Here is a 287,356-nt window from a genome sequence, read left to right as displayed (position 1 = left end):
GAAATCCAAAAAATTATCTTCCATTCGTTATAAAGCACGTTTATCACTCAAGTGGCCTGGTCTAGCATTATTAGAGGATATCGATTTTACTTACTTATGGATCTCCCTGCCTCTTAATAGTCAGGTGTTTCTCTGGATTATGTTTCTTACTCATTTCAGTGCCGAACTGGTGTTTACAGCACATTGCAGCGTCCAGACATTTGAATAAAAAGAGAGTAGTACATCCAAAAAACCTTCAAGCGTTTCTCGTGTGTGTCGCGCACACATTTTCCCTTCGTGACCCCTTAAACTGCAGAAACTTCTGATCCATCGCTTCAAATCAGAGGCCTAAAAGCACAAATTAGAGGATTGTCTTAAGTGAATGTGCAACTTTGTGTAGCATAAATGTTAAACAAGAGGTTTTCCAGTTTGGTAGGTCCCAACCCCCGACTTTGGAACCACTGCCATAAACCAATGAAACCAACAAAAGTATTTGTAAGCAGGGCAATTTTGTTTGATTATTTAAATGCTAGTAATTTCAGAATATGACAATATGTGTAACTGGCACATTATCAGCTAAAATATTACAGGGTCTCAAGATAAGCAAAAAAAATGCAGAGTTACTTTCCTTTTTAGTTTACATTCATCAATAAATCAAAACTAACTGCAAAGTTTGCAGCTACAGGGCAGAAGTCTACTTTCCGAAATCCAGCCACGTCCATCGTGTGGCAACACTGTCTCCTATAAATCCTTCATGTATGTGCATCTGGTGAGTTTTGATGTGACGATCAAAACGATGTGAGGACAAACGTCCGGTACGATGAAGAGCCGCCTCGTCAGCAGTGATGCATGTCGTCTTGGAAGTCTTTGTCACCCGACCTGCTCAGTCGTTCCGGGTTGAGGACGTGTCGTGTCTTATGCAGCACAAGTTGTGACCAGAAAAGAAAGTGGTTGTTTACATTATTTCGGTTTATTTCTTCTTTTTTTCTCTCTCTCTCCATTTTTGGGGTCATAGTGAACTAAATGCAAGGAAAATTCATCTCTGTCAGTTTCTGACAAGTCAGTGGGTGACAGTGAATATATTTGTCAGGGGTAGATGTAAAGTCATTGCCAGCCACAGGAGCTCGACAGCTCTGTGATTCACGTGGAGTTTCTGTATGCACTGCAGCATCCGTACGAGCTGAATGAGCCAGGACATCTGGTCGGGTCTCTTCTTATTTTACAATACTCTAAAAGACACCTGTCAGTGACATCATCAGGGAATACAAACATAATTAAGTAATCAAGCAGACATATTACATATGTAAATGACATTAATTGCAGACATGGGTTTGAAATATTCATTCAAATTAGTCACATCATTTAGGCAGAGATCTCCTCCCAGCGAGTGTAATCATTGAACTAATTAGGTCAGTCAATGCAAGTCGAAACAATTTGAAAAGCAATTTCAGTTTCCAATTAATTCTTGACTAAGAGAATGGAAGTTATATTGGATGCAAATGTGTGAAGCAGTAGTAGGGAGAGAAACACCTCTTCAGAAAGTCAACCTGACAGAAACACACTGAGCCTGAGAGAAATTCCGCCTCAGAACTTGAACCTCGGCTGTTATTATTTTTCAAGATTTATGGGTCAGAATGTGTGTTTGTCGAGCTGACGGTCTGTATGGGTTTTGGGAGCGTCTCAGGAACGCTATTCAGTGCAGTAGTGCGGCAGTGAATAGTGTCACATCAAAGCCAAACACTCCTTCGCACTCCTGATACAAAGCAAAACACTTAGGGGAGTTCATAACCGGGTGGAGGGTGCAGACCTGGTTCAAAGACACACAAATCAACTAGACCTGATGCTCTCAGATAACACTGTGGTCCAACACATGGCACTGCGCCGCACTTTGATATCATGACACTTTTGTAAATCTGAGTCGAGGCTTTAGTAATAATTGAGGTAGAAGCTGCAGGTTTGCTTGAGAATGTCTGGCCAACAGGATTTCAAAATAAGAGCATGATTCTTTATTTTCACTTCACAGACAGACAGAAGACACTTAGGGATGTGAACAAATATGAAAATGCAACAACACTTCATCCATCAAGGATAAATGCCAAGAAATATGGTTAGAAATCATAGAAAAAAAGCTTCTTATATGTACATAGCATTAGAAGTCTGGACAGGAGCAGCAGCCAGAGCAACATTTCGTTGACGCAGATTTTCCAGAGTGTAAACAAACAGGCTAAAAACAAGGAGGTGTGCATCGTGTTTACTTCAGTATTCAGAGTTTTCACCAGAATTCTTGTTCGGTGCAGGATCAGGTTCCACAGGTGTTATTTTTGCCTCATAATAGAACAGTTTTGTGACTTGACAGCAGTGATTGGTGAACTGAAGTTCGGGGCTGACTCAAAAGCACAAAATGTCCAAGAGAATACTTCAGATTTTTGTCAGCTTCTTTCTCTTTTTGAGAGGAAATGAGGGATAGACGTGACATTCTTCTTCTCATATATGGAATTGAACATTGAAAATTATGTCATGTGGCTAACAAAGACATCCAAATCCAGGTACTTTAATACAACCCCAGTTCCAAAAAAGTTGAGACGCTACGTAAAACATAATCACAACAGGATTTGATCATCCTTTCCCAATATATTAATGTTTGACCTCATCAACTTGATTGATTTTTGTAAATATCTGCTTATTCTGGATTTGCTGCAGCAACACATTTCAAACAAGTTGGGACACGAGCAACAAAAGACTGGGAAAGATGTGGAACAATCAAAAAACACCTGATTGGATCATTCCACAGGTAAACAGGTTGATTGGTAACAGGTGATAGTATCATGATTGGGTATAAAGGGGCATTCTGGAAAGGCTCAGTCGTTCACAGTGAGGATGGAGCGAGGTTCACCACTTTGTGAACACATGATTGACAGATGCAGACTTTTTAAATTTTTGTAAGATCTCGTTCTTTTGCTGCAGAATCCCAAAGCAAATTGACGACAGCAGACCAGAACACTGGCCGTGCCCTCAGTGCTCTTGCGCTCTTCTTCTGCCCTTTGTTCCTTCACTTCTTCCCACACATCACCATCATTCTCATTTTCCTCCTCCCCACTGAGCTGCCCATCTCTCCGACCTCAAAGATCCCACCAGAAGCCTCCAGAAAGACAGATGCTTTGTCCATTCATTCAGTAATTACATTCCCCTGCCAGGTCTTTGCAGGCTGATTATTTAGCTGTCTTTCTCTTTATCTATTGGCAAGCCTCTTCTCGCGTGTTCCCTCTGATTCAGACGCTCAGGACGGCGGCGCATTCACAGATAAGATTCACATCCAGTAACATCACCCCGACTGCGCTAAACAATGAAAGGGGTTGGAAACGATTGACCTGCCAGATTTGGGTTTATTTTAGCTCCTACTCATGGAGGAAAAACAATGATCGCTTTATCATGAATGACAAACAAATCCAAAGTGCTTAACTGCGTTGGACGTAATGAATTTATTAGAGCAATACAATATGGGAGGAATCTCAACACTAACATATGGAGGATGCTTGTTGGTGAGCTGAAGCAATTCATCAATTTATGTAGCCTGTACAGTCCCGACTGAGCATGTTTACTGTGAAAACATTAAGTTATTTCTTAGGAAAATGGGAACAAATGCCTTTGGGCTTTATTTCTTTTTCTTGCTTTTTTTGTCTTTTATATCACAGCATCACCAGCTGTTATTGCAGATGGCCAAAGCAGCAACCAATTTAACTCCATTTCTATGCAGACGCACAAGAAAGTGCCTATAGTCGCTCCTGTCGCCGCCTGTCTCACCCACTCTCTCGGCTTCAGCTGCCTCACCTGATTTCACCCTCCTTTTTTGTGGCGATCCCGCTCTTTAATGTTGACACACAGATTCGCTGTCATCAGCCCCCGGGTGAGATTGTTAGCATCCAGTGGCACAAAGAAGAGCGATGAGGTGCTACAGGGGGCGTTGAAGAGGTTGAAAGTGTCTTGAGATGCTATTAAAGCGACCGGAGTTAATGGCAGGGAGGGGAAGTTGAAGGGGATGCTGCTTTGATTCACAAATTGCCCAGATCAATGTTTAAAGAACACTTGCTGCAATTAGTGGGACTCTATTGTGCCTCGGAAATCTCTCTTTTGACTCGCTCGTGCATATTCTTCCAAATCATGCATGGGCGTTAAACATCCAGTTGCCCAAGCATTAACTACCACACACCTTCACAACTTCAGAGTGCAAGTGCATTAACCTGTCTTGTTACTTACTGCTGTGGCAATAATGAGAAGCAGTGTGGGCACACCGGCGTAGAGCTGAACACTGCAAAGGCGTATTAGGAAAAAGGAAAGAAGAAAGGTAAAAAAAAAAACATGTGATAAGAGTCAGACTCAGTGTGTTGCTATAGATTTATTGCTTCCCTCACGTCACTGCTGCTGGTGGAGCCTGATAAGTTCTGACTCTCACGTGTCGCCATTCAGCCACTTGGCGTAAAGTTCACGTGTGGGAAAAAAGCGAAAAAGGTCGCTTTGATAATATATGTACTGACTGGAGCCTTTCAGCGCAAACAAACAAACAAAACAAAAAAGAAAAAAAAAGCTGCAAACCCAACGACACTGACTGAGCTGTTTTAATTAATTCCAGTTCAGAGGCGCTACTGGACTCCTGCGCGCTGGCAGCCGACGGAAGGTCGTTGCTTGAGTTTTGGATAAGGGGCAGAAAGTGTGACCATGAGCAGCTGACTCAGGCTGTCTTAGGGTCTGCATGCGGTGGGGCAGCAGTGCGCAGAAAGTCGTGATGAATTTATGGTGAAACAGTTGCTTTTCTAGTATGGAGGGCAGCCTGTATAGCACGGAATCACATTTTCTTGCACGTTGGGCCACCATAGAGGGCTTCTGCTCTGGTTTTATCTACAGCCGGGACCTCCAAGAGGGCACTTTTGTTGTTTTAGTTCCTACCGCCATTTTAAAAAGTACATTATAAGATTCCTTGCTGAGTTAGATGAGAAGTTTGATGCCATTTACAGCTTAGCTTAGCATAAAGACTAGAAACAGGGGGACACAGCTAGCCCGGCTCTGTCCAAAGGTAACAAATTGTGCCTCCCAGCACCTACCATGCAAAACCTCAATGTGTTGGTCTAAAGTTTGGGTTTAGCTAGCTGTTTCCACCTGTTTCCAGTTGTTGTGCTAAGCTAAGCTAACATCCATATTAGTGAATAAGCGTATTTCCCAATGTTCCTTTAACTCTGCAGAGGATGATGATTAAGAAGTCTTAAAACACAACTTTCTGTATATTAGCTCCAAAAATAAATCACAATGTCCTGATTTGATTCAGTCTAAGAAAAAAAAAAAAACAGATTTCCTCTTCTTGTGACAGGAAAAGAGTGAAATGAAAAACAGTAATGCAGATTAGGCAGTTGGGGGGGAGGTTGAAAAGACTGATTCTTCTCTGATTTCTTTTGTGACCAATTCCATTATGATGTGGTCAGAAAAAAAATCAGCTGAAAAGCCCTTAAACATACGAGGTTTAAGGCTGGAGAGCACTGTGAAGGAATAATTCGGATCAACTGGAGGGTCATTGCACTTTCTGAGTGGTGTGTGGATACTAAATAGACAGTTATTTCACCCAGGGCAGTGTTATATAGCCAAGAGCAGGTCCAAAAATGTGCCAGAGGGCTTGCTGGGATTGGCTCTGCCTTCCAGATATGTAGAGCTGAACTCAAACATAGAAATGAAATCAAATGAATGTCTTATTTGGACTTAATAATGTGTTTTTCTTTTGCTTTTTCTACCGCATAACCTTAAAATAGAAGAAATGAATCAAAAGAAGAAGACTTAAAGATAACAGAGTTGTATATTAATATTCTTTGTGTATAATATAATTAGGCTGTTGTATATTTATGTCCTGTAAACAAATAGTTTTCCTCTAGAAAACACAGTCTGGAGTCTCTTGGCCAATTAAACTCTGGCCTCTTTTAATTCACGTACCTCCTGTACAACGATTGCACTTGTGCAACCGGTCACCAACGCTGCAAAAAGCACTTGGTGACGCCCCGGACTGAAGCCAGGATTTTAAAAAAACACTGAGGCCACGTGTCCCCTCAACACAACCACCACCAGCATCCAGAATTAACACTGTTATAAAGATGCCGCATTAAGACGGGATAATGGTGCTCAAAGCACGGCAAAGGCAGTGAGGTTACACTTTCCTTCTGTTTTCTTTTAAAAGTGTCGAATTGTAAACAGGATATGCTTTCCAATAAGGTTTTAAATATCCCTTCAGCGCAGGTGAGGACAGTATAGTTTCCAGTTACAATAGGAAGTGTGTCTTCCATGTCTTGCGCTGGCCTGTGGTGGGAAGATAAATGCATGAAGTTGCCCACTCAACATCTGTGAGCGCGTCTCTTGTTACCTGCTGTATAACCAGGCCTGCATATCATGTTTGTGCTCCACACAAAAAGTTAACTCTGCTATATAACTTTTCTCAAATTGCAAACTGTAGACTCACAGGCAGTGCAGCAGACACAATAGACATTTGTTGTACATGTAGTGAAGCAGTGATTTTACAGTTCTGATCAGACTTTCTCCTTTGCAGCTTCGAGCGGCACTTCGTTTCCCCGGCAAACCGCCTCCGAGGCGAGGTAAAAATGCAAAACATTTTCAAGCAGTGCTGACTCATGCTGTCTCACATGGGAAATCAGCGCATTAAAAGCAACAGAAATACTTCATGTAAACTCTCAAGATGGTTTTCCGTGGCCTTGTTGTGCTTTCAAGTCTCTTCCCCTGCTTTGGATCCCTGCCAGTGTCATAGTAATGTGTCAGGATGTGTCACCGTCTCATCCCGGCAACACTTTGCAGAGGGATGTGTTCAGGGCTCCCTGTTTCTGCAGGATCGGCGGAGTGCTGCAGACGCACCATCGGGAGTTTATTTTTAGACAGCCCAACGCTGATTGTATTTTGAGTGATTTAATAAGTGTCGAGAAATGTGGAGAAACTTCGCCGGGTTTGAGACATCACCCTGGAAAGGTCAGCAGAAATTAGTGGAGTAGGAGGGAAACTTAACCTTTCCCTGGGTTGACTGACAGAAAGACAGAAGTGGCTTGATTGCAGCCATTGTGTACTCTTCTGTTTGATTATAATTACACATCCTGTTGTTTGCCCAGCTCCATAAATATTTCATGAGCTCCTATAATGGATTTAGAAATAGTAAAAGATTTCTACTCTCCTATGGCACAAAATAACCATTATATATCGGCTGGGGGGGGTGGGGGGGGTGTTGCCATGGCTGTTATACAACACTAATGACTTCTTCAGGCACTGACATTTGTGACTTGCTGACCTGACTCCTGACCCCTGCTTCCAGTCTTTGTGCTAAGCTAAGCTAACCAACTCCCAGCTCTAGCTCCATACTGTAGTTAATGCACAGACATGAGGGTGGTGTCACTCGTCTCATTTGACTCTCAGCAACCGACTGAATAAGCCTTTTTTCTTAAATGTAGTATTCCTTTCAAACCAAACAATTGGTTCATTTTAACTAAAGAAAGTTTCTGTAACTTGTATTTGTAAACGCTCTTTGCTGCATGCTAACATTTCAGTCAGTCTTTTAATACCAATCCCTTGAAGGAGAAACTCCTCACCAGGTCAAAGTCTGATGCTTCTGAACTGACTCTGAATAACAGTGTGAAAAAAAAGAAATGCAGAAAGTTTTGGTGTTGTGTGGTGTCGCACACTTTAACTCAGCTATCTTTTTGAAGATAATACTAAACCGAGAAATTCTGCTTCCCATTTCTATTTACTGCTAATCCTCAAGGCAATGACTACCGTGACAGCTGATGTTAGCATCTACAAAACTGTGAGAGTTCCTCTCCTGGCATTGATTAAACCTATAAAAACTCATCTCTGTTCATCAAAATTACTTATTTCGACATTTTTCCAATAAAAAACATAAAACTTAAGACGTCTTATAATATCTTAAATTGTAACTCCTTTCCCCTTATTTAGAATCTATATGAATACTCTCCAACTCTATCTCCACCCACCAGTCTTCGTGAAATTTGCCAAAAATAAAAAAAATGCTCTGTTTTCTCTGCTTGGGATTTCCAGATCCTTTGGTTGATACTTGAAGACACACCATTTCTCCTTTTGCAACCATCGTTTTGAAAATAGTGGAGCTTAGCTTGCAAAATACCGATAAGTAGCTACACCTGCATTCTGGTCTACATGTTTCTGTCATTGGTCCACTGCTTATTTTGCTAATAGCATGTCTTGTAGCTTAATACATGAAAAACACCAAGAACTTTGGCCTGAACCAAAAAAAACAGGAAGTGAAATCCATACTGCAATCACTGGAAACCAAGAAAAATAACTGTAGTGTAATTTGATTTTCTGAATGTCATGCTACCCTCAGTGTGAACATCGTGTTCCCAAAATGTGTGCTGTGTTGCTGTAACATTACCAGATGCTGCATGTGAGCACAGGATCTTTGCAGCACTTACTGAAACACTGAACTGCAGGATGGTTGCAGCAGCATCAGTTTCTGCCTGCTCTGTATTGTTCAAAGGGAATTCTTTACGCCAGCAACTGGAGATCTGTGTCTACTATACACTGCATAGTAAACATGACCCAGCGGCACAAACCCGCATACTTCAGCACTCGTATTGATTACTGACGGAGGGATAAAGAATGTAGCATCTGGAGACACGGTTGGGTTTTGATGAACCTTTGTACACTAAAGCTTCTTTTAAATCTTCTTTTCAGGTGCACCGTACAGTAGAAAAGTGGAAAAAAATAGCTCAAATGGTCACACTGAAGAAAACCTGGGATAGTGCCAGTTCAGACACAGATGCTGGTGATAAGCTAGAGATGACTCTTTGGGGCATATCTGTCCATATGCTTCATGTATAACCAAGTATTAGCTTAAATGGTTGAAATGACCATGTCAGTTGTTTTCTATCTATATCGTGTCTTTGTAAGGGTTGTAAAGTAGTTTGATTTGTACCAAATTGAGGAAAAAAATGACAAAAAATACAGATTGTTTCTTAGTATTCTTATATATCTTTTGGCAGTCACAACCTAGCAAAGGACCCAGTCACATTTTAAGATTTTTCTGAGTCCAATAATACGCCACAACCCCCCAAAAAGACATCCAGATTCATACTAGAAAGTGGTTTCACACTGGTTTTCATATAATGTGCATGCTGACCACACCTGGTATCCAAATAGTATCAGTATTGGTATATGAAACCAATATATATCATATATATGAGAATGTGTTTATTGCGCTATCATTGTGCTGCAGCTTTGTGCATTCCTGGTATGAAATGCTGCATTTTAGCCCACCAGTATCCACCATTTATGGATTATCCTGTTTTAAACATACGCAGGATGTGGTGTTTACATGGAGCACAGAGTGACCCGATTCTTCATTTGCCTATATTGATTATCATGTTCTCCACATCACTATCATATCCACACAGGCTGAGTTTTCGCACCGTTCGGAGATGAACACATTTTGGTTTGGATCCGGTGGAGAGAGAAAGGGAACCTTGACACTGAGATGCTTAGAAAACCCACACACATAGACCAGCACCTCAGAGACTCTCACCATCCTGTTTGAGCACAGACTGGATATAATCCAAGCCTTCCATTACAAGACACCATTAACAGCAAACCCAGAAGCTAAAAACCATGAACAGAAGCGCATACAGCAAGAGCTGAAAGCATGCAGTTAACTGGCCGGGACACGAGCAAGGCCGGCGGAAAAAAAACAGACCCAAATTACATCTGAATATCACACAAAAGCAAAATCACACCTCCTGAATTCCTATCCCTAATTGGCTGGAGCGTTTTGAAAAGTATGAGGTGGTTTTCAAATCAGGCAACAAACAAAGACAATAAAGGCTGCATAACTTAACACCAGCAAAACAACACTGTCCACGCTGTGAATATTTCCCTGCAGAGGAGAGTGAAATCTATTCGAGCCAGACTCAGTGGAGCCATTTAAAGGATGAGAAACACACATTTAAGGATTACAAAGAAAGCATTTTAGAAAAGAAGAAGACAAGGTGAGGTCATACACTGTCCCGTGTGTCGGGATGGAGGCTGAATGGGTGCTGCAACAATAGTCTGCCGCTTACAACTCTGTTACAACTGCCATAAAATCAATACTTTGGCATTTTTCCAACTCACCTACTGGCCCAGTGCGAGGAACAGAGACGTGACCTGGAAGTGTGACATCACATGTAGGAGGTGAGGGATGTGAGGAGGCGTCCTCCGCCACGACCTCATCCAGCAGCAGTCATGTGTCATGAATACAGAGGCTGACGTCAGATGGAGCTGGTTAGAAACGCAGCATAATGGTTTTTTTTGCTCTATAAATGCAGCGTGTTGCTTCTGTTTGTTCTGATGTCCTGCAGTGACTCTGCAGACACACCTGAAGAACACGTTTAAGTACACATTTGAGTCTTCAGGGTGTGAGATAGCAGTTTTTCACTCGCAGTTCTGGAAAAATATTCTCACCATATTTGCATTTTATATAATTTTTAATGTGTCCAATACTTAAAACCAAATACCTGCCTACTAAATTCCCATCAGCCTCAGCTCTACTTTGCACTAGTGCTAATTAGCAAATATTAGCATGCTATTCACGCTGAACACCAGCATGTGAGCATTGTCATTGTGGGCATATTAGCATTTTAACATTGCATGTAGCTCAAAGCACCGTTGTGCCTCAACAACACGTCCCCATACCAAAATGACTGAATAGGTCGATGATGACATGTATGACCTAGAGCACCAGTATGCACATGCAGTCTTTCTTGCTCTTCATATTACATCACCTAATGTCCCCTTTTGCTCACATCATAATTACTATGGCCACTGGAGGTCGCTGCCTAACAGTAAGTGTAAATATGGATCGTAATAAACTACTTTCACACACTGGCTGTAGACTCTGGCCTGAGATTTCCACCGGGTGCGTTTATGTGATGTGGCATATCAGTGGCAAATGCGACACTTATTTGCTCCGTCCTCCGAGCGCTTTGCCATTCCAGCTTTGTTGATTTGTTCAGATCGTGTTTATTTGGTCATTTGGTTTATTTGCCTTGATTTTTGTGGTTCTTCCAAGGCTAACCAGGCTGCGTAGTTAAATGGTTTCTTTTTTTGTCTGTTTTTATTGTTGATGTGTGATCAGGTGTCTGCACAGGGTGATTTATTTTGAAAATTTACCAGATTATCTACACTGTTCCTGTGTCTGACTTCCTGTCTGGCTCGATCAGAGAGCAATCAGCTTTGTCATGTTACGCCCCCAGTGCAAATTATGGGTTAAGGTGCAAGCAAGCACATTTTCATTTATGTTAACTGCTAAATCATTTTGTGTCGTCCATATTTGTTTCTCTCAAACAGCCAGTGTACTAACTGTACAGACATTAGCTGTAAGCCAGCTACAGCCGACTGTATGTATGGGAGTGTACATTTTTAAACTTGTGTCGACCCATTTTGGGTTAGTGTTAGTGGTCCTCAGATTAATTTACGTGTAGTCGCATCTTTCCGTTGACTTTGCATGCAGTTGCACTGCCTCTAAAATGTTCTGTCCGAGCACACGGTCTTGCTCTTAAACAAGCAGCGGCCCGTTTGCGAGCCAGCCAGTACAAAACCAAGCTGTGTCGCCAGAAATCCCCACAGGACTTCATTTTCAACTGCAGTGGAGATCCCGAAGTTTTCACAAATACCAAAAAATTCTGACTGAATTTTGACTAAATAACGCTCAAAACTCAAAAATACAGCGAGTCTTGGGTTTAAATACTTCACTCTGTGTAAACATCATATAGCTCTAATGAAGAGTTGAAACAAGCAGATACAGATTATATATATGATACTGTCAGATGGTGTGGAAAAGGAGAATTTATCAACCTTAAAGCTACATTTGTGGACATTAAACCACTTCATCGGTCTCACAATGCTACAGAATGATTGGCGACATCATCATTAAGCTATGGCCCCCAATGGCCCCAGATCATTGGTAAATTGTGTTTTAGCATTGCCCATAGGGGGCGCTCTCATATCATGTTTGTCCTCGGTGTGAGAAACATTACAAAGGCATACAGATTCATACCTGTCATATCAAAGTGGGCAAACTACACTATTCATGGGAAAAGAAAAACACTTTTTTGTTGTGAAATTCATGTTGTTCTAAAAGTGACAGTCAGTGTTTTTCATCATATTCTCTTTCATCTCCCGTCTATTACACCCAAATATGCTTTCATCAATAAGCTCCCGGGTGAGTTATTAGCAGGAGAAAGTCATTACATGTCTTCTGCATACTGAATAATGGAGATGGTGCCTAGTCGTCTTTGTCATTAAAATGTTCATAACCAAGATGCGCCATTACCGAGTGGGTTCAGCAGGATACTCCGGATTCTCGGTGAAAACACTTCACTCATCGCTGTGTTATATTCACTTGTTTCATAGCAAAAACAGAGTCATTTAAATGGATTGAAACGATATTATTAGCAGCGAGGTTCGCAGGCTTCCTTGCCAAAACTGCAAATTTATGCTCTTATTAGATTTTGTTTCTGGGTGGCTGTTCATATCTTCTAGGATGTGATGAATATATGAAGCGAGGGCGAGGTCAAAAAGACACATATACAACAATACACGTCTGTTTTTGTAACACCTCGCATTTATTTTTGACAATCTTAGCGTGTGCCTTCAAATTGTTACTGAACTTAAGCATTTCCCCAAGAACCAATCGCGTTCTCTCCACTTCTGTCGTTGTCCTGTCACAGCTTGCCACTATCTCAGGTAAGCAGGGATGAGATCTCCTTACAGACTAAGTGAGGAGCGTTGTACTGTCTATGCATGTGGCATATATCAGAATTTGACAAAGTGCACTGCACACTTCTTCCTCTTTTTCTTTTTTGTAGCACTCATTAGAAAGCATCATATTTTTGTCACAGGAGAGGAGAAATCTCTCAGCTTCAGTCTGTGTGCGCTGTCACCGTCTTTTGAAATAACCGCCATGCCGCTGTCATGAGTGATGTGCTCGGAAATGTATGTCATGTAGCCGAGGACTTTTGATGACTAACTTGGATGACAGACAGCAAAAAGCTCTTCCCAAGCCAGTGAGCAATGGAAAATGTGCTGCAGTCCTAAACTATTACTTACTTTATCATGCTATTTTTCTTTGTCTGTGTGGAGACGTGGGTTTGATAAGTAGGGCATGGACATGGGGTACAAATTGTATATATTTATCATGTATAATACTGCTTCCATGGAAGCTATGGAATTAAAAAATAAACCAAGCATGTTTACAGCTGATTTTTTAGCCAAGTCAAGATATTCCTGATGAACTGAGATGTGTAATTCTTTGGCCTGTTATTTGATCTGGTTTGAGGGGGATGACGGGAGATGTCACCCCCGTTTGTTAGCAAAATGACCAAAACGCATCCCCCTTGTTAACCTGCAGTCCCCCCTCTCCATCCTCTAGTAGCAGAGAGAGTTCAGGGGCAGAGGGGCTGTTCAGCTGAATATGTTATTCGAGTCTGTCTGACTCATTGATCCTTTATCTGACTGAGGTTTGCGCAGGTTAGACTCTATGACCCCGATCACGGCTCTGAAATATCAGCAGCCTAACTGTGCTGCGTATCGATTAATCCATGCCGCTGTCCGTGGTGCTGAAGCAGGAGACGGCTTTGTAATGACGCCTTGTTCTCTCAGTCCCGCCCTCCTGTAAAGTTTTGTCTTGGATCCATAATATTCTCTAAACTATACACCATAAATACTCAAGTCGATACTATATTGTAGCCTATTTACTCTATAGAGTGAACAAAGTGACAACGTGTAGTCACAGAGGAGCGCGAGGATCAGAGAGACGCTGCTGCCTCTAGCATTTCTTTAATATTCCTATAATATTTCTATGATCATGCAGTTGCGTCTGTGCTGCTGAAAATACATCCCCAGCTTTTAGAGGAGACATGACTGAAAATATAGTTCTAACTAGTGTTAAGGTTAGTATTAAGTTGAGTTATATCCCATTACTAAGTGGTTAAATCCATTTCTGATTCACATATAAACAAAGGGGTTTCTGCACATAGTGCTGCATAGAAATGTCATCAGCACAAATTACTGTACAGATAGAGAGCACATGAAAATACACAGGACATACATGTTTCTCTCGCCCAGCATCAGCTGGGATCGGCTCCAGGCCCCCTTTGAGCCTCCGAGGATAAGTGGCACACATGGCTGGGTCTCTGCGACCTTTGAGTCCAGCTCATTTTCTGTCGCTCAGTTCTTTTAATCGTATTTATGAGCACAGTATCAAGCTGATAAAATAATGTTCAGTATGTCTCTGAGCCGTTGAAGAGGGCCTGGGGTTTATGCGGCAAAAATGTCATTATTCTGATGTTGAGAGAAAACCATGTATCTCCACATTTGGTGATTCTGAATTTTGAAACTCAAGGATTATGTGTGAAAAAATGTACCATCCTGGAGCTGAAAACACAGCTGTTGTTCTTACCTCGTGAAAAGTAGACACTTTGGAGATATGTGGTTTTCTCGGGGCAGCAGCAATAGGCTTTTAAAGCAAAGCATTTCCAGTAAACACCATCTTTTAATAACAGCACTTCTCACTGAAGACCACAATGTGTGTGTGTGTGTGTGTGTGTGTGTGTGTGTGTGTGTGTTAGCTAGCTACAGTACCCTGATTGCACTCCATGTGAGACAAACCAAAAATGGCTGCAGTCAGGTGGAGCTGATGGTGTAGCTGTAATGTGGAGGGGGGGGGGGGTGCAGTGATTTAGCCCGAGAAGGAGCAGAGGTGACGGAGAGAAAAGCATCAGGCTTGTCTATGCAGTACGTCCGAGCTCCTCAGAGAGATGTGAGGCGGTAAACACTAAGCCGCCTGCAGCTCTGTCATACATATTATTGGGTTAGCTATGAAGGGATCCCGGGCTTAATCCTCTTCAGCTCTGAGGCAAAGCAGGGAATCAGCGCGCACTGATCATCACATGACAGTGTTTATAGTTTTGTTAAAGCGTATCCATAACTTTGCAACCAGGCGCATAACGGCACGTGATGAGCGGGAATTTGGTTTTTTTAGGTGATTCTTTTTCGTGGTGGTTAGACGACCGTAAAATACGGCATCAAGTGGCAGCCGAGAGGATCCACAAGGGAGGCTTATTATCGTGTAATACTTGTTATTACTTCACCAGCACGGCAAATTAACAGGATTCGCTCTTCCATGAAAAAGCTGTTTATCTCTGTGTTTTAAACTCCCCGGGGTCGGCGTGGCGGGGCACAAACGCCCCGTCTGTCATCTATTCCCTCATGATCCTTTGATCATTTTGTGACCTCTCCGCGCTCCTCCTCCGCCCTCCTCCGCCGCCGCAGTTTATTCACATGACGATTCATCCAGCACTCTATCAGCATTAATAATGCAATCTGACAGATATTGTATAAGGCTGCGTGTGAGGTGTCGCTCAGCAACAAACAAGTGAGGAAACGGATGATGTGATAAGGCTCGGGAGGGAGACAGAGGGAGGAGGATCAAAGGTTTAGCAGTTCACTTCACCTTAAGTTATTTTAGTATTTGACGGATATAGAGCCCATAATCCTCGTGGATAAGATTTCATGTGTCACCGTTTTTCACCATGTGTGCAAAACGATTTTTTGTTTGTTTGTTTTTTTATTATTTACAGATATTTTTGGGAAGTCATTTTAGGTAATCTTTATTCAGGATGTGGGACGTGAAGATGGATTTCACTTTTGGAATGAGAAAGAGTTGTCACACTGACAGATGACAGGTGACTAAGCCTGGCTGAAAAACAGCCGTGATGGTTTTTCCATTTAAAGGTGCGCCCTGAGAGCAACATTCCTCTCGTGAGAGTGTGTTAGACATCATGCTCTTAAAGGATAACTTTTGTTTTTTACAACCTGGACCTTATTTCTAGCATTAAATACGACCATTTACTCACCCAGACAACTTTGGTGGCATTTGGAGTCGTTTTGAAGAAATTAGCCCCAGACGAGCGGCGCGTGTATCTGTATAATGCGTTCATATTCATATTCCAATATTTTGTTATGATATGCTGGCGCTATTCCCCTCTGAGCCCGTGGTGGCATGTTATCAATATCCGGTGTCTCTAGACAACTACCTCTGACGTGGATGATGTGATTTCCGAACGCCGCGCACTGCGAGCAGCCAGCCACAACATGGCTAACACGGCTAGTTTAGCTGTTTTTGCCTAGAGACGCCAGTAAATGGTTGTATTTAATGCTAGAAATAAAGTCCAGGTTGTAAAAAACGAAAGTTATCCTTTAAGAGGAGCATTCAACCACAGCGAGTACGTCATGTGCTTTAGCTTTTGCGCATCCTTTAAGGCTTGCATGTTGTCCAATATGGCGATAACAGAACCTGAAGGGTTTCGGTCAGGTTTGAAATCCTTTTTGCTAGGATATAAATACATCCCAAACCTTTTTAGTGACTTCTAAGCCTTATTTGTGTGACATCAGTCATTCTGAGAGAGTAGGTGCCATTTCTTCTAAATGATTGATGTCTTATTATGAAAAGAAACCCTTCAAATGCATATGATGATGCTGCTTTCTGAACCCGCCCCTGAGCTCGCGTGTCTATTTTTATGTATTGTTTGTTTTGTCTCCCGCAAGTGATGCTTGTGTAGAGTTACGCATAAAGCCGTATGGCGCTGTTTATTAAGAGGAGAAGTGTGGAGGTCAGCAGACAGACTCCATGAGCCTCTTCTGCTACACAAAAGGACGCATGTGCTGTCAAACTGTCAAAACTCATACTTCAAGGGCTGTGATCGGCCCGCCGTTCGAGGTTCTCCGTGGCTTTTATGTCTGCGGTGTACAAGCGTGTGCGTTCTGTGCACGAGCTGGCATGTGTGCTCTGACATCCGTGTGTGCACACGTCCTTCTGGCTGTGTGTTGCACGAGTGCGTCCGCATTTGAGCGTTTTTGCATGTTCGTGCTCATATATTCAGGATGTCTGCTTCTTTCTGACAAACCTTCGACTCTGATCCTTTTCATTGAAGTCTGCAGCTCTCGTTCTGCGCGTCAGTAGACCTGATAACTGGAAATATGCCAGGGCAAGAAGAAAAAAAAAACTGCTACACTTCATGAGGCACGATGACGGCTTCATTGCCCAGGGAGGCCCTTGAGGGTTCCCTTGGGCTCCAGCTAGCAAACGCTTTAAATATCTGCAACTGTGCCCTGCAATTACTGGTTGGAGTAAGTGAGCTGTGGTTTGTCTAGTTGAGAATAGATAGAATTAGCGCAATTACTACCTGCTGAAACTGTGTTTTTATTGCACATTTGTAAGAGAAACAAAAAGAAAGTGAGGTATCAGCCCCCTCATCAAGCCCATCTTATTGTCTCTGCAGTTTTTAACTCTGAATTATGTAGACATCAAGCAATGTCTTTGAAGAACATGGCCGTCAGCAAATATTGAGATTGTTTTAATTGCATTTTACTGATATAGTACAAAAACGCAGTGCAATTAAAGGGAAATGAAATGAGGGGGTGTGATGAAATGTCTATTTACAGACAGAGAGGGTGGGAGCCATTTTTAATGATACCACATGCAGCCAGACAATTAAATAAAGCTGTTGAACATTCGAGTTCCCCCTCACAGACACATTATGTTTTCTGTCTCTGTGTTCCTCTGCATGACACTACCGATACTTGCCTTGGATTTAAATTCATAACATGCATTGGTGAGAATATGAGATGTGTCATATTCTCAGTAGTAGCAGTGTTGCAGCACTTATGGGACTTGTGAGTTATTGAGATTCAGCCCTTAAATGCAGGGCCTGCTAAGTCTCCTTTGATTTTTGGGAACTATGCCCTTCACTGCAAGAGGCCCTTCATTACGAGAGGCTACTTTCATATGCACATTCTAAATTGAAAGAAATCAATTGAACTGAACACCTAGCAAGCTCTGCTTTTGTCTTCATGTCATTCATGCCTGCAGGAACACATTTGATCTTACACATACCTGTATATTTCTAAGATCAATAAAACTGAAGAGGTTGAAGAGCCAGTGCATTGATAATTCTTGGGTTATGGAAAGCTAATAATACATATACAAACATGCACTCAATTTCTTTCGCTTAATCAACATGTAGTTGGTATATTTTTGCCAAGTGGCTCTTACTATATCTTTTATCCCTGTCTATTCAGAAGGGATGAATGGAGGAGAGGAAGCCTGTAATGAAAGTTGCATTAACCTTTATGGCCAGAGGAAAATAACATTAACGTCTCAGTTTCTGAGCGCATATTGAACTGAGGTAGAGCCATTCCACCGGAGCTCACTGCGAAGAGAGCTGCAAATTGCATGAAATGTATGAAGACTGTCTTTATATGAACCCCTTTTTTCATGCTATTCAAGAACAGTGATTTTCAGCATTAGCCATTCCATGTACTTGCATTCAGTATATACCTCTCTGAACTGTAAATGGACCGGACTGCATTTTTTTCTAACGCGTACACACAGAGCACATTTCGTTGTGACAGGTGGAGTCTGTCATTTTTCCCGTGGGATTCAATGTGCGTAGCCACTTCCAAGAGATTCACGGGAAGCCACACATGCAGGTCCTGGATGTGTCGTGTGCACAATTCACAAAATGCAGAACACAATGGGCCCGGTGTGAGAACCAGTCGCACAAACACATTTGTGATTCAGTCATTAGAGGGAATTTGTGGCAATTTTTTTCTTGATGTGAGTGAAATTCAAGAGTGGTCCAGGCAGAAAAACGCTTGTTTGAGTTAAGAATTTAAACGCCTTCATCTGAATTAATATAGAGTTAAATGAAAATAAGCTGAAATATATATTAAAATATAAAATAAAGCTTAAAGTAAACAAATATTCTGTTCATTGTGTCAGTCTGATGCTCATCAAGTTGCAAGGTTTGCTAGAGGATTGACTTTATTTTCTTATTTTTGATATCTATCCATTTGAGTGTCGCCAAATTGACCATTCTCGCATTGTTAAAGAATATATCTATCTATCTGTCTACTTACCATCAACACAGACGGTCACATAGAAGATTTATCAGCTGTACCATTCCACTACTGCAGGGGTAAAACACAGAGCCATCAACAGTCCGACCAACAAACAAAGTAATACGGCGAGAAGCTATCTCAGCTTCTTTTGGTCAAAGGATACATCCAGTGTCAATTAGTGAGGGGATATCGATTGAACAGGTGCAGAAAGATAAGCTGCAGCCTGAAGTCCATAATTTACTATGTCTGTATTAAGTATTTCTCACAACATCCATCCATTTTTCTCCAGATAGTTTCTTGAGATCACAGCCATGCACAAGGCAGCAAAGAAGTAAGACAGATCTACTGTAAGCACCACAGTGACTGGAATAAACCTCCCGGATCGCCAATAATTCTCCAATTTACCTTAATATCTGGCTTCACCCTCTAATGACGTATTCATTTGACTGGTGGCGGTTGTAATTACCAAACGTCTCCAGCCAGGGGCTTTGTGTTTGTCACAGGCGAGGGACAGACTTTGTCTCAATTAGCTTTCGGCTTTATCTCCCCTTCCTTTCTGTGCACCTCACACCTCAGTGGCGCTGACAAGGATGCCTGTACCTGCTACACACAGCGGCACTATCAGTTCAATCCTTGGCGTGACTTTGAAGATTAGTCACCGAACCGTGAAGAAGCTTTTGAAGTGTTGGGGATTCTTTGAAGTTTTGGCGGTGCGAGGGTTTTTTTTTTTTTTTTTGTCTTTTTCTTGTCAATGCGTTACACAAAGTTTCTGCTACCTTTGAACATTTAGCCTGGCGACGAGAGGAGGGTGCAGTCACAGGCATAAACATAACATGATGGAGATTTGTATCATCAAAGTCCATCCGAGGGGTGTTTCAAACCGATGTCTTCGGCATGTGTGTCCTACAGGTCCCCTCACACACAACTGTCAGTCCTGTTTTCTGTGATTAGCATCTCCTTCTTTGGGAGTCCACAGCAAAGAGAACTATATAAATACTCCTCCATATTCTATTTACTTCATATTGTAGTTTTTAAGATGCCACGTTTGACCAACAAGTGCTTTAAGAAACACCTATTGCGTGAAACGACCAACCCTTGGCCCTAAACACCAATAGCTGTGAGATGTTTATTCCTGTCATGTGGGCAACGATGAATAACTAGAATAAACTTCTCATCCATTTTGCACTTGGCAGGCAAAGCGATAATGAATAAAAATGAAACTGACATTGGAGACAGGAAAGCAGGGAAACCTGCTCATTGAAGCCTGATGGCCACATAAAGGAGAGTCATGGCCAAGTTTTTTTTGGCCAACTCTGCATGTGTAGGCAGCTTCTCTGGCTGCTCACCCCGATATGAAATTAATGAATTTCCGGCGACATGATTGATTGTGTTGCTCACGGTGTGAACGTGTGGTCAGGCCAGCTGCACTTCACAGCAGACGGGGAGCAGGACTTTGCCTCTTTGTGCTACGCCACCAGCAGAAATATGTACACGCACCCGGGGAGGGTGATGGGCAGGCACCTTCTCGTGAAGCAGCTTCAGCACCAGGCAGGGCGCTACAGGCAAGGGCAGCTGCTGCTGGACGAGGCCTCTGCTGACACGCAGGTCACGGCGAGGCTGCAGATGGCTGACCAGCCCCTGCGCTCGACGCCACCAGAGAAGAGGCGATGCCAAATATGCTGTCCCTATAACCTCTCAGAATTTTACTCAAAAACAGAACCACATTCATATGCGTAGCTCGCAGTACGAGCAAAGTGCTTATAATTAAAAAAAAATAAGTTATTTTGATGACATTATACAGATAATATTCCTGCTTTCCTGCAGAGTAATTCCATAAACGAAACCTGTGAATTTTAAGGTCATTTAAATTCCACTGAGCTGTTGCCAAGCCTTTGAAGCAAAAAAATTGCCTGTCATCCTCTTACAATACAGGCTATTGAGCACAGTGCGGCTCACAGGGGCACCCATAAATAAGAAATATCCTTCCACAAACTGTTAATTGTGGGGAGCTGAGAACAAGATTAAATGTAACGTCCCCTACTCTGACAAAACACGCTGCTGATTGGCTACATGACTCTTGTAGATACTAAAGCCTGGCCTGCAGTTTGCGTGTTCAGCACACTTTTTAAAGTGTAGCATAATGCTCCTAATGAAGAGTTGGGACTTTGTTTTACCTCTCCTGCAGACTAGATGTTAATAAATGCTAATTTGCCCCCATTAAAAATTTGTCCCAGCTGCAGCTGCAACTCGGAGTGTTAATGATGTCACATCCAGATTTAATTAGAAGAGCAGAACGGTCAACAGCCAAGCACATTAGACCCCCAAATCAAGGTATGTCTCCACAATAATTTGCCATGAAACTTTGGTTTCAGCTGTCATGTCACTTTTTTTTTAATATTTTCTCCATATGAATTTTGAATGAATGTGCTTTGCTGATCATTATTCGTTATAATGTAATTCCACCAGACACAATATTCATTTACAGAATAATCGTAAGCAAGGCAACAACTAACAGCAACCATAACAGAGGTGTCACACCAGTCTAAACGTCCTTTTAACTTTTGATTTAATGCTTGTGTTTCTACATTATGCACAAAGTGGCGATCCATAGTGCAAGTGAAATACAGTCTTTCCTAAACAGCTCTGTTTGCAATCCTTTGGATATTCTTTGATATAAAGCGGCTATCAGCAGCATTTTTGTATGGGATTCTCTCATAGTAATGAAGCCACAGAGAATCATCAGCCCACTCTGCAGCTCCTCTCAGCTCTGCAGAGCTCTACGGCATCTTATAGCTCATTGTTTTAGTTTCCTGTTTTGGTTTTGGCAGCTGAGCTGTGTGCAGTTTGATACACTGATTTGTCCAAGATTGTCACTAGTTTGACATCAGTTGCAGTTATTGGAGTTATAGTTTAGTTACTTCATTAGTTTTTCTGCCAGTATACGACTGAACTTAAATCTGTGTAATATATAGTGGTGTGACACAGTAGATGAATCAGATGTTGTACCGGTCTGTGGGAGTGGTCATGGCTGCTGGCCCTCAATTAAGAATTAAGTATAGTATAGCTAATAGCTGAGTTTGAAGCGAATGCAATAGGCATGAAAGTTGAAGAAAATTGAGTTTGAAAGTGAAAGCAGTTAGCAGGGAAACGTGCAGAGGTGAAAAGTTTAAAGTTTATTTCCACTTTGTTCCCAGGAGAGTGTCCTGAAGTCCACTTTGCACTCGTGCTTTTCCATTTTCACTTTGTGATGCTTCATTTACACTCCACCACATCTCAGAGAAAATCATTTGCATTCAAAACATCTGATGTGCATAAAACATGATGCATTGCTATAGTAACCTACAGTGTATGAATTAGTTAGACCCGCTGCCGCCTGACCTTGAGTATGTTTCTTTTTTTTTTCACCACGTGTACTAAACTGAAGGACTGCAACACTTTTCCACCAATGCCCAGGTGTCGTCATGTTGATTTTATCCCACAAAGCCATATGCCTGATGTGCTCATAAACACCCTGATTGTGTTTCCCCGAAACAGATGCTGTTCGTCTGCCTGCCCATTTTGAGAAGAGGGGAATATCTCACTGCAGTGTGCAGAGAAAGCTTTTAAACATCCTTCGCAACTATGTTCCATAATGGAGAGGAAGCTTTCAAAACAATCATGCAGAGTGGGTTTTATGTCATAAAACACCCCGCCGCTATCCTTACCAATCAAATTGGATTAAGAGCAGACAGAGATTGATCTATTCTGCGCTCGACAGCTCACTGTGTTTGACCAGATTAGTTTCAACTCTGTGCAGCTGTATATGACCATAGAAAGAAATGAAATCTTGTCATTGTAGCAGAAGTGCCTCCCTGTCCATCACAAACAGCGGACTCCCCCTGGACAATAACAAATTCCACTCGTATATCATCCCGTGTCTGCCATGCCCCAGCACACAGGACTCTCTCCCACCTCATTTTGCCCATTTCCCCACTGCAGGTGAATGAGGGACAACTGAGGAATGGCTCCATTTGCATCTTACCTAATTGTATCACTGCTCCAGGCTTTCTAATAGTTAATGAATTTTCTGAGAACAGAGTTTGGAAGGACGGAAAAAAAGGTTGGAGCTGCAGAGCATGCAGCCACTATTTGTAGTGAAATGAGATTTGCTGCAGGTAAGAGGAAAAAGCCCTTCTGAGAAAGGCTGTGGTGTTGAAGTTAGATAAAATGTATGAGGTACATGTGGTATAGTCTTTCTCCCAAGACCCAAAAAAACACAGTAAACCACCCAATTAAGCTGTGTGGAATATAAATAAAACCAAATGTGTTCTTTTGCTAATCCTTTGTGACATACACTCAACTGAAAAAAGCACAAAGACAGTATATTTAATGTTTTATCTCATCAGCATCATTGCATTATACGAATTTGATGCAGCAACACATTTCAAACAGGTTAAGACAGGAGCAACAAAAGACTGGGAAAGGAACGCTCCAAAAACACCTGTTTGGAACAATCCACAGGTAATCAGGTTGATTGGTAACAGGTGATAGTGTCATAATTGGGTATGAATCATCCTGGAAAGGCTCAGTGAGGATGGAGCGAGGTTCACCACTTTGTGAACACATGATTGGATAAAGGAGATTAACACACAGGCTCAGGAACACTTTGTGTCAATAAACACAGCTCGTTTGCAAACGGCTGCATTCTGTTTTGCATTTTACGTTTTACACAGAGTCCCAGCTTTTTGTAATCAGAGCTGTAAAGAAGGGAAATCATCAATTGTTATTCCCTCAGTGGGACGCTCAGCACTGTCCAGCACCAGTAAATGCAGGCAAGGGAATAAGTAAGTGACTAAAGCGTGGAATTCTTCTGAGTACAAAGACTTCAATCGTCAATATTTTTACCTTTCTGAACATGTTCCAGCCAGTTAACACAAATATTCCAGGTTACATGACTGACTATTTGACTTTTAATAGAAGATTTGTCCATGATAAATAGTGAGGCCTAGTGGACAAGCGACATTACAGCTGATATACTGATAGCAGGATTAATTGAGGGTTCGGCCACTTTGCGGCAGCATAATTGTCTGTGAAAACAACACATGGGGTGAACATGTTGCATACTTAATGCTTAGCAGACATTGAGAAACTTTATTTGGCATTGTGTTTCTGCCCAGCTGACGACTGTAAGTCAAATGTCTGCTCTACTCCTCCTTTGTTCTGATTTGGTCTCCACCAACTCATAAGAAAAAGATTTCTTTCTCTGTGGTGTCTTCAGCTGCTGAATGCTCAAGTATGCTGTTTGGAGCTTTGTATTTTGACTCTATCCGAGCTTTTCTGCTGAAAAAACTGCCTGCTGCAGCTGGAAATCAGCCACTTCAAGCTACCCCTTTCACAATATATGCAGTCATTTTAAAATCCAGTGTGTAAAGACAGCAGAAAACACGATACCAAATTATATAAGGTTAAACAATAAGGACAATCGATACAAGGATACCACGATGTTGTCTCTCTCCACCTGCTGGCTTCTTCCTAACTATCCACCCCATCCTCCTCATCCTCACAAAACAGATCCACTCACACGTGCTGTTGATATACGAAACAAGTAAGAAAGCTGTTCGAAACACTAAAATAGCTCCCATGGTTGAGGCTGGTAGACAAAAGCACACAACCCCTGGCACCTCCCTCCATTGTAGCTTAAAAAAACACTTAACTCAAGAGATTTTGTTGTTTCTCTCTTTATTTATCACACAGAAAAAGGTAATCCTTCAGTTATGACTTGTTATCGTCATAAACAGTGATGTTGTGTAAAAGTCCCATTCGCACTAATTCATCTATGCTTTTACAGCGCTTCAAGCACCCTTGGCGGCCAAAATTAGAGTTGTTCCTTTTCCTTTTATAGACCCGCTTTGCTGTAGCTGTCTACTTACTGAGTTGAATTCCAGCCCAACGCTGTGCGCCTTGATTCATGAAGCCAAAGGGCAGCAACTGATTGGAAATGTGGGGGAAATTAGGTTTTTCTATTGAAGACTAAACACATTTCAAGGGGCAGGTAGAAACTTGGATTGCCCCATGTGGCATTTAATTGCTTTAAACCCATTATCTTCTTCATTTTAAACTAGATTGTAATTGTTACAACTGTTCTTTTACCTCCAAATCAGGCAAAAAATTTTGTCCCTCTGACCACGTTTCACAAAAGTGCACAAATTTATGGCTGGTTGCACCACAGAAACGCTCTGCAGCCCACAATACAAATAGCAGCATTGATTTACAAATAGGGGGAATTTATTTCTCGGTTGTTGCCGTTGCTTTCACAGGCACAGAGACACATTTTAAGACAAGATATAAATGGAAGGAATCCATGAAGCAATTATTCCACCTCTGCAGTACATGGCAGTAACACCAATGGAAAAGGTGTATCAGGCTACCTTCCCTCTGTTCTGTTTCACTGAGCAGCTTCTCCAGCCTTCCCTCAGCCCGTCAAGCTGCCTTGGCAACAATCAGAGCAGAGTGGCTGAGGCATGGCGAAGAGAAATGTACAGTGGTGGAGTGGTAGGAAATTACAAAGGGAATCAATTCAATGAGTTCCCTCCCTCCATGAAAAAATGTCTATAAATCAGGCAGGTGGCCAGACCCAAACAACAACCTTTTAAGAGCCTGTCTACCAAGACACAATACTACTTCTGTACTAAATCTTTTCTTTTTTCCCCCCTCACAGCCACTTTCCTAACACAGCAGTGCTGTCAACCACACGACCTTGGCGCTTTTTCCGCTGACCTTACCCTTATTTCTTCATCACTGGCATGAGATCGGCATGCTCGGATTTTCTGTAATGCCAGCGGAGCAGTGTTTCATTCCAAAATGGCACATCCACCTTTTGAGAAATGTGACACCTATTCTGACACGACTTCACCCGCACCAAAGTGAAAATGAAGACTTATCTGTCTTTTGGCTCCTCGCTGACAAAATGGCAGTCCTGTAGCAGCTGTAATCATTTTTAAAGAGCGTGCTTTGAGCACCGGGTCATCATTTTTCCCTCTAAGAGCAGTTTGTAGACTGAATTTCTGGAATGAAGCCCTTCTCTGTGCTTTTCTGATAACAAAAGTCAAGTCCTTGGAACAATTATTTTGCCAATTACACTGTCACTTCCTCTGTTGTTTTCCCATGTATCTCCTCATGACGCTATCACCATAGGATGAGAAGCTTCATGGAGGTTGTAAATAAACTAAACGGCAAGGTCAGCAGGAAAGCCACTGATGGAATAAATTAGTGTCCTGCTCTCAAGAAAACAACAGCGAAGACAACATGAAATATAACAGTGAGGAGTGGTAAAAGGGCTCCGCGACCGTTACCCTCTCCTGATTTATCTGACGAGAGAGGCAATCTAACGCCTCTCCGCTGATTTGTCATGTTCCCCGTGACCTGTCCACGAACATCAATACAGGCTGGGTGTCAGATTGTGGGTTTAAACTACCGTTAGGTGGTCATTGTGGAGCTCATTTCGGTTAGCATGTGTGTGTGTGTGCGTGTGCCTGCGCCACATTAATTTTCAGTGTCTGCTGCTGATAAATGTCAAGGCCACTTGAGAGATGGCGAGCAGCAGTTTATTCCCACACACACCCACACGCAGAGGCAACACGCGGCAATGCAGCAGCGTAAACAGCGAGCCCATAGGAGCCGTGAATCGTCACGCGCCCGCGGTGGGTGTTGAATAATCATGGGACATCGAATAGCATTATACTGCAAGTGATGTAATGCTAAAAACATGTGCTGCCAAGTGAAATAATATGTGTTTATCCATGAATGAGCAGCTGAATGTCTAGCATGATCTCGGTCTCAGGTGTAATGGATGCCTGACAGAGAATCTCTACTCTGTAAATCACATGGCTGCTCTCATATTTCCTGGATGACTGGACGCTCTGCTCCTTCATCTGCTGTAGGTACGGGACATCCGACCCCGCGATGGAAGTCAACCATCACTCAGTTTGTGAATTACGTCCTCTCGGCATATTCTCGACATAATCGCGCGCCATGCTCTAATTAGCTGAACAAACCCATTATGGAATAGCACTTCACAATAAAACTACATCATGTAATTGTGAAGATACTGAGGCCACACGGTGTCAAATCAGGGAGGCTGAGCTGTAATTTACAGCCTCTTGCAATAGGAAATTAAGTTGGATGAAGGGAAAAAAAGACTGCTGGTGACAAAATGTGTGTGCATGTGTGCATCCACGCGATATTCCAACAACATCAGTGTTACCTTGGTTACTAATCCTATTTACTGAGGATTGGATCCATTATTCAGGTTCTTCGTCTCAAAGCTGAATAGTTGTTATCACCGTGTGTCAGGGACAGAGACTCAGAGGAGGCAAATATTGAATATTCACTGTTTTCTTCTAAATATTTCACAGTATTTAATGTACTAAGTGTAATCCTTTTCAGGATTTAAACTGTAATGAAAACCTGGATTTCTGCAGCTATAAAATTGAAATGATGTGTGTGGATAAAAAAAGAAAATCAATGGGAAAAGCAAAGAGAAGCATATGGGATCCTGCATGTGTTTACTGTATGCTCACTTTAACCAAATATAAAACTTGAATTGTTCAATAGTGCATCCTTTCCTTGGGAGAAAGTCCCCTGAACATGCAGCCAGTCATTTTTCATAAAAACTAACATTCAGGTTATGAAAAGGTCACTTAGAAATAATCACAGGGGAGGCCTACAAAAGCTGAGGCTAATGTACGCTGATAACTTGACAGCACAAAAAAGTCTGAATAAAACTGTAACATGAATTACAGCCTACGCATTGTGTGATCAGTGAAACGGCACACAAAGCATTAGGGATGCAACAATATGGGTATTGAGATAGCAAAGCTTTTTCACTGACAGCTTCTGTATTTGGTTTCACACAAAGCAGAGGAAACTGCTGCGACATTCACATATTGTTGCTCCTTCTAATTCTCCCGCTCAGCCATCCTGTGGTACTATTTCAACCATGCACAAAGTGTGGCTTCGGTAAGCAATTGACTGGCCAGTGACCTTGTTCATGAGTTAAGTAAGGTAAACCTTCGTCAACAAATCGATTCCAGCAGCAACTTCAAACTCAAACTGTGTGTTTTATGGAGCCCTAATGTGTTCAGTATTAGATGAATGAAAAAGATGCTATGAAATAAATATTCTTGAGCAAAAAGACTAAAAATCACCCTTCAAATAATAATGTGTATTTTTAAATTCTATTATTATTTTTCAAAATTCCCTTTACAGGTTTGTTTTTATCTTAAAATGGCATTATTCCTACAGATGTTTATATTTCATGTCACATTTTAGGACATTTTTTATGACAGTAACCTCTTTTTACAGCCAATCACAGGCCCCCAGCCTCTCATCAAGTAGCGGCCAGCTAGCTACCCAGCTAGCTCCTGTAGCTAGAGAAACCACAGGGAACGGCTGTATGTTTTTGTTCTTCATACCTTTGTGATTTCTCTAAAAATATCTTAACTGAATGAACAAGATGATCCAAGCTCTCTATAACAGTATAGCTAGTTAGTTGGCTAAGTACACAGCATGTGAAGCGCTGCAAAGGTAATAAAATACAGAAGTTAGTTGTATTTGTACTATGTGTAATTACAGCATCAGCTTGGTCATTCAGAATTACTTTGGCATTGATGTTACTCCAGCTAACAGGAGCTAACATGCTAAGTACCTTCCCTGCTAATGAGCTAGCTAGCATAAAATGAGTTAAGATTCAAAGTGAAGAGCCAGCGTCAGTGGCAGCAGTAAGTCAAAGTTAGCTTACCTGTGTTGTGATTCCAGACGTGTTTATCAAAGATATACAACTCTGAGGAGCAAAAACATACAGTCTTTCTCTGTGGTGTCTTTTAGCAAGCTATGGCTAGCTGGCTAGTGGCTGCTGGGCCTGTAGGAGGATGGAGGAATATATGTGAAAATAAGAATGATAAAATGATAATTTTTTAATGATTTGGTGGTTTAGTGGTTCATTCATTTATTTTACAACCAGATCATTGATTGATTGATTTAATATTGTAGACCTTTGGGGTTCCATTGTGTTTAGCAGAATTACCTGGAGTTGGCTTGTCCAAACCCTCTAAAGCCATATCCTCCCCTCCCCCCTCTGTCTGTGTCCCAGGAGGGCAACTGGAGGAGAATGACTGGTAAAACCCAGACCAGCAACGTGACCAACAAGAATGACCCGCGCTCCCTCAACTCCAGAGTCTTTATTGGCAACCTCAACACAGCCATCGTTAAGAAGACTGACATAGAAGTCATCTTCGCCAAGTACGGCAAGATAGTGGGTTGCTCCGTGCACAAGGGTTACGCCTTCGTACAGTATTTGAACGAGAGGAACGCTCGAGCAGCTGTGGCTGGGGAAAATGCACGTATCATCGCCGGACAGCCTCTTGGTGAGTCTTCTCTCCTTTCTCTTTTTCTGTCTTCAGCGAGACATTTCTGCCATGCTTGCATTGCAGATGTCATTAGGAACTCATGAAAGGCCAGTGAGATACAGTCTACAGCACTTCGCAAAAACTTTCCCCTTGAAGTACAGAATGTTTTGTAAAAGCCAGTTCTTTGCTAGAGGAATGGATTGTCTCTCTTGGGAACATAAAATGCCTCAGGCATCTCTCAGACTTTTAGTTTTGAACTTCCCTTGGCTCCTAAATGCTGAAGTGTCTGTGTTTGTTGTCACACTGTTTTGGAAAAAAAGAATCCCTGCTGAATCTGTTGACTGATCCACCAGTGAATGTATGCACAGTTTGATTTTAACATTTACCAGGCAGCAACTTGCAAGAACGATGTCAAAGTTACTGAGACACGCTGCTTGAGCAGAGTAGTATATGCTAAGTGGCATGGGATGCGGCTACACCATGTTGTAAAAGCATTGATTTTCTACTGTGCCCACTTTGCCGTGGGTTGTCTTTGTGGAAGCTGACTGTGAAATGTTTTTTATTCACATTTGTTTTGCTCAATCCGAATTACTTTTGTCAGAGAGTGGGACTGTCTTGAGCCATAGTTTATTGAAACATCTTTGTGAAGCCTATAGGGATGAATTGCAAAGATACAGCAGACACCACTGCTTTAAAACATAATTTTACAATACTCACGACTGGATAATACTTCATACGGGCGAGAGACCTTTTGATTAAAGTCGTTGCAATGTATTTGGCGTTTCAACAAGGGAACCTGGGGCCAGAGAGTAAAGAGTGTAAAGAGTGCAAATATCACTGGGTGCCAGTATGCTGCACAGTTAAAAATATCAGCTTGAGATGATCAAAGGGAGCGGTGCATGATGAAAGTTAAGTGCAGAACAGGAATGGATTATTATGTGAATGTAGAATATGTGCAGAGTTTATATTAGACATTAGGCTCTGTCCTTGCACTGCCCACAGAGATACACCAGGTTCACCCAGCAGAGACTGGGGAGGGAGAATAATAACTTCCTTAAGGGAACGTAGGCTCAGAATCTACAAGGGGAACCTGTGGTCTAGGTGGAGGTGCAGCAGCGTGCAACATGTCTGGGGAAATTTTAATACAGTACTACAGGTGGGCACTCTGTGGACTGAACTAGCTTGCAGACGCCACTTCACTTTTATGTGTTTTGATGCCATTAATGGTCTCTGTCTAATCTTAGGGAGAGTGTTGATTCAGCCGTGGTTTTGGTGTGAAGATGTCGTTGTGGACATTTCAACATGACACCTGTTTTTCAATTCTTGTCCTCTGGCTCGAAGATGATCTTTATAACTGCTCGTACTCTCTACCTCTTCATTATATCATATCCTCGGGGTTGGAAGTCACACAGAGAAGGTTATATATGAAGATAATGAACACAACTGAGGTAAACAATCCCAGTTCAAGGGTATTACCTGGTGAAAATAATATTCCCCAGACTGTTAACTCGCTATAACTAACAATTTATGTGCAGAATAAAAATGGAATACTTAAAGAAAGAAAATATAGAGCTGAGTAGAAGGTTATTGTGTCTCCCCTGTATCAACAGGACAAGTTATTGGTCTGCGTTTTCTTTCTACACTTCATTTATCAACCTAGACGTCAAACCAATAATCTGTTTCGACTGTCCCAGCCTCTTCTAAAATCCATCCGGCTGCTGAGGGACCTAAGTGGTTTTTCTTCATTTGCTTTCCTATTGTGAAGATGATGTTGGCTGTTTATGAAGGCTTTTCTCTTCGGATAGGTGTTTGATACCTTTCCACACTCAACGCATAATATTTCCATCAAAAAAAGTGATTTTCTGATCTGACACCACTGAAAAATATAGCAGCAATGGTTCATGAAACTTTTTTGTGCAGCTCTGTCCATTGTTGGATGATGGTAAAGACAAAAATCAGAAGCAAGTAATGATGAGATCTCTTTGCCTGATTAATGATAGCTAATGTGTTGTTGCTCTTTTAGTCTTTCATTAGTTTGATATTTGGCATTATGGATGTTGTAATCAGCAGATAAGCAGAAAAGCACATCAGTTATTAAGTTATTAGTCGCAACCAGGACGATTGCCAGTCAGAGCCAAACCCATTACTGAGCACTCTACCATATCCCTGATAATAGTGTTAGAGATTTATTTGTTACTTCTCTGCACATCATGTGACTCTCTTCACATGTGATTGCTTGTTTTTGGTTGAGAAAGCAAACATAATCGAAAGCGTTTTCATTACAGCGGAGTTCAATTCAAACGGACCTCCCAGGGCAACCCTGCCTTCATCCTTATCGCTCAATCTACAAGTGATGTGGCGGGAGGATGACTGGGAGACACATCCTTAATTGACAATTAAGGCCATCGTCAGTCTCATCCTCCCAAGGTGATGCTTTTTATATTAAAATGGCAGAGAAATGAATGAGCCACATAATGATTTGGAGTTGAGGAATTGCCTTTCTCAAAAGGCTCTATCTTCCTGTTCATAAGACGTTTTATTAAAGTGTTATTACCTGCAAGTTAATTGCGCCTCAATTTCAGAGATCACATCTGTAGGTAAGATAATATTGCCTGGTTGCTGGAGGAATTGCATTCGAACATGTTGGTGTTTCCACCATGGCTGGCTATGTTTACTGAGATCATCCGGAGCCCGTGTAAAAAGAAGCAGGACACGTTGTTGTGGAGGTTTGCAGAGCATGGTTTTCTGCTGGCAGTGGTCACTGGAAAAGAGGTCAGTGGAATAATCACATCATACTGCGACTGCACAGATCCACCTCAGCTGCTCAGACTCACTGGTGATGACTAATCTGTGCATTCAGTGACACACAAGTGTCAAAGGTCATAGCCTGCCGCCACCGCAGAAGATGAGACTGTCACTGTGTGTGTGTGTGTGTGTGTGTGTGTGTGTGGATGAAAAACATCAATAAAAAAGAATGCAAAAAATTTTATAATAACACAGCTGGCAGCACCTTCCTCCCCCTGTCGCCAAGTGAAAAAATGGATGCTCCATTACCCTATCAAATATGAATAGGAGTTTATGAGATCACATCTAGGACTGTGAGCACAGCAATCATTACTAAATAGCAGTGCAGGCGATGCTATTCTGAATGGCATAAGTGTGGTGGCTGTATGCAATTCAGAGTGAAAAGCATGAAGAAATTTCTTTAAAAGCACTTCACGTGAACACAGATGTTGATGTCTTGCAGAGCAGACATGAAGGATTTTTGCGATGTTGTCGCTGTCTCTGTGGTCCTGAATCATTCAAGCCCAGACAGTGTCCCACTTAACACCATTAAGTAGACAAATATGCATACTGTTTTGGCAGTTAATACACAAGAAATTAGTACACTGTACAGGAAATGATACATAAAAGAAATAATCCATGGATGTTGGATCACACCTATGCCGATGTAAAATTTAGGAACTTGAAAGAGAAAGCAAAATGTTTATTAACATGCTCCGGGAGATGTATGACTCCTATTAAAAAATAAGTTTTGGTGTTTTGTAGTCTCCCATTTTCTACCTGAATGTAGGATGATAGAGTCATTTAACATCAAAAATCAAGCAAAAAACAGAAAAGAAATCGATTTAGTATGGTGCTGAAACATTTAAAGCTACGCGTGAAGGACTCAAATATGTATTGTACACCATTAGAGGTATGTCTCACCACTATTCAAAGTTAGTTTTAGTGTTATATAACAGTAAGTAGCTCTTCCCTTTCCTATGTGGGTTGAATTATGGGATGAGAATGTCAGTCAACAGCAAAAACCTTGCAGAAATCAAGGAAATTTAATATGCGTACCAACTTTCTTTTCATTTTGTTACTGTCGTGTCAGGCTGTGTTCCAGTTAGAGATATGCATATAGTGTACTGTCTTGGGAGTCGGTGTACAGGAAATAAATACACTTCACTAGACATTATACCAGACGTGCAGACATCAAACGATTATGAAGCACTCCTTCCAGTGTAACGTCAGCAAAATCTTTGTACCTAAATTTGCTTTTCGAGATGTTCCTGGAGATGTCTCACCATTACCCGAAATTAGCTGAAGGCAATTCAAACCTACGTGGGTGTTTTCAGTTATTCTGGCTGGACTCCACCTGCTAATAATAATAATAATAATAAAGGTGCTCTATCCTAACAGGTGAGGGAAATGCTTGGTTGCGCTGTTGCTAGTCGAGATGTGCCAGTGTTTTGGAGTGAACCCAATTAAGCATGGTCCGTACATGCACTCACGATCCTGGGAACAGGTGTAATGAGCCAAAATAGTTCAAATCACCCATGTGATCGGTGCATTTAGCATGCATGCTGAAATTTTGACATATACCTAATCTTGTTACAGCTTATGATGTGAATGAAATTAATTTTCAAATCCTGCTTAAAATGAGTGTGCTATATGCACTATAACTACCTCTCTCCATTTAGACTCCCAATCTAGTTAAGATTCACCACAACCACAATAGCTGTTGTGTTGTGGCATAAGGCAAGTAAAAGACAAACATCTCCACGTCTCACTTGTGTTGTTGTGTGCTGCCTTCTCTCTGGCTAAAAGCTGACTGGGGGGAATTCCTCGTGACACAGTGACATGATGATTGCTGGCATCCATGAGCCTCAAATGCATCCGAGCAGTTTCCCTCTTCACCCACTGAGATCTATCCGCTGCATCTCTGTAGCCTCACTCTTTAGTGGACTCAGTGGGCTGCCATAGAGACAAAGAGTGACAGATTCTTTTGCCCTCAGCTGTCCCAGCATGCACTGAACATGCCTCTGCTGAGTCTCCAAATCTACATGTATGTAATGCACAGGCAGTATGTAAACCAAACATTCAGTGCTGTATATAGCAGCTAGCTAAAATTAAACTCAGGTTTTTGACCGTTTTCTGAGCTTTTATGAAGATTCATGATTGTAAGACTCCTTTGATGTATTTGCACTAAGGACTTTGTGATGCATATCACTCTTGTCCTTTATGTGGTTAGATGAGTATCTCTCTTTTCTTGTTTTTCTCATCTGCAGACGTGGTTGTTTCAGCCACATCCTGATGTGTGGCACTGTGTGCTTGCCTGTGTCTGCCTGTAGGCAGCAGATGTGATTGGCAGGTGGTGATTGAAGCCCTGATGGAAAAGGACAATGAAAGACTAACATCCCTTATTTTTCTAAGAGAGGCCATGTATGAAGATACAAGCTGCTGTGCAACGTGGGAGCAGGGGAGAGGAGGAGGAAGGCAGAGAGAGGTTAAAAACAGAGAGAGGGCAAACTAACAACATCTCTGGAGAGTCCATCTGGTAGCAAGCACACCTGATAATCTTCCCTCTGTTGACTCCTGTTTTGAGTAGCCCGACCCTCCCAGAAGAGATCTACATTCCCTTCCACCTGGAAGTTTCATGGTGAAGGTCCATCCCATTACAATATTAATGACCACAGTGAAGGATAATGTGTGATGGATCACCAATCATACTGCCTCCAAATGGCATTGGCAAGAGTTAGGCACATAAATAATAAAGTGATTTAGATGCAAAATCCATCCTAAGCGGATTACAAAGGCAGTGGCACTGCAATCAATCGTCATTTTGGGCCAACATGATGCATAGCAAGGAGCACAGGACGCACAGGCTGAACTCTATGGGGAAGAGGGATAAGACTGTGCAGGGACAGGTGGAAGGGTAGCGTGCAGGGAGTGCTGCATGAAGTGTGGCCACAGGATTTGTGCTGGCAGTGTAAAAAAATACACCTACTGCAGGCATATGTTGTATTTGGGGATCTGATTTTCTGGCCAAATACAGTTAATGCAATATCATTGTGGAATTTTTGGAGTACCCCTACAGCAGACTTTGATGGCATGAATGTTTTCACTTCTCTTAAAGGCCTTTTACACTGCATGATTTGGGCTTTCCAATGTCGACAATAGTAGGACAAATATGGTGAAAACATTTGTCGTCAGTCCAGAACGGCAGTCTTAGATCTTGGCATGGCAGCATGCTGCATGTTTGGTTTATTGTTGTATTGTTTTCCCTCTGCTTGCGTGGCATGACACCGTATATGCTGCGTTGGTTGTCTGCCAGATGCGCATACTGTTTTGTGTACGTTCAGTTTTCCAACCACACTGAAAAACAATTTCCACTTGGGATAATTAAGTTAATCGATCAATCAAAGCAACCCATCAAATTATGACAAGAAATAACACAGTTGCACTGGTAAGAAAGGGTACAGCTGAAGCTAAAAAACATATTGCTCTCAAACTTACTGTGTAATTCAGCATTGCATGCCCTCTTTCTGCTGACTACGACAAGCTTCACAATCTCCATCTCTTTCTCTTTCTTCTGTTGCCATTATCTAATTTCTTTGGTTCATGTTGGACTATAGGCGCCTTTAAACAATAGTTCAACATTTCTTGGCTGTATTGCAGAGAGAGACGTGAGAATATCACTGTCGTACCTGTCTGCTAAATTAAAATATGGGGCTACAGCCAGCGCCTGGTTAGCTTAGCACAAAGACTGGTAGCAGCTGGATAGCACGGCTCTGTCTGAAGGCAATACAATCCCCAAACCGGCACCTCTGAATCTCACTCATTAACACGTTTTTTTAATCTATTCAAAAAACAGTAAAAATGACGAGTGGCGGTTTTGCTATAAGACTGGCGCAGATCACCTCTTCTGAGCCTCATATTTCCTGAAATGTCAAACTATTTATTTGAATTAGAAGTTGGTGTCTGTCCCCCAGAATTAAAAGAACAAAGGCTTTTTCCGCTAGAGGGGAAATATGTAACTCATATAGACAAAGATGAGGCTGTAAAATAAATTGCAACACTTCCTCACAAAGCACATGCGACTCCTTAAATGCTCTGAATATCGCAGGCTTAACGTTATAAGTGAATACCCAGGGGGGATTTTCTCTTTAATGTCTAGCCAAACCAATCCTCCTGCATCTTCCCCACCTGGCTGCTGTAATTCCCTCTATCATTCAACATTAGTATTCACAGGCTTGCTTTCACTTTGAAATTTGCATAGATAATTCCAACTATGTCTACAGTAACTGCACAGCTCAGTAACTTTATTTTGAGAGCCAGGTTCAGAGGCGTGAACAGTCATGAGTGAGAGGCCTTGTGGGTATTGCAGTATGCGACTAGATGGGCCAATTCTTCCTGATCCACTGGACTGAGCCTTGCCAAAGCTAACCCCATAAGGCCCCCTCTGTGTCTTTCATGTCCCTGTGTTTGCTTCTGAGGCTGTGAGAGTATTCAGTGCGTCTGAGCATGTGCGTGCGCTCGCATGTGGGGTCTGTGTGTGCTTGCGGATGGGAAACGTTGGAGAATTCACATCCGCGCTTCGCTCGGAAAAAGGTTACAAAACTGCAATATCAATACATAATCTCTCTCTTTCTTTCTCTTTGCTCTTTTATTCCCTCTCTTGCCTCCTCTCCATATCTCTCCTTGTCCTTGTGGGTGATTAGAATTCATCCTAGTTGTCCGTCTCCTCCCTCATTAATCACGCTCCGAGAGACTCGGCTGGATGTTGAATGCACAGTTGGCCTGACCCAGCACTCGACAAAAGCATCCATAACACCAGGTACAGAGCAGTGCGCAGGCTCGCAGTCATACAATAACATCAACAGGATAGCCAAGCCGAGGATTTATCTGAGCTGTAATGCATTCAGAATATAAGAATGTGCTTCTTTTGTAGAAACAATAGAGAAGAAATTTAAAGATTGTCATTGTGCACTTAATAGGCTTTAATAAAGCCACCCAGGAAACCAGGAAAGCACATTTCCCCGGCTGCCAGGATCTCTTTCTGTCTCTCTGTCTGCCTCTTTCTCTTTCTGCATCCCTCGCTCGCTCTCTCTCTTTCATGCATTCTGACAAATGCTTTAGTGGGGCATGAGCCACAGTGTGGACAAAGTGAGATGGATTACTGTGTGGATTTTGGCAGGGAAAACTGCAGCTAATTCTCTGATTAGAAACCTGGGTTCAGGAGGTAGAGAAACACTGAGCTGTGAATCAGAGTCAGAGCACAGGCCTCAGTGGGCTCCAGAAAGCTGTGCAGGTGTGTGTGTGTGTGTGTGTGTAGGTGTGTGTGCATGTGTGTGTAAGGGGGGTGGGTGCATATACTCATGCAATTCAGGAAATAAGCTTGTTGTGGTTCGTGTGCATGTTTTGTCTGCAGGCTGTTTCAGTTATGCTTGTATAGTATGTAGCATAGTTTGATTATCTGAGTATTATTAATATGAGCAAAATAACTAATTCCCACAAACTTTCACTCCGCATTACCTCCGCCGCAGAGCAACAGGCCAGGTAAAAAAAAAATCTCAGTCGTGCAGGGTGGCGTGCTGGCTGGCTGGCAGGTTTGGATTGTGTGTGTCAAAAGTGCCCTTGAGCAAAACAAAGAAATCTGCTTCCTCAGCACAAGCAAAATTCCCAAAATGAAAAATGCAATAACAGCGGCACGGCCGCCACATGTCCCAGTGGAAATACAGTGCGTCGCATAATTGATAGAAGATTCACAAAGATGTCAACCTTGCTTCCAAATTTATTGACACATTCTCTCATGCAGAAGGCTTAAACTACGCAGCAGTTGCAGTGTTCATTGTTTGTGGCTGTAAAATATGTGTATACATCAATAACGTGCGTACAGCGGCAGAAACTTGTTTTTTCAATCATCATCAAGGGAGAAAGATAAAAGTTAGTTTTTTCTTTTTATAGCTCAGACTTTTTTTATGAATATGGCCAAAAGATTGTTTAACTAACAGCGAAAACATTCACGGATGAGGCTTTTAAGAGAAATTAATGACTGAGTTTTGCAGTGCAGTTTTAATTTGATTTGTCTATTTCAATTAAAATGGTGTTGCTGTGGAATTTCTTTCAGACTACATCTGACTACATCATAAATAAACTAAAAACAGCAGCCAAAAACAGAAAATCTTATGTAATCTTATACAGATGAAAGGCTGCTAATTAGAAACAAAGTGTGCTTGATACAAACAAGAGTGTTATTGTTTCTGAAAGCAGAGCCACAGTCTTACATCACATTAAAATAGATAGATTATATAAAATAGGCTGACAACCCAATTACAGAGAGGCCATTTTTGATTTTGATGTCCACATTAAGGCGTCTAAAAATGACCAGACCCATGTTATATATTTTGTTAAGTTGTGTATTTATTGTTATCATGATTCCAAATGTTTTACCGGTGCATTTCATTTGGTCGACTGGTGGTGATCTGTGGTGATCCCTTCACCCCCCTCTACTCTCTATAACGTCTGAGGAAACGCTGGAAACACCGATGATACGCCTGAGAGTGAGGAAGGAAGTCAGCCAACATGACTAAACCCAACACAAATAAAACTTTAATGTAATACCTGCAAGAACATTTCTGCCTGAGTCACCTCAGATATATTTTCATTGGTCATGGTGTTTTTTTTTTAATAATGAAGACAACAACTCCCATGATCCCGTGCCACTTCACAATGTCATCAGACTACGTGCTTTGTTTTCATTGTTTTGACTGAGAGTTGAGTAACGATACATACTGTGCATTTAACAGCATAAAAATCACAATTTAAATACTTTTGTAAGCTTGATAGCTCATAATTTTTTTTTTTTTTTACTCATTAGCATGATTTTTGAACTGATGGCATGTTTCAGAAGATGAAAATAACACATTAAGCACTTCTTTTTTGGGGTGACCCCAGCTCTGAAATGGGGTTTAAAACGTTGGAATTTCATATTATATTCTGCGTTGGTGTTTGCTGGACTTCATACACAGCACTACCCCTTTTTTTATTCTCAAACAAATTACTTTGTTTTCAGTTATTTGAGTTTTATAGCAGTTTGTTCACAAGCAGTTTTAAGAGGGAGCTTGACTTCTCAAGTTTCTAATTGACCAAACATAATTAACGTCACCATGTGGGATGAAAAATGGAAAATGAACATTTCTTTGCATGTGAATTCAATTTGGAAAAACAAAATTAATATATATTTGTTCATGCATACTCAATATGGCTTTAAATATGACATATTTCCTTATTTGTGTGATGGCAGTGTTTTATGGTAATTTATGTATTTTGTGACCTCAGCAAAGCTGCAAGCCCAGTTTGTGGCAAACAGAATAATTAGTACTTCACTACTTTTCTACATATTGGGTTTTAATAAGGTCAGACGCAAAGAAAAAAAAATATATGACAAAAAAGTAGAAAAATAAGGCAATGTGCAAGTGATGTCAGTGGAGGTCTGTGGGAAGCTAAAGCCAGTGAAGCACAGAAGTAACCGGTGGTCACGACAGGATCTGAAAATACAACACTGACGCTACCATGAGTCAGTAAGTAGAGGACACATCCATCTTCATTCCTGTCTTCATATCTTCCATCTGACCAACCAGCCAGCTCAGACTCTCAGGCTACGTTGTTTTTAGCTGACGGAGGAGCCCCGAAGCTCCTGTCCCTTCTTTAATATGAACAAACTGATGGAAGCCCGGTCTGAGCTTAACAGTGGGGACAGTGAGGCTTCGAACTAACAGGATTAGCTTGAAGCCTAACAAGCATCCTGGCTAAGATGTGTTCATTAATATTACATCCGTCTACAGAGAGAGAGAGAAAGAGAGAGCAAGGGGAAGTGGCTTTGGACCGCTGAAGAAGAACGGAGTTGGATAATTGTTCCCCGTGCATAATCACAGATGCCTGTTTACTACTGAGAGCTCTGGTTCACATTTAGGGCATGCTGATGCAGACAGGATGGGTTTGAATGAATGCATCATCGGTTGAAATTTGAGATCTAGACTGCAAAATGGAACACTTTACACGAGACATGCATGCGGGCGCGCTGCCTGTTATGATTAGGAAACATATTTGGAATAAGCACATTAACTAAAGAGGCTTGTCTTCACTCTGACTTTATCTGTATGAGCCCCATCAAGAGAACTGAGCCTTTTGTGTAGGATTAGTGTTCTCACAGATGCTGCATGCTGAGAGATAATACTTCAAGAAATCTGTGAGTTTGTGCCAGGTGTGAAGTCTTGCTATGACAGAGACGCAGCAGTGCGACCTTTACAGGGAGCATCAGCTAAACAGACAAACCTTCACAACAGACCTGACACAGACCCCCCGGAATGGAAAATCTGCCCTTTAACAGTCCATAATAATTGATCCAGTCAGTCATGTCTGCCTCTTAATTCAGCTCGTAATCGTCGATATGCACAAAAGACAAATCCAGGCGATAAAAGGTGACGCATTGTGTGAGTAATGGTTTGTGACTCGTGATTGCACGTGCAGTGATAATTGCCGTGACCCCGGAGGGTTTCTGCGGACCCGTGCTCGCAGGGCTCTGCAGCGTAACCCCTCCGACTCCCCCCCGCTTAGTGTGCGAATTAAGAATCAGTGTGACAGACTCACTGGGGAGTTCTACCCCTGAATGAAGATGGACAGTATAAACAAAATAACATTAAAAACAGCCCATAACCTCGCCCCGAGCAATCTATTGCTCTCTCATGTGTTTGCTTTTCCTCTCACATTTCCTTATTTGACTCCGCATTTTATTCTCCCTCCGTCTCCCTGCTCTCTCACGCTGCTCTGCCTCCACCCTTTCCTTCATTTCTTCATCCTCTTACTCACAAGGCCTCCTCGCCAATTACGCTGCAGAGCTGAGGGCCTGTGAATCATTGCATCCAGTTGTTGGTGTGGAATACTGACTCACCGCTGGAGGACGGGACCCAGCCTTGGGCCCCACTGTCCGGTAAAGGTCACTCCAAGCATGATGGCAGTTAACTACCTCAACTTTATTGCAGTCAACACTTTGCATTAGCTGCCACTACGAGTAACCTCTCTGACACCATCCAGACACAGTTTACAGTCAGGCCATAACCATCCCAAGGTACTCAAGGCACTGTTTAGAGCACTGGTGCATGGCAAAACTGCCCACTTGGCCTTCTTAGACCTTAAGCCTGTGCTATTTTGGGGAGTGGGGGAGCAGTTAGACGGATTATTGCACCACTGAGAGGGCAAAGAGTTATTCCTGACGAAAAAATCCACATGCAAACATATGTCTAATTGAATATGCAGTCATTAAACAAAACATCTGGAGCATAGTGCCGATATTTTTGCAGCCTTTTTTCCCCCGCACATTCTGACTTATCTCCAAGCTTAAAACTCTTTTCTCAAACTCAGCTTCTTCTCCTTTATCTGTGTCTCCTCCTTTGTGGCCGGTGTAGATTTAATTAGGGAAATCAGTAAGGGATAATGACTTCTACCTGAACTGACCTCCTTATAAAAAGTGTCCCGAATATTTTGCATATTCAGTGAAGATTTGATTAAAACATGGAACTGCCTGCTCGCTTTTTTTCCAAAATTCACTTTGGAGAGAAGTCGCTGGAGCCAAAGAGACACTGTACTGAGAGGATGACCGAACGGCCATTGCAGCTGTTGAGGGAGAGGAAGCCTAACACACAGCTGTCTGCTCTGTGTCTCCAAGGAAAAATTGAGAAGCGCGAGCTGTATACAGTACACACAGGGAGGGGTTGTCTTCAATAGATAGCAGCTGGTTTGAAGTGCATTTCTGACCTTGACAACTCCTTGTGGCTTTTTCACGCATCCCACAGTAGCCTGTAGCCTTGGTGGGGAAGCAAGAAGTGGTAAACAAGTTGCAAAACGAATAACACGTGTTGGTGAATATAAGTGTCATGTATTCACACAAGGTGACTGAGAAATGCAACACATGAAAAATGCTTAACTCAAAGCAGGATTCTTTTTGTGTTGTCATGTAAAATCAGTACCAAGGTCTTAAGCGCCTTAGTTTTCAAGGCATAGTATGCAAAAATACCTAAGTGGGCCTTTGCAGCTGATGAGTTCTGGGACTTAAAGTGCTTGAGCTGTAAAGTGTGTCACTCTGTTTCTCCGCATGCCTACCTGTGTGACAGAATTATTAATGAGCTGTGTCTGTATTTATGCACCTCGTCTAACAGGGGAAGATGGGCTGCCTTCATTACTCTGAGTTGCGGGAGCCGTCCTGTCAAATGAAATTTGAGCCTCGGCCAAGACGAGCGCTTGTTATAACAAAAGGGGAAATTCATTCAAGTGTTAATTTGGTTTGAAATGATGGGTCAAGACAGTGTCAGTCTCCTCTCCTCATACACCGAGCAAATGAAGATCATGGAATCGGGAGTATGTGTGTGACCGGGCTCTTTTTTCACCCTGTGGTCACTGAGCACCACACTGTGGTAAAAAACAGTTATTACCAGTGACTGTCAAAACCAGTCCAGTGTCTGTTAAGTTAGAATCACGCCTCACACATTTACGTCCACTGCAACAGTTACTATGTTTCAGCTTTTCCTCCTAAAATAACTTTTTCTGACTGGTTTTCTGTTTCTTAAATACTTTTTTTTTTGTGACTTTTTGGTGCAGCATCAGGCATCACATTGAAGGCCTGGATGCAGAGGGGCCAACATGTGCAAAACTAACATGACATCATACATTACTGGTAATCTATTAAAATATGTGAAAGAGGTTGATTTACTTTTGCATGTGTGTCCTGTCACTTGGAACAGCTGATCATATTTGGTGCACATAAAGTTCATTTTTTTAGAGTCTAAAGTCAAAATGTGTACATACAGTAGATGTATATGTCGAGATGGTATGAAGAGGTTTTTGGGCATGTGTCTATGTTAATGACAAAAATCATATGTGAACCATTGTTATATGCTAGTTATTAATGACATCATTACTTTAGATTTATTGCAATATCGCTTGTTCACAAAGTGCTGCAGTCATATGATACTTACCTTTAATCATTACAATACACTCAAAGGTTCGGCTAATGCTGCCTTGCTTGGGCTCTTGTATGATAGTAGTTTATGGAGGCTAATGTGTGCTAATTTTTGCCTTATTCAGATTGAGATTGCTCTGAAATTGATATTGCTAAATCAGTTTTCTGACTTCATAACTCCTCTGCACTTATACTGTTACATGACATCTTAGCATTCATTAATGTACCATAATTGTCACTTGTGGTCACAGCTGCATACTCTCACTTTAAGGTTAGGGTTAAGTGCTGGTAAATATAGACATTTTTACAGCCAGAAATACACATTTTGTAATCTGAGCTCATCAAAATCATCAACAATCTGTGAGGACCACATCATAAATGATTTTTCCGATAAATGCAGGATTAACTACAGCCAAAAAGGGGTCTTCTGCAGAGTAACGTTTATGTGCTCTATTTAGAAACTGATAAATGACTGATTTTCATCTCAGCTGGAGACCTATGCAGGTGTGGAGGCACTTGCAGTTTCATTACGTTCTATGAAAAGGGGGCATCTTTGGAAGAAGTCTGTGCAACAGTGACCCCCTCAGGAGAAAAGGGGAAATGCTTGTATTGATAGAGATTATTTCCCCAGACAGAACAAACAGTGTTAAACAAGTAGACTATAAAAGAAAAGGCAAATTTAAATGATAACACAGCCTTGTAATTCTTGTCTCTATTATCTTTTACATGTTGTATGCAGCATATTACCTGTGTGTATGATGGTGTCCTCCATGACATGATCATATGAATCATGTTGCTAGTGTTTTATTTGCAAAAGCATGCTTGATAAGAAAAGTCTCTTGTCCTTGTAGACTGATGTGCTTTTGATACATGTTTTATGATATGGAAATGAACTGGATTTCCAAGTGCCAAGTGTGGTGCCTATATAGACTTTTCTGTTTGCCACACACAGAGAGAGAGATGGTGCCTATTCCTAAATATGCGTATGTGTGAAGTATCAGTAAAATTTGAACTGGGAACAAGTCAGCACAGTTTCAAAAGTCAGGGGTGTTTGTTCTGTTTCCTCATCCAGATTTGACTCTTTTTACAAGTACTGTGCACTCGTGCAGCCAAAATGTCTTGTTGGATTTTGTAAAGCAGGTCTGTGATGCTAATGTAAAGTACAGACACACAGGAATAAGCCAATATTTAAGATTAGTAGGAAGAGCACAGCGCTAACATTCACACTCAGCCACAGCTGTAGAGCATCTCCTATGACACACATGTCCATTTTTAATTTACCAGCCCTGACAGTCCACCATTTGTCATCCTTGGTGCATTAATCACTCTATTCTTTATGGGTGTCACTTCCCAACTCATGGCACCGAAATCACGGCCTTGTTAATCTCAGCTGCAGTAGATAGAATCAAAAATGAAGTCAAACCCATCTCCTTTTGTTCCTCTTTTCTCCCCCTGCCCCCTTTGGTTACAATCGTTCTATTTATCTATCTCTGTGGGCGAAGGCTCAGTCATTTTGTGGCTCCATTACATCCAGGAGACATTATTGTCAGTGTATCTGGCTTTTCTAACCTCCGCCACCCTGTGTGGTTTGTATTATCTCTGCTGACTGGGCGAGCGGCTGTGGCACTGATAGTGTCTGAGCTGAATTAGATTTGGCAGCCTTAAATGCCTGTATGAATAGCAATTGCGACTAGTTCAACATTTGAATACTTCTTAATGCGATTCTTTGCACTCTGCTGACCCTGACAGATGGAGAGAGAGAGAGCAGGACGCAGAAAGAGACACAAAATGGATGAGAGAGAGAGAAGGAGGGAGGGGAAATAAAGGAAAGTAAGCAGGAGGGAGGGATAATGCAGATTAGGGTCTAAATAAAACCCAAATGAGGTCTTACTTGAGAGGATGTGGGCTTGATAAATGTGCTTCATGTGTGCTGCAGAAAAAAGATGAATGATTAAATGAAAGTACAGTAGAGGATGAGTAAACATAGTTTTCATCTGCTCAGCCTTTAGAAAATAATCCCTTAATTTAGTGAAATAAAGTAAATAATATGAGTGTTTACGTGTGTATTTGTTTACTTGTTGAGGATTTGTGGATTTTGGGGTCGCGGTCAAGCTTTTTCCTCCCTGAACAGGATCAGCTTTGCTTCAGCTGCCAGAAATTGAAGCGTCTCTGTCCAACAGAAATGAGATCTCCACTATTTCATGAACATGACACGTGCAGCGTACCATGACAAAAATAGATGGCTGTTATTAAAATCGGCTTCAACACACTGCAGACGTTATCACCCAAACAGACATTTGGAAAGAAACTGGGTTTATTAGAAAGGCTTGTGTGCAGTATTTTTGAGATATAAATCAAATGGAATGAAATGGGACCAGTGAATCAGTGGTTAACACTGTAGCCTCGCAGCAAAAAGCTCTGGTTTTGTGTTGCTGGTGGTGTTAATTGAGTTTGCATGTTTTCCTCGTATTCACTTGCTCCCTGTCAATCACCCAGGCTCCAAAGACATGTCTAAGTGTGATAAGTGGCAATTTCAGAATTAATCTAAATCCACCCTTAAACAGCATTTATATTGTACAGTTCCTGTGAATTTATACTGTCATAATGTCAAACACTCACAGTTATTGCTTTAAACTGAAACTTGGAGCAACACTTGAGGTGATATTAATGTAAAATCAGGATTTTACTGCTCTTGTTGGTTGAGGTGGACCTAATTTTTTTACAATAATTTAATTATGATAATAATACTTTGTAAAGGACTGATCATTTCAGTTGTGCTTGCTTATATTTTGGGGCGTTTTAGCTATAAGACAATACCATATTTTATAAGCTCTTCATGTTTTGGTTGCAAATATCTTAATTTGTAAAGTAACTAGTGGCTAAAGCTGTCAGGTGAATGTATTGCGGTAAAACGTAAAATATTTCCGTCTGAGATGGAGAAGAAGTAAAAAGTGGTATGAAAAGAAAAGACTCACATAAAGTACAGGTATCTCAATTTCCTACTTAAGTACAATAAATGAGTAAATGTAATTAGTTAAATGGACAAAATCATTAATGAATTTTGCTTTTCATTCTAACACAGGGAGCCAGGCAAATTCAAAATCAGGCCAATTCCAGCAGAATTAGCAGAATTTTCACTTTTCTATCGCAGAAAATTTTCTTTTTAAATTACAAATTAGAGCAAAACATCAGGTGAGAAATTTCTTGAGCCGATCACTTACTAAAATCAGCAGAGCAGCTTTCTGTGTCATTATTCTCTGTCTATAGAGCAGCTCTAGCAACACCATCGTCTGTCAAACATCGCTGTCATGCTGCTCTTTTCCACTAGAGTGTGCAATTATCCTTCCCAGCTTCGGGTTGTAATCATTGCTTGAACCAGAGGCATTCCCCTGTTGAAGACCTGTTGAGAGGCTTCATGCAGTTTTTGCTTCCAGAGGAGATACTCAAAAACTGATAGCAACATTTGTGTTCGATTGGATGCCTGATTTCTCCTCAATAATGTTCTTCTTTAAGTACCCTCATCATTTCCCAGAGGATTGTTGTTCCTTCTCCTGGTATAAGGTTCCCTTTGAGCACAGTGCCCTTTGACTAATTGAGGGTAATCTGCATGCATACACTTAGAGGAGTAAAGTGACTGCTAACAACGCTGCTAACAAGGCAATACTGTGGCACTGGTTTATAATAGGTGCATGAGAGGTTATCTGGGCAGAGTTTTCACAGTGAATGCAGAGAATTTAAATGAAGGGTATGTGAAGTTCATCATAGAAAAAAAAAGCCTGGGGGCCTGAGAGAGTTTGTTTTATCTCCTCGATGTTTTGTAGTTTTTTGACACCTCGAGTTCTGCACTGGTCTGTCCAACTGGACCGAATCCAAACAAATGAGCAGTTCAGGCTTTGTAAGCATGGTAACAGCAAAGAGAGACGGTTTGCTGTCACAGACTGCTAAGCAGTCACAGCAGTTGACACACTAGATACGTTTGCAATTACTCAGTGCCAAAAGCAGTGCCTGTCTAATGAGCTCAAAGAGGCTGTAAGTCATAGGCCAATGAGATGTGATGGCTTGAGCAGATTTATATCCATCACGTTGAAAATTTTCCCCGTGGGCATCTGCAGCATCCCTCCATCTCAGCTATAAATGAGGGTCATTTGTTAGCGCCGTGCACTTTAGATTAGGTTGATGCATGTACATCTTCTAGGAAGCTCTTCATGTCTTAAAAGCAGTAATGATATGCTTAATGCTTTGAAGACTTAAGGTTCCCAGAAACAGGGTACTACCCAATCCAAGTTAAAACTGTAGTTTCTCATCAATCTTCCATCCATACAAATTGGGTTGTTATATTTCTTTTTTATATTATCAGTTTTGCTGGCTTTAACTATCCCCAGCGTGCAGTATAGCAAGGGAAATAACAGTAGCTGCCTCAGAAAGGCTGCAATATATTAGTAGAAGTGCCAAACAGTCACTGTGGGAATTTGACAGCACTGTGGTCCTTTGGCAAGATGTGTATATTTACTCTTGCTTACACATAAAAAGCGGGGATGTAAATAACAAAATACTTGGGACAAAGCTAACAGTTTTTCTTGGCCCCCTGAACACAACACTGACATACTATCAGCATTTTAGTAAAACAGCTGGTCACCAGGTATTCACTTTTAACTCTGTTTTTGGTCTCCACCAACTCCTGAGGGAAATATGTGGCTCTTTAGCTGCTAAATGCTACACTATGTTTAGCGGTTAGTCGCTAACTTTGTCTGTCTGCCATTTGGTGATGGGCAGGTAGTGTACAAGGAGTTTTTAGAGCATTTTTATTTTTTAACATAAAAGCTAACTGCTATAGCTAATAACCTATGAGAACACAGAGAGTGATCTAAAGCATTAAAGTTGTGGGTAACAAAACTAAAATGAGCTGCAAGCAGAGGGAAACTGTAAAATTTGGTCATAACTCTCTATGGGTTCTTCACTACAAGCAACCCCTTCACATTGCACATAGTCATGTGATCTGTTGTTGATGTAAAAAAAAATAAAAAAAAATATTTTAGCTGCTTTATTAGCCTCATGTAAATCAAAGAATCCTGATCAGTACATTGAATATTGTCATCCAAACTGCACTGACCGACCAGATTCGAAGCTCAGATTTCATCCTCTGTAGTCTTCGTGTATTCAGAATATAACTTAAGAAGCATGCATTTTCTACAATATGAATAAAGCGCTTTTAAAATTTCATATCTAATTCTGAGAAAAGAAGTTTCCACTAACCACAAGGCTGCTGAACTAAACCCTGCTTTGCAAAGGAGAATTTAATTAAAAAGTCCTCATGTCTCTTAAAATGTAAAAAAAAAACATTTCAAATGAGGGGACTGGCTTTACGCAGAGATGTATTCAGTCGGATGCTTGTTGAAAATGGCCTTGAGTCAGATCGAAGACAGCCGGCCTTGTTTAAAGTAATTCTTTAATTTCTCATTTTTGAGAGAAATAAGTCACAGAATTTAGGACAGAGTATTGATTATGAGGGATTCATGCCATGTTGACCACATGCTTCCTGTTGTATTCTTGAGGCTGTTTGTTGTATTAATCCATCATGGACAGCAGATGTCCCTGCTATACTTTTACATAAGAATTTTCTCTGTGCTGGTTGCTGATGTAACATGTTTACACCATTTTTTGTTTTTTGTTTTCTTCATCCAAAGAAATACTGTTTAAATGTGAAGCTTCACAGTGCTATAAAGCCACTTTTCCAACAAATGACTTTGACCTATAGTCCAGTGCATCAACCAGTAATCATATCCGCTGTATTGATTTATTTGGTTTTCCAAAAATTCACTTTGAGTGATTTTATCTTTCATACATTTCAAAGTAAAAGCATAAAGAAGACCATTTGTCACTGTGGAGCATGTGAGCTGCGGTAGCTTCAGTGGAGAGCAGTATTGATTGAATTCTTTGCTACTTCCATGCAGTTGGCTTTCACAGTTGTTTGTTTCCACTGCACAATTCATCTTGAGCCAAAAAGTAAGTGTTACTATTCAGCCCACACAGCAATAATGTAGTATAGTGGAATGAATCGCACAAAATCAACATCCAGGCTGCTTCCTTACCCTTGTCTCCTTAGCAACACAATCCTGTTTGCAAGTAAGATGAGATGCACCTTTTCTCAAGTGCGCCCAGAGGTTGTGGAGGCAGTGGAATATTATTTTTGTGCCAATGTCACTGCATGCTCATTTGGGCTAAGACAGTAATCAGATAGAGTATTACAGTGGAGAGTGGTGCGCTGCTGGGTGCCACATCCGTCTAGTCTTCATACAGAAAAGATGTGTCGCTGCTTTATAGTGTGAACAAGGATGAATGCAAACACAGTGTCACCTTGAAGGTGACAGACGCTGCTTGATGTCAGGGTTTGGTCTTCTTTCAAAGGTTGGACTGACAGAAAACCTGAAGAGATGGTGCGTAGTAAGAACGGATCTGGATTCAATTATTCCCAGCAGAAAGTCTGAATAAACTTGATGCATTTTTTAAGAATTGTAAGAAGCAAAAATGTGCTTTGATGACGTAGTGCTAATGCATTTAGCATTTTTAGCCATGCTGGCAATATGGATGCCCTTATTAGTCAGTGTGTCCCTTTTCCCAAGCACTTTTAACCCTTTCCTCTTAGTAATTACACCCCATTTCAAATCCACCTTTTCTAAGTAAGGTCTTAGAGAAGGACGTGTTTAACCCTGTGAGGCCCAAATAACCCCAAAGTTTGCAAGTTGCGTGAGTTCATGGCCTAATGGCCGGACCTATAAACACATTTACCATCCAGTAGCATTGCAGGGTTAAACAATGGATCAAACACCTTTCTGAGAAAAGTAAAACTACAGACCATCCAGAATGCCGCTGTCAGGGTTTTAACAAAAGCTAAAATGGGAGCTCTTATAACTCCTGTTTTAAGGGAGCTACGCTGGCTTCCTGCATGGTTTGACTCTAAAGTCGTAACCGGCTTTGCCCCCTTTTATCATCATCATATGATGCTCCACAAACCCTAAGATCCCCCACAGCTGCTCTTTTAGTTATTCCCGACATTGCCACAAAAACCTTTGGGGATGCCACTTTTAGCCACAATGGCCCAAAAACATAGAACACTCTTCCTTTATTAGACTTGCTATCAGGGTATAGCTAGCTTCCTGTCTAACATAAGATAGCAGGTTGAAACTTTATCCTCTATGTTTTGCTCAGAATTAAAACTTTACCTTGTGTTATAAACAGGCTACAATATGGCGGCTCATCTCCTTGTGGTTGGCGTCATTGCAGTGGCGACTCCATGGTGACTAACTGTCTGAACCTTGTCTCAGGTTCGTCCTGGCCCAATCACAACAGATGTGACATGAATTAATTGACTAAAGATGCAGATTTTTGAGTAATATGTTTGACGACCCCTGTTTTAAACCTTTTAAGTGTTAATAAACCTGCGTTTTGGGGAGTAAAATGAAATATGGAAGCTCTCTACAGTATTTCCACACTATCTTATCATTTAAATATCATCATATTTATCATCATATCAATATTCAGCTGGTGGCATTCAGAAAAGACACTCTTTGCTTAAATGTCACTGATTTGCAACTGCATGTACCCTCAGTATGGAGCTATTAACCTATAGATTAGTGTCTTTAGAGTATCCTTCTTAAATTCATCATGAGATTGAGAATTGATATTTTTTTTTCAACTGATAATCATGTCTGTTTTTAAAGAGATAGTAAGCAACTAATAACGTAACTTGCAACTTATGCACATAATACGGGTGATGCATGTTTTCAGAGCATTTTGCATTGGTGCAATTAGTAATTGAAGCCTTTAAGACTATAAAATGCAGCTGTAGTCAAAATAACAAACACATTAATAAGAGAAAACTAAGGAAATATTGCTGACAAATTCAGTGAATCCAAAGAGAGCGATTTTTCGAAATTAATATAAAATGAGGGGAGATTCAACCAAAATGAATCGTGTTTTTTCTAAAAGTCGTGGCTATTTCTTTTCCTCAATGTGTGATTTTGCTTCCTTATCGTGTGTATTTATGACTGTTGTGTGTGTGCGTGCTTGTGCGTGCGCGCGTGTGGATGTGTCTGTGAGATGCACTGTACTCCGCCCCCCCCTCCCGTCTCTGAGTATGGTATGATCCTCGCTTAAGCAGCGCCTCAGTCTGAAGGGCTAATTTAAATCTAGTCAGAAAGTATCGCAGCAGTCTCCTCGGCACCTGAACGCGGACCTGAAAGAGCGCAAAGCTGGACCCGTACATAATGACCATGTACAAGGGGAAGCGTCGCAACCACCGCTGTAAGTTCACACAGCATCAATAACCGACGGCTGGATCTGATGCTGATGTCGCCCGATGCAAGTTGCGAATACTGAGCCGTGATTCATGCGTGCCAGGATGCATCCGGATCTGCTTTGAACCGGGGGTGCACCCCTATTTAAGTTGTTGTAATTTGCATGAAATTGGGTTTTACGCAGACGCGGGGCATTGTGCCAAAGTTAAAGCTCCGTCGGGCTGCGCGAAAGGTCTTCATATCTGTCGCCTGTGATTGCGTTATTTCGTCTTTCAGTGCTCAACTTCCCCGACTGATCGGGGGTCAGGTCACCTGCTGCACGCTGGCTGATCAGCGCTTGCATCAAGCTGTTAGTTTGGGAAGGCGTCCTCGCACCTGCTCGGTTGTCTGGTGTAATATATTCATTCTGCTGAAGTTAGCGCGCATTATCATAAAATGTGTCGACTCATCAAGGCTTGCGAGGTAGGTCATTTTAGGTTCAGCGCCCGTTCATCAATCACTTTCTTCTGAGAAGTGTGAATATGAGCACATACACGCACACGCGCGCGCGCGCTGTTTGGACTCCATTAATTACTGCACTCAGGGGGAGAGAGGAAAATGTTTGTGAACAGAGTGAAGTCTAAACTCATCTACTGCGATAATCAGTTCATTTTTCAAGCAAAACTGTCAGTCAGGCGTCTTAATGGTGCTACTTCTGTTTGTCTTGTGTGACTGTAAAGTGCCTTTGCGTTAAAGACTGTGAGTCATACATAACAAGCAATTTGAACACCTTAAGACAATTGTGATTTTTCAGTATTTTCAGACCAATCTAATGCCAGCCTGATCGAGCTGCCTTGGCGGGTGCATGCTCTGATGTTTGATGCATATGGATATTGTGGTTTGCTAATTGCCCATTAGTTAATTTGCTGGCACATTTTGCAGGCAGGTGAAGCCGTGACTTCCCTGCTCACACGCGTTGAAGACAACCAGATTTTCTTCTCCTCGACAGAGGAGGTGCACAGGCTACAAATAGATCGCACTGCACAACTTTTCTGGATGTACAGCTACGCCCGAGAGTGGGAGGAACCCAAAATTGGACGGCGTGCACAGAAAAGTCAGTGTCAAGAGGTAGAGCAGGTGGAGACATCCAGCAGCTTCTTCGCCAAAAAGAATCTGAGCGTGGGCTCAAATTGGCGAAGCTGTTGAGTTTGTTCAAGAGGCTGTGCTGGACTTTATCTGTCAGGTGGTGCAGGAAAGGCTGCAAGAGACTGCAAGTCGGAGCCTCTGCTGTATGTTTAGAATGAGACAAACTCACTGGTGTGTGAAATGTGCAACGTTTCTGTGTGGCACTGTGGAGTTTGATGGATGACAGGCAGTAAACCTGTTAATATTAAGGTGTGTTATCACCAGGTTTTGACTTCTTATTGTGTGCTGATATGTTTCTAAATTGAGAACTGTCATTTGCCTTGTGACATTGGATGCACTTTTAACCAATCCAGGTGAAATGAAAACCCTTATTTCAACAGCTAGCTTACAGAAATCACCTTGATTTGCTCCTCATAATATCTTAAAAAGCTGCACATTTGAAAAATGTGTGCGTGTGACCTCTACTTGCTCGTTTCCATCAGCTTCATCAGGCATTCCTGTAATAATGGGAACTCCCTTAAGTGCAAATTCAGAGCCTCGGGGTGTTCCAGCGCGAGCAGTGTTGAGCGCTGGTGGCTGAAGGAGGTCGTCACAAAACAATGGTGAAGGACTTCTGTGGGTGGTTGAAATCTCACTGCCATCAGTTAGTGAGGTTGTTCAGCAGCTTATAATGCATTGTTGCATATGTGAACACGGCACCTCTAATTTTGAAATGTGCTCTGCAACAGTGCTGCATGGAGACAATACAAACATAACACATGAAAAGCTTTAAGGGCTGTGTAATTATTAGAAAGTAATGATTCTGCAAAGGTATCTCTTACATTGTGACATGTGTGTGTGTGAAACCCGCCTCTGTTCAGCCCATCAGGGGGAATTTATCTTTGGGCTTTTTTCTTTATCAAAAGGTGAACTCTGTTGTCTGTGAGCATGTTTATGCTGTTGCCTTTTGAGATTAATTTAATTATGAAAATAAAAGCTCTCAGCCTCTTTGTCGTGTGAGTCTGAGCGTGAGCAGGAGCGTTGAAGTCCATTAATATTTAAGGTTTTGCAGCTCAGGAATCTTTGGAGATCAAATGGAGTTCCAGCCCTCTGCACCACCGGGATCTGTTTTCTGTGCATGCGTGTGTGTCATGTATTCGCTGTCGGTCTCCAAGCAAACGAAGACTTTGAAGCCTGATAATGAAAATTGATCATGCAAAGAGACTTCCTGTAGACGGGCGCTCTTCGGGCAGCTTCTCCCCTCATTCCTGGGCCCGAGCGCGCCTTGTTTTCGGTCGCAGATTCTGTTGTGATTGAAGGCTGCAGCGCATGTCGAGTGAATGTGTCTTTCTGTGCTGCAGATGTTAGTTTGTGTGCTGTGCTGCTGATGGTGGAAGGAGGGGGGGGTGGACGGGGTGCACAAGAGCAGGCTGTTACATCTTCTGTCAGATGTCCTCCATGTATCTCAAGCCATGTGTCAAGGACAGTTGTGGTTGTGTGAAGAGAATGTGTGTGTGAGTGTTTTTCCCTTCCAGACCAGCCCTCTTTTCAGCTTAGCAGCATTTTGCCCAAAATTTCAGTTTGGATGTCCATGGGAAGGAATACAAATCATGCGCAACACAATCCGCGTGTGCTGCTCTGCTTCTCTTGAATAAATGGCAAGCAATTACAGAGTGTAATCCGTTCCAGATACTTTAGTTACCACCTAAGACGCAGCTGCTACAGTTTCAAAAATTCACAGCAGTTTTTCACTTGTCCAAGCAACTGCATCACACTGCACTCTGTCCCGAAAATGTGATTTTTATCTGTCAGAGAGGACCCACAGTAATGAGAGTCCTCTATCGATGATGAAATAATGTGACAGAGTTGTGACAAGATGTCGCTCCCCCGGAGTCCTCGTCTCTCCCACCAGCAGCTCCACTCGCGTTTAGTGGAGCAAAGGCTGCTTGGACCGTTACCAGGAGAAGCGCCAATCAGCGAGAAATAAAGACGAGCATTGACACGCACAGTGACATCCGTGCACGCACGAAAAACAGCAACACTCGCAAGTAAATGACGCCTTATTATCCCCGTCCCTGTGTGCAGTACGCTGTTGGGGGGAAGAGATGTCGCAAAATGGCAGATTTCTTTTTCTCTTATCTTGACAGAAGCAGAATATTCAGCGCTGCATGCTTTGGTGAATGGCGTGTATTAATATTGGATCTAATGTGCACAGTCGACAGATACGACTGCAGCGGTGTAGCAGGCTGAAATGAATGTCTGTCAAGTGTCACGGCGAGCGCGTCGGAATAATTAGAGAACTTGTAACAGCTCACTGTCTCGTCTCTCACGTGCACACTCGCGCACCTGTGCAGGGACGTGTGGCGTCCTGAAAGGCGAGGGCAAAGCCGCATCTCGTTTTCCATGCATGTAGGCCAGCAGCATGCCTGTGAAATTTCCCTCAATCAATAATTCTCTTTATTTCCTGTTGTAAATGAAATATAAATGTATAAGTGGGGATTATAAAGCAGAATGACTGATCTCAGAACAACTCAAAGATTTCTGTTGTGAGCTCAACGCTAAAGAGCCAGAAAGAGCCTTTTTTTTTTTTTAGCCGTGAGGAAAGTCGATGTGGATATCCTGATTATCTGCTGTATGGTTGTCATGATTGTTTCTCAGAGGAAACACTTGTTCTTTTGTGTTTGTAACTGCGAGCTGTTTGTTTTCATGCCTCGCTCCCCACCGCTGAGCTTCCCCCCCGTGCCACGTTCATCCATCCAGCCGCCCGAATCGTCCGCTTTTTGAAGTGCATCGCTGTTGACTCGCGTGAGACGGCTCGCTGCTTTTTTTTTTTTTTATTTTACAGGTCACACAGAGGGATGCGATCTCAAACCGATGCCATGCCTTTATCTGCTCTGCCGGTGCCTGAAGGGGCCGGGTATTATGAGCTGATCCCCTCGGACTTCGGTCCACGCGGCTTCAGAGAGGCGCTGAGGCAGGGCAGCAGGCTGAAAGTCACACTTGAGTGTTTACAAAGGGAGAGATGCTCCAGTGTTGTAATGGGCTGTTCACTGAGATGTTGAAGTCACATATAATAAAACAGCTGTTAAGTGAACTCTGTGTTCAAGAATGGAGGCTGGCTGCGACTTGTGAGGCACGAGTCATCGTCGTCAAGCCAGAGAAGAGGATGAGTTTTGCAACATAGAACTGAAAGAGACGATTTTGATCATTGATAATTAATTAAGCCATTTTCAGAATCAACAGTCACAGCCTCTAAAATGGTAGCATTTGCTGGTTTATGATAGCTTTCTGTGATATCAAACCAAAGATTGTTGCTTTTGGATTGTTGGTTGAAAAAAACAAGTAATCTGAAGATGTCAGCTGGGGTGTGCTGTTTTCCATTAAATGGACCAAACAAATATTTAGTAAATAAGCAGATGATGATGCTAAAAATAGTCTCTTAAGATTTTCTTTTCCTTTTTTGGTTTGTAAATGGTTTTCCTACAACAATTTTAATAACTGATGAATCATTTACTAAACAAATACCAAACTTTTGTTAAATATGAGGATTTGCTGCTCTTATTGGGAATCAAACCTCATATCTGGGTTTTGAACTGATGGTTGAACAAATTAGCCATTTTTCAAGGCTTCGGGAACATGTGATTTTTCACACTCTCCTTTGTTTTGTTTTTTGCTGTCTTTTACATATTAACTATTTAAATTAATCATATTTCCTTTGCAATCACTAAGGAAAATAAGATTTGCAGTGTGGAGTTTAAAGCTGATATGGGGCACAGTGTAGCCAACTGTGTATTGTCTGCTTTTAGTAAAGCAACCCACTGTGAAATAACCTTCCTGAAAGCAGCCTTGTTTTCCAAGGAAACAACAAAAGGATATTTGGAGCTCAACAAGAACGCACCGGTGTGTTGAAGCCTGTGTCACCTTGACTCACCGTGAAGCTGCGGGTTTCTTATGATGGCACCAACGAATGGCTTGGAATCTTAATTTGTAATGTGCTTCATGTCACTGTGCCTTTAGTGACACAGTAATGACAATGATGAGATTCTATGTAAGGCTGCGACTGACTGTTATTATCATTATCAACTGATCTGTTGATTATTCTCTTGATTAATCAATTAATTGTTTTGGATATAACATATGAAAAAATAGTGAAAAGTGCCCATTATAGTTACCCAGAGCCCAGTTTGCCATCTTCAAAGAGCTTGTTTTAGTATCAAATTATCAGATCGTCATATTTAATGAGCTGGAACCAGCAAAAATGTGATATTTAGCCTTATTAAAATGATTCATTGATTATTAGAATAATTGCAGATGGACAAATTGATATATATTGTGATGTGATTGTTAATGGATAAAATTACCAAACGTGAATGACTGTTTTTGACCAATCCAGCAAATGGCACATGGACATTAAAATGATGTATCGCCTCACGGTAAGTATCATCATATCGCCCACTTGATGCTAAAGAGTACGATGTGTAAACTTAAAGTGTCCAACTCAGACAGAAGAACGGAGAGCGCCACCTCGCCTCGCTTTGAATGGCCCTGTTTGATCTTCAAAGCTTCCACGAACAGCACCTTTGATATGCAGATAGCGCCCCGTCTCCTCGCCACTGGTTTACCAGTGTAATTAAACAGCCGTCCACGGCGATAGCCTCCTGCGACTCTCCTGTTGCTGAGGGGTACCGGTAAACAAGCTGTTTTTCCGCCGGCGCTGAAAATGTCACAGCATTGAGAGGAAAAGCTAAATGCTTGTTTTGGATGAAAGGACCGCATCGCCTCGTGACCCTGATTGAGCGGCTCGCCGGGCGCAGAAAAGTAAGAACAAGGCTGATGTTTGAGATTGAAGCGAATGAAATGTGAGGTCTGATGCGGCGCGGAAGCAGAACATGTCGGGGCCACAGCGAGGAGCCGGATTTGATTGTAATTCACTCTGAGATTTTGGGGAAAATCTGTCAATTTAAGTTGTCATCTATACCTGCAGTAAGGCCTTTATCAGTCCTCGGAAATAAATCAGAGGAGTGATGATGAAAGGCCTATCTGGGGTTTTATGATGGCCACACCAGCCGGGGCCTTGCCTGCAGGTCATGATGTACAGCTATTGGAACGAGATCTCAGACCTCCTGCCTTCCTCGCAGACCAGCCCAACCTCACAATTCAGCAAGGAGACGAATTCCCCACGTCCCTACCTGTCCCAGCTGGACGCCCATCACCTGCTCAAATCCGCTCCTTCGCCACGTTCTTGTCTCCCTGCTTGCGTCTCTCCCGCTGAGGGACAATTTGCATGATTAGTCACTTTGTTCAATTAATTAAGGCGTCGGGGAGATTGGCGCCCGAGTTCCTCGCTCCGTGAGGAGATGATCGGCAGCTCCCCCTGCGTCCCGCTCTCGCATTCTCTCTCTTTTTCCCCGTCTTCGCCTTTAATGTTTATCTCATCAAGTAGACAGTTGGCGTTTGCGAGGAGAGGAGAATGAAATGAAAGAGCGCGCAAAGGGAGAAAGTGACAAATGTGCTGTAGAGCCATCAGCTCTGGTCCGTGGGGAATTTTCTTCTGTTTTTGGAAAAGAAGAATAACACATTTCTCATTCCTTCAAGGTCCTAACTGATACGTACGTCTAAAGGGAGTTTATTGCAGTGGTGCTGCACGTCTGCGATATGACTCAAAAGGTTGCACCAAAGCTTTTTAGGTAATCAGGAGGAGAGAAGACTTTTCGTGCCTTGATGTCAACAGGGTGTTCTAGGTTAGCAAGGCTGCTCTATAAATTAAATATCACAGGTTAATCCCTTTGCCATCGCTGCATGACGAAGCTTTATGTGGAATTTCCATTCCAAAATCTTCTTGTAATGAATTAATCAGCGTTTCTCAACATGCGGCCTCTGGATGATGATGATGCTACGTGATGGCAGAGGTTTACATCAGGGCGACCAGTTTTATGTAGTACTTCAACTTTGTTTCTGAGAAATCATGTTTCCTCCATCCACTCTACTGATGGCAGTGTTGGTCTGTTGGTCCATCTCTACAACTATTGAATGGATTGCTGAGGAATTTTGTACAGATTCATGATTCCCAGATGATGAATCCTGCTTACTTTGGTTATTCTATGAAATATCTCTGCATCTACAGGATGGATTGGCGTTTTCTTGCAGACATCAACGGTTCCCGGATGATTTGCTCAGTGCTTTGGTTAATGAGCCCACTGCCTCAGCTGTCCTTTGCGTTTAGTGCTGATTAGCAAATGATTATCATGCTAATATGCTCAGACTCAAATCGCAAAAATAAACAATATAGCTGCTGAACATTAGCATGCTAGCCTTGTTCACGGAGCTGCTGTTGCGGCTTGTTCTTAAATCATTAGCGGTGCATTTAACAGAATATTAAGCGCAGTGATTGGTTGCAGCTTAACAACCTTGGTAGTAGTAGTAGTGGTAATTAACTTCTTTAATTGCAATCATATACAGAGGCATGTAGCTTTGACTTTTTATCAATGGCTCAGACATTAACGCAATTAATCATTTTTTGCTAATGCTTCACCTAACAGAAAACATAACATATACATAACTTCTGCACTCCTGGACGGCCAAAATTCTTCCAATTTACTGTACAGCTCAGTAATATCCCAAAATGTCCCTGTCAGTAAAAATATTCACTTATTATCAAGGTATTCTCTCAATCATATCATATCTTGATGCCGTACCTCCTACAACAGCTAGTAAATGTCACGTTTGTAAGGAGCCATGTGTCCTTATGGAAAAGACAGGATCCCTGCTCGTTTATTTTTAGTCTCTGTTTGAGGGCCCAGACATATTTAAGGTGATAACTGGCTCACGTCAATTGCTGTTTTGTCAATTATAGCTTCTGCGCTGCAGCACAGCTGGTGTCCAGACGGGTCATTTGCAGCAGCAGAAACCAACAAAATCAGCTGCATTTCGGTCGCTGGCTTTCCTGTAACTGCTGAAGAAAAAGAAAAAGCGAGAGAGTTTGACATGCAAATTACTGCTGGTGTGTTTTCAGGCGCAGTTGGTGTAATTCCAAGCAGGGGCATCAGTCATTTTAAGTGGGTTTTGGTCTAAAGAGCTTGTGCAAAATTTGTGTTCTAGGTGTAACTGGTATTGAGACTGTATTTATTAATGATTAACACAGCCTGAATGCAGGTTTGTCCTGATTCGGACAGTGATGGACATGGCTTGCCACATGTTTACACGTCTATCACCACTTTTGAAAGAAAAGCCAGTGAGCTACTGAAAGCTGAGCAACTGAATCGCCAATCTTCCAATAGCAACGACTTATGGCTGAAGAAGAAGATATTGATTTTCAGGAATCCGCCCTTCTGTCCATCTTCCAACACTCTGCCCACACTCATACAAAGAGGGTTTCTGTCTCGCATGACACAATCTATCCGTCTCTGACCTTGTGGTGACCCCTGCTGCCCGTTGCCTGTTAGCCTTCCTCTGAAGCCTCAGGCTATTAGCTGGTTTTCCCTCCTCGGTCTGAGAGCAGAAAAAGGTAGAAGCAAGGAGAGAGATGGATAGACAGATTACAGCCTGATTCAACAGCAGGTTTTGTTCCTGCTCCAGCAGTTCACTCATATTCCTTCCAGGAATATACGGGTGTCCTTCTCACAAGACTCACCCTCTCCTTATGTTTTTGGGGTCCTGTTGATTTTCACAGGCGTGCTTTTTTTCATCCCAGTGATTCCCCTGCAATATGTTGCCATATGGCTCGGTTTATAGCCTTGATTTATTCAAAGCCTCAACCTCTATTGCTCTGCCGTTATTCGTCCCTTGCTAATGAAAGGAGGGGAGAAGCAACACTTGCAAACCTTTCGTCGGCGGCACGGGTGCCGAATAGAAAAGGCCCCACAGGTGATGCTCGCCGCTTAAATGTCTCATAATGAGCTTCCTCTGCGTGCACAGAGGCGCGGGAAGAAATATGGGATGTGAGGGGGAGTGACGGATGGCTAGCCGGGCTTGGATATTGTCTTTGTGTGAGTGCTTGTGCGAGGGGAATGGAGAAGGAGAAGTTGAGTGATAGGGTGAGGCCGTGGGCAGAACAGGAAGCATGAGCAAGAGTAGTCTGAGGGAGACAGAGATGTAAGGCAACAAATGAGAGCAATAAACCACACAGGCAGGTTCCTTCGGGGAGTCACGGATCCTTGTTTTCTTGACAGAGGAACACAGGTCTGTCCTCCGTGATTACTTATGCTCTGTGCCTCTGTCTTTCCACTGCAATTTACCTCCAGAACCTTTTCCCCCTGATTCCTCAGCCAATGGCGGTGTTCCCTTAAATATTAATACATAGCTGGGTTGAGTTTGTTTCAGTATCCATAGACAGGCAGACACCCCTCCCTCTCTGACAGATGGAAAATAGGAGTCAAGCTCAAACGTATCTCTAAATAATTTCAGGGCTGCGAAAAACAAGTTGCATCATGTGTTAGTTCACACAGCTGTAAGGTCGAGCCCTTTTGTTTCTCCGCCCAGACAGATCGGCGCAGCAGACCTTAAAAGGCCCACGTTCAGCACCGCAAACCGCTCTGACCGAGCTGCAGACGGAGCAAGAAAACAAACCGATGGTTCAAGCAAAGGCAACAGAGGAGAATGACCAACAAACAGTTAAAAAAAAAGTTAATTCATCCTGAACTTTCTCCTCAGTGCTGCAGATATCAAGTCTAAAGCTAAAAGCTGCATCTGAGATGATCCGTAACAGTACGTCTTGCAGTTAGTTCCCCTTAGGCTCCTTTCACACAAGCAGAGGTGAAAGAGGTGAGGGGAGTGAGAACATGCCAGTTTGCTGCACAGTCCACACCTGCTCATGGAAGCCAATTGAAAGTAGTGTTCAACCCTTAGTGGGAGGTTGCAAAAAGTGCATTTGTACCAAAGCTACTGGTAGCTGCTCATTATTTCTGTGTACTTCTGTCTTTAGAAAAACATGTTCGATCATCAAATTCTCCTTCAAATTACTGCTGAAGAAATGAATGCTAACATTTTTGGTCAGTTAATATCTTTGGCAAACATAACATAACACACTGTTCATTTTAGTCATTTGTCAAGCAAAAATGCCAAACGTTTGCTGGTTTCAACATGACATGTGACGACTTGCTGCTCTTCTCTGTTTCACCTCACTGTAAATTGAATATCTTTGGATTCTTGACTGTTGAAGATGTCACATTGTTGTCAGGAGAGCAGCGTTGGGCATTTGTCGCGATGTTCTGACATGAAACAGACTTAAACATTAACTGGTTATTGGGGAAGCAGTTGACAGATTAATTAATAAGCAGCAGACAAGATGCAGAAAACCAAACAGGAATCAAAATTCTTTGTAAATGTTTAGTGCAAATAGGCACGTTGACGTTTCATCATGAAGGTGACGCTACTCTTTATAGTATAGAGTCTACAATATAGTACAGAACTGAGTGCGGACATGGCATATAGGTGAGAAAATATTATAGAGAATATCCTAGATGAAACTCACAGAAAGGCCGTATTCAGAGAAAAAGGCGCCATTGCAAATCCTTCTGCTACTTCAGCACCAGGGACAGCGCCATTTATCAATACACAGCACAATCAGACTGCTGATATTTCAGAGACGTGGTCGGGGTCATAGATTCTAACCTGCACAAACAGGGTCATGAGTCAGACAGACTAGACTACCATAATCAACTAAACAACCCCTCTGCCCCTGCACTCGCTCTGCTACTAGGGGATGCAGAGGAGGGATGGCAGGTTAAACAAGGGGGATGCATTTGGGCCATTATGCTAAGTAGGAGCAATGGATGGCAATCCCCCCCTCAAATCACCTGCTGCTGTTCATTCATTTGGTCATGCAGCTCTGCGTAAAAATTCTGCGTTTAGCATGTCTAAGTGGGTAGTGTACAAACAGACCAGAGTTTAATCCTATTTCTCTTGAGAGCAGCCACTGGGAGAAGAAGGCAAGAGTTTGCCAGAAGCTTATTTTCACCCCAGTGCAATTCCACTTCGAGGGATTTGGGCGCTTCCACTTGTATGGTGTTTGGGGGGGGGCGGGAGGATCAGACTCATAAATTATTTAAGCAAATTTGTATCGCTGGAGGGGGCAAAATGATAGTGAGAACATGGCCCCATGCAAGAAACAAGTGCATTTAAGACAGGCATCTCAAACCGGTTCCATAAAGGGCCGCGTGGCTGCAAGTTTTCATTCCAACCAAGGAGGAACACACCAGGCTGGAATCAATTAATCAGCTGAGCTCAGTCTTCAGCTGACAACTAAGTGATCCCTTGATGTTGATTGGTTGGCCTGATGTGCTCCTCCTGGGTTGGAATGAAAACCTGCAGCCACGCGGCCCTTTATGGAACCGGTTTGAGATGCCTGATTTAAGAGATCTACTGTGTGCACCTATGAGGCAGTTATCCAGAGTGAGTCCACAACACAGACGGGCTTTAGTCTCTCAAGGGCACCTTGTTGATTGGTATGTTGCTTTAGGTCTTAAACTTTTATATTGCCAGTTCTGAAATAGTCTGAGTACCTCGCCGCTTTTAAGCACGCAGATGGTTGCGAATGGTTGTGTGATATCAAAGGAGGTATAGAAAATATGAGATTCTGCTGCCTTTAGTCAGAACATGCAGAAAGGATTTACATTTTTTTTCCACTTTCTGCCTCAAGTGGTCCAAATTCTTCAGGATCCTCTGTGTCGTTTATTCATCTTATTTGAGAACAATGTTTGTACAGCTCCTACCTGATCTCAGATAAGGAGGCTACTTTTAATACTGTAAAGCTGTTACTCATGTGTACTATTCCCTAACTTCATGGGTGTAGCTTCCTTTCTGCATTTTTAGCGTTTCACTTTGGACCGGGTGCTTATTTTGACCTACTGGCTCATCTCCCAGAAGCCACTCAGACTGTGCACAAAATACGCGGACCCTGCAGCTCCCTTGGCAATGCACGGACAGCAATTTGAAAAATTCTGCATCACTAACTGGCTCGGTCACAAAACTGTACACCTGATGGTGCCGTTTTTTACATAAAGGACAAACAGCCGGCTATAAATCAAAGCTCCCCTAACATACAGCTTTTGGAGGAGTTTTTATTTATATGCTTATTCTTTTCCATTGTTTTTATGTTTTCATGGATTCTCTCCAGCCTCGAAGAAGAATTACATTTTGTCTTCTTTCCAGTGCACTGTGGCAAGATCTCCGGCCTCGCCTTGGAAATTTGGCTCTCACAACACACCTTGACATTAGCGAATGAGTCCCACAGCGCTGCAGCTTTGTGTTCTTATTTAAATGTTGCACGAAAACTTTCAGTTGAAAACAGTGCAGAGCTTCCAGAGAGCCTGAATTGATATTTTACACTCTTTATTATGAAGTAGTATTTTTGTGCTCCTATGTGCTCAGGCGCCGCTTTGAGCTGTGTGCAGATACATCGCAGACAGACGGGCACGTAGATTTATTTAATCCTCGTGCCACAGCAGCAGCGCATGAACGAACCACACGACACAAAGAATACAGCGACAAACAAAACAACATACAGCTGCAAAATGGATGTAATGAACGTAAGCTATAAGTAAGCACCATCATGAACCTTCACTCTGTGTGAGGATTATTGAAGAAAGGAAGTCGTTTCACTTTCACTGACACAGTTCTCCATTTTTAAATTAGGTTACACTGCCACCTAGAAAACACTGATCCTATAAATCCTATAATACCAATCATACCATCATACTGCAGGGTAATGTTCAGAGAATATCCAGAATAGTCATGAATTAATAAAGAGCAATATTACCCCCGTGTTAAGCAATAATTAGCAGTATATCAACATTTATTAGTTTATAGCACATTATAATGTTGTAAGCAGACATCAGGGCATTTCTTTAATTGGTAACTAGAACAGTGCATTCAGTAGAGTGCAGATCTCAACTAGGTGGAGCAGAGAGTGCAGGGCAGGCTGTGCGTCTGGAACAAAGGGGAGACGATATGCAGGCGCCAAAACACCAGCGATGTAAACAACAAAAGAATCCGCCGACACAAACGTGAACGCAACGTACGTCAGCGGCTGTTGATCACTTGTGGCCCCTACAGAGGAGTGAGGAGTCAATAAAGCAGCTTTTTCAACAACTGTGAATCACTGCAAACAGGAGAGGCTAGAAATGTACATACAGTCATAAATTTGCGCTAAAAATATTAGGCTGATGGGTCCAGTAGAACGAGAGATTAGCTGCAGACACACACACGACCAAACGCATCATCATTAATTCATTAATAATCATTTATGCCAACACTTTCCCTCTGAGTTATCCGAAGCTGGTGTGTAAATCATGATATCATGATCAAAAACATGATGAAGTAGAACAGAGCTGTAATTGTATATAATGGTGTGTGATTACAGATGACTGTATAAAGGTCAAATGATTACGGCCTTTCTTTGCTTCCATAATCTTTAAAAAATACGTATATAATAATAAAGGCATTAAAGATGCTTCACAGGAGTTTTCACAAATACATGAATAAACTTTTAATTGTTACTGCTCATGAATGCTGAAGCGTTACTGCTAAATCTTTATTTATGCACGACTTGTGTAAAGGCAGAAGAATGGCTGACAAACAATTCGTCTATGTGTGTTTTTTGCAGACATAAACATGGCCGGCGAGCCCAAACCCTACAGGCCTAAAGCTGGCTCCAAACGGCCGCTCTCAGCTGTTTACAGGTAAGATCTGCCCTCCTCACATGACATGCTCCTTCACATGCAAAGGCGCAGCTCTTCACCACAAGTATTAACCGTCTTTCACTTCCTGCTGCTCCCGCTGATGTAAATGTGGAGTAATATTTGGAATATGAGGATTCCTATTATGCTCTTTTTTTGTTTGTTTGTTTTTTTTTTTTTTTTTTTTTTTTGCTTTTGAACCTTGAATTTCTAATTGAGTTTTTAATGCTCTCCACAGTCCCCAGCCTTGACTGGAGTTTGTTCAGCACAGGCCTGTAAAGCTCAAAGGAGAGGCTGTTGTATAACCTTCATTAAGCATGACCCTGATTTTGTGCCCCGCACACATCTCCTGGTCACAAACAGATCAAAGCGGGGCTTGTTTACTGCAGTCTACTGTGACAGAGGGGCAGACATGTTTTTTCTATTCACTGGGACACTTTCCTTGTGTACTCTGATGTTTTGTCCATTAGCAAAGCTAATATTCCCACTAATTTACTCCTTCCTGAATTGCTTTGGTGCATTGCACGTCTTATTTTACTAATTTATTAGTTTGTGCATTGTGTTATTATAAAGCCTCATTTGCATTTTATAGCTGCAGCTGAAAACAGCCAGGGTGTAATATGGTAATCACGGAGCAGGAACAGAAAGAGGCAAACACCGACACCACACTACTGTAAACTGGAATAGTAGCACATTAATCCTAATTAAAATTCCTGTGAGAATAACAACATTTTAAAGCTGCACCTTCTTCGCTCCTGTTCTCTTTATTTTATTTCTCTTTCTGAATTCTAAATTAGTCGCCATCCTGAGTGTGAAGTTAACATTGGTTTTCTTCTCCAGGGTCTAAAAAAAGATTTTTGCTTTCATTCTCCAACTGTATTTCCCCTCCGAAACTTTCTCTTTTTTTTCCCCTTTGTTGATCTGTGGTCTTTGCACGCCAGCGTGGCTCAGGCTTGCTGCTTAACCTGCAGTAAGCTTTAGGCATAAACTAGAGCGTGTCCATTTGAATCAAAACAGCTTGAGTTTGATCTGCTTACTTTTGACAGATCCAAAATGGCTCCTCTAAATACAACCCTTCCCTCTCTTTATCTCTTTCCCCCTGCCTCTCCGTGCCCTCCTCCCCCCGCCGTCTCTCTGTTTGTCTCTCTTGTAGTGGTTATGAGTTTGATTACGAGTACTACAGGGATGATTTCTACAGCAGGTATGTATCGTTTACATTGTGTTATCAAATTTGGGATTCAGCGGGGAGAGCATTCACCGTTCATTAAGCCCCATCCACCTGCGTTACTGCTGCTGCACCTGTCAAGCTTTCCGTTCTCTCATGGCACATACTTAAAATGATAAAAGTCGCAGTGAACAACATTAAATAATTGTACCACTAAAATTCCTAATTTAAACAACAGGTCCCCAATTTTTGATGGTAGAAAAAAGCAAAAAAGGCAACTGGCTGATCAGATTTTATCATTGCCGCGAGCTAGCCAGCTAATTAAGCTCATGTTAACTTGCTAACAAGAAATTGAAGAGTCACCAGATAGCAGAAGGTCTCCATCCAAGCAGGTCCGTCACCCTGGAAGAGGACGATGTTTTAGTGGCCTGTATATTATGAATGGCAGACCGTGGATTCCCTCTTACATGAACTGTAATCAAATGTCTGACATTGGAAATAATTAAAAGATGTAGCAGCAACAGCCTGGTGAAGCTTGACAGCAGCCTCAGCTGGCGCACCCGCTTCAAAGGTCGCCACCCGGGCTCGCCAGCTGCGCACCAGAAAGAGGTTCTGTGCCAGACAGGAAGGAGGCACGTTCACCCTCCCCAGACCACCAAACGCGCACTGCTGCATCAGTTCACCCTCGCTGCCTCCCCAGTGTGGCGTACGCTCTGGACGGCCCAACAGACAGCCTGCGTCAACATACTGCCAAAGGATACATGACCACAGAGCTGCTCTTAAAATGGCTGGACCATTTTGTTAAACACGCCCCCGCAGAAAGACCTCCGGTCATTATAATGGAACAACATGAGACCAGCTGCAAGCGCCAAGCCATCGTTGTGTGCAGAGCCAAACAAATTGAAATTGCACTGCTTCCCCCGCACACGACCCACAACCCTCCAACCCCTGGACATCAGCATATTTAAGATACTGAAGGCTGCATTTGCCGATCTGACCACTCGCGCCGCAGTGGTGAGAGGAGACATGGTGACTGGGAGAAGACAGTTCTCCTCAGTGTCACAGCATGCCCCCGAGGAGGTTAGGGCCCGCCAAGCAGCATCATCTGTGGATTCAGGAAGAATCCGGTCGCCCAGAGAGGCTGTTGACGTGACACGGGTAAGATTTTGCTAATCATAATCATTATGATGTGTGCTGTGAGCCTTCTTCAATATATGGTTCGCAGTTTTTTAACTGCGCCAAGTGCCGATGCCTCCACCTGCAGTGTCTCCTTCCTCCACTCCCCTGGATGAAGTGTCCGTCTGGGCTGCAGCAGCTACAGTGCCCACCTCCTCCACTGCAGCTCCATCCCTAGACACCTCATCAAGTCCTCCTGCGACACCAGAAGAAAGGAGAGATAGGGCTAAAAGAGGAAAGACAAGCAGGAAACGAAGAAGAAGAGGCGAAAGAGGGAAATCCTCATGTTGGAGGCAGCGGCCACTGTGCAGTGTGCAGAAATGTGACACCAGCAGGGTCAGAGGCAGCTCTGTCAGCTCTGGTTTCAGCTCGTCTGCGTCGACCTCAGCGAGGCCGCAGACGGAGACTGGCTGTGGCACAAGTGTGGCCGCACTGTGTGAGGAAGACGAGGCTGTCAGGAACTGCACCAGCTAGCTCTATATCTGTTTCTTGTTCCATTTCTTCCATTGTTAACGCATTTCTTTGTATACACTTGTGATTTGGGAATTAACATTTCAGTCAGATTATTTTACAGTTAAATGTTTTTTATCTGCCTAATTTTAGCAGTAATGCATCTTATTCTTACAGTTTTTGCTGTCATGTTAATTCTATTCTATTCTATTTTATCTAGTACAGTCATTTCTATGCACATTTGTATATTTTTTTTAAATAGTGTTTTCCTTACCTACTGAAGATATGTGTGTTTTGTGATATGTGAATTGTTGCTGCAACACGGTGGTTTCCTTTAGGGGATCAATAAAGTACTCTATCTAATGGCTATTGATTAAAATTAACATGACGTCCATATTGCATAATCTAAGTGTTTTAAATAACGATTCCACTGTATTCGTTGACATTTGATTTATTTATACGTATATATGCCTCTCTTGAGAGATGTCTGGACTGCTGCGAGCGCTCACAGAAACCGTATCTCTTAATCATGAGTTCTCTTGGTCCACAAGGTATCATATGCTCTTTAGCCTTGAACATAGCAAACACCACTTACTATGGGATGCTACTGCAGGCAGTGAGTGATCCAGGCATGCTGGAGATTGGAGTTTAATCCATTTTTTACACCTCCTCTGTTGTAGATTTTGGAATAACATACAACAAATTTAGATACTGATAATCGCTCATACCACAGCAATACAGGTAGTAACGAGGAGAAATCCAAAGCTTGACAGGCCTGGCGTGCCTAGTTACAGTTGCTAAGCTATGATTGGATTGGTTCAGGGGAGCGGCCAATAGGACTTCCCTCCAGATTCTCTTCCTCATTTAAAGTTTCCCTTGCCGGATGTAATTCTGTAACCTTCCCACATCTGCACCTTCAAATAGTCAACTTGTCAAAATGGATGAAGGGAGCACTTGTTTTCGCTCTCATTTATCCGCCGGTGATCAGAGTGCTTATCTGCCGAGACATTTTCTAAATGTCAAACCTGTTGAGGGCCGTGATGGCAGACGTCTGTCACGGCCCGTGTCGACGCCGACACCTCGGTTTGACATTCAGCACCCTCTTCTTTTCATCCGCGTCGCTTTTTCAACGATACGTGAAGCGGTTGTTTGCGCGCATGTGACGGCCTCCGGAGTTGTACGAAAAGAGGGATATTGTTGTGTGTCTTTTTGTTTTTTGTGTGCCGTTTGAGACAAAGAAGAGGAATCCATAGAAAATCTGTCTGGAAATACAATACAGGGAGCAGATAATAGACTGTAGAAAGAGGCGATGCTGAAATAAATGGAAAAACCTTTTAGCTCCAGTAGATGGACACTTTCTGAATGCTATAGGGCCTCTAATATGAGACACTTATAGAGAAAGTGTGAGGAGTGAAGGGTAATACTGTCTTTTCCTTTCTCCAGGCTCTTCGACTACCACGGCAGAGTGGCCCCCCCACCCCGAGCCGTGATCCCCCTCAAACGCTCCAGGGTGCTCGCTCCTTCCTCCCGCCGCGGGAAGACCTCCTTCCCGATCAAAACATCCTCCTCTTCCTCCTCTTCATCCTCCAGACCTCCCACATCCTCCTCCTCCTCCGGGCTGAAACGTACGTACAGTCAGGTGCTTTTTACTTGTGTTTACACTGCGCCAGTCAGATTTTGCTCCATTTAATTTTGATTTTTTTTTTTTCAAAAGAACACTGCCTAATTAAGCTAATGCAATGTCCTTTTCCAAAAAAAAAAAAAAAAAAAAAAACCCAAGTGCTTAATGCAAATCTGAAAAACCAGCTCTGAGAGAAAAAGCGGCGGCATGATTCAGCTCTGCTACTTACGCCACGCCACTATAAAAAGCTATTTAATTCACTCCAGCAGCTCAGAACAAGCCACACTGCAATGTAGAGCAAAACGCTAAATCGCAAACACGAATATAATCCGAGCTTTGCGAGCAGGACCCATTCAGCAAACAGTGCTATTGCTGTCATCCAGGATCCATCTGGATCTCATTTGGTCCTCTGATTAACTGGTGATGCATTATAACGTCCTAAATGTAATTAATGTGCGATTGGGGCCATCTCCGTGGAGCTGTGGTCAGCTGTGTTTTCCTAAACACAAGTCTCCATCCGTAGCCTGTGTAATTGGCTTCAGTGTTTGTTTCATTGTTGCCTGTCTAGGCCAGTGTTATCAGTGCGAGCAGCTTGGTAAGGTCTGTCAGGAGGACCCAGTTGCAGTTGGTATTATAGGAAGAAAAAAAAAGCCCATCTCCCATCCTCTTTTTGGACAGAGTCAATGATTCCCCCCCCCGTCTAAGCAGTGCGGCTGTATGTTTGGGAGACTAATTTGCCCCTGCCAGTGCTGTGAAAAATCACTGTTTGTATTGACTTTGGCCGAGATAGATTGGACAGCAAAATAAGGTTAGCCCGTCCAAGCAGCAGGATGGGTTAGTGTGCACAGTTTGAACCACTTGGGCTGCACAAGCAATAATGCACTTGGGGGGGCACAAACAGCCGTCACATGCATGGATCATGTGGATGGATAGATGTGTTTTCTGCATCGAACCCTCTTTGATGCTCAGTGTTTTTGCCTGTTTTCTCTATCAAGGAAAGATGGTGAATGATGAAAGACACTTTAAGTTGCGTCTATTTCATAAAGTCACCGGTCAAATTTGAACGTTGAGAAGTGAGCGTGTCATAAAGAACATGGATGCGGGACTCCATTCAATCGTAGAGGACTAGTCGCCTCCTTCAACAGCGTCATCACGCAGGCATGTCCTTCATCTATCCCACGGAACGAGGTTTGAGGAGGCGAAGATGCACCAACGTACCATACGGCCGCCAGCGAGCTAACTAATAAATCTTAGCTCTGGGCTGCTAAAGGTTGAAGATTGATTGATGGGTGGATGTCGGGATGTGTCGTTTGAGTGGTAGCTCATTCTGTCGTACTTCTCTGCTAATGGTCCCTTTCGTTGTCTTAGTCGACATAACTAATACATGAAAAGTGACGTAATTAACCCTTTAAGCATCTCTGAAGAATTTGCAGAATAATCGATCAGCTGATCAATGGAGTTAATCAAATATGCTTTCATGAAATTCACTGGTTTCAGCAGCTCAAATGTGAATTTTCTCTCATTTCTCACTCACAAAAATGGTAAAAATTCAGGTTTCCTCACACCTTTTGTTCTGTTTTGCACTCACTCACACAAAATCTGCATGTTTTATTGTGGTAATGTCAGAATGGTGATAGACTCATGAGGCATTGTGCTTTCAGATGAGGGTCAGGATGCCATCCTGAGTCATGTAACAAACCCCTCTACTCGCTCTTATTCAGGCTGCTGCTTGTTAAGGTGTTTTAAGATGTATCCAAACATTGATATAAAACAGACACACAGGTGTCTAGTTGCATCGTGCATTAGTAGGCTAATGTCAGTGCATGAAAAGTAAGAAAAATGGCTCTTTCTCTCCTTTCATGTCTTAAGAATCTGACTCACAGAATCCCCCTAACGTCCACATGTCCAATCTGGTAACTTTTCAACAACTGTTTAGAGTCTGAATTGCATCAGCCCCAAAACTCTTTGTCCAGTTTAATCTTCATAGACCAGTGACTCAAGAGATCCTCACTATCCCCAAGATAAAATTGTTGCGGTTCATCATGAGGTCCTAAAATTAGATCCATTACTCATTCCTTAAATCTTTCCTAATTAAATTACAATGGCTTTTTTTTTCTCCACGCTTTTCCTTTAACCCGAGCTATTTAAAGGTGCTCTGCGGATGAAAACGATGTTGGATTAGGATGTGTATGTTTTCTCTCTGCGGCTTTATGTGACTGATAACACGAAGCGGAAGAAAGGCCTGGAGGCGCCGATAAATTAGAAACCGTTCCGCACTTTCTTATCGTCAAAGCTGCCCAGAACAAGCTCAGATAATGTTAATAAGGAAGTGAGCGTATATGTGTGCGCGCACTCATGGACGCATGGAAGCAGGTGATACTGAGAAGGAGATAGAGGCACCCCGGTGTGTTCCAGCATCAAGATATCATTGTGTATCCCCTGTTTTCTCCCCTCTTTGCCCCCCAGAAAGGTCGATTTTCTGCTTCGCAGGAGCTTTAGGGCTCATGGCTGCTTTACAAAACAGCATGAGTCTCATTCTTGTGATTTCCACACACTTCTTACCTATGCTTTGCCTCCAGTGTGGCGTTATAAACCCCTTTTCTCTCTCTTACTCATGCACACATTAATCATCCCGTTCCGATTTAAAGATGCATTGCAGTATGGATCTAACCCGAGCTGCATCTGCTGTTTATCAGCATGAATTCTTGTGAAAGATTAAAATGTCCTTTTAGTGAATCTAGTTCAATATGTGAGGATTTTTTATCGTGCGCTGACATTTTCTTCAACCACTTATGTTTTATGCATATTCTCATGCTCACACGCAGGTAACGGCACACAGACGCGCTGCATTGTGATGTGGTGTGGGTGTAAATATACAACTTAAAGAGCCGCGTGCAGACATGATACGAGACAAGCAACGTTTTGATTCTGTGCGTGTCTCCTGCCTCTGATTTTCCGGCTGAGGCTTTACAGGAACTCGTGGGTTTGTTTACCGAGCGCTCATCCATCCTCTTTCCAGCCCTGACACAATCTGATAGGTGTCAAAGAGAATTTTATGTTTTCTCCTCAACTTCTGGTGTCTCTTTTTTCCTTCCTCTCAAAAGATGACACATTTCAGCTGCCGAGGGTTAAGGAACGAGATTATCTTATTACTTTATGGTCTAAATTCTTTAATCTGCTCAGTTCAAGCTGCTAAGGAGCACACCCTCATTTGAGCAGCCGTGAGACGGGCCAGATTGAATTAATGGTGACGTAAAGAATATTTTTCTTTATTTTCAGCAGATGTTGTTTGAGCATGACATACCAAGGGTGACTTTGACACGATGCGGTTCCGCTTCATTTTCCCGAAACCTCAGATATGTATTGTAAGACCCAAAGCAGAGCAGGAAGGGAGTGCAATTATTCATGAGGCAGTAAACAGAAGCTGTGGGAGGGAAAACTGTGCCCCCTGTTCCTCATGCAAAAATGCAACTGAGACACATTGACGCAAGTTTGCTTTTTAATCCAGGTCAGCGGATGGACTGGCCTGATGGACAAAAGTACTGTTAGGAATCAGATTACAATACACGCTGCTCGTTATTCACGCCTTGGCTGCAAAATAACCTTCATTTTTCAATGGCGAACGAGCTCCTGTGCGATTCAGTCGTCTGCTCATTTGACTAAACTCCATGAGCCACATTTGAATTCGCTGTTTGGATTTCTGTTGTGTTCTCGGTGCTCAGACAATTTGGTAATGCTTTATTTTTGGGGTCCCATCATGTTTTAATCATTTCTTGGAAAGAACTGTGCGATTCGGCACTTCAGAAACCAAAGTCTGAGACAGAGGTTCTATTTGTGTTGAGTTTATAAGCAGCTTTCTATAATCTTATAGGCTGGAGCAAAACTGGTAAGTCAATATTTGTTTCGATTTGGAAAGCGTATTTTCCGTGTTTTTGATTTTATGCTTGCGGGAAGAATGATTTTGCTGACCTGCTGTGCTCTGCATAAAGACTCTTAGATTAACCTTTCATTATTTCAATAACTGTACCAGTTGAACACTGTCGACATTTTCCCTGTAATTAGTAACAAACTGCGTCGTCCCCTTCCAGGAATCTTCATAAGAATTTACAGTTTGCATTCGTCAAATTTAATAATAAACTAAAAAATGCATTGCCAATCATGCTGAAAATCAGTGCTGTTTTATTAAAATAATGAAAGTGAAACACTTTTTTTCCCTAAATTATAATCCTTAAGATTTCAGTCTCTAGAAGAGAAACTAATTAACGTCATAGATGCACAAATGCATTCCTGTTTCCTGTGACTGCGTCAAAATAAAAGCCACCCTGTGTTTCCCCTGTTGACTGATCAGTGTACATTAGCAGTAACTTCATCGCTCTTTAACAGCTCTAATATCGGCTGTAGGAGAGCGAACAGTGACGCTCACATGAATGGGACCAGATTTCAAATTGCATGCTGCATCATTTCGGGTGGATCCCCTTGTGTGTGCGTGAAGGCAATTTGCATCCAGTACGGTACAGTTCTACTATATAGAGACATAATTACTGAATGTAAAGGCTATAGCTGAAAAAAAGAGACTGTAAGTATCATGAAATGTGGGATTTCATTTCTTGAACATCTTCACAATTTTTTAAGATACAAGGCTTCTACCTAATATGCACACAACCAAGCAGATACTCTCCTTAAGTGTAAACAGTCTCTATGCTTTATATAATCATCTCATGCCAACTGAAAGATGGCATACAGTTTGTTCAGATATAGGCGTTATTGAGCAAAACTTGAGCAGCACTGCACAGCATGGTGGGCGTAAGCCGTGCACTAATCTTCAAATTGAAAGCAGCAGGTCCACAGTTTTAGCTGGGTAACTTTGCAGTTGGCCAGATTGAGATGTTTTTCCCTCAGGAAAGTGTGACTCAGTGATGATGTGATATCCAAAACTTGAAAACGAAGAGTATTAACAGTTGACAGCATGCAGTCTGTGATAAACTGCACGGAGCAGCATCGTTAAAACGAGTGTGCAAATGAAATGAGGACACACTAAACCCAGCTCGGCTATAAATGTCTCCGTTTCTGTGTTTCTGTGCCTCAGCAGTGAAGACGGACCAGCTCCAGACTATCAAACGGGAGCTGACTCAGATCAAGATGAAGATCGACTCTTTGCTGGGACGCCTGGAGAAGATCGAGAAGCAGCAGAGAGTCGATTCTGGTGAGGAGCAGGCAGAAGAGGGAGATCTGGACGGGAGGGAAAGGGAAAAGGACGGCGACCACTGAGGGAGGGAAATTAAGAGCACACACAGGCCATAAGTCTTAGTGACACAGTGGGAGATAAGAGCAGAAGAGCTCTCCATCATAACAGCAGACAGGTGTCAACGCCACGCTGACTCGGTTTGTATGAGAGGTCTTTACAGACGCCCGCGCTGCAGGACAGCCTCGCAGCGCAGCTCACCGTGAAGGTCGTTCAGACTTTTCGCCCTGTTGTTGTTCATGTAACACTTCTTCACCGGGCACGTTAGCTACGCTTTATTCAAACGCTCAACAAGAGAGTCTTTTAACTCCATGACAGTCGAACACCAAATAAATCACACCAAGTCTCGGCCGTCCTCCAGGGAAACTGTTTGAAAATTTATTTGAAGAGGGCAGACCTAACAACGAAAAAAAACCAAGGTTTCCTGGTTGGAAAGAGATGGTTTATAACAGCTAATAGCTAGTAGCATGGAGAAATACTTAAAGTGTGAAGGCAATTTGTTAAAAGTGCCAGCTGACAAGGCCATTTATGCTAAAAAATGAAACCATCTTGGGCTTTGAAAGAGCAAACGGTTTGCAGATGCAAAAGAGCGGGGAGTTACAGCAGTCCAGGCCGCAAACAATGAAGGTGAGAATAACAGTTTTCAGGTTTTGAGAGAGAAATGGTGACATCTTTGAAATGTTTCAGAGAGGCAGAAAGTGCTGCAAATTTCAGAAACAGGAAGAAAAAGACTAAGACCGAACTTCAAGATTCTCATTCTCTGGTCAAAAATCAAGCTGTTCCACTTAGTGCTCCCCCTGGAGGCCTGGAGGACTCCTGTTGTGTTGACTGGATATGCAGCTTATTTTCCAGTCGCATTTGTTTTCCGGGTTTTTGCCTTTCACACTGTGTATCGTTTCTGTATTTGCGGTGGGTTTTGCTGTTAATGTACTTGGTTTGCCTTCCCGCTGCACGTCTTTTCATTTGTGGCACATTTCTGTTTTTCTATTTTTTGTGAAAATCCCAATTTTCTCCTAACGGAAGTGTTTTGGGATGTTGCAGCGCGTTTTCCTTTGTCGGCCCCCCAAATTTTAATGCAATTCCAGAAACGTTAGCCTCACTTAGCACTGAGCGCTAACGCCTTCCTTACACAGCAAAAGCAGCAGCAGTCCTGTCAGCTTTTACACTCACTTCATACAATCTTTCTTGGGTTAAATGGAAAAGCCAAAAATAGATGCCTCAGGTTGCAAGCATTTGGCCGCTGGTATAGACAGCTGCATTGGTTAAAATGGTAGCCTGTCTGTTATGTTAGATGGACGACTGAAAATGTAGTCTAGAATATGTCTGGTGTTGACAGGCTGCACGTCACTTGGTTGCTAGTCGAGGTCAAACCACTTGTGTCAAGCCGACACGGGCTCTCGGGATCGCGAGCGAGGGCGACAGAAAAAGGCACCAAAGAAAACAACTGACTTTCTGCGCCCTCTTTTCTCACTCAGAGGCTCAGAGAAAGTACGAGGACAACTGCGACTCCCTGCATGAGGAGTCTGTGTCAGAGACGGCAGAAAACTCCGGGGAGGAGGCCGGCGAGGGGGCGCTGGACATGGAGGCGGGAGAGATGACCGATGGAGGCGAGGACGACTACGACGAGGAGGGCAGCCACCATCTGGTAAGAGAGACGGTTGACAGGGCTGACAGGGAGGGAGAGTGCGAGGCACTTTGGGAGATATCAAGCGGGCAGACAGTCTTCGCCTTCTGAAAGTTAATTTTCCAGAATTATTCATGGCCACAGATCTGAGCGAGCGGGGCTTCACATGAGTGAATGGCGAGGGCACCCGGACTGACAGTTTTTCCCTGTCGACCCCGGCTCAAACAGTGGAAGCAGCCTCTTCACGGGCCCACACACAGGCACAAGCTCACACACTTACAGCCCATAATTAAAGCAGAGGGCTCAAGAGACATTTGAGAGCGTTTAAGACCGGACCTGCATGGGCTGGTGTGGATCTGACCGTGAAGTCGCGGATGAACAGTACGAAGAGCTTTTCTCACTCAAGGTCGGTGAAGAAGTAGCAGCGCTGTAGAAAAGCCAGCAGAAGCCTTTCTGTCGAAGATTCAACTCCCTTTTTTATTCAATGTTTCAACGCTTTTGATCCTTTTTTGGAGTAATTACTTCATCCCAAAAATAAAAAAATGCCCATTGCAAATTTCCAAGAGCCCAAGGTGACATTACAAATTGCTTGTTTTGTCCGACCAGCTGTGTACACTCAAAGATATTCCACTGAAAACGTTTTTAAAAATGGACAAAAGCAGCAGATTTCACACTTTTGGCGCTTTTTTTTCATTTCTATCTGATTTATTTTCAATGCACTGAAGCATTTAAGCTAAAATATCTGTTACTGTCTTCTTTCCGCTGCGTTCAAAGGTCCTTAACTGTGAAATAATGTTTTAGCCTAATAAGAGTGACCCGCAAGCTGAGGGCTTTGAAACACCCGCAGTGCTCAGTATTATACAGCAGTTAGAATATTATTTCCCGTGTTTTCTCAAAAGTAAACCAAACAACCACACGCACAGGTTTTCAAGTTCAAGTACTGAATTCAAAGTAATCATCCTGGGTTTCGCAGGGGTTCAGGTGTGCAGCGCGGCCATGCTTTTAACCATGCTTCTTCCATTATGCTATATTAACCAGGTGAGCATGGGCATGCTATCCTCGATGGAAGCCCAGTGCCCTCGCTAATAGGAGACATTATTTTTCAAAGAGACACAGTGGAAGAGATTTATTTGTTTCTTGAAGGTCACATTGATCACAGATGGTGATAACGTACCACAAAGACTGCGCCGCAGGTTGGCATGACTGCTGTTGTTGAGCGTATATCAGCAGTGACCTTTAGAAAAGATTAAATACAACCTGTGTGCTCAGTTTAAAACGGTACACTGTATCTGTGATTATAACTTCCTCTCTCTCTCTCTCCGTTCCAGATAGAGAACCATGTATCGGATATTGACAACTGAGATCAGGTAAGAGCTCCAAGCGTGCATCACGGCAACTGTGAGGTTGTTCTGTAAGACTGCTAAAGTTCCTGCAGGCTCTTGCAGCCAGTCCTCATTAAAGGCCTTACATCCAGTCCTCGTTAAAAGCCGTATCTACTGAACTGTCTCTTGAGCATCTCTAAACATTCGTTAATCATCTCCCAAGTCATAAGCTCTATGACATTTGGAAGACCAGCTCCAGTGAAGGGCAGCTAATGCAGAATTCAACAGAGGGAGCGATAATGACATTCCAATGGGCCAGAACTGCCCATAAACAGCATTCATCTAATTGAATTGTGTGGAAGGGGGTATGAATGGAAAGGCCCAAGGTAAAGAGTTCCCTGCCTCTCGCCTCTCAGGGTCTGGGTAATGATGCAGCCACATCATCAGTTGACTCTGTGCTGGCTGGCTTTTGGTAGCGGGGGCGCTTCGCTGTGTTTATGAGTCACAGGCTGTTGATGAAACATTGAGTTAATCTCAGCTACTGTCTTTTGCTTCTGGGTGAGCAAAGGTAATCCAAAAAGTCCCTCTGTTTATTGGAGACTGGAAAGCAATTAATTTTGGCATCTGCTTTAGATTTAGTCTTTTGACAAAAATGTATATTAGTTTTATTCTACTTTTAATCAGCAAAAAGACATTTCAGTGTAGTTTTCACCAGTTTTATTCATGCATATTTAATGTTTGGCTTTAGGCTGTCACCATGCTAAGTGTGTACAGTTCTTATGGTTGCAGATGTTGTTCTAGTCTATCGTGAGGTAGTCAGAAAAGGAGCTGTTTTCCAGACTGAGTTGTTATAGTTTGATTTTTATTTGCATTATTGCAGCTACCTGCTACGTGATTATCTAAAAGCTTGTTCACTAAGATGTTATTCACTGTTGAGTTGAACCATGAACAAATAGTTGGACATCTTGGGACGTATTTTTACTTGCTTTCCTCTTGTGGTTATATGATAAGATCAGCACTCTCAAGTCTGTTTACAAACTGTGGCGCAAGAGCCATCAGGCAATTAGCTTAGCTTAGCAAGAAGATTGGAATCCAGGGGAATCAGCTAGCCAACTCCGTCCAAAGGTGAGAAAACCAGGGCCTCTCAAGCATGATTTCATGGTTTGTTTCAAAACCAATAAACATGAAAGATAACCAACTGAATGTTAGCGTTAGCTTACCTTTCTTTTGTTTAGTTTCTAGTGGGATTGTGGATGCATTTATGCCATAAATCTTCAAAGACCTGACAACATCCGCTAACACTCTGCTAGCTGTCAGAGACCGGTTGCACTAATAAGACTATTGTTGCACCAAGTCAAGCAGCTAAATCAGTTTCTGAAGACTTCAGTTTAAGACAGCGTTTTGGCACTTCAAAGCACACAATGTATGCATGTAGGTTGGTAAATGAGACTTAGCATAAAACCAGTAGTTCTTTCTTCTTTCTTCTTTATCATTTAGTTTTTATTGACTTCCCCAAGTTGTAATAATCAGAATTTTTGTTCTCAGAGTTACTTTTATTTAGCTTTAGTCAAATTTGTGTCACGGCTTAAAGGTCAACCAAGATTTCTGTTTGCAAAATTCCCCAAAATGAAAGTTGTTTTTTTTTTCAGCAAAAATGTTCAAAGCCACCAGCACCTTTTCCCCCCATCTGCCTGTCCAGGCCTCTGCTGTCCCAGTTCTGTCCATCTCTTAAGAAGCCACATGTTACACTTCAGTTTTCCATTTCCTTTCCATATGACTGCCTTTTTAAAATTCTATCAGCATCCGATTCACAAAACCTCCTCACAGCACATACATTTAAAAACCTGAAAATCCCACTCGCGGTCGTGGAGAATATATGAATGTTTTGCTTGCAGGCCTACCAGGGATAGAAAATCGCTGTGAGGAGAACCTCAATAAGTCATGTCCACAAGGATTAGGGAGGCAGTTCCGGCTACCAGCAAATATTTCTGCACTTCCCAAGATATTTCTGAGGCCATTCAATACGGACAAGCTTTAAAACTCAGGCTAATCCTCATCAGATTTACAGCAGTATAAATAGCCACCATGTTTGAAGAGGAGACATAGTCCAGTAATGTGTTTTCATCAGTTTTCTCCTTTATCACTGCAGGATGAGGCAGCAGACACCGGTGGTATTAGAATTCATCATCACCTCCAAGAGACAGAAAATGATCTCTGGGGGATCAAGACACCCATTCTGGACTGTAAGTTGTGTTCAAGAGATGCTGAATCACAGTTTAGACGCCCAACTGTGCAGCACAAACCGAGTGTGATGTGCTCTGTAAAGAAAATGTGTTCCGAGACCCATTTCAATGCATCGGCCTGAGTTTGCCTCATGGATTTTCTGTGCGATTTAAATTCCATTGCAAGACGCTGACAGCACCACACGCTGACCCCGTTCCTGAGAAAACAAAACAGACGGGAAGGGAATAAAGAGTGCGACTGCCATTTATAAATTGAATTACGTGGAAAGGAGGTAACATGACGTTGTTGATCAGTGGTTGCTGCTTTTTATAAAATGTGTTTGCGCTGTAATTTCACAAACTGTTTTGAACAGAATTTCTGTTGTTGCTCGAAAATCGAGTGAATAAATGACAGTCAGAACAATATGCAGTGTGATACCCAGAAAATGAATGAAACATCGGCGCCGTCTGGTTCAGATTTGACTCGCACATAAGCCAATCGCTGCGAGCATAACTTTATCCAGCTTTATCCATTTATCACACAAACGCCCTGTGGGGCTGTTCCATCATATATTCCAACTCCCGCCAAGTTACAGAAGCAGGAAGAGCTTCCTGTGGTAGAGCGCCAACACTGGTACAGGCCTCCTGCCAGGGAGCGATGCCCCAACGTCTCAGTGCACTGCTCCATGCTCAGCCTGTGCATCCCAACATGGACTGCTGCTGTTCAGGAGCCAACGCCCTTCCTCCTCCTCCTCTATCTCCCTCTGCATCCTGCACTGACTCTGCCTTATGTAGGCAAGGGAGGGAGGCCAGTTTTTTGGAAACTGTGGAAGCTGTAATATTTTAAAATTCCACATTTAGAGGCTTTGATATTATCTGAGTATGTGATCCACGATTCAGATCGCTTAAATTTCGGAATAAATATGGAAAAATCTAACATGACACAATAGATAATGCTGCCTTAAAACAATTAAATAACTGATGAGACAATACAAAACAGCATCCCATTACTCCTTTAATATAATGGCTATAAAAGTCAGTATTAAGAACAAGCTGACCTGGCCAGCAGTGGATGATTAGGCCTCCATTGCTGCCGTGTGGAGCTGCTAACATGCAAACATTTCAAATGCAGCTCGAGCTCCAGCTGAGCGATTCTAATTAACCTGATTATAAAATAAATTGCTGCAAAGTGAATTATGTCACCAGTGACTGGATGTCAGCATGTTCTACTGTTAATTATTCACGCTGTTTTTTTTTTTTTCCCCCAATATGTGAACTTACTCCAAACAATGACATGGGCATGTTTGAGGTCTGAGCTTTCAGTTTCTCTTCGAAGCCTTTCTCAGCTCATACGCACCCGCCGTGCCAGCTGATTGGCCAGTAGCATCGATTCAGCTGATGTGCACCACGCAACAACTTTTAAAAGCTTTTAGGCCACCATTCAAATGAGTTTGATCATGCAGATTAAAGTCATGTTTCTGAGCAATCTACTGGCACTCCTGCTATATATTAACCTCTAATGGCGCAGTCAGACCGGATTTCACCAGGCAGAACTGACCAGGTGAGACAGGAAGTAGCGTATGTAGGCTTGTCAGTGTAAGCTATGGGAGCTAGCAAGGCTAATGGGCCAACATTCAACAAGTTTGTGAATTATGCAGCTTTTAAATCAAAGCCTTCGCTGTCATTAACTTCGATCACTGTCCGCTCACTGCAGCCACGTAACATCTCTCCTTCTCCGCTGCTTGTTGAACTTCACTGCGCAGCGATGCATAATCAGTCAGTATGTCCTGGGAGGTCAGTTCCACCCCCTCTAACACCGGCTGGGCATTGGAGAGCCTCGCAGTTTTGGTGTCAAAGTTTAATCAGATTTAGCTTTTCCTGTTTCTTTTCGATTTGCAGTCTGATGCGTGAACATCCAGTGTGACGGCGGCGTGACTCCTCCTGAGGGGTTTTTTTAAAGTCCAAGTGAAAGCAGGAAAGCAAACAGACCTGTTGTCATTGAGATGGTTTTATTCCTACTGAATATCAGTAGAAGCATTTACGGAAAAGCTGAATCATTGGATTCAGTGCGGTTGGTTGTTAAATGAGATTCAAGATTCAAGATTCAAGAGTCTTTATTGTCATTGCACATGTCAATGAAAGTTTCCCCCTGATTATTGAAAAAAAGAAAGCGTGTCTCTGACAGCATAGTGGTGTCTAGGAAAGCAGATAGTTGTGGTTTTATTTGCTCAGGCTTTAAGATATCTCCCCCAGATCCTTGTTGCCACCACAGTGCAATGAAGGCATGAACCTCGATTTCAAAAAAGTCAGAATGCACAAAAGTCACCGGCATCGAACATTAAATATATTGTCTTTGTACTGTTTTCAGCAGAGTGAAAGTTATCACGATCTGTCTTATTGATGTTTCACACAGCGTCCCAACTTTTCTTGGAATCTGGGTTGTAAAAGAAATTTAATTTGCAGCACTTGAAGCATTAAAATGCCACTTGAAAAACACTCTGGGGACTCTTCAGACATTTGTCACTATTTTTATTTGACCTTGGGTAACGATGCCCATGAAAACGGTGGATTAATAACCTGAATAATGGTGTTTTATATCGATGTTACACCATGAATTAATTTTTATTCACCCCTATTGTATCTTACTAGCATAAAACCTGTGCAAATCAAACCAAACCACCAGGGGCAAGTGAGGAAATATTGTTTTGTGATTTGGTTGAATTGACCCTTTAAACAGAGAATTCATTATTTTGCACAATATCACGAACACAACAGTCAACGCTGGCAGTGCTGCCTGAAAAAATACATAAAATATAATGTCTGTCCTGCAGCTTATTCAAATAAGTGTCTGGTGAATGATGATAATGTGTAATATTTAGCACTATTTTTGTACCCGGAAAACATGTCTAAGGGAAATGGCTCTGCTACATGTTTATCTTTTTTGCTGGTAGCCTGTTATTTAATGAACAGTTTGGTGATGTGTCAAATATTTTGCAAAAATGCTTAAAAAAAACCCTCCTCATTGCTTTTAACTGTTGTAATTTATCTGAATCACTTGAAAACATTTCTGGCACAGCGCTCACTTTTAGTTTTTCCCTGTAAATAGTCCCTGTCATGTTTATTTCAAATATCAATAGACTGAAAGAAGAATTTTATTAAGTCTAAAATAATGCTGAAATGATGTACTGACAGTTTGTTGGCAGCGTTGCGGGTTTTAACCAGAACCGTGGGGCTCGTAGAGACGTGTAACTGACATCTGTTGTATAGAAATGTACATTTTTTTGTAAAGATATTTTTATCAAAAGGCATGTTTACTGTAACTTTGTATTTTCAGTTCATGTATGAAAACAGTATATTCCAACTGTTGTCAGGCTAGAAAACCCATCGTCATTGTAGATAACTCTTTGTGTTCTTATCAGTCAATAAAATGTTTGTGTCATATTTAACAAGTCAAATGTTTCAACACTTTATTTTACAAATAAATATGAACTGAAGGACGAAGAATCCTTTTGGCTTTATTGTAAAGTTGCACGTGAATACAAATGTGATGATTACCTTCAGATGGTTTACAGACGTAATGTAAATATGCATCATTAAGGTGGTCCACTTAAAAAGCCATTTTCTCCATTCATTACCGTGCATCCTCCTTTAATGCAGACTGCTCATTTAATCCTGATTTACACAGTTGATTATGCAGCCTGTGTGCCAGAGTTGCCATCAAAATGACACTTTAACAAGTTGCACAGCTCCAGTGTTTGAATACATGTCAAATTAACGTCAGTCAACAGAAAACTGGACACCAGAACGGCAGCTTGTCAGCTTGCGTTTCACTAATGGGACCAGTCTCGCTGGCTGCCAGTTGATATCACTGTGTACCTAATACAATCTGACCGCAGCAACATGTCCACCTGTGGCAGGCCATTTTACACCTCACCAATAACACTAGATGATCGCACAAATGCGCCAACACAATCAAAACATGTTCATTTCTAAAGTTTCTGAAGTTCAGAACAGCTTCGGTTTATTCTCTTCATCAGCCTGTTCAGGCTAAATCTGACACCTTTACTTTATACTGATTTCATTTGCCTCGGTGCTGATGGGCTTTGGAAGCAAAAATCAGTTAAGCAGAACTACAGTGTGTTAATTAAATATAATAGAAAAACATCCTGTTTAAAATGGAAAAATCTTCATGTAACTCACTCCTCTCACTTAAATGTTTATTTAATGGAACTGGCTGTCCAGAAACTCTCTCCAGTTTTAGTGATTTTTTATTTTTTATGACGAACTGACAGATTAAGTGTTCGCTTGTGGGTTGAGAAATTTGTCTGATTTTTTTAAAGGCCCTGAAAACGTAATTTGGCATTTAGCTTCTTACGGTGAGTGATGAGATCCTGCATAAAGCAATCTAAAGTAAACAGTTTGGGTTGATTCACATGAGACGCTTATGTTTCTCTCGTTTTTCTCTGTGTTCTTATTGATTTGAAGCGGGCGGGGCTCTGATGGAAAGAGGTCACATCACATACTTGCACCAATCAGGATTTAGCCCCTGATGGCCAATCAAATCTGATCGAAGCCAAACTGTCCTGTGACGCAGATTAATTGAGTTGAGTTCTACACTTAAAATAAGTGTTTAGCTCAAATTTAAGTGTTAACAACTTTTTAAAATATCATACTGAAATACATGCAAATAAGAAAATACATTTTGGGGGGTTTTAAGATAATTTAATTATTTATAATCAATTGGATCCATGAAAAAAAGCTGAAAACTGTTTTTTTTTTAGCTCTTAGTTGCCTCTTGCTTGTCTTGTAAATATATAAATGGTGAAAATATATGAAACCGCAGCCTTCATGATAATCCTTAGACGCATTTTTGACAGTTAAACCGACATGCGGAAAAAAGTATCCTCCTTGACAGAGGTAATGGAAATAAGGTGAGAGTTCTATTGATCCATGTGGGGAAATATTGTTTGTGGTCACCGAAGGTCAGAATTCAGGATCAGCTGCAACGCAGAGGTGCTCCGAAAGCTGCTGAGTAATCGCTGTCATGCTCAAGGACACTTAAGCAGGTCTCCTCGAGCAATAGTCTCCAAACCCATTACACTCTGCCTCAGTTAGATTAAGAAACAGTGCTGTTCTTGTTCTTCGCTTGGGAACACACAACGTGATTTAAAGGCCGATTATGACCCTGATTTGACCTTGATTTTTGTTTTTGGCCGCACTTGAATGTGTAAAACTCAGCAGAGCAGCATTAATCTGCCAACGCTGTCCTGTCCCTCATTTTCCAAAAGAAGCTCAGACCTTTGGACGCTGCAGCTGGGACGAACATGTTTTTCTGCAGTCTGAGCTGGTAAATAGCAACGACCACAGCACTCCCTGCTCTGCAAGTCCGGTCAATGTGTGATTCACAACCTTTTACACAGCTGGATGGGTTTTTCAGCCTGCATGAACTATTCTGTTTTGATTGTATCTACTCCTAAAAATCACTTCTGAGCTGCCTGTCACTGAAATCAGTGCTCAAACCATGTTGCGGGTCCACTCCTCTAATCTCAAGGGCATGGGACTAAAAATAACACATGTGGTTAATCAAAAAAAAATCTTGATTTATGCAGGATTTTTCAAAACATGCAGCGTTTTGCAGAGGATCCAAAGCAGCTGTCTTCTAAATGTTATAAAAACAGGAGTAAAAGCAACAAAAAAGCTTCTGACATTAAAGCAAATCCTTTCATAAATGAGCGTTTGTAGTGACTTAAAAGACGGAAACGGTTCAACCAGCCCGAGCTCTGCAGGGTTTGTGTGTGTGTGTGTGTGTGTGTGTGTGTGTGTTATTAGAGATGTCTCCCTTGTTCGACTACAACATTAATGTCCTTGAAAGGTTTCGGGATGTCACTTCCACTCCGCTAGCGACTCTGTAAAGGTAGCTGGGCGGCAACAGATGGCCGATATAAAGCCCCCCATTTATCCACAGTAAAAGGTAATGCAGTAAGGTTAATGAGGGCCAACTTCAATGCCACACACAATTAGCCTGCTGTATTAAGTCCACAACACCAGTGGCTGGCATGATTGCACACAGCTGCTCCCATTTAAACGTTATACTGGAAAAAACGTCTCACCCCTGCTTAATGCACTGGAGTTTATTCATTTATACAGACATGGCTGAAGCTTCTGAAGTGAAGGGAAAAAAATTCAGCCATGATAGTGATGAAAATGACTACACCATTTTAATTCCGCTGGAGCTGTTAAGCTTCTGCAGTATTGAATTTTTTTATTTTCACAGCTGTGGAAATATATATATAAAAAAAAGCAGATTAAAATTATTGCTGCTGCCGCTGCTGCTGACCAGACAGGCATCTCTGCAAATGTGTGTGTATATTTTTAATTTAAACAAATTTATTGCTCAGTCTGGCTCACAACCATCAAACTCGTGTGTGTTTACAGCAGCTGACAGATTCAATTCCCTCATTTTCGCTTGTCTCTTTGCATATAGATTCACTCAGCAATGGCAACCACAGGGATTACTGGGATGACAATGATTATCATTCACAGCTTATTCAGAAGCAGCATTTGAGTGACAACTCATGCTCCATCTTAACTGTATATTTAGATTTTTATCTGTCTCTCTTTATATATGCATTCTCACGTACAGCTGAAATAATATATGTACAGTATAAAAACCCCTTAATACTGTACTCGGTTTCAGTTGGAGGGCATTTGCTTTATTGCTTTTATTCATTTCCCCAGCTCGCTGCACAAATCTTAATTAACATTTATATTATATTAGCTCAGGGGTGCATGATGAGCATATTTTCCTCGTCTGATTTGAGAAATATTGAAATGAATCTGCGCGTGTTGCCAATAATCTGAGTGTCGAGCTGCAAAAGCAGAATGAAGAGTCCCGGTTTTCAGCTCTGCAGAGGCTTTAATGAAATCAGTGGAGTTTATGACAGCGGAGAAAGATGAGGTGCCGCAAAGTCATTATGTTCGGTTAGAGGCTAGCAGGCTAACATTAGCCTTGAGCCCCTCGTGGTGGATAAAATTAGCATTTTAGGATGGAGTGAAATACACAGTTGATCTCAGTTCATTCATCAGCGTCACATTAATATTTTTGGGGTGGTCACAGAGTCAAATGGCCACAGCAATTCTACAAACGTCACATGAGCAGACATTTACAGTATGTACTGCACATGCAGCGCCTGAGTGAGGAATGAAAGCATTTGAATGCTACAGTACATCTTCCACAAATTGTTTTATTGCCAGTGCAATTTTATGCCTATTGGATGATATTACATCGATTTAGGAGCAGGAAATAACGATCACTCCTCCTGTCCCCGAGCTGCAGGAGTCATTCTCTGGATGGTATCCATCACGGGGTAATTTAAGATTGAAAACATGCCACAGTGATGTATAGTGAAGGTAGAGTGGAGAGCAGGTTGCATGGAAAAGGTTAATCCAGTTAAACCTAAGTCAGAAACAGACAGCCGTGCTGCATGTGTGGCTTGGATTTGCAGTTTCAGCAGAAATGAAATGTCACACAAGACGACAAGACGAAGAGCTGAAAGTTTATTGATCCTTATGCAGAAATTGGAGGAGCGACGGTGGGATAACTTTGAAACTGAGAAAATAGAATATAATAACATGCACAGAATAGCAAGTAGGAAGAAGAGAACGGATTAGTCAGAATTATTCAGACTTTTATACTTTTATATGGTTTACTGAGTATAGTAGCACTTTGCCTCTTTGCTAATGTTGGTTTTCAGTGTTAATCCATGCTACATGCTACATTACATACCTCTGACTGTGCTTACTGCTCATTCAAGTTCAAGTCTCTCTTCACCTCTGTGAGCTGCTCTGGTTTATGTTGCCTTGAAAACTTTCTTATAGAAAGATGATGAGCGCTGCGCTTAGGCTGACACAAATTAACTGCTAGTTTGCATTCAGCCTGGTATGATTCACTTGTATCTTTGCGACGCTACAACGCTGATTATGCAACACCCAAATCACAATTTGAATCACTATCGATGAAAACCAAAAAAATTCAGAAAAGTGGTATTTGCTATTGTTAGATATTTACTTTTTATTTATTTTGTCCATCCCTTTATGTAAGTATGTATGTTCAGTAAATTATCTGTATTTCGTTTAAAGCTGCAATAACATTTTTTGGCCACTTGGGGGCAGCAGAACTATTTGTAAACATAACACTGACATATTATCACCGTATGACGCTGTTGTGGTGAATTTGTTCGTATACAGCTGCAGGATTAGGGATCATTTGGAGACGTGTTTCTGGCTCCACATTTGAAAGTCCAGTATTCACTCTTCTTTGAACTCTGCGTTGCTCAATGCGCAACTGCATCTTTTAAGATATAACTTCATTAATCCCACGCCGGGGAAATTTAATTTTTATGGGAAGCAAGGAATAAAAGACCTGCACGATGTCTTTTCTGCAGAAAATCAACTATATATGTGTGTGTGTGTGTGTGTACATAATATACAAGAGTTTAAGAGTATAAAGCTGACAACAGCTGCCTGCTGCAGCTGGAAACAAGCAATAACAACAGTTAAAAGCAATAGTTTGGATTTTGGATATCTCTTTATTTATATTTATATAAGTGCACTTTTACTTATATTTTATATTTGCTCTCTTTATATTTACGTTCTTTCCCAGCCGTCTACATATTGACAGTGTGGTTGCACTGGGGCCAGTGGGGTCGGGGGGGCCCAAAGAGAGAGAAGAACCTCCAACAGTAAGGAACAGACCTTTGCAAGTACACCTGTATTCAAAGGAGATCTCACATTAAAGCAAAAATGGTGCCACTTGCTATATATGCCCTTGAAAATTGTTAAATAATCAGCAGCAATCTCTAACAAAATTAAATACTTATTCTAGTTAATCCATAAAAACTGTAAATAAACTTTTCAATGATGTTGAGCAACGTCAAAGATGATGTGCTTGTACTTCACAAGCAAACTACCTGACGCCACTGCTCTTTCCTGCTTCGTACTGCAACTGCTGCACAATAATGTCCCCTGAGACATTTTTTTAGTCAAAATTTGATCTAAGTTTTATCTAATCTTAGTCAATATTAATATTTTTAAAAAAAACTTGATTAGTGCAACTTTAAACGAAGCAGAATGAAAATATAGAACAAGTTACTGGATCTGTGTTCACAGTCTATGACATAGAGGACTTTTTATTAAAACCTGATGCAGAATGTACAATTGAACAAATATAAAATCAAACACTCAAACAGGAGAAACTGAGAGTGCAAAAAGTGGATAGACTATGAAGCACATCTCCCCGTGCAGTGGAAGATCTGACTGCTGGAAACAAGAAGTGAGTAATCCTCATTACCTATGCAGCTGTGTGGGCTGAGTTATCCCTTCAGTTCTGCACTAATTGCAGTGAATCAATAAAGCTGTATAATCCAAAGGAAAAGTTCTCAGTCACATTCAGGGCATCATGACCTTGGGAGCCCCTTACATGCGAGAGTAGAGGTGTTTCATGCTTTCCAGAGGATCTCTGACTAGAGAGAGAGGGAGGGTGAGACGGGCAGGCGGGCAGACGGTGGGAGATAAAGGGAGAGGATACACTTTCTATGATCTCTTTTGAAGCAGCGTGCTTCTGCTACACGCCTCAAGGTTTCACTTCATAATTGAATCCCTTCTTTTGAGCTGCGATGAGGCCGAGGAGGCTCGAGGACAGCCCGAGGATGGCGACACGAGCACCACCGGGGCCCAAAGGCCACGCTTCGCCCCGCTGATAGCACTGTGTATGAGCAAGTGCCCTAATGGAAATAAGTTATTATGCATCTCAATGGAGAAGTGATAACATAGTACAGAGAATTGTCACATTATAATTATGAGCGGTGAGTGGGTAGAAAAGCAACCCTTCAGGTTTCGTGGCTGAATCCGCTCCTGCTCCAATTACGTTCTCGAGAGGCCGCCGTCCGTTCATGCATGGCCACAAATTATTGCCATTTTAGTCCCAACTGTCATAATTTTCATTCACATTGTGGCAAAACCTTCAAATAAGGTGAAAAGAGTAATATGGTGTGTGAACAGGGAGGAGTGACTGTGAATTCAGCACTTCATCACTATGTGTTTCCATGTCGACGGCGGCGTTTTCCTGTGACGTGATGTTATTTTTAAGAAGCAAAACCAGCAGAATGTAACAGCATTACAAGTGAAACCTTTCATTCAAATTCGGGTGAGACAGAAGTATCTGTAAAATGAACTTTAAGCGCCAGAAGTTAAAGTATTCATTATGCAGGAAAAATGTCTCCTGTGAGTGATGGAATATTATATGTTATTAGACTCTTAATAGAAGGATTTTAATGTTCTCGCTGGTTGAGGTGTAGCTTCTTTTAACTGCTTTACAGACTGTTACTAAAGGTAGTCCAGCTCACATCCAAAGGGTCACGAGACAAATCTGACGGGTCAAGATATGATTAACGGGTTAAGAAAGGAGAAATGTCCTGTCTCACAAATTTGTATTCATGTTTTGGACTTTTTTATGAACTATTCGGTGATTTTACTTCACCTCTGAGGCAAAAACACTCTGAAAGAGACAGTTCACATCAAAATTTTTGTTTTTTCCTCTTACCTGTAGTGCTATTATACATCTGGATTGTGTTGGTGTAAGTTGCTGAATTCTAGAACAACACCTGGCAACCATAGTTAAGCATGCACATCCTCCCTTAACCATAATCTGCAGTGATACGATTGGCGGGTGTAGTTCAGTAGAAAGAAAATAGTTCCTGCATGAAACTGCTCTCACTACCTTGAGTGACCGAGTCTTGATTTCTGGAAAGAGACTTTTAGATGTGCCATTTAGTTCCATTATATTCCAGAGAAGGCAGACGTCACTACAGCTGATCTCTCCAGAAGTCGGCAAATCACAGCAAAACAATCTAGACAGATAAAATGAGATACAGAAAAAGGGGAAAAAATGTTGGGTTAACTCTGCCTTTAAGAGAGAGAGACAATATTTCATCCCAACTCCTATCTGAAATGGTTAAAGCTTAAGAAACCTCTCCTCCCACACCTTCCTGATGACCAGATGACGTCTGTAGCTTTCCAAAAGCAACAATCTGAAAGAAGTTTCTCTCTCTCATTCAATGCAAATCTTAAGATGAAAAATTAAGATTTAATAAATGTATTAAATCTGTAAGAAGTACAAAAATTCCCACTGAGATGTAATAGAGTTGAAGTATAAAGAAAAATCCAGTAAAGCAGAAGTGCCTCTTGTACTTTCCACCACTTGATTGTTCACTCTCCATGAAGGGAAAATGAGTAAATCTGGAATTAAAAAAAAAAAGTCAAAAGAAAATAGGCAAAATGTGTTCAGAATTTATGGGCGCTTCTCAGCACCTATCGCTCATACCAAACTGCACATCACAAAGAAGTAATCTTAAAATCTTATCGGCGCTGCCAAGGTTTGTCATATACAGCCGATGAATGATTCACTGCTTTGCTGTACTAGTCGTGGATGTTCATCATACTTTTCCTGGCTTCTCCAGGCCGAGAAGAGGAGAATAAAATGAATTTTCCTTGATCCATTCTAGCCTCATTCCATGGCCAAATTGGCTATTGATCTCCGTCTCTTTGTCTATTAAGGGAGAGTCTTGCATGCCAAAATCGGTCATGGCCATGACGGCTGCCCATATCTCAACGCTGATTGATTCTGTGCAAGCTGTGGCCAGCCGGGCCAAACCAAGGTTGATGGGAGAGGGGATGAGGATGATTGTCTGAGGTTGCTGTCGGCCTGGCAGTCGATGCACATGATCAGTAGAGCAGGAATCCACGTAGACCGATCCTTTTGCCTCGTGTCTTTGGCTCGGCGTTAAGCGTTATCTCTGTGTTTCTGCCATCAGTTGAAAAGGAAATGGACGGAGGGGAAGGTTATTCCATTCATCCGTTTGGAAGGACTTGATGCAATCAATACTGGCAGAGTGGAATGGCGGAGCAGTGGCGAAGGCAGTGCAAAGACAGACTGTGGTATTGTGTAAGAAAACAGAAAAAAAGGAAAATCCCCCCACTGTGACCCATTGAGAGAACAACAGTCGCTGTGATTGCTCTTTTTCTCTGAAAGAGTTTTCAACTGCACCTTGTGGCTTTCACCGGTTCGAAAGAGGGTTGATTGATTTTCAAAAATCTGTCTGAACTTAAAGCGTTTTTGTTTTTTTGTTCTTTTTTCCTCTTCAACTCCAACTATCGGACAAATTAGGACACGTGATTACAAGAACAGAGATTGTCCAAAATAGTTTTCAGAATTTTTCAAGCAACAAATGGATGATTTTTTAAGTCCAGAGGCTCCTGGACTTTAAAACGATGATACAGTATTAGCAGACTCAGGTTATAGCAACAAAGCCCTGATTTATGGTATTGAGACGAAATCTGATATCATCCAGATATGTGGTTGGTATTTTTTCTTTATTTCCCAGACACATGTTTATTTAATAAATTTCATGATTTTAGATAAATCAGTTTCATCTCACCACTGAAACATGGTGGTAAGTACATGACCTCAAACACTGTAGTTAAACTTCATTTTGAGTTATTTGTGCCTACATTTTCCATTTTACACTACTTTATACTTCTACTTAACTACACTTATGGGGAAATATTGTACTTACTGTTTTGTATTGTACTTACTTTACTAATAAATATTCTAAATACAAAACAAATAGTCATCTTAACACAATAACACTTCCAATTATATTCTTCTGCATAAAGAGTTTTGCTTTTGATACTTTAAAAACATTTAAGCCATGCATATTTTGTGAAATAAAGTCTTTGCCTTAATTTAAAATGTGTTTTGTCTGAACTAGGCTGTATAGTCAATGTTCAAACAAGTGCAATTAGACAGTGTCTGTAAAAAGGTGCCATTGGGAAATAATGCAGTGCAGCTTTGCGCTCAGCAGGCAAGATGGAAAGAAAGGGCTAACAGTATATAGGAAATTTTCCCACCTTCAGATTAATATTTCTTTCATCACCAGCTATCACGGCTTCTTGTAATTTTTTTAAGTGTGGTGTTTCATCATTAAAGAGCATTAATTACCAAACGTTGCTTTCAGAGAGGGAAGTGCTTTGAAAAACTCCGCCACCTGACAAACAGAGTTATGTCATTCAATGCTGGCGCGCCCGTCGAGGCAAATGGGCTGTTTCTCAAATGTCAAATGAAACGGTGCAACCTTTCGAAAGGTTAGGCATAACAAGGGAAGCCCCACTGTACGTACCCCGCCGCCTGACAATCAGCGTGGCCCCAGCACAAGATTAACAACCCTGCAGACTGATGGAAGGATAATAAAGACATCAGAATGGAAGCCGATTATAAATTGTGTCTGATGAGTCCTCATAATAACGACAATATTAATATCTGCTCTAAAGTATCAATAAATCATGAGTTACACTGAGGGTGGCTGCTGAATTTAAATTTTATCTCCATGCATAATTTGATTTTCCTAAACAGCTGCTCGGGGTAATGTGGAAGACTTTATGGGAAGGTGATGGAGTGAGCTCTGGAGGATCTGACGGAGGAGGAGGCTCAATGGCTATGGCTTGAATGCTGGTCTGATTTAATGACCTTTTTTTTTTTAATTAAGGGATGTGGTGCGATCGATCCGCGGCTGTCTGCGTGTGAAGTGGCTGTTGTTTTAAATGAGGTGGGATTAAGCCGAGGTAGTTGGAATTGCTGAATACCGCAGGTCAAATACTCACATTACCCCTTCCAATTTCAAAACACACACGCCTGCAATCGCATTTGCGGTGTCACAGGGGATAATGAGGTTTGTTTTCAACTTCCAACACTGCGCTGACATGTTTGCAAAACACCATGTGGAAAAATCAATTGTCAAGTTTGGTTCTAAAATGAGATTTTCACTCTTGGCGAGCACAGCTACTCCAAAGCTGCACCAATAACTAGAAGAGTCCATTCAGTGGAGTGCAGATCCTCATCAGGCGTGTCTGGCTGCACACTGAAGCAGCTGTTGATCAGTTGTTTCTCCTACCGGCAGCAGTCAGTGGCTGTACATGACACAGAGCCGTCAGTAAAACAGGTTTTTCTAACGTTCTGACCGATATGATCCCTCCAGGCTTACATCTGCAGGAGATAAACTACATTAACACTGGGTCAAATGTGGAATGTTAAGTTCCTAGTAGCGTAAACCAACAGGTAGTCATCACATGACTCAGCAGTTCCCACATCTGCCCAGCAGGCAGCAACGGCAGTCAGACAAAGCGAACAACCAGCTAACAGGAGACCAAAACAGAGCTAAAAGGAGACTCAGTATTTAGGCTTTGTAAATAGGCAACTGCAACTGCTGACATTCACCACAACAACTCTATAAGGTGTTGATGTTGTGTTTTCAGTTTTTTTTTTTGCCACCCCCAAAATAATAATAATAAAAAAAATGTAAAATTATTTTGCTTTGTTAAGGTTTTTGCAAATGACAGATTTCTAAGCTGGAAATACCTGGAACTTCTATGTTTACATGGTGACAAATAGTACTTGGTAGGTGATTGGACGAACCACCTGTCTATCAGCATCTATGAGAGGTTAACTTCAACCAATCAGATTAATGAACCTTATGACGTCAGGAGAAGAGCGAAAAACATCTTTTCCATCGAGAATAACCTTCATGCTCCAGTTGTATTTGATGCTCTTGCAGCATCGATGCTAACCTCTTTAGGAGCCGCCATTGTTTTCCTTCAAACAAACAGTCACTTCTCTCGCTGTCCTCGCACCTAAACCACACCCCGCAGCTACCAGTTGTTCCCCGCAGGATGCTGATTGGTCCAAAACTACTGCGGTTTATTCACAAGCTGACAATCTGCATCCTGGCAAGATGGATGCTCGGCCCACGTGACCTCTCACCTGTGATCTTGCGAATCCAGCTGCCTTGCAAGGTAAGTGTTTTGGATCAACTTTAAGCAATCGTTCATATTGTCCTGCAAACGCATTAAGTATATATAACCACGGCTCTGTTGCCCTGTGTGTCTTCATCGTGTTTTGATTTTTTTTTTTTTTTTTTTTGCAATGTTGCACGAAGGATTGATTTTCTTCCTTCAACAAAGATCAAGGTTAACTGTATCGTCTCACTCGATCCAGCTGGACATAAACAAATCAATGACAAGTGGTCGACTTTGGGTAATTTGGACTAAGAGACAGACTGACAGCCATGTTTTATTTTGTTTTACATTGATATTTTCATGGCTTCTTATCTTCTTATCTATAAATCGCTGCTTGTAAGGACAGAAAATGCATCATTCCTGCAGAGGGATTATTTTGAACTAGCAGACTATCAGACACTTCATCAATATTTGTCACATTAATCACAATTTGATTTGTTTATATGAGTCAGTGGAAGAGCTTATTAAAAAGTCCATAATCTGATGACGCTAACTTCACTACTTCAGGCATGTTTCCTCTTTTAATGGCTGTAGCTCTTCAGAATAGTTTGTGGATTTCAGATCTGTTTCATTGTTTTCCAAATAAGTCATCGTGGTGGAAAATGACTTCCAAATTCCCCGTTCGCGAAGATATTACACCGCGTCCAACTTTAAAAAAGCTAATCTTGAGACTCCACATATCAGTATGGTGTGTGGTGTGAAAAGATGCTACACTGCAAATCACACTGCAAACAGACGCGTCTGCGGGATCATTAATAGCGTTGCAAAGATGTGCCAAATTGTAAATGGAACACAGATGGGTTTTTGCACAGTTCATTACTTAGATTGCCTTCTGAGAGCAGAATTGTGAAAATACAGTGCGAGCATGCAGTGATGGGTCATGTGCTGACAACAACTGTCTGCTGCTCTGAGGACCACAGACGGACAGCTGTGAGGCAGAGAGACGACGCTGCTGCCTGTTGTGCAACATCCGGACACTCATTCTCTCATTGTTGCATGTTCGCTGAAGAATTTATGGCTAAATAATGAATCACCTGCTCTGCTGAGTCGATAGATTCAGTGTTAGATGTCCTATTGATCCGAACGTCCTAACTCGCAGGCTGCTGAAGAACATCATGGAGGGTGTAAATGAAAAATGAATTATTCATTCCAAGTGAAGTGAAAGCAGATACAGAAAGGTACAGCATCTTTTTGTGGTCCTGTGTTTTTCCCTTCCTTGTGTCTCTTGTCCGTCTCTCTCCTGTCTCTCTAGTGAGTGACATCACTCCGGGGGCGGGGCCGACAGGTGGGGCCAGCACAGGTGTGCTCAATCGTACAATCAAGACCACATGGCCACATGGTATAAGAACCCCGGAAAAACAACCAGTATTTGTCAAATCGTCAGTCTACCAGTGTGGTAATGACAGGGACTCTTCCCTTGTTTTTGTACTCAGGTGATTCCAGTCGCCTTCTCTCGTTTTTGTCCTGCCTGTCTGCTGTCCCTGTGAGACTCCTGTGGAAAAACCTACCACTCCAACCCACTCCAATTTATTAGTGGCACGAGGCAATGCTCGAGCATAGCATGTGCAAGAACATGAACAGGAGTCAGGTAATAACTTCTGTATAGCCATGAAAAAAAGCACATTTAGAGCTAAAAGCAGCAACTCCAGCTCCCTTCAGTCTCCACAGAAGTACAGGAAAAAAATGGGGAAAAAAATGGAGCTGCACTGCAATTAGCTACCACATTCTCTGGTTTAAATAGTCCTTTTATTTTATATTAGGCCTTTTTGCCATACATGTAGACATGCTGATTTGCAATAAAGTTGAAGTAGCCACTTAATATATTTTTTCCAGAGCTGTAAATGCACACACACACGATTTTTTATGAAGTAACAAACTTTTACACACACATTTAGCCAATTAATATGTTATAAAGATAGTAAAATACCATTTAAGGACTTTGGTCCTACTTAAGACAGTCTGTATCTAATGAAAATATTTTTTAGGTTATCTGTCTCAACCAATAATGATATTTTTTTTTCCTTTTTTTTTGAAAAGTATCAAAAAGTATTGAAATACATGTTGGTATCATGACAACACTAGTAGATATTGATACATATACCACGGTTTGATAATAATTTTATTGAAATATGCCAATACATCTGATTGGCTACAGACACTTCCCTGTTGAAAAAAATGCATTTGTGGCTCGAGACACGGCAGGGGAGTCTCTCCCATTAACTCCCATTAATATGTATATTGTCCCTTGAAGTGACCTTCAATTATGGTTTAACTAGTTAAAACAAGGGTGAGATATCTTAAACTGAAATTGTGTCTACTGAATGTATAGTATAGATCAGTGTTTCTCAATCCTGGTCCTGGAGTACCACCGCCCTGCATGTTTTAGATGTTTCCTTGCTCCAGCACACCTGATTCAAATGCTCAGCTCGTTACTGGGCTCTGCTGAGGCCTGATAACGAGCCATTCATTTGGATCAGGTGTGCTGGAGCAGGGATACATTTAAAACATGCAGGGCAGTGGTACTCCAGGACCAGGCTTGAGAAACAGTGGTATAGATAACACCAGCAGCCCCCTCGTGCCACAGTCAAAATTTCGGCGGCGCCAGAATTGTCTAGTTAAAACATTACTTTACTCACGCCCGTCTCCTGCCTCCTCTGTCAGAACCTGCCGTCAGAGTCAAACCTCGTCATATATAACCCATGATGTCAAATAGAAGATGGCAGTATGGCTTAAGGTCAGATAACTTTATTAGAAATGGAACGCAACGTGAAGAAAAAGGTCTAAAATGTGCAACATTCATGCAGAGATAAATATTTTGCCTTCTAAAACTTTTCACAGCCAAAGTGACCTCACTCTGAATGACTGTCAGGTTCCATTTAGAGAAGAAACCGAAGTTTCACTGCATCACAAAACAGTGAAAGGCCCTAATAGTTTTGAATGGGTTGAGAGTCATGTTTGAAAGTTAATCATGAATAAGAGAAAAGGTCAATCTGGTGCATGAAGTAAACACAGTCTGCTTGGGAATTTCACTGAAGTCGCATCGTGAACTGCTTCCACAAGCCTCAGAGCTTCCACAGCTCGGCTTCAGACGTGCGCTCGTCTTCACTTTTTTTCCCTCCTCTGTGGTTCAGTGCGAGTTTATGGGATGAGGTATGGCGTCACTGACAGAGAGGCATTCAATGAAAAATTCACTCCCACAGTTTTCACTCTTCATACATTTTAATACACAGCAAAATGTGCCCACAAGCCTCCCTCTCCCCGATGTGTAAAAATGTAACTCAGGAGTTGCAGCTTTGGAGCTTTCACCCTTAATTTATGGAAAACTAGACCTAGATCCATCTTTGCTTCCCCCTTTTAACATACAGATTCTCTTATAATTGAAAAATGTTGCACACATCTCATAAAACACTATGTTTAGCTGCTCCTGCTGCATGATGCATGTAATATTTCAGAAGGAATGACAACTTTTCGTTTTTCATCTTATAAAGATGCTCCTTAACCTTAAATTTGGAGCTGATTGAGTAGAGACTTTTAGGTTTTCTGATATGCACTGAAGTACTGTCCTTCAGCTAAAGCGGACTCTTTTATTTTGCCTCTTCTACTTTCAATACAGTGCAGACAGAAAAGGTACCAACTGTATCAGGTACCATCAAAGCAACATTCATCTATCTAAGTCCACCTTTGGATTTAAATAAAGTTTTAAATAATAGTGAACAGCTGCAGGAATCGTCGAATGACTACACATAGTGCAGATGAACCCACAGAAAACTATCACTCGACCCTGCAGTTCCTTCCAGCTCCAGTTTTGCAGCTTGCAAATTTAATGTTTTGGTTCAGTCTCGCAGCTCTCATCTGCAATGTTTTCAGCCTTTTTAAGCTTGGTTCAAACGACTTGGTTAGGTTTAGGAAAAGATCGTTCACTTGTGGTCTCTCACGGGACATGAACCCTGATCTCCAGGGTGAAAGTATATTGCAGCCGATCGGTTTATGGTGGAGTTAGCTGACACTCTGTGAATGAGACCAGACTCGGTCGACAAAGTCGAGCATTTAGCAGCTAAAAAAAGAAAGAATATTTCCTTCAGAAGTTTGCTCGCTGTGTAGCAGGTTAGCGGTTCATACACTGTGAATGATGATAGCGCCCACTGGGGAAACAATACTGCCAAATCTCTACCAGTGGACACATTTCCACCGCTGCGTGGTGCATACCATCATACCACCCAAACCTTAACATGAGTGCTAATCTATAAGCTACTGTTTGCTAACATGTTCACGATATCTGTTTGCTGTGCTGCCCCCAAGTGGCCAAAAATACTATGAACATGAATATAGATAAAGGAAATGGAGGGTTTTTGTGTAATGGACTAAATAGTTTTTGTCAGTCTAAATATGCACCTCTTGTCTTTACTGCCATATCTTGTCCTCTTTTTCGTCCAGTTGATACCGAGTATTGATCTGAAACTTCCTCCCAGTCTTCTCTGCTCCCTTCCCTCAGACTTGCAGCTGCGCCTCCCATTTTGTCTCAGATGCCTGCCTGTGTGCATCTTCACTTTCCTCCATTTTAGTCGTCTCAGTGCACAGCAACGCTCCCGAAATCCATTTCTTCACAACACCTCTGGGCTCCTCACCTCCCTGGGGTGAGGTGAGCCCTGCTGTCATCATCTTCTCTCTGCTTGTCTGCCGGTTGAAAACTTCCCTCTCTTACCTGCAGGGTCTGAAGAGGCCCAAACACCAGTCAGGAAGACAGGGTTTTAAATCTCACTCATCGAGGCAAACATCTCCAGCAGAGCCTTTCCGCTCATTGTACAAGTGTCTGACTTCATCTGGCCCTTCTGGAAAACAGCGATAGCAGCACACATGCTAAACACCATTTCAGTTATTAGCCCTGAACCCTTTAAAGAGAGGAAATTGCTATTTTTAAATTTTATTTTGGTGGCATCCTGGTTGCAAAGCAGCCAAGCAGTCGTTTCCACGGTATCGCCTGTCAATCAAATGCTGTGTGCAATATTGTGCAATCTTCCCTCAGTTTTCCTGTTATGAAAGCTGAGTTTCTGTGGACGGCTATAAGTGCTCGTGCTCCTCTTCTATTTATTCCACACAAACAATGTTGCTGCATCTGGTGACAAAAAAGAAACATTTTCTGTGCGCCGGATGAATTTTCCCAGGAAAGATCCAACCAACAGGAACTTTCAATCAATCAGCCTGACGTCTATTCATCGGAAAACATAGATTGCTGCAAGTATTACTGGCACTCGTTAAAGGAAATCAACAGTTTTCTACCAATTAGGTTTCATTTTCTTATTTTCTTTGGCCATCAGTTGTTAACATTGAACTCACCGAATCAATGCTGACATCTCTGAACACCATAACATCAATAAAAATAAGGCCCAACAAGCTAATAACACATGAACAAACAGTGCTACCACTTTATTTGGAGCTAAATTGAAAGTGAGTGCGCCCGACATGAGTAATTCCTCATTATGGGGCGTCCTTGTGGCCTATAGTGGTTAAGATGCACGCCATGCACTGTGATCACAATCTCCTCTGTATGAATCCAGCAGGGGACCTTTGGTTCAAGTCACTCTCCCCCTTTATCCCCTCATTTTCTTTAACCTCTATCCACAATTGAGGCAAAAATGCATCATAACTCAAATAAACCTATATGAGAAGTACAATATGTCAAAGTGGAAGCATGAAGTCTGTCAGTAAACTGCAGTTTTCCCTTTACAATAATTCAGCAGAGAACGTGCATCTTTATATCTCAAGGATAGTTTGCACATACAGTAAAAGGAGCAGCTGAAACTACGGTGGCCCATCAGGGCAAATGTGCTGCAAAAAGCCCAAAACGTTGCTTTGATGCAGCAAGAAAAGTGGACTAAAGAGGTGACAAGACATCATTTTCTCTGCACCCCACCAGCATTCCCAGCTGGGTTCCCCCCAGCCGCAGGCCTGAAGACCTCCCCCTCCCAGTGGTCCAAAGCGCCTGAGTTCACGGTGTAAACACCAACAATTCCTCAGTGCTCCATTCTCCCTCTTACATTTCAGTGTACAAACAAAATGATTTTGAAGCTGTTATTTAGTTGCATAATGCGTCTTTAAATTGTTCCAGCAAAAGTGTTAATTATTCAGATTCTTTCATCTTCATCTTACAGGTTTTTTTTTCCATCCACATCATCTGTTATCAGCAGTAACATGTTGTGTTATTGCACATTGTTTCAGGATGTTGGAACGTGACCAAAAATGCAATATGATATTAACTAGAGAACGTACAAGCCTGGTGCTGGCACCACCTCCCCTCCCGGCGACAGCCCTGCCGGGGCTCTGTGTTGTCTTCCTGCCCGGCACCTCCCCACAGCTCCTGGGCTCCTCTACCTCCTGGATCCCCGACGGTCCGCTGACCCGCTCACCCCGGCTGGGACAGCAGAGTCTCCTTTTCTTGCACTGAGACTTCCTCTCATCAACAAGCGCTTCACGTCCATCCCCTCCTCTCCAGAACGCTGGAGCTGTTCCTGCCTTGTTGCAAAAATGTATGAATAACATTTTCCTTTGTCCTTGTCCTCAGTACTACTTCTCCATCATCCCTAATGCCCGGACTTTTGGCACTGACTATCTAAAATGCAAATTCAAAGAGGTAAGTTTTCAATTTCTTGCTTGAAGCACTACAGCCAGTTAGAGGTGATTTCAAGTCAGACTTGTAATTCGAAACCACTGATCTGCTTGAAATACCCTGCAAAATAAGACTCTGCAGAACAATGCAACAACAAGACGTTTTTAGGACTAAATATCAACGCAAACACAAACTGCACACCTGGAACCGAGCCATGGCTTTGTGTTATTAGAACAAATTGGTGCTGAGCGATAAGAAGCATATTTCTCTTCTTTTTATACATTCAAGAAGTTTTGCTGAGTATGCGTACTCTTACGCAGCACCTTCACATTCACATGCTTATTTACCTTCATACACTCCCTATAGCACTATAGTTATCCACTGCCTGCCACTGAAAATCCACCAGCTGGGACTCACAGCGCTCAAGGGATCTTCCATAACAGCTGTTTAGAAAACTGGAACATGACAACAAAAGTTCCTAGGCTGTGTAGGATCTTCGAGGGAAACTTGGGATTCAACAAAGTTACCACAGCAGTATCCTTGTTCAGCAGTAAAGCACCAACAGAAAGTCTGTTCAATGCATCAAACCTGGACCAAACAGTTAACAGCATGGTGGCTGGAAAAGATGATGAAATTTGGCAATAAAAATTTCAGGAATGCAACTTGGAGCAAGTTTGCAGCATGAGGGTGCCGAAGCACACCGCAAACAACTTCCTAATTCAAATGATGAAACAGCGTTCGTTCAAGATAACATTTCACTATTCAGTATCTTCAAGCCCGTCTCTTATGTATTTAGTCTTTAGATCTTGTTTTTTTCACATTAAAAGACAATCTGCCAGCAAAACATGTTGAAAAAACTTTACGCTATAGATCCAAAAATTGATTTAAACCTCCTAAAAACTTGAGATTTAAATCCTTCTGCATATGCACGTTTCATAACAGCGAGAAACGATCAAAAACACAAACGCAGGAACGTCTCATTTGAAATACATTTAAAATGAAATCTGCTCGAACTTTGGCAGAAAAATGTGCGTTCATGTAGGACTCCATCGCCAAGAGCAAGAGCTAAGAAAGGAAACAGGCTTTCAAGATCTTAAAGAGAAAGACATTTCGAAGCTCTGAACTACATTTAGTTAGATTACTGCATGTTTGTCTCAAAAAGCAGCACTGAGTCAGACACTATGGAGGTTTATTTGTTGCACAATGGAATATATTATAGCCTCTTTCATACTTAGTTCCCAGTGAATTATTGGCATAACCTTTCAGGCAGTTGCATTCAGGAACATTTCTGTTGTGTGCCTTTTCACACGTGCTACAGCGATGCTGGAACAGATGGGGCAAGGGAGAGTCCAGCATATGGCAGCAAACGTATGGAAGCCAACAGCCATAAAACTCATCAGAAGAAGAAGAAGAAGAAGAAGCAGCGACAAGGCCAGATGTATGCATATGTAGCTTATTTAATCATCAACAAGTGTGCCAGACAAGTCATGTTTCTTCGTGATCTATTCACCGTAAGCAAGATTCAAATCCATCATCAGCAGAGTCTTGTGATTGGTTTGTCAGATGGGTAACCCTTGACACGCTTTCATCCACAGCACAGCCGTACAGGCCTTTTCCCTGAAGTGTTACTCGGCCTTGAGGTTGGAAACTGGCGGTACAGGTTGCTCTCATTCGCACATGACCACGTGCAGGAAATGTTTCCCACGTGTGTGAAAGGGGCTTATGTGTCTGCAGCAAAACATCCAGATGTTTACACAAAAGGAACCTGCATGTGGAGACTAAACCATGCGATACTCTCACTGATGGCTGATTTGCTCTTCTGCAAGAATGCATAAGCCAATCGGTGAAATATTTTCCCACAAGAATCTCTATATTTCCTTGCATATGACACATTTTGCATGCTTTCTTTTTGGCTTTTGTGCATATACAGAACCAGGACCGGCGGAGAAGAAGCACGACGGCCTTTCGACGACAGGATGAATCCCACAATGTTGTAAGCAGATTACATTTGCATTGTGGTGCTGCTGCTTTGAACGCGTTTCGCAACGCTTCGTCTGTGTGTGTTTGTGCGCGTGTGCTCACAGGCGTGTGAAAAACAAAGAGACAGAGAGACAGACGCAGGCAGAAATAAGTGCGCTGTGTTTTGAGAAAGCCCTGGTTTTAGACGGTGACATCTGACGGAGGGGGAGGGGATGAACAGATGTACTTTGTTCATGCGTCTGACAGGTGTACCAGAAAGCTCTCTTCCCCTCTCCACTGCACTGACAAGCGAGCATGAGCTCCTCTCCGGATCTCCTCTGAGGCGTACGCCTCTCCCCTCCCCCTCCCGTCCCTCAGCCACAAGTCGGCCCGCACTACCTGCAGGTGGGACCTCACCGGCGACTCCAGCGACGTGCCCGGGATCCCATTAAAAAAAGCAACTCTGTGCGCCGTGTTCTCTCAAGTGTAAAGCCTATTTCGTTCCCTACGAGCCAAACAGCTTGCAGTCGCTTGACGCTCTGGTGGCTCGTTGCAGATGGAAAATGGAGCTGCGGAGGGTCAGGTTTTGTTTGTTTTGGTATTCGTTTGTGATCCCGATACGGTCCGGGGCGTGGACTTGACAGGAGGGACTCGACTCGGCCGAGCATCGAGGCTTGTACCAATCAGCCCTTGGTGGTCAGTCCCCAGCTTTGCCCTGTCCTCATTCCAGAGTTGGAGATTTTTGTATGTTCAGACCAGAATGGTCTGACCCAGCCCAAGAATCCAATCATAACAAGTGTTTCTACCAATTTTTGAACCACAGATCTGTTTATAATGCAAAAACAGCCTATCTGACAATAACAAATGGGCGATTAATCCTTATTTAGTGTTCCAGAGAGCAGGGAGAGTGTAGTTTTCAGGTTTTACACCACTCGTTTCTGAAGACTTACTACCACGCAACATCATGTCATACCTGTAAGACATGAAAAACACAACAGGCATAATGATTTGAATGTATTTTATGAAAAATGAAAATTATATAAACATTTATAATGTTAAAAACACCAAACACTGTCCTCAATGCTATATCATAATAAAAACCCTCATACACTATCTAATTCTAACTATTAATTTAATGTTAACTAACATTTCACGTCTCACAAACAACAGAAAATTGCTATTTGCAGACTAGTTTTTGCATCCAGAGCAGTGGTTGTGGCCCTCACACGGGTGTTTCCTACACTTGCGGCCTGCTGTTCAGTCCTTTATAGCAGAGCAGAAGTGGCATCTCTTCCTCGTGACCTCTGTTCGTCACGTGCACCAAATGATCACAGATTTGAAATCCATTTCAATACGGGTCAAATTCTGGTTGTTTGTTGGGATTATTAGAGAATCTTCACATTGGATAAGCTGCAGCCAGCAAATTTTTTGACGTTTTGATGCGTTCAAATAATGATCTTTGAAGTTAAAATTCATTGGGAGACACTCAAAGCAAACCTGGTCTTGACTTGCAGGTGAGAAGATGTTGAGACATTTAGGTTCGTCTTGACTAAATTTGGTTAAAAAGGGTGTTGAAGAGTTGAAGATGTCTCGGTTAACGTATAAAAATAGTTCCAACAGCATTTCATTGATTATCATTCAACACACATGAGATGCATGTTGAAATAGTTGCTCCTTTCCTGCAAATCAAGTCTAATTATCCCATATTTAAAGCAGTAAATCTCTAAATCTTTGTTTAGTGGGTTTGAGTTTGGCAAATTTGAGTCTCTGTTTGTGTTTTCTGCGAGTTTTTTCCCCAGGCAAAGACCGAGCACTGGAGTCGGATCTATACTGTCTTAAAAATTCTGTTTCTTCCCTGACCTTGATGCAAAGACATTGTCTGCTTCACACATTTCTGAAGCAAGGAATCGCAGAATCGCTTTCTGTGATAAAAAGAGTACAGGAGACAGGAAAAAAGCAGTAAATCACCTTTCCACGCCGGCATGAAGAGAATCCAGAGCGTTTTAATCACGGCTGACACTTTAAATACTTTAATTAACTCAGCAAAGAGCCCTTTTAATCAAGACTTTTTGACTGTACCCCAGGTGTTAAGATCAACACATGCAGAAGCTTTAATGAAATTACGACAGGCTTAGTCACAACTATTCCAAAAACGTCTCATCAAAGATGACATAATTCTTTGTAAAACTGGAATAAGAGCTCAAATCAACACCCTGTTTTCTCTTGTTTGAGTTCCAGGATGGCAAAGGGATCGGGATGATCGGGACCAGGATCCAGAGAATGAGTTTTCTTAGATAGACCGATACACATAAGTTATTTTTACAGCAAAAATCAACATTCAGTACCTCACCATAGATGTAAACAACACAATTTTGAGTCATATAACAGTTTTCTCATATTCCAGTTCCAAGATGGCAATGGATCGGGTCAGGATGGGGATCAGGATTGGGGAAAGATTGTCCAGTAATTCCCGCCCATCCTTTTTCTAAATCGGTAAATTTGGCACCAACTAAAGTGAGTGTTTCTTCTGTTCTTCTCCTCAACGTGTTAGCTTTACATTGACAGGAGATGAGTCTGCAGGCGTCTTCGCTAACTGCTAATGCTAATATGACTGGACTCTGCAGAGAAAACCAGAATTTCAATCTTGGCTGTCTAACTAACCTTTTAAGACATTAGAGGGAGATTCAAACAACTGAGGAAACAGTTGAAGTGACAAAATGTGTTTCAGGAAAGAGAACTTGAGGAGTAAACACACATTAACGTTTTCCTTTTCATGCACATTCTTCTGGTTTGTCATCTATCCTGCAGGAGGAAACATCAGAGTTGTTTAACAGCAGTGTCAAGACAACTTCTCACGTTTTATCATGACTAATTATTTCATTTGAATGGCATTTTTGACCTTTTGAATCCATAATAGCGCCAGTGAATTCAGTGTTTTTTCAAGGGTGCTTTGCTTTGAATAGTTCACCGTGTTCTCTTTTGACAGATCAAATGAGACCAAGCTGTCAGAAAAGCATTAATCATTCAGAGGCATGTTTCAATTGGACATTGAAGCTGATAATGTAGGCTGTGTCCTTGACACCTTGCAGCATTCGTTTTTATTTCAAACAGCTTGAAGTTTAGAGAGGAGCGTATCACCATCGAGGCATCGCGGAGCACCGACGTCTGGGCCGTGACGAGCGCAGCTACCCGGAATGGCTGTGAAATGCAAATCTGCATAGGCAAACACTCGCTGTGCGCGTCTCTGCTGCACACACAAACACGGCGATTCTTATTTCTGTCACAGGGAGGAGTGCAGGTGCTGTAACCTTTCGCTGCTGGTCCTGTCAGAGAGAAAAACCCAGCTGTGCGGTGGGAATGACATACTGCAAATAGGCCTTCAGCTTCTTATTGGCATTCAGCGAGCCTCACGCTCCTCTCTTCCGCTTTCTCTCTCTGTGCCTCTGACACACACACACACACACACACACACACACAGATCCACTTCCTCACCTGTCACCATGCATATTGATAAGCCCATCCAGAGCACCATCTTGTGGACATTTCCAGCTCCGGTGGTTGTCTGACACGTCACTTTTGATTATATTCAGTGAGGCAACTGACTAATCAGGTTTAATCATAAGTGCCTGGGAGTTGTTTTTTTTGTTTTTTGTTTTTTCTCTTTGAGGACACAATTTCAATTATGAATCTAATTTATGAAAATCGATTCTTTGTTATAAAATATGGCATCATTAGCCTTGTCTGTCTCTCTTTGGCATTTGGCTCAGGGAGACACACCGAGCCAACTTCTTTTTTTTTAATTTATGGCTCTCAAGTTTGAAGTTGGATCAAAGGAATACGTTTTAGAGCAACAAGCAGAACTCTATAGTTTTTTTTTATTTGTTTTTTGCATAACAAACAGCCACAAAAATCAGTCTTACCCACAATTCCTGCCACCCCCCTACCAGCTCATGTAGATTACATTCGAAATTCAATGTGCGCGTGTGCTGGCATGATATCCGTCTCCCCGGGGTGTGTGGTGGTGCAACCCCACAGCCTGTGTTGTGGTGCAGCCATCTGGATCACAGCAGGGAGCACCTGACACCTTAACACTGCATCTGCTGCACTCTGCTCGCCGATCGTTTCCGACTGGAAAACCTTTTCTTCTGTATTAGAAATAAATGTTTCTGCCCCAAAGGCGCTGATCTAATGCATTTCAGACCAAATCTGCCATGTTTGTTGAGATTTCCTGTGATTCCATCCTGTCGGGGGGGATTTTTGAGCTTTTATTGATGCTAAAGGGAATTTTTCTGCTTCACACAGTTACACATTCATATCATTAAAGCTCTTGTTGATGTTCAAACAATGTATATGACAGGAGTCACTCATAGGGATGAACCCACAGAAAATTACAACCCGTCTCTGCAGTTCCCCTCAAGCTTTATGTAGCATTTTAGCATCTTTCCGCTCATTGTTTTGGTTTTATGGCTAGCAACTTTAATGTTTTGGTTCACTCTCATGACTACATGCTACCTGCCTAGCATCAAATGGCAAACAAACTTGGCAACTAGTTGAGCGTAGTGGAGCATTTAGCTGCTTAAGAGCCAGATATAGCCCTTAGCAGTTGGTGGAGACCAAAAGCAGAGCTAAAAGGAGCGTGCCCATTGGACGTCTATTCATCAGGTGATCACACACACATATCCACATGAATAATAATGCTGCTGCTCTGTAACTGCTGGATGTGCGCAGCAAATAAGCAGCTGTTTGCTAACAAGTTCGTCATATCAACTTGTTTATGGTTTGTTTCTGCTGTCCCCAGGTAGCCAAAACAAATCAGTTATTGCAGATTTAAGCTTTTCAGTACAACTTTCCCCGCTGGCGAAAAAAAGAGATGTTCATTCAAGTCATCTCCACCTTGAAAATCTCATTCTTAGTTTATTTATGTCAACACAGTCATGCGTTGGTTTGTTTACCAGCCCCATTTGTGCTTTCACCTCGCTCAGATTTATTGACCAACTAACTCAGTCAGAGGTCGCCACAGAGACAAGCAATCAGCCGGGCACTAGTACACCCATGACCTCTGATGTCAATTTGCTGCAGCAGGATGCAGCAGCAGCATACTGATAGCGGCTCGCTGCTCACAGGTGGGGCCAAAAAATCTATACTTCATCTTCAGGTGCACTCATAGTAGAAATGATAGTGTGGAGCACTGAAATGTGGTTTGGACATACAGGAGTGGACAAAATATCAGAAACGCCTGACACACGATTCAGTCCAGGACAGAAACACCACAAACTACACCGCAAAATTTAATAAATGGCCTTTCTGTGTAGATTTCTGTGAATTTAAAGTGATGCTACTTTTTTTTTTTCATGATTTCCATTAGAACCACCGGTAACACAACTCTTTGAACACTGTCATCATTACAGCAGCCACAATGATCTCCTTCGTGGCTTCATTTACACCAAATCCAGGGTATGAAAAAAGGTATGAAAAACTTGAACTGTCTGGCAAAACAAAACTCAAAGAGAGTGTGCTCATTTGCGCATGGTTATATAATGTAATCATTTTGAAAATATTTAAAACAACTTCATGAACTGTCTTTAATTGCATACAGATTGAAGACGATGAAGGACGCGGCACCCCAATCAATCATCATAATCAGCCGATTCATTAACTGTCGACAGAAAACTAATTAGCAACTTCAACCCTGATTCCAAACAAGTTGGGACGCTGCATAAAACGTACACAAAAACAGAATTCAATCATTTGCAAACAAACTGTGTTTACTGACGGCAGTTTTCTGAAGTGTCCCTGAGCCCATGTAATAACATCCTGTATACAATTTGGGGGTTTGTCCTTGGAGGTCGAGGGGAAAAAAACAAGCAATTTGAAGACATACACAATGTAATGGGAATGTTTCACTATTTTCTGATATTCTATTAACAGAATGAGTCACCAATTATTCAGGGAAATAAGCAGATTTATAAATAATTAAAATAGTTATTAGTTGTAACCCCAGGAGAAAGCAAACATTTCTACACAAAAGAACATTATTCATCAAAATTAGAAAATATCCTACAACATGTTTCTGAAACAATATCCCAACTGACAGCGCACAAGTCTGTAATTGCTTCCATTTCTTTGCAGCAAATATACAAAATGCATAAATTACACACAAGGTTTAACTAACATGCAATCACTGTAACCTCTTTTCATTTTCATCTTATCTGCAGTCACCAGTTCGACATGAAATGTCAGCATGCATTGGAAGTAAACTGTTGTTTCATATGTCCAATGAAGAGAGACCACAACAGTGCGTTTGTCCTCAGAGATTATGACAGTCCCACTTTCATGGTCCATTATAGTTGAGAGAAGAGCTGAGCAGCATTGTCTACATTTACGGATTCCTTTGGTGGCTCTCTGACGATCTAGCAAAGACAAAAAAAAAACACAACTATTTATCACATCAAGAGAATTCAAATGTTGGTTGATAAATAAGAGTTTTAAAGGTGACACCTCTACCTGTGTTTGTTTCTTTGGTTCAGGAGCAATAGACTTCGAAACACTCTTAACATCCCTCTGGACTTCTGTGAAGATTTGATTGAGGTTCTCCACCTTCTCATTTTTCACTGCATTGATCTGCGAAGCCACAAATTATGCTCAACAGGCACTGCATCCAAAAGAGAATACCAAATGTATGTAAGGAATTACAGAAACTAGATCTTACGTGTTTGAGCGTTGTTGTGACAGGTTTCGCTTTGTTCTTGGGCTTCAAGTGCTTGTTTGCAACTTGAAAGACATTCGTCTGTTTTTTCCCTTTCTGCTTATTCTTCGCCATGTTGCCTGAGGACAGAACACCAATCAGTGGGGAGAGATTTAATTTCTGTAACATAGCCTGTGTTTTACCCTGTTTTTACCCACAACTGCTGTGTTCTCTTGTTCTAAAGTGGTATTTTCACGCAAGCTCGCTGCTCTCTAAGAGAGAGATCTTGACAGATTGTTCCAGCTTCTCCACATGCCGCCTACACTCAGCAGCCACCTGATTAGCAACACCTCTGTTTACCAAAAGCCCACTCCTTCAGACGGTGAGTCAGAAAACCCGAGAGGGTCAAGAGGGTCAGATGATGAATAAATCAGTGTTATTGAAGTGACTCTGAATATGGCATATACTGGTGTGTGTCCAAACGCAGCAGCAAAGGCATTTTATAGATTACCTCCTTGCAATTTCATGGACAACTGTGTTTTACCAAAAGGTACTTCATAAACAAACCATGACCCAAGTCAAGTAGTTGATTGGGAACTATTTGTAGGGTTGGTGGAAAACTCAAAACAATGAAAATAATAAAAATAAAAAATAAAAACATATGGCAGTAATTGTAGTAATCATGACAAACTTTATAGAACATTTTAAACATGCAAAATGCAACGTAATGTACATTACAATGAAGGAAATTGGCAAGATAAAGAGATAATCTATTATTAACTTCTCAAAATCCTACGGGCAAAAGTGTAATGACAGCTACTACACAACATGACACAGACTTTAACAATCACTCAACAGATAATGTCATGATCTGTGTATCAGTGTCTTCTGTATATGTTGACATTAAGCTGATTTTGGCCCTTGACACCCAACCTTACGTTGTCCTACTTGTAAATAGAAATAAAGCACCTAGCCTGTTTGTTGTACGAACATTTAAATGACTTTTACTTGATCCAAATCCCTCTGGATAAACGCTAAGTAAAGAAACTCAGAAACGTCCAAATGTTGCTGCCAGCTAAGCTAGCTGTTTGAACGCCACATCGCTGAGTCGTTGTCGTCACTTTCGAAAGAAGTCGATTAATTTTACTAAATGAAATGGCGATATTTTGATTAAACAGTGCGAGCACAGCTTGACAAATTAACATTAAAAACCCTTACAGACCTTTTTTACGGTGCGGTTGGTTGGTGTTGATATCCTCACGTGTTAGTACAAACGTGCCTCCTCAGCTACGTCATTTCTGTGCGACAACTCCCGGCGACTCTCACCCAAAACACGTTCGTCATTTGTCAAATCCTTCTGTGTGGAGCCAACAAACAGCGGAAAGGAATGAAGAAGCGTTTTACTTTTTTAAATTCACGAGTTCACTTGACTTGTTGCGTCCGTTCAGTCCCTGCTTTAAGTTTATCTACATAAAATGCCTTTATTTTGAAAGCGACTTCATTGAGGAAACTGAATCGCTACCTTTAAAAATGTCAGGACAGAGTGTAAATGTTGACCATTTGTTTAAACCTGTTTGTGTTCTCTTCTAATAGAAACATGATCTTAAAATTATTCGTGTTCAATTTATCGTGAAACCCAAATATACTCAGAAAATGTGATTTTCAGTGAGAAAGTCTGCGCTAAATTCCCTAGAATAAAATAAGAACAACACTTCCGTTTTAACCAAAGTTTTACCATATATGTACATACTTTATTTTAACAGCTGTAACAACGTAATAAGATGATCTGATATGGGATCATGAAGAATACTGTTACATAATCAATCACATGGATTATTTCTGGTGGACACACAGACATTTTAAAAAAGCACTTTTTCCAACAATGTGAGCAAGATGAGTTATAGCCTCTTCTTCCTCGGTATTTCCCTGCACTTATTTTCAACCCTGCCCTTCTAAATAAAGGGCAAAGTGCACGTCAGCGTCCATCATGCATCATGTGTGTGCACAGTGGAAAGGATGAACATCATTCATCATCATCATTTATTTCCCAGTAAGCCCTTTAAGTCCCACACACCCTTATATTTCTTCAAGACCAGTTCTGCATCTTCTTATCTTTTGAGGCCGACTACTGAGAAACGAATATCCTCTTTGGAGAGTGTGTGTGTGGGTGTGTGAGTGTGTTTGTGTCTGTGTGTCAGCAGTGTGTTGTAACACAGCACCAGAAATAGAACAATATGCAGGACTATCTGCTACTGTTTCAACTACTTTGTTGATTAGCCTACCATTTAATCATACTGTTGAAACTCATGGTAAGTCAGCTATTTGATATTTTGGAAGCAAACTCTAGAGGAATTAAAATAATAAGCCCAGTGATGGAGGGAGTATTCTGTAAAATATACTCTGCTTCAAAAGTAAGTATGTAAGTAAAATACGGAAAATGTACTTGAAGTATTAAAAATGAAAGTACTCCAAGCAGAAAAATGTCCCCTTTGACTGTTATACTCTTATAGTCTGTGTTATATCATTAGATTGTTATTACTCACATATTACTGTAAACGCAGGATTTGCAGGTGGAACTATTTCTGTAAAGGACTGCAACTAATGATCAAATTCATCAGGGATTAATCTAATGATCATTATCTTGATTAATTATTTATATATTTATTGATTGATTGATTGATTGATTGATTGATTGATTGCTTACTTTGTAAAAGTTCTGAAAATAGTGAGACGTGTTGTCACAGTTACCCAGAGTCCAAAGTGGCACCTTCACAATACTTTCTTTGTCCAACAATAGTTCCACCCTCAAATTAATTCAAGTAATTAAAAGGAAAAGCAGCAAATCCTCATATGTGTGCAGCTAAAATAATAACATGTTTTCAGCTAATCGGCTGTACTTGTATATACTGCTGGGTACTGTAATTTATAACAAAACAAATCTAGAAACTCTTCTTATGCTTTGTATAAAAAAATCTACATTTTCAAAGTAACTATTACTTTAAGCTGTCAGCTAATTGTAGTGTAGAAACAAGTACATCATTTATCTCTGAAATGTAGTAAAGCAGAAGTAGAAAGTGACATGAAAAAATTACTTATTCCATTTGTTTTTGTTGGTTATGCTTGTTTACCTGTCAAAGGAAAAAGAAAGAAAAACAAACGAAAAAGACGCACTGATTTAAAGCCTTGTAAACTACACGACCCAACAGCAGGTGGCACTGTCGTACCATCACAGCTGTGTTCATTACAGGCATATGATAGTCTGAAAACCTGAGCTGCCTTTGACAAGTACTGAGCTGCTGACCAATGGGATGCAATCAGCTTGGAGATCCTGATAATACCTTTCTAATACTTTTCATGTAAATTATGTCGTGTTAGCAGCACATTTATTAATTTGTGATGAGCCGACAGCCATTTCGGCCTTTTCTGTATCAGCAGACACTGTTGGCCTACTTGTATCTTACTTTTCAAGCAGCTCAGGTTTGTCTTGTTAAGGTTTTGTGTGTATGCAGGACAAAACAGTTAACGGTATTGCTTTAATTAGTTTGGAGATTCATCTTAAGATCTTGTCCAGATTTCCTGAAACTCTGTAAATTACGTATAGTCCGCTAAGTAGCTGACTGCAACATATGGGAAAGAGAATTCTTCTTGTTTGGATCTAAGTCCATAAATCAATATTGATACCAAACAACCACTTATGTTACATTATTAAAATTAAAGCCGATGTTCGTTCAAATGTCATGCAAACTCCTCTGTGGGTGATCCAACACGTAGGCCTGACAGCACTGATATTTTCTAATAACTTTTTCGGAAGTACTTGACGCGTCTACGTTGCGCTTTTCAGGTTTTGCGCGGCTGTGCCATTTCCACAGCCGCTCTTTCCATGCCACAACTTCAGCCGACTTTCGGTTTGAAGGTGACACTATGCTGCACGCTCTCGCGTAATTCCGTTACTTCCTGACATGACAGGCGAGCTGAACCCGTTAGCCGAGAGGTGACAGAGGCGCTCGGCGCGCCGATTGAGGAGTAGGCTGCGATCCAGCTGATACTGTAACACCGCAGCCTGTCAATGAAGACTTTACCACTGCAGCAGAGAGAGAGAGAGAGAGAGAGAGAGAGAGAGAGAGAGAGAGAGAGAGAGAGATCCTCATTGATCCACTGTGTTGCAACGCTGCGACGCATCTAAACTCCTCCCGGTCATCATGTGGCCAACAACAGCCTGACAGACACACCGCTCACAGGGGAGCCTATATAAGCTGTGCAGCTGTCAGGTGGAGGACACTGGCTGCTTTGCGCTGGGGGATCGACTCGCTTTAGGGGACCTAGATATTCATAAATCCAAACTGAAACAATGTCTTGGGGATACGCAGCAAACAACGGTGAGGCGCTCATTGCACGTATAATGTAACGGTGACAGCACTGAGACAGGACTGTAAAAGCCAGCTAGACCAGCAGGCAGCGTGCTGGATGAATGGAAACACGGGTCACTGCAGAGATTTTTCATTCCGCGCATTTGGGGGCTTTTTTTTACGCGCGTTTAAAGCGCATCTCCGTCCCCGAATGTGCAGTTAGTTAAAAAAAAAAAAAAACATATTGCAAAATGAATATTCTAGTAATCACACTTCTATTCTATTATATCATTTTTAGGACCCGACAAATGGGCTGATAACTTCCCTGTTGCCAATGGACCCCGCCAGTCTCCCATTGACATCGTACCTGGTGAAGCATCATTCGACGGGGGGCTGAAGCCTCTCAACCTGAAGTACGACCCCTCCACCTGCCTTGATATTCTCAACAACGGACATTCCTTCCAAGTGACCTTCGTAGATGACTCCAACAGCTCAAGTTAGTGTGCCATTAATATTGCATGAATTCAGTGCAGCCGACACGGCTTGATATCAACGCTCCAGAGTCTGATTAAGAAATCTGCATTTTAATATTTCGCTTGAACCCGCAGAAAACACAATATTTCTCTACATTTCCAATCATTATTGCGTGTTTTGTATATATAATCGGGAGCTATAACATTATTGGACTTAAAGGTTTGCAAATCGAGCTCCTGGTGATGATTTATATGGATGCAGTAGCCTCCAGAATGCGGCATTCAGGTTTAATGCGTAGCTGCTGTGTGTTAACTCTGCAGCTTAAAGACTGTAGAACTCAAGCATGTTAATATTAGGTTGATATTTACATGTATGCATGAGTCATGCGCCCCAGTTTCCGCGGCGCATACGAGGGTTTAATCCACTGATCAAGCAGAATGACAGATTTTTATGTCATTTTGTGAGACTATTAACACATTTTGGTGAAAAGGCTGCAGGAGCTCCAATTCAAAAAGCCAAGCACAAAGCACGCAGATACTAATTGAATTGGTAATGTAACCCCTGGTAAACCTTTCCCACGCCTGCTTCCAGCAAGGTCAGAGGCGCAAAAGACGGAGGTTACCCCGCAAACAAAACCTGGCTTGCTCAACTATGAATGCGCCAAACGTGCGTGGGAATGAGCGACCTTATTAGATTTTTCACCCCCTAGAATATAAAATGAGAATTGCATTGATCTCTATTTTGTTTAATCGCGCTTCCCTTTACATAAGAGACAATCAGTTGTGCTTCTTTTATGTTTAGGATTTTGAGGATTTGGGATTGGTTGTCCTTTAGCTGATCTGATACAGGATCATGAAGAATACTGTTACATAATCAATCACATGGATTATTTCTGGTGGACACACAGAATTTTTTAAAAAAGCACTTTTTCCAAAAATGTGAGCAAGATGAGTTATAGAGCCTCTTCTTCCTCGGTATTTCCCTCCGCTTATTTTCAACCCTGCCCTTCTAAATAAAGGGCAAAGTGCACGTCAGCGTCCATCATGCGTGTGCACAGTGGAAAGGATGAACATCATTCATCATCATCATTTATTTCCCAGTAATCCCTTTAAGTCCCAGTCCCACACACCCTTAAATTTCTTCAAGACCAGTTCTGCGTCTTCTTATCATTTGAGGCCGACTACTGAGAAACGAATATCCTCTTTGGAGTGTGTGTGTGTGTGTGTGTGTGTGTGTGTGTGTCAGCAGTGTGTCGTAACACAGCACCAGAAATAGAACAATATACAGGATTATCTGCTACTGTTTCAACTACTTAGTATACTGCAAATAGACATTATGTAACATTGGACGGAGGTTTGATGTTAACAATACCTGGACGTGGTTTTGGACTGAATGTAACCCTCAGTTTGACCAGAGCTGACACAACAGGAACTGAGTCTGCTTCCATGAAATAGGAAGTCTGCCATGGTGAAGCGTGTGTCATCTTGGTCGACCCATCCGTTGTGTTTTTCACATTTTCTGCTCAGAAAGTAATATTTCCTTGCTAGTAGCATGCCCAAACCTCCATTTTCCTCCCTTTACACCAGTGCTGCTGGCAGCACAGTGTGGGATGAACTGATGGGAGATGTGTGTTTGTTCTGCAGCTCTGACGGACGGACCGATCTCAGGGATCTACAGGCTCAAGCAGTTTCATTTCCACTGGGGGGCTTCTGACGACAGGGGTTCTGAACACACTGTGGCCGGGACCAAGTATCCTGCTGAGGTAAAGATGCACAGAGGATGATCACAGTACTTTGTTTCTGACAGATCTGAGGTTGACATGCAGTAACAAGGAGAAAAGGGCAGATCAGAGGATTAAATCTGATTTGGTTAAACCATGATGGGCGGAGAAACCGGCTCTCAGATTAAAGATGGAGAACTTGTTTTACAGTTCTATAACTTCCACTTCACTAGCATTTTTCTTCTGTTATCTCTTATCTCTTCTGTTTAAATATTAATTCAGCCAATAAAGCTCTTTAACCCCAGAAGGTTAGATTAAACAAAACTAATCTGTGAGGAAATGTATGTAGTTTTTCTCCTTACACACAATTTTTATGAAAAATCTCTATTGAAAAGTTTGAAGCGTCTCCACATTTATTTATGTAAATGAATCGCACCAAAGGTCAAGCTACCAGCTCAGAAATGAAAGGATTTCCACATTTCTAAAAATGGATTACAGGAATAAGACTACCTTTGAGGGGCTTTGTTTTTGATTGGTACATTTCATTTATTTTCAGCTCCATCTGGTGCACTGGAACACTAAATACGCCAGTTTCGGTGAGGCTGCTAGCCAGCCCGATGGGCTCGCTGTTGTTGGAGTCTTCCTGCAGGTCAGTAGCATACTTTTGCTTTCGTTTGCCACAATGCACAGTTTAGCTGCAATGCTACGAATGATACTGTTTGCTGATGATCATGCAATTAACCTTCAGTTTTATGTGTTTTATTATTTTCCAGATTGGTGCTCAAAATGCCAATCTCCAGAAGATCCTGGACATCTTCGATGTCATCAAGAACAAAGTATGTTTCCATAAAAGAACATGTTCTCTTGCATTTGATTACTTATTAACTATGACTCACTTCCTGCTGTTTTCTTTGTTGTTTTCAGGGCAAGCAGACCTCTTTCGCTAACTTCGACCCTACTACCTTGCTCCCCTCTTGTCTTGACTACTGGACGTATGACGGCTCTTTGACCACACCCCCTCTGCTGGAGAGCGTCTCCTGGATTGTCTGCAAAGAGCCAATCAGTGTCAGCTCTGAGCAGGTACGGCTGCTCACAGAGCTCGCTGGGCTGTAGCAGAAGAATTGGCTGCATGCCAAAGGTCTAGAATAGCCTGTCTGCCAATCCTCTCGTACACTACGATCTTAATCAAGGGCTTAATTGTTAAGATTAGCTGCGCGGCTGAAATGAGAAGAAGCAGCAGCCTGTAATGGAAGGAAAGGCAATACAGCAGCCTGGTTCACTTTCAAATGAAAATAAAAAAAAGATGAGGGCAGACAAGAGTCGCCTTACCGCAGTATTTCTGTGGCAGTATTTGTGGAGGCAACAGGAAATGTTCGGCCCACACATGCAACACGTTTTGTAGGCGAAGAGACGCAGCACCAGTGAGTGTGTGATTACATCCATAAACACAGTAGACATTATACCTGCATTTGCTGAGCGTTTACTCCTAAAATTACACCTAATCCCAGCACTGAAATGGATATTGGGCTTCTAACCGCCCTTCAATCTAAACTAACAGCCTCTGTAGGTGGTTTTGTCCTTGCGGTTGGAGTCTTTAGGCCATGTGAAAATGAACACTGCCTGGTCAAATGTTTATTTCATGGCGGCGAGTGTGCGTCTCAAGGGTAAACATGTGAGACGTGTGGACATAACCTTTAGACTTAGAGCAGTTAAGGCTGGTCGAGCACATAATGACAAACAAGTCATTCAAGGTATGAAAAGGTAAAGTAATAAATACATGTCATTAGTTAATGGTCCGCTATCAGCTAATAGTGAGAGGATACACCCACAAGAGGAATCATTTTGTCCCAGTAGGAACTAGTAACATTATACTTGAGAGGCTGAAGCAGTGTAATAATCATGGACTAATTCATTAGCCAGAGTTAATGACATATCCCCGTTTCACACCATCAGCCTCTGACTGGTTTTTCTTAGAGAAATAGCTTGACTTATTTGTTTCCTTAGTCTTATCTGTTCAATGTTAGCTTTTTTTTTTCCTAGGATGGCAGCGGAAAGTTACATTGTTCTTCCAATCATAGGTTAGGGTTAGGCTGACGAATTAGGGTGGTCGTTGAAGGGTTTGCTGTGATTGGATGTTTCTGCTGCCTCGAGAAAAAAAAACAAAATGTGAAGCAAATGTGAAGCTAACGCCAGCAGCTGCTTAGCCTATATTTTATTATTTATTATAAATTATTTAATTTGCACAAAAACCAAGTGTAAAAACAACAAGTTGTGGTTTAACCTCACAGTGGCAGAAGCCAGCCAAGCTAAAGTTCAGCACATAAACCGATTTTTGTACAGATTATTAATTATTATTAATAATAAACATTTCATAGTTAATACTTCTACTTCACAACATACTTTTTATTTTGTTGCACTATTTGACAGCTGTTACTTCTGGATCTTGACATGACGTATTTTTACAAAACAGGGCTTTTTTTTTTTTTTTTACTTAAGCAGTTTGACATTTTGGGAAATAGACTGAATCACTTTCTTGCCAAGAGTTGGACGAGAAGATCGATACCACTCTTGTGTCTTTATGCTAAATATGACACGACACCCAGGAAGCAGCTAGCTTAAGCTTAGCATAAAGACTAGAAACAGTGAATAGTGTAATTTTTACACTTTGGTTGCAGATTAAACAAAAGAGATATAACTGGAGAGCTTTAGAGGTGTTTGTAAGTGCATTTTGTTACCTATGAACGCAACAACATGAGCTGTTTCTTCCTGTTTACAGCCTTTATGCTAAGCTAAGCTAACTGGTTGCAGGCTGTAGCTTTTATTGTTAGTGTGTTGATCTTTTCATGTAATTCAGCCCATTCTTTCAAGAAAAACAATGCAACTGTTCAACCTAACTCCTTCTTACAAGGCTCTGACTTGAGGTCAGTGACTCAGCGGCGGGACCAGCGGTGTGTTTGCTGAGTGACAGTCACAGGAGGTCGGCAGGAATGACTAACCCCACCGTCTTCTCCCTTTCCACAGATGGCCAAATTCCGCAGCCTGCTCTTCTCCGCAGAGGGTGAGGCCGAGTGCTGCATGGTGGACAACTACCGCCCTCCCCAGCCGCTCAAGGGTCGCCCTGTCCGTGCTTCCTTTCAGTAATACCCCCTCCCCCTCTCTTGCCCTTTCTGCCCTGTTGCCCTCTCCCTTCCCCCTGCTTTTAGCCAAACACCCAGAGTTACCTCTCTAGCAGTGAGCCTCAAAGCACACATATCTCTCTCCGTCCAATTTTTTAAAATGTAATTCCTGTGGCCCGTTGCTTTTAATGCTGGGCAGCCTAATTGTGAGATGAAGCACTTGCAGGATTTGCGTCTCTATCTCTGTGTATGCGATACGCCAGCAAAGATGCCCTGTCATCATTTATTTCATAACACAAACACTTCACTGTGGCTGCGACACGCAGATTTAGCAACTGGTGCCACTGTTTTCAGAGACAAGACACCGGTGTGTGCAGGTTCTTTGCGCCGCCCAACAAACACCACAAGGATGGAAAATGAAGATGAGTTATAGTCAAAATGGTGGCGGCAGGAAGCAGAAAGCACGAGCTAGTTGCAGAGGGTAGGGGGAGGATGGAGCTACATCGCCATCTGTGAGGAGGGTAAGGTGCAGATAAAAAGACGCACACACAGAAACACAGGACACATGCACTCCCGCTGCCAGTCTGTCTGTAATCTCTGACCGACTGCCAGCCTCTGCATCACAGCAGCTTAATGATGCGCTGCAGCCGCCCCCATCACAACCGATTGGCTCAGAAAATCCCCCCCTGGCACATACACACACACACACACAACATCACACGCACTGTCTCATGCAGACATGATGCCTACAGGCGCTGACCTGCTTATTGATTTAAATTCAGCGTACAGCAACAAAAGGACATGAGGACAGACTGCTGCTTGCTAGCCTGCCGAACATCATGACAACGGCCTTCTTCTCTGCTTTCGCAGCCTAATCTTCAAGGAATCAAGCTCATTCACAACACAGGGTTGCACAATGGAAGCCGCGATGTAAATGTCAGTTGTCATCCCGTGTTGTGTTTTTATTATCATGGATTATGTCTTTTTTTTTTTTTAGCCTGACAGCTTATGCAAAGTCTTAAGTGATCCCTAAATTATGTTTTGTAACCAAAAGGTCATCTGTATTTTTGATGCCCTGATAGCAATATAGCAATAGAGAGGAGCGATCCTTCTTTTCAAAATGAAATGTTATGTGTGAAGAAAATCCCTTCATGTGTGGTTTTGAAACCCCAGTATGTCGAGTGCTAAAGCTTAAAACGCACAATCGCCTTGCGGGCGATGCCATAACGGCTAATGCACAAAGCCAAGGAAGAAATTACCCTGCCAACGAAGCCAAGGAAGAAAATAACCTGCCAACAGATATGATTATAGCGTCAGACCATGTCCGGTCCTGAAGACCTGTGGTTTCAGCCCTGTATGCATTTCTGAAACAATAAATAAGATTGACAAAAGACATGTATTTCCAGAAAGATTGTAATTGAGGTAAAAAAGAAAAAGCCTTATGCCAACCATTGTTAGGGACGTCCCATAAGTATGTGTTGTTCTATTTTGGAAGTGGGCGTTTTACTAGTTGAATAAATATATTTTATGACTAACTAAGTGTCATGTGCTTCTTTCTATGCATTTGAGCAAATTTTCCATATTGGTTGCTGGATAATATTTCACTGCCATTATCACCTTCTTCAGATCTAAATGTTATTTAAGGTCATTAGACTACGAAGCCTTCTGTGACACAGGCTGTCAGCTGTTCCTATATTTTCCCGAGTGAGTCCATTTTAACCTGTCAACACCTGAAACCCAACAGGATAAATTATTTGTCGGTCAAACACAAATATGTAACTTGATCATTTTTGTATCCCATGTCTACATATTTTCACTTCTGGCTTGTTTTAGCATATATTTCTCTATTTTGATTTGTTTAAAAAATTCATTTGAAAATGTGCTTGCATTTTTGCACATTGTGGCTTCATGACGTGGCGCTAGCAAAATCACCTGCACGAGTTTCGCCTGGTGATATTAAACTTCTGTTAAGATGAACATAAGGGTCTAATTTCCTGGCATGCTGTGGTTTGTGTAGGACGAGGTGTGATTACTAAGACAGAAATTAGATTCTTATCAAGCTTCCTTTGCAGCAACAACAATATGCTGCATATGACAAGGAGCAGAAGTTGCAGTTGCTGCAGTCAGGAGACAAATAACTTATGAATATTTTATTCCATTTCTGCCAATAGATCCCCTTAAATCCTACACACTCGTCCTTTAACATGAAATATATTGATTACTTAAGATGTAAATTAACCAAGGTGTTTTACTGCTACCAGTTTTTATGCTAAGCTAGCCTGGTGGTAGCTTCATATTTACTGTAAAGGACAGATATGAGAGTGACCTTCTCATCTAACTCAAGAAGCAGTAACACCACAGTGTAATTGAAATTTTACTTAGTCTCCAACAATGCATTACAATCTATTTGTGTTTAAATATGAAAAAAATTGCTGACAAACAATGTGTGTATTGCAACATATGATATTACATGGAAGTAAAAGTACCTCAAAAATCTCTTGAATACAGCACTGTAGTAAATGTACTTCTTACTTCTGACCACTAGCCTTAAGTATAGTATGTTTTAGAAAGAATAGCTCCAGTTGTTGTGATTTTGTGAGTTATATGCTAACTGCTTATAGTCCAAAATACTGCACCTTCAGCATGGGAGTAGAGCTGCTATAGTTATGTATAATTAAGTTTATTTCAACTGCAGGCTGAGCTAAGTGGGAAAAATCCTAGAAAACATCCACAAACTCTTCCTCATGATACTGAAAATTCTTTAATAAGAGTTTTATGGCTGCCAACACCAATCAGACGGCGTGTGATCATCATGTGTGGGCCAGAAGACGCTGCTAGCCGCTAACACCTCAGTGTACTGACAATTTTAATCAACAGTGGCATCTCACCCTCTGTGAAATGTGAGCAGCACTTGACTTCTCGCCTGTCTTACAAACCCTCGACACGAGGACGAGACAGATTTTAAATCGACGGCGCTTTTCTACCTCCTCGGCTTGAGGCTGGGTGCGACCTCGGCCTCGGAGGAATGTGCGTCTCACAGTAAAAGCTGGCTTGACTGCACAGAGCTCTGAATACAGCTGGACATGTCCCCAATGTGTCCTAATGTAACACGAGTCCAGCAAAATATCAATAGAAATAAAAGCTATCGACTGCTAAAATGTCTGTCCACCCCAGTCAGAATCAATAACTAATTGAATAATAAAAAAAAACTCTGATACAAACCAGGAGGTTTTATAACCAGTGAAAGGTCAACCGCAGGAGACAACAGGAGATGAAACCAGTGATTCCCCCTGTTGTCAAACAAGTAAACCATTACAAAAGATTAGCGTCGCCTGTTTTGTTATGTCAGGCTTGCCAAGAATGAGGAACTGCCTATCAGATGTGCTGTACGTCCCCTTCTTAAGAAAACCTTGCAATCAGGAGCTGCTTCCTGTAGCTGACCCCTCGCTAAAACCTGATCCCTTTAGTTAGTGTCACTGAGCCTGTCGAGCTTCTGCTACATACACAACACTCGATGGCCACGTACGTGCTAGCATGCTAAAACACTAAAACAAAGGCAGCGCCCTTGCTAGCCTGCTCTTGTGTCGAGCTATTTGTCCTGTTAGAAGTACTGTAAAATCAGTCTTTTGGTTTTTCAGCTTTTTTTTCTTACAGTATATATAATTTTTAATGTAATAAAGAGAAAAGGTTTGAAGGATGAGGACTAAATGACGTTTTTGGCAATGAAATGCTATTTTGTGTAATGCTAGCTGCGGTTTCTGGAGTGTCAACTTCCCCAAATCCAATAAAAACGAGGCCAGAGCTGCCGATAACATCCAGGACACCTTGGTGAAATACAACACAGTGGATGTGCTGGTCGTAAAAATGGCTTTTTAATGCAACCTGAAGCCCCACAAACTGCTGCTTAGCCTTGTTTGGCGGGTAGCCAGATATGCTAACGACTGCGCCTTTACATGCAGATTAACAGTGGAATCGAACACTTTTACTCTTGTGTTTGTGAAAATCAGGACAAAAACACCCTCTTAAAAAGTCTGAATGCAGAGCTCCATACACACTTAATGCTTAAACATATGGACAAATCCAGTTCTATGATTGGACAAACATCAGTGGACAAACTAACCCAACTAAAGGTGCGACTAAACCCAAACATGTCCTTTTATCATCCTTGATTGTTTAAGAAAAAACACTGGCATCGATCACCTGTGTCCCTCATCGCCACCTCAGTGCAGCTTCCTATCTCCACAGTCTTGTTATCTCACCAGCGCCGCCTTTGTGTCACATCTTTTTCATCTCACTCGTTGTTATGACAGCTGGCTGAGAGGAAGGATCCTGCTGGGCACCATCATGTAACACAGATGTGGCCATGCTTATTTGCATGTTTCGTCTCCCTGGACGCATGCTTTAATAAACTGACGAGAACAGGACAACGCAAGGCGTGACCTTGACGTTTGTCAAGGTCAGAAACCTCACGGTCACAACAGATTTCTGTTAGTTACACTGGGCTGAGCTCAGAAATACACGAGGTGGTGATGGCGCATCGCATCAATAAATGGATTTTATTGAACATGTTAAGTGAAGGCAAACAAATCAAGGCTAATTCCTTATGGTCAGCGCATAACAACAGATTTTACACACACCACGGGCAGCATGTCACACACTTTCCCCCCCGGGCATCTGGCCAGTGGTGCAGCTTGTTGCATAATCGAGCGTAGCAAGCGGGTGACATATATTAACTAGACAGGAACTACACACACATCCGTAATCAGAGCAAAGAGGGAGAGAGGGGGTCTGAGGAAAAGGCCTTTTAAATGCACAGCGCTGCAGTATGCAGTCAGCAGATCTGACACTGCACTGTGGGATTCACAAACAGGATGGAATCTAACCTCTAGTCAAGGGCAGCTATGTTCATTTCTGCAGAGGAAGTGATGCATCAACCTACTGTAGCGATACAGTGTTAGTTATAGTCATGGTGCACACTATACTACTATAAGTACTATATAATGACTATAATTATCATTTAGATGATTTGTATTTTCAGGAGAGTAAGTCAGACATTTGAGTTTTCAATCATCGTTGTGATCTTCATCAGTTGTCATGGAACTGGTTGTGTTCAAATTTTCATTTTTTCCGAGGACTTCAAGGACTATAACAAATGTTAAACGGACCTTTTGGGGAGATTTTGCTCTCTTGCTCTTTCCAAGCCCTTAATGAGTTTTAAAACTCAGAAAACCTATTGATCGATGTTTGAATTTGTTAGGAAATTGAGGGCAGCACGACTCAAGATGGGAGCACTGTCCCGCCTTTATCGAACCGGATTCAAATGGTGGCTGGAGAGGTGCCAGGTAGCCGCTCGGGGCGCCTGATTATGTGGCAGCCTCATCACTCTAGCATCGCTCTCCAGCAACAGGGTTGATATCTGTGTGTAAATGATGACAAGAGTGGAAAACTGCATTTCCTCCATTGGGATTAGCAAAGTAATTCTGTTTTTTCCTTTTCTTCTTACCATCACACAGTTGGGATTAATGTGTTTTTATGCCTTTTCACCACTTGAAGTTGTATTATATCTGAGTCCAGTGTTGCTTGGACGCAAGCTGGGGTCTGAACAATCCTGACTTGGTCACCTAGGTGACAGTGGTGATGCTGAAAGACCCAAAATGCCTGACGACTCCATCACAGTGCACTTTGTTAATTTTTTTTGTCTATATTTCTGGTAGGAGTGTGTGGTTTTGGAGGTATATATATATATTATATATATTGGGTCACGTGGTGTTGACCAATCATTCCTTGCAAATGAGGCCATGTGACAGAACATGTTTGCCTGCGTCAGGAGGTCTTTGTGTGTTGTTAGTGGGCCTGATGAAGAACACTGTGTTTGAAAAGTCGCTTGTGGTGACTGTAAACTGTTTTCTGCAGCAGGAGCCTTCAGTGCACAGGAGTGTTTGTTTCGCAATTGGCGAGTCCTTAGATCCGAAAGAAGAGAGTGGAGACGACTGCATGAAAAACGGATGCAGGGAGGAGTTAAGTCGGTTTAAAACGGGATGAAAGGACGGTTGTTAGGTGGATTCCTGCTAATGATAAAGTGAAAATGCAATATGAATGACATATTGATCTCATATCTGCTCCTGTATCAAACTCCTCAGGCGACATGTGCCGAATCTAGAAGTCATCAGTTTAAAGATAGTATTCAGGAAGCCCTCCATTTAGCACTAAGCGTTTTTCAAACTGTGAGCCAGAATGGCCCCACGTAAACATTTCAAAAGCAAATTTCCTCTGTAATTTCCTGCCCTCAGTCTTCATTGCCATTTCACGTAAACATCCACTTCTCGAGAAGCATGTTTCACCGACATATCTGCGAGATCTGAAGAGAAAAGTGTCATTCGTTTTTATTCTCCGGTGTTGTTTGATTAGGAAATAAATCAACACGAACTGGCCTTTAACCTGGCAATATGACTCATGTGACGGACCCAGTTTAAAAAAACGTATTACATCTCATGCCCTAATCCTTTGTATAAAGCGCATGCTAGTGTGTACTTGAATTTCAAGACATTCAAGTATTAACAAACACTGTGTGCGACTCTGAAACCTGCACAGGCAACAAGTCGCTGTGTAAGTCAGAGCGAAGGAAAATAACTTGGGAATGTGGGAATTTTCTTTTTTGTGTATATTCTTGAAATTTGTATAAAAGAATCCAAAAATGTATTCCATAAATACAAAGTTTTATTGTGGTGGTTGCAGCCAAGAGACTTTGGGGACGACAGGATCTTCGCCTCAAACACCACCGACAGTGTTTTTGCATGTTTATCCAGGGGATGACGCTGGTCCCTCAACAAACGAAGAAAAAATGCAAATATTCATGGAGTGGAGCCGCTCTATTTAGTTTCTCATGAGGGAAAGCAAATAAACACTTGTCCAAATTAATCATCTCCCACTGTGGCCTCCTCATTTTCTCTCGATTCAATATATTCAGACGTCAAGAGGGTCTACTGTTCTGATAAACAGGAACTTAAATTGATTCCTATGAACAAAATTACACTCTATCTTACAAATGGAGCAATAAAAACATTAGAGGGGAGAAAATTTGACACTTTTGACAAGTAGATTTTAGTGAATATACATAGATGCTGCTGCTTCGTCAGTATAATTCTGCATTAGTCCACATACTGTAGCTGTTTAATGAGATCATGGGATAATCCTGTGAACTGCAGGGTCATGCTACTGCTGAACCAAACTAACAGTTGCACTGTGGCTCATTACAGACTGTTGAGACATATGGGGCATTCACTGACACACGGTGTTCACTATCTGTTTGTATATTATTATTTAATCATCCCTGTTGCTGCGAAATGATGACTGTGCGTTCTGTGTGTATGGGCCTGCTGCTGTCATCCGTACTAAATCGATAATCCACTAGATGCTTATTCATTTTGATGGCGTCACTGGGGAACACATTTCATAAGCTTGGTCCAATAACATCGCAAGTGGGTCCACGTTTCCAGCCAATCGCGTTTCAAGTTTGGGCTCAGAGATGTTTCCTTTGCAGAACATGCATGCGCTCCCTTTGAGCGTCAAATCTGTTTTACTTTCTTTTGTGCTGACGCAAAGGTGAAGTGGAAGCTACCGTCTCGCGTGCACAAGTTGCAGATTGCAAATTTAAAAACAAGCATTTCATAATCAAGAACCTACTATCCAGTGATGAAGTTTTTTTTTTTTGGTGTGCTCAAACCAGCTTCATATGATTCACTGTTGTACATTAAATCTAAAAAACCTACAATATATTCCTGTTTATCACCCTGCACCTAAAAAAAAAAGAATATTTAGCAGTAACCTCTGGCTTGGCTGCACATTCACCTCCTTGCACAAGCCGCTCACACTGCACAGATGAGGCTGAGATCTGCGAGACATTTCCCTTCAGCCCAGGAGCTGAGTTTGAATGTAAGATCCTGCAACAGACGCCACGTGAACGTCATATTACATAACATATAGTATTGACGTGTGCTGTTTGGTGTGAGGTCCCTCGTGCTGATATCTCCTCACTAACATGTCAGTATTTTCTACTGATAACAGCGAGAAGGGGGGGCTGATGGCCTTCAGACGCCGCCCCGCACGCCTTGCACAGCTCAGGAATAACCTTATCTAGGTCACCTACACAAACCTTACCTCCTCCTCCTCCCGCTGCTCAGCTGGCCACACTGATAAGAAGAATGAGCCTATTCACTGAGGCTATCGGGCTGGTGGTTTGCTGAGTGAGACCGTGCCAAACCTGTACCAGTCCCAGCCATTTCTTTGTCCGTTTGATTGCTCCTTTCTTGACTCTCCCTCTCTTTCGCTCTTTGTCCCTCGCTTTTTCTCACACACACAAGGAGACAAACTTTGTGAGTCGGAGAGATGTTTCGCCTCGATGGATTATAACAGTCACTCATTCACTCTCTCGTTCCTTGCTTCCTTTGTTGCTTTTTCCTCAGTCGCTCAGCTGAAAAAATTTCTGTCTTCTTGTCTTGTCTTCCTCTGTTACCCAGTAATTCCCCACTTTAATTGCTCCTGACCACAGTCGAATTAACCCAGCCATCAGCCGGATTTGTGTTCATGCTCTGCCAGCGCTATGCTGGCTAGCATTACCCATGGGAGTAGGGTTTCCTGTAGAGCTGCAGGAGGTCATGTCTCTCACATTACCACCTGCTAGCAAGTGCAAGTGAAGGTAGAGAAGTGCAGCAATGTGACGACGACGCGCCGTCGTTTGCTGTTCAGCTGCTCGTTTGAAGAAATGCGCTCAATGCAAATTCTTTAAACCCAATGATGCTGCAGCTTTGATAATGTTTTGTTCGAAGAGGGAGCAGTCAGTGACATTTCTTGCATAATAGTCATTAAATTTAAGTGGTTGGACCATGACCGCCATCCGAATTTAAAGGTGTGTGTGTGTGTTTGTTTTGGATTATGCATTAAGGATCTAATGTGTGGCTTACCTCTCTCCACTATCAGGAGATTGCTGTAATTTACATCATCATTTCCTCTAAGGTATTTGGCAGCACTTGATTTAAAGTCTGTAAAGAACTCCAGCTTTGAGATGAGAGCGCTTCATTTGTTTTGCTATTTCTTACAATCTAAATCTTGCAGTTTTCTTAAAACAACAAAAAACAGATCTGAAAGCAGATCTGAAAGATCTGAAGAAAGTTTTAGCAAAACCTTGATATTGTATTTTGTTTCTTACTAAATATCTTAAAGGAGCAGCGTGAAGGATTTATTAATCTATTGGATATGATATACATCGGTATGTTTTAATTAGTGTATGATCACATGAAAATAAGAATTGTGTTTTCACTACCTTACACTGAGCTCTTTATAGCTACAGAGAGAGCTGGTCCTTGTCCATGGAGTTTGCCATGTTGCACTGCCATGTTTAATAGCCCTGAATGGACAAACCAAACACTGGCTCTAGAGAGCGGCTTTCACGTCTTTTGCAAGTTTCAGAGCCACCATTGGTTCTCCTGCATGCTCGCAAGAGGAGGGCTGAGGCGAAGAGTGTGTTTGTAACTAACCTCTATACGTACATGAATGCATACATGCAGCTTATATATGCCGATCATGTATGTATATACTGTATGTAAGCAGCCTTAATTAATCATGAAGATGAGTTAATAAAGAAGTCTTCACAAAAAGTCTGAGGAAAGAAAAATGGCAAAATGCTGTGAAACTATGCTGAAGATCACAGTGGTGACATAACATGTTACATAAGCTGTATGAAATAATAAAATGCTGTGCCGATTGATTCACAAATGGCACAGGAGACAGATTTCCTTTATTCAGCTGTTACCTGACAGTGCTTTTGTCCTCGATCACTCATTGTAAATGCTGTATATTTCTGCAGCAGACCTGTTTTGTGGTGAAACAGTGCACATTGTTCTCCTCGGAAAGACACAAAAATGAAGACAACCTAGGAAAGCAGCAAAAAAAAAAAAAAAAAAAATCAAAGCTCAACACATCTGTCAGCACACCACCAGTTCGACAAAACAACACAACAGCTGTCGATATTTCTGAAGAGTCCCTTTCATTTCAAAGGAACTCTTGTCTGGCGCCATGTAAGTAGGAGAGGAAATTCCTTCCATGTAAACAGCGATGTAGACAAAGTTCACGCCTTTGATACGACGACATAGCCTAAATAGCTTCAGTGGGAGCCTCTAAAGGCAAGGAAATGTGTGCTGCAACGGGGGGTGATGAGGTGATAAAGTGCAGCAGCAGAGGCCCTCATCGGCTTTCAAACGGGCTGGAGATGGCATAGATTCTGGGGGTCCCACGACAGGTGATACACATCTCACACAAAGCACATGGAGCACTAGCACCCAAATCCAGCCATGACTAATGACGTTCCTGGTGAGCCATCGCAGCGCTGCGGCTCCGTCATTTCAACACCGTCTTGCAGAAATTGAGTTCGTGATTTGCTTCACCGGATACGTTCAGGGGGAAAATTTCTGTAATTAGTGCCAGGGTTAAGTTCACCACCAAGATTAGACATCCTTGTACTGTACAGAAGTCACAGAGATAAGATTATGGCTGGATGGTTGGGTGGATAAAGTGCAGGACTTTGTAATCTGCCTTGGAACCTGGTTTGAGGCTATGACCTCTCTTGGTTCAGTTCAGGCTAAGATCGTGATTTTGGTTGAATATTGGAAAAACTCAACGCGTCACATGTCTTGCTTCGAGTTGGTGTTGCTTTAAAGTGCTCTAAACTCAAAGTCTGATGACTAGCTTTAGTCAGACTTTAGCATAAGAAGAGATGAATGTACACTCCGCTGCCGGGGGAAGCGACTAAATGAAATTTGAATGGAAGTAAATGAAGTGTTCAAAATATGAAGCTGTAAGATCAAGAAAAAACTGAGCGAAAATGAGCCCTGACCAGCTTCACTGAGATTTTGCAGGAGAAAAGTCAAAAGGCGACAGGTGATCAGAGGCGGGCTCTGCTGAAAGATCATTTCATTACATGTACATTACCCAAACCTCGGGGTAAGTAAAATCATCAGCCCCTTCTTCTCCACCACGTCTGCGTATCCACTGCAGCCCTCACTCGCACTGTGTGAGTATTCACACACACTGAAACCTTTGAGGAAGTTGGGTATTTGTTCTCAGCCATGTGGTAGCAGCGGGTTTCACATTATGTGTGGCATCAGTCCAGATAAGGTTCTTCTTTAATGCACTGAAACTGCCATTCACTGTCATTCCCACGGATTATGAGGAAGACAGAGAGGACAGGGGGGAATGCGACGTGTGAAACGTTGTTTAAATTGTTGCGTAACGGCCGAGTGCTCACCCGCAGAATGAGAGAATGTTGTCTGTTGTCTTCAAACTGAAAGCAACTGAAAAGAATAAGAGTAGCTGTGTGAATGTCACGCTTACTGTTGTGTTTAGATTTGTGAAGGACCAGATTTTTAAAAAATGACAGCTGATATGTGCACATGAAGTAAAAGTGGCAGGAATTTGTCTCCAAAGCCAATTAATGTAATTGATTGATAAAATATGCCCATAAACCAGAGGTAATTGCTCATAGTTGCACTCTACTGTGTCACACCTTATATCAAATCATAAAAAGGCCATACATGTGCACTCCATGTTGTTGGTGAATGTAGTTATGTTTAACACAAACCACAGACAGCTCAGTGTTTCTGTGTAGTTAGAAAAGGTTAATGGTTTACCGGGGCGATCCTTCTTCAGTCCACACTAAAGAAAGTTAATATTTAAAAGCGACAATGGTGACAGCCTGAGCTCTGGTTCAGCTTTGAATTTAATATTTATCAAACAACTTATTTTGACTGTATTTGTTTTCGTAGCTGTGTGCAAACTGCAAAAAAAAAAAAAAAGAAAAAAAAGCTGCATCAGATACGATGCTGCACAGGGTGTGGTTATCTTTTGTCTGCTCCAGACTTCTGGCACCATATGTTGGTTCTCTGATAACATACAGTTACTCTGATAACATACTGTACGTTGTTATTGAGGGGAGAGGGACAGCGCCCCCTCACATCTACACTAACCTACAGATGAACTGTTCAAAACGGTGAAAAAAGGGCAAATGTGTTTTATTTTACTTTATTTTACCTTATTTATTTGACACCTACATTCATATTTATGTCTGATTTTTCAATTGTTGTCTGATCCTGAGCCACATACATATAAAACAGCATGCACATAAGAAATAGATGAAAGAATGAACAATCTTAACACAATCATGTAGCTTTCAAACGCTTCTTCCTACTCAATCTCAACTTTAAGCAGACACGAACAAAAAGTCCTTAATGCGCCCAGAAAAGTGGACGTTTGAACATCTACAATTCAACAATAACTAACCACACTTCATTTCTAGAGGAAGATCTCATGTTATGATTGAGAGCTCTACCACTAAGTGGGGAGATCATGTTCATCAAGAACAAACACTTCTTTTATCATATATTAGATGACATTTTCCAGCACTAATGTACTTTAATGATGTCTACTTTTGTTTGTACGTGTGTGAGGCAACTCTAGTATTCAGTGTTTCTTCAATGTCGGTGTTTACATTCAGCACAGTTAATGCAAACTTTTTCAGTCGACTTTGCTCAAAACATCGCCTTCCATTGGTTCTCCAATGGCTTTTCGAGCGCGTGCACTCAGCACAAGAGATGCTGCAGCGTGTCTGTGCAGTCTAGCAAAAACTGAACGCAACTGAAGTGTCAGCTACCGCGGCGGCTCGCCCCCCGGCCCAGTGGCTGTACAAGAGAACACGAAACGACAGCTTCATTGTAAATGTGACAAATAGACATGAGGAAGACCTCGGGGGGGTCAAGGCTACAAAATCTGCGGGATGTTGACGCAAGCATGTTTGTGTGGATGTGTGTGTGTGGATGGTAGAAGGAAAAAGAGGCAGAAGGAGAAAGATAGATAAACAAAGAGAGTTCCCAAAGTATGCATGGAAACCTTCCAGTGTGAGTATTGTTGATTACAGCTGTTTCACCAGATGGACAAAACCTCTCTCGCTGTCCTGAGCAGGTGTGTTTTTACATTTATTCTCAGAGATTCTGCACAGCAGCTTGACGCAGTGACTTACTGTTGACACCAAGGCGAGCATATTTCCCCACGTATGCTCTCACCTCTGTTGTAGAATTTGTTTTCCAGACTTAAACAGAATCTCTTGTGCACAGTCTCCAAAGGTTCTGCAAAATGTGCCTCAACAGTTAGCTCATGTTCATGCCGTTTAAGCCGTAGCCTATGTGACGATAGCATCAAAAGTACATGTTTCATTCAGGCATGAAAATGTTCACTGATATTTAAAGGACCCCGGTGGAGTTTATGACCACTAGCGGCGCTATGGAGCAAGGTTCTGATGAGCGGACTCTCATTTCTGTATTTATAAACACATGCACAAAGACATTTTACTTCATCAGCTTCATTGATTTTTGTAAATATCTGCTTTTTCTTGTAACAGGAGCAACATAAGACTGAGAAAGATGTGGAACGCTCCAAAAACACCTGTTTGGAACATTCCACAGGTAAACAGGTTGATTGGTAACAGGTGATAGTATCATGATTGGGTGTGAAAGGAGCATCCTGGAAAGGCTCAGTGGTTCACAAGGGAGGATGGAGCGAGGTTCAACACTTTGTGATCGCATGATTGGAAAATTAATACATGGACTCAGAAACATTTTGTAAAGCTGTTGTAGGTAAACACAGGTTGATGGCATATGATTGCATTCTGTTTTTATTTAAGTTTTACACAGCGTGCCGACCTTTTTGATGTTTTAAAATGAATTTCTGGCATTATCATGTTCCACCAAAACAAGTTTGCCTCGCTGTCATGATCCTGAGGTTTGGCTGTCCAGGATGATTGTGAGTGGTTTAAACAAATATAAACATTTTCTCCAGCACCGACACAGCGCTGTGGAGATAGGTCTGACTATATGAGACCAGGTATCCAGGCTGGTATATGAATGTTAATTAATGTTTTTAGGGTATTTTTATGCTCTTCGGCTAGAAATATATTATTAGTTAGCTTGGCCTCCAGACTAAATTGCAACATGCAAAGGGAATTAAAATAGAGTTTACCTCAGAGACGGGCTAACATTTGATGAGATGTGAAATGAAAAGGAGACGCGGTAGTGCACCAAAAGCTGCAGCAAAGACTGCTGGGTCATGTTAACATGAATGCTAACACGGCAGGTTTGAAAGTGTTCAATATAATCTGCCTAATCATTTGTTTTATGAGGAAGGAAATGCATTCAACACCTTAGTCAGGCCTCAAGGATACATGAGAGAAACTTCAAATGGTCCAGTATCTTTTAAGATTTGGCAACAAAACAAACTAGTTAGATTACAAGAAGTGTTCATTTTAGATTTAAGATGTAATTTTTTAATAATGAATAATTTCCAAGTCATTCTTTGCAATCACATGGTGGATTATTTGCAGTCAAGGTATCATTCTCACCTCACAAATTAAATAACGCTGCCTTCATGAGTTCACTGTCCCACTTAAGTAAAAAGGAAAGACAAGATGCTTGAAAATGGGTTCATCAAACATTACGTAACAGCAGAACAGCAGAACTGTGTGTTTCCCCTCTGCTGCTTTCATGAGTTTGTCCTGATCTCTTTGCAGATAATGATGATTGCAGTTAATTATCATGCTGTAATACACAGAGGCATCAGGATGCTGGTCGGGCTGGGTGTTGTTTTCTATCGCTGTTCCCAAATCTGCTGCATAAACCTGCTGACCTGAATTCAGCGTTTGGATGCTCGTTTTTAACATTTTTGACACGCAGGCACGCACTGCTGCAGGCTTCTCAGCAGCAACAAAAGCTCATTCTTCAGCTGAAAATAGCGTTCGGTTTTATGAGCCCTTTTTGTAGGATGTAATTAACATTCACACCGATGCATTTCTATAAAGCAGACTCATTTTGACATTTCTCTGACCTACTCGTGATGTCTTATCTACCCAGCTCACAAACCAGATACCGACTGTGTCAGTGTTGGCAAAGCAAACACAAATGCCTCCGTCATTTGAAGTAAAAACAGACAGGAGTAATGTGCCAGCTGATTGCCATCACACTTCCTCCCCAGTGAGGTCCAGGGCGAGCACGAGGGGCCGCCGGCCGGCCTCCTTATGCAACCAGACACGATCTGTCTGGCACCAACATATCAATGCAGGCTGATGCACAAATACCGAGAGCAATGAGGGAACAGGTTTGTCCAAAAAAAAAAAAAAAAGACGGAGGTGTTCGTGGATCATGATCTCATGTTCACGGATCTGTTTGTACATCACACAGGAGGAGGCTTTCAGAGCTTGTACAGTGGGTTCATGGGATGCAGAGATGCGTGTGTGTGTATATTTAGGGGGTGGACAAAATAAGAGAAAAACATAATTTTAATCTGAAAGACGTGATGAGTAGTACAGCTGAAAATGGATCATTTTTGGGGTTAAGGTCTGTTTTTGCCACAAGAGATTAATAGGTCAGTTATTGTGTGGGACCTTCAGTATTTTACTTCATCTGTCTCGTCATTATTTCTGTTCATATCAAAATCTCCAAAGTCCTTACATATTTTAATCCCAGATGTGTTTTTCAATGTTACAATTTAAAATGAGGGGAAGTGCAGTCAAGCGTCGTTTGCTACAGCATGTCAATAAAGGTGCATAAACATAACGAGCATCCAGTAAATAAGGGCAAACTTGTTCTTTCCCCCGGCGAGCTGAATGGTTGTTTCAGACGCTAATATTTTGAGTCACAACAAAACTCTGTTTTCAGGTTCACAGGGATAAGATCAGCCCACTTCCTTCTTCTTATTCAAACCAGCAGCATTTTCCTTAAGATGATTATAAATGAACAAAGGTCTGCATTTATCAATAATTAAGAGAGCTTTACTTGTGTTAATTCAGGGGTGGTTTGCACCTGAGGCTTAGTTATGGCTCTTGGTAATTTAACCTGATCCCACACAGCACTGCTGAATATTTCCTTAAGAAACAATGAAAACTATTGTAAAAAAAAAACATGCTGAGTCTCATTCTCAGTTATGTGTCAAGGTCGTTCTTAAGATCCGTCCTTAGAAAGCAGATCTCATTATCTTAATATAGCACACAGCAGCTTTAATCCAAAGCCTTGCTGCAAACACACAGTCGCTGGCTGTAGCTCTGTGAGGCTGCACGCTCGCTGACCAATGACTGACATATCTGAGGCAGACAGGTTTAATAAGGTTTCAATTGTCACCTCAGACTTTAAACCTAATTCTGTTGGTCAAACAAATCTTTGGCTTGTATGAGTCTCCCACAGACATCTAACCAAGCCGCTGGGCAAGCACATCAGACTGAAACGTGACTTGATCAGGTGGGAAAACAGGACAAAAAGCATGGACAGATTTGTACCATTGAGCTTTATTTCCAGTCTCTTTGCAAAACATTTCCTTTTCCAACACATCAAACTCTGTTTACCAGTCTTTGGAGGTGCTAATATGTGAATAAAGACATGAAAACGAGAGCGGGAGCTACATGGAGTCTCATAAAGTGGCATCACTTGAGTCAGCGTTGGTTGCTTCCGTAGTTAAAAAGAAATGAGCTTTCCAGACCTTTCAGCCTACTCTTCATCTTAGGCTACATTATTAGCATAACTATCACTGACCGAGCCGTCTGCTGCCAAGTAGCATTAAACTGCATTTGCTGTTCCCAAGTGTTGCCACATCAGGCAGGACTGAAATCTTTGAGACTGCCACTTTAACATAGCAGTAGAAGCTTTGAGGCATTGTTTCCTATTGCACAAAGCAGATTAGCATATTAAAGCCCTGCAGGGTTCAGCAGGGGCGACAGTCAGTCATGATGGAAGGTCTACAACAGCTGAGATGGACTGTTGCCTGCAGCTTTTACCTCAGCCTTTAAACAACAGGTTCTTCCTTTTCAGCACAATGCTTCTTTTGCCACGTCATGCTAATGCTATTAGTAGTACAGCAGCTATTACTACTGTACTACACCCAAATGAGTTCCTTAAAGTGGTGTTAAGCAGGGACAGTTGGCTACGAAGCCCCGTGAAGATAAGATATGGTGAAACATTATCGATCTATGTGAGGAAATGAGATCATTGCAGCAGTAGACACTGAAGTGCACAAAGGGCATAAAACAGGCAATAAAGAGATCAAGAGATCATGCTCGGGCTAAAAATAGGAGGATGTTTGGGGGATGTGTAAAAAGGAAAAAGAGGCATCGAAAATGTGTGAATTTCTTTATTATCACTGTAAAATCATATTTACTTTTTGACTCATTAGAGGTGGATTAACTTGTGAATTCGTGTCCTGCAAATTGGCTTAGTAGCTTGAAGAATGTCCATATGTGAAAGCTTGAAATGATGGATGATTTGTATGCTTTACGATCATTGTACCAGCGCCATCACGGGGCTGGTTATGTAAGTGTTGCTCATTTTAATATGGGGATTGGATGCAACCACATGCATAATCCATCATTTCACGTTACGAACATTATAACAGGGTTTCCAGGAATCTGATGGCCTGCGGTTATCAGTGTCCTCCCCTATTGTTCATCTCTCTGAGCCATAATTCATCAGCAGTCCTTTAAAAATTAATCTTCCATACGGTCACCACTCGGTAACTCTCAATACTCTACATGCCCCGCTATCACATCAAACCCATTTTAGACCTTAATACAGAAAATAATGGTGCATTAATACAATAAATCTCACAGTAGAACGTTCTGGAGATGAATAAAGTACAGTGAATTGTTTTGTGAACATTAAAATGCAAACACATACCGAAAGAGGCCTTTTGCTGCAGAGACATTTTAAGGAGCTGTGAATTTAATGCTCTCATTTCTAACAGATGGACTTTCTGACAGATGGAAGGTGTCCCTCCTCACCTGAGGAAGACCATCTGTTCCGAACATTGTCAGCCATGTCCACATAAAATAAAATAAGCTTGGAAAATGAGCAAGACAGCACACAGCCTTTTTTTCTGTTTAGCCTGCTAAGAAACTCGGCACAAGCACACAGACTCACTTTTGTGGCTCTTGGCTCTTATAGGACTAAGAACACCAGTAAAGCAAAGGGAGATGGACAGCTGGGAGCCAGAAATAACGGGTGTGGGGGATTCAGCACACAGGGCGCATGTGCCAAGTCTCCCCTCCAATAACACTGCTGTACACCCTCTAACTGGGAGGCTCAGAAACAAGGCCAGCTACCTATTGTGCTGCAGCCTGAGTGACTGATAGCACACAGGATGGCTCACTTCCATTCAGTTTGCAATATAAGATGTAAATATGGCGAGTAGCAGTCTAGAGTGTGACCATGCATTTTGTAAAAAGATTCCAGCATATTGTCTTTGTCAACGTTTCATCACCATCTGCCACCCGTTCATCACCAGTTGGACCAGCAAAACCAGCAAACACAGACCTGAAATGAAAAAAAGGGTCGTCTCCCTACGCTGAAAAAAAAAAAAATCATGCAGGAATTAATTTCATCAAGTCATCTTTCATCTTCAACACAATGTGATTAGTACTTATATGAAACCTGAAATGAGTTCAGTTGAATGAGCTGATCAGATTTCATTTTACTTAAGTTGAATTAAATGAAGCACTTAGCATGTTAGCACACTTCCCAGCATAAAATGTTTGCTAGTTTAAACTCTGAAAACAGAGAAAACATACATGATGTAACTTCGTCTTCACATATTAAATACACTGATGTGGATTCTTACCAGAATAATAATGCTAACCAAGACGAAGGTATGGATATCAGTCCTCCAGTCCAATCAACAGGGTTGCTGGCAAAGAGTTGTTGATCCAACTATAGTATGTTTAATGAGCTTGTTTTCTCAGGTTTCAGCTGGTTTTAAATTTTCATTTTCAACTTGTTTTTAGCGCATGGATGACCGAAACTCCACTTATCCCCCATGAACAGTCAACATGTTAATCGTTAAAGCGCTACATTTCCTTTTTTTGTTGTGTTCAAGCAAAACAAAGCAAAAAAAAAAAGAAGTCTGAACTGGCCTCAGTCCTTGATAATTTTTTGCTACATGCAACATACCTAAACTGATTTTACAGTGTTTGCTCACCACAAATGAGAACTGGAGACTGTCGTTGGGAAACGTCTGGAAAAAGAAATTAGTGAAACAAGAGAAAAACCTTAAGCCATCAGGGCCGGCTTGTTGCTGGTGATGGTCAGCGAACCTCTAAGTGTTTATACAAAAGCTTCCTTAGTGATGGTGTGTGTTAAGCATCTGCTGAGACCTGAAATTCCCTTAGGGACACACACTGAAAAGGACATGAATGGAATATCAATAGTCCATGGCTTGACCGTTTTTTTTGTTTTTTTCTTTTCTACCAGAATCAAAAGAAATGCCAAGGATCACAGCTTAAACCCCTTCTGTTACACGCTCATTGAGATGCATATGAACCCTGCGAGTTTCCCCTCTGGAGCCTTGCGCTCCGGCTCGGTTTTCTTTTGAAAGTCCAGTTCTCTGTCCCTCCGGCTCTGCGGCTCATTTTCCATGAGTGTGTCCTGTGAATAGCAAAGAGCTCCTCGCGCTCATCTTGCCGCTGACCACGTCTTCCTCTTGACAATGACGAAACTTTGCAGAGGAGACGTGCTTTGCATGGGAACACTGAGGAACATAATGTGTTCGAGTCTATTCATAGACGTCATTCTTCGTCTACTGCTTGTGGGATGTTGAATGTTTATGAGATGCTGATGACTACAGAGCAGCTGAGGGGATATACAGCGCTTCTATTTAATATGTACTGTATGTGTAAGTGTGGTGTGAATGTGATGATTTATCTCCTATGTCTTTACAAGCTGCAGCAGTTGTACATACTCTGGCAGACAGTATGGTGCAGTGTTTAACATAACACCTTCTGGTGGATTCGCTGCAAAGGAATAATATGGCAAATTTCCAGGTTTTTGAAAGCGACGCTGCAGAAAGAACAAGAGCAGTGCTGCATTCAGCCTATGTTTCAAGGTCCTCGCATATCTCTGGTAAAGCTTTACTATCGAAAGTCACAGATGCATGAATAAAAAACAAATATTCAGCAACCGTGTCATGTTGATTTAAAGCAAATCAAATATATAAATGGCACAGCAACTCAGTGACCCTGCAGTGTAGTTTTATAGCTCTGTCCAGTCTGCGAGCGCCTTTTAATCCATTTGATCAGTGCCTGGAATCTAGTTTAAATAAAAATTGGGATTATGTGAAGTCTTACATAATGATAATCCCTGCAGGGGAAACAGATTCAATCCAATCTGTGTCCTGGCGGAGTTCATTGGAATTTCATGTAACTGACAGTGAGAGTCTCACGACGGGGTTGGACTGCACATGCATGCACCATCATCAACTGTGCAATTAACGGGATGTCAGCGAACATACACTGACCAGATGTGTAAAGCCCGCAACGTCATGTATTTCCTCCACCTCTCCTCAAGTGTACACAAGAGAGACCAAAAGAAAACAAAACTCTCAATTTAAACATTCACCAGATCATTCTTTTCATTCTTCCTCGGTGCCCCTTGAGATGTCATGTGGACTCACGGGAGGCACACATAACAAATATGTGATAAAAATCTGGTCGTCCTGAATGAATGAAGCTATTAAATAACACAGATTTGTATTTTTTCATCGTTTGGGTCTGTAATGTAGCCAGATTACATAAAACAGTGTCCCCAATCCAGTTGCTCCTAATGAATCATCTGGACTCGGTTTGTGTATTTTTGGACCCCGTCTGTCTGAGAAAAGGACAGAAGAGGTCAGAGTGGTTTGCTGTTGTAGGAGGGAGCTGCACTGTTATTACTCCCCCCCTCCAAATGGGTTTTCATGCCACTCATCCATCACAATCCCTGCCTTCGGACCAAATGTGCTCTGTATCTTACGTGTTTTGGGGCTTGCGTGCCTGTTTGTGTGCATGTGCGAAGTGACCTTTCCCACTAAAGGCACAGGATGTACTTGTTTCTGTGTAATGACATAATTATTCTAAGTTAGTAATGACTCTAACATGTAGCAGGTGAGTAAGCAAACTAAAGTGTGCATACATTACATGAACATATAGCAAACATTGTGAAGAAATCTTTGCATCAAACTACTGAGCAGTACAAGATGTTCTCATATTAATCTGCAACCTGATAAGGTGCAGCATACTGTAGCACCAAGCAGCCATGACGTATGCTTGAATGCATGTACTATACTATGTTATGCAGTTGCTGATAAGCAGTAGCACTAAATTACTAAAGCATTTTACGGTTGAAAAAAATCCAAATTTAGCTGCAGGTTTGGCATCTTAAGCTAATGCTGCCTCTTACAACCACTCTTCACCCGCTTGTGAGACATTTTCTATATTTCAAACATGCAGGCTCGAGCAGACTAGAAATATCTCCCGTTGCCAAGTCATTTCTAATGTTTGTCTTATTTACTAGAGCAGTGAACACCATTTCCATTGCATTAGAACCTCATAGGATGATGATGAGTGTTCCAGGTGTTAGTCAAACCCTCAGGAGTTTGCAAACTGAGTTATGGTTTTTGAAGAACTTTTGATTTTTATTGCAATATGCGTGAAAGTATAAATTAATGGTCTTAATTTGCAGGATAATGCTTGGCGAGGCGTCCATCGTCAGGAATTAATGGGTTACGTGGAGGTGATTTTACTTATCATCCTTAAAAATGCTGCTTTTTTGCAATTTTATTAAATGCAACATTTAGTGATGAACCCACAGAGAATTATCACCTGACTCCCCTCAGCTGTAGGGGGCGCTGTAGCCTCTTTCAGCTCATTGTTTTGGTGTTCTGGCCTGCAGCTTTTTTCGATCACTGTCCCTCACCAACCTCATTTTCAGCCTCAGCTGCAGACTGCCTTCCCAGCGCCAACTGACAGGCAAAGTCGGCGACTAGCTGGTGAACACAGTGGAGCATTTATCAGCTGAAGAGACAGATATTTCCTTCCGTATCAAAAAAGAGCTAAAAGGGAGAGAGAATACTGGATTTGCATTCACCAGGCGGCCAAAAACATGATTCATAATGAACGACAAGGTCCCTCTTTGTCTGCTGGGGGTGTGAATAGGCAACTGCCTGCTAACATGTTCGCCATATCAGCTTCCTAAGGTCGAACTACAACAATTTGTTTAGTTAGATATTCTGGTCGCCATTTAAATGTCTTTTGATTATCCATGAATGGAGGCACACAGTGATGCTTTCTATCAAGGTTCTTCATTGAGTTATTCATCAGGAAGCTTGCAGCTGTTATTTCCCTCTGGCTCAAGGCTCACTCATAGAAACCCAAAACTGAAGATTTATTCACGTTTGTCGATTTCAGGGAGACATGAAAAGTTAATGTTTCCATCACAACTGTTCCACCTTTCTCTCATGGATTATGAGATGTGTTGTAGATGTCAAATAACGAGAGCATCTGGTGTGGGAAAAACAGACACAACAAACAATTCAGGCTATAAATAATTTTCTTGTGTGTCTTATCTTACGTTCAAGCTTATAAAAGCATCATAAACCTCTTACTGACAGGCAGGGATTACACTAACATTGTACTGATCCAGTGGTGTTACTTCCTACCAGCCGACAAACTGAGGCCTGAAAGGGCAAATATGACTAATATTAATCTGAGACATTCAAGATGGTCTGTGAAGGGAGCGAAGCTGTGAATTTAATTTTAGACTTCTCAGTTTTCAAAAGCTTTCATGAGACCATATTGCAGACTGAATGACACAATGCCACATTTTTGCTTTCATGCATTTCCATTTGTTCACTCCTAACTGACTGAAGCTCTTCAAAATGGCCAAAATGGCTAGATTTAGCTCCTGCTTTCTTTCTAATTACAATTACATCATTAAAAAGAAAAAGGTTTTTATCAGTCCCTCATTTAGGACATTGCATATGGAGAATGACAGTCGCTAAAATGATAGAAGGTGTTACAAACAGGGGTGAAACAGGAAAATCTGGGCCTGCGTGCATATGCAGTCAGAATGGACCCCCCCTTCTAAACCCATTGAAACGACAATACAGACACACATGTTGGTCTTATCAGTCATGACGTGTCCTTACTTGATTCGTCACGGCCCGATCACGTGACCCTCTTCAGGAGGAAATCAGCTTGTACCACCTGCAGTCAATTCAACGTGGATTACAAACGACAGGCATTGCTGAACTTGGTGTCAAGTACGTAATTTAACACTACTTATCATGATTTTTTAAGGTTTTTCCAGAATCATTTAAGACATTTTTAACCATCGGGATGAAATAATATTTCATCTGCTGCGCAAAAAAAGGATTTTTCACTATGAGATGCATCCTGGTGCTCATTTTAGGGACAGGGACAGATGTTCTGCCATAAATAAAAGCATAAATAATCAAGTATTGTTGCTTTCTGACAGCCCTGGCATGAACAACAGGGAATTGACTGTATTATCCTGCATTCACTCATTCATTCATGTCTGTATTATTGTTTTTACCCACATTTCATCACAGGGATCAGCTGATCTGGTCATTTTACTGTGGCCGCTGTGGCAAACACCAGTTGCTCAACTGCTGAGTGTGATGGATAACTGTTGATCACTTAGCACTCAGTCCTGGATACAGTTCATACTTAGTGGAGCTGCACCTGATATGTCTGCATGGAGAGGAAGCTGACACCGGATCCAGCTTAGAGAAGGTTGCACTTTAACGGCCATTCTTTAGCAATAAAAGTAAAGAATATTGATAAAATTGATATTCATACTGGTCTGTTGGTTGATATATTAATCATGGAAAATAATATATTAAGACTCTGATGTCTGAATGACATAATGAGGGTGAAGTATTGTGGCGATGGTGATATCTGGGATGACAAGTGGAATAAATGTGTCATGAGGCGAGGACATGTAAAGATAGAACAGGCTCAGTTACCGTACATTCTTGTGAAAAGGTGCAATTAAAAATTCAAAACCTCAAAAACGATAATTAACACTGAGACTAGACTTGAAAACTTTAATCAACGGCTTGTTAGTTGTAAAAAAAAACAATTCTTTTCATAAGCGCTGAGACATTCAGCTTTTTTGGTGTTTCGGTGCCTTGTTAAGGAACAAAAGCGTGGCGACCCCTCAAACACTCCTGATACTCCGTGACCTACATGCAGATTGAGCAGCTCAAAGATGGATCCTAAACACGTGAGTGAGCAAGTTTGTTATGAAGCCAGAACAAGGGTCAATTGGCAAGGCAGTTGTAGAGGATATTATGTTCAGGGCATCAGTCTTGTCAACGTTGTGAAATTCCTCAGCCACCAGTAGAGGTCAGCAGAGGTGCCTGTTTCTCCTTTAACTAAATTTCAAGCAAGCTTCTTAAAAACATCCTGATCAAGCATAATTTATGCGGCTTACTCTGTTGGTCCACTAGATTATGAAAATGCCACACATACGTCCCAAATCCATGATTCTGCATGACGTTTGCAGGCTTTTACAGTGAAATAAGATATTACATCTGACGCTGCCGTAAATGTCATCGAGCAGCCACTAAAACAGGCCTCCCAAAGGAGTGCACTGACACGGCTCTGAACCACAGTATTGACTCCTTGAGACAGCTCTATAAATAGCACTGAACGCCTGTTTCCCATGGCTCTCGGCAGGGCTCTAATGACTGTCTCACTCAAAGGGCAGCCTAAATTCACCACAGTGCCATCTCTCGACAATCTCAAATTATCCCTTTGATGGACAGAGCAGAGCACGTTCACAGCTTTAGGTTGGCGTTGAAACACACCCCGACGCTGGTGCTGTTCTTTGTTGCTCAGCCGTCTGAGGCAAAGTGACACAGATGCTGTGATGATGCACGCTGCCGCGAAGATGAAACGGTGAAGATCTAAAGCCGGGTGTCAACTGAAGGGACTGATAGGTGGGGTAACTCCGGAGAGCTCATTAATCCTTCTGGTGCACCTCTTCTGGTGTATTTCAGGAAGGCAAGGTGAGATTGTGGGACGAATTAAAGGTTTTTTTTTTTTCTTAATCAGCTTCTTACAATGACTGATGGCGTCTCATATGAGCGCACAGTATTCTGCAAAGGCGAAACTGAGTTTTCTCCATACGGGGTCAAATACAACCTGTACATTAATACCAAGGGGAGGTGCTGTGTTACATAAACTTGTTTTTACATGATTTACACGAGGGAGGAAACACTTTTCATTCCTCAAAAAAAAAACAACTCTGGACATCAAACAAAAAACCTTTGCATGACCTTTTGCAGCGGTCGTCCTGATTTCTCCAGAGAAAACAAAAACTGGTGAGGAAAAAAAAAGCACGGGCCCAATTAGGATGTGAACCGATGTGGCAGAGCTGAAGGCTGTGGTCTGCTTCAGTCAACAGCGCCGTGGTGAGATGAAGGGAATCTGTCATCTGCTGCTAAACAGCCCCACTGTTTAAAGAAGGACTGTAATTAGGAAAGTATAGATCGGCATCTCGGGGAAATGGTGCAGCAGTTGAAATGGCCATTAAAGCTCGGAGATCTGGATCGGTGGGGAGAGAGACGGTCCGAGCAAATGAATGGCACCGTTTATGTGTTACGTAACCACTCAGAGAGGTGAGGGAGGCTGAGAGGGGAGAAACCAAATACAGGAGCATGTGGGGGGGCTGCAGAAAGAGCCAGACTAAACAGGAGTGCTGGGCCGAGCAGTAAAGGTGATGTCAGGGGATGAGGACACTCGGAGGTGTTTATCGTGTCCCACAGCTTCAGATGAGCTGAGGTTTTGTAGATGACAGCTCACTGTACAGGCCAGACTGCTGGTCGCCTGGGGAGGCGGCGAGGGACGTGACCTTGGAAAGATGTTGTTATAATGTAAACAGCAGGGTGGCCCGCTCCACCGGCTCTGCTACCGACCTCCTTTAAAGAGCAGGAACATTTGTTTTCTTCTTCCAAACACAGTTATTCTCTAAATCACTACGCTTCGAATGTTTATGTGGATCTTTGTCAGTCAGTCCCTGGATAACCTCCTCCTCCGCTCAAAAATTAGCTCACTCAGATGTTTGACCTGTGCAGGATGATGTATGCGCAGAGCTCGACACACCTGGTCTGGAAGCCAATCACAGTCCGGTCTCATAAGTTCAGCAGTTTTGGGGATTTTGGGAGAGACATTTTGTGTATTTTTCGTCATATCTGTGCTCTACTCGCTGGTTTGAAGGAGGCAGAACCGAGCGATGTCACATATTTCTGTGAACCAATCAGGATTCAGCAAAATGTGAATCCAACTCGGATGACAGTGGTCAGGTTGTTTACTTGTGTCGCCATCGCTGTCAATCAAATCTGGCCAAATCAAACCAATACAGTCCTGAAGAAGCAGATTAGCTGAGTTTTAAAGTGTTTGTCACTACCTGATCTGAGTATATTGAGCATATTCGAGTTTATTAGCTCTTCTGCACAGTTGTAGTAGTTTATCCTCATCATGTTTTCACAATCGTCCACTTTAATAAATATTTTCTTAGTTAAATCATATAAACTAATTTACTTCTGGAAGACAGACTGTGGAAGAACATAGTCACAGAATAAATGTAATGTTCATAGTTTTATGTTCATTTTATGCCTTTTAAAGCATCATGTCTTTGTTAAAAAGCATTTTGAGCTGCATTTGTTGTTAAGCTGCTACACAAATACTATTATTGTTATCATTATATTTATTATTATTGAATTGAGTGAATGGTGTGTGTGGTCACTTTTTTTCTGTCTTTTCCATTTGTTTTCCTGTATTTTCCTTTTTATTTCATTAATTATATACTGCTTGTTATCCTGCATTTATACATCAGCAAGTTGTATTAGTATGTGCTTGTGTGCTTTCCTGTGTTTTGTTTTCAAGTGCTTTGTCAATAAAGCATATTATTATTTTATCTTTTATGACCTGTATTGTTGTTATTCTGACATTGCGTTTGTCGTGATGAAAGACAGAGTTGGCGTGCAATATTAATGATGGATGCCAATGTGAGTGCCATTAGCGGGTTAATCTCATTTCACAAAGTAAGAGGCAGTACATCACGCCACAGCGGCGCACTGACGGACTGACTCAACCTGCAGTCACATTGACGTAAGATGTTTATTTGTGTTTTCTCCCCTCCCGTACAAAAATAAAAACCTGCATCCTTTGCTCGCCATTTGCTAGAGTAAAGTTAATAGTCCCATTATAGCTATATATAGTTAATAGTCCTAATGGATTGTTCTCATAGTTTATTCAGTGCATCCTCTTGCCTCTCCATTGTCTTTGGCCACGGGGAAGTTGCTAATGCGGCGCCAGTCATAGCTTAGGTAAACTGTTATGTCTGATGTTTTTTTGCCACTAATGACAAAACTGTAGCCCATCAACAATAGCAAACATATGACGTGCAAATAACAGACAAATGAGCACATGCTGTAGATTTATGTAACATATTCTCTGACTTAATTTCTGTTTGGTCACCTGTAGAACCACAGAACACCTGAAAAACAAGACTTATAGCGAGGAGGTCACAGTTAGTCAAAATGTTGTCACCCAGTTTATGAGCAATTAATCAAGAGCCACTTATGACCACTCCCTGTCCCACTTGCCCCCACTTGCTGCTTAAATAAACATGGTAAAGGAAGTCAAAGAGGGGAGGCAGAGGGTCAGGGGGGTACAATCAGCACACAAACTTGATCTGGGATTCCAGAGAGTTTTCTAATCAGCCGAGACCAGTTATGTTCAACACACACCTCTGTCTGTCTTTGTCAAATACCCACACACACTAACACACACACACACACACACACACTCACTCTGCTTTGCTGACTGGTCTTGCAGAGAAAAGGGAACAAACTGTTTGCTTACTCTCCATCAGCTGATGACCGCCAAGGTGTTTCCTGTTCTAATGACCTTCTGTCTGCAGTGTAATCCGACTGTATTGCTGGAACAATGTCTCTAAAGTATGAATGAACCATTCACGGTGCTTTTGGGAGCTTTGGAGAGGCATGATTCGGTCTTTTCTGCGCATTTTTTGCCAGCAGAGTGAGAGCTCAGCCAAGGACAAGCTCTCACCCAAATACCAACCTGTTAATCTGTCCACAGACATAACACAGTAACACAGAGCTGGTGGTCAAAGAATAACAGGCTGGCTCAACTCATTCATGGTGGTCGATGAATAAATTTGGTGGTCATTGACTGCCACCTGCTGGCAAAAGCTTGAAATACTTGAACTTAAAATGAATGATGGGTAGGTCATGGCTAAAGAGCCAAAGGGGGTTTTCTTGCTTTTAACTTGATAATAATGATTTAACTGTATAATAATCTTGTTTGCTGCTGTCATATTTTTTTGCTGTACTTAATTATTATTGAATCATATCAGACTTTTGATTGAAATAAATAAATGAGCAAAACCTTTCTTAGTGTGCAGTGTAAAACTTAACTGGTTTGAAAGTTGGTCACACATGCTTTTGAAAAAGTTGCTTCATAAAACATCACACAAAGTATTATTCAAACTGTCTGTAATATGTCTTAAAACATGTCTGCATGGAATCTTTACATTTTTATCTTTTACCTGTGCTTATATGTGTTTTTATTTTCTTATACAAACCTATAACTTTGTTTTTAAGAGCAATGTCAATGAGGAATATTACAATTTGAATATATCTATTATTATTATCTTTACTGATATTCTGAGGTTGAGTTGTGAGTAAAAATGTGTGTAGAAAATCATAAGATAAATTAGTAGTAGCAGGGGTAGTAGTAGTAGTAGTTTTACATAAATAAACACGTTTTTTTTATACGGCGCATCCCGTATAAATAATCGAACACATACATCTAAAAGAATGGACACAAACATACGTTTTAACCAATCAGAGTTGTCGGAGCGCAACAGCGTCGCAGATGATTGGCTGAAAGCCCAGTCGTTCAAGAATTAGTACTCAGCGACACTTCCGCATCCCCAGTTTTCAATCCTGCAACGCGTTTGGTGAAGTGTGGTGCCGCTGACTGAGGTTAAAGGTTTGTCTCCAGGTTTTGAGCACAGACTACCACCTGATGCAGGCTGTCAGGTGAGGACTCGTTTGTTCCATGAAAATACTCCCGCCGTCTGAATACATCCTGTAGTTTTAGTTCTGAGACACTAGCATGTAGTTCTGTAGGAAAGGTGTTACACCCATTCTGCTGGTTGAGTCAGTGAAGTAACTGGTTTCTCAATATCTCAGAAATTTCTTCCGGCCTGCGTGGTCTTCTGCTGAAAGGCTGCATGACAAAACTGTGGTCATCACTGGTGCCAACACTGGTATTGGCAAAGAGACAGCCATCGACCTGGCAAAGAGAGGTGAGTCTGGATCACATTCAGCTCTTTGTCATGAGTTACATCTTAGAGATGGGCCTCATTTGGCATGTCTGGATGTGTCTTTCTGCCTCTGGGCTGATACCACAGCAAAGCTTCTTTTCAGCACCTCACCTGGAGCAATGTAGACATAGTTAAAATACTTCAAAAAAATTCATTGACTTAATAAAATACAGTCTAAAATTGTCTTATTTAAGTCATGAAAGATCCAATTAAAGAATAAGTTAATGAGATATTCACTAGACAGTTTTTGATGCTCGGTGTTCACGTTTTATTTTGTGCTAAAACACAAATTTACAAAGTGTGAGGAAAATGCAAATCCTGCCACTTTTTTCATATTTTCTTGAGAATTGTCCATGAAGCTCACTTGACACAGGTAACATCGGAAATACATTTCTAATTAGTTAATTAATTTTAATCTCTTTTTAGGATTAATCTCCAGTAAACAGACTGCAGTGAAGATGTAGTTCAGAGAGTAAACTCTGGAGCTGCTTAGTGAGATTATAATGTTTTATTTTATAGAAATATTCATTTTCCATGCAGCTGCTTCACATAGTACGCTGACATAACATCACAAATCTGCATTTAAAGCTAAAGCTTGCTCTTGTTATCTAGGCTGAAACGTTCTCTTTGAATTCAGTTTCATATGAAATGCAGCACATTGCATGCATGCCAGCGTGCTTCTATGCATGCGTTGTGATTCACCGGTTTATCCTGCTTCAGGGGCAAAGGTCATCATGGCGTGCCGGGACATGGAGAGAGCTCAGGCCGCCGCGACAGAAGTCATTGAAGTGTCAGGCAACAACAATGTCGTCTGCATGAAACTCGACTTGGCGGATAGCAAGTCGATCAGAGAATTCGCCGAAGCCATCAACAAAGGTTAATCAGTTTGTTCCTCAGAAAAGTGAACACATGAAGGGACTTTGAAGCCGCACTGTTTTACTACTTCATATCTTTTCTGCTACTTCATATCTTTTCTGCAGGAGAGCCCAAACTCAACATCCTCATCAACAACGCTGGTGTAATGGTTTGTCCTTATGGGAAAACAGCAGATGGCTTCGAGATGCAGATCGGTGTCAATCACTTTGGTAAATAAAACTATGTGGTCGCTTACCTGTGAGGAGTTAAAGATTTGTGAGTCTTGAATGCATCCTTGAATGTCCGACTGAAGGAGTGACTTGTTTTTCCAAATTTTTTATATTTGACAGCTAAATTTTAACAATATGTTGTCCTCCTCATGCAAAATATTTAAAAATGTTTTTTAAATCAACTTTTGCAGATATTTGCCTCTTTTCCGACGAGCTCTGATTATTTAGTTAATCTGCCATGCTGGACTGCCAGCATCAGTGAATAACTGGTGCTCAAAGGTTTGCCTTTATATCTCGGGCTGGGCGGTATCGGCCACACCTACAGTACATGTGCTGTCCACTAGGAGGCAGACGTACATGTTTTTTTTTCTCTCAGCAGTTCGCAACTTGGGTTTTTACCTGACACTGGAATGCAACAGTACTTTGTTTTCAGTGCAACATTTTTAATGGGTCACTTTGGAAATTGTTTTTTTTTTCACTTTTGTTTGTTTTTAACACTCTAGGAATGAATAGGTTGAAATTATAAAGAAGGAAATGTAACAGACGTTCTGACTGGAAATGACAGAGATTTAATTGGATCTAGCTTAAGTAATAAAAATTTCTGAACTTTGATCAGTCGTACAGTGATGCAGCAGCCATTCTGGGCAGTTTCTCAATCAATCAATCTGATGTTTCTTTGGTCCTCTATGACAGTAAACTGAATATCTTTGGGTTTTGAATGAACCAAGACGTTTGAGGAAGTCATTCAGGGCTTTAGGTAATAATGACCCAGATTTTTCACCATTTTCTGACCTTTTATGGTTCTAACAACCAATCGATTCACAGAGGAAATTATCAACAGATTGATCGATAATAGTTGCGACCCTGTCATGCAGCTATCTGCTTCTCAAACTCTGAATTTGAATGTGGAAGGCTTTTCCTTGTTCTCCAGGTCACTTCCTGTTGACGTATTTGTTGATCGACCTGATTAAGAGGTCGACGCCGGCCAGGATCGTCAACCTGTCGTCCATGGCTCACGCCTGGGGCTCCATCAACCTGGAGGACATCAACAGCGAGAAGAGTTACGACAAGAAGGCAGCCTACTCTCAGAGCAAGCTGGCCAATGTCCTCTTCACCCGCTCACTGGCTAAGAGACTAGAAGGTGGGCGTAACACTCTTTCATGCTGGCTATTTTAAGAGCATCTTCATCTTGAGGAACAGAAGATCGTCAAATCATGTGGAAAAGCACTTTTCTCTATGATTCATGGAGTCGTCTTTCAGGCACAGGTGTGACGACATATTCCCTCCACCCCGGAGTCGTGCAGACAGATTTATGGCGTCACCTGAATTCCCCTCAGCAGGTCCTCATGAAGATGGTCAGTCCTTTCACCAAAAACCCTACCCAGGGAGCCCAGACGACCATTTACTGCGCAGTGGAGCCATCGCTGGAGAAGGAGAGCGGTGGATACTACAGGTACGTTAAACCTATGCAAGTGCAGTTATTGGGAGAGATCCTCATGATGTGGTTGCCCACAAGGTGAGCGGGCGCCTTCGAGCGCCTGCTGTACCTGAAACCCATCGTGCAGGAATGCACAAAAGAGGTGATTTATCTCCGTTTTCAGTCACTCGTCTCGTGTCTTTGCTTACAGCGACTGTGCCCCCGCCAACTGCTCGGCGGCCGGTAAAAACGACGAGCTGGCGCAGAAGCTGTGGGAGCTGAGCTGTCGGCTGCTGTCGATAACGTGGGAATGAGGCGACCTTGATTTGAAATAAAATCCTTCACTGCACAGTCTGTTCTTTCCTAACAGGTGCTATATACTGTATGTTATTTCTAACACTGCCTGCAGAGAAGTAATGTACAAAACACAAGTTTTCTTACAGTTTCATATTTTTCCAGCAGCTCTTTGTTTTACGTACTAACATTCATATTTGCACAACATGGAACTATTTCTACATGATTTAAGTTTATGATACTAATTTATAGAAATGATCACAAACTTTAATGCGTTTCTATCCATTTTTAACAGCTTTGCAGTGGATATTTGGATAAAATTGAGGAAAACCCTTTTTAATGAGTCAATACAGTTTTCTACATTCTGTACCTGTATTTTCTGACATTAAACCCAGAGTAACGCTCCATTCTTCTGTTCTTGTTTCTACTTTCACACCCTCGATACTTCACTTTTTTCTCAAGAAACACATTTTTTAGCCAACTGCATACTTATTGACAGGGATAAAGTAAACAGATGATTTGTTTTATACCCTCATCTTACCTCTGTGTCCTCTTTGATAGAGCATGATAAAGTCACAGTATGATCCCTGAGTTGATCCCTGACAATAAAACAAAGATAACCAGGTAACCTGATTCTGTGTCATGTGACATTCAAGGAAACTTGACCAATTTATCCAAACAAACACTTGATCTTGTCTCATAAACTCTGATTCCAAAAAGGTTGGGATGCAAACGGTTTTTACCAATAACAGTTTTCCAAAGTGTTCCTGAGCTCATGTAGTAACATCCTTTATCCAATCATGTGTTCACAAAGTGGTGAACCTCGCTCCATCCTTCCTTGTGTATGGCTGAGCCTTTCCAGGAAGCCTCATCACCTGTTACCAATCAACCTGATTACCTTTGAAATGTTATAAACAGGCGTTTTTGGAGCATTTCCCAGTCTTTTGTTGCTCCTGTCCTGACTTGTTTGAAACATGTTGCTGCATCAAATTCAGAATAAGCAGATTACAGTTTACAAAAATCAATGAAGCTGATGAGGTCAAACTTTAAACTTGTTTTACACAGCATCTGTCGGTTTCCGGGATCATTGATTTAAGATGAAGAAAACTCAAACATTGTAGGAGAAATGAAAGCAAGTACATTTAAAGCATTTTGACCTGCAGTGTTTGTGAAAAACATTTCTACAAGTGGTCTGTTCATTTTAAACTTCACTTCGATCACTTGATCGAATGGTTGATGGTCAGTTAGGCGCTAAGCTTCAATATACCAAGACCAAAAGGCAAACCAATCTTTGACATATTGATTCACTCACCAAACTTGGTCTAATCATTTGCAAAGCGCCATAAATGTGTGCACTGAAGTCCTTCATCTCCATGGCCACGTATACAGCCAATCATTAATGTTTCATAAAGAAAAGAAGCTGGCTATAAGAATGAAGCGTAAGTCCGACAGTGATACCATCGCTGAGGGAAAAGGCAAATGGGATGGATGTAAGGACGCACTGGTGCATGACAAAACTGGACTAATTACACCGTTTTAAAGAATGCTGAACATTTTATTTATTTCTGGGTGGGATGGCGAGAAGAAGGAGCCATGCTGACATGATGATGTAGTAAAGATTTTTGACTTTTCTGTCTCGGTGATGTTGATTCTGATGTGAGTCAGAATGGAAGAAGCTGAAGACGGTATTGCAGTTGTAGGCATCGGATGCAATTTTCCAGGGGGTAAGCCATTTGAATTTGAGGACTTAGTTTAACTTAACTGAAGTTTTTAGATTACGGTACTTTCTTTTGTGTTTCTTAACATTTTATCGAGAAATTTGCCATTGACAGTTTTCTCTCTGTTGCTCATATTATGAATTAGGATAAATTAACAAGATCTTATTTCAAAAATATATACAAAAAGGACAATCATCTTAATTTCAACTACAACTACTACATTATCAGATCAGCTCTGACATACAACCAACTGATTGGTAAAATTAATGGTTAGAAAGGATGTTCAAATTAAGTTTCTGTGGCCAAGTTATGTTTTTAGTTAATTAATTAATTAAAACTATTTCCACTCTTTTCACCATAAATAGTGGGTTTGCAAATGAGGGGAATCATGAAATAATGAAATGCTTGATATAAACAGTGGCCTTTTTTCCTAACTACTGCAACATATAGTACCCTAAATTGAGATTTTAAGTACTATATATGTATTTCCAAACAGGAGAAGGGCTCGACAATTTCTGGAAGGTTCTGGTAGACGGGAGGAGCTGTTCTGTGCCAATTCCTAAAGAGAGATTTGACTTGGCCAGCTGGTATGACCCTGATGAAAACAAAGCGGGTAAATCCCGCACGGCCACGGCTGCTCTCATTGACGGGTATTGTCTTCAAATCTTACTATATGAGATAAAGGTCTACTTACTTGTTTTTTAAATACGTGTATATAGATATGGTCTTTTTTCCATGTTGATGTTATTTGTGCTACATGTTAAGCCTCTATTTTATTATTTTTTTTTTAGAAGGGTCATTAAATATGCTGTTTTTTGTTGTGAGCAAATGAAAACACACCAGTTCTGTAGTTCTTACTTTGAAATTGTCTCTTTAAACTGGGTTATTTTTGGGACATACTTCAAAAGTCTTCATGCTGCGTCTGGTGATGTTTCGTGATTGTATCTCATTGTTGATGATTTCACTGATTGGAGATTACCACCAGCTGTGGGCTGTTGTATGAGCCTGAATCCAACATTTATAATGAACTTGCCTTTAGAAGGAAATGTGTGGTGGAAACGTCAGTTAAACAATAAAATCAAAGCTCTGTGTGTCATCTTCACTTCAGTATGTGGTCTTAAATAATGAGCACATGATTGTTAATTCAGTAAGACAATGGTAAACATGGGAAAATATAGGAAAACGGTGTAACTCATGATAGAAGTGATTTCAGGTGTCAATTACCTGTGCCAAACCAGCATCTGGCTGAATTATGCTGCATGTCTGATTGTCTCAATTTAAACTACAGTCATCCCCAGGTCAAGTAGTTTCACTTCAAGCAATTAAAGTATCAAATTATGATCTACTTTGCAGTTTTGATCTTTTGATCTAATGGTTTTGAATGTTTTCAGGTTCAATGAATTTGACCACAGGTTTTTCGGCATCAGTGACAGTGAAGTGGAACAGATGGACCCTCAACAAAAACAGCTCCTTCAGTGTGTCTACAGGGCCTTAGAGAATGCTGGACTTCCTATGGAGAAGGCCAGTGGGACCAGGACTGGAGTGTTTATTGGTAAGCCGGTGAAAATATATTGTCAGTTGCTCTTCATAGTTTTGTGTAACATTAGGAATAATGGCTCCCTGTAGACTAAAATTTCTGCTGGATCAAAAATCCTACAGTTTAAATTTCCAAAAGGTTTTGCTACTGTTTCCTGAATTAAGTAACTCTTCGTATAAACTTTATGCAATAACCACCACAACATGCATACTTTCCTAGCAGTGTTATTCCTTTTATTATAGGTCTAATGAACAGAGATTATGAGACTAATGCGGCACACGTGCACCCGAGTGTTATCAACCACTGGACCGGCACAGGGCTTGCAATGAGTATTGCAGCAAACCGAGTTTCCCACATCTTCAACTTCACTGGGCCCTCGCTGTCCATAGACTGCGCCTGCTCATCGTCTCTCGTGGCTCTTCATCTTGCCTGTCAGTCCATTAAACAAGGTCTGTACAGTATGTCGTAGCTAAAGTTGATGCCATGCCCCAGAATTTCAAAATATATATCATTGTGTGATATTATGAAATATGTTTTACTTCATCAGGAGATTGTGACATGGCTGTTTGTGGAGGCGTCAACTATATAGTAGAGCCAAGAGTGTTTGTTGCTCTCAGCAAGGCCAAGATGATCTCACCTGAAGGGACCAGCAAACCTTTCTCCAACAGAGCAGATGGTTATGGTAGAGGGGAGGGCTGTGGGGTTGTTCTCCTGAAGCCGCTGGCAAAGGTCAGAATATGCAGAGCGATAAAAATGCTACAATTTCCTCCTTATCTTTTTTTTTTAACATCTGACCATAGCAGCTGTTAGATCAGCATAAATTTGTAACTAATTAAGCAATTAGTTCCTTGTAAACATTAAACAGTTCCCATAAATGTCATACTAGTCAGCAACTTCCTTGTTCCTGTTAGCCCTGTTTCTCTTCAGCATTGCTTTAAGTCCAAAACATTTTCTGACATGATTTGGACTGGGATTAATTACCACCATATTCTGTTCACATGTCATTCAATGTAAAAAAAAAAACATTCTACTCTCATTATTGTTACATGTCTTGTTGCTTTACAGGCTGTACAAGACCATGACCATATCTGGGGTATCATCAGCAAAACAGCCGTCAACCAAGATGGACGCTCAGTTACTCCAATCACCAAACCCTCCATGACACAACAAGAGGAACTCCTGCGCAGAATCTACTCAGAGTCTGATCTTGCAAATGTACAGTACATAGAGGCGCATGGGACTGGAACCCCAGTTGGAGATCCTACAGAGGCAGGGAGCATCTCAAATGTCATCGCTAAAGCCAGACCTCCAGATTCAGAGACACTCCGCATTGGCTCTGTGAAGGGCAACATTGGACATACAGAATCTGCAGCTGGAGTGGCGGGACTTATTAAGGTTCTCCTAATGATGAAATACGAGACCATTGTTCCCTCTGTTTTCTATTCTGAGGAGACAACCAGTGTAGATGCCAAAGCCCTGAACATTAGAGTTCCTAAGGAAGTAGAAAAGTGGGAAGCATCTGGTACAAGACTTGCAGGAGTGAATAACTTTGGCTTTGGGGGTACAAATGCACACGCCATTGTCAAACAGCACAAACAGTCATGCACTGAGCAAAAGAATGATGGGAAACAGGCAAGATATTTTGTCATGTCAGCAAAATCACCAAAATCTCTTACTCTGATGATGGAAGACACCATTAAACAACTAGAAGGAGGCAGTGCAGTTGATCTAGATTCTCTGTTGTATACATCAGCCTGTAGGAGGAGCCATCTAAAACATAAATACAGAAAGGCCATTGTGGTTTCATCTGTAGTTGATCTTAAAGAAAAGTTAAGTGCAACTGCAGGCAAAAATATTAGCCCGTCCTACTCCCATCCAAGGCTAGTGTTTGTCTTTTGTGGAAATGGTGTCACTTACCATGGCATGTGCAAACAGCTACTAAAACACCAGCCTGTTTTCAGGGATAAGATCAAAGAGATTGCACAACTTTTCCAAAGACTGAGTACGCTGAATATCTTGGACACACTTGGGAGTGACTTTGAGGGTAGTGACTTCAAAAGCCCACATGTTGTCCAGCCACTCCTCTTCGCTATCCAAGTTGGCATTACCACCCTACTCAGACACTGGGGCGTTAAGCCTGACGCAATACTTGGACACTCCATTGGCGAGGTGGCAGCCGCTCACTGTTCTGGCCTTTTGTCTCTTGAGGATGCACTAAAGGTCATCTATTACCGCAGCACTCTCCAGTGCAAAGTCACAGGGGGGAAGATGCTTGTGATCAGCAACATGGCCGTATCAGAGGTAACTGCTCTTCTCCCTGCTTATTCTGGTAGAATTTGTCTTGCTGCTTTCAATAGCCCGCAGTCCTGCACCGTCTCAGGTGATGCAGATGCAATTGAGAACCTCCATAAGGAGCTAAGCACCTCAGGAAACAGTCAGAATCTGTTCCTTCGTGTATTGGATGTCCCTACTGCTTACCACAGCCACATGATGGACCCAATTCTGCAAGAAATCAAGGAGACAATGGGCTCCTTACAGGTGAATGATCTCGACACAGACCTGTTCTCAACAGTGACAGGCAAAGAAGTCCAGCAGGGGGATTTTTGCACAGGGGAATACTGGGCTAGAAACATTCGTGAGCCAGTAGTTTTCGAGCAGGCAGTGAGGTCGGCAACTGAAGGAAAGAAGAATTCAGTCTTTGTGGAGATAGGACCAAGAAGGGCACTGCAGAGAAACATCATGGAATCTCTGGGTAATGACACAGTTGTTCTTGCATCTGTGCAGCCAGAGAGAGATCATGAAACAATAACGTCTATTGTTTCTAAGCTGTTTGAGTTGGGTGTCCATGTAAACTGGAACACCTTCTACATAGGACATGAGACAATACCACTGCCTATTCCAAAATACCAGTTTGACTGCTCAGACAGAGATGTTATCATTGGAGCAGCACAGAAAAACACAGCAAGTAATCATCCTGTGCTCTGTTGGTCAGGGAGCAAAAGCAACGTTTTCAGCTGTGATCTGAAGTCGGACTCTTTGTTCTACCTGAAAGAGCACAAGCACAACGATGTACCCATCATCCCTGGTGCCTTCTATGCTGAGTTGGGTTTGGCTGCGTTCATGGCAAGTGTCAAACCGAAAGTACCGCTCAGCTCACTACAACTGAGTGTTAATTTTCACAGTCCATTTGTTTTAACCCGGAATTCACCTGAAATTAAGTTGCAGCTAGAACAAACAGAGAACAAAACTAGTTTCACAGTCCTCTCCCCATCTGCAACATATGCATCAGGCACGGTGGTTTCAAAGAAAGAGAAGCTGATGGAGGAGCATTGCATTTCACTAAGCTCCATCTACAAAAGATGCAAATCTGTAGTGACTTCTCAGGAGTTCTATGGGTATCTCTCTCAAGGAGGCTTTCAGTATGGAGAGGTCTTCCAGAATAAGGGGGATGTGCACTATGGAGAAGATCTCAAGGAGGCTTTTGCAGTTGTCACAGTTCCAGACGAACTGCAGTCTCAGTTGCACGACTACTGTATTCATCCTGTTGTGTTGGATTTTCTGATGCAGCTTCTCCCAGTTACAGTACAGCACATTTTTGCTGGTAGACCAGGATTTCCTGCAAAGATAGGAAGTTTGACAGTCTCTGAACCCTTACAAGATGAGATGATTGTCTATCTGAGAGCAACTGATGTTGGCATTGATCACTTTGAGGTTTGTGGCTGCTTTGCAGACAAAAAAGGACGAGTGTTGGTTGAGGTGAAGCATGTGACAATCAAGTATCTTGGCAGTCACTCTCATGTGGCTGAAGAGTATTTCTACCATAATGACTTTAGTGTCATCCCTGAAGGCATCACATCTGCTCCTCCGCCTAAGACCTTGGTCTTCTGCGACCAAATAGGGATCTCTAAAGGTCTGCAACAATATTTGGACTCAATGACAAGATATGTTTCCTTCACATATGCAAAAGATATCTTGAGCCATGGATTTCCTTCTGTCTTGGCAAATCTCAATATAACAAATATTGAGAAAAACTTTGATGAGGTCTTATTTTTGTGGGGCAAAGACAACCTCACTTCACAGTCGGCTGACATTGTCCTGCAGAATCTCGCAAGCTGCTGTGAGATTTTCCGCCAAATAGTCCTTGAACTAAAGCGAATTCGTTTCCCAAACTCCATCAGAGCAGTCACCTACTGTTCATCTGCCATCACAGTAGACCACATAAGTCCAGGTTTTGCTCTCGCTGGCATGACAAGGTCATTTGCTGCAGAAATACCAGATCTTTTATTTCAGCTGATTGATATAAGCACTATCTCTGCAAAGGACATTGTAGCTCTGTCAGAGGTTCTAAGGTCATATCCTTGCAGAAAGTACCCAGAGTTGGTGATAAAAGATGGACTGATTCTAAAACCTTCCATTGTCCGTACTCCACCTGAAATCACCAACAGTTCAGATGGCCGCCTTACCGCTACGATGTCTAAACCCTTCTTACTCCAGACAGCTGAGGCACATAAGATGACTCAACTGAGTGCCATTCACTTTGAGGAGGCCCAGCCAATATGTGATACATCAGTTGAAATACGACTCACTAAAATATGTGTTCATTCATCAGATTACTTCCCTGTCAGTGCCTCACATCTGAAATTTGGCCAGACGCTGTACTGGAACAAACACTCATCACAGAACCACAAGCTACTGGCTCTTGATTTCAGTGGTACTGTTACAGCAGTCGGTAAAGGTGTAAGGAAAGTGAAAGTAGGAGACCACGTTGCTTCCTGTTTTCCTGTGGTGGCAACGAGTAAGGTCAGCGTTCCAGAGGATGTGTGCTACAGCACCAAGTGGTTGCCATTTCTTAAAAAAACACCCTGTGTCTCTTACTTTGTGCTAGCATGGGAGATCCTGCATCGAGCCTTGCCCAAAGCAAAACGTAATCTAGGAATCATATCCTCTGTGCCTGATTCTACTCTGATGAAAGTCTTGGAACTCACTTCTTATAAGTCAGGTTGGAATGTGATTGTTGGCACATGCAATGGCTCTTTTGTGGATTTCAATCAAATGGATGCATTTGTCATCCTGCCTCCATTTGATGAATCTCTGATTGCTAAAATTTGCAACCTTCCCAGAGTCCAGCATGTTGTCTTGATCTGTGAATCTCAGACTAAGAGTTTGCTTGCAGAGGATGTGTTCCAAATTGCAAAGGAATGTGTTCGTGTCCAGACAATTCAGATGCCAGTCATTTTGCAAAAGGGATCCTTGAGTGCGGAAAGGCCACATATTTATCACTGGCTGAAGTCCTTGAGCTTGAGCAGGAAGTTTGCCCTTGAAAGCTTTACCTTTCAGAGTGGGAAATCAGAAAGCAGTGAGGGCCGTAATTCAGAGAAACAACAGTCATACTTCAATTCAAAGACGCTGGCTGTTGTGGCTCTGGAAAAAGACATCAGCAGTACACTGTCTGATATTCCGTTGCTGCAAGCAAAAAAACAGCTTTTCCAAAAGAGAGCAGTTTACATAGTGGCAGGTGGTCTTTCTGGTCTGGGCTTTGAAACCGTCAAGTTCATCTCGCAAAGAGGAGGTGAGTACATTGTAATACTCTCCAGGAGCAAGCCCACACCAGAAGTGCAGCGAGAGATAAAAAATGTGGAGAAACAATGTGGAAACTACATCACTAGCATGGAGTGTGACATATCTGTGTCTGAGTCTGTGCACAAGGTTATCAGTTTCATTGGCCAGAAAATTCCTGGTTGTCCAATCAGAGGAGTGTTTCACAGTGCAGTTGTCTTGCATGATGGGCTGATTGAGACCCTTGACAGATCTCTTTATGAGAAAGTTCTCAAACCCAAAGTAAGTGGGGCACTGAATTTGCACCATGCAACACAGCACTGTCAGCTGGATTACTTTGTGTGTTACTCCTCCATCTCAGCTTTTCTGGGGAATGCATCACAAACAAACTACGCAGCGGCCAACACATTCCTCGACATGTTCTGTCAGTACAGGCGCAAACTCGGGCTGCAAGGACAGTCTATCAACTGGGGAGCTCTAAACCTCGGTCTCCTCTTGAACAAGGAACATTTCCAGAGGTTTCTGGAGGCAAAGGGGATGATGGTGTTGGATGTGGCCGAGATTCATAAAAGTCTGGAGCAATGCCTTGTGCTCAATCGACCCCAACAAGCTGTTTGCAGGTTTCACTTCAGAAACATCAGGTTCAACGTCCTTTCACAAAATGTAGCCTTGACCATGCGCCTGTCTCCATTGGTAGAGGAGGCTTTCCAAAAATCCAAAGAGCCATATTCTCAAATTAAACAGACTAAGTCTGTCCCATCAAAAGAGTATGTCATCTCTCTGCTTTGTGAGACCACTGGCATGGATAAAAGTGAGCTGAACAATGAATCGCCTCTTTTGTCCTTAGGGATTGACTCAATGCAGGCCATGACTCTGCAGAATCGCATCTTTCAGGAGAGAGGTGTGAATGTGCCTTTGGTGAAACTGTTGGATCCAAACGCCACGCTATCAACAGTAGTAGCTATACTGCGTGAAGCAGATGAGAGTGAAAATTTCAATGATGAGCCTCTTCCAGTTGGAGACATTGATGATTATTCTACCAGACTGTAAAAATGACAAATGCACATACAGAAATGGAAACACCAGTTATCAGAAAATCCTAATACTATAGTATTGAACAATTTGTCATTTGATTTAATAGAATGGCTTATGATGGTCATTGCAATAATACAACATTCTTGTGTTTATGCCACATGTTCATACTGTATTTTGCCTATTTTGTTGTCTTTTTTTTTCTTTTTTTTTTTGTAAATGTATGGCTCTGAATATTGTTTTGGTCCAGTTTGATACTGTATTTTTACATTGTTACACTATGTAACTTTACTGAGTTTTTAGGAGACATGACCAATTTTAAAAGTATTTTTTAAATCACAATTTTATTATTTCTGTTTACTGATATATTCATGATGAAAATACGAGAACAGACAGCATATCATGAAATACACATCATTGTTGTTAAAAGCTGATATATAAATTTCTTTTTTATTATTTCATTCATTTTCAATAAATTTCAAACTTTAAAGCTTGTTATCACTGCTAGCACACTGGTTCTGATTGATTATCACCTTTATGATAATAATGGAAAAGAACATATGATAGTGTATTCTGACATGTCCCATAAATTTTGTATTGGGGGCTTACATGATTAGTGAGCCTTTAGCTGTTTGAGCAAAGAATTTATCACATCATGTGGACAAGGAGTGTGTTCTCCCAGAGGACATCAGCACCACAATCAAATGAAATCAGATGCGGTAATCTGTTTTGTCATGTTTACAGCACTGTTTTCCCAAAACAAGACTGATCTCACAACCAAGAAATGATTACATATATTTCACATTGTTGAAAATGTTAAACACTGAAATGTTTTTGACAACATAGCAATTTTTAATGACTGTCGCTGCAGTTTAAAAATGTGTTACTAATGAATTCTTATACTTTGCATGGCAACATGTCCAGTGTTAATGTTTTTTGCCCCTTGTGACACAGTCAAAAAATCTGCCAATTTATCTAGGCACATGATATGGTTGGTTTGTTTTACGCAGATTACACAACTGCAATTTGCAACACTAATCCAAATCGGTGTGGCCATTTTGAAGGCATATTTTGTTTGCTCACACAATGCACTGATTACAAACATTTAAATGATACTACTAATAATAAAATATGTAAAGTTTAAAAAATCCAAAAGTCATTTTAGACAAAGAACACTTTAATTTTGAATGCCAAACATTTAAGTGCAACATGCAAACAGTTATAATGACAATGGAGTTCCATGGCATGAAGACATAAGCTGTATCAGGCTTCAGCTACATAAACAATGCTTGCTTGTAGGATAAATTAATTGTGGGCTTTAGTTGTGTTCTGCAAGAAGATTTAAGACACAATCAAGCTTCTTTTTTAAAAACATAAAACCACAAGATGAATAACGACACTTGTTTCTTAACATATCTAGGAAATGTAACAATGGCACAATGTAGGATTATATAAACAAGCCTACTGCAAAAAACTTAAACAATGAGAACAAAAAAAAATAATTCCAAGCTTTTTTAAGCATTCACAAAATCCCTTCTTACTCGTAATTCAAAGTATTCTTTGATGTAGTACATTAAATTATCCATTGTTCTTTACAATTGTTTCCAAAGTGGCCAGTGTACTGTTGGGGTCCAATATCTTAACCAAAGGTACATTCACACCTGTCTCTTGGAAAATCTGATTCTGCAGAGTCATGGCTAACATCGAGTCAATGCCCAGTGCACACAGAGCCGAGTCATCATTCAGCTCATCTACACTAACACTGCTGATGTCACTGACAATTGTTCTCACACATTCATGTCTGGAAGACAAATGCTGAACCCTGGGTGCATTGCTTATATCATCTTTTAGCTCCATTTCCACTAAAGCTGACAGCCGGTCTCTGAGAGATGCATTCTGTGAAAGAACGTGAATATTTAGATTTCTGAAGTTGAACTTGCATATGACTTGTTGTGGTCTGTTCAGCAGAAGACACTGTTGAAGAGCCTCTTGAACGTCACAAACATCCATTGTCATCATCCCTTTTGCTTCCAGGAACTTTTGGAAATGGTTTTTGTTCAACAAGAGACCGAGATTCAAAGGACCCCAGTTGATGGACTGTCCAGCAAGTCCAAGGTTTCTCCGATAATGACAGAATGTGTCCAGGAAAGAATTGGCTGCTGCGTAGTTACTTTGTGAGGGATTTCCGATGAATGAAGAGATGGAGGAGTAGCATACAAAGAAATCCAGTTTGTTGTGAAGTGTTGCATAGTGAAGGTTTAGGGCCCCACTCACTTTAGGCTCCAGCACCTTTTGGAATAGGGAGCGGTCAAGGGTTTCAATCAACCCATCATGTAAAACTGCAGCACTGTGAAACACACCTTTGATTGAACGAGAGGAGAATCTTTGCTCAATCTTTGAGATGGCGCCTATTACCTGCATTGACACAGAAACGTCACATTGGACATTCATGATTTTCACTCCATACCTTCTCCGGAGCAGTTCCATTTCAAACTGCAGTTCATCAGTCAGAGTACTTCTGGACAGTGTTGCAATACAACCTCCACCATTATTGGCAATGAACTTCACCGTCTCAAGTCCCAAACCAGAGAGCCCTCCAGTTACAATATAAACACAGCTTTGTTTAAAGAGTTGTCCGGGCCTTGTAAGCAAAGGGATATCCGACAATGGACAATCAGATTGTCTGTGATGCAGAACAACTTGCTGCACTGTCTTTGTTGTGAAGTAGGACTCATCATCTGCCTCAGTCTGAGGCTCTTTTGTGCTTGATAATTGAAAAGTGTCTGTCTTCAAAGGTAGAGAAATGGCATCAAAGCCCAAAGACATTAGCCAGTTAGAGATACTCCTGTTTTGGTCTTGTAGATTGGCTCTCTGTAGAACATTAGCTACGTCAAGTTTATGCACATGCATGTGTTCACTCTTCAGTGCAAACAGGTCTGCAGAGAGTGAGGACGGCATGTGATTGCTACATACAAAAATAACGTGTCTATCATCACCACCACTGTCATGCACCCCCCGGCAAGAGTGATCAAATGGGGGCAGAAAAACAAGTGCATGACTTCGTTCAAACTGTAGAGTTTGTTCTCTGGAATTAAGCAGACAGGAGACATTCCAGCCTGACCTGTTTGCTGTCAGAGCCAAAACCTTCATCAGAGCTGAGGCTGAGCTGGAGGAGATAATGACCAGCTTTCTGTGCTGTTGTTTTACGTTAGACAGAATTCTCTGGATCTCCCATGCCAGTACAAAGTAAGACACACATGGAGTCTCTCTCAAAACTGGGAGTCTCTTTGTACTGTAGCACACAGCTTCAGGAATCCTAATCTTTGTAGCGACAGCAACTGGATAACATGAAGCAATGTGATCCCCCACTCTTAGATTAGAAACATCTTTTGCAACAGCTGTGACAATGCCACTAAAATCTAAAGCAAGAAGTTTATGATTCTGTGATGTATGCTTGTTCCAATAAATTGTCTTGCCAAAGTCCAAATGTGAAGTGGTGACAGGAAAGTAGTCAGATGAATGCACGCATACATTGGTTAACTGAATCTCAACCGACTTCTCTCGGACAGGATTTAAATTTGTGTCATAGTGAATGGCAGACAAGTGAGTCATCCTGTATGGATCAGTCGTCTGTAGAACAAAGTCACTCACATATACAGACGGCATATCACCCTTACATAAAGCTCCGTCCCTGATGGGGGTCCGTGTTATTCTTGTTGTTGATGCTTGCCCTTTGCTGATCATGACCTCTTGTTCTTTGCAGGTGTTTATTACATGAACCAGCATTTGAATGTCTTCGCTGGTCACAGAAGCAAGGTCAATCAAGTGAAAAGAGAGACCTTCCATCTCTGCTGCACAAGCCCTTGTCATACCAGACAGCACAAAACCAGGGCTAACATGGTCTACAATCATTTCTGTTGATCTATAGGTTATGACCCACATAGTGCAAGAACGTTTGCTGTCTTTCAAGGCTAAAACAATCTGGCAAAATAGCTCACAGCAAGTCACCAAGCATTCCAGCGTCTTCTCAGATGACAAGTGGCTGAGGTCCTCAACACCCCAAAAGAAGAGAACGTTTTTCAAATCCACACTGGTGTTAAGTGAGTGGACCACTACATTTCGAACTTGGTCTGCCATCCAATGTTCTCTGCTCTCCACAAGTACTGACTCTGGGTGTATGTATGGCCTAAGTCCTTTAGCAATGCCAAACTTGTCTTCAAAAACGATTGCTTTTATTTGACAGTTTTGCAAGTCTCTCTTGTCAGCAATTTTAATTATTTCATTGTGGAAGAAACGTGACTGAAGAACATTTGAGCTATTGCCAAAATATGAGATCCTCACCCCTTTAAGTTCCACCAGTACATGACCCTCTGTAGTGAAAAAGCTTCCACATACATCAAGGAAGTCTGGAGTCACTTGAGTGGCTCGTAGGTACATGACCATTTCCTCTTGTAGTGGTCCTGATATGGCTACACTTCCGATAGCTGAGGGGATTCCCCGCTTGACTGTTAGCTGTCTATTAGCTACCACAGCAGTCATTTGCAAGAAATAGTCCAATAACACAGGATGAATGAAATAGTCATGAAGGTGTTTTAAGAGTTCACTAGGAACTTGAATTGCTGTTACAGCTTCCTTGAATTCCTCACCGAAATGCACATCATCAAGCTGTTTGAAGACAGAGCCATACTCAAATCCTGCCCGAGAAAGAATGGAATAAATCTCTTCTCTCTTCATAACCAATTTGCACCTTTGGGAAATCATGTCAAGACAAATGGTAGGTTCTTCTAACAGTGGTTTGCCATCTGTACATCTGTATGTACCAGAGGCATGTGTTGCAACAGAAGACTGTATTTTAAATGAAGCCACATTCTCTGCATGCTCCAGTGTCACTTTTAACCGAATACTGTCTGAGCCTAGAGCAAACAGTGTCTCAAATCTTAAACTGAGCTGGAGCAGAGAAACAGGTTTCTTTGGCCTAAAACTTGCCATCACTGAGGCATAAGCTAGTTCAACAAAGAACGCACCTGGCATAATGGGTACACCATTATTTTTATGGTCCCAGAGATATGATGCAGTATCTAATGAGAGGTTGCATGTGTACTCTTTGCTACCCTGCTTTATTTGGGATATGAGTGGATGGGGAGAAAAAGTAGATAATTGATCACCTCTTCCGACAGCTTCAAAATTCAGTTCTTTCTTTGTGTTGACAAACTGATACACTGGAAGAGCTGTGGGCAATGTCTCAAAACCCCTGTAGATCTGATGCCAGTCCACACAGATGCCCAGTTCAAATAGCTTTGCCACGGTAGACAGAATTGTGTCATAATCTCTCCCTGGCTGGACAGAAGAAAGAACTATGGTGTTATTTCCCAGAGTCTCATGTATGTTCCTTTGGAGGGCCCTACGAGGTCCAATCTCCACAAAGACCACATTTCTCCTTGATTGCTTGTCTTTGGTGGCAGCACGCAGTGTTTGTTCAAATAAAACTGGCTCTCGGATGTTCCTTGCCCAGTACTTGCCTGTCCTAAAGTCGCCATCTGAATAAGTGTCTCCAGTCACAGTTGAAAAAAGTTTGCACCCCATGCTGTTGGCATCCAAAGGATCAATATTTTTCTCAACATCATCTAGTATAGGATCCATCATATGGCTATGGTATGCTGCTGGCACATCTAGCTCATGAAGGAAGATATTTTTCTCTGTAAGAACAGTCTTCAGCTTCTGATGGAGGATGTCTATAGCATCTGCATCTCCTGATAGAGTGCAGGACTTGGGGCTGTTGAACGCTGCAACACAAATTTTTCCAGAAAAGACTGTAAGGATTTTTAATACCTTTTCAACCGCCACATTGCTAACAAGAAGCATTTTCCCTCTTGTAACCTTGCTCTGGAGAGTACTGCGGTGGTGCAAAACTTTCACTGCATCCTCAAGGGACAACAGACCAGAACAGTGAGCAGCAGCAACCTCACCAACAGAGTGTCCAAGCACTGCATCCGGTTTGACACCCCAGTGCTTTAGAAGAGTGGCAATGCCAACCTGAATCGCAAAGAGAAGAGGCTGGACAACATTTGGCTGGCTGAAATCATCAGTATCATAGTCTCCAGCAAGCCATTGACTGATGTTGATGCTTTTATGACTCTGGAAGAGATTCTCAACTTCTCTGACCTTATCTCTGAAAACAGGAACCTCTTTCAGGAGCTGCTTGCACATTCCCCTGTAGGCAACCCCATTTCCACAAAACACAAAGACCACCTGGATGTCAGACCTTAGTGACTCAAACTCTGTTTGCAGTGGAGATGCCAGCTGATGTTCTAAATCTGAGAGAGAAGATGTCAGGAAGGCCTTCCTGTATTTGTGTCTGGAATGACTCCTTCTACATGCTGAAGTGTAGGACAGTGCCTGTATGTCAACTGTTTGATTGCTGCAAAGCTTCTGGCGGGTGTCGGTGATAGAAAGGATGAATGATTTCTCAGAGGCTGCAGATATTACAAATAGTTTTGGCCAGCATTCTGGGATCTGTGTGGAAACGCTGGTCTGTCTGTAGCCTCTTACAATCACATGTGCATTTGTGCCTCCAAACCCAAAGCTGTTGATCCCAGCTACCCTTTCTAAAGACCCATTTGTCTCCCATCTTTCAGCTTTAATAGGAATACTTATACTCAGAGCTTTTGCGTCTACACTGGCACTGTCTTCTGAGTAGAAAACTGAAGGAACAATGGTCTCATGCTTCATCATTAAGAGTACCTTGATGAGTCCCGCCACTCCAGCTGCAGATTCTGTATGTCCAATGTTGCCCTTCACAGACCCAATCCGCAGAATTGCTGAGCCTGGAGGTCTGGCTTTGGCAATGACATTTGAGATGCTCCCTGCCTCTGTAGGATCTCCAACTGGGGTTCCAGTCCCATGCGCCTCTATGTATTGGACATCTGCAACGTCAGACCCTGAGTAGATTCTTTGCAACAGCTCCTGTTGTTGAATGATGGATGGTTTGGTGATTGGAGTGACTGAGTGTCCATCTTGGTTGACGGCTGTTTTGCTGAGGATACCCCATATTTTGTTGCAGTCTTTTATGGCCTTTGTATAGAAAGTCACACAGTCACACACCATATGCAATTTATAAATCAAGTGAAAAGATAAATCAAGTAAAAAATAAATTCAAGGCTTGCTTACTTTTTTCAGAGGCTTCAGGAGAACTACACCGCAGCCCTCACCTCTACCATAGCCATCTGCTCTGCTGCAGAAAGGTTTGCTGGTCCCTTCAGGTGAGATCATCTTGGCCTTGCTGAGAGCAACAAACACTCTTGGCTCTATTATACAGCTGACACCTCCACACAGAGCCATCTCGCAGTCTCCTAGATGAAATGGAGTGGAGTGAAAGGTGTAACATTTAAATGTGATTAGCTTGCTTTTAGGCTTGCCATTTGTCTGTAAAAGAGAGCCAAATACCTTGCTTTATAGCCTGGTGGCCTAAATGTAGAGCTACCAGAGATGAAGAACAGGCGCTGTCAATGGCAAAAGAGGGGCCAGTGAGATTAAAGGTGAAGGAAATTCTATTTGCAGCCACACTCATTGCCGTCCCAGTGCCATTGTAGTGGCGTATTGTAGCTGAACTGTTACTCTGGAGCATCTCGTAATCCCTGTTCATTAGACCTGCAACACCATTAGAAAAGTAGAGTATGTCACAATCTGTGCATTACGAAATTGTGCCCAGAGTTTTAAATGTGTCATACAACGATAGAGGTCACCTATGTAAACTCCAGTTCTGCTTCCACTGATGCTTTCCATAGCTATCCCCGCATCTTCAAGCGCCCTGTATGTACACTGAAGAAGGAGTTTCTGCTGTGGGTCCATGAAATCAGCCTCCGCTTCAGTAATGCCAAAAAACTTGTGATCAAACTCATTGAACCTAAAATATGAACAAAGAAGAGCCATCATAATTCAAATGTCTTTCGATAGAGGGATTAACACTTAATCGTCATCTGAACGGATAATGCTTACCCTTCTATTAGAGCTGCTTTGTTTGTCTGTGTCTTTCCAGGTTTGCTATCATCTGCATCGTACCAGAGAGTGGTGTCAAACCTCTCTGCTGGAATATCCACAACACAGTTCTTCCCCTCCAACAGAACCCTCCAGAAATTGTCCAACCCCTCACCTAAAATCAAATGGACAACAAAAGCTATGATTCATGTTATGACAACTGCTTAAAAATCACCTCAGAGGAATTCAAAATGCTTTGACAGCATCATAATTGAGTCATACCTCCAGGAAAATTGCATCCAATCCCGACAACAGCTATGCCATCCTCTGCGTCCTCCATTGTTCCTTTGGTAGTGAAGTTGCTCTGGAGAAATGGTTGTTTTATTCTAAAATCTTGAGTGGAATTTCAAGCCTCTCCATAGTGAAGCCTAATATTCAGTCCTGGTTGCTGCTTTGGTCAGAACTAATGCTTCTGTACCTCCTACCCTTTATAAAACATAGTGCCAGGGCATCAATGACAAGGAAAGAGGACACAACAATGCCCTGGCTTGTTGCATCTCAATTGGCTTCATCTGGAACTAAATACACTGTAAGTTAAGATCATTCAAAGGCAGCAGTCAACAAGCTTTTGTTCTTGAACAAAACACAGAACAGTGCATACTAAGAATGTAATTATCACTGGCAGACTTCAAAGTCCCCTTTGACTGCAACCTGTGGCCACATCCTCCCTTAAAGGAAATGTTAATGCTTTCACTTCATAGATGCTCCTGGACATTTTTTTTTTGCTAATTTAAGACAAAAACATGCTTAAAAAGAGAAACACATACATATCGGATGACAACAGAATCTGCAGATGGATGCAACAGTGAGTGTTTTAGTGTCTTTCAACTGCTTTGTTTTGATCCATTCTCACTGTCACCAACACTGTTTGCAGCAGTAGCAGACAGCTGTTTTAAGCTGAAACGCTCAGATAACCTGTAGGTATCTGTACAGCACCTAAGAGCAGACTGATATTTCACTCAGGGGTTATCAAAGCCCAGAAGAGCGAAAAGGAAAGTGCATATTGGACCCATGTTGGTTAGGTTGCCACAAACGCAACTCAAAACACAAACTCATGGTTCTCTGTGACTGCTAGATGTTTAAAACAAAATATCTGTTCGCTAACACATTACCCTCACTTTGTACATTGATAATATCCAAATGTTGTGCTAAAAAGGACGCAAGCTTAAGTTTCACTTGAGTTACATACTTCACAACACTTTGATGGTAAGAGTAACCTTTATTTGAACTGATGGCCTTTGGCCTGGGAACAAACAGAAGCGCAAAGCCAGTCCTTTCACACGCTTACAGTATATACATTTCCCCTCATTTATCAGTTACAGTTGAGTTTAAAATAGGATATGAGGGCCTATCACTACTTTCAAAAAAAAAAAAAAAAAAAAAAAAAAAAAGAGGACACACCTTTGGGCACTTAAATAAATAAAAACACACAAAATAGATAACGTATGGTAGATGCAAAGACATTATCATTTAGAGAAAACATCTAATATGAAGAGTTCAACAAAGAACAGCGGTATCACCTGTACTATCGCTACAGCCAAATGGTACGTTCTAGATTGAGGTACTTTAAGGTCCTATGGTGTTCACCAGTCTGCACAAATTTAAAATGAGACACAGACACAACAAATAAATTATCCACCTTAATCAACCATGATCATTGTCAAATTCATTCGTTTTATAACCTTTTTATGATACCAAATATGACTCTGATGTATAAAACTACTACAGAAGTCATTTCTCTTGAGAGCAGAAGACAACAAGCCCCTAATGAAACATTAAATGTCTTTGTGAACTGTAGGAGACAAACTTGTGCAGAACAAATGTTTATTTTCATCCAATTAAACTGAAGTGCTTTCAAATTGCTGTTAAATCAAAAGTCTTCTTAACAGGACATTAAAGACAAATGAAATTTATCTAATAAAAATGAATATAAGGGAGTGAAACTTAATTATTTCAGTGTCATCTTCACATTGATAATAAGAGGGATACAAACAAATGAAATCCAAGGCCTCCAAAAGGCCTGTGCACCATTGCACAGCTTCATATATATACATGATACATGATACAAGAGTCTAAAATATCTACTGAGGTATCTAGTGGTCCAGTGATTTGCCCTCTAGCACCATCTGGATTTCTTTGGCATCCAGAGTTTCATATCTTAGCAGGGCATCAGCTAGCGTCTTGTGTTCCTTACTGTAAGTTTTCAGGAGGTTTTTAGCACGTTCATACGAGTCCTGGATGGAAGAGAAAGATCGGTGAATTAGAAATAGATACCGAAAGAGATGGTTGAAATTATCAGCATTAATATATTAAATTAAACGCAGTCAATTTGAGACTCCTGTGGGAAATCTCACCTTCAATAAAACTCTGACTTCCTGTTCGATGGCAGCTTGTGTCTCTGGGCTCTGCTTGGTTATGTCACCGTAGGTCATGACACCAAGCTGCAACGAAACACAAACTGCATCCTTAGCTTGGACGAACAACAGACATCTCATACATTAGTCACTTATTGATCATTATAAGCTGCAAGGGTCTTTAAGGAGTCCAGTTGGGCAGAGAGAGTCATTGTCTCAGGTGTAATTATATGTTTAAATAATGTTAAAGGACTGCAGCTTTTCATTCCAACTCCATCAGTATCCCAGTCTGTGATTGGAGACATGCTAAAATCAGCTACTGTAGTGCTTGTAATGAAAACAGCCTCAAGTAGTTCAAGTAGAAAAAATAACACAAAGAAGGCAAGAAGATTTGTCAGAATGTGCCACCATACTCATAAGTATCAAAACTAACATTAGAATGTATATTCACACTTAGCTATGTGTATATACTGTAAATAAAGGTCTAACCCTATAGCAATGTATACAGTAAAAGTGAAAAAAAAAAACTTTTCTATGTGACCTGGAAAGATCAAAATGTTCACTAATCAACCACACAAATTAAAATTTTACCTTGTCACTCATGCCGAATCTGGTCACCATCATTTTTGCTATTTTGGTTGCTCCATCGAAGTCGCTGGACGCTCCTAAAATGCCCAACAGCAGAGAGGAGATTGAAATTAGTTCTGTATAACAAATGACCAAAGCGTTCAGTCAATATAATCAGGCATGTACTTCAACATTTTACTGTAGTGTAGCAGTTCTGAGGTCTTTCAGACCACATCCCCAGGCACACTGTGCACCTATTTAACAATATAGGCCAAAACAAGTATAGAAAATCAATTTCTTTGCATTCTTTTATCAAAACCCAATCAGGTAACAGCTACTGACTATGCACAGGGCATTTTACATTGGACTGTTTCAGTAACTATATGGAGCATATGATGGGCTTCATCTCTCTCTCCCTGATGGATACAGCAGCAACTAACCCTCCATCTCCTGCCGTTCGAGGGGTCGTCTACCTGCTACAGTAACAGGATGATTCATCTGGATTTTAAATGTTCGTGGTTGTGCAACATGGGTAAAGTATTTTTTAACAGCATTTCTGGTTCTGAAATGACACCCAAGCATCAAGTAAATCAGGTTGTCTTTTTCCCGCACCGGTGGTGATGTAGTCATCTCCAAAGATGAGCTCCTCTGCTACTCGGCCGCCCATGCTGACATCCATCTGAGCCAGCAGCTGGGCTCGTGTCTCACTCCAACGGTCATTTTCTGGGAGCATGGAGACCTAGAGACAGAGACCAGGACCATGCTCATTAGCTTTAGGTTCGGTTTTAAGAAAAAGTGACACAAGCTGTGCTGGTGATGCGTATGAGATATATTTTGAAGCCACTAGAGGAAAGCTCACATGGCCAAGAGTTGGGCCCCGAGGCATGATAGTGGCCTTATTGATGGGCATTGCATCTTTGGTGAAATAGGCAACGATGGCATGACCGGACTCATGGTAGGCTGTGATGGTCTTGTTCTTTTTGTCAATTTCAACACTCCTCCTCTCAGGGCCTGGTGTGAAAAGGACAAAACAAAAAGGATTTTAAGTGATCAAAACATGAACTCCCATTCATGCTATCTCTCGTTAACATTCCTCCTGTCTCCTAACTCGAGCGTGTTGAGGTAATCTGCCTCATGTGATGTGATGCGAGGGATGCAGAGCGGATCTAAACACTGTGTGTATTCACCCATGAGGATCTTGTCCTTAGCGAACTCCAGATCCTTCATTGTGACCATCTCTTTCCCGTCCACGGCTGCCTTCAGGGCTGCCTGGTTGACCAGGTTCTCCAGCTCTGCCCCAGAAAAGCCCACCGTGCCCCGGGCAATAATCTCTGCATCCACAGCTGCAACACAATAGAAAATGCCTTCTTGATAAAAGGTGATCAGTGTTTAAGAGACAATGGCAGCCTTTACAGGTGGCAAACAAAGGTGTTCTCACAGATGTACAGCTTTGAATTAAATGCTTTCAATTGATAAGGAGAACTAACGTTTCTGCAAAGCATGCAGGATATGCTTACTAATATTGCACAAGTTGCCAATGAGAGGTTGTTTCTGAAATTCTGAAAGATTTGTTTTATGAGATATTAGTGAAGAAATACGCTTAACAATTTTTGCATAGTCACACTGAGACCTACCAGGGTCCACTTTGATCTTGGAGAGGTACCAGTTGAGAATTTCAGTCCGTCCTTTCACGTCTGGGCGAGGGACCGTCACATGCATGTCAAACCTTCCTGGCCTTACTAGAGCGCTGGAAAGCAGAAGCAAAGTCGTGTTAAGAGACTCATTGTCCATTGATTCTTAATTTCTGTAAAAAGACTTAACTTTATGGTTTATGTGTCTCAGAATGTTTGAAATGAACGCTTTTAATCAGCAGTAATGTTAGTTTGCAATAGGAAACTGAGGACACTACTTTCATCAAATATGATGAGTTTTGAAAAGCTTAAAGTACGTGAAGTTTTGGTTTTGCATTCATTGTACAACAATTTCTTTTTCCACTTTTTTTTATTCCCATTACATGTCTGTGTAGTTGAGATAATGCAGGTCAGTTGGTTTGCTATTTGTATACATGAAATGGTTATATTCAGACAGTGTAATGCAGAAACTAGGATGGGGCCACAAGGTAAACACAGTCCGAAGTATCTGTCAGAGGACAAAGGTTAGAGAGTGCCAGTAAAAAAACTGGAACAGCTTTGTATACATTAGCTATCTCTACACACTGTAAGGATTGGCCTTATTTCAAGCAATAGGTCATTCTATGTAAACAGAATGACCTAAATATTAAAGCCTAAGTGAAAAAATACAAATACTAGTGTTTGAATTGTAAACATACTTATCCAAAGCCTCTGCAAAGTTTGTAGCACCAACAACGATGACACCTTCGTTTGGTTTAAACCTGTAAAATTCCAAAACATTAACAACAGCTTCACTGCAACATTTTATTCACACTTTGCAGTTTGAAAAACGTCAATGAAAGAAAACTGACCCGTCCATTTCAGCCAGCAGCTGGTTGATAGTTTGTCTGGAATAGGGATGCATGGGAGACTCAATCCTCTTCCCACCAACGCTGTCCAACTCATCAATGAAGATGACACAGGGAGCATTCGCTTTTGCCTCTTCTACAAACCATGCAAAAAGAGGAGATTGTAGTTGTTTGGCTGCATCCTCAACTGCTTATTCACATTTTCTCACAGCCAGCAAACTTACTGAAAAGGTTCCTGATTCGGCTTGCACCAACACCCACGAACATCTCATCAAACTCTGATCCGGAGGCGTAGTAGAAAGGCACATCGGCCTCCCCAGCCACAGCTCGTGCTAACAGAGTCTTTCCTGTGCCTGGTGGACCAACAAGGAGGATCCCTGAGAGGATAGCAGAGGAAATAGATTAGGATAAAATAACAGCATATAAAACATATAAGGCTGGACTGCACATAAGACTATTCCCCTGGACAATAAAAACAGAGGAAAGGGAACATGTGGAAAGAATATAAAATAAAATACCTTTTGGCAGCTTCCCACCCAGAACAGTAAACTTCTGGGGATTCTTGAGAAACTCGACAACATCTTGTAATTCATTCTTTGCCTCCTCCACCCCTTTGACATGCTCAAATGTCACATTCTTCATCTGGATGGGGTCGACTGCTGAGTCAAGTCCTGATGTGGTGCGGAACCTCACTGTGAAACCCCCAAAAAACTGGTTCAGTACAGAAACACCAGATCATAATAATAGTGTATTATAGTTTAATTACACAGTGGTACAAACAGAATATCAGTCCAACTCTACATGCACACCACAGGAGACATCTTCTTAGCTTTACTGTAAAGCATCAATTTAAAAGTACTTGTTAAAAGCATATTAGATCAATATTTAAGATGAAAATAGATACTAACAAGCTCTGTTCCATTTGCTGTGTGCGTGCAGAGTTGTGGTTTCATTTTCACACATAGGAAAGAATTAAAACTGACACAAACCAGCATCAGAAAAGGAGCCTTTACCCGAGAGAAATGGCGTTCTTGACAAGCCATAAATACCAAGAAGTAGGAGGACCAACAGAATCAACCTGGTTCTCCTCAGCGAGTCTGTCAAAACAGAGCAAAGATAACGCCAATTATGACAATCCTACGATCTCCGTGTCTTAACTCAGCACTGCCACCCAGTGAAAACCTGACAACTGCGCACATGCCTTGTGTTCTCTGAGTGAAGGCCTGAGACCTCATGAACCCTTCAGTGAAACCCGTCTTGAAAGCCTCGTGCTGGTTGTCTGGAAGGTTTCTTTGTTTCAGCAGTTGGTCCAGTGATTGCGCCTCTGGTCCCTTTTCCCTCTGAAGCAATCCCTGTGATGGGAACAGAGAGAGAGTTGGCTGGTAAGCTTCAAGCTACGTTCACACACAGACACCATTAATCTTTCTGTAAGACACAATGCTGAAAACTGCTTCCACCCTGCAGGAACATGCTGACCTTCATGAAGGCGGGTGTGTAGGGCTCAGACTCCACCGGACCGTCATAACCAGATTCATTTGTTCGTCTGGCCTTCGATCTAAGCGTCTTGAAACCCCGACTCTGGACCCATACTAAACAGAGACAAACACACGGACAACTGAAAACATGACACACTAACCTACATGTCGACACACACACAGCCGGTTTGGTATTCAAAGTCAGTTTCTTACCAGGCAGGAATTGTAGGTCTGAGCAGACTTCTTTTAGAGGACTGTGGTATTGTCTATGGAATATTGGGGAGCCAAAAACCCCCAACCTTCTGTGTGAAAACCCTGTCGGACAAAAAGTGCAAAAACTTTTTCACTCTACACGATATCCTATATCAACATATGTGTAAAATTTGTTCTTAACTAACAAAATAGTTTCACATACAACACAGAAATTCACCATTTCTTCCCACCAACCAAAGTGGCTGTTGGATTCTTAATTCAACAAGCAACTCATTTTTTTTTTTTTTTTACCAACCACTATTTTATAATCATACACATTCTTTATGAGTATCTTTATGTTTATTTTCAACAAAGGCACCCAATATAGCTAAACAGCTGGGAGTCAAACCCAAACCGTGCTTATCGTATCTCTACTGTCTTTTACTTTACCACTTCAGTTGCAAAGTGATGATTGAACAGTTGAACTAGTATCGCTGGGCCCAATGGGCTGCTCTCTCTGCTCTCTGCTGCTGGTGCCTTCAGGCTCACTACGCTCAGATGATTGGCTGCTGGTAATGGCAGTAAAGGTGATTTGCTGTCAAAATAGCGACCAGCCCACCAGGATTTGTCTCAGTGCTCCAGTCCAACTACTCACTCGATGACTCAGTTGAATTTTCATGGTACGATTCAATTATTGGTTAAATTCCCCCTCTGTTTACCAGCCACCATGGCTGGTAGGTTGATCAAATTCACTCGCATTTGACTGTTTTATGATAAATTAAGCATTGCGTCATTTTCTTTGAAAACAATAAAACTGGGTCGCCTGCTCAGCGGCCCAACCTGCTCACCATGCTTGTTATGGAAGAAGCTGTCTGCAGAAACGTGACTAGTCCTCCATGTTGAAGGAACGGCAGGAGGTTCTTCTGGTCCCGGTGTAGGCAGTAACCTGCTGACCAGCTCGTCCAGCTGACTCACTCTGATCTCTGACAGGCCAAGATCCCTCAGACTCACATTGGGCTATGAAGGAAGGATAACAGAAGTAGGTTACATACATGTTTGCAAGACAATTAAATAATGACCACGTGTAGGTAAATGGCTTTAGAGCCTTTAAAAAACTTTGTTAAACATACTTTTAGAAGCATTTTGAAATTAACATATTGTCAGATATACTGCATTGAGACCTGCTTGTATCCACAGTGTCCATCTCACCTCTTTTAGAAATGAACTGTGCTCTGGAATGAAGTCTCTGTGCAGGGTCTGGACTGAAGCTGTGGCTGAGTTCTTCAGAGAGTGGAGGGCATTGATGAGCTGGCTGAGGGGCAGTATCATCTAGCAGATACACAAACAGAGGAGGGTGAAGGACAGTCAATCAACACGTGGTGACATGTATAATCTTACATTTACTATAACGTATGTACTAAATGTTCACATGAGTTAATGTTTAGGATTTTTTTTTAGTTTTGCTGGATTTACGGTTAACTTTAAGACAGGACCAACCGTTATATTCAAGCTGACTCTAACGTTTCTCTGCTCTCCACCAAACAGAGAGCAGTGCGGCCCTCACACGTCAGATGTATGCGAGTTACGTAACCTCGACTCTTGAATATTAACTAAGCGCCCTTCAATTTACCTACAGCCTACCTCTTAGCAAATATACCTGAATGTAAACGCATAATCGCAGGTAGAGAGCCTGCTTTAGAATAGCTTACGAGGACAATGTGACGTAAGCATGGGCTGATTAAGGGAGGATCTACCGTTGACTTGTTAATGCTAGCATTAGCCGAACTGAGTTGTCATTGACCACAAGAGAAGACGTGACATAAACAACCACAGACAGAGCCTCTTATTGCTCTAACTTTCACAACAGTCATTCCACGACAACGCCGACATTATAACGAAAGGACAGATACGTTTTCAAAAGAGCAGTTTAGCTAGCTAATGAAAAAGCTGCAGTCGGCTTACCTGCTGTGGTTGAAACGACGTTGACAGTGAAAACATTTTTTTGCCGGATGATGATTCAAAACCAGGACTTGGAGGGATGATGTGTGGGTAGAGACCCTCTAATGTGTAACTTATATGAACGAGTCCTCCCGGGAGCCGTGTCCTTTTGTTTTCCTTGTTACACAACTTTCAGTAGCTTAGCTTCTCACACCAAATGGTTTCTCCGGCATCCGAGGTCAAATGGACTACAAAATGACGTCAAGCTGAATTACTACCGGGTGCCGCTTTCATCGTTACATCACTTGTAATTACGTCAAATTGCAAGTTTATTAAAAGCGGAATTAAAATTCTGAAACAGTATATGATAAATATAAAGGTTTACCTGCATTTTCGCATTATGAACCTTACGAGAAAAACAAGATTGGCTGTCATTACACAAGTTCTATATTTAGTACTCATGTCTGTTCCTTACTGCCTGATCAAAATTCAAATATCGACAACAATAATATCGTTCAATTTTACAGATTGTCATATACTTGATAATTTCACAAATCAAGTTTATAGATATTACGGCACATAAAAGGAGCAATTCGTTATTTTTATACAGGCACTAACTTGTATAACTAAACGGAACGGACGTCAGAGGACCCCACGAAAGCGCAGTCCGATTCAAATTTTCAAAACAAACCAGATTGTTTTTTTTATCATGCAAGTATTCATTCTAAACTAGCTGGTTGTGACAGCCACGACCCAATTCCTTGCTTGAAAACTAGTAATAACATGGATGCAGATGAAAAGCACGATTCCACTACAAATGATGGCATGTCGGTGGTAATTCCTAAACCGCCCACAATCGAGGATTTCATCGTTTTGAAGCCCATCAGCCGCGGTGCTTTTGGCAAGGTCTACCTTGCACGGAAGAAGTGCAATGCGCGATTATATGCCATTAAGGTGAGTCGGTTTGATCTTTGACAGCTTTGAATCACTGAATGAAACTCAGGTGAAAATACGCTTTTCTATTTTAGGTGATGAAAAAGGCAGACATGGTTGATAAAAATATGACGGGTCAGATGAAGGCGGAGAGAGACGCACTTGCTTTGAGCAAAAGCCCCTTCGTGGTTCACCTGTTTTACTCCCTTCAGACAGCCACCAAGATCTATCTGGTAACACTTAGTGGCAAATTGCACAGAACATATTTACAGTAGCCACTTTGTGAAGTGATTATTTGTATGGCTGTTTTTAAATATCTATTTTCATGTTGCTTACAGGTGATGGAATACCTCATTGGTGGAGATGTCAAGTCTCTGCTTCACATATATGGATATTTTGACCAGGATATGTCTGTAAAATATATTTCAGAGGTTGCGCTGGCTTTGGACTACCTCCATCGTCATGGTATAATCCACAGGTACTTGATACTGTTTCTTTAAGTATTGTTAAATGTGTGTGCAGTGACACTGATTGATTGCTCTTTGTCTGAGATTTACTGTGTGACCTGGCCTTTACCTGAATTCAAACTTTTTAGGGACTTGAAGCCAGACAACATGCTTATATCCAACGAAGGACACATCAAATTAACAGACTTCGGTCTCTCTAAAGTGAAGCTTGACAGAGGTATAAACTCCTATCAGCTTGCCATTGAACAAATTGTGACCATCACCACTAGAAATGTTAGTAACATGTTATTGATTTTATCTCTGCTCTGTCAGAGCTGAGTCTTATGGATATCCTCACTACTCCATCCTTGGCTAAACCAAAAAAGGGCTACTTCCGCACCCCGGGTCAGGTCCTCTCCTTAATCAGCTCCCTTGGATTTGTAAGTGAATTTATATCATTTTGCATGGAGAGATGTGCATGGTTTGTGTGGCATAATGACTCTTTATTTTGTTATTTTAAACACAGAATACAACTGCGGGAGAGGGCAAGCGCCACTGCAGTGCATCTGCTGTGTCCAGCCCCATGTCCTGTGGCAAAATAAAACACAAGAATAACTCTCTTGGTTCTCCCTTGATGAAGATAAAAGATCATTTGTCCTCTCCAACTTGCTACCCGTTGAAAATGGGTATGTCATGGTAGATGTCAAGATGTGTGTCTGGCTGTGCAATGACTCTTACTGCTTGCTGGTGAGATCATGGAAATGAACATGTGTGTGAGAAACATTAACTGTGTCAGTTTGTCTGTGTTGTCTCCACAGGATCGAACAACATTCTGTTCAGTCCTCATAACCTGGCGAAAAATCTGACTCCCTCACTGCTGAAGACCAGGAAGAGGTTTGAGACGATGAGTGCAGGCAGCACCACCACCGACACTGAGGGTGGCATCAGTCCACTGTGGGAGTGTGATGAGGTCAGTGATTGTAAACATATGTAATTCATGACATATTAAACAACATTATGTTTTGATTTGGGGCGCCCTGACAAACTCTGTTGCCACCATATCCTAATTTACGTCATTTCATATCTTTTTAGCCTCTTGTGTATAACGTCTGTAGGTAAAATGAACAAAGAATTGTAATTTGATTGGTTTTAATCCTAATTAATTGAAATTGAAGTTCCTATACTGTTCACTCCTTGCTGTGACAATTATTTAATTTTATGTGAACTTTCTTCTTCAGAAAGAAAATGAACATACTAATACGCAGAAGGGGAGAGGGCGTTGTGAGTCCAAAGGGCCCGAACAGGACTGTGCGCCCACAAAAGCCGGCACCTTCGGCTTCTCTGCCAAGTCCCCCGGCAGTCTGTCTGCTGAATCAAGTCCAGACTATTTAGCAGAAGAAAAGCTTCCTATTAACAAACGGGGGCCTGTTTCCACAGCTCTGCATGATTTTTGTCCATCAGCCTCATCTGTAAAGAGGACGTTTTCCGATGTTGAAAGAAGCCCCGAGCCATTAGAGATCCGAGCTAAGAAGAGTAATGCACACTACAAGAGATGCTATGAGCTTCCAGGAGATACTGCAGGGTTTCACACTGGCCTGACCGGAACATTTTCCACCATCCAAATAGGTGACTTCACTGCCTCCACAAAGGGGATTGGGTTAGACGAAGACCGGTTCCCAAAGCTCTCCAGTCCAATTGCCGTGGCCAAAAGTCTGTTTTGTGAACTGGAAGAGCCAACAGAGGACGTGTTTGAAGATGGGACCAAAGACTTGTCACGAACAAGTTTCACCTCACCTCTTAATGGGAACAGTGACATTTGCAGGAGCTTGAGCCTCGACTCCGATGGGTCCATGCAAGAAACGTCTCCCACTCTTCACAGCCCTGCATCATTCAAGCCAAAAAAGAGTTCCGAAAAGAGGGATTCAGCATCATCTGAGGAGCAAGAGGAAAGTAAAGACTCAGCCATCACTGAAGCACACTGGCTTGGTAACTTTGGCCATAGAGCTGAATCTCAGGGTTCCTTTCTTAACCAGCTCCCTGATCTAGGTTGCAGTGCTGTACGGTCCCCCTTGTTCACCAAGCCGCGGAATGTTGTAGCTTTCCGTAGCTACTGTAGCTCCATTAACCGCTCCAACATGTCAGGGGTGTCCCGACTTAGCATCGGGTCTGTTGAGGCCATGGAGCTCTCTGCAACAGCTGCTTATCACTCTGCATCTGGTACTGCGACCCCAGTGCAGAAAAGACCCAACTCCAGCAGCTCTCTCTATCAGGTGACTATACGATCACACTGTTTACATTTTATTCTTCTTAAACAGAGCCAAACTAAACTGTCCAGTTTTAGTGCTCCTCATTTAAAGTAGCTCAGGCATGTCCAAACTATGCCATGAAGGGCTGTGTGGCTGCAGGTTTTTGTTCCAACCAGTCAAGGATCACCTAATTATCAGCTGAAGACTGAGATCAGCTGATTAAATGAGTCCACCCTGGTGGGTTCTTCATTGGTTGGAATGAAAACCTGCAGCCACTGAGCCCTTTATGGAATAGTTTGGACATGCCTGAAGTGTTAGTAGTAGTAACTGCAGGTTAGTTGTTCATTTTTTAAGAAAGAACACTAATGAATCATCAAGGCCACTTATACATTATAATGCAAATCCAAAAAAGATGCTGTTTTTAGCCACAGTAGCTGCGTGGCTCTAAACATGTCGATCTGTCGGTCCATCACTATCTTTGCTGGGCCCCTAACTTCTCATCTTGTGCCAACGTTAAAATTGAACTTTTCACTAAATAATTGCAAATGACAGTCCCATCAGCCTCAGCTGTACCTTGTGTTCAATTTGCTACTGTTAGCATGCTAATACTTGCTAATTAATATACTAAAATACGAAACATGGTAAACATTGTAACGTTAGCATTGTGACTGTGAGTTTGTTAGCATGCTGACAATAGCATTTTCCTCAATGCTGTCGCTAAGTTACAGCCTCACAGAGCCACATATATAAAATACAACAGCCAGAAAAAAAATAACTAGCTTTGTGAAGCTTGAAATGTTTATCTTTTTAAAAATTTGGTTCAGACAGATGGTGATTTTTCAGGGCTCAGCTGCTGGTGGATTAAACGCATCGCATTTGACATAACATTGGATTTCATGTTATGCAGTATTTTATAACATTTGTGTCTTGTGTCTTTTTTGCCATTTTCCACATTTCTCTCTGCTTCCCTCTCACGTCAGACTCCCCAGCCCATGTCGACCTCTCACACCCCTTTCAGGACTCCAAAGAGCGTCAGAAGGGGGGCGCTGCCTGTGGAGGGTGCACCCATTTTAGGAACTCCTGACTATTTGGCTCCAGAGCTTCTTTTGGGAAAACCACATGGTAAGCAGAAGCACCAGCACAGCCTCATGGTATTGACATTGGATGGTTGACATTATAGTCCTTGTGACAGGCGTTCTCTTTAAGTTTCAGGATGTTGTCAGTGTGGTAAGTTTATAATGATATTGCTACGTTTGCAAGCGAGCTTGCATGATCACCCAGCCTGCTAATACGCTAGGAAATGAGCTGATTCTTCCCCAATTTTCTTCCCCCGCTGGTTCTGTTTCTGCCCCTTGGATTGGTGAATAAAGTGCGGGCCTGATCAGAGGGAAGGGGACGGCATTGTAAATTCAACTAACACTGTTGTTAACAGTTGGGCAATCAGATTTGTTGAGGCTGATGTGCTTTTACTGGTCAAAAGGGTTATTCTGCTCTTAAAATCTGCAGATTGGAGTAATTCTGGCACATAATCAGTGTGCTGTGTGACTGGCTTTATGTTTGACATTTAGCAACTGACATGCAAAATGTCATCTAATAATAACCTGTTGGTCTGACATGCTGTTATTCATTCAAATGTTCACATGCTGAGGGCAGTGTTGCCTGTCAGCTATTCGGATTTGGGTGGCAGCACTTTCAATTCTCGCAGAAGCAAAATTACTTCTTTAAAACTGCAATGCCAGGCACAAATGTTAAGGTTCATGTGTGTTAAAGTGAATTCCTGACAACCCTCTTCAGTGATTGTGTTGAAGGAATGTGAGCTGAATCCCTCCACCCTCCATCCTAACTCGGTCCCTGCTTCTGCCACCGCAGTACAATTAGTGGACACTCTAACACGGGGAAAAGGGTCGTGTTTGAAGCCAGCAGCTGTATGACGTGTGACTTTTCTTCGCCCCCATCCAGACTTCATGGTGGATTGGTGGGCGTTAGGCGTGTGTCTTTTCGAGTTCCTCACAGGTGTGCCACCATTCAACGACGAGACGCCTCAGCTGGTCTTCCAGAATATCCTCAACAGAGGTGTGTTTGGTTTTCTTTTAATGGAGCAACCAAACCTAAAGCACAAAATGCTCTAAAATACGGAATACATACAGTTAAATAATTAGAAATTAAATAATAAATACAATTAATAATGTTAATGACGCACTTTGTTGCTTCTTTTACCACCTCAACAAGATATTCCCTGGCCTGAGGAGGAGGAGGAACTGTCTGTAAACTCAAGAAATGCGATTGAAATCCTCCTGACCATGGACATGACAAAACGAGCTGGTCTAAAAGGTGACGACCACTTTTTATTTTTCAAAATTCTAAATATTATTGGTCTGAAAGGTCTAAAAGTCAAAATACTGTCAGCAGATTTCATTTAAATGATGTATTTCTGTGTTTAAAAAAATCGGGACTTACCCTTTTTAAGTGGCTGGAATCAGGGAATTCTCTTATAATAAAATGCTAATATTACCTTAGTTTCAACACCCATTGTAAGTAAATCTAATGGTAGGTGTTAAAACTAAGTGGCAAGTACATTCTGATCATTTTGTCTGAACTTTCACCAGAGCTCAAGTGTCACCCCCTGTTTGAGGGCCTGGACTGGGACAACCTGCAGAACCAGCCGATGCCTTTCATACCTCAGCCCGAGGACGAAACCGACACCTCGTACTTTGAGGCAAGAAACAACGCTCAGCACATCGCCGTGTCCGGCTTCAGCCTATAGTCACACACGCAAACCGAGGCAGGCGACACATTTTGGCTGTTTATGAATCACTTGCTTTCATTGTGAAACACTCCGAAAATCAGATCCATTAAACAAATGAACACACAGTAACAATGTGGATTCTGATGTTTTCTGTTCGAGGTTGTAGTAATTTTTAAAAAAACATTTTACCTATGTGCAATCATTGGTCACAAGAGACAGAAAAAAAGCTGAATCCTCTGACTGGTCACTTACTGTAGTTATGTGTTGTGGAAAGTAAACTTCTTTTAAATCTTTGTATTACCACATTCTGCAGATATGTCTCCTAAATTGGGTTTTTTTTTACTAGCAAAGTATCATTTACTACTGTGTTACTTATAGCAGGCTTTGATTTCTGTGTTATATTGATCAAACACAAAATAACTAAGTTCATGTAAATTTGTTACTGGCAGTTGTTGACTTCCGATGCCGATCTGTTCCGTTTTTTGCTGCACTGTTCATCATTGTGACGTCCTCTTGCTGTTAGTAGACTGGGTGGACATGGGAGGGGTACAATACTGAAGAAAAACATTCTAATATATTCATGAATCATGTATTTTATATGTAAATTTTGTTAATAACATTTAGTGTTGTTTTAAGAAATGAGTAGGTACATTGTATTGAAACAGGACTGTTGTTGTTTTGGTGCTTTTATGTTCTTTGTTTTGGTCATTTTGATGTGGTGTCTTCTGTCTATTTCCACACTACTAGTTGTTTTAGGTAAGTTCAACAGGCTCCCTGCTAACCTTTTATCGTGTTCATGCTAAGGAAAAAGTAAACTACAAATAAAAGCTGTTTGTAATTGTACTTGTGTCTTTTTTGCTAAGTTATCAAACATCTGCAGACAAAGTGTAGATAAAATGTAAATCTTTAATTTGCAGGTTTAAAGAATAACAACATTTTGGGAAGTTCCTATCAAGAGTTAGAAAACTGATTCCTGTAATAGCTGTTGTTAACTATGAAGCTACAGCTATCAACCAGCTAGCTAGCTAGGTAGCTAGCAAGCCAGCTTAGCGAAAGACAGTAAACAATTAGCCTGGCTCAGTTTGAAAGTCTTTTTTTAATCATTCGTACACACATCAAAATATATAAAGAATTTGTGGTTTCATGAGGGTTATGTGTGGTCCTACTATCCGAATGCTGCATCCCAGCTCAGCGCTAACCATCTGCTAGCTACCACGTGTTCTGTTAGCCTATTTACCATACTGATGTCACTGTGCTAGCAATCTCTGAAAGCAAGTGAATAATGTGAAACATTTTATTTGAAATGATCTGGAGAAATTGTAATGCTTTATGAAAACTTTATTTGAGGCTTAGATTATCACATGCAGACACCACTCCATCCACAGGCAGAGAGGGTGAGAAAGCCTTGGTACGTTTCAGTAGAAAGGTGAACTTGTTACTTTTTCATTAAAACATAAAGGCTCTGGAAACGTTAGTGCTATTGCAGATGCAAACCTCTGTAAATACGATATAGTATTCTATATTAATAATTCATGGGAATGCAATTAAAATACTGCATTTTAATCTGAACTGTACAGCTATTTTATACAATTTGTATAGATCTCACTCCTTTGCAAACAAATCAGGATTACTGTCAGTCACACAAAATCTTTCCACAATATTCATACAAACATTACATCACATTAAAATTATACAATATAGAAAACCGTGACCGCGTAAACAACACAGACAGCGACAAGAGTTATGCATTAATAATCAGACTGCTGACCATCACATGGCTCACTCGGTAGTTTGACTGATGATTATTTGGTCCAGCACTGGAACGGTTATGCTACCATATGTGAATATAAGAAATCATAATGCCGTCTAGGGTATGAATGTACCTTATGATGTTGAGGCACTTCTATTTGAAAAACAACGAAGTGAAGAGTCAGACCACTTTGACGTAAAGCACTGAGACTGATATGTGGTAGGACGTGTGATGAAAACCTCGTATAACCTACACAACATTTAGCAGTCACTTAAAACATAAACCTCACTGGAACAGCTGAAATCTGGCCTGCGATGCCTTCATTGTGACTGTTACTAAAAGCAATAAATATTAACTTATTCTCAGAATTTAAAGGAATCTCACACAAGAATATATTATTACATTCAATCCTCCCTTCTAAACTATTACAGTTATAACAATATTTTATTATAGCAGCATTGCCTGGGCGACTAATGAAAGGGAATTGTGGAAATTAAGCATTTTGCTCAAAACAAAGTATAGGGCCCATTTCTTGTGCAACAAAGTCCTAGTTATGGAAATAATCGAGAAGCTCTTGTAGTTGGTTTATAAACAGGCTGACGACATCCCAACAGTTCCCCCTCCAAACACAAACCAACCTCTTACAGAGAAAAAGATTCCAGTACAGTGGTGTCAAAACAGGCCACGAGCCCATACATTCATGTTTCTATTTGATTCCACATCCGCAGTACAGCACACTTGAGAGATATCATCCTCTTACTCATTACTCTAAGTGCCTTCTTCATAGTGCAAAAGCAAATTACTGGGCTGTGGGTTGAAGCAGGGGGGAGTTACAGCCATTAGCAACCCAAACCGAAGACATTTAGAGGACTCTCCTTCGTCGTCTATGCCTATGGGTGTTCGGGTGAGGGCAGGTTCAGTTGATTCTTCTATGAAAGAAGGAGAAAATGAAGGAGTGAAATTATGTGTTGCATGAAAATGAGTGCAGATAATTGATATTTTGGTGTCAAATAATACCTTCTCCTCCTCTGCAGGTATAGGCGAATAAGCCACTGTACCACAAATGGCCATATAACTGCAAAGGCCAAGCTGGTTGGAGAAATGTCAAAAGGCCACCAGGACGGCTTCTAGGGAATTAAAAAAAGTAATTAATTACAGCAGTAATAATCAGCATTTTTTTAATGAAACTTTGGCTCATTATAGGGGTGAAGATATGTTTACTCATTGTAGTTTAACCGTTTACCTGACTCCTCTTATTCACTGGGGGTGATGCATAAGTTGGAGACAGAGACATTGATCTTGCCTGCAGAGAGCAAGAAATTCATAAAAAGTCCATTAGCTTTTGTCAAAGGAAAAAGCAAACACCATCAACACATGAATGTTTCAGTGAAAAGTACAAAGTGCAAAGCTCTTATCTTCTGTCCTTCAAAGCCTCATCTAGGATCCATGTTAATTTTTACACAGTTCACTGTCAAACCAGTGTTAGTCACAGTCTGTAGACCAGTTAGATTCTGATCATGTCACATAGATTCAAAAATATATTAAAGTTACAAATTTTACATAATGTGAGATTTGTTTTGGTAGAAATTATCTAATATTTTATAAATTGTATAAAAACAACAAGAAGCATATTTATGATTAACTTATGCCATTATGATCACAGCCTTTTTTTTTTAGACATTGGTCAATTTTCAGCTCTTTAAATGCTATAAATGACTTTTTTCCACACATCTGCAGTGGACTGCGTCTGTACTGTATGCTAACTCTTCAGCACTTCCGCCAGTTGGATTTTGATGTGCATCCAACTGTGCTGCACTGGTGGCTGGAGTGGCCAAAAAGGACGAGAGTCACATTTCAGCAATCCTTTCACATGTTCTATACACCAAATAAAAACAGCATTATAATTCACATTATATATTAAACAAGGCTTTAGCCTAATTATATATCATATTATGTATTAAAAGACATTTATTTTCTTGTGTTCTTCAGTTGAAATCCACTGTCAAACGTTTTTTAAAGCTAAATAAATGCACAATGTTTCCAAAATCAATGAGTAATTGTATGAATACTGGCCCCAAACATGGCCACATACAGTTTAATCCTACAGTTTAAGTTGCTACAGGTGTTTATTATCAGGTATCTGCACTGGAACACAACCAGCTGGATCTCTGTTTTCATCGTGTAGCAAACATGCTGTTTTTAGGACCATAATTCCCTTCGTGTTTCTCTTCTTTCTGAACGTTTGGAACGAGAGGACAGACTGGTCTGACCTGGCTGGCTGTGAGAGCCTCCAGGGTGTGCAGCCTCTCCAGGACGCTCTGCATGTCCTCCTGCAGCCTGGCCAATGCTACAACGATCTGCTCGTTCAGGCTCCCTCCAGGTGTCACTGCTCCTCCCCAGCGGCCCCCTTCCCCATCTCCAGCACTGTGCGTGGGCACCAGAGATCCAGAGCCGGGGCCTGGAGACCTGGAGCCTAAAAACACAGAACTTACTTAGATTTTAACAAGTTAATATAAAGCCTACATCAAAAGAATATGCTTGTGTGTCAGTGGCAAGTTAAATAATGTACATTTGACAGTACGGCTGCAGCTGATGATTATATTGATCTTAAAATGTTTTAAATAATTAGAAATGACCTGATTTGTCTGTGTTATCTTTAATCTTTTTACCATTATAACTGGAAAATTGTCCATTAGGATTTCCAAGAGCCAAGGGTGGTGTATTTGAATTCTTTGTTTCATCTGATTAACCCAAACTTTACCATCAAATATGACAGAGCAGAAAATCTTCACATCTGAGAGGCTGAAATAAGACATGATTTGCCATTGTTGCTTTGAACATGACAAATGATTAACTGATTCTCAAAGAAGTTGCAAAATAATTTCAACAAATCCATGAAATCAATGTGTAATTTGACAGTGTAGTACAACACGGCACACAAAGCACAACCACTAATTTCTACTGCAAGAATCCTGATCAACAAGTCAATCACTTCCTGCAACACTGAAAGCTCAGGTGGAAGAATAGATTGTTGGCACTGAAAAGTCGGCCAAGGCTGAAATATCAGATTTCCATTGTAAGTGTAAAGTGGTTTACAGCCAGATACAGATTTTGTTTGGAAGACTAAAAGGCATAAATGTCTCAAAAATAGCATGAGTGCAGTTGCCTCCCCTGTTTGGGAATGATATTAAGCTCTGCAGTCATTTAACTCAGGTTTTCTTGTTACTTTTAAAATACTACACAATATCAAACACAATTCCCAAAAAGCAGAAATACACGGTTGCTCTCTTCAGACCACAAAAACACAATCAAACCTTGGTTCTGGAGTGTAAATACTAGGACAGCCCTACCTCTTCCTCTTCTGACCAAAGAGCTGTCCGGCATTTCTGGCTTCAGTCTCTGTCTCTGCGTAATCGCTCCACCGTTCTCTCCATCTTCCCCTCCACACCTGACGACCTGAGATGGACCATTGACGTCCCCCTGGGGCTCGCGCGTTACCTGTGGCCCGTCTAATGGGGGCAGAACGTGGTTTTCCTCTTCATCCATGTCATCCAGAGAGCGGTTATGCTCTGAACTCTGGAGAAGAAGCACGTTAAAATGAATCAATCGTGGACCAAGAGCTACAACCGCTGTACTAAAGAAGGAGGTTTTAAGTGGTTCTTGCCTCTTCCTGGCCGAACTGGTCCACAGAATCACAGTAGACTTCGCTGTCTGAATCACTGGCCAGGTGACTGGGACCAGACACATCGACTCTGGGATCTGAGATCATTACAAAGGGCATAGAAAGGGAACAAAGACTCAGACTGGTGCTGCAATGGAATGTGACTCCAAAAAAGTAAAATAAATATAAATAAATAAATAAAACATCTGCTTATGCTGAATTTGATGCAGCAACACGTTTCAAACAAGTTGAGAGGGGAGCAACAAAAGACTGGGAAAGATGTGGAACACTCCAAAAACACCTGTTTGGATCATTCAGGTTGATTGGTAACAGGTGATAGTGTCATGATTGGGCGTCAAAGGGGCATCCTCGAAAGGCTCACAAGCAAGGATGGTGCAAGGTTTACCCCTCTGTGAAGCATGACTGTATAGGGGATGCTACTAAATGAGCTCAGGAACGCGTAACACTGTTGTCTGTTAACACAGTTAATTTCCAAATGATTGCATTCTGTTTATATTTACGTTTTTCACAAAGTCACATCTTCTTTGGAATTGGGGTTGTAATAGAGCGACGTGGCGGAAGGCAGCGTTTGCTTGATTTGGGGGTTTTATGTGCCATTTCAACACAGCCATTGCTTCAGGCCATAAAAGTGTCCCGGGAGCAGCTGATGTGTAAAGTGCTAAGATTCAGTGTCTGCCACAGCCACAATAATAATAACAATAATATTAATGAGTGTTATTTCTACAGCTCTTTTCAAGACAAAGTTACAAAGTGCTTTACATGGTTGAATCAGGATTAAACCAGGAATGAAGCTTAGCAGATAATCTGATCACATGGTGCACTGATACAGGAGCACCGGCAGCGGGTGCAGAGTCCTCTGTGACCATTTTGAAAAAATGTCATGCAAAGCGTGGATTCATGAAAGCCAGTGTTCCTTACCTGCGTGGTGGCCGTTGAGCAGAGGCTCCTGGGAGTCCTCGCTGTTCAGGGCAGCCCTGGAATGACTCCCATTGGTCAGATGTGTGACCCCGTTAGCCACTTTACCGTTGGCTCTGTGTCTCCTGGCTGAACTCGTCTTTGGCTGTGAAGCTGATGATTTCTTGTCTGAAGTAAAATACCAACAAAGATCCTGTCAAGTAAATGTGTTTTTTCTAACAATATAATCTGGCACAGTTTTTATAAGCTTGTTACCTTTTCTGACCTCCCTTATCACTTCTTCTTCTTCTTCCTCCTCCTCCTCATTCTCCTCCTCCTCCTCCTCTTCCTCTGGCCTTTCCTTCACTTCCTTTGACTTGAGCCTAGCAGGACGGGTCTCCAGAGTGCCGTTCATCTCCATCGTTCTGATGATGCTCTTGGTGACACTCTTTGACGGTACTGTATTCAGCATTGAACCAAAGCCTGCACAACAAAAAGAATTTGCACTATCACAAATATGTTTTCTTTGATAAATAAGGATAATAGTAATTTGTTTACACGAGGATGAGAGGATCTAAGTTTCACTAACTCAAAACAGAAAAAGATCAGATTTATCTGTGTATAAAAGTGTGTATTTCTGATAGCAAAATAAACCTCGAACATGTTCTGTACCACTAATTCAGCATGCGTGTCATGACCGCTAACAAACACTACAAGCATCTAAGCAACAACACCAGACAAATACTAAACTATGCCACCAGAATCAAAAATTTACACAGTTATGTACTTGCCTTCCAGTTGCCTAGCAAACATTGTCAAACGGGCTGAGCATCGGACAGGAAGCAAATCATAAAAAGGTTAAGCTCCGTGTGGTGCTTTTGACGTCACAAACAAAGTCAAAGAGCTGCAACTGGTGAATATGACCCACCTGTGCTCAGGTCTGATATCTCAGAGATCTTTTTCTTCTCCTCAATGAGCTCATAGAACGGGCCGAGGACGCGTAAGAGCTCCTCCACCTCATCTGTCATGGGCATCCCCTCCAGGATCTACGCATCAAGTACAGCAAAATATGAGAGAGATGCTTAACTCAAATCCAAACAGTTAAAAATCAAATTGCTAGTATTCTTATATATAAAATAAAACTTATATATCTTCTATAACCTTAATGAACAAAACATACCAGCTTCATTTCATCAACATAAGCAGCCATTGCTTCTTCTTTTGGCATATCTCCAAGAGAATTCCATGCATCCCTGAATAAATAAATCAAACAAAAACTGTATTATTATATCACTTTAACCCATAAAAAGCAAACCCCTGCTCACTGAAAAAAGCCTAAATAATCAAGATTGGTTTTGAACACATCTGTGCCAATTGTCAACTCTGTCAATAAGGCTATTTGAGGTCATTGTGTCCTTTGTGGGAGCAGTGGGTCAAAGGCCAACAGGAACTTAACCATTCATTAGTAAGCAGAGCTATTCCCAGACTAAGTGTTCTGACAATGTACTGCTAAACTTACAGAATGCTCCAGCAGTCTAATGGGAACATGAGACACTGTCCAGCCTAGTGGGTAAGAGGTTACATTCCAAGAGGAGTCCAAAGATTACCTTACACACCTTGAGACTAGACAGATGCAGCAGAGTCGTGAGGACTTTTACTCGCTCTTGTTTATCACAGTGAGGTCAAAGTAGGTAAAAAGCAACATGTTGAGCAACATCCACAAGTCAAACAGTGTTTCAATGGCTCATCCAGAAATAAATTTTATTATTCGCCATGAGGACTGTGGCATTCATGTGACTTGTCCTCATCGGCTCACCAGTGAAGGAAATGATTCTTCAAACTGATAAATATAAGAATCACAGAGGATGGATAACATAATTGAATACATTAAACATGCACATTTTCTTTTGACATTACCATTTTGCTTTGCCAACTGCATCCCAGAAGCCAGGCCGGGGTATACTGCATGCTCCTACAGTGGCTTGCTTATAGTAACTGTAGAACTTGAGCATCATATCATTGGACGGCTGAAAGGGACCTGAGGGAAATAAAACTGCGATTACAAAAAACATTTTTTTCTAAAAACTTGCAACAGCTGCTAGCTAAGTACTTTTCTAGCGGTTTCCTATCTCTTACATGTCTGTAAGGGCTGAGAAAACACAGACCTCCATAAGTGACTGTTGTGATAGTGTTTGTACACTGCTAGTAAAGTGGATTATGCCCTTTAAATCGCACAAGATCCGAGTCAGACCAAGCTGCTCCACTGCACCTAAGTCTCATACCTGTCATCTGTTTGAACCCTGTCAATGTCCTGCGGCGAACTGGTTAAACTGGCCTGGACGCAGGCTGCAGACCAGTGTGGCTACTCACCATCAGGGGGTAAACTCTTGATCACTTTGACGGCGGCATCGAACCTCAGCTGGGTCAGACGCCTCTCATCCTCCACCGTAACAATCTCCACCTCCATGGTGTCACACTGAGGCAGTCAACACACAACCTGCAGACAAGCAGTACATTTACACACCGCTGCAACACGAGAAGCGCTAACAAAAACACGCTAAAAGCTGACCTCTACAGTAGCATTTATGCTAACGCTTGATAACAATATTAGGCTTTACCGACAATGCGACTAGCTAAACTTGTTAAGTTACTGTAGCTTCAGTGTGTTATGGCCACCAGTAGGAGGTTGTGTATCTAGGACACACATCTAATATGCGACACACATCTAACTACCTTGACATTTTAGCTATATACAATCTAAACCTTTAAATTCTGGACGGAAAAGCTGAAAACCGACGACACTTACCGTTAAAGTCAACGGCCTATCTGTTTGTCGGAAGGCGACCTGTCTTTAGCCCTCCACCAGACGCCATGAACAGTGTAATAAAGCCAGGCACTGTGATGTACACTGGGAGTTGTAGTTTTCTACCGTATATCGTTATTTCCTACAAGCGCCACAATCCTACGCGTCCAAAATTCTTTTCTGCAAATGTAGTTCCCAGACCTAAAAGCGGCTTTAGTGGACGCACTGACAATATGTGCCGAATAAATCAGAAACGAGGTGAAACAAAACAAATGTTATGTTGCGATATTCCGATGTGATCTCAGAAAAATAAGGTATGCACTTTAGCAACAGTTGAAGGTAAAACTACACATACCATCATGCTCTAGTCAGGATCCATGTTTTTCTTCAGTTGGAGGGGTGATAGGTGGAAGGGAGAGAAAAGAAAGAGCTCTCACTTTGTATTTATTTTCAAGTACCACAAGTCTCTGCAAGATATCGAGAGCTAAAAGTAGTCGATTAATTGAACAGTCACTCGGCATAATCGCCAATTATGTTGACATTTGATTAATTTCTGTAAGTATTTCTTCAAGAAATGTGCCAAACGTGACCCAGTTCCAATTCCAAAATATGAGAATTTGCAGCTTTTCTTCGTATTATGTGGGAGTTAGCCGAATATCATTCAGTTTTGGGTTGCTGGATGGGACATAATTAATACGTCATTCGGGTTTGAAGATATTGTGATGTTTTTTTAATATTAACTGATTAATTCGCAAAATAATTGGCAGATTGATCTGTGATAAAAAAAAAAGATAATCAGTAGTTGCAGATATCAAAGGAGAGACTAAAAAATAAACAATTTTTTGAGATTGAGAATTTTTGTATTACTGTAGAGAAATGAAGAAAATATACTTTAATGGGTTTGTGTTTTGTATGAGGATGTATAGGCCTAATAATGAAATATATAAGATTATGTAAGACCCCTTGTGACCTAGTCTTTTCTCTTGCTGTTGTCTTTTTGTGCATGTATTAAAAATTAATCATTTTCATTATATTTTCTGTTTCTATACCATGGTATCAACCATAGTTCCATGATGTGAATATTTGTTATGAACTGAAACCTACTTATTTATGTCATGAATTACACACTATGTCAGAATCAGAAACAGCTGTTGTCAAGTAGGCTGTCGAATGTGACTTAACTTGGTGCAATAAAAAGCAAGAACTGCAAAAGCCATGAGTCATACATAAAACACTGAAAATTTGGAATAGAAATATGAAAAAATATACTATGATAATAAATAATAACTGGAAAAAAATTATGAAGCAAGCGCAAATATTACTAGATAACAAAAACATATGAATAATATAAATACATGCCTAAAATAATGATGAATTGTGCTGTGGAGTAGCACAAATAGTCCCTGTTAACGTATAATACTAATGCTGAAGCCATGCATGCAGACTAAACACTTTTAAGACCGTGGAGTGACTCAGCGTCTGCAGCATAGACGATCTTCGGTTTGACGTTACGCCAAAGCGAGGACAGGAATCCCACAATAGCAGGCTGAGGATTTCTTTTTTTTTTTTTTTTTTTGTCGGGGCAGAGCTGGGCTGGTGGCTGTTTCAATCAAAGGGAAGGCAGAGGGAAGGGAGGCTCTGCGGAGAGATGTAAGATGGCAGAGCTACAAATGTTGTTAGAGGAAGAGATTCCGGCCGGCAAAAGAGCGCTTGTAGAGAGTTACCAAAACCTCACCAGAGTAGCAGACTACTGCGAGAACAATTATGTCCAGGTAAGTGAGTTCGCCACCACGTTATGTTCAAGCTCCTTTTGTCGCGCACAGCTCGGGATTGAATGGTTGTTGGGACAGGAAATGTGTGGATAAAGAAACTCGGTTGTGAAATGAAGCTCCTCGCCCAAAGCTCGGAGCCGTGATAACAGTTTGTTGACGGGTGCCTTTACTGCGGTGGGACATTTCGGCTGCTAGTTATCTGTGCGGACCATCGATCACATTTATTCCGTTTATACAGAGGGTGTGTCTACTTTTTTATTATTACACGGGCTCGCTTCAAAACTGCTCCCACTCTCACTGCTGATAGGGAGGCCTGCGTGTTTTACAGCAGCTCTGTGAACAAGTTGAAAATGATTTAAACTCGTTTAAAGACAAAAACAAAAAGTTACTGCAGTTTGTTCGCTTAAACTGATGATAACACCTAAACATAACCTAAAATGTGTACCTATATAAGTGTGAAACTATATGTTGTTCTAAAACTATAAGTCTTTATGAATATTATAGTAACCTAACAGGCCATTACATTCCATGAGGTCATTAAACACACCATTTAATACCACAAGAACAGTTTAAGCCCCCATTGGGATACTACAGGAATATTACAGTGGAGGTCAACATTATAGACTTACAAGCACTCAGTGCTCTTATAGCAGATGCATGGCTTTTATTGTTGCTGCACGTTTTTTTTAACCATTAAACAAGTTATAATGTCACATTAAAACATAATATATGCATGGATGGCTGCTTATTTTCGCTAGGTTGAGACTTAAAGGTGAGGCAGGGTAACTCAGCTGGGTTTGCAGGCTTGCAGCTAGGTTGTGAGACAGAGGGAGGAATGTAAAGCAATTGTTAGCTAGTCAGTCAATAAAGGTTGGAGGTATTGATTTTTCCTCCCCTGAACTTATTCATGGGAGCAGAGCTTGCTTAATCTCCGCTGGCCCATATGGGGCCTAACATCTGTCCTCCATTCCAGGTTTAGGTCCTTCTTCTTCTTCTTGATAAAGTGGCTAATTCTGTGTGAAGTGATGCTCTGAAAGCCCCCGTGTGAAGTCATTATCGCAGTGGAGCCCTCACTACTGAGCGTGCTTGTTTTACTACAGTTTCACAGTGACCACAGATGGCTTCGTCTACTTTTAATTTCAGCACACTGATGTTTGCGGTAAGTGACGGCTTAAAAAGGAAAATAAAGAGAGAGTCAGAGCCGTCATTTGAGAGCAGACGAAGTGACAGACAAACAGCGGTGGTGGTGGTGAGAAAACATTTTTCAGCAGCCCACCATATCAGCTACGGAGGGTGTGTCCGCTCCAGCTGCACTCCCCAAGGACTCCCTGTAATTTAGTTTTCTTCCTCGTCCTTCTCGACGCTTTGGCATCGTGAGGCTCGCCCCCGAAGCTTTGAGCCAGTTGTGGCTCTCAGGCAAACACAGCCGAAACAAGAGGGATGCCGTGTTTGACTTTCTCGCCTCTCTCAAAAGCGAGACGTGGCTTTTTGGGCAGTTATTTATCATGACGGTTCAGACACAGTGAGCTGTCTGAATGCAGGAATTTCCTTGTTGTGGATTTTGTTTGCCACCAGCCAGTTGTAATTTGAGATAGAGGCAGGCTGATTTCCCATGATGGCACAGCAATGAGGTCTATAATAAAAGCAGAAGCAATCAATGTTAACTTGTGACAGGGAATTGCTTTAAGTTTCAGGTTCATTTTTAGCAGCATGACAGTATTTTGGATCACCAGAGCAAGTTTTGAAGGCCGGTACTGGTCCCTCAGCCTATAGGTTTTTCTGATTTTTAGCAATTTCCTACAGAAATGACAAGACTTCACTGTGCTGTAGGGCTGGGTATCAAACCTACATACTCACAGATTATCCAAAACTGTCAAGTACCAACAGTTGGCGCTGAATATCTTATTAGATTTGTAGTTGTTCCTAAAGTTCTGAAGTTATTGTCTTTGGTCGAACTTGAGAACTTTGGCTTCTCTTGGCATGTGGAAAAAGTGAAAAAAAAGAAAAGGTATTGCAAGAAGTGTTGTTTTGGTATCAGCACACAGTTTTAAATGTGAAACAATATCCAGCCCTAGTTTTAAAGGCCAATACTGATACCATTGCCCGTATTTACCCACTTTTATCCAAAGCAACTTACAATAAGTGCATTTAGACGTGTTCGGGTCAAGAGCCACAGAGGTGTCGTCAAAAATGGAAGAGCGGCCCTGTCAGACGAGCAATTAAAAGCATGCTTGATGATGTGCCAGCATTGGGTGACAAGGTGTACTCTGCACTGTCGTACAAACTGACAAGAATTTACTGCCCAGAGGCTCCAAAAATAGCATTTAGATCATCATGGGACTGAAAATCTCCACTGAGAGCCAAACTTAATGAGATGTAAAAATGACTTCAGATGTGGTTTTCATGTGGCTGTGGACGGAGAGCACGGCACGGGTGGATGATGCTGACAAGCCAGCAGACGGTATTTGATATAGATGTGGTTCTAACTTTAACTAAACCCCCTGAAAAGTTCTGCTCCGTGTGTCTAACCGATTTGCCGCTCGGTGCTGCAGCGGAGCACCTTGTTTAAAGCGCTGACGTTAAAAAAAAGCAGGATTTGAAGCTTTTCAGCGCACGTTGCTCGCTCTGTGTGAAGCCGAGTGTCAGACTAACGGTGCACTTTTCATAAGCCCGCTCTGTCTGCTGGAGATAGCAGCACACACACACACACACACATATGTAAGTGTGCACCGAGACCTGCACCACGCACATGTCAACATGCCTCAGCTTGAATCAGCTCGTCCTTTCAGCGCTCCTCCCTCACATTTCCATCCCTCGTCTCTCCCTCTCGGCTCTTGTCATGGAGGCTTTGGTGTTGTGGGCTGGAGTGCGGCTCAGCAGGCCGAAGCAGATGGTGAAATGTCTGCTAACTGAGGAGGGATCGCTGCCCCACTTTCTCAACCTGGTAGTGACTTTTGTTTTGACCGTGTTGTGTGTGTGTGTGTGTGTGTGTGTGTGTGTGTGTGTGTGTGTGGTATATGACACACTGACAAGTCAGAGTTATGTTTCCTGTTTGCCCTGCTGACTCTGAAGACCAGCTCCCTGGAAATGCCTTCTCTCTGTGTCAGGAAGTGGCTTAAGAATAGAGCCAGAAAAACACCCTTTCACATTAAGACACGTGCACAGACGTTATTGGGATTAATCTGATCAAATCTGTTTTCTTTGTATTTTCAGATTTTCCTGTTAATGTAGATCGTTTACAGGAAGAAAACAGCCTTGAAATATATTTTCCCCCCTTTCTTTTTTTTTTCTCCATTGATGCGTGGTTGTTTAACCTCTGTGACAAGGACGCATACACTGTATGCAAAGTGGGCCACCTGGCCATGTTGGCAGGACACACTGAAAGGCCTGCTGGCTGCTTTGTTAAATACAGTAAATACTACAGTTCTGTTAGTTGTGTTCAGGCTGTGGTTCACATTTATAGAACTGAAAACGACAGAAAATACGTGCGCATCTATTTTGAAAATTGCTGGACAGCTTGGCCAGTGGTGTCAAAATGTGCAGCCTTTCACGTATAATTAAAAATATGTTTGTGTTTTTTTACTGATGGTTGAACAAAATGCAGCACTTTGACCATGTCACCGTGGACATTTGGACATTTTTTTCACTTTTTTAAGCATTTAATCAACAAAGCAGTTAATTGGTGATATAATCTATAGATTAATTGATCGTTGCAGGTGTGGATAGTCCACTCTTTGCTCTGAAAAGCACAAAACCTCAGTAATAAACCCTTGAAAATAAGAGCTGGGGTGTGCGTTGTGTCAGACTCTAAATCGACTGCAGCCTGCTTGCACCCAAAGCTTGCTCAGATTTACAGCCTCGTTTCAGCAAATTTAGCTTTATATAAATTATACTTTTGTTAAACTTCGGTCTGCATTTAATGTTTAATTTCCCCATCAGTTAATCTCTCAATACAACAAAGAAAAAAAGCAGATTTTATAAAACTGGAACCAGAGCATATTGAATATTTTTTTCTTGATTATTCATTCATTGATTGATAGAATTAATGCCAGTTATTCTTCTGTTGCACAACTGAACGATTAATCGACCAACAGTTTCTGAACTAGAAACTAGTGCTGTGTTAGTGAATCAATGTTCTTGTACTGTTCTTGCATTAAACACCGATGTGGGCTTAAAGGATGGAACGATTGAAATGTAGCGCCATCATTTCACTTCCAGACAGTAATGACACATATTTTAGGATGATATAGACCATTTGCAGACCATGTTGGTTTGTCTTTGTTCCGGTGAATTAACAGCACACAGGGACAAAGAATAGGGAAATGGAAGTAAAGTGTGTGGCAAACCGAGAGGTCACACGCAAGATCAGAACCAGTGTTGCAAGCTCTGGCCATGTGACTGCGCCTGCTGAGCCAGCACGATGCCCACTGCCGCTTCTAGTTTGGACCTCTACTGAACGAGAAGTTTTGAGATGTGGGCTGTCATAATCCATGCAGGTAGCATGTTAGAGGAGTCCGACGTGCTGGGGAAGAGGGATGTCCTCTTTGTGTCCTGGTCATATAACCTTGCTGTACCTGTCCTTTACTGTATTCCCAGGACAACTAATGCGAGTTTCTCTCCTGGAAGAGAGCAGGTGGCAAATACTCTGTTTTTTTTTAACACAGTTCTGTCTCTCCGGGTTGCTCTGAGTCCTCATTTCCTGTCCTTCTTTCTCCGACTTTCTCCCTCTCTGCGGAGTGGCCTGGTTTTTCTCCCAGCATGGAGACGCCTGGCGGCTCTCAGCCTACTGGCCAGGCCCATTCATCCTTTCTGACCACCTGTCACTCCTCCCCCTCAGCTGACTGGGGTTGGTTTGCTCCAGACTGTCGGACTGATCTGCTACATTCTGGTCGGAGTGTAGGAGTTTCGGAAAATTGAGAGCATACTGACATCATTGTTTCAGACTTTCAAACATTGTCTGCTTGTGGTTGGATTCACACAGAATTTAGTGCCTTTTTTTCACCTTTTTTGCGGAGAAGCGCTCAGAACTTTCTGAAATGTTTGTGTTTATTTGTTTTGCAGTTAAATATATTGTTTCAGGCACAGAGCAGTGACTTTCTGCCTGGGTGAACCAATTAGCGAGCCACTCAAGAAAGGTTAATGAGTTTCCTCCGTGTGCAGACTTCCCCTTTGTGTCTCTTCCCTGACATACTGAAGGAATTTTTAATTGTGCGCTGGCAGTTCTTCAAGGTCAGGTAGACCTTATGGCCTCTCAGTCAGCCTCCATCTGCCCCGGTAGAGGAGGAGGAATCATGAATTCACGTAGCGTACTTCTGAGTTTTTATAAAGAGCTAAGACTTCACTCGAGGAACCATTGAAGTTGTTAAGTCTGCAGGTTTTCTTTATTCTTAACACGTCCCAGTGTCACTCTCACTACCCTGTCTGTCTCCTCAGGTGGCTTCTGTCGGCTTCTCACAGTTTCACATTTAGAAGTGTAGAAACTTACCCCACATTGATGCGGTCTCTTTCATTTTATTAAGACTGACATGTCAAGCAGTTTTTTAAATCTCCAACAAGCAAGGCTGGACAGAGACAAACCATTAAGACCAATGATCTCTATTAATCAATTCCAGCATCTGTAAAGTTAAAGAGAAAATTCTGGTATTTGCCAACCTGGATACCAGCCGCAGCGGCCCCAATCAATATTACGTTTCCCAACTCTTCATGACAAAAATAGGGCTTTGCAATATGACAATATCCATCATGTGATAGTAGAAAAGCGTTGCATCGTTTCACATTATGCTGTTGTTTATTTCGTCAGCCAAGACAAAACAGTGAGCTTGTATGTCAGACCAGGAAACCGTACTTTTAAAAAGGTGTTTCCATGTGGTCAAGTTATTTGTTCATTGAATTTACAGGAAATGTGCTACATCGTGATATGTATCATTATCTAGATATGAAATCACCTATGTTAGGATGTGAGGTTTTGGTCATATCGCGCAGCCATAGATAGAGGTGGTGAGTAAAATATTTCCCCTTAAGACCAATAATCAGAATGGACAGAAATAAAAAGGAATAACACCTAGACTGACAAATACTGGAATTCCTCTGTAATGATGGTATCGTTAACTTTGTCCCTAGCATGTCGTCATTTCTGATCATATTTGTGTCACTGATTTGCTGTTATTTTAGCCCTAAGCCATCTCTGGATAGTTTTTACCTTCTGTTTTGTAATATATCCCTAAAGGAATCAAATGACCATGAAATAGCCAGAGTAAATCTCGGTGTCTTGCCTGTAATCTCATATTCATTGGCTCCACCTCATTCCCAATCAGCTGCTGGCCGTCAGACAGCAGCATCGATAGAACAACCCTCAGAGCTCAGGCTCTCATCTGTCTCGCTGATCCTCACCCTGTCCAGTCTGCAGTAATCGGCGGTCGATGCATCACGCGCAGCACAGTGCCGTGTGAGCTCCGTGACCTTCCAGTTGGATTTGCACTCATTCAGCTCTGGGCTACACCGCCTTCGTCGTAGGTACCACGTCTGCTGAGGTGCTGGTAGTTTGTCAAGACCTGGATCTGCTTCTCCTCTAACTTGTCCCGTTCACAGAAGACAAATAAATCCTCTGTGTTTCCGTTACTTTATGTTTGTTTTTTTGTTCCTCCGTGCGTCCCCGACACTTGAGTTCTCCAGCAACACTTGAAAGTTTGAAGGACGGTTTGTTGGAGAATTCCAAACATTCCTGAAAGTTTTTTTTTTTTTGTTCCGATAGCATTTCCCCTCCGGACAAGTGCGAGCACATAAATGCAAATGTGCTTGTCAGCTGTACAAATCCGCGAGCAGATTGCACAGCAGAGACGCTGTCTAGTGTTGTTTTATTGTCGAATGTTCGTACATGTTTGAACACTCAGTGCAGTACAAACAGATGTAGCGCACTACTGAACTCTCTTTCTGAATCCGTGCGTAAAGAGGTTGAGTTTGTGTCATGTTCCACGCTTTGGTTTGGGTATTTTCTCTCACTTCCTGAGATCTTCTATGAGTCATGTGAGGAGGAATACTCATTTTGTCCATTTCCTACTTCTACCCAGGCTTCTGGGTGGAGGGTGAACGATTTCTATCCTCAGGGAGGAAGTCTGGACCTTTCCGTCCTGCTGTGTCGATGCAGCTGGCGGGCCCTGACGCTGAAGCAGTGCTCCACCTTGTTCAAAAAGGCATTAATTGCACTTCAGTGGCGGTTGTTGGCCGTTATCTCACCAGACTGGATGGGTGACGAAGTGAAATGGATTTAACCAGTTCAGTGCTTCCGAGCTTCAAAAACATCCCAGGAGACAAATCCGTTCTTGTGACTGCCACTCCCTTCCTCCTGCCAAATCAGCCCACACACAAGCGTACATACAACATTTGCTATCAATCATTTAGCAAGATTTTGTAGAATTTTTAACTTTTTTATTGCACACATTGCTTCTCTAGCCCTGTATTTTTGCTGTGTTCAAGTGGTTGTTTGATTATCTAGCTTGCCTCAGCTCCCAGCTATAATTTCATTGTGTGTACACACACACACACACACACACACACACACACACACACACACACTGTGCATTCCTCCGTACTCCCTTTTTAAACCCAGCTGAGGTGCTGACAGCCTGTCTACTACTGCCTGGATATTCTGGAGTCTCTTTCAGTCATTACTCAGCTCAGAAATATGAGATAAAGTGCCCCAGGAGCACTGAAGCTCTCTGGGAGCTCACCTCATTCTTTGCATCCCCTGCTGTGGTACACTACGCTCAGCCCTCCGCTGCTGTTATTTACCTTTCGTACTGAGCAGCACGTGATTTGTTCCTTTCCTGGCGAAGGTCTCAAACACTGTTTGGTTTCTGAATATCAACTGTGCTCCTGCTGGTTTCTCACTGAAGATAGATGTCATCGAGGGTAAAACATTCTTGGTTAATTGAACAACAAATATGGTTAGTTTCATGGTTAGTTTAGATTCACGCTTCAGAGGCCAACCTCTGAAGCGTGAACAAGTGAAGGGACTAGGGAGGCCTTTAACTAAAGTAAACGGCTCTGAGATGCCGCCTGTGGCAATGTAATCAAGTGTGGCATCTGTCCTCCAAACGCCCACCGCTGACCTCTCATCACAGCCCTGGCAGCTAATGCAGTTCAGATCAGTATAAGCCCACCGTGACGTCACCCATTGGTTTGTGGGCTACGGTTTTGAAGCCTTGAGTTTGGAATCACGGCCATCACTGTCTTGGTTTTCTGGAGTCAGAAGTGACCATATTTGGACAAAAGGGTGGATCTGGGGAGGACACTCGTTGCTGCAACTCAGTCCTGATTGGATCTGACTGAGAACCCGAGGTCATTCTGTTATAGGAACAAAGCAGCCACGCTCTAAAGCATACCCCACTTTTTGTCTGTTTTACTCTAAATCCGAGCATAATTTACAAAATGCTGTATTGAAGAAAACTTGAAAGTAGCAATTGAGACCAGAAACTGTTTACTGAAGTTTTAAATGAAGTGAGAAGCAGGGTCATTTTATCACAAGCTTACATACAATGCGCTTCTGTTTGCAACCAGTGGAGTTGTTATCTTGTGCTGTTCCATCTTGTAGTTGATGAGAGACACATTTCATTGTGGTCTTGCAATTGGATGTCAGAGCATACCCATTCTTTTTCCACCGCTTACATGAAACCATGTCTCTCGCTTCCTCTTCATCTTACTTGGAGCATAACGCAAGCATTCATGCAGAATACATGATAAACTCATGATAAACCATGAAAGTGGATTGGACACATTTTAAAAACGCATCAATTACAGCCATTGAAAAACATGAGCTAAACATCACATGTTGTGCTTTGGGTGAAAACATAGACTACCTTGAATGAATGTGCTTGTGAGACCTGCAGCATCTAAAGTTGTATTTCTTCACACATCACTGTTCAGTATTGCAGCACTGAGTGGAATGCCCCTTTTCATTGCGCAGTCTCTTAATATTACAGGTGCTCTTTGCATCACAAATCACAGGGAATTGCAACATTTTTTTTTTTTTTTATTTCTAGGATTTTGCAGTGCGAATTAAATTTTAATGCTGAGAAATTCTCGTGGTTTAAACAACCATCACTGACTTGCAGCTTGATATGTAGGCCAGCAGTTCTGTACAGGCAAGCATATGTTGTTCATCAATCTGTTTGAACTCTCTTGTCCCTACACAGCAAAAACTCCATCCTCTTGAAATTTAGAGGCTGCCATCGTAGACATAAGGCTGTCTAGTCTGTTTGTTTTTGTTGTTTCCTATATTTTGCTGCAGCTGTGTCTCTGTCTACCACGCTGCATATCGCAGCGTCAGTAGTAGGTGTCTGTGAGTGCACATGAATGACGATGTGCTTTCAACAGATGGCCTTTTGCTCTGAGCCCTCTGGAGGAATCTTTCCTCCTTCCTCGGGCTGTTATCTCACAGCACATCTGCCGCTCTGATTCCTGCGAAAAGAAACACCGCTGACGCTGTCACCCCCTCACCCGGCCGAGGCTAACCAGCACGGCAGCTCTCCAGGTCAGGAGCTTTTAGCCGTACGGATTGCTTCTGGATTAGTTAGGCGCTGCCAAGAGGAATCAGTAATGAGACGCGCAGTGGCGTGGTTGTTTTCATTTTGGCCGTCCGTCCTCTCATGACTTCTACTACCAATAATCATCTCCTCCACCACCAGCTACCCCCTGCTACAGCAGTCTGTTATCGAGGCCCAGTGTCGCCCTCCAGGCAGTGCTCGTTGGACTCGGCTTTATGAGTGAGCCGTGTTGGGAAGAGCCCACAGAGATCAAACACGATGGCTCAGTTTGGAGCTTGACTCTTTGCCTCAGCTTGTTTGATGTGAACGTGTCATTACCACAGTTTGTCTGGTTGAGCCACTTTTTAGCCTTTGGAACTGTCGTTTCAAAACGGCGGGGAGAAAGAATGTGTCTGAGTACAGCACAACAGGCCAAATCGTGCAGAGCCTGTTTCTTTTTTTTTATGCTGAGTTTTTCCATGTTTAGCTTATTGTAGAAAACTAAACTTTGGCCTTAGTTTGTTTCACAGCATTATGAGTTGTATCTTCTGTCAGCTCAGTCATCCTAAATAAACACCCTTTATTTGTTTGACTTGTTAGCCCACTAACTAGCCAGCAGGCTAATTAATTAACCCAGCCACTCTGTGCTGTTGATGCTAATGCTCGTAAGCGCCACAGCCTGTAGGCTTGAAAGGTGCTGAAAGGTGAGTATTCCTTAAATGCATTTACTGCAGATGACATTTAACAACAGAAGCTCCTAGAAGTAGCTTCAGAAATTAACCTGCTGGCTAGTTAACCACCTAGCAAAGCCAAAAAACAAACTTAAGTGCTTGTTTGTGCAGCTAATGGTTTTGGCAGCTAACTAGCAAGCAAGCTAATGCTGCTGTGGGCTTCTACTAAACACATTAAAGAAGTACTTCGCCAAAACTTTTTTAAACAACTACTTAATATATGCTAAAAAAAAATGCTGCCCTAAAAGTTTGTAGCTACATTAGCTTCTTTCTTAGCATAAAACCTTAGCTCTACTCATATCTTTGCCAAAATATGGCTAAATACACAGCTTCTTTTTGCCGTTAGCGCAGTTGGCTGTTTGTGTTTGCCATTTGTGACCAAGCAAACCTAGTTAAATGCTAGAAAAGTAGGCAGTTTTGTGTCTAGTAATGTACAAAAACTTTTAGCCTTCATTGTAGCAGATTTTTTTTCAGTTTTTCAGCAGTGAGTGTTTTATAGAGCACGGGTTTTTGGAGCATTGCTTTGTCTTGTATAAATAGCAGATACATGTACAAAATGCTGAATGTTGTCTAGAACTGCAGGGAATTAAACAATTGAAAGTTGTCACAGGTAAACTGATGCTTTCTCAGTGCATTTATGAATTTGCCTTCAGGTCTTGAGCTGTTCACACTATGTTCTCAGAGCTGCCAATATGGCTGCCGTAGAATGAGTTACATCATCTCAAATTCCTGCAGAGAGAGCGTGGTATCTGGGGAATGGGGAGCTGAGTTGGGGTGGGGGGGGATGTCTTGGCTCAGTTGGCCCGAATCCACCACAAACCTGACCTGGATACAGGGCTAAAAGATGGATGCGACTGTTATGTGATATTACCAGTAACTGGGTTCCTCTGCCATCCTTTTTCATCTTTTTTTCCCCTCTTCCTCTCTCTAATCCCTTATCATGCACAGGCGCAGGACAAGAGGAAAGCTCTGGAGGAGACCAAAGCCTACACCACCCAGTCCCTGGCCAGCGTGGCCTACCAGATCAATGCCTTAGCCAACAATGTTCTCCAGCTGCTGGACATCCAGGCCTCGCAGCTGCGGCGCATGGAGTCCTCCATCAACCACATCTCCCAGGTCAGAAATACACACAGAAACACATACCACAGACCATACAGCTGTGAAGAATGGTACCCCACATTTCCCACTTCTCCTCTCACTTTCACACAGACTCTGTTATTTTCAAACACAGTACGAGGCCTCTGTTGTATCCATGGTTCCTTTTTATTCGGTTTGTCAGTCTTGTCCAAATGTCTGACTGGCTGTCTGTTTGGCTAAATGACTGGTGGTCTGTTAGTTTTTCTTTTAGCATTGCACACCATTTACATTCACCACAATCAGTCGGATTCTGCACTTGTGAGTCTGTTGTCAACCAAAAACAGATGTTCCTGTGTGGTTGTTATATCATGACCAATTTCTCGATTTATTTTCCAGAACATTTATTATACCACGATTGTTACTGTGGTATAAACATATACTGTGATAAAAGTTTTTTATCCGCAGTGCTAACCCCTAATCCAGGTAATTCCTCATGTGAACGCGTGTCGAAATCTGTAGCTTTGTAGATGCCATCAGAGTTTTTTTTTTTTTTTTTTGCTTTCCTAACCCTTTTCCTTTTGATAACATGAGGCTTCTGCCATGTGCACGTAAATCCAGTCGCTCATCCAATGAAGGCATTAAGAGCTCAGACAAATCAAACAAAGAGCACCAGCCATGTGGCATCTCGTAGATTAGAACTGGGAGGCACTCACCTGACCTGGAACAATTATAACACACCCGTGGTTGAGTCCGAATACGTAAAATAACTGTTAAAAATGAGGTTTTTGACGCTGTAACAGTGAAAGTGATAGGTGTGGAATGGAAGGAGTAGTTCCTTTTGGTTTTGTCTGTCCAGTGCCCGCTATCTGTGTTTTTCCTCTGACAGAGCTTTGCTAAAAGTGCCAGAAATTCTTCAGGATACACTGAAGGTCAGATTTTCAGTCTAATGGAAGGAAAGAGGACTTGTGAGACTCGAGGGCTTGAGAGAGAGATCTGGCAAGTCAGACGGAAGGCAGAAGGAAATGGAAGATGGATGATGACAAGCAAAGAAAGGCGAGAGAGACCAAAAAGGCATATTTACACTCCTTCAGGTTTTGAGTCAATATCCTGACGAGCGGCATTCAGCCGACACCAAGGTCACAATGATGCCGCTGCCTGCCTGGGTCTCCATGACAACCCCCTGGGCCACTTCGGAAAAGCATATGAAAGACAGTTAGACATGGTACTTTAGACCAGTGAAGAAAGCCACTGCCATACGGTAAACTCCAGGCCGAGCTTACATTGTCTGACTTCTGTCTCTGATGCAACTGCTCATCACTGTCTCTTGTCTTGTGCATGGGAAATTCCATCCCTCCTGTGCTATTCTTATGTACTTTGTGTAGCCATGGTGAAGCAAACTAGATGGTGTCACATTAGGTCAGATGATGGTCAGTAAAGATTTTCCTTCTCTTTTTTGGGTTTCTTCATTTTGTTTCAAGTAATATCACCATTTTCTAATTTGCTTAAGTTGTCTGTGAGAAATGTGAATGATTTAACAGCTTGGCCTTGATAACGAACGAGAAAACGCGGAATGCTTAATGATCCTCTCGTTCACAACATCTTCATCATCGTCTAGTTGTTTTTTTCATGAACAAGCAAGAGGAGAGGTCCTAATGTGTTTTGCCGTAATGAAGCGTATCTCTGTTTTAATAATAAAGAGGCAGAGCTGTGAGCTCTGCAGGCTGTGGGTGTGTTTTATTGCTCTCCGCGGTCCGGTTCAGAGGTGGATCATTATCATGTTGCCCTCGCTGCTCATGGATATGAGATTAGCGGCAGCCCTCGAGGCCAGTGTTCCACACTGCTGGATGTGTAATGGAGAGGAAGGCCTGTAGCTTGCGTGATATGTGTTGTTTTAACAGTGGAGAGGCAAGGAAAGGAAGTTTCCTCAGGTGAATACCTCTGGAAAATGAGAACCCCGACTCCTTTATCCTCGAGACGCCAATAATAAACACACCTCAGAATTTACTTGGCAATACGTAAGCACACCAACATATCTACATCTTTCCACAGTCTTCCCCTTAATTGTGTCCTGTGCCCATCCATGCCTCAAGCTAGGATGCCTCAGGATGTGGCTCTCTTACATTAACGTGTCAGTCAGTGTGTGGTGAGACGTTGCCTGGCGTCAGAGCTGTTTCCTTTTGGTCTGCCCACAGTTACAAGGGGTTTGCTCTGGTCAGGGTGTGTCTGCGTTGTGGTGGCATGGAACTGAGGCATCCCTCGGAGTTGGATACCGAGTATGTTGTACTATCCAATACTGTAATACAGCACATCGGATCTTGTATTTTTCATGTGCAAGACTGACATTGGCTACTATTTTTGAAGTGTTGAAAAAGGAACAAATAAGATGCATAATTCAGTCCAAATAAAATATCTTTAGGGATTTAAAAAAAAAAACTTCAGCCTCTGCAAATTTTTAGTCTTATATTAAAAATCTGTGTTTAAACAACCTTAAAGCTGCAAATAATGATTCATTTCTTCAGCGGTTCATCTGTGAACTATGTTTTGGATCCATGAAATGTTTCCTTAGAGCCCAATATGACATCAGATTACTAGATTTGGCCAAATTTACAGCCCAAAATGCAATATTCAAATTACTATCATGTAAAGCAGAGAAAATGAGCAAATCTTCCCATTTTAGAAGCTGAACCCAGTGCAGTTTGCCGTGATAAACTGCTTAAATGATTAACTAACTTTAAAAAAGTGTTGTTAAACAAGTTTCTGTCTGTTACACTATTAAACCTCCTGGCCACTGGCATATTACCTGTGACTAAATCAACATTTTCCAATGTTGGGAATGAACATTATCTAAAATTTTCCAACAAGTAAGCAAAGATTAGGTGAAGATCTGAAAAAAAGAAATTGAGTTTTGCACTGAAAAAAACATGTTTTTATGCTGTAGCATCCCGTTGATAACTTTGTGACCCCTCAGATGTTCATTGTGGGTCCAAGCCCCCAGGTTGGAAACCGCTGGGCTAATCTACTAATTGATTAGCTGTCAAGATGCCAGTAGGAGCTGTTCAGTTTCCAGTAATATCAACATTTTCGAAAGGATATCATCAAACAGAATTCTTACATGCTAGAATTAAATATCATTTTAAACAGTGTTTGTTGTGTTTTTTTTAGGCCTGTTGCATCTTTACCTGAGTTGCTTATTGATATTCAGTGGACGTCATGGTCAGGCTGCAGAACTTAATAGCAAACATGTGTGCTTGCATCTGTGTGTATGTTTGTGTGCTGACAGGTATTTGTTTGTGCGTCACCTCCCCTGCTGCTGCTGCTTTTCACAAACCGAGTCTCTTTGCAGTACTGAGGCGGAAGAGCTTATGGGGAAAAAAGAGTAGCTTGTGGGGCGTCCACCTTGTGCTGCGTGTGAAGTGGCTGCTAAGAGGCTGCGAACAGGGAGCGCTTTGTCTGTCCGGCGGAAGAAAATGCCCCACATTGAGAACCTCTCTGTGATACCCCGAATAGAGAGGGAAGAGAGGGAGAATAGAGTATGTGTGTGTTGGGGGATCATGCACATAGAGCCTACGAATTCATGCTGCAGCTCCTGTGTCCTGATTATGAGTTTTTCCTTTCCCCTGACACAGATACCAAGTTTCACAGAGTGTTTTTTCCTGCATGACATAAATTTATTTTTATGAAACTGAACACAGAGGCATGCAGCTACATAAACCTGTCGTTCACCTGAGACAACGTCGTTGAGGGAGTGTTAGTGTGGAGAATGAGACTTAACAATGGAAGCAAAGCAACTTTACTTGGAGAAATTCTGCAGGAGCTCAGAATAACAAGGAGAAGAGTAGCTCCAATAAAAACTACATATTGTCACATTGTGCGTACTAGAGGTGTAACATTCAGCTCACAGTTCAGTACAGTGCACATCAGAGGGGTCGTTGGCCAGATTTCCATCCAAATTTAGTGCAGATTTTAACCAAATTTCAGCAAAATCTGCAAAACAACTTTTCCACCTCAGCCGAGCATAAAAACTTTTGCAATATTTTATGTACAAATTGAAACTACCAGATGGAATGAAACCCACCTACTGTTTGATACGCTTGTAATATTTCTAACACGCATGGAGTAAAAACACTTTCTGAGGCATTTTTATCTTGGGAGAATAAAAGTAAGGCTGCAGCCACTAGTTGCATTTTTAACGTGAAAATTCACATTTTTCTACTGCAACAGATTGTACCTGTTATAAATACTGTTAGTGCACCCATGTCTTCATTAGTAGATACAAACACAGAACAAAGAATCATTACTACCAAGTTGAGAATGAAGACCGCAAAACAGCCAGTGATGAATTGACACTTGCTAACACCCACACACGCTGAGCTATAATTGACCTTTTTGATGTTTTGCTTACATGCAGTCAAAACAATTTTTAGTGCTGCCCTCTTAGAAATCCCCCTCAATTCTTAGTGACTTATTTTAAATCGGTCTTTGGAACATTATTAGCAAGAACAAGTGACCATTTTTTCCGCATCTGTCTCATGGCAGCATGTCAGTCGTGGAGGAAATGGTGAGTCAGTTTCAAGCAACAATAGTGGGAAACTCTGGTCAGCAAAGCCTCAAGTGGCAGTCTTTGCAAGACAAAGTAGCATCAGTAGTCTGATCAGTATCAATTTGTAAATTAGACTGCTCTTATACCACAAGTAACCACTCTGTTAATTAATCAAATGGGAATGTGACTGTTCTTGACAGTGTGGTGAAAAAACAACTGATGGATTTCTGGACTTGATTTTACAAAATCACATTTTGCAGCTCGGTATTTTGCCAGTGCAGCTGTGTTTTAAAACGATGTGAATGGCTCGCACTTAACATTCGGAGCTGGCCAGCGTGCCGATTGAACCCAGCGACCACAGCGATGAAGCAGCACAACAACAGGCTGGATGCAGAAAGCAGCTGACGCACACACAGCCAGAGTACACTCCCGGTTTGTTCCCACAGCTGCGAGGTTCACTGAGACGCTGTTACTACACTTGCACAATATTCTTATCTGATTACACGAGTCAGCCCACTGCTTGTATTCAAACTAGGATTCGGTTTGTAATTGTTATCTCAGCCTGGCACGCATTTGGTTGTTTTGGTTGTTTTTCATTCCAGTCCTCATTCCTCGGATGTACAATTGCATGCCGTTACACTCTGCTGCTTGTGTGTGTGTGTGTGTGTGTGTGTGTGTGTGTGTGTGTGTGTGTGTGTGTGTGTGTGTGTGTGTGTGTGTGTGTGTGTGTGTGTGTGTGTGTGTGTGTGTGTGTGTGTGTGTGTGTGTGTGTGTGTGTGTGTGCAGTGCCGTGATAAGAGCACACACACGCATGCAAAGACTTAGAGTTGCGTCTGTGTGCTGCAGCGCTGGCTTTTTGGCCTCCCGTCGAGGAAGAATGGCACTCATCCAAACAGGAAATGAAGTCTTATAGGTCTGTGTGTGTGTGTGTGTGTGTGTGTGTTTCCTGCTGATCCTCGCCTGTGTATTTTGGTCTCTCTCCTGTCTCCCCTGGTGGTCTCTCCCACTTTCACTGTGGCTGTGAAATGAGGTCCATGCAGAGTTTGTCTGTATTTTCTTTTGTCACTGTTGGATATTGGTACTATTCTACATACCTCTTTCTGTCTTCAGTAGATTATAGCGATGTGTGTGTGCGTGCATCAGGGTCTTTGTGTGGTCCATTGCCTCTGGCCAGTGGTTATTTAAAGCTAAACGACATGCATCTGATATTTGAAACTGGCTGATTTTGTTTTAGAGAGTGTTTCGGATGTTTTGGGCACATAAGATTCTAAATTTTAATTTTTAGTTATCAAATTTATCGTTTCAGGTCTATGATTCCAAACCTTTTCTATAATGAAGTGAAGTTTCCAAATATTTGTATTGTATATTTGTAAGCCCCTGCATTGTAAGGATTTTCTCTTTTTTTTTTAAACATGTTTAGAGTCAATAAGCAGTTGCAAGGTGAGATTTTCATCTCTGAGAACCTCAGGATTCATAGATTAAATAAATAATAATTGATTATCTCAAAAAGATAAATGACAGTTTCTATTTTTTGTCTTGCATGGTTTATGTAGCTGGAACATTGTGTGACAGTGGTGGCACACTTTAGGCATCGTCCTCATCTCTGAGCAGCTAATGGGAGTCAGCGGGAGGGAGATTGATAATGGTATAAACTGGAATGAGAAGCAGGTTTTAATCCATCTGGAAAATTAGTTTGTAAACCAAAGTACTTAGCACTTGGCAAAAATGGTTGTGTAAAAAAGAATTTTGTCTTCATTATTTATCAGTAACCTTTTCGACCTGTGGCAGATACACAGTATTATGGTCCTGTGATTGGTGCAGAGCAGCAAAAATGCACCACCCCTTGGGACTGCAACAAAACAATCATTTTCATCATATTTTAATCTTTTTTTTCAATTCAATTCCAGAAATTGTTATGTCTTGTAATGTCACAGAAAAGTGAAAAAAGCCCACCACAATTTCCCAGAATCCAAAGCGAAGACCAAAATGACAACAAACAACAGTCTAGAACCCAAAGGAAAAACAGCAGCTCTTCGTGTAAATTGGTGCTGATCTGTCTGTCGATCTATATTTGATTAATCGTCTAATAAATCCATTTGCTTGAAGGTGTGTCTGTGTGTGAGCTGAATGTGAAATGTGGCAGTGCATGCACAGTCATCATGACTCTGTCCTGCATGAACAGCGGTTAAACTCGAGTAAGTGATGATGTGAAATGACTGGTGATGTTCAGAGAATCATCATCTCCTCGGCTCTGTGGTTACTTCCTCTCCCCCCCCCCCCACCCCTCAGCATCATCATCATTACCAGCGCATTCTTTCCCACTTAACAGCCCTCCACAATTACATCTAATCATTGCACCTCTGTTCTGCAGTTCCTCCCCGTGTAAGAGAAATGCAATTATTTTTCGACAGCTCCATATAAACAAGGCTCGTTACAGAAGACACAGTTAGTAGCACAGATTCAGCTTCTGGTGTTTGTTATCTCTGTTGTCGTGTGGCTCTAAGTCTGGGCTCGCCTTAGCTCGTATGTAAACCTCAGGTCCCACTCAGAATGCTGTTTTGGCCTCAGCCCAGAAGTTAGAATGACAAAAGCCACTGAGGTGTTTCCATATGTGCTGTGTTAGCAAACACAGCGTCGACCTTGGCATGCTGTCCTGACTCTTTTTAAAGGAGGGTTTTTTTTTTCTCTGCTGCGAGAGACAATCTGTCCAAGGTTCTACACTTCCAGCACTCACGACCTCTGCTTCTGGCTCCATCGTACAGCACATTGGGTTGTTAGATTTACCAGAGGAATCTGGCTTTTTGAGGGATGTTTAACAAGAAGCTGCCAAACAGAACTCCCCACGGGGCGCTTGACCTCCCATTTTGGCTCAGAGTGCAGATGGAAGCTCCGACATTCCGTGTTTTGCACTGACAGCCCCGCCGAAGGGCCTTTGGACAACTGTTCGGCTCCACAGATGACGGGCTTCAGATGTGCTGGCTGTAATCACGCTGAGAAACAGAGCAGACAAAGAGGCGTTTGCTCTGCTTCAACAGCCGTTTTGCCTCAGTGCAGAGATGGGAGTATTGGATTGCACTGCTCCTACAGATGAGAGCAGAAGACATCAGAGTGGGAGCTGCAGCAGCAGAAGAATGTGACCGGAAGTTTACCAGTTCAAACCTAGGATAAGGTGCCCTTGAGCGCTGGTTTCTGTGGGTTGGGCTTCAGAGGGGGTCACAAGATTGGCACAAAGACTAGAAAACAGTTAGCCTGGCTTTGTTTTAATGTAATAAAATCTTCCTACTTGCACCAAAAATGGCAACATTTAAATCAGCAACTGTTTGTTTGAACATTAAGTAAACAAGACTATTTTGTCTGTGCTGTTTTTTAACCTCAGTGATTCACCTGAAACAATCCCAGAAGATATCCAATCATTGGTTGTACTCACAGCTCGTCGACAAATCTAGCCTATCACAAGGTTTCATTTCTTCTTGAATGTTGCAGCATTGCCATCACAGGCATTGCTTCATTAACTCCATTATCTCCACTAACAGGAGACTCAGTACACACTGGTGCAACAAAACCACAAGGTGTCTCAATGCCACAGCTGAAATATCACATTTCCAAGCTCTATTTGTGTCTATGTTTCCACATTCCACAAAAGCAGCATGTCCACAGCCCTTCTCTGAGGAAGTTATTCCAGGAAATGTAGGAAATAACTGTAGTACAAGCCGAGCAGCCAGGTTGAGAGAAGGTGGGTGCAGCAGAAATAAGCACACTTCACTGCTTGCAGCACTTCATAAAATAAGTGCTGGAACACACTGAGCATTACAAATCCGCTCTCAGGAGTGAACCATGGTAATAGTGAGCGTGTCCCTTTGCCGAGAAAGAGCATTCAGGCTCGGTCAACTTTTTCCTCAAACAAACAGATGAAGACGACCACATCGGGATGTCTTCACCTGTTAGCAGCTCCAGCCATCGTGATAAATCCTCTCGTACAGTAAGCCTGAAATTGACGTTCAAATGTGTTTAAGAGACGCGCGCTGCATAGTTTTATCTGCTCGTAATCCCACAGAACAAGGATTTCCAATTCCTGGACTGCTGTAGAGACAAGCTTATCGTAGCTCTCAGCCAGGAACGGCCTTTAATAGGACCTTGCGCCACGTCTTATTTCATAATCATGTGTGGTTCTGGTTTGTGATATTACACGCCAGTAAAAATAGTCCATGTCCTAATGTTCTTGGACGGAGTACCATGGGAACTGAGTACTTTTCTGTGTGTGTGTGTGGCATCTCAGAGGAGCAGGAAGAAGATGCCTTGCTGGCAGTTTGCAGAAATATTTTTTTTTGGTCTTTTTATCGTCTGCATTTGAAGTCTATCATCAACCATTGGCACATTTGTCTGGTCTGGCTAGCCACACATGCATACACACACAGTGGTATGTAGGGTGTGTTTGTCTAGGAGGCTTTTCCCCGTGTTGTGTGTAAGCTCCCTACTACGCCTACAGTACATGCTCTGCAGCTTTTTTGTTTGTCCGTGCGTTTGTGCATAGCAGGCGTTTTATTGAGGATATCATCCCGAGGCCAGTCTGCCAAAGAGCTGAAAAGGCTGTTTTTTTTCCCTCTCTCTCTCTAACATGTGCTGAAGTGAAACCGGCTGTCTCAATTCCATATCCAAGTCTGTAGACATGTTTTTTTGTTTTTCTTCTTTCTGATCTCTTCTTAGCTCACCCTCCACAACTCTGCGTGTGTGTCTGGTGGGAAGTTGTCAAGTTACGTTGGCGAAAGGCTTTGAAATTCCATTCCCGGTCCTTTGATTGGTTGTGCCACTGCACCGAGAGATTTATGCCCCTGATGTTGGGTGGACGCATTCTGTCAATGTGTGGCCCGTTTCCCTAAATACCCTCTAGTCTGAGCTGCGTGAGGGGGAGAGGCTGGGTCAAAGAAGTTCACCGTTGGAAAGATGTAGTACATTTTCACATTCATCATTCACTTCCTGTGTTCTCAAACAGGTGCTGGATACAACAAAGTGTGTCATTAAAAGAAATCAAAGCACCTGAACTCCATTGCTCCATTGCATACACCTAATTTATTGTCTAAGTCAAACATAAGATTATCCAAACACACAGACAGCAATACACAATGGAGGAAGTCATGACTCATTAACACACCTGCAGTGAGAGAAGACAAACAGTGATGAATGTAACACAGCATGTTTTCCTTTTTCGATGTTTCTCACCTTCGTGTCTTTTAATGTTTGACAAAAAACTGGCAAAACATACAACCTCACCCAGCGAAACATAACATGGATGTGGGGTTGAAATATAGTACATTTTCTGTAAAATAAGTAACCCAGATAGAAAGGTCTATGTTTGGATAAACCAACAAATAAAATGTGTCATCATGTTGATGCCAAAATACTCAATCCTGTATTGTCATGAAGCCGAACATTTTAAAGGGATCAGATTCAGAAATATTGTCTGTTGCAGAGGAATGGAAATTTGTCTTTGACCTGATTCACACAAGAACACAGAGTAAAAATGCACATGTAGCAAAAATATACATAAGTCATTGGATACCACAGTATGAAAAGTATAGCAAAATCTGTGGTGGATGACAAATTGATGTTATGTCATTGTGTGTCATTACATTTTCCAACCCTAAGTAAACCTTAAACGGCCAAACATAATGCAAAACAAATACAGTTACATAAAGCAGTGAGACACAGCAGATACAGCCTGAAACCTCTGAGTGGCAAAGCGTCATAAATAATGACATCATCTTTTATCTGCTTAAGAAAATACTAGAGAATAAGATTGAGACGTTGTTGGTGCAGGCAAACATTATTGCATTATTGCGTCATCTCTCCTCAGCAAGTCCTCTATGGTGTGAAGAGTCCACTTCATAAATCTTACAGTTTTTTGCTGCCTCCAGTCACTCAGGATGGTGAATTTCATGCACCAAATCTTTAGGCAAATAATGACAAATCAGGTCAGAAATTTGGGCTCTTATGCAGAGAAATGCGCAACCTCGTTAGTTATGTGGAATCGCTGTGTTTGTTTAGATGAAATTCAGGCAAATGACAGATTGAAACATGAGATCAAACGCATTTACAGACTGTCTCCCAATCAGCAGTAACTCCAAAGGAAGCTGTATTATACAACACTGGATCCTTTGACACATCTCTTTGGTATTCACAAAGCCATCCCAGACTTCTCAGATGGGCAAACATGTTAGTGCTTCACCGTGAGACATCAGAATGGCAAGCTCTCTCTGTATTTTTAAAAGGAAATTGAAGACCTATCTTATTAATCTGTCTTTTAATTTGGAATAATGTTATAACCCAGGCTGACAAAACACTGCTGTTTTAAACTATTTTAATTTCAAACACTGTTGTTTTTGCCCTAGTCTATTTCAAATTTTTATTTTTATTTTTTATTTTTTATTCTTGTATTGTTTTATTACCATTTCATCATTTTGCTTTTATTGCCATTTTATTGTTTTATTGCCATTTTATTGTTTTGTTTCTTTCTTGATGTCTTTTTATTCTGTTTTGTGAAGCACTTTGGGCTGCATGATTGCATGAAAGGTGCTATATAAATGAAAGTTGTTGAGTTGAGTGAGACACAATATCACGCCACTAGATTCCTGCTTGTTGAAGCTTTTGTGTCCTGTTTAGAGCTGCAAGCTGTCCGAGTGCAGGCAGAACCAAAAAAGCAACAATCTGGATTAAAAAGAAATAAATAAAAAAAATCACAAATATTTAGACACTTGTTGCTACTAACAACACAACAAGGATCTCTCATCTTGGCAACCACTGTGCTGACTCACTGGTATCCCAAAATGGGAAGAACTTTTCCAGTCCAAATTGATCTTGACTGGATTTTTTTTTTTTTTTCTCTGGCTTGAACATGTGGATGACGATGGTTGGCAGCAGTTCCAATGTATGACCTAGATCCTCAAACTAGTCATATAGGTGGGCGACTCTTTTCTGGGTGTGGGAAGAATTGGGTGGAATTAGAGGGATAAAGAAAAGACGAAACTAAAAGATGCAATAGAAGAACTGGGTGGAAGGAAGAATGTAAGATAATGGAGGCGATGAGTAAAAAGAGCGGTTCAAAAAACACAAGGCAGCAAGAAGTGGGGGCCCTTAAATCCTAAAAGCCTGTAACTGGTGGATTAGCCAAACGCCAGAGCCAAAACTGCTCAGTGTTCTGGGAAAGCACCCGCAGGCCTCCAACATATGGGTGACAGTGGTTGAAAACACATGTGAATCATCCACCTTTCAGCTTGGCAAGATGCATTCAGAGTTCAGTCTCTCCCCACCTAACAGATGGACCACTGGGATCAAGTCTTTAGTGCCAGTTGAAAAGTCAGTAGAACCACTCGAGGTGAGAGTCAGACTGTTAAATAGCTATTGCTCAGATCGGAGCTCCCCGCCAGGTCAGTCGAGAGGGGTCAAGCCAGAAAGCGTTTTTCTACTCAGACCTTTGCATTTTTGTCAGATCCATTTAACATTCTTTGGGCACTGGTTAGCGGATTAGAAAAGCCCGCTCGACAGGGTGTAGCCACTCGCTGCGTGAAACTTGTGGTTTTGAATTTACCCTTCTGTCAACAGTTCTGTAACTTCGGGCCCAAACTGTTACAGCAGGGCTATTTTCCCGGCATACAGGAAGGAGATGAACTCACAGCACCTCGCCTTCTCACTTCCCTCCCTTGCCAGCTGCAGTGATGTTTGTCCACCCGCTGCACTGTGATAAAACGAATGTGTTCAGCCAAGAGCAGATGCTTTCCCAATTTTGCTACATGTTTCAACAACAGGTCTCTTGTTTCGGAGGAGTTTCTTTTGGTCGTTTGAAGTGGAACTCTTTTTGAGTTTTGGCTGAGAACCACTTCTTTCCCATATCTTATCATAACATTAGCCTTGCTTCTGTCACTTATTTTAATGTGCGTTTTGAAGCATAAAGAAAAGGTCGATGGAAATGGCAAAATTAAAAAAAAACCCTCCTCATTTTTTGAGGTGGTTTTTGCCTCCTCTAAAAAGGGTCAATGCGCTGAACGGGAGATGAAACACTTTTCCGGATAACTTCTATGTGGTCAAGGCGATTGGTTGGTTTTCCTTCTGTGAGGTTTATTAGCAGTCGGCAAAAAACTGGTTTGGTTTTGTTCTTCTACTCTGTTTATTGTAACCACCTGTAACATAGTCTATACCGCTAACTTCTTTCAAAATGACGCTTTGCGTAATCTATTTTATTTGCTCCAAACCAGTTGGTGGAAATGGAAAGGAAATGATGGAAAGTTGCATTTTCTTTTTTGCATCGTTTCAAAAGTTTGCTTCAGGTTCACCCGACACTTAGATGGAAACACAGCAGTAGTCCCATGACTTTACAAGATGTCTAGGTGAGATCTGGGGTCACAGTAAGCTGAGATGAGGTTAAAGATTTGTTGTGGAAGTAAAACCAAGCTACAATCCCTCCTCCTCCTTTACCCCTTCCTCTGTCTGAGTCCATTATAGCCACCACTCCCCTGCAAATGGAAGCCGAAAAGACAGATTAGATTTTAGCCTAGTTCTCTCCAGATGACTATGATTTGTGAAATTTGGGCATCATCTCTGAGCTGTGTGGTCAAGTTATTAGCGCGTGTCCCATCGTAGTGGAGGCCCTACACCACTGGGCCTTGAAATGCTGCTAAAATGGAATAATTAAAAGACTTTATACTAAGGGCCTCTCATGTTCTGGCAGCCCAGCTCAGGTTAAAAACGACGACTGTAGTCAATGCTCTGTCATCCTTCTTAATTCAAGCAGACACAACAGGGCATTGGAACAGAACGGATGTTTCCCGCTTTGTATGGGAAGTCTCTGTGGGAGCAATTATGTATGAGCAAGTTTCCTTGTTATGAAATATTAATTCTTCTTTTTTCTGTCATTTTGAACAATCCACGTTCTTGTGCCCTTGTTGTCACTTAAGAAGTTTTTTTTTTCTGATTACTAGAGCTTGTCACCTCTCGAGTCTGTATCTCATTAAGGTCACAGTTAGACTTGATTAGATTAGACTTGATATAGTCCAGAGATGTCAGCACTTACTGCACTGTACTGGACCACATGTACTGAAAGTCCACCAGCGTTGTTGATTCCATCAACTCTGGGATGAGTGATACTTGAAGGCTGAGCCGTCCATGCAGTTGAACAGAGCAGCATAAAGAGACAGAGCTCAGTCCAGCTCCAGATCCCTGTGGCATGAAAGGAATCCTCTGTTGGCACTGGCCGCTGACTCCTTCCTCCCTGTGAGAGACCGTCGTTTTACTGGTCTGTCCTCAGCAGACATTGCAGCCTTTCATCTCGCAGAGGAAGGGCAGCTGCTCCTGGGCTCCTCTTGGTTTGGTGGGAGTTTGCAGGCAGAGCAGGGAATGGAAATGCAATGCAATGGTGTTGAGATCTATTGAAGATTTGACAGTAGTGTTAGAACATGATGGAGGATACGCCCTCTTGATGGCACTTCACTAGTAGGAAATAAAGTGTCCGCTATTTGATAATGAACAATTAGTTCTGGCTCCAGCTTCTCAAATGTGAGGGTTTGCTGCTTTTATCTGTTTTATCGCAGTTTGAATTGCGCATCTCCGGTTCTGGGATTCTTGGTAAGACTAAACAGCAGTTTGAAGACGTCATCTTGGCCCTTTGGGAAATCGTGATGCAAGGTGTAAAATAAGGGAGTTACGGTTTGGGTTTGATAACTGCATAAATGGTAACCAAGACGACCAACTCCAAAGCATTTTGCTTTCTAGTGATTCAAACTGAATTATCTTATCTACACCAGTTCACGCAGCATAGATTCACCTTGTGTGCACAAACAAAAGTATTGATGGACTGTGAGCTTGGAAAGTCCAGATTCAGAAACTGTAGATCCACTGCCTCATTCAAGCCTTAATACAGTCTTCCTAATGATCAAACCTTGGCTGCAAACATGCACCACACAGGTTACAGAAGGAAAGCATAAGTTTCAGTTTTCAGTAAATACATTTTTCATTTGGAGCCAGCAGTGTGCAAGATTATCCAATGCATTTTTAAAGCCACTAGATTTTGCAAAGCAGATTGGGTAATTAATCGAACATCGGTTCAGTTTCAATGGTAAAACACTCTGGGCTCCAGGAGTATAAATAATGCATCGCAATTTGGCCCCAGCGTTCTGCAAAAGGAAGATGAAAGACATTTTTTCAGCACTTAGAAATTTGTGAAAATATGATTTAGATACACAATAGACTTAATTTAATTCCTCTGAAACATGACTGCAGTGTTCTTTCACTCAGTGTTCCCTTCAGTAACATTTCATCACATCACTTTCAGTTCTAACTCATCTCTCTCAGTCTTTATTTTTTTTACATTTCTGTGTATTTTTGTGCATGATGAATTTTTAGTCGGTCAGAAATGTTCAGACACACATGCTTCGGTCATTATTCTGGTCTGTACCGCAATCGATTGAATTAGTGTGCATTGGCTGTTGTAAAAAGATTACGACCTTGGTGATGAAAAGCACAGCCTCATGATTTAATTAAACCTTCTTCAGCTGCTGTATGACGAGTTCATTCAATCCCAGAGGTCCCTGCTGCCGTGCGTCTCTGTGTTTTCACTTTGGCATCGATCACATCCCCTCATCTGTCCTCACTGTGTCATTTACAGACTGTGGACATCCATAAAGAGAAGGTGGCCAGGCGGGAGATCGGGATCCTGACCACCAACAAGAACACGTCGAGGACCCATAAGATCATAGCGCCAGCTAATATGGAGCGGCCGGTCAGGTACATCAGGAAGCCCATTGACTACACTGTACTGGACGACGTTGGCCATGGCGTCAAGGTGAGTAAAATGTCCCTTTTCTTCCTGGTTTCATGTACTTGATGCTCCCGATCTGCTTTCTCTACACTCAGTCCATTAGTTTATCTCTGCTTCTGTTCCTCCACTTTCTTGTTCTACTATATCTAATCTTCTTCCCTCCCCCCTCCTCTCTTTGCTGCCAGAGGTATTCCTATCTCCCTCCTTCTCATCTCTCTCCCACTTTGACTCGTTTTCTCGCTCACACTCACACTCCATCTCTTGTGCTTTCCCTTTCATCTTCAGAAAGCACCCCTTCTGACCCTACAGGAATATGTTTCAGTGTGGGTTGGTGGGAACGGGTTGGGGGTGGAGATGAACTAAAAAAGTGATTACATCACGCAGCTTTCAGAAAACAGCTCTATTCTTAGAGTGTTGTGAAAATGGCGACGTTTTTAAAGGCACTTAGGCCCAGGCCACCCTTGTGATCTCGTTCTCCAGTTTCTCTAAACCTGAATGATGTCACAGTTAGATTTGTTCTTCATTTTCACATCAGTGCAATCTGAAAGGCCGGAGAGCTGTTTTTGATGTGATAGACTCTCCCAAGTCGAAACTGATGATCCAAGAGTGACATTTTCACTCCCTCTGTGCCATTAGGGCTCGCTTTAGGGGTCACTGGGTCGGCCTGACAGTGGTGGTAATGACATCATTTCCTCACGGCCGCAGGCATTTTGGCGATCTCCGTCCTCCCCTTTGAGCGTCCTCTGCTCCATCAATCAGCCAATCAATTGCAGCTTTCAGACAGATTGGATTAGAGGCCCGCCATTACCGTCCCGTATTGTCAGTCTCAATTTACTGTGCAGGGAATTACACTGGACCCCGTCATAGTGGAACACTGTGATGGCTGTGATGAAGCATTTTATTTGGGTGTGTTTCCTGCGACAAGAACAAACTTTTCACTGCTTATTATGAACATTATGTACTTCCATTAAGCAGCTACTCTGGCACTTTTTATCATATCACATGATCTTCACCAGCGGATTGTATCTACCCAGTTGTCATGGAATTATAGATGTTCATATTTTCTTTTATTTACTTATAAAAAAAATGCAATGCACAATTTCAACAGCAGGGCATGATGAAGATCATGTGAAATGATCAAAAGCCCCAGAACAGCTATGGACCTTAAGTGGAGTTTTGTTTTGTCAACGGCTTCCAATTTCTTCAGTCAATATATAATTTAATGATGTTCATTCCCCTTTAAATGTAATCACAGGGCAGAAATCAAGCAAAATCACAGTGAAGTTCATGTGAATCATCCACAGTTCTGACTCTGCTGTGCTGGATTAACTAGAAGAGCGGCTCAAAATTAGGATGCCACTAGATCATTGCACAATAGTGTCAAATTACTGAAACCATCGTGCTTCATGGCTGCTTCCAGAGTGTTTGATGCATCTATTTTAAGAACATTACGTATTACTCTGGGCCTAATCTCAGTGGATTTTCTCCTTTTTAAATGTCTTCATGCTGCATTTAGTCAGTGAATATGATGGGGAACACACACACACACACACACACACACACACACACAGCCCTACATCATTCACCTCCTCTCATCTATGCATGTCACAGCCGAAAGAGCCAATCAATACTCAACATCAATACTCCATATTAATTCATACAGCATCCTGTGATGGCTGCTGTCAGATGCCAGGCTTGTATAGAATATCTATAGCCATGGTTTACTTACAGACCAGAATCAATACTTTAATGGGAGTTTAAATCATGTCTATTGCCTCCAGTTAACTGTGAAACTCGCTACATCTGCGAGTGTTTGCAGAGGCCTAAATGTTGAATTGGTGTCACAGCCTCACACAGTGTATATATAATTAAAGCATTAGCTGTAATATAGAGAAGAAACATCATCGAGCATGTGGCGCTCGCATACATTATTGGTTAGAAGCTGCGCAAAGATCCGCAGGGGCGATAAAGAAAAAGAAGAATTGAGGGAAGAGAGAAGATGAAATTCATCTTGCGGATAATCAGATTCTTCTCTGAACACAGCAGCATCATATCAATAATAAGTGGAATCTCACAGCTGAGGGATCGGGATGTTCCTGCACCTCAAGGCGTACTGACGGTGACATGATGCTTTTCAGTTTTAATACCAAAGATGAGATTTACTCTCCCAGTCAGCTGATGTTTAATCTAGTCAGCGGGGCTTTTGGGAATCCAGGGACGCTGATGTCAGGTGTTTGGAGTTAGATTTCAATCCTTTGATATTTGCTGCTGTGACAGTGATGAGTTTACAGGATTAACTTAAAGGGATAGTTAGAGTTTTGGGGAATTTTGATGTTTTTCTTGCTTGAGTCGACAAAATCATGACTGCTTTTTTGAAGTCACCATTCACTGAAATGATAATCCTTAAAAATGCAGTCCTGGTTGATTTGGTGACACCCGTGGTCAACATATAACACAAAGTGCAGCTCAGTACCACGGCAAACTCTCCTTGGTTAGCTCAGAAATACAGCAGAGGAGCAACTGGCATATCTGTTTACAGTTCAGCCAAACAAACTCACGTTGTTTTAATACAGAAGTCAGTCAAAATTGCCACCGTTAGGTTTGCAGCCTGTTGCCTGCAGCTCTTCAGCTGACTGTCACCGCTTCTTCTTGTTGCATTACTTCCTGTAATATTTACAAGCAATCAAAAAAATGCCTAGAAATGACTGTTGTCTTTTTTTGCGGCGCTACCAGCCTGCTAACTGGTATCAGCGCTAACTGCGGTGACAAAAACATGCTGTTTTGTCTTCATTGCAACAAAAGCCCCTGGTGTTTGCCCAGTTGAATGCCTTTAATGTGAAGCAGCTGCAATAGGAAATGATCGGTTTGCATTAGAAGTTTCTTAAAACAGCTCTGATACAGTGTAAAGAGACTGAGAAGTGAGAAATTAGGCTAATCTTGTGTTGGATAAATCTTAATCCAGCATGGAAATGCCGACACAACATTTTCTAGGATTTAATCAAAAGGTCAACAAGTCAGTTCCCAAGTTAGAAAGTCTTGATTTTGAGAAAAAAAATAAAGCCACCGTCATATGTCACGACTTCTACTTGTCTTCTTGTTTGGACTATATTAGTTGTGGTGTTTCCTTTGTGGCTACATTAACCACAGGAAGTGTGTGTGTCCTTTATACTGAGCATTGACCCTCGACAGACTCGCCCAACTCTGACAGACCGCATTGCTCTAGATTTCCCGCCCAGCCCGACATGCTAAGCCTTTTTGGACTTGATAACGACCTTAATCTGAACCTGTCTGTCCATAATTCAACTTGGACGTTACTGAAGCATTTCCACGCTGACAGTCTGGTTTGTGCAGCAAAACGGAGATCCGGCATTTGCCAGGAAGATAAGGGAAGGCAGTAGTAGGCCTTGGCATTTCTGGCATGACCTAGATTGTAAATTGAATCTCGTCTAGCTCTGATAACCTGCAGAGTGTGAAATTTGAACATGAGATTTACCATTCACGGCTGCACTGAAGGTGTTTTCTGTTTTTAAATAGGCAGAGATCGCTTCGTACTCTGCCCTATGCTGTGAATTTGCTTTTAGTTTCATTTTCTCTCCCTCTCGTTGGTCTTGTGATGCTACAGTGCTTTCTGCAAAGGCCACTGGGGAAGATGCATTATAGATGAGCCACTTGACTCTGCAGTTGTCAAAGCCCACTGCTATGTTGGCTCTATATTCTCTTTGACATCAGCCCACACAAGTACAAAGGTGGCTTTTTATCGCTGCCAGTAATGTGATAATCTGAAATTATTTTGAGTCTAAACCTGTATATTTGCAAAAAAAATTAATTTAATGACCACAGATGCTCATTTGACTTATTTGTGTGGCAGCTTTTTCATGTAGAAAGGTACACTCTTCAGCCTCAGACACCCTGTTAACATATGACTTGTGCACAATAGCTCTGCCATCAGATCCCTGCAGTTTCCTTCCAGTCTGACTGTGGCACTGGGTGTGGTGCTGTAGGTCTAAGTAGAGAGAGCAACAGCCAGGAGCCACAGTGTTTTCCCTGGGTAGCATGACTTGTATCTGCTGAACTGGCCAGGTCAGGCTAAATGTTTACTCAGTGTAAATACAACGAAGAGTCATTTTTCTCCTGCTCGCCTGTACGTGGACATCTATTGATCCGTTTAGACATGGCCATTTTGACATGCACTCTTTCTGTGTCTCTCTTCTGTTTTTTTTCCCCTTCACCCACATAAGTGGCTAAAAGCCAAGGTAAGTCTGGTTTGTCACATGACCCCTTTTACTAGAGTCTATTATTGATAGATTCGTCCAACTCCCTTGTACAGCAAACCCCAATACATGTGATTCTTGTTGTCAGTTCCCATGTTATCCCCATTAACTGTCTGTACTGTAGTCCTCTTAGCCTAGAACACAGTCTGCAGCTCTGTAACATCCTCGTCAATTTGTCAGCTGTCATTTACTTTACATGTCGTGTAGTTGTCAATAAATGTTCTGTAGTTTATTTAAATCCTTATAGGCTTCCCAGATGAAGCATATACTGTATATATATGAAGTTTATTAAAAGAGTATTTCTCTATTATGTGGAATTCGCAACTAGATTCAGTTATTCAGTTTTTTAGTCAAAGTATGTGTTTAACACACAAGTGTTTTGCAAGAAGCCTTATTGAAACTAACCCAGCGTTTTCTAACCTGCAATCAGCAGCAAACACCCTGTGGCTGAGCTAAACACGAGCTGGGTTGGTGTCACATAACCTTTCAGATATTATTAACTCACATATATGTGTATATATATATACAGTACATGTAAGTTGCTGAAGAGTCATCTGGGCAGCCTCTAACTTTTGATTTTTGTCACACAAGCAGTAATCACCCACACTCTCTGAAGTAATTTGTTTGTTAAACAAGCGTCTTTGGGGTTTTTTTCTTCCAACCACAGCAACATGGAAACAATCAGTCAATCAGAGGAGGAACGCTATCGAGGACCAATCCGCCGACGCAGAAGCCACCGAGCCCTCCCATGTCAGGGCGCGGCACGCTCGGGTAAGATTTCCAGTCCAGTCGGCCCGAGAGGAATCCTCTAATTATCAAACACAGAATGTAACAAACAAAAAAAACAGATCTCTTGCGGGTGCAATTAAAGAAATGCAGTTAAAGTACATGTCACATTTACTTTTTTTTTCTTATTTTGAAGGGGGGGTGTTTTTACTTTGTTATTTAAAATAAATAGATGAGGTGAAGAGTAAGATGGCACTCCCATCTGAACTAACAAGATGCCCCAGGACATGGTTTATGTGGTGGGTGGGTGGTTGTGATGGCTGTGTTTTGTGGTTTTGGCTCACATTCACACATGGATCCAAGTAAAGAAAAGTCTGGGGACTTTTATCTGTTAGTGTAGCGTAGCTCCCACAGACCTGATGAGCGTTGTCATCGTGTGAAGCGCTGCAGCAGTCGGCGACACTAATCACATATTAATTCTAAAAGTAAACTTCCAGCCCGTCGCGCACAGCAGCCAGCTGGGTAAACTGATAGTAGGATTTGCACAGTCATGATCATTGTCGTCCTTGATTTATCCTTCTTTGCCTTTCATTTTGCACCTTTGGCTGCCGCAGACGCAACACGCCCTTCAAGACCCTGGAGCCAGTGAAGCCGCCGACGGTGCCCAACGACTACATGACCAGCCCCGCCCGGCTAGGCAGCCAGCACGGGCAGCAGCACAGCCCCGGACGCACGGCGTCGCTCAACCAGAGGCAACGCACACACAGGTAGATACGAAGAGAGGAGGCACAGTCTGATACTAGGCACAAACTATTGCTGATCAACAAGTTATTAACAGGCGATTCTGATAAGTGATTCATCTTTGACGTCATTTGTCAGGTTCCAGTTTCTCAGATGTGAGGATTTACTGCTTTCCTCTTTCATATCGCTATAAATTGAATATTTTTGGGTTTTGACTCAAAGGGTTTTGTTGCGTAAGACAAACAAACATTTACAAGGTGCCATCATGGGCTTTACGAGCTTTGATGTACAGTCATTTACTGCTATTTTCATACATGAACAAAGACAAGACAAGACCAAAAAAATAAGCAAGAAATTAATCAAAAAGGAAAAGCATTACTTGCAAGGCCAATGAGACACGATGGCGTATGCTCATATTTCTTTGCTCTTTGTATGAGAATGTGAACACATATAACTGTGATACTTCTACTACGAGATCAACACTAACACGCACAGCGACTCAAGTCAAGGCAGGTTTGTTAATATCACTTGAAACTCTCCAAAAAAAGTCAAAGTTAGAATAAACAAACCCAAAAACCTGCAGGACAAGCAACAGAGGATGAATCCTTTTCCCAAACAGACATACAGTAGGTGCAGCAAGTACAGAGTATTGGGAAGGAGTGGTTGTAGAATTTACAGTACACCTCCAAGAACTGCAAGGTGCTAGTAGCAGAATCATGATACACTAATGGGGAGTTCATGTGGAAGCAAAATGTAGCATACAAACACTTTTAAGTAGCAACTTTAAATATAGGAAGTTAAATAAGTCAAACTGGCAATAGACGTGTTTTTGCTTAAACATATCTTAATGAAGTAAATGTTGATTATGCAACGTAATGGCTTTAGAATAAAGACACCAGCAGAGGTTAGATTGGTTCCCTAAAAGCCTCACTTTCACTATGCACTTCTGTCTGCCACCGGGTGTAATCTCCCAGCAAAATGAAGACAGACTGGTGATGCGGTCCCGCTGGCACCATTTCTATCTGCCTTCACGTCTCCATTATAGACTAAATTAATGAATGAACTCACGCTTTTTCTGCTAATGTTTGCTTCGCTTCTAAAACTGACATTTTCACTTTATCTCTTTGAGGTGAAAAGTTGTCTGTTTCCTACTTGAAAGCAAAGTATAAGAGTAGGAAGATAATGTCGAGTTAAAAATGGCCTCATAATATCAAACTGATAGCAGCCATTTGTTGCCCCCCTGCTGATATGGTTTGAGTTTAAGATAAAAACTTCATGGATAAAAGTCTCTGAAATCTGCAACCGAATTGTTAATCAGCTTTGCACAGCTTTTAGTGGAGAGCGATGCATGTACTTTTTTCCTATTTTTACACATCGACATGAGTGGAACTAGTGGTCCTGCTGCACCTCTAAACTGAACACTAGATGTGCACTCAGTGTTTCAGTAATGTGAGAAAAGCATCTCTCTAAAAAAAACACTGGTCCCCCTTCACGCCAGGTAGTTCTAATCTCTTCATTCAGTTCAGCAGCTCCGAGCACTTTCGCACCTCTTCCTCCTCCCGCTGCACTAAATCCAGCATTTGTCTGACAAGGCTTGGAGTGTTTCTTACTGTAGCCTGAATCACTCCCATATTAATATCTGTAAAAGCCTCTGATATAAAGTGCTGTTTCAAAACACCCCTAAGTCAACTGCAGCGTGGAAACCCTTGAACATAGCTCTCAAGGTTTGTTACCCAGAAACCTCCACGCGGAGAAAGCCTGAGACGACGCTTTCATCAAATTTGAGTTACGAGTGAGTGAAGTCCCCTCATTAGCTAAAAAGCCTGTTATGCTGACTGTGATGCTCATAAATATTACATATCATTTTATTTTTCCCTCCCCTCGCCCCAGCTTCTCATGTATGCTGCTCGTTCACACAGAAGTTCCCCAGAGCTTCTTCTACTTTAACAATTAAGACCGAACTCCAGGTCAAATGCTTGAAGGCTGTGGAGCAACAGCAAAGCACATGCAGATGTTCGGCATCACCGTCGCAGATCTGCGGCTTAAAGCCACCCTCGTGTCCCTTTAACAACCTGACGCTGCCCTCAGAGTCGGGCTGCACCCACCCTGCTTCAGCCGATATTGCTGTGGCATCACTATTTGATTACAGGGGCTTGAAGTCGGCTGTGCTTATTCAGCTCGTCAGTCAATGCCATCCTCAACTGAGGTTTGAATTCAATATCAGCGTCTGCTGTATGTTCCCTGTTATTATCTGATATATTTCTGGGGAAATATTGGTCATCTGCAGGTAGAAAATGTGCTTATTACAGTCACTGTACTATCCCGGTGATAAAATTTGATTACCAGGACTCCTGCTTCTATTCTAACAAGCAGGAGATGCATTTTAGATGAGTGTGACTCTGTGGGTGAAACATCAAAATGCAATAAATAATTAGAGAAAAAAAGTAGATAATTGTGTGTAACTTCGTCACATCATGTCAGAGTATTTGACTAATGTTTTTTTAAAACGCGTTTTAAAATTGTTCCAGCTGCTCCTCCTCAAGAACCATCAGCCTTCCTCAGCTGCTGTCTACTCTTCACTGCTTCATTCTTTCTTCATTTTAAACCTGATTAAAAGTAATTATGGTCTCCCTGGAGGCTAAACGGCTGAAGCATGAACTACAGCGTCCCCCGTTTCGTGTCCAGCAGGAGACCTTTGCCACCTTTCCCCATTTATCTCCTTCAATTTCCTGTCATCTCTCTGCTGCAATCTCCCTTATAAAGGCATAAATCCCCCTCCCCCACCTGAAAACCATTTTAAACAAGTTTTCTGAAATTATTTATAAAATGAAACTGTAGTTCAAGCACAGTTGTGTCTTTTTATATTTTGCATTTGTTTGTTCAGAGCTTCCGTTTTATTTCCCTTTTGTTGTTATGGAGCTTTTGCATGTGGGACTGCTTTTTGTTTTTTTGGGAGGACTTAAAGTACTTAAACGAAGCTTTTCAAATGTGCAGCAGAGAAGCAGAACCGCAGAAGTTAAATATATTAGCTATAAATAAAGAGTTGTATATTTCTAGTTATATGTCACCATGGAGACATGCATTAGCTTCCGGTTTACCTGCCTGCTCATCACCCTCACATATTTTAATGCCCAAATAAACATCACACTGCTCCTTTTCAATCATCTTAATTGAGAACTATGCTATTTAACATCTGCAAGCTCAGTAATTTTTCTTTTCTTTTTTTTTTTTGCAAGATGGCTGAGCTATAAGTCTCAAATGGTCAGTCTCAGAATATTTTGCAATTAATTAAAATTGAATTTGGCCTAATTGACCTTTTCATATACCAATTCTTGGAGAAGAGCCCTGAGCTGAAATCACTTTGCATGCCATTATTATGCTAGATTACAACAACCCTCGTGTTCATATTCTGCTGTTTATGCGCTTCAGGTTATTTATGCACATCTGAAGCCTCAATAACAATCTTCATTCTTTTGTAAGCAAGAAGCTTTCAGTCTTTTTCATATTACATTATCCTCTGGGCTACTCTGTAAGTCTGTTTCTCCCGCTTATGCCGAGTCACATCACGTCACAATGCCTGAGCTCATACTTTTTGCATGTTGTTTTTTACTTTTTGTTCCTTTCACTGAGAACAGTGTCTTTTCCGTCATTTGCTCCAGGGATTTTATATCAGCTGTGAGCGAGTGAGCTGGAACTTTTTTTTTTTTTTTTTTTTTTTTTAGCCTAGCTGATTTATAATCAAGTCACAGTGTTGAGTAGAGGCTGAATGAGGAGGAAGGTGGAGCAGGAGGCATGGAGCTGAGTGCTTTTTTGTTTCCCAGCGAGTGTTTTGAAACAAAGAAGGACGAGAAAGGCAAAAGCTGGGGATGAGATAAATGGGTTAGCGAAGGAACGGGGAAGTTTTATACAGGGATTAGAACGGATGAATCCAGGACATGAAGATGGGGGAGTGAAGCACGGCGTTCACTTCAAAAGAGGGAATGACACAATATTGTTTAGCTTTTATCCCCACGGACTCTTAGCTCCCACTGCCGCCAGCATCCTTCAGAGGGGTAACCCCTGCTGGCTGTGCCTGGAGAGCCCCAGGGCTCGACTGACATGGATCAGAGGTGAAGAGGGGGATGATGGGGAAAAGGGGATAAAGAGATGTGGGGGGTGGTGAGAGCGAGCCGGGGTTCAGACGGATGGTCGGAGTGAGAGGAGACTGTGGGGTGAGGAGTGAAGGTAGACGAATGGGGAATCACTTTACAGGCGAGGAGGAGGAGGTCGAGGCATGGTTAGGGGTGAGAGGTAGGGACGAGGATCAGCTGAAAAGCAGCGATGAAAGAGGCAGATAAAAGGAGAGGTGGGGCGAGGGGCTGGAGCAGAAATGAGGATCAAGGCCAGCCTGAGAGAGAGGGGGTGAAAGCAGGAGGGGGAGGTTTAGTCGGTCGGGGCATTCATCTACGGCTCTTGGGGTCAAACAGAGTGAAACGGCGCTTATACAGGCCTCTGCCGAGCTGACACACATACTACATTCCCATGTCTTACGGGCACGGGCTGCGGCTGGGCGGCTTGACAGAATTAGAGGCGTGGATGGAGTGATGGCCAAGTTTAGCACGGAAACCGTCAAATAAGCGAAATAACTCTACTGTTTATATCAGAATATTATAATAACCTAAATATCTAAAATTATGATATTGATAGCATCAACTAATCTCTTATTTTTTGATTAAGTAAAAAAAAAAATCTCATAATAATTTCTCACAGCCCAAACTGACATCTTGATATTTTGTTGTCAAAGCAATAATAAAGAGCCCGAAAATATTAACTGTACAATGATATGAAACCTAAATTATGGTAATAAGTTAAATTAAGTCAATAAATTGACCATCATAACTAGCATGAAAAACGCACAACTTTCACCTATAAACACGCCTCATTTGCGTTTTTTGGATATTTTACATGTGACATATTCACATGATGTGGGCGTGTCATTCTCACATATATCACACATGAATTTGAAGACCTCACATTAAAACAGTTTAATTTATAAACAAATAGCAACATTTACATACAGACATGTGAAGTCACCTGTGAAACAGCTTTACAAATGTGATCAATTCACGAATCTGTTTTTGGACAATAAATATGGAAAACACATACTCACATGTGCCTTTTGAGTAAAGTTTTGTTTAGATCGACTAACATTTAATTGACTGTGTGAAGGTAGACGACTGTATCAGCGGTGTTTATATTGGCAGCCTCTGCATCTCTGGCTACAACACTGTTCTCATAAAGCTGTGATATCATGTCTTTGTTGCCTCTAGTTCATTCACTGAAAATACAGTATTGCTTGGCAGAGGTTCATATTGTGTACAACAAAGCTTTCAGCCATCTTTCTGAAGCCAAATCTAAGCAAAACTTGTTAGTATACTTAAGTGTATGATTGTATGAGCATCGCTGTAAATTAGTATAAATGTTCGGGGGCAATGAGAGGACCCGAAACCGCATAAAAAAAAAAAAAAAGAAATAAAAAGCATAGCTTTAAATTTTAACCATGGACTATATTCCATCAAATTATTGTACTCTGACTGAGTGATTCATTCCTTGCTGGGTGTGTCACTCTGCAGCTCAGTCCTATCAAGCAATAAACAGAATGAGAGTTGAAGAGGTGAAAATGTGGACAGAAAAATGCTTTAACTATATAACCATACTGTATGTCCGCTGTGCTACCTGTCCCGCTGTGCAGCTGAGCAGGTTGCCTCGAATAAAACCATGTCCTCTCTCTCCTCCCTCAGTGGAAGCAGCGGGGGTAGCAGCAGCAGGGAGAACAGCGGCAGCAGCGGTATTGGCATTCCCATCGCCGTGCCTACACCCTCCATCCCCAACTCTGGACCAGGTGAGCTTTGCCAGCAGCACGTCGTGCAGTGACTGCGGCTTTTAGTAACCAGTCAGCAGTGGCGGCTGGATTGTGCTCCACCAAACCTGCTTTACGGTGCTGCTAACCCAACGAAGAAGGATAAAAAAAGAACAGATATTTGTTATTTTTACTCCAAAAAAATCTGTTTTGCACTTGAAACTCTTAACAGTGGAAGTCTGTCCTGTTTGACCTGTGTTAAAAGAGATAACACTCTTTAAACATTGACAGACAATGACGAAATACAGGCTGCAGGCCTCAGTCTGTTTACTTTGTTGCATACATTAAACAGCAGACAGAGTGACTACTACATAACTCTACAAAGTATTACCTGTGATTCCAAAGTGCACGTCTGTGTATATTTGCAAAAAAAATGTAAATTTGGAGCAACAAACATAAGGAAACAAGTTTATGTCTTTAAGTATAATATACATGTGTAAACCAATAATAGGCCTTACTTGACAAGGTGTAAATGTTATGTACTATTTGCAGATAGTGAGACCACACTACATAAAGCCTATGTTTACCAGACAGGGATTATGGAGACCCATTGTGTTCTAAGCACAGCTGATTCTCTATCCTACTGTGTAAATAGGCCAAGCTGCGTTAGGCCTGCTGCTTTATAGTGGAACAGTAAGGCCCACACAACACCACGCACACGCTGCACATAGCACTGCACTACACCACACGCAAGCCTTAGATTCTACTGCGTTTAACTTTTGCAAGTGGTTTGAGCTGCAGAAGAAATATTTTAGGTTTGCGTAGCAGCTTTTTTACCTTGGTGCCAGGATCAGGCCGGCAGCTCGGAACTAACCGCAGCTCTCCCTGCAAGCCCGTCGCCATGGAAACACTCAATTCATACCACAAAGAAGTGTGTGCGAGTGTGTGCGGAGCAGCGCCGCGCCTTGACAAAGTCGAAGCTCTCCTCCGACCCCGAAGGGTTCTTGAGTGGAGTGATGTGTTGTTATGTAACAGCGGAGAGGTGCAGGAGGACAGACTCTGTTCTGCCTCTGCATTAAATGGTTTCTAATGTAAACACTCCTTTCAGTCCCGCCCATGTCCGCTCCCCCTCCTCCTCCTCCACCACCACCTCCACCACCCATGGCCGGGCTCGGCCCCCCTGCACCACCACCACCGCCGCCGCCGCCGTTAGGTGAGACTGCTCGACCTCCGAGGCCGCTCCTGACGCCTCTGATGGTGGATAATCAGCACATCTACTGTGATCCTCTCATGGTGTCGATGCATAAATAAGGGTGGTGTGTGTGTGTGGATAAGTGTCTTACAGTTTGTACATACTGCAAGCAAGAGCGGTTAAGTTTAACAGTTTAAAAAACGGGCTGTATATACATAGTTTTAGAATAAATTCACCTAAAAAGCTAATTTCTGGAGCTTTAGAGAACACAAAAGATTTGAGTATCCTAAATTTCTTCCTACAATTTGTCCTTTGTAGTCAGAACCGTGGCTCATTAAATGAGTGACATGTTAAACTTAGAGAATGACGTGCTGATGCCGATCCTCTTGCTTGCAGTGTGAGCTCACTATATGTGCTTCTGATCGGAGACACAACAGGTCAGTGTGAGAAAGTGTCCGGCTTTTTTCTGTTCAGCGCAGTGACATTTGTCTCAATGCTCAGTGGTGGTGGTGCTTCCTTATTCCTTCACCAATCTGCTGTGATTGGTTAAGAAGTCTCATGTCACCTAAGGCCTGGCTACAGTTAATTACTGTCATTAATCTGGCAACGTGTCCAAACCCGTTTGCTGTCAGCATTGTCAGAGCGAATGATAAATTTTACAACCGAAATTCAAGAATAAAAATGAAGGCCCTCAAGCTGAGATTCTGTATTCCATACAAAGATGTACATTTCACTTACCTTAAGGACTTTGAGACTTCTTTGGCACAGGTAAGTTACTGTTTCATTCAAATTCATTTACTGTTGTACCAGAAAAGTGATTTTGGTTAAAGCTGCATCAGGCAAAAATGTTCTGAATTATATCTGAACCCGTAACTGGAGCTGCGACGGGGAAGAACTGGCAGTTCAGATTTAGCTTAGCATAGTTGTAGCGTTAGCGTTTGCTAACTGAACATGTATGCATCACTTAATTAAAACAGGTTGCGCCACACAAATTAGTTTTTACAATCTTTGCTCCATGTTTTTACCCAGTAACAGTAAGATGTGATGCGTAGCTAACTGAACCAACTGACAGAGCTAATGTTAGCATGCTAATATATGACCTGTTCAGACTTTCGAGTAAAATCAGTAGTGGAATATGGTCGACATGTCTCAATTGGATTTACATACAAATCATAAAATTCTGAACATGGCTAATAAACATTTACAAGCATTGTGAGTTAAGTTTAGTATATTGTTTAACCCTCTGATAGTTATATTGTAATTTATGTTACATCTTGTGATGCCAGAGTGACTTCCTGTTTTAATTGCCTTTGATTGGACGGCATTTTCCGGCTTACACATTGTAAAATCTTCACTAGCTGAAACATTATTAGGTTTTAATGGTGCAACCTGTGCAGTTACTAAGAACTAATTTAACTAATATTTATTCATAGCTCAGTCCGGCTGTTAGTTATTGTTGCTGGTAGAAAATCTTTGTGCACATTAAGGGATAAATTGATGCCTGAAAAAGAACGAGCCAGCAGTCAGTTCTGTGACAGCGAGGCTCACCGCTGATGATATGATTTCTGGGTAATGAAGTTTTAAAACCTTCAAACAGCCATTTGAGAGCTGCAGACATTTAATTTTGCCTAACGTAGCTTTAATTTACATGAGGTATTGACTCTGAATCACTGAGTGTTACTGGCTTTGATTTACTGTCAGAGCTCTGCCGGGCTGAAAAGCATCCAGCTGTTTGATTCCTATCAACTACTGTATGTGTGTGTGTGTGTGTGCGTGCGCAGCGGCTGCTTGTATCTGATTGACTGCCATCTTGAGCACGATGATCATTTGAATACATGCACATTTTATCCTCTGAACATCAATGCGCACTTCCAGCTATAATTACCTCCGCCGGTGACAACATGGAGAAGTTTGTTTGCTCCTGTGTTCCTCTGAAGCTTTACTTCCTCTGGTTCCACCCATCCCTATCTGAGAGCAGGGCCTCTCCTTAGAGACTGTATGTTATCCAGAAATGTGAACAGGAAATACTCTCTTTAACCCCTTCTCTCCCTCTCAGACACACTGCATCTACTGTATAATGCTGTATATGCTGCTATTCAAAGAGATGATTCGATTCCTCTTACACATGAAGTCGTTGCGAATGCTCAGACATTTAAAATCCAAAAATGTGTGGAGAAGTCGTTTTCACTGGCAGCTCTGTTGAAACCTGAAGGATCAGGCTGTTCTGTTGCTGCTCTCTTGTCTTCGCTCACCGAATCTTTTCCTTTGCTACATTGCTAACAAACCCTGAGGTGCAGGATTTATTCGGATGACCTTTTGGGATTCTTGTGTTTCATTTTTACCCTCATGAAATATCTCTGTGCAGCTGTTCTTACCATTTTACTACCCTAGCTCTCCTGCTTCCTTTGATTGGCTACTGATTGTTTCAGGTGTGGGGCTCTAAACAGGTATTATATACTCACATTATCGTTTACAATCTCGCTGATTCATGTTTTGGGTTCTTCTTTTTCCCTCTTCCCCTTTCCGTCTCCTCTGTCTAACCCCCCCCTCCTTCCCTCTTTGGCCCTGCCCATCCTCCCTCTCTTCTTTCTCTTTCTTTGGGTGTTTCTAGTGGTGGCCCCTGGGCCTGGTCTGGGCCCCGCTCCAATGTCCCAGTTTGGAACCATCTCGCGGCAGATTTCGCGGCACAACCCCTCCAACTCCTCTGTCTCTATGGTTTCGGCCACGGGCACCTACCGCCGGGCGCCGTCGGTCACTTCCCAGTTCTCCTTGCAGCAGCAGCAACAACTACAGCAGCAGCAGCAGCAGCAGCAGCAGCAGCAACAACAACAGCCTCATATTAATGGAGGCACTCCTGGCTATGGCCAGAACTCAAGTAAGGCCCTTCTGTCTCCAGTCTCAGCCTGCTTTATAGATCCTGAACTGTCACTGAAGCACAAAGCGTCACATTTTTCCAAATCATGCACAGTCACACACTAAAGCAAGCTAACCTTTGTGGCCAAAGACCAAAATTTCGTATTTGCAAGTGAGTCACTGCTTTTGAAGGTCAAGCCTGAATTCTTGTCAGAATTATTGACTTTTTAAGTCTGAAAGTGCAGGTTGAGGCTTTTTATCTAGCTGTGGGATGTGTTTAGTATTGATGCAGAGTGTCTCGTCCTTGGGTTTTACAGCAGATTTGATGCAGACGATCAATGTCTGCTAACAATGCGTGGTCACAGTGTTAGGGCTCATGTAAAAGCACAATCAGAAGTTAACCTTTAAGTGTATTTCTCTGCACGTCATGTGCGTTTTGATACCTTTCAAACTTTACTAGCTATTGTCTAAAATTTAGACCTGGTTAACATGTGATCAGTGTCTGGATGATGACAATTGATCAAGGGGCCTTTGCATTTACAACTGTTATTCATTATCTTGATTCTGCATCAAAGATCAGATCTTGATATGCAGTCAGGCGGGGCGAGCTGACTTGTCAGGGAACATGGTGCTGCTGCTTCTACATGCAGCTTGAGGTGGCAGGAAGGAGCAGAGTTAGGCCAGAGCTGACCTTTCAACTTGCTTGATGGATTGCATGGGTCGCATTTACACCTGCTGAGTTCAGATCGCATTGCGAGCCAGAGCACCCCCAGATGTGGCCGATCGCATTCCGATCACAATGCGTTCAGCGTGTTTTGAACCTCACATTAACATGTTTTTTTTTTCCCCAGGCTATCCAAGGATAGATAGCATGTTAATGCCAGGTGTAAATTAGCTTCTCAGTGAGACATTCATCAGCCTAGGTGTACATCTACTGAAGCACTGGGCTTAATGTATTTTGCCACTGTTGATCCATGACCTCTGGATCTGGCAAAAGTCTGAAAAATGTAAAGAATTCAAAGTGCTCTGTTCATGGCTACAGCTGGTCTGATGGGAGCTCGCCTGGGGTTGGGGTTGAGGTTGATGGACATCCTAAGCAAACAACGCCCCCTTCTGGCCATTGGCGGTCTTTTTAGAGCAACGAGTAGGAACTGTGTGATTGACAGAAATCAGGCATAATCCAGCAGTTTATCCTCTGGCCTCAGTGATCCCCAGATACCATGTGAAATCTCATCACACTCACAGACGTCACTGAACTTTTCAGCGTTAGAACATTTGTGTCTGATGTGTGCTGCAGCTACGGACAGTTAAACCAAGTAATCTGTTCATTATTGCTTCGATTATTCATTTTCTCTTTACAATGTTAAAAATATTAAAAAATAATCTAATCTTGGTTATTTGTTTCTGTTAGCTGACAGGTTAATTAATTTGAAATTTAATTTAAGCATTTCAGCTCTGTCCCTGTTGCACATCACTCTGTCCTGTTCTGTTACAAGCTCACAATCCTTGCAGTGTTTGTATGTTCGGTCTCAGCGATGTTTGCTTGGGATTGGGGTGCATTCTTCACTGTCTTCTGTACACTCTTGGTGACTGATGGGCTTTCTTTTTTTTTCTGTTGCTCTCCTTCTCTGCCTTTCTTTCTTTCCTCTGCTGGCTTTCAGTGTCTATCGCTCCTCCTCCTCCCCCCATGCCCCAGCTGACTCCACAGATACCTCTGACTGGCTTTGTGGCCAGGATGCAGGAGAGCAGTAAGTGAAGAGGCTAAGAAATTCTTTCCTTCTTATCCGTGCCAACTATTCCCATTTCCAGAACCCCCAGCATGCATTGTTCTTGTTCATCCTCTCCCACCACTGTCTGTTGACAACAATTAATACCAACCTCTTGCAACAGCGAACCATCCGAGAGTGTCTCATTAGAGTCTCGTCATGGTTTATGTAACTTTTTAAGAAGCCTTATCTGTTGTGTGTAGACAGATTTATTTCTTCAGCTATGAAATCACATGAGACACAATTTTGTTGCCGTTTCTTAGTAGCATTAGGGGCTTATAACATTGCTGCTGGAATAATCCTTTTTTTTTTCAATACATGCAGTGGAAAAACAACTGCGAGATTGTAAAGGCCACCACCTACTACACCTACCTGATTTAGTGTCATGCAGGGGGTTTTATCACTGACTGAAGCTTGGTATTCATATGCTGAATGTTCTTGTAGCACTGCAGGGTTGAGCTGAGATGAATGATAATGTTTAGAGTGAAAAAGTGCCAAAGGTCCCTGCAAAACAGGACTGGAGATGAGAGGGCTCTTTGCTGCCCCCTGCTGGTCCAAAACCTGCATTCAGTCAAATATTATAGTTGAGCAAATGCACTTTATTTCTTGACAGGAAGCAGCTTTAGGTTTCTGTGATGGACATTTTCTTAAAAGCAATTATAGTGTTCAAAAATATGTTGATTAAACTGATTGTAAATGATCCTCATACCTCTTTTATAGCCTTTACCCAAATGTAGATGCTCTCATACAAACCAAAAACCTACTAAATAGCATGACTCCGCATGTAATAATCATCAGAACATTATTGAAGTGTTCATAAATATTGTGCAATTCCTTTTTTTACTATATGTGCATGTCTGAATAGAGTTTCAGAGCCACAACACAAGGAGCACAAACTACACAAACCACTTAAGAGGCTGAAAAATCCCGTATATGATCCTGTTAAGTGGGAAGTCCTAACAGTGATGCAGCCTCCCTGATGAATTTAATATTCAGATACCTTCCATGCTCACTCTTCTGCATGTCTTATCATGAATTCTGCATGATTCAGCCGCCCGCCTTCTCCAGCACCAGGCTCATGTTGACCGCTGATCGTTGACTTTGTGAAGCTTTGAATCTCACTTCCTGCATCTGTTCAACAGTTGCAGATACTCCCACTCCACCTCCCCCTCCGCCTCCAGATGACCTACCCATGTTCGACGACTCTCCTCCCCCTCCGCCGCCTCCTCCAGTTGATTACGAAGAGGAGGACGCCGCCGTCGTGCAGTACAACGACCCCTACGCCGACGGAGACCCACAGTGGGCACCCAAGAACTACGTCGAGAAAGGTTTGCACAAAGCGCGACCAGGTCCGGATTATTCTCAAGTCTTACATTGATCCTAACAAACTTCTCACTTCCTGTTTTTCAGTGGTGGCCATCTACGACTACACCAAGGACAAGGACGACGAGTTGTCTTTCATGGAGGGGGCGATCATTTACGTCATCAAGAAGAACGATGACGGCTGGTTCGAGGGCGTCTGCAACGGCGTCACCGGACTGTTCCCCGGCAACTACGTGGAGTCCATCATGCACTACGCCGACTGAAGGGACCTCGCAGTAACAGTACAGTCTATTTATTCAGTCATATCATAATCCACTGAGAGACTGACCGCAGCAATCTTTGACTCCTGAGACGCATAGACATAACTGTATGATCCACTTTTGATATGACAGAATGTTCTTTCCCTTACTGATTGCAAATAAAATGAAAAGTAATATCTATTTAGTTTATTTTGGTGTTATATGGGTGGGTGGGGGACATTTATGGAATATGTTTAAAAAAAAAAAAAAAATTGGACTGCATACGCTCACAACGGTTGAACTCAAAGACGATGGTCACACAGCTGAAGGACGTACGACATCATCTCGCCTGGACAGAAATTTTGTGAACAAAAGTATTAGGTTAAATGGAACAAATGAAACATTACCGTCGTGTAGACACCCGCAAGTGTTTGTACTGTCAGTTGTATATAATGTGAGCTGCAGCCACTTGGGTTTATGTAATGTGAATTCAGTGAATGTCGATCATATGATAGTTTTCATTAGTGGTGCCCTCCTCCACTCCGTGAGGCTCATCTGTAAAATGAAATACAGATGGCCTGTCGATGATAAACAGATTTAAATACTGTATATGGTATTTCAAAGATAATTACTCCTGAAAATCAGTCTTGGCTTTAAAGCATGCAAAATTTTAAGAGATATATAATGTAATCTTAAGTTTATTGCCATTATGCTTCCATTATGTTGTAAATGTATTCACCTTTTTATTTTTTATGACTGTTGAAATCACTGAACTCTTTGGACGCTGAAGTGAATTTCAGGCGTTCCCATGGTCTCACCCTCCAAATGCAGATTTGCATTTGATTTGCATCATAAAAATGAAATGGAGTTTACTTTTTCATGCATCTTAGATCTGTTTGAAGCAATAGAACACATTCCCCCTTTTTTTTTGGCTTATCAAGAGTTTTTTAGATTATGTCGCATCACTGTTATTAACTTTCTACTAATCCACATGAAACCTGTAGGATCCAGTGGTAACATTGGCAATAATGGACTCAGACAGCGGGCGGTGTGCAGTGATAATTAGACTGGAAATTGTCTTGCCTGACACTGCCATGTGACAATTCAGATGTAACGTAGACCAATAAACAACTCTAATACCTCCTCAGTCTTCACCAAGCAACAACGACCTGCTCTGGGTTCAAGGACCATGCTGAATGCTCTGAACATGAAATCCTCTGGGCTGCACAGGTGTACATATTGTAACTAAAATCAGCCAATGAACATTAGGTTTCACTCAGGTCTAGGAATCGTCTTTATAACATTGTATTTTTTTTCTGTTGGCCCATGATCGAATTTTTTGACTTTCAATTGCATTCTCCTTCCACCGTTGACCATTTCAGGCTACTGCAGCGCTGCCTTGATATTTTGCCCGTTTGCTTTAGTATTTCCAATTTAAAGAAAAAAAAAGTGTTCCAGCTTAATTTCATGGGTAGAAATATTGAAGTCTATCCCTGTCTGCCCTTCATTTGTACATATAATATGTTGATTGAAAAGTTAATGTACAGTCTTTTATAATAAACAATTCTATGTACAACATGCACGCGTGGTCACTTGGAGCGATGAAAAAGGAGCAGAGGCTTGGCTTACATAAAAAAATTCTAATGTTTATTATGAGCACACAGTCATTGTAGATGTCAAGGCCTTGGTTGTTAACCTAACATTTCACAAGTGAAAAATACACATGTTTTTTTTGGCCTCTGAGGTGTGGACGGATCTCGAAAGACTGACACAGATCCAAACAAACACACCGATGACAAAGTCTCACTTCGATTGCATTTGGAATTGCACGGATTTTGCAGCGCCGCCACAGCTCAGCACTAGCGTGTAACAAACTGTCACATCACAGCTGGCTAGCTTTGAGGCCTGGGAGGTGGCTGTAGTTATTGTAATGTATGTGGTGAAAAGCTGGGTTGCAGCTTTCAGTGCCATCCATTCATTTATGTTTATAAGAGTTCCTTTTCCAAATCACGGCTGTTGATACCATTCAGGTAATCTGAATCAAAGAATTTGCATGTGTTCATATATCGTTAAGAAGCAACTCAGCCTCATGTATATTTTTGGAAGAGGTTGAAGAAGCCATGAGTCCAGAGAGACCCCTACATGGTGTTTTGATCCCTTGATTTTTCAGTAAGAGTTCTGACAGATGAGCTCGCTGCCACAATTATCCAGATTTGACGCTAAAACCGAAACAGGTAGCTGCCTGAAGTGAAGCCGGGCAGTGGAGGATCACTTATCTCTGGTAAGCACCATCTCAGTGAGCCTGATGAGGGCGTCCCTCTCTGCTGACGGCCTCAGCATGCTGATCTGCCTGATGGCTTCTTGACCGTAACGCTGGGCGAGGTAGGTGGTCTGCTGCACGCCGTCGCTCTGAAACACAAGAAGAAGGGGTCTATTCCAAGGAACATTTACTGAGCATTTATGTGTCTTTCACAGTTAAACACATACGTCTGATTCCATTTTGCAGCATGTTGTGACTTTTACCAGCTTGAGCAGAGAGCTGTACTGTTAATCCTGCAAACGTGTGCATCAGTCTCAGCATAAACAAGCCCTCTGTGCAGAGTGCTGCACTGATTAAAACCCTCCTCCATCACAAACTAAAAGCACTCTCGCGTGAAATTTTCATATCTTGATTTAAGGTTCTGATCACAAAATAAACTTCATGTATCACCAACCTTCAGTTTTAATATTCACTTATTTAAAATAAAAATGAAATGTGTCATAAAAGGAAGATATTTTGAAAGTGTAGTTGTGTACTTGTGTCGAGCTGTGCTTTTTTTTTTGTTTTTGAAGCGTCTACATTTCATATTTCATGACCTCATTACGTAAAAAAGAACAAGCAAACAAAATCTTCAGCTTGAATTAAGTGGTTCATTGTGTTTTTTTATGAAATCAACTTTCTTTAATCTAATTACAATATAAATTGTTGGTTTTGTCAGCATAAATACATGCAGGCAGCAGGATAAGACAAAAAGGTATAAAATAATGATAAAGTAACAAGACTATACCATAATACCAGAATAGTGTTTGTATGGTAATTTATGGTGCCGTTGGAAAGCTCCGGCCTGTTGATACAGGTGCATGTCTCCTTTTGTGTTTGGTTAGCGGGACAACAAACAACAGTGAAATTTGGAAACTATAATTGATCTCTTTGAAGTTGAATGAAGTTAGACTTTTAGACTTTGGCGCTTTGGCAACAAATCTTTGAAACTGATGGAAACTGGATCGAACACAGCCAAGAAGTCCACGAACAGCATAAAAGTGTCAACAGTTCATCTGCAACTGTGCAGACATTCAAGGTTGAAACAGAATGACAGACATGAAGCAACATTCAAATGTTGATTTGGAATTTGAGTGCCATGTTAATAATAAAGCTTAAATTATTCAGTACAGGCCTGTCGCTGTATATTACTGGTTTTACCTGAAGGACGTACTGCCAGGCTTGATCTACATCTCCTTTATAGCTGAAGCGCCTCATGATCATTGCATGGAGCTCCGGAAACTGAGGGGACAGAAAGAAAGCAGCAGACGGTGATGCATCGTGCGTTTTCAGCTCGCTTGAATCCGATTGTACCGCTTCTACGAAAACGTGCGACAAGCTAAAACACTGATGTTGCTCTCACCTGTTGACAAGCGAACAGGACCGGTCCAGTGGCCAAGCCCAGTTTGAGATCTGCAGCTGAGGGCTTCCCCAGGTGATTGGCTGCTGATGTGAAGTCCAGCACATCATCCACCAACTGCACGACAGAGAAATGAACCCATACGACCAGTTTATATACGCTACATTAAAAATATAACTCTACACATTATTATTATGTCCTGGATATAAACCAACCCAAACCAAACAGCAGTAAACTTTAGTGTATTAAAAATATAATTCAAGTACAGAAAAGTCATTATAAGAACACTTTTGCTTTTTGTGCTTAATTGAAAGTATGTTTGACATATACTTTTAAAAAGGTGCAATTCTAAATACATGTCATTAATTTCTACCTAAATGTATTAAAAATGCAGTACTTAAAGTGGTATTTCACAGTACTTATAAAAAGTGTACTTTATTGTAAGTGTATTATAACTTTACTTCAGTGTACTTTTAAAATGTGTACTAAATAGCAAATATTTTAATAGTGTACTTATGAAAAGTAGACTTATTTTTAAGTCCTCTGTCAAACACTATAAGCATGATTCTGAAGTGAACTATTTACACTTTAAGTATTACTCAAGTGGTACTGAAGGACTACTTGAGTACTCTTAAATATACTTGAAGGCCACAAAAATAACAGAAAGTGTTCTTAGCACATGCTTCAAAAAGTATAAATTAAGTATGATATTTTTTCACCTGGGAAATGTTCTGAGAGTAAAAGAGACTCTCATCATTTTTAATGCAGCTCTGGAAGTCACTTATTGAATAAACTATAGACGACTGAAATGCTGTAGCTGAGTTACCTGAAACGCGATGCCAACATTCTTCCCATACTGGTAGGCTATTTCATGAACTTCAGGATCAGAATTCACCAGGATGGATACCTTAAATGAAAGAGAAGAGACAGTCAACAAAAGGCATTAAGCGTGGAAACCGAGGCTTTTCTCCGGCTCTGTCATATCTGTGTGGACACGGAACGTACATACTGCTTTACAGCTGTTTGCAATGAGACTCGCTGTCTTCTTGAAGGTTTTCTCGAGGTAGTGTTTGAACCTCTCGTTCTCGTTCTCTTTGGAACCCAGCTGCATGAACTCACCTGGAAGCATAATTAAGGACATATCAGCCCATTCTGGACAGTTTGCTGCTGGGTGAAGTGTCAAAACGGCACGGACGATCGGATTACTGTACCTCGCACCAGGTCCTCTATCACCTGCGACAACACTTTTACCACTGCGATGTTGCCAATACGAGCCAAAGTGATGGAGGCAGCCGAGAGGATGAAATCTCCAGCCAAGATAGCCTGGAAGAGAGAAAACAAACGATATGCACATCCGTCTGAGGAAAGAAAAGGAAGAACTGAGCGGATTTTATTTCCCCTACCTTTTTTTCACCCCACATGTCATGGATGGTTCTCTTTCCCCTTCGTTTATCCGATCCGTCTATAACGTCATCGTGCACCAGGCTGGCAGTGTGGATCATTTCTGAGATCATAGCTACGGCCCTCTGCCCTGGGAGCAATTCCCTGCAGAGGACAAAGGTCCACAACATATTGCAGGAAGTGAGATGAAATAAAACCCTGGATTATGCTTCATATAATAACTCAAGAGGATGTGGTGCAGCTTCACTCCTACATCTGTATCACAGGTCACGTTGGGTTAGCAGCAGCAGTAAATAAACCATGATATTTTGTCGAAGTATGTAGTTCTGGAGTTTTACCCAGCTCTGTTGCTGTGGATGTTGAGCGCCCGGGCCATCAGGACGACTATCATTGGTCGGATGGACTTGCCCTTGCCATCAAAGTAGTAGTCACATAGAGACTTCAGCTCCTCTTTGGATACAAGTAGCTCCTGTGAGGCAGAGTCATGAAAATCACATCTTTTATTTCAATCATACTCAACTTCTGTCTGAAGTAAACATCTGCCAAACACCACATGACAGTAAAATGGCTTCTGTTCATTTCAAACCAGCATCTCTTTGAGGTGACAGCACTTAGATCCAAGCAAAAGCAATACCAGAAAGGCTCCCAATAGACTGATGGTGCTCTGACTAGAGATGAGGCTTCCTGTCTTTATGCTGTCTGGACTGTCAACTATCCTAACGCTAGCTGCACATTACCTTCATTTCATATGTAGCAACGCATGGCATGCACAGTCTCTGTGTTGAAAATGTACCTTTCTGATGTCATCGTAGAAACACTTTAAATCTCTCTGGGCTAGTGTGAACGGGTCCTTCAGCTTCGCATCGCTGTGGACCTTTCTGCAAAAGCAAGACTGTGATGTGGGATCCAGCAACCCTGACCTGTGTCTGGAGAGAAGGACAAAAACAAACACTGTCGGTTTCATTATTTAACAGGCTAATATTGGCTATTATTTCTTGTTTGTTTATTTGGATCCCCATGAGCTGTTGCAACAGCTACTCCTCCTGGGGTCCATAGAAAAAAAGAACAATTTCTTCTCATTATGTAAATATTGCAATCCCTGACATTTAACCGAAATTGCAAAATTATGGCGTGCTAAAAGCTGTCTGGTGGTGTAAGGCCATTAGAAAAATGTGCAAAGATGCCGTAAAGGATTTGGTTATTGTGCAGAGACTTTGGTTAAGACAACTCACCTGGTGAGAGTTGAGGTTATGTTAAAAACTTTCGGGTTTATCTGTGTTGGTCGTGCCGCTGGTCGCCCCTGAAATTTCAATGAACATGATGCAATTTGACTTTAGAAATTAGAGTTTTATGTCAACAGAGTCAGCTTTTCTCCTCAAGAAAAAAATATATATAATGGAGTGTCATGATAGTACATTTAATTTACAGAAAGAACAACTGAACAGTTACCTGCAATAATACAACATGAAAAATACAAATAACAATAATAATAATAGTATTTTTAAAATCAATCCTTTTTGGTTTCTGCTTAAAATTAATTAGCTCTGTAAAACACTGGCTACAGCTTTCATCTACTTATAAAATCTTGTAGTTTTTACTCTTGTAAACATTTGTAAAAGGAAGTGATTTGTTATTGAACTCTGGAGAGACACAGGTGAGCCAACGGCTATTGAATGAATGTAAGGTGTTAAAATATATAAATGAATGGGGACTTGGCTAGATATTAAATACATTTAGGTGGGTAGTTAGCTCAGCAAAGGGCACAGCTTTCTGTAATATCAGGAGCAGGTCTGGACCTTCCTACAGGAAGGGTAATTTAAGATCTGCCCAAGCCAACACCACCTGCAACAAGTCACCATTCATTTAACAAATTCTCACAAAACACAAGAAAATATTGCTTAAGATAAATGGCAGTTAACATGGCCAGGAAATGCTGCAGACACTTAAGTATAAACCATTTAGATGAGTAAAACTAGCATGCAGTGGGACCGACTGACAGCTCGCCGGTATGTATGACCTTCCAGGGATTGACAGGACTGCCTGCTCGGTGTCGCCAGAAACTCACCTCGTTCCCCGGCGCGGAGCTCAAGGATGTCCGCCCCAGAGAGGACGCGGTGACGGACACACACCTGCCGTTAAAATGCCACAAGTTTTCAAACAAACTCGTGCTCGTACTGTTTGTTCTCCACCGCCGGCACTGCCTCCACCACGGACCCGCCATGTTCACTGGTAGCGTGCATTACGACAGGTTATATATGTGAACGGAACCGGAAAACAGTAGGCTGTCGTCGGTTGGTGACGTTTCATAACAAGGAAGTAACTTTGGAAGGAACATGAGTCGCTAAATTCCTGTAAAATTAAATGTTTGTCCGGAACGCAGTGGTAGATGTAAACGACGGTAGTTTGTTGAAGCTAAAGCTTTAAAATGTGTGTTGTCAGAGGTCTCCATAAAAAATACTAGCATATTTGAGACGATGCTAGTAGCTCTCTGGCTAAACGCTAACGTTAGCTAACGAAATTACAGCAACTGGTGTTTCAAACAGCTAGCGTCAACGCTAACTTAGACTAAGTAGCCATATCGGATATTTAGACGAATAAAGTATATTTAGATACCTTTTTAGCTCCATAGTACGGTTTGCGGTTGGGGTGTCTTTATTTATATTCGTTTAGGTAGTAAATTAAAGTAGCCTTTTCATAGATAATGGAGCAATAAAACGTATGCTAGTTGTTATTGGTGGCTCCCAGTGGTGGAAAGCTAGATTAGCTGCATTTATGCAAGTACTGTTACACTTCGACATTCTACTTATTCGTCTACAGTAACGTTACAGCACAATTCGTTTAGCATTACTTTTAGTAATAGAGTAGTAGTACACTGCATTATGTATACTACGCTACATTTAGAAGAAAAATATAGCTACTTTTCACTCCAGTACGCTATTTGACGGCGAAAGTAACAAGTTACTTTGTAGGTTCAGGTTTAAAACCCTAATGCATCAACAACATTCGAAGAATATTAATAATAAAATAACACTATAAGAGGAGCTTTCCAGCAAAACAAGTATTTTTCCTCGAGTACATTTATCTTATAATACTTTTAACTGCAGGGCATCAACCGGTATTTTAATTCTGTGGTATTACTGCTTTTGAAGGATCAGTGTACTTCTTCCACCACTGCTGTTTGCCTTATGATGGCGACTAGCTTGCAGTCATAGTTTACCCTTGTGTCTAGCAACATCATAGCTTACAGTGCAGGTATATTTAAAGCACCTGCTCAGTCTGTGGAAATGTCCAATCTCCACACACTGTTAGTGTTCGCTCTGGTAGCAGCAGCCAGCTTCACACCTGTACACCTCCTGGAGTTCTGCCAAAGTAGTGACCATAGCTGCCACAGTCCTGACAAAACAGCATCAGACGCTGGCAAATCCAGGTGGAACATGAATGTTTCAAACCTCATACAGGACCTGGACCTATTCAGCATGTCCTGCAAGAAGCTCATAGGTAAAACTGACATCTTACATCATTTCAGGTCAATAGATTTAAATGAAGGTTAATGCAATGACAGGGTCATCACCATTCTGTCCTCTCTGCAGAAGCATTTCCAGTCGATGAGGTTGATGGCAACTTTGTTCGCATTGTAAAGAACTGCATATTCTCCAAATCCATTCCAACGCCACTGAAAGGCCCATTAAGACTGGCAGCAGTTTCCAAGGTGGTGTTATAATATCATAAGCATCACAAAGTGTGTATTTAACAACAGAGGAATCCACTTGTCTTCTTTAACTTCTCTTCGACTTGTCTCCACAGGATGTCATTGAAGGGATCTTAAATTTAGACATGGCTGTAACGCAGTCTGATGAGTTCCTGCATTATGCCAGTGGTGGCAGACTGCTACCAGGATCTGTGCCTCTTGCACACAGATATGGAGGTCATCAGGTAGAGTTTGTTCTAGATCTTACACACTGGTCCTTTAAGTCTAAACAACCAGCACATTTTGCACTAATAATATAAAACTAAGATATAAAACATTGAATTTTCTTATAAAAGCAGGTGTAGACTGCATTTGTTTTAAACTGACAGTTATGTTTCAAGCCAGTATGTCCACAGCTGGGCTGAGCTGAGTCACATGATATCTTTTCTGTACAAATATCTGAATTCTTATTCTTTTAATCAAATGACACAGACATATTTTCTGGTTTTGACCAGGAATATATACAGTATAAATTCAACAGACATGTTGTCAACTGGACAAGATTAAGCCGAGCTGATTGTAAAAGTCAAGGAAACCAGGAAGTCTGTGTACATTTCCTTTTAGATAATAATACCTGTGTACATCAGAGACTAGATCTGATCACAGTTGGTGACATGAAAATTTACTTATGAATTTCTTCCTCTCCATCAGTTTGGCTATTGGGCAGGTCAGCTGGGCGATGGTCGGGCACATTCCCTTGGTCAGTATACCAACAGGTGAGAGTATTTTTGAATTAGGTTTCTTTGTATATTCAAAGTATTGTATATTTAAGGTGATTTGCAAGTTCTGGCTTTAATTTATTTGACTTATAAAATGCATCACAGGAAAGGAGAAGTATGGGAACTGCAGCTTAAAGGCTCTGGCAAAACACCTTATTCAAGGTATGTTGTTTATTTTTCCAGTGTACCATTTTTCTTCCGTTTTCCTCCATGTTTCACTTTGCCACATTTGACAACATTGCATGTTGATGATACCAAAATGTCAACAAGAGGCAGCTATCTTTAATCTGAAATTTCAGTATGAATTTCAATCTTTTAAATCAGGTCAGGAGATGGTCGAGCGGTGATCCGTTCTTCTGTCAGGGAGTTCCTGTGCAGTGAAGCCATGCATTTCCTGGGTGTTCCAACCAGCAGGGCTGCCAGGTGAGAGGGGCAGGTGATGGATGAATGAGAAGCCACAAACAGGGTTAACATATCAAAGGATCTGATTGTTTTTAAAAGGTCTTACTGTTTTGTATTGGAATCATAATGTGTGATTTGTGCTTTATTTATTGACCCCTGAAGCAGGTACATGATGTGTTCCTGACCTTTTTTTATGTTATTACTTTGTTTCAGTCTCATTTTAAGTGATGAGCCCGTGATGAGGGACCAATTCTATGATGGCAATGCGAAGACAGAGAGAGGTACAGAGAACAAGCTTTCACATTTTTATTTGCATAATATGTTTTAGTAGAGCTTTTTATTTTTTATTTTTTTCACCAGGAGCTGTCGTTCTTCGGTTAGCTAAGTCATGGTTTCGGATAGGATCTGTAGAAATTTTGGCTCAAAGTGGAGAGATAGATCTCCTGAGGTGAGTCCGGCCTCATGATCATAATGTCAGTGCTTTCTTCTCCTTCTATGGCCTCTTGTTACATATAGCAAAGTGCAGCTTGTGACATAATTTTATGTTCTGTTGATTTTTAGAAAGCTGTTGAACTTTGTGATTGAAGAACATTTTTCTTCAATCAATTCAGATGACCCAGATAAATATTTGGTAAGTTAGATTATTACTTTGTGCACCAAAGCTTTTACTTGATCTCACTTTAGTATAGAAAGAATAAAAATAAGGTAATCTGAATGAAATAGTGTTATAAGTAAAAATACTGTAGTACCTGTATGTCTGCATGCTGTATATTATTTCATGCCGTGTGTTTTGTTGTATTTTCTAGGTGTTTTATTCCACAGTCGTAAATGAAACAGCACACCTGATTGCCCAGTGGATGTCAGTCGGGTTTGCACACGGTGAGAATCTGACCTGGCTGAACATTCGATCACACAGAATCTACTAATAACCACTGACATCTACTGTGCGGTGTCACGACAGGTGTGTGCAACACGGACAACTTCAGTCTCCTCTCTGTCACCATTGACTACGGACCGTTTGGCTTCATGGACTCGTATAACCCCAGTGTGTACACACAAACATGTCGGTGTTACACTGCAATAACTGAATGTCCTGTTCTCGTCAAATGTCAAACAAAGCTGTAATGTTGCAGATTTTGTCCCCAACACATCTGATGATGAGGGCAGATACAGCATAGGAGCTCAGGCCAACGTCGGACTGTTCAACCTGGAGAAACTCCTGACGGCTCTCAGTCCTGTGCTTTCTAAAACACAGCAGAAAGAGTAAGAAGAATGACGTGATCGCTGTTTATATTGAGTGTGGCTTTAAGTAAAATGTGGCTTGTTTTGACCTTTGCAAAATAACTTAATAACTTAACCAGTTATAAGTGAGCAATTGTCAAACTTTATTTTCTCCTTCTCTTCACATTGAAATTATTTCATCAGCATAATTTTGGACTAACTGCTCTTCCTTCTTTTTTTTAGGGCTAAAATTATTTTAAAAGGATACGTTAATATTTACCAGATGAGGTGAGCTCAATGCGTCTCCTATATGTCCAAACAGTGATAGTACAGTAATATAATATTTTCTAGCCTTAACAAAGTTTGTATTTCAGGATTCATCAGTTATTCAAAGCTAAACTGGGCCTTCTAGGTGAAAAGGAGGATGATGACTACCTCATTGCCTTCCTCCTGAAGGCAAGTCGGTGACAATGAGATAGATGCTTGCTGTAACAGACATTTTACATAGTTAATCTCAGTCTCCTGAATCAATGTAACGTCCCTGGCTGTTTACCGGCTGTGTACAAATTGGATATTTGGTTTTTGCTCCCAGTCTAACTTGTGTTTGTCTCCCCAGATGATGGAGGACACACAGTCAGACTTCACCATGACCTTCAGGCAGCTCAGTGAAGTCTCAGCCCAGCAGCTTCACAACAAGAACTTCACACAGGTGAAGCTGAAGTGGCCGTCCAGGTTTTCAGGTTTTGTTTGGAATTGGATTGGAATTGGAATTTGGTGATTTGGTGATATCTTAAATATCTGAACCACTGAAGCATCATCTGGCAATTTGACATTATGTTTCTTCTAATTATGTGTTAAGAGCAGGAAATATGAAAGGAAAATAAGGATGAATAAATGGTGATAAATATAAAGATGCATGTATATGACAGTGTTGCAGATAATTATCTCTATCAATATAGTGTATTCGTCTAAATAGTGAACTAGTGTTCTGTCAGCTTGCAATATTCTGCAGAACCAGTTTATCTGTTTTGATTTCAAGGCATCATTTTTACCTTTCTGTTTTGTATTAGACGTGGGCTCTTGAAGACCTGTCGTCTCACGAGCTCTTATCTGATTGGCTCAGCATGTACCTGCTCCGGCTCAGTGGGTAAGCAAAAAGACATAATGCCAAGTTAGATTGGTAACCCAATTTTCTGTGAAATGTTTTTTTGTGCTTGAAAACACTTGCTGTTTTGTCTCATTTCCATTTTGTGTCATAGTGTTATTTGTTGTTTTTGAAGTATATCAAAGTAGTTTGCATTCTAAACTTTTTTCCTCTCTTCAGACAACAAAATTATAGCGATTTGGACCGTCAAGACAGGATGAAAAGTGAGCCACTTAATCCTCATACTAGCCTTGGTTTGACCATGAAAGATGCAATTATTTGACATTTCATCTCGAGTAATGGCATTGTGCTTCAAAACAGCAATTAAGGAGGAATTCACTTATACAGATTTCTGCAATGTGATGTTTTACCAAGAAGATGCTGTTGCCTGATGGTGAAAAATATCTTACAGATGTGAATCCTCGATATGTGCTGAGGAACTGGATGGCAGAGTCTGCAATTAGGAAAGCTGAGATAAATGATTTTTCAGAGGTGTGTACATGATAAATAACCTTAATTGTTTAATATACTTTCTGTGACAAATTGGTTTGTTTAAATTGATGTCTTATTTTTTCCACTAGGTGGAGCTGCTGCACCACATCTTGTCCTTTCCCTTTGTTACACAAGAGACTGCAGAGGAGGCGGGCTATGCAGCAAGACCACCAGTGTGGGCTGAGAGGTTAAAGGTCAGCTGTTCCTCTTGAGTGAGCCCTGGATGTAGAAAAATACTACAATGAAGAAGAATTACAACCTAACCCTGCTTTTATGCTACATTTTGGTCAATTCTGTCATGTCTGTGGAATATATTTGGTCCAAAATGTCAAGGTCATGGCTGGTTAATGCTCTTTACTACAAAGATTATCCACTATGAGTGGTTACAATGACTAACAAGAATTAAATGCAGTTCTCAGCACCACAGTGGAATTAAACTCTAATTGTATTTTGCTCATAAAATTGTATTTTGACTGCTTGACACAAACATCTTGTGATCCCATACTGGCAACAAAATAAATACAATACACTGTGGAGGCTGTGTTGTATCTTTTCAAAAGATGGACGTTCATATAGAGCATCACTTTTCACCCCATTCACATGCAGTATGCACACACCAGAGCTGCAAAATGGGAACTGCGTACATTACATTCATAGAATTTCTGAGGTGTGATATTGATTATGAGATTTCCAGGGAGGTTGCTGCAGCTTGTGTTTTTAAACAGCCGACAGTAGCAGGTTGTACTCGATGACAGGAAGAAGAACCAACAATTCAATCCCGTAAGAAATGCTGTTCAGTTCATATATTTCTTCTGCCACCAGGAATTTTAAGGATTTATTCACAATGTCTTATTTAGGCAACATTCATCTGAAAGCTACAGTAATGGGACACACTGTATACGCCCAAGTAAATGATGTTTTTTTAGTATTTACAGTCCTCCATGTAAACGCCTCAATATATACAAATCTATAAATGCTTCTCTTTGAAGTACAGTATGATGGTGGCAGTATATTTTTTATGTAATAAACTAAAATAAACCTCAACAGATGCTGCATCATGTTTTCTTTCAGCAGATCTTTCAGTCTTTCAGTCTGTGAACTCAAGTTTTCAAATACTGTACAAAACAGGTCTTATATACTGAATATAACAATTTCTCTAAAGTTTAGCTCTTTGCTCGTCGGAATAATCGCCCTCGCTCTTGATTCATGCAAGATTATGTCTTGAATAAGCAGTTAAGAAAAAGTCTGTTTCCCGGAGGAGATGATCTCCACTGGCTTCATGGTGGAGTTGTTAAGAGTATTGTTGTGGATATAAAGATTGGCTGTTTTGTTCTGATTAAGAGTTCAGTTGGTCGTTGTGCGGGTGCAGTTCGCACTATATTGATCCTCAGGTTAGTTATTGCTACGCTTCTTGTTCATGGCCAGCATCAGTTCTGACATGAAGTCTCCACCTCCTCCTCCGCCACCTCCTCCATGCAGCGATGGTGTAGTCCTCTTAGGCGGAGCTGGAGGAACCTTCTTCACTGAGCCGGAAGGCCGCACCGCCGCTCTTGGGGCAGCAGTTGGCGGAGCTGGAGGGGGAGGGGGAGGAGGTGGTGGAGGAGGTGCTCCAGCCCCAGTGAACACTGGCTGAGGTGGAGGCGGTGGTAAAAACCCAGGATCCGGTGGTGGAGGAGGCAAGGACTGGTCCATACCTTCGAAACTAGCTTGGGGAGGCGGCGGTGGTAGGGAGCTCACTGGCAGTGGGGGAGGAGGAAGAGAACCAAAGCCAGTGACAGGAGGAGGGGGTGGAAGGAAATCTGGCGGGGCCTCTGAGGAATCATCGATGGGTGGGGGCGGCGGAGGGGGAGGGAGGTTGTCCATTGCAGGTGGAGGTGGAGGGAAGTTGGTTGGCAGGTGTCGCTGGGGTGGGGAAGGTCTTGGTGAACTCTTGGCAGCCAAAGGAGGTGGTGGAGGGGGGAGGACAGGATCTGGAGGCGGTGGGGGCAGGATCTCGGCCAATGGCGGAGGTGGAGGTGGGACATTTCCAAAGTCCTGAGATGACAGAATATACCATAACTATACAAAATGTGCAAGAGGAGGATGTTTTTTACATCGTACCCAGAAACCAGTCGTAGGTCTTATACCAAGCAGGGAGGGTCTATATGATGCTGCAGGTGGCATTATGGGAAATGTAGGATCCAGCATTTTTCAACTTGACTCATTCAAGGGAGTAAATGTTAGGAGAGCAGCCTCTCTTAAAGAACTGTAAATATCTTTTTTTATTCCATTGTAAATTCATTTGTGCATTTTTGCAAGCTAACTGACCTGTTGCACAAGCTAAAGCTAGTGTGTTCATTAAGCAGTTTCTCTGTTTTCCCTAGAATTACTAGCAACCTCTATAATCCTGTCAAGGAATCTTTGCGTGAATTTACAGCTATAAATATAAGCAATAAATTGCTAATGAAAACAATCATTAGTTTAACCCCCAATGAAGCGTTCTGTACCTTAGAAACTGGTCCTGGTTGGGGCTTTGGAGCATGACCATTGGCCTGGCTTGGTGATTTTGCTAGCAGAGAAGAATAAACACCATGAGTGAACATCCTGTACAAGCAAAACACCACGTCTGGGTTTTTTCACATCAGTGACACATGAAGGGCAGCCTGTGTGTCGCGCTACCTTTGGTGGTGGGTGACGGCATTGATGGGTTGGAGCTGGACGGAGTGCTGCGGTTCGTCCACACGGAGCTGACTGCAGCCTTCTTCTCCGCTGTTTTGTAGTTTTCATACAAGGACACACCGTACTGAAAAAAACACACCACAGGCTGTGAGTCCTGGTCAAACGGAGATTATTTCCTGTTATTCATTGAGTGAAGTTCACCTTTGCTATGCGTATTCCGGTCATCCAAAGGTTCATGGTCCAAGCGTCGTCACAGCACAAGTACTTGATGTACTGAGACTCTTTCTGGATCTGAGGATGCTGTCGAGACAAACCCGAATGGTTAAATATCTGGATAACACAACCCTGCCTTTTCAGCATCGCACACTTTAAATGTGAAGTAAGATGTTTTTTGATCAAAACAGGCTAACGTTAGCCTCAGGAGTGAAACATGACACTGTGACCCCCGTCTTTCTAGCTGTTGTCCAAACACTACTGTATTTCACTGGTGCATTAATGTATTCGGAGAATGACGACATCCCTCGACTCTGAAAAAGAGCCTTAATTATCTCACTGATTGGATGACTCAATGTTTGACATGAGACGATTTAAAGGAGCACTCTGCAGATCTAGCAAAGCACTCATTGTTAAACTCACATTTGACGCTGTCAAAATAATGATCTAAATCCATGCAGCAGAACCAGAGATCTCGTCTTTTTTTATTCATTCTTCTTCCTTGTCTGAACCTGAGACCAATATAACAAAACAGCTCGACCTGTAAATAGACTGATATATAAAATCAGTGGACTTCCCCTTTAAGGTTTTCAATGTGTACTGCAAAAGGGAAGAGTGTGTCTAGACTCAGATTTACAAGGCAACACCAGTTAAAAGGAGGTTATACTTTACATATGTATCTTTTTGTTCATGTGTTTTACAGGCTGCCCTTCATGACGCTGCTTGTCTTAATTGTTGGATTTATGCGAACATTTGCTGTGCAGTGAATTCTGACTCTAACACAGTCAGTTTCTTGTCCCTGAGGAGGAAGCTGACTTCCCATAATGGGTCAGGATATAAGTCGTACATAATGAGGATGGTATTAGCGATCGCCTCGGGCATCTCTTCTGAATATACAACATCTAAGTCATGAAGCTAAATTGAATGGCTTCAGTGTTTAGCAGCTCATAAACACCCAATGTGTCAAAACACACCCTAATTGAGCACTTTGGCGGCCCAAAAACACCCTCGGTTATTATCGTATCATCATACGATCTACCACAACTGAAGCTGCTTTCAGCAAGTTTTACTACATGGTTCCTAAACAAGGACGGGACACTGTGTAACCTGAGCATCCGTCCAAAATGTCCACTCTGACGGGTCGTTCTGCTTTGTCTCCCTTCAGCTCAGACCTCGAGGACTCTGTCTTTCTCTGGTGGGTAGTTCAGTTTCTTTGCCTCTCTAAGCTCTTTTTCCTTTGATCCTTAACAACTAGTCTAATAGTATCTGCTGATTCTAGTATTTCCCAGACAAGACAAGGGAAAAGAAAGAAGGAAAGCAGACTTTCACATCCCTTTAAGACTGACCACCAGTCCAACTAATTCTTGCCTCTTTCATGCCGGTCAGCGTTTCTTGCTCTTAAAAGAGGGTTTACAGTTCTTATAATTAAATGCACGCTGCTTTTACAGTCATTTCTTTTATTGGGAGCTTCTTGTTCGCTTTCTCACCGCTTTCAGGATAAAACCGTCGCCTTTCACTTCTTCAGTTTAAACTATTTATTGCTTTTCACATTTGCAGTAAAGCAGCCAGCTGCAACGTTCAATTCTGCACCATGCCCTGCAGTGTGTGGCCTGTGCCTCTTGACACTGACTCGTAAAACTGGCACACGTTCACACTGCTAATGTAAATGTTTTCTGTGGAATCACACTTAAGGGAAGCTGCTGCTTCTCTGTTATTAGTTGCACCAGTTAAAGGCTGTGTGACGCAAACTGGGCTGATAAGACAACAAATTTAAATCTAACTTACCTTCAGGACAAAGCAGAAGTCAGTCGGGGCCTTGTATTTGCTCTTGAAGTCTGTGCCATAGTAGACGTTTAAATTATCGAACTGGACGAAGCAGACGAGGTCACGGGATGACTGAAAAGAAATAGGGATCATATTACAAGAGGATCTGTGCCTTTCTGTAGTTTTGTTTTTTAATTTTCCTGTTTAGCACATGTGCAATAGTGGCGGCATAATGTTCTGTTTGAATGATGTGTTTGGGAGCAAGAGCTGCTGTGAGATCTACAGTAAGGGAATACACTGTAGGTATCCAGCAGGGAGTAAAAGCTGTAGTTATATTCAGTGTTGCATGAAACAAGAGAGTGGTTCATAAAGCAGGAAGACTCCACTTTGTAATCCCAGAGAAAACGAAAAAAAATCAACCTTATATTTCTTATGGTTTCAGTTGACATTCCATAAATATCTCTGTATCTGCAGGATTTTCATCTTTCACCACCGCGGTTCAGCTGAATGTATTCAGGGTTAGAGCGTTAGCTGCTGGATGTGTGTTTCTAGTCTGGTCTTTGCAGCAAAATGTTGTCCCCTGTTGACCCCCGACCTTGGTTTTCCCTTTGGGCACGTAATAAAGTCCCGAGGCCCTCAGCTGGAAGAGCCGCTGTTTCCAGGACTTCTTGCCGTCTTCTTTGAGGTGCAGCACCGCCTCGAGGTCAGGCACGATGATGGAAGTCCCACCGAAGTTCTCCTGCAGAGGGGGAGAAGGGATGAAAGGGGTCAGCGAGAGGAGCTCGCACCGGGGAAACTGTCACTTTCAACAAGATATTGCACTGATGGGACATCTGTGTGTGTGTGTGTGTGTGCACATTTTACCCGTATTAATAACTCCTTGTCTTTGTCTTTTATGTCTTTGAGAGCTTTCTTATCCTTCTTCCATAGATAGAAGTTCTGCATGGATAAAACAAAGTGCGTTAATGACTACAGTCAGGCTGATACAGGAATTTGTTCTCTATGGACGGCAGTGTCCAGCTGCCGGTTGATCAGTCCACACCTTTAGCCCAGACAGGAATAACTCCATATGGATTATCATGATATTTTGTGCAGACATTTATTGTCTGCAGAGGAAGAATCATACTCACTTTGCCACCAGCTGGTTGACATTTTTGGTTTCAAGTGAAATGTCTCAACAATTATGAGATTTAAAAAAAGCTGCTGTGCTTTGTCTTTAGCACTAAGTAGCAGATGTTAGCATGCTAACATGTTATCACACATTATCATTTTGAACAAGTAGTGGTGGAAGAAGTATTCAGATTCCTTTGCTCCCTAACTGTATGTACTGTTGGCTAGTTTAATCGACAGCAGCTCATCATATTCGTGAACTCAGAAGAACGGCCCTGTTTTCAGCTTTGTGACGATGCATTTAATTTAATCCTCATCAGGATCATTCAAGTTTAGAACCAACACATTTAGAGAAACGTGGTTTTCACTGGACAGGGAGGGTATGACAGATTGTAATGTGAAAAGTAACTAGTAGCTGTCAGAGAAATAGAGTAAAAAATAAAATATTTGCCTCCAGTTAAGTGCAACTACTTCAAATCATCGTAAAAAACATCATTATCAGCTTCCAGAAACCCGTGACCCCTGCTCTTTGTCCCTGTGTGAATGGGGCCGTTGGATTTATGGCCTGGGACTATGTTTTCATTGTGGTGAGAGAGACCTCAAAGGGGGATTTCTATTTTGGTAGCTCTTGTCAAAAGTTAAAACTGTAAATTGATCAGGACGTACTGTATTATACAGATCTGTCTTTTGTTGGGGGACATGGAAGACATGATGGAGTAGTTTCAAAATGAGTGTCTCACCGGTTTTTCCAACCCGGCTATTTGTCTCAGCCAACAGACCGAATCCATTAAACACTCAGAGATTATAAAGGGTTCCCCTTACATCAACAAACATGCCAAGATCTCCATGTTCTTTTGCCTGAAGCTGTTTTGTCTGATATATTATGGCGAGGACATAAATGTAAGAGGTCATCGTACATGGAGGAAAGACACCCCATAATTCAGACGATTCAGCAGTGAAAATAGCCAGATGGTGCTGAGCTGAAACAACGTGGAGGTAGATTTGCACAAACCAAGGCCAGGAATACTGAACCAGCCGGTGTTGGATATTTGAGCTACCACATGCACATCACCTCTGATCATCGGTTCAGAGAGCTGCTGTACACAGTGAAGGTGCACGCAGCGAGGAGACCAACCTGTGGGTTTTTGAAAACCTCATTTTTTTCCCTCCGCTCTTGAAAGAGGATTTTGTTCTCGCTGTCCCTCGTCCATGCTAAGAGAGGCTCCACGAGGTTCTCGTGGTCTTCAAACGTCCGTTCTGTTGGATGAAAAGCACACTTAGCCGTCAGTCAGTCCAGATTTTCTACTTAAAGCCACTGCTGGTGTAATTTTCACATAATTAAAGCAGATTTTAAAATACAAGTTTCAGTTTGAGGCAATCCGAGTGAATATTAACACAATCTAGATGTACTTTTGCGTGTCTCTTTGTTGATGCTGCCATCGGGGGGCGCCAAAGTGTGAAATTTTGTGTGTGGACAGTGGATTTAAGAAATTAGTGCAGCTGATGGCAGCAAACTGTTCTTAATATCAAATTAAAAGTATTTATGAAGAATGAGAAAGTACATTAAATAAGTTAAAGTGTAAGCTGCATTTTAATATTGAAGCTGATCCCTGTGGTGCTACATTTATCTATATAGTACATAGTTTTGGGTGGTTGTAATGCATCATTTATTATGAGCTTATTATGTATTTTGTGTAAATGCATCTACGAGTGGCTGTCAGTGGAGTCAACACTAGAATATTAACCTTTGAAACAAGTCATCATCCCTAACGACAAGCTGCGTCCCATTAAAAATGATTCAAATCAGTGTTTTCTGATGTGATACCTCAAAGGTTTTGGTTAGGCAGCTGAAGTGGTCAGATCTCCAGTCTGTATTCCGAGACCAGCACGTTCCAGCTTGTGGCCTTCATCAGGGTCAGTTTTAATTATCTGTAGACTTTTTCCCTTCTCCATGCACCTTGGAAGTGGGTGAAGTTGTGCCAGAAATCCCTACTCTGCTGTTACTTGTTCAAATAATGATAATATAGCTCATTTCAAGCACTAAAAAACACTAATGGTGTAATTTCCTGGAGGAGACAGTCTGAAAATGTTTTGGAGCAGCAGTAAAAAGTCTCACAAAGTGGAGAGTAAAGTACACGTATCTTTAAAATGTAGTTAAGTACAGTACTTGCTTACTTTCCTCTGCAGTAGGCAGAGCTTATCTCTACTCTATTGGCCATAAAAGATCATTTCTCAGCACATTCAAACACTAATGACAGTCCTCTGGCTTTGGAAGATTAAAATGTCTACAGTCTACAGTACATTATTATTTAAACCGCAGCCCACAACAGTCTTTAATCACACTTTATATTCTCCATGTCCTCTCTGTTTTAGCTTTGTGCCATAAAACATGTCAAAACCTAATGCTTGAGCACATGTACAGAAGTTCACTCTGTCACGAAATCTTTAAATCAGCTGAGCTTCGTTCAAAGTCAGTTTCACAGCCGTACAATTGTCTGTTTCAAGTGGAATGAATTAAGGAAGGGCTCAATAAAACACAAACCCCTCCATTCGCTGGAAGGACTTTAAATAGCACTGAACCTCAAAAACACATTAAGGGCAATTTCCACCACCTCCTCCTCCTTTCTGCCCACCCACATGCTCAGTGCCATAGATCTCCATCATGCACTGGGCATTTGACTGTAGTTTAGCCATGGTCCCCAATTACAGGATACCAGCTGAGATGGAGGTAGGCATTAAATAAATTGCTGCCAGGGTTCTAGTCCATAGTTTGACTATTACAATCATTAAACGGATGGTGTGACTTTGCTGCTAGAGTGAGTAATTAGGAGTAAAAACCCCTTTGAAGTGCATTACCCACTCGGTGCTTTTCGCCGGTGTGCATGGTGAGCACATGGGTGACTTTAACGCTGAAGATTTGTTTGAAGATGGTGTTGCTTCTGAGCTCTGTAGGCGTTTATTGGGCATGACTTGCCTCGACTTTCTGTTGATAAAGATTAAAGGTCGGCAAAAATAGGAGGTTTACAGGCGTTTGGAAATCAACTAACTCAAACAGTTTCCACTGTCAAGCTGTCATATTGCCGCATTAGTCACACCCTGTCCACCCCTGTGCTCATGAGTCAAATGACCTAAACATAAAGTTTTGCAAGGGTGATGTGCTTTAAATAGCTGTGTCAGACAGCTAATTTAAACTTGGGATATCATTTGGTTAAAAACAAACTGTGTTGACCAAAGGGAAAAGCACATTTCCTCATTTGTTTTTTGCACTGGTGCCATATATCATCCTTACCATCCAAGGCAAAAAGAGTGTAAACTATCCAGAGAGGGAATCCCTCTTAAAAGGTTTATCTACAGTGTTGGCTGCACTGGAAGATGTTGTTAGCGTTAGCAATGCTACAATCCCCAAAAGCTTACTGTAAATGTTTTCTGTGACAAAGTATTTGCAGCATACAGTTAAAGGAAAAGTCTGTGTTTTTCTTACTGCCAACAAATATCTATCTGTGTTGTCTACTTAAAACCAGATACAAACTTCCATTGTTGTCCAAAAACTATTAAAAACACACAAATGAGACACACAATTGCACAGGGTGAAATGTTACTTCCTTAGAATGAACACAGGTGCTGTAGTTTATTGTGAGTGAATCCCATATACACCGCTCTCTACTGTAAATACCAACATGGCAAATGTGTATTAATCCGCTACTGAAAATAGTCCCAAACAAATGTGCTACTCACTGCGGTTTGAGCAACATTTGCTACAAACTACAGCACCCAGGAGTTTTAGGAAATTATTAAATACCTACTGTTGTAATAAAACTATATATTTGAGATCATTTTTTAAAATATATACACCTTCATCTGAGACTCAGAGCCACATGCATGTTGGGGAAATCTTGCAAAAACACATTTCTGGTTTTGGCCTTCTGATGGAATTTGCTGAAAATAAGAAAAACATGGACTAAGTCCGGGCTGATCCTTTAATTACGTGTTTCACGGCTTAACTAGCTGCATATAAAATTACTTGAATATAATTTTCAAGCGAAATAATATTGACTTAGGTGAGGTTAATGACTTTACCATCAGTATCTCATTAAAACAGTTTCCAGACAGGGTAAAGTGACTCCCTGTTCATGATATAAGATTCTTATTCTTATAAAATATGAATTATCTCTGTAACGATCTGATGAAGTTGTTAGAAAACAGATAAAACAGGTGGTAACGAGCAGCCAGACAATCTGAGGGCCCAGCAGCTGAAGTAAATATAGCACAGGCGGCTCAGACGGTGGATTGAGATCATAAGGCTTCTATTTCCGCATGACAGGGAGGATGACTGACGGTGTCCGATACAGCAAATTAAACCCACCTGTCTACACTGTATGTGTGTGTGTGAGTGTGAGAGAGAGGGGGGGATAGAGAGAGTATAGGAAAGAGAGGAGGAGGAAGAGAGAGATGGATGGGAGTAAGATCAATGTTTCATTGTGAGCTCGCTGCAGTGTGGCTGCCATCGTGCCAGTAAAAACACAGTCCATCATCTGGACCTGAATGAAATATCCCACCCTGCACACTGTGTGTGTTTAGCTGACAATTCATATGAAAACACACTGAAGGCTTATGTTGTTAAAGTGGCAGGCTACATTATCACTGCACTGTGTTTTTGTGGCTCTGCTGATGCACAACCGGCACCTATTCCTGCTGTGTTTCTGCACTAAATGTACCAGAAATCACTCGTCAACGACACAGAGCCACCACTGGTACGACATTTTCTCTTCTGTTCATGAACCTTTGGTAGATTGCTTATGCTAGCAACCCAGTTCTTTGATTCATTCCAAACTGCTGCTGGAAATGTGCAAGGATTTTTTATTTGCCCCCTGAAAATACTGTCACAGGTTGTTTAAAACAGCAAATCTCTCACAAAATGAAACACTATGGTGCTATATCAGCTAGTGACAGCACATTAGAGACTGTTGCCCATGATTAATCCATCAGTAAATGCTCTTCAGCCTCTTAGGATCTTCTCAAATGCCTCTAAATCTGTATATATGTCATCAGGAGGCATTGCATTTCTCTCTATAGCTATGCTAATGACACAGAGCTTTATGTGGCAGTGTCTTCTGATGACTTCTTAAGGCCTATTGATGGGATGCAAAGATATTTTATGATATACATCTGTGCCTGGATGTCAGGAAACCTTAACTTACAGGTCAACTGGGATAGAAGTAAAATATATAAGTGAAATTGTCACAAATCACAAGTGTATAACAAGTGTTGTGTTTGTGACAATTTCACTTATTTCCCGATCTTTATATCTGGCTTATGTCGCATTTTCTTGTCTTATTGATGAGCTGTGATTTTAAATTGTTGTCTTTTTGTTTGTTTTTGTCCAGACTCCAGGACGACTAGCCGCCACTTTGTGGAAGCTAACGGGGATAAAGAATAAAGTCAGAGAGAATCTAGCCATAAAATTTAATTCTCCAGGATTTACCCCACTGTCATCTTCCTCATGCAGAATGTCACCAAATCGGCTTTTTATCATCTGGAAAACATCGTTAAAGTGTGACCATTTCTCATTCTGAGCGATACGGAGGGACTAATGCAGACTTTTAAATCCAGCAGGCTCGAGTACTGCAAAGCTCTCCTTTCTGCTCGACCCAAAAAAGTCATAAATCAGCCACAGTTTTCTGCCCGAGAGCTGACTAAAACCAGGAGGAGGAGCACATTACACCCATTTTAAAGTCTTTAGATTGGCCTCCTGTCATTTTTTGTTTCACTGTATTCTTGTTTTGAAATGTTTGTATTGTCTTTTATCGTCTTATTTATCTTATTTTCATTGTCTTTTATATCTTTTTTAGTTTTGTTTCACTTTATTCATTTCTTTTTGTGTGTGCATTATTGTTTTACTCTCTATATGTCTCTTTTTATCAGCTTTGTAGCCACCTGTGAAGCACTTTGAATGGCACTAACAGGTATGAAAGGTGCGATACTGAAGCAGTCATGATGCTGTGCAGCCTCAGCCGCTTGTCGCAGTATGTTAGGTGTTATGTTGCAGGAACTCACCGAGCTGCAGCTCAGCGTTGGTCTCACACAGGCTCCAGTCCACGTTGCAGTCGCAGTGAGTCTTCTCGAACAGGTTGTCCAGAACTTCCCTGACATTCTGCCTCTCGTCGACCATCAGGGTCTTAGAGCTGCCGTCGTTCAGCAGCACCTTCACCACCAGCTGTCGGAAAAATGTGACTTCATTTTAATTTTATTTTACCATTTTACCAGTGGGAACTCTTGCATAAAGGACAAATTTGATATTCTTGCAGAGAGTTCGATGACAAGATGGATACCGCGCTCATGTCTGTATGGTAAATATGAAGCTGAAGCTAGCAGCCGGTTAGCTTAGCAAAGAGTGGAAGCTGATCATTCCCCCTAAAACCATACATTATCAGTTTTGGTACAGATTAGACAAATAAGATATAACATGTTAATCTGAGTTTCAGTGACAGTGGGAGATTAGCTTTGTACAGAGCCAGGCTGTTTCCCTGTTTTAGCTAAACTAAGCATCTCCTGAGCGTCACTTCATATTTAATGGACATATTTGAGTGACATCAACCTTTTCATCTAACTCTCAGCAAGACAGTCAATAAGCGCGTTTCCCAAACTATCCTTTGAAGCGTTTTTGCCTCTAACATGAGGTTTTCTGTGTCATCTGCTCGACAGATTGAAGTTAAAACACGTTGCGGACGGCAGCAGGTGTCTCTGAAGTGTGACATCAAATCAAGCCTTGAAGCACACGCAGCTTGTTTGTTTGCCAGTTTAATTACAGGCGACGAACAGTAAACGGTTGTTTCTGTGTCCTAATGTTAGTTTTGCTAGAGGAGTTGGGAGCATCAGCACTTGTGTCTCTCTGTCCTGTTGAACTTCTCTGGCTTTTTAGTCATTTCATGGTATTTGTCTCTTTTTGGCTGAGACAAAGTTGCCTGAGATTAATTTTACTCTGGAGCGGAGCAGCACTTTCTTCACAGGCTCATATGGCCTCACACTTCCTCTCATCTGAAACAAATCCAGCTCTGGGAAGCTGAGGGGTTTCACAGACCCAAGGTCAGGCAGCCGCTCGCCTTGTGTCATAAAAACGTGGGTTTCAGAGATGTTATCGCAGGAGGATTTAGAGTGCTAGATCACATGTTACTCGGTCTGGACCTGGAAAACAATATGGGTTGAAATGTCACTGGATATCAAATCATTTCTCTTACAGTGCTTTCACATGCACGGTGGGTATCTTCACCATGCATGATCCATGTCAAAACCATCTGCAACCTGTGGGTTTATCTGAAACCTAAAGACCTAAGCTTGAAACCACTGAGAGTTGCACCTTGCACTCTTGTGTCTAACAACTATGGAGCAGATGTTGCTATGAAAGTGGCCAGTGGTCTGCGTTTCCTCATAGCCACACTTTAGACAGCTTCTAAGAATTTAACAGGGAAATATGCCATTAATACAGTCTCACTTATGTAACTTATAACCCCTCTCAGCCAAAGTTTTGAAAAGTGTATAAATATCATCATCATCATCACCTGTGATAAAAAAAGAAGGCATGCAATTGGCACAAAACTATTTGGTTTTGCATTGATGCTGCAGTGCAGCTTTGCACGCAAGACCACATGTCTGTGCTTCTGTTGACTGCTTTGAGATGATGAGTGTCCACATATCACCCAAAGAGGGATCCGTGCTGTCCTGAGGGACGCTGGCTGGATGAAAGTGGCCATGCATTACTGTGATTGATGGCTCCTCCACAAGAAAAAAACAAAAAAAAGAGCTGTGCTCTGTTTGAACATGACGTCTTTCACAGTGATGTCCATGTAGCCGTAATTCACAGCGTCTTTCAAGTTTCCTGTTGCCAGCGGATGTAAGATCAGAGGAGCTCACTTCGGTGCTTGGTCGCCTTACCTTTTTAACTTTCGCTTCCTTGAGCTTCTCAAGAGCAAGCTTGATTTTGTCTGCTTTCATCTGCGCCTCCAGCTCCTCCTGAGCAGGGAAAATAATAATACATAATGATTATTATATTGAAGAATAAATGTTTTCCACAAAATCACTGGTCCCAGACCAGGAAACAGAGACAGGAAAACCACAAGTTTACAGGGGTTTAAAGGTGCTGCTAGGCAGACTTTGTTCCAGCCTTTATGCTAAAATAAACTAATCTGCTGCTGGCAGTAGCTTCATATTTAAGATCATCTCTGCTAATTCTACAAAAAACAAAATAATCTAATTTCCCCAAATGTTGACCTATTGCTTGAAGGACCTGTGTGTAGGATTTAGTGGCATCTATCAGTGAGGTTGCAGATTGCAACCAACTGAATACCCCCCCCCCTAAACCAGGCGTGTAGGAGGACATATGGTGGTCTTCACTTCAGCGTAAATGTGAAAGGCTCTCTCTTAAACCAGTGTTTGGTTTGTCCATTCTGGGCTACCGTAGAAACATGGCTGACTCTGTAGAAGAGAACCCGCTCACTATGTACATATGACGGGCTCATTCTAAGATAACCAAAAAAAGGTAAATGGGGGGAAAATATCAAACTGTTCAAGTTCATTTCTGTGGATGTAGCACTTCAGTGCTGTTTTATTTCGATTTTAGTTTCAATTTCATAACGGGAGTCTCCATTCAAGAAATTCACTTAGTTAGCAGGGACGGGATACCCTCCCTCTTCTTTGGCTTATGTCAGGTGTTTTCACATTAAAACCCTGCCTCCAGTGCAGTTTTAATGAACTTGTATGGCTTTGCCTAACAATGACACATTCTCTTCCTCAGCACAGCTGGTGTTTTTACCTCAGGACGATGAGGTAACAAGCCCTGCTAAAGCAATAAGCTCCCGTCTGGCTTCGCCCCCCCCCCCCCCCCCCCCCCCCACCACCACCACTGCCACATCTAACCTCCCCTTCTCCAACCTTCGGTATTGATCCTGTTACTCTTTCCTGCCTCATGGCTGTATGTGTTTGATCTGTTCCAGACAGACTCTCTGCTGTTTCGCCTCACGAGTCTCTGTAACTCTAACAGATGCGTCCACCCAGCAACAACTTCGCCATGATCTCATCGCCCTGACCGTTATAAGAGAAAACCACTCTTCCCAGTTCCACAGAGGCAAAAACAAGTCAGAAATGTATATGCTGGGAACTGGTGATGCCTTTGTTGCAATGCTGTCTTGTCACGCACGGCTCAGAAAGCACTTTCTCGTGACACACCACCAATGACCCAGAGATTGTGACATTATCGCCTCTTCCTGCTTATGTTTCTTGCATATCATGTTTGAAGATAGCACAGAAATGTTCTTGTCTTCTTCATTCCGCTTCTGTCATCCATTATGATCACATTTTCCGAAGAACCATGACAAACAATGTCAATTCTATATTATTCTGCCTTGATTAGAACTGCCACTTCTTAAATTTAGAGAGAAGTGAAAAGGCAGTTGCAGAGATGCTCCTCTTATAGTACAAACTGCACACCCACTCACCCTCGTAGGCTTTGCAGACTGAGGAGGCGGAGGTGGTAAAGGGGAGGTGGAAGAGGAGGCCGGGGTGCTAACATTGCTGCTGGTGCTGCTCGCGGGTGATGCTGGGGAAGCGAGGGAGGGGGCAGGGTGTGCGCTCAGACCCTTAGGCGGTGGCGGCAAGTCCGACGGGGGCGGTGATGGCACCTTCAGACCTTCTATCTCTGCTGCAAGTTTCTCTTCCGTCGCGTTGAGGTCAGCCACCAAATCAGCCATGAGCGCATCCAAATCATTGTCTTCCAGTTCGTGGAGGGACTCTGGTGTTAGAAGAAAACCAGTTTATTTGTTGAGAACTGACTCTGGTGCAGTATGTATATTAAGCGCTCAATACATTTTGAAGTTGCTAACAATCTGAGGGGTTTCCTAGCTTTCAAAATGTTCGACCACAGAAGTTTCCTTCTTTTGAAATAATGATATGTGCTTTCTCCCTTAACATTCCGAACTTTCATTTTTTAGAGGTTCCTTAATTTGTTTTCATTATGTGTTGCAATGAAAGCAAAATGAGGGCATTTCTTCAGTTTCATTCCTCATTTCCCTTCATCTTACATGAGGATTAAAGGCTGGTGGTGCTGTAAACTGTGCCAAAGCATTAATTAAGCATTAATTAACCATTATTTAGCCAGTATTTACAACTTATAAACCCTTAATAAAGATTGCATTTTAGGACACACTAGCAGCACTACTGGATGGATTGCCATGAAATTTTGCGCATACATTCGTGATCCCCAGAGGATGAATTCTACAGATTAATGATATTTGTAAGTCACAGTGAAGTCTCTCATAATTGGCTGCTATTTGTGATTCAGAGTGAAATGTCTGAACAACTATTGGATGGATTGTCAGGAAATTGGACACAGACATAGGCATTCATTTTTCAGCTAGTGCCATCATCAGGTCAAAGCTGTACTTTGAGTTTAGTGCTAATTAGCAAATGCAAGTATGCTAACATGCTAAACTAAGATAGCAAACATGGAGACTACTGTAATACAGTAGACAGTAATTGCTAACAATTAACATGTTCACATTATCATTGTGAGCCTATTAGCATGCTGATGTTAGCATTTAGCCCACAACACCACTGAGAGCTCGGTTGCAGATTTTTATCCTTGTTGCCTGTATCCTTTATGTTTGTTTATTTTGTGGTTGATTGAAGTCAAATCTAAAGTTTGTCTTTGCAAAGTAAGTTGACTTGAACAGCTGTACAGATAAACCTGATTTGACAGGGCTGAAGTACTTAATTACATATCTACCAAAACGACAACAGGGAAAGGGAGAGCAGAGCGCTAACAACAGATGCTGTAACCTTGCTTTAACATTAGCGTGCTTGTTTTACAGCCCATAAGAGGCAGAGTAATTACCACGTACAGCGACCTCAATCTTCATCTGAAATCACCCGTTGAACAGCAGCCAAATACACTGCAGGGCGACTGAATGCTGTGCCGCTACCTCTTCACATCACTACCAACTCTCACAGCAATCTCGACCCTTTCCAAGATAATTGATGAAACATGCGATATATCCTGCCCGTGCACAAGTGCAGCGTTGTACTAAGTCACTGGCAAAAGCTCAACACCGGGCCCTTTGTGGTGTTTCTACACACTGGACAGACAAAACGTTCAGTCACCATTCAGGTCGGTGAAGCCAATGGAGAGGTTGACTTCCTTGTCGGCGCTGGGGAGAGATGCGGGAGGTACTGTTTCCTGACCGAGACTCTGCAGGGAAGAATGAACAAAGCAGTGTGTTTATAAGAGCATGAATACAATATCTGCACAGCCACAAGAGCCCCAGAGGCGCAGGGAGTTAATCCACAACACATTCTGGGTGCCCTGAAACATAAACTGTCCCCAAACATTATGTAAGAAGGTATACGTTTACATGTGTACTGTTACATATGTTTTAGGGTATTATACCTAACAGGGCTTCTATGTGTAATATTAAGCCCTCTGGGTGAAATGGTGGGTTGGAAAAAAACATCAAAGTGACCAGCAGGACTTTTCACTTAGAAAAAAAAAGTGTAATCTTTAGCTGGCTTATGAAGTTGCCGTTTGACCTCCCCTCCAAAAGAGAGTGTAATTTATGGTTGCTAGATGACCACAAAGACTGCCCCCCCCCCCAACCCTACCCTGCTGTGTCTGTTGTGCTTGCCAGTCTAGAGTGTCCCGATGATCGATGGAGGGTTTTAGTGAGTTTGTCAACTGCCTCTAAAGAAGAAAAGTCTATTTATGGTATAAGGTAAGAGAATGAACCACAGGCAGTGTGCAGAAAATGTGTTGTGTTCGGCATGTGTTGCATGAAAGGTGTGTGTCACTGCTGCATGCTCATATCTTAAATAATAATTTAGGTAAATAAATTTACCTAAAGACTAAAATTATAGCACCCACTTGCAAGTAGGTATTAGTAGGTAGGTAATTCTGATTTACCCATCTTCAATTTGTCTTTTTTAAAATAAAAAAATATTCTTTTCTTTTGCTTTGTCATCTTTGGCTGCTGTTTTTTTATACCTGCAACTACAGTTGTAGCTTGATTCTTGCAAACTGCTTTGAGCCGTTGATAAGAAACACATGTTGAAAAAATGAATAGATAATAAGAAAAACTAAACATTTTTCAGTCCATAGCAATATAACTTTCAAACTACATTATTAAGGTTAGTATTAGGTGTTTATTTTCTGCCTCAAAAGCAAACAGCAATAAGGTTCAATACTTAGATAATAAGTAATGAGTAATAACGAGTAATAAATAATAAATTGGTAACATAGAAAAGGATGTGAAGTGGAGAGCTAGAACTGTATTACCAGTCCTACTTTATGCCTCATGGTTGTCATGACAGCAGTCTTAGCTCACCTGAGTGAGGAGGTCCATCTCCCCCAGCAGGTCAGAGAACATGGCGTCAATGTCATCCATCTGTTTAAAGTAACAAAATCAGTGTCAGACACAAAAAATACTTAAAGATCAGACTGCAATCTAAATCACCATGTGAGTAAAACTGCATCAATGACCTGCACTGATTGGTGCTGCGAGGAAGCAAAGGATTTCCATTGATTTGATGCCGCTGTCATGACGAATGACGGTGAGGGAACGTGTGGAATGAAAATCCATCAGCATGTTGTTAAAGACACATGCATGTTGCACACCCAGTGGTGAGGCGCAGTACTGCAGCTTTACTCTGCATCGTGTGCAGTTGTAATGTCGTGTCCTGAGGCCATGTTATCTTGCAAAACATCTCCAACCCAGAATGAAGGAAGAAAAGTATGCAACTTCCAGGCACTCATTTTTCGCCAGAACTAGTTGTGTCTTGTTGCACACGCTGATCTGGAGTGTGCACCACTTTTGCATTTTCTGTCAAATTCTGATGTATTATTTACTTTTTAATTGACATATCATCATATGTTTTTGTCGTGGTTTTAATCTAATCTCTGAACTGGTTTTTCTTCTGACGTGTTTGTAAATGCCACCGTCTAACCTCCTGCTTTTGAATGCTACACTGACACTGAATGAAACAGTCTTACAAGAGTTTCACCTTATTTTAAACTGTTGATCCTGCAACTAACTACTACAATCAGTCCTATAGTGTGATTAAAATCCATTATGTGCTGAAGTCCTGCACTCACACAATTTCAATGTACAAAGTTTGTTTCAGTCAAATCAATAAAACCAATAATTAAAAAAAATACAATTGATCCCTAAAACATAATGAGTAAAGAATAAGAAACTACTGACAGTATGAAGTGTGCACGCTTGCATGCTGTGCTTATATTGACTGCTACTGATTTCTGTAGTCTAACCCAGACATGGATGTATGTGAGTGAAATACCAGCATCATCAAGATTAATAATTACAATCTATCATAGGAAAATAGCCCGTGGGACGACGGGGCTAGCTGTGTTTTTCCAGAAAACAACTCCTGAAGATTCACATGAGATTTCCATCTGTAATTATGACAGTTTGCTCACACATGTATTATTTGAAACCCCATTTCTCAGAGCAAATGTTATGATGGGCTACAGTGTGCAGTCAAAACAGAGTCCCTGTTTTCTTACAGTGGAACATGACCATTAGAGGGAGGGTGTCAGCCGGAGTTCATGCAGATACAGCGCAGTGGTGATTAGATGGGGCTTTCACTTTGCTAATTCCAGAAATGTAGTGTGCTGCAGCTACTGTACAGCTCCAGTGCATGCTGACGGTCCAACATGTCCTCAATCACTGAGCAGGATTAGGACATTTCAGCATGAAGTATCACAGCTGAACCAGTCGGTTCTAACAAGACAACACAACCAAAAACACCGCGACCAGTTTGACAGACAGCTCACTGGTCAACATTTAAGTCCTGCCTTCTGCTTGTGGTCCTGTGGCTGCTAATGTGACTCACTGCCCCACTTTTTATTTTCATTGTGTGGTTTCGAATTAACTCTTCAGATTTCATGGAGGGCAAAGTCAGTCAGCTGGTCCAGACTGAAATATCTGAACAACTACTGGATGCATTGACATTCAGCATCCTCAGAGGAGGAATTTCAGACTTCTGACTTTGCTGATTTCATGACTTTTCCTCTTGTACCTCTCCTTGAAGTCAAATTTGTCTCCTATCCAGTGGAATATCTCAACAAATGGACATTCATGGTTCCCGGATGATGTGTCTGATTTTCTGACCTCTGGTTTAGCGCCCTCATGAGGGTTTATGACTTAGCTAACATGCTAAACTAAGGTGCCCATGGAAAACACAACCTGTGTTAGCATTGTAATTGTGGGCATGCTAGCATTCTGATGCTAGCATCCAGCTCAAAGCCCTGCCTAGCTTAAGTAATGTCCCACAGAGCTGCTAACATAGTAGTATGCCAGAGTCTTTGTCTCGCTACAGATTAGAAGCAATGAAGCACAAAGACGGGAACGTGGCAGCGGAGCAAACCCAGCTTTTGTTGTTGTATAATACTTTATACAAAACATTTGAATATCAATAAAATTTGGAACAAAATATGAATAAAGCTGATTCTTGTCAATTCAAGAAATGGGCATTTGGAACAGTTTAGCTTGGTTAGCTTCCGCTACCTTGAAAAAGAAGAACAGGTAGGCTCATCAGCTAACTGTATTTTAGTGCGATTGTAGAACTGCGAGACTCGAGATGTTTATACTTGAATATGGAGTTGAATACGTCTGTGCTCGAAGGACATTATTACAGCTTTGGTTACATGAAGGTCTGGTGTGGTTATAGTTTGTATATTGTAACACATGATGCACTACGACTTCTGCACATCTCAGACACGTTGTGGCTACACACTCTTTACCCATTGCTTTTATAGGCCTCTCTCAGTGTTAGCCACTAACCTAGAACATGTTTTTAAACTGGTTTGACTCAACCAATAAAATTTTATTTTAGTTTTATCTGAGAATTGTTCCGCGTCTACTCTTTGCTTTGTTTTTCTGCAGTTATGGTCCATTAGATACAAAAATATTAACTCACTGCTTTGACTCATTCCGGTTTGAAATCTCTTTAGCAAACTTTTACACGCAACAGCAAAAAAGGAAACATTTGCAGAGATTTAATCAAAAGCAAAGTAAGACACTCGAGAGGGAAACCCTGCGTCAAACTGCGGAGGAGACAAGAGGGACTGATTGTGTTCCAGGCAAGAGTTCATGCAGTGCTGCGACATGATGTTTCTCATTTTAATGCGCGAATAGATCAAAATCATTCCCACATCCGACAGACGGCGTCTGCATGTATGCTGTAAAGCTTATGAGAAATGGTGCATCTTCTGATCCCACAGGTGATTTTGCACAAGGTATTTTACCCTATGACTACATTTCTAAGAGTGTCAGGCAATAATTTCCATGTGACATGCATGTGTGGGTCTTTCTGTTGTAGCATGTAGGCTTGCTGCTCCACCCCTTTGCAAGAATGGTTTGCCCTAGGAGGAAGTGGTAGGCTTCCTGCAGTGTTGAAATACGTACATATAGGAAATGGTGACACGAAAAGTCACCTGCAAACTTAGCACTACTGTTTCCATTGCTCACATTATGTCACATTTTTGTGTCCAGAAAACCTCATTTTCATAGGATTTGTATTCTGCACAATAGTAAAACAATGTTTGCAGCCTCAAAAAGCAAATTGTGATAGAGAATACTAAAGTTAATAGCTCGATTATTTTCATTCCCCTTTTCTTTCTGTGGTGTCACATTTTATCTTTGTTCTGACAACTGCAATCCAACAGGTCTCCCTGTAGCAACCACAGCATGATCCAGGTCAGCGTCAGCTCACTGTGCGCACTAACAACCATGCAGAGCATTTAAACGCTAGGTGTCTGATACAGTTTTCAGTGTGTATTTATAAAGTCACACAGGGAAAAAATGAGTGGCAGTCAGGTCACTGCAGACGGCTGTTTTTAGAGGCCAATTTGCATTAAATGGAGCGTTCCCAACTCCCATACAGTAAAGACAAGTTAAAGGGTGACTGCAGCATTTGTCAGACCTTGAAAACAAACAGGCTTCTGCTGATGGAGGCAGATTTTGGTTTTCACTTCTTCTACACTACACATAAATACACGTGATCTTAAGAGGGTATGACACTTTCTTTGATCACCATATTTGTAGGTGTGACACAGCAAGTATGATTCCAAGAGGAACCTTATTTTAAAAAAAGTGTTAACCTCAAACTGGTGCCATTACAAGCTTATTAGAATGAATGTTAGTACAGCTGATTAGCACACTTAAAGAAATAGTCTTCCTTCTTGCAGAGAGTTAGATGATAAGATTAATACCACTCATATCTGTCTGTTAAATATAACTTAGCTTAGCATCAAGACTTAACTGTGGAATGTTATTATGCTAAGCTAAGCTAACTCCTGGCTCCAGGTTCATCTTTGTGTACAGGCATGTGTGGTGTCATTCTTCTCATCAAACTCTCAACAAAAAAGCGAATACGCTTATTTGCACACATGTGCTGCTACAGAAAGAAAAAAACAAGCTTGAACAGAGGAAACTGACACCTTTGGCTCAAGGTATCAAGGTTTATATGGATCTGTTGTGAAATCAAGATTTTTGTCAGTTATACTAACGATCCTTCATAGTTGGAAGAGAAACTTGTAGCATGACTAATACTATTTGAAAAAGTCATTACTGGTGTATAAAGTGCTCTGAAGTGAGCTCAGTTTTCCATTTTAATCCAACATGGAGGACAAACTGATGACAACTGTAGATTGTTTTCTGTTAGGTGAGATGGAGAGAATCATGGGATAATTTCATCTCCCTTCAATAACTGCATTTACTTGACAACAAAGCTGATACTTGTGAACTTATGATTCCTATTCACATTACTTTTGGAACCGCTTGAAGGACTACAATCATAAAAGTGTGTCGATGCCTCTTTGCACCGTTTCTATTTTCTTTTCAGAAACCCCTCTGAAAATATGTGACATGTCAGCATCCATAAATATTATTGGAAACACTCGGGCATGAAATCTGGCGCCCTTCCCAACCCGCACGATGCATTGTGAAAACACACCACTGCACATCTGGTATCTAAGGAAATAAAAAAGACAAAAATATAGCATGCAAGCGACTTCTGCATTCCTCCAGAACATGATTTTTCCACCCTAAATAATCTCAAAATATGTGTTTCAGCCCCTCCGCTTGTGTGCAACTGAGGTTTCAGGCGAGAAAATGGAAACCAGACAACAACTCTAAGTAGCGAAGCAGCATGTGTTTACCATAATGTACAGAAACTCCCTCTCTTACTCGTATTGAACGTATATACTTGGGTTTTAGCGAGATGTGTTTGCAGAACTGAGTGTACTCCAGTGGCTCGCAAATCAGAGGCTCTGTAGCGCAAACAAAGTGCCGACAGGCATAAAAACCAGGAATCATAACTGTTGTTTAACAACACACAAGACAGGTTCTGCGTTTGCTGGAGACGGTTTGTGCTTTTGTAGAAATTAAACACTGATTTCCACAAACAGGTTACATTTACATTTTTTTGAACATAATACTGACTGTCCAATGACTCATGTGCAGCATGACATATGTTGCAGCATTTTCTAGCCTGACAGCAGCCAAAGTCAGAAAACTCAACTAAATCGTTTTTGTCCTCCATTATTTCAAATGGACTTTTGCGATGACACAGTTTCGCAGTAATTCAGTCCGTTTTTCGGTGATTTAACCTCTTCTCAAAAGCCAAATGTACAAAATGTTCCCATAATCTGAAACAAACTGACAGCACTATTAGCTTTAAAATAAGAGGCCAACCCTATCGGTTTCATGTGGTTATTGAGTCATACAGCAGTCTGGCATGAGAGCCGGGTCCACCCAGTTGGAAAGCACACAAGAACACATATGAACTAAAACCCTTTTCATCATAATACGCCTGATGGCTACCTTATCACTGTACGGTGATAATCAAGCCTCGTCTCAAGAGAACAACAATAATGAACAATAGCTGTAAACTGTTGTAATCTGACGACCAAAAACAACAAAGCTTCTTACACAGAATATTCAGAGTCGGAGGAAAGCACCTATGGGTGCTGTTAACTGAAGCTACAATATCCAACTTCAGAGGTGTAACTCACCTTTTCAAATGTATTAATCCTTGTTTCGCCAGTAAGTTTCAAGATAACGGCGTCATGGACATCAGTTCGACCTCAAAATATTATTCTCTAATAAGGCTCAGCACCAAAAAAGCGGTCAGATGCAGTCAGATTTGGGTGTGCTGTGTTGGACTGCATCTGGCTGTGTGACTGTTCATTTCTTCCTGTTTAATGCGGAAGCTCAGGTTCAGGCCTGCACTGCATTCCTGCGAAAGAGCACTTTCACAATAGTCTTGTCTAGGCAGAACTAGGCCGTCCCCCCTTTATCTGGACTGTGCTGCAATTGTTTGACAGCCGCAAACACAGACGGACCAGGAGGAAACTGCAGGCAGGTCTGCTGTGGCTTTTGATTGACAACCGCTCGAGAAGATGATGTTTTTTTGGAAGAAATAAAAAAAGAGAGAGAGGTCTCGGTGGGATCTAGAGAACGGCTAAATCAGCACGAGGAATGTGACGGTCTCTGTTAATAATTCACATCACTGAAACTGATTTACAGCAGCTCTTTAGGCAGGAGTGGTAATGTGGCACGTCACAACGCTGAAGGATACCAGACTCCAGCAGAGCTCCAGTTATTGAAATTCTTCTGAAAAATACACTGTCGCCTCCAGACAGATCCATTAATGGAGAACTATTTGCTGCATAACTTTTAAATAAAGTTAAAACAGTCTCAGCCTGGACAATCTAGGCGGCTCGGGCAAACAGAAATTGCTTTCACTTGAACTCAAGCGCTTTTTTTCTTTGCTTAAAATCAGGAAGGAATATCTTAAGACACTGGTGTGGTGCAACAAGGTCAGTTATCTTCAGGGGGGAACCAAGGAGAGTCAAGCTGTCAAGCTATGAATAGCCCTCTGGCTCTTATCAGCAGACACAGATAGCTCTATTTATTTGCATTTCTCCTTGAGTCAACCTGGGAGGCCAAAAAACAAGATCTTTTTTTAATCTCATCTGACACTGGCTCCATTATGATGCTTCTATTAACTTTCCCTGCAATGCTACCCTCATTTTCAGCTCCTTAATCTGTTTAAAAAGGAAAATATTACTTCCCATTTGCATTAGTTTGCTATTATTAGCACTCGTGTGTCCCATTTTCCCCCAAAACCAGCCAGCTCCAATGGGAAAGGCCGACCACCCTCTCTGTGGCAAAAAATCCTGTCATCAGAGAGGCCGAGCACCACGGGGGGAAACCAAATAACCTTGAACACGTCCAAGAGCATTTCGCGACTCCTGATGCATTAAACAAACACTCGGGGTACAGGCATGTGTCCCAGCCACCAATCATTTCCTCCCTCTCTCAGGGGCTGACAAACAGATGGACAGCGAAGGCAGCCTCCCGTTAGCTCCGGGCTTCTCCTGAACGGCGGCACGCCGGTGCCCCGGAGAACGTTTCTCAGGCAGATACACTGATAAATGGCCGTGGAGCTCGGCAGCAAAGAGAGCGGTGATTTTTCTGCTTTGTTGTGCCTTTGCAGTCACTCTTCAGTCACTGAGGGTGGTCCAACAGTGTGGATACGTCTAATGGTTTCCGTCCATGTAAGCTTCAGCTCATACATCATGGCATGGAGTCAAGACACTGTACAGGGGAGTATTTTTTGAGGGTGTTTATTAAGTTTTGTCCAGTGCGAATAAGGCACAAGCTGCAATTTTAAGCAGGACTTTGGAAAAAAAGCCCTTCTTGGCAAAAAGCAGAATTTTGGTTTTATAGCATTGCAGGACCACAGATGGTAAGGTGTGAGGTGTGAAAGGGGGCATACATTTCGGTCATTAGTCTCCGACACACCTCTAAATACCGTTCTCGGGTGTTTCTGCAGGTGATAATGAGGAAACCAGTGGGCACCTTGCAAACAATAAAGCATTTGTCAAACGCAGAACTGCAGAGGACAAACTGTCGCTGAGATGATGTGAAAAGTGATGCATACAGGAGTGCTGTGGTGCCCTCTGTTTGTACGCTGCTGTACTGTACGTGCCAAACACCCCTGAACTCAGAGGGCGGTGGAAAGCAGCTCATGCTCCCAACCTGCACTCCTTAGTTTCTTTGTGCGGCACCGGTCCATGTTTACAAAGAGTTAGCTGCATCTTTTTTGGAATGTATGCAACTAATTTACGGTCCGATCAGCCCTCCTGCTCCGGATTTATGGATTTAGGATTTATTTGCCAATAGAATCCAACAAACAAGGAATTCGAGGGTCTGTTTTTATTCATCTGAGTCAAAGCTCGCCTGGTTATGGAGGCACATTTCTGCAAAATAAAAAAAAAAAAAGGAGAAAAGTTTGACATATAAAGAATGCAAATACTCATACATAAAAATGCTAAAATAATATTTCAAACTTATATATATAGTGAGATATTAAATCAGCATTATGAGATACAAAGTCAAAGCTGAACTGGCAAGTCAGAAATTATAATTAATTCAAAATGAAAAACTGAGGACAAATAATTAGATGAGTCATAAATAAAATGAGACATTATGAGCTGCTGAGATAAAATTGTGAGGACAATAACTCACAATTATGAGATAGTAAGCCAACGTCATTAAACACTAACATTGCTTTAAGTGGAAGCCATGTGAGTGAGCAAACAGCAGATTGCGTCAGATATTCATGAAGATACTCCTCAGATACGTCCTAACCTGCCGAGGCTGAGCAGCATGTCGCTTGCTTGCTGGTTCTATTTTTGGGAAGTTTCACACATGCTCCACCTACAAACTATTCAAATCTGTCAAATTAGGCCAGAATTGATGTTGACACCCTTGTTGTTTCCGTCTCTCCTCCAGTCAGTGACGAGAGGCTAACGTACAAGGCTGAGGAGCAGCACAACTTTGTCTTTTTTTAAGGAAATCCTTAAAAAGAACAAGGTTTTGAAGGAAATCTGAAAGCTGTTGTGGCTACAATGAGCAAACTGTCCTCCAAATACATAGAAAGAAGGCATCTTTGCTCGGTTGCAGAAATCACAAAATAACTCACAAACTAAAATGATCACCAACTTGTGCAGCAACATCACAATTTTTGTAGTCTTTGTCCGCTACAGTTTGCTCTCTCTGTATGTTAGGAAAAATTACCAGAAAGAATATCAAAGTGATGAGAAACCAAGTTGATATGAGATAATGAACCAAAATGATAAGAAAAGTCAAAATAATGATACTAAATCAAGAATTTTCATTTTATCATTAAGTTGTCACAAACATGAGATGTTTAGTGAACATTATGAGAGATGAAGTAAAAATTATGATTGTGATTATAAAAAAATTTTAATTGCCATAATGTCTACCTTTCATTATTTCTTGGCAGGAATTGACTTCCGTACCTGCCTGACCTTAAAATAATAAAACGGAAAGTTACATCAGCACCAGCCCAAAACCATACTTCAGCCTCAGATAACCTCCCACTGGACATGTGGTCATCCTGAAGCACTAAAATGAGAGGACAGGGTCCAAAAACCAGCTGTGGGCTTCACATTCCTGACTTCTGCCACAGGTCCCTTCAACAAAAGCTTGACCTCTGCTGGCTCTGCCTATAAGAGGGGCGCTCGGTGTTGACAAGGCCAGAACAACGTGAAGGACACTGGGTCCTGGACCAGCAGCTGTCTCAACATTCAGGACCCGCTGAACAAAAAGCCACTTCTTGCAGCCTGGACGGCCGTAAGGTCACAGGAAAGTCAACAGTGAGCAAAATGAAAAGTGACAGTCACCGAGAAAAAAAAAAGGGATGAGCTTTGTGTTTTTGTTTTAACATGAAAACTGGAGTCAGTATTTATGTGTTGTGATTTAGAAACGTTTCATTCACCTCGGTGGGGAACTCCTGTGTGGAGAACAGGAACGTGAAGGGTTAATTTGTGGCCGGGGAAACCTGATGCTAATTAAGTCTTAGGAATGCCACATACTGACATTGTAGTGCAGAAGCCCTCAGAGTGGGTCAGGCATGGAGGGAGCCAGCAGTAATGCGTGCGCCTAATGTTTTTATTCCTTACTGACAGTCGGGAAAGCCAGTCTGACCAAAGCCTGGAGCTGAAGGTAATGTTCTTGTCTCTTAGTCTCTGTGTCAGGCAAGGTAAAGTTTGTTTTCAGCTGTGACAGAGAGGGCTTTTATCTGACAGGAGAAGATCAGTGATGGACATTAAGAGCTGTCCTGGGACAGTTTTGGAGATTTTTCCAGATTTGTCATTCGGGGATCCAAAGATTGATGCGCATTTTTCTTCTTTTGCAGGCAGAGAGTGGGACCAAGCTGACGCAAAATGGTTTTAGTAACACCGGTGCTGTTGCTGCTGCTGTCTTGGGTATCGCTGCAAGCTGTCGCAGAGATTTGCCGGGGGACGCACTGCTACGGCGCGCAGACCGGCGATCCACGACCGTGCACCGGAGCGCACTGTCCGGGGAGCAGATCCTCCAGACCGCCGCGGCAGTTTAACCCGACAACGCAGGGGAGAGCGGCGCAGATAGTTGCCAGCCAGCACCATGCGCACCCGAGCTCTCCAAGAGCAGCGTCGGAAGCCTATTCGGCCGGCCAGCCCCTTCGCGGGCGGCACGGGGACAGCAGCAGCGCCGCACGGATAAGAGCGCTTGAAGTTTTTCCTGCGGGGTGCACCGACGTGGACTGCGCCGCTCCTGCGAAACAATTTCAGCCCACTAATGACACCCGAGACTGCAGAGGGATCGAGTGCAGACTGCCACTGAGGATACGGCCAAAATCTCGAGCGAAGTCGTGTGTGGGAGAGGGATGTCTGGCCGGTTCAGAGGAGAGCGTCTCCTCTGCCGCCGCCAGCCAGCTTCCTCCAGTCCATCTGTCCGACAGAGCCGCACAGTTTCTGGGAGATTTTCCGGAGCTTGGATATCCGTCGCCGGAACTTGGCGGCGCGCCTTTGGGTGTCCAGCTCACATGTGACATCAAGCCAGGTCTGCTATCATCATCATAATTACCCTCTAATTTTTTTACTATTGTGTTTTACGTGATTAACTTCTGCAAAATTCGTGCAGGATTGCGCACAGATCTGGTCAGTGTGAGACATTTCTGCTTGAGTGACAATCATCAAAAGAAGTTATCTTTGAGTGAAAGCAGTACTTCTGTAATTTAACCAAATGCACATCACTCATTGACTTGACTTGACCCCCCTTTTCCTACCAGTGATCAGCACAAGTGGATTGTGGTCTGAAAGTAAAGGCTTTGTTGACCTTCAGCCCAAATTGATATCTGCAGACCAACTAGAGCAGCTGAACTGGAAAAATGGCTCAGAGTCAATTGTCCAGAAAATGTAGAGTGCTTTGATGTTGGTCCATATAGGAAACTTTCATTGCACTTGCCACGGCCAGACCAGTAGAATGGGGTCAGCGGGTGTTCACACTTTGTTCCTGCTGCTGAACCAGTCCTAATCTCATTTAATCACTTCCTCCGCTGCAGTGTTTGGTCAAAAAGAATATGTCTGTCTGATCCCATCTTTCATTGTGCATTATTTCCTCTCAGGGGAGAATGAAGTCCCCTCAGAAGACGCCCTCATCCTTCACCTCCAGCTGGCCAAAGGGCAGGAGAAGCTGGTGGAGGCCATGAGAGCCCAGCAGGTGGTCATCCGCGACCTGCAGCAGAAGCTCGCGGACCAACAGGAGGCGCTACTGTCCCAGCAGAGGGAGATCCTGGATCAGCAGCGGCGCATGTATGAGCAGATGGACGTGGTAAAGGCGCAGTACGGCCTCCTCTCAGACACCGTCAAACAGGTTTCCTTCCAGGGCCTGCAGGGTGAGCTGCAGAACTACTTCGAGAGCCACCTGGCGGGTCTGCAGAGCCAGGCCCGCAGCCACCTGCAGAAGTCCTACGCCGTCCACAAAATGGACATGGACACGAAGGTGATGGATGTGGTCGGAGAGGCTCATTTTCCTCAACCTCTGCTGGGATGCCCTTCGCCCTGCGGGCAGGAGGAGTTCTGTGATTTTCAGAGGGATCCACCTCAGTGTGAGAAGTGCACCATGTGTCCACCGGGCTTCTTTCTGATCTCACAGTGTTCTCCTACTGCAGACAGGATGTGCCAGGTACTTTAAATACTGATATTTCCTCTCTGGCTGACAGCCACGTAGCTGCCTGTTTTCATGATGGTGTGACTGATATCTTTCCTATATTGGTGTAATCTGTGATGTGTGAAAACAAACCCGATGAAAACCAAAAGTGTGAATGATGATAGGTGTAGTGGTGCATAGTTGTATCAGTCAGTGGTATCAAGTGTGTGCCCAAAACAGAACAGCTGATCTGGGGTGAGAAAGCTCACATTGTAGGTCCTCGATGGCTGATATCATCCCTGATTAGAGAAAAAAATTCACAGATCCTTTACTATTTTTGTCATGTTAAAGTTAATTCAGGAGGCACAAAATATAATCTAACTGCAGTTTTAGTACAAAAGCAATGATTTTGGTATCACCTTTCAAAAACACAGTCAACATCGATTAAACCCTTTTTGCAACATTCAAAATATATACATAACATGGATTTGTATGAATTACAGGACAGAGATGAATGCCTTGAATTACCAAGCATTTGTGGAGAGCGAGTGAAGTGCCTTAATACTCCAGGTGAGTTCAACACATTGCTTAGTCTTTGCATAATTTACACAATGCATCCCCTAATTGTGTGCAGTGTGTGAAGAATTACCCAGTAGTAATTTCATTTTAGAACAATTTTTTCCATCTCTTTATTCATATTTGATCATATTTAGATACATGGCTGACAATCAGAAAAAAACACTGTATTTTAGAGCCTGTTTTTCACTCCTTGGTTCCTCCCTTCTCTCTAATCTTTAACTGCACAGGTGGGTTCAGGTGTCTTGGCGTCTCTGAGAGAGAAGCAGTGATGGGCTTGTGTGGCCATGACTACTTCTACAACCAGGAGCTGCAGGAGTGCCAGGCCTGCTCGGACTGCGATGGAGCGCCGGTCACCGCTCCCTGCACGGCTATCAGTGACGCTGTCTGCGGGCAGCCTTCAGAGAGCCGACTCTCCCAGTCTTGGGGGGCCAACGTGGTAATTCCCCATGCACGCACCGCTGGCACACACATCTTCCCCGGGCTGCAACTAAACATCCGAGGCAAAGAAATCACTGATCTGCTGTCCAACGAGGCAGGGCAGGTGACGTTCCTGCAGCACGGCCTGGTGTGGTTGGATCACAACTTTGCGATAAAGCACAGCTGCAGGAACTTCCTTCAGGTGGGAATGAGGCTCAATGGGAGCCAGGAGGAGGAGGGTCGGGACCTCAGTGGTGTTCGCATTGAACAGCCGGATGGGAAGTACTTCCAGGGTGTCAGCGTCAGCAGTGGAGTTGAGGTGGAGCCTAACCACACCTTCACCCTGCTGCTGAAGAGTCCGAATCAACACTGCAACCAGAGCAAGGATCTTCACGTCTACGATGTCATCACTCCCTCTTTCAGCCTGCTCTGGTTGTCGCACGATACCGGGGCCGTAGCCATGACGGCTCAGATGTCCCTGTTGGCGCACTACCAGACCAGCTACCGCCCAACTTTCCGCATGACTTCAGTCTCTGACCCGTATATGATCATTCTAACCCACGACAACCGCGGCGTGCGCTTCACAGAAAGCGGTGTTGTGAAGTTTGTCCTGCAGCAGGCGCTTTACTCCATGGGCCACACCTGCATTCGAGAGGGTTTCTCCCTTATTTCCTACACTAACCGCAACGGGACTGGCCAGGAGGCGATGCAGGCCTTCAAGACGGGCGTCAACTACAGGGACACCTCCATCACCCTCTCTGGCGCTGTGAGCGTGGACAGCGGGGACACGCTTAGCTTTGAGATCACATCCCCGTCCCAGTGCAACATCCGCTACTTTGGGGACAGCACTGGGATCAGTATGTTGAGCCTTATCTGGATTCCCTCAGCAGTGTCATCAGCCCTGACAGCTACCGTGTCCAGGACTGGTCTGCCCTTTGGAGCAGTCAGGAATAAACCGCTGTCGTTCCAGCAGATCAGCCCGGACACAGCGCAGGTTCATTTGGCCCGTTCAGGGGAGCCAAACAGCCGGAAGAACTTTATATTCCACGAGAAAGGGACGGCGAACATAGCCCTTAACCTAAAGCTGATACACTCTTGCAATATTGTGAAACTCACTTTGCAGCAGGTGGGGGGTCAGGGCGGGCTGGCAGGTCCTGTGGCTCAGCAGGTGTCTGGGTATATGCCTGAAGGCAGCCAGTGGGCCAGTATTGGGCTGAGGGCCTCATTCCAGGTCCAGAACGGTACAGCTGTGTATGTTACTCTGGACTGTATCCGCGGACGAGTTAATCAGATAACACACGAGGGAGGCACTAACATTTCAATCCTCTGGGTTGCCGTGTGATGAAGATGGGATGAAGCCTTCATTAACACACCACTTTGGGGGGGCAGTTTTGCAGGATATTGAATCGCAGCGCAGATTCGACATTTTACCAAATTAAGGAAGAATACTGATGAGAAACAATGTTATCTAATACACATATGTTGTCATATTATTGTTTAAAATGCATCAGCTGTTAAGACTTTTATTGTGAAATCTCTGTTGGGTATGATTTAATTACTGTAAGTACTGCCTTTGCTTGAAGTACTTCGGCTGGTTGAGCAGTGACCAATTCTTCATGGAATGTGTTTGTGTGTGTGTGTGTGTGTGCAGTATGTATGAGTGTGTGTACATATACAGTATGTGCAGTGGTGCTTATATATGCATGCGTGTGCGTGTGTACACACACATTGGCATGCCTACTTTTGCATACGTGTATGAGTTGTTTGATATGTACTGTATATCCTTCCACTTCTGCACATATTTAAACTTGCGTACTGTATGTAACAAACTTTCTTATTATATCCGTAGGCATTTAAAACAATGGCTTGGCATTTTGGGATATACACTTATTTGCTTTCTGGAGAATTAAAGAAGATCAACACCACTCTCAGCAGCCGGTTAGCTTAGCTTAAGCATATAGACTGAAAACAGGGGGAAACAGCTAGCCAGGCTTTGTCCTAAGGTAACAAAATTCACCCCCTGAAGTTCACTAATTGACATATTATATCTGATGCACACAAAAACTGCAA

At 41.9% G+C, this 287,356-nt stretch overlaps 14 protein-coding genes across 20 annotated transcripts; 8 read left to right on the top strand and 6 right to left on the bottom strand.

Annotated features, from left to right (window-relative positions):
* The first annotated feature begins 29,125 nt into the window (after window positions 1-29,125).
* LOC121624039 (RNA-binding Raly-like protein) lies at window positions 29,126-77,857 on the top strand. The gene is made up of 7 exons (XM_041961633.1): window positions 29,126-29,381; window positions 65,146-65,221; window positions 66,372-66,419; window positions 69,453-69,634; window positions 74,720-74,833; window positions 76,348-76,517; window positions 77,825-77,857. Exons 1-7 carry the CDS (start codon window positions 29,126-29,128, stop codon window positions 77,855-77,857), a joined length of 879 nt encoding a protein of 292 aa, XP_041817567.1.
* Window positions 77,858-108,977: 31,120 nt separating this feature from the next.
* rbis (ribosomal biogenesis factor) lies at window positions 108,978-111,478 on the bottom strand. The gene is made up of 4 exons (XM_041961817.1): window positions 111,418-111,478; window positions 110,220-110,335; window positions 110,015-110,131; window positions 108,978-109,920 (listed from the first exon to the last, which is right to left on the bottom strand). Exons 2-4 carry the CDS (start codon window positions 110,328-110,330, stop codon window positions 109,852-109,854), a joined length of 297 nt encoding a protein of 98 aa, XP_041817751.1. The 5' UTR covers window positions 110,331-110,335; window positions 111,418-111,478; the 3' UTR covers window positions 108,978-109,851.
* Window positions 111,479-114,410: 2,932 nt separating this feature from the next.
* On the top strand, window positions 114,411-121,386 carry LOC121623747 (carbonic anhydrase 1). The gene is made up of 7 exons (XM_041961182.1): window positions 114,411-114,571; window positions 114,840-115,037; window positions 116,659-116,777; window positions 117,292-117,384; window positions 117,509-117,571; window positions 117,660-117,815; window positions 119,757-121,386. Exons 1-7 carry the CDS (start codon window positions 114,544-114,546, stop codon window positions 119,874-119,876), a joined length of 777 nt encoding a protein of 258 aa, XP_041817116.1. The 5' UTR covers window positions 114,411-114,543; the 3' UTR covers window positions 119,877-121,386.
* A 27,328-nt stretch (window positions 121,387-148,714) lies between these two features.
* On the top strand, window positions 148,715-152,524 carry rdh12l (retinol dehydrogenase 12, like). Its single transcript, XM_041961184.1, has 7 exons — window positions 148,715-148,834; window positions 148,988-149,103; window positions 149,842-149,997; window positions 150,102-150,206; window positions 151,138-151,347; window positions 151,467-151,659; window positions 151,835-152,524. The coding sequence occupies exons 1-7, from the start codon at window positions 148,821-148,823 to the stop codon at window positions 151,935-151,937; spliced, it is 897 nt and encodes a 298-aa protein (XP_041817118.1). The 5' UTR covers window positions 148,715-148,820; the 3' UTR covers window positions 151,938-152,524.
* Window positions 152,525-153,583: 1,059 nt separating this feature from the next.
* LOC121624218 (highly reducing polyketide synthase srdA-like) lies at window positions 153,584-161,778 on the top strand. The gene is made up of 6 exons (XM_041961857.1): window positions 153,584-153,641; window positions 154,132-154,285; window positions 155,027-155,187; window positions 155,415-155,621; window positions 155,720-155,901; window positions 156,238-161,778. The coding sequence occupies exons 1-6, from the start codon at window positions 153,584-153,586 to the stop codon at window positions 161,776-161,778; spliced, it is 6,303 nt and encodes a 2,100-aa protein (XP_041817791.1).
* Window positions 161,779-163,338: 1,560 nt separating this feature from the next.
* Window positions 163,339-170,074, bottom strand: pks1 (polyketide synthase 1). The gene is made up of 6 exons (XM_041961858.1): window positions 170,017-170,074; window positions 169,756-169,909; window positions 169,503-169,663; window positions 169,204-169,407; window positions 168,928-169,109; window positions 163,339-168,831 (listed from the first exon to the last, which is right to left on the bottom strand). The coding sequence occupies exons 1-6, from the start codon at window positions 170,072-170,074 to the stop codon at window positions 163,339-163,341; spliced, it is 6,252 nt and encodes a 2,083-aa protein (XP_041817792.1).
* Window positions 170,075-171,179: 1,105 nt separating this feature from the next.
* On the bottom strand, window positions 171,180-179,030 carry LOC121623892 (ATP-dependent zinc metalloprotease YME1L1-like). 2 transcript variants are annotated; one of them, XM_041961405.1, is made up of 18 exons: window positions 178,824-179,030; window positions 178,071-178,190; window positions 177,710-177,878; window positions 176,883-176,984; window positions 176,671-176,783; window positions 176,396-176,546; window positions 176,184-176,291; window positions 175,713-175,886; window positions 175,419-175,571; window positions 175,198-175,330; window positions 175,045-175,107; window positions 174,350-174,462; window positions 173,903-174,058; window positions 173,575-173,726; window positions 173,328-173,454; window positions 172,740-172,813; window positions 172,149-172,235; window positions 171,180-172,028 (listed from the first exon to the last, which is right to left on the bottom strand). In XM_041961405.1, the coding sequence occupies exons 1-18, from the start codon at window positions 178,857-178,859 to the stop codon at window positions 171,888-171,890; spliced, it is 2,172 nt and encodes a 723-aa protein (XP_041817339.1). In that variant the 5' UTR covers window positions 178,860-179,030; the 3' UTR covers window positions 171,180-171,887. The 2 variants fall into 2 exon arrangements, with proteins under 2 accessions (XP_041817339.1, XP_041817340.1); XM_041961406.1 differs by having other exon boundaries at window positions 176,208-176,291.
* Window positions 179,031-179,515: 485 nt separating this feature from the next.
* mastl (microtubule associated serine/threonine kinase-like) lies at window positions 179,516-185,963 on the top strand. 2 transcript variants are annotated; one of them, XM_041961503.1, is made up of 13 exons: window positions 179,516-179,753; window positions 179,828-179,965; window positions 180,071-180,210; window positions 180,328-180,416; window positions 180,512-180,618; window positions 180,705-180,864; window positions 180,997-181,148; window positions 181,417-182,448; window positions 183,405-183,546; window positions 183,631-183,651; window positions 184,384-184,497; window positions 184,654-184,755; window positions 185,031-185,963. In XM_041961503.1, the coding sequence occupies exons 1-13, from the start codon at window positions 179,583-179,585 to the stop codon at window positions 185,186-185,188; spliced, it is 2,526 nt and encodes an 841-aa protein (XP_041817437.1). In that variant the 5' UTR covers window positions 179,516-179,582; the 3' UTR covers window positions 185,189-185,963. The 2 variants fall into 2 exon arrangements, with proteins under 2 accessions (XP_041817437.1, XP_041817438.1); XM_041961504.1 differs by lacking the exon at window positions 183,631-183,651.
* A 284-nt stretch (window positions 185,964-186,247) lies between these two features.
* On the bottom strand, window positions 186,248-194,395 carry acbd5a (acyl-CoA binding domain containing 5a). The gene is made up of 13 exons (XM_041961299.1): window positions 194,303-194,395; window positions 193,867-193,993; window positions 193,414-193,534; window positions 192,677-192,749; window positions 192,425-192,542; window positions 191,773-191,979; window positions 191,521-191,685; window positions 190,585-190,679; window positions 190,271-190,496; window positions 189,191-189,393; window positions 188,164-188,223; window positions 187,938-188,047; window positions 186,248-187,849 (listed from the first exon to the last, which is right to left on the bottom strand). Exons 2-13 carry the CDS (start codon window positions 193,961-193,963, stop codon window positions 187,837-187,839), a joined length of 1,488 nt encoding a protein of 495 aa, XP_041817233.1. The 5' UTR covers window positions 193,964-193,993; window positions 194,303-194,395; the 3' UTR covers window positions 186,248-187,836.
* A 1,508-nt stretch (window positions 194,396-195,903) lies between these two features.
* Window positions 195,904-243,264, top strand: abi1a (abl-interactor 1a). Of its 5 annotated transcripts, XM_041961293.1 has the most exons (11): window positions 195,904-196,071; window positions 207,272-207,439; window positions 222,592-222,768; window positions 227,683-227,786; window positions 228,356-228,508; window positions 234,263-234,363; window positions 235,430-235,534; window positions 238,125-238,388; window positions 240,028-240,114; window positions 241,275-241,460; window positions 241,543-243,264. In XM_041961293.1, exons 1-11 carry the CDS (start codon window positions 195,955-195,957, stop codon window positions 241,716-241,718), a joined length of 1,638 nt encoding a protein of 545 aa, XP_041817227.1. In that variant the 5' UTR covers window positions 195,904-195,954; the 3' UTR covers window positions 241,719-243,264. The 5 variants fall into 5 exon arrangements, with proteins under 5 accessions (XP_041817227.1, XP_041817229.1, XP_041817228.1 ...); XM_041961295.1 differs by lacking the exon at window positions 235,430-235,534 and having other exon boundaries at window positions 195,905-196,071; XM_041961294.1 differs by lacking the exon at window positions 240,028-240,114 and having other exon boundaries at window positions 195,905-196,071.
* An 89-nt stretch (window positions 243,265-243,353) lies between these two features.
* Window positions 243,354-248,983, bottom strand: pdss1 (prenyl (decaprenyl) diphosphate synthase, subunit 1). The gene is made up of 11 exons (XM_041961727.1): window positions 248,820-248,983; window positions 247,987-248,054; window positions 247,548-247,680; window positions 247,093-247,223; window positions 246,757-246,898; window positions 246,565-246,676; window positions 246,363-246,472; window positions 246,180-246,260; window positions 245,357-245,470; window positions 245,155-245,235; window positions 243,354-244,103 (listed from the first exon to the last, which is right to left on the bottom strand). Exons 1-11 carry the CDS (start codon window positions 248,973-248,975, stop codon window positions 243,963-243,965), a joined length of 1,269 nt encoding a protein of 422 aa, XP_041817661.1. The 5' UTR covers window positions 248,976-248,983; the 3' UTR covers window positions 243,354-243,962.
* Window positions 248,984-249,051: 68 nt separating this feature from the next.
* LOC121623753 (protein adenylyltransferase SelO-like) lies at window positions 249,052-255,014 on the top strand. The gene is made up of 19 exons (XM_041961187.1): window positions 249,052-250,252; window positions 250,345-250,463; window positions 250,559-250,687; window positions 251,154-251,218; window positions 251,327-251,383; window positions 251,546-251,644; window positions 251,837-251,904; window positions 251,984-252,071; window positions 252,185-252,254; window positions 252,430-252,502; window positions 252,585-252,668; window positions 252,757-252,886; window positions 253,088-253,132; window positions 253,219-253,300; window positions 253,461-253,553; window positions 253,915-253,991; window positions 254,169-254,212; window positions 254,401-254,480; window positions 254,570-255,014. Exons 1-19 carry the CDS (start codon window positions 250,039-250,041, stop codon window positions 254,690-254,692), a joined length of 1,740 nt encoding a protein of 579 aa, XP_041817121.1. The 5' UTR covers window positions 249,052-250,038; the 3' UTR covers window positions 254,693-255,014.
* Window positions 254,908-278,471, bottom strand: LOC121623752 (amyloid beta (A4) precursor protein-binding, family B, member 1 interacting protein). Its single transcript, XM_041961185.1, has 14 exons — window positions 278,299-278,471; window positions 272,591-272,650; window positions 271,374-271,461; window positions 269,714-270,006; window positions 268,155-268,232; window positions 266,280-266,439; window positions 261,361-261,482; window positions 259,980-260,054; window positions 259,711-259,854; window positions 259,137-259,247; window positions 257,340-257,438; window positions 257,139-257,262; window positions 256,967-257,028; window positions 254,908-256,514 (listed from the first exon to the last, which is right to left on the bottom strand). Exons 2-14 carry the CDS (start codon window positions 272,648-272,650, stop codon window positions 255,873-255,875), a joined length of 2,058 nt encoding a protein of 685 aa, XP_041817119.1. The 5' UTR covers window positions 278,299-278,471; the 3' UTR covers window positions 254,908-255,872.
* A 60-nt stretch (window positions 278,472-278,531) lies between these two features.
* nell3 (NELL (neural EGFL like) family member 3) lies at window positions 278,532-286,628 on the top strand. Its single transcript, XM_041961922.1, has 5 exons — window positions 278,532-278,648; window positions 282,516-283,201; window positions 283,767-284,326; window positions 284,794-284,860; window positions 285,097-286,628. The coding sequence occupies exons 2-5, from the start codon at window positions 282,544-282,546 to the stop codon at window positions 286,626-286,628; spliced, it is 2,817 nt and encodes a 938-aa protein (XP_041817856.1). The 5' UTR covers window positions 278,532-278,648; window positions 282,516-282,543.
* The last annotated feature ends 728 nt before the right edge of the window (window positions 286,629-287,356 follow it).

The sequence above is a fragment of the Chelmon rostratus genome, chromosome 20, assembly GCF_017976325.1.
Source record: "Chelmon rostratus isolate fCheRos1 chromosome 20, fCheRos1.pri, whole genome shotgun sequence".
NCBI classification, from domain to species: Eukaryota; Metazoa; Chordata; class Actinopteri; order Chaetodontiformes; family Chaetodontidae; genus Chelmon; species Chelmon rostratus.
This window is presented reverse-complemented; position numbering and strand designations above follow the sequence as displayed.

Coding starts and splice junctions, on each gene's coding strand:
- LOC121624039 (XM_041961633.1), top strand. CDS start 29,126: ATGACTGGTAAAACCCAGACCAGCAACGTGACCAACAAGAATGACCCG. Junction 69,635..74,719: donor CTCCTCCTCCGGGCTGAAAC/GTACGTACAGTC, acceptor GTGCCTCAGCAG/TGAAGACGGACCAGCTCCAG. Junction 76,518..77,824: donor AGGAGGGCAGCCACCATCTG/GTAAGAGAGACG, acceptor TCTCCGTTCCAG/ATAGAGAACCATGTATCGGA.
- rbis (XM_041961817.1), bottom strand. CDS start 110,330: ATGGCGAAGAATAAGCAGAAAGGGAAAAAACAGACGAATGTCTTTCAA. Junction 110,132..110,219: donor TCACAACAACGCTCAAACAC/GTAAGATCTAGT, acceptor GTGGCTTCGCAG/ATCAATGCAGTGAAAAATGA. Junction 109,921..110,014: donor AACCAAAGAAACAAACACAG/GTAGAGGTGTCA, acceptor TGTCTTTGCTAG/ATCGTCAGAGAGCCACCAAA.
- LOC121623747 (XM_041961182.1), top strand. CDS start 114,544: ATGTCTTGGGGATACGCAGCAAACAACG. Junction 115,038..116,658: donor AGATGACTCCAACAGCTCAA/GTTAGTGTGCCA, acceptor TTTGTTCTGCAG/CTCTGACGGACGGACCGATC. Junction 117,816..119,756: donor TCAGTGTCAGCTCTGAGCAG/GTACGGCTGCTC, acceptor CCCTTTCCACAG/ATGGCCAAATTCCGCAGCCT.
- rdh12l (XM_041961184.1), top strand. Junction 150,207..151,137: donor GATCGGTGTCAATCACTTTG/GTAAATAAAACT, acceptor CTTGTTCTCCAG/GTCACTTCCTGTTGACGTAT. Junction 151,660..151,834: donor GAGAGCGGTGGATACTACAG/GTACGTTAAACC, acceptor CTTTGCTTACAG/CGACTGTGCCCCCGCCAACT.
- LOC121624218 (XM_041961857.1), top strand. CDS start 153,584: ATGGAAGAAGCTGAAGACGGTATTGCAGTTGTAGGCATCGGATGCAAT. Junction 154,286..155,026: donor ACGGCTGCTCTCATTGACGG/GTATTGTCTTCA, acceptor GAATGTTTTCAG/GTTCAATGAATTTGACCACA. Junction 155,188..155,414: donor CAGGACTGGAGTGTTTATTG/GTAAGCCGGTGA, acceptor CTTTTATTATAG/GTCTAATGAACAGAGATTAT.
- pks1 (XM_041961858.1), bottom strand. CDS start 170,074: ATGGAGGACGCAGAGGATGGCATAGCTGTTGTCGGGATTGGATGCAAT. Junction 169,910..170,016: donor TGGATGCAATTTTCCTGGAG/GTATGACTCAAT, acceptor ATTTGATTTTAG/GTGAGGGGTTGGACAATTTC. Junction 168,832..168,927: donor TCCTGAAGCCTCTGAAAAAA/GTAAGCAAGCCT, acceptor TTCTATACAAAG/GCCATAAAAGACTGCAACAA.
- LOC121623892 (XM_041961405.1), bottom strand. CDS start 178,859: ATGTTTTCACTGTCAACGTCGTTTCAACCACAGCAG. Junction 176,547..176,670: donor ACACACCCGCCTTCATGAAG/GTCAGCATGTTC, acceptor TTCCCATCACAG/GGATTGCTTCAGAGGGAAAA. Junction 173,727..173,902: donor TAAGGACAAGATCCTCATGG/GTGAATACACAC, acceptor TTTTCACACCAG/GCCCTGAGAGGAGGAGTGTT.
- mastl (XM_041961503.1), top strand. CDS start 179,583: ATGGATGCAGATGAAAAGCACGATTCCACTACAAATGATGGCATGTCG. Junction 180,619..180,704: donor TAATCAGCTCCCTTGGATTT/GTAAGTGAATTT, acceptor TTTTAAACACAG/AATACAACTGCGGGAGAGGG. Junction 182,449..183,404: donor CCAGCAGCTCTCTCTATCAG/GTGACTATACGA, acceptor CTCTCACGTCAG/ACTCCCCAGCCCATGTCGAC.
- acbd5a (XM_041961299.1), bottom strand. CDS start 193,963: ATGGAGGTGGAGATTGTTACGGTGGAGGATGAGAGGCGTCTGACCCAG. Junction 193,535..193,866: donor CAAGAGTTTACCCCCTGATG/GTGAGTAGCCAC, acceptor TATTTCCCTCAG/GTCCCTTTCAGCCGTCCAAT. Junction 190,497..190,584: donor ACCAGTTCGGCCAGGAAGAG/GCAAGAACCACT, acceptor CTTCTTCTCCAG/AGTTCAGAGCATAACCGCTC.
- abi1a (XM_041961293.1), top strand. CDS start 195,955: ATGGCAGAGCTACAAATGTTGTTAGAGGAAGAGATTCCGGCCGGCAAA. Junction 222,769..227,682: donor ACGTTGGCCATGGCGTCAAG/GTGAGTAAAATG, acceptor TTCCAACCACAG/CAACATGGAAACAATCAGTC. Junction 238,389..240,027: donor TGGCTATGGCCAGAACTCAA/GTAAGGCCCTTC, acceptor GCTGGCTTTCAG/TGTCTATCGCTCCTCCTCCT.
- pdss1 (XM_041961727.1), bottom strand. CDS start 248,975: ATGGCGGGTCCGTGGTGGAGGCAGTGCCGGCGGTGGAGAACAAACAGT. Junction 246,261..246,362: donor TTGCAAACAGCTGTAAAGCA/GTATGTACGTTC, acceptor CTTTCATTTAAG/GTATCCATCCTGGTGAATTC. Junction 245,236..245,356: donor TCCTGTTCGCTTGTCAACAG/GTGAGAGCAACA, acceptor CTGTCCCCTCAG/TTTCCGGAGCTCCATGCAAT.
- LOC121623753 (XM_041961187.1), top strand. CDS start 250,039: ATGTCCAATCTCCACACACTGTTAGTGTTCGCTCTGGTAGCAGCAGCC. Junction 252,503..252,584: donor GTCAGTCGGGTTTGCACACG/GTGAGAATCTGA, acceptor GTGTCACGACAG/GTGTGTGCAACACGGACAAC. Junction 253,133..253,218: donor GTTAATATTTACCAGATGAG/GTGAGCTCAATG, acceptor TTTGTATTTCAG/GATTCATCAGTTATTCAAAG.
- LOC121623752 (XM_041961185.1), bottom strand. CDS start 272,650: ATGGATGACATTGACGCCATGTTCTCTGACCTGCTGGGGGAGATGGAC. Junction 266,440..268,154: donor AGGAAGCGAAAGTTAAAAAG/GTAAGGCGACCA, acceptor TTTTTCCGACAG/CTGGTGGTGAAGGTGCTGCT. Junction 259,855..259,979: donor ACAAGGAGTTATTAATACGG/GTAAAATGTGCA, acceptor CCCCCTCTGCAG/GAGAACTTCGGTGGGACTTC.
- nell3 (XM_041961922.1), top strand. CDS start 282,544: ATGGTTTTAGTAACACCGGTGCTGTTGCTGCTGCTGTCTTGGGTATCG. Junction 283,202..283,766: donor CACATGTGACATCAAGCCAG/GTCTGCTATCAT, acceptor ATTTCCTCTCAG/GGGAGAATGAAGTCCCCTCA. Junction 284,861..285,096: donor GAAGTGCCTTAATACTCCAG/GTGAGTTCAACA, acceptor TTAACTGCACAG/GTGGGTTCAGGTGTCTTGGC.